Here is a 218,262-nt window from a genome sequence, read left to right as displayed (position 1 = left end):
TTTTGCAAAAAGAATAAATTATTTTATAAATTGCTGAATAATTATTTTTCCATGGATATTTGTATCAGTCAAAAACATGCATCAAATTAAACTTGGGTTCGAGTCCAATGTTTCCAAAGTCATTTCACACAAAGAAAAAGGGTGAAAAAAATCACCAGGCCGCTAGAGACACCAGAAGGTGTCCCTTATTTATTTATCAAGGAGTTGGCAACCCTAATGTCAAGAGTCACAGAGTATCAGGACTGTGTGTGAGAGGTTATAACTCAGATATTCGCATTAACCTTCCACCTTCATACTCTAAGGAATGCATACCAGTTAACTGATAATATACCCACCAGTGACACAGCAAAACAATGGCACCACTTGATGGAAATTGCTGATGAGATACCACCTCTCTTCAGCTGTGATGTAGGACTGCTCATTGGATTTAACTGTCCCAGAACTTTAGCACCAAGACAAGTGGTACTAGGAGGAGATTACGAGCCATATGCAATCCTCACAGATCTAGGGTGGAGTGTCGTTGGAGGCTCAACACCATCTTTCAGTGTAACAGAATCAAGTTTGTGTCATAGAGTCACAGTAAAGGAATTGCCTCCTGTGACTCCCATGGATGTGATTAATATGCTAGAGTCAGATTTTAAGGATACTAAAGTAAGTGACAAAATGGTCTCACAAGAGGATCTCATTTTTTTGGACATGCTTAAGGAAGGAATAAGGAAAACTGAACAAGGTCACCTTGAGATTCCTCTACCATTCAAAATAAGGCCACACTTACCTGACAACAGAAGGCTTGCTGAAATCAGATTTGTACACTTAAAACTGAAGTTCAACAAGGACGAAAACTACAAAAGCGACTATATAACTTACATGAAAGACATTATTGAAAGAGGGGATGTCGAGCAGGTACACAATGAGAGAAAACAAGGGGAACAATGGTACATCCCTCACCATGGGATTCATCACCCCAAAAAGCCCACTAAACTACGTGTTGTGTTTGATTGCTCTGCCAAATATGAAGGCACAAGCCTAAATTATCATCTTCTCCAAGGACCAGACTTTATCAATAATCTAACAGGCATCCTCCTGCGGTTCAGGCAACATCCCATTGCTCTAATGTGTGATATAGAGAAGATGTACCATGTCCAGTCGTGCGACCGAGATTACCTGCGTTTTCTGTGGTGGAAAAATGGCAACACAGAGACTCAGCCGCAAGTCTACGGGATGAAGGTACATCTTTTCGGGGCGGCATCATCCCCAGGGTGTGCAAATTATGGACTAAAGTACTTAGCAAAGGAGCATTGTCACTCACACCCTGCGGGATCAGAGTTTATGGAAAGAACTTTTATGTGGATGATAGATTCACAAGCACAGACACTGTTAAAAAGGCAATAAAGCTTGCACAAGAGGCCGCAGAGATTTGCAGGCAAGGAGGGATCCGCCTGCACAAATTTGTCTCAAATAGTCATGCTGTTCTACAAAGCATGCCACCATGTGAATGTGCAATGGACACAACAACAAAAGACTTCACATTTGAAAACACTCTACAAGAAAGGTCTTTAGGCATTCAATGGAATATTAAAAGGGACTCTTTTAGATTTGATAACACCTTAACAACCATCAACACGCCGAGGCATCTTGTCCGCTGTTGCAGCCATCTATGACCCCCTGGGCTTCCTGGCGCCATATGTGCTAAAAGGAAAAGGAATCCTACAGGAAATGTGCCACCAGGGTATCAACTGGGATGACCCCCTGCCGGAAGCACTAAAGCCAAGGTGGGAAAGCTGGCAACGTGATTTTGCCAACCTAGTCAAGGTAAACATAACCCGCTGTTACATTCCAGCTAGTTTTGGGGAGCCTAAGGAAATAGCATTGCATAATTTTTCTGATGAAAGTACTAGTGTTTATGGACAATGCACCTATGTAAGAGCCATAAACGTAAAAGATGAAGTCCACTGTTCATTAGTAATGTCAAAGCTCGGGTTTCTCCTATCAAGCTGACAACAGGTAGTTTTGGGCTACATAAACAACGATGTACGTCGTTTACATACCTTTGTAGCAAATAGAGTCCAAAAGATTCACCAGAGTACCAGCCCTCAGCAATGGCTTTATGTGCCATCAGAAGAGAACCCAGCTGATAGTGCATCTAGGGGAAGATCCGCCTCTGAGCTTCTCTCATCTGACTGGTTCACTGGTCCCTCTTTTCTCTGGAAAAAAGACCTGCCCACAACACAGAGGGTAGAGCAGGATCTGTCTATTGGAGATCCAGAAGTCAGAAAGACCCAAACAATGTTAACTAACGTCACAGAGACATTCAACCTTGCAGAATGTTTGTCAAAGTTCTCGTCATGGTCCAACTCAGTCAAAGCTGTAGCCCGTCTCATAAGGTGGGCTAAGAAAGTCAAATCAGATGCACATGCTACAGTGAGTGAACAAGAAACGGCAGTAACCCTCATTATTCAGAATTTACAAAGACAAATGTATGGAAAGGAGATTAAACTATTGAACAAAGGCAGCCAGCTACCACATCACAACAAACTTCATCACCTGGACGTTTTCATGGACACGGATGGTCTTCTCAAAGTGGGAGGGAGACTTTCATCTGTCAAAGACTCTTTCAAACACCCTATTGTTATTCCAAAGGAGCATCATGTGACCAAGCTCATAATAGCTCACTGTCATGACAAAGTGAAGCATCAAGGAAAGGGCTTCACAGTAAACGAAATAAGATCCAGTGGCTACTGGATCCCTGGGATGAGCAGAACTGTTGCTTCATTCATCCGGCAATGTGTCATTTGTCGCAGACTACGCAGAGCTCCAGAAGGCCAGAGAAAGAGCGTTTAAAGATTTTAAAAGATGTTAAAAGTTTAATGAGTTTAAAGATGCTTTAAATAAATTAGACACCCAGAGACTGAGCATTTATCTGTCCCAAAAACAGTGTGACTTTTTGATGAATGCACCTCACTCCAGTCATGCAGGCGGAGTGTGGGAACGTCAAATAAAGACAGTTAGAAGTGTGTTAAATACTACTCTGTCACTTGCACATGGCAGACTTAATGATGCTTCATTAAGAACTTTACTCTACGAAGCTATGACCATAGTCAATAGTCGCCCTTTGACTGTGGACAACCTTAACAACCCTGACAGCTTAGAACCACTTACCCCTAACCACTTGCTCCACATGAAATCCAGCACTTCACTGCCTCCACCTGGTGTCTTTCTGAAGGAGGACCTCTATGAAACAAAGAGATGGCGTCGTGTGCAGTTTTTGGCGGAGCAGTTCTGGTGCAGGTGGAGGCGGGAGTATCTGCACAATCTTATTGCCAGGCAGCGCTGGCACTCACCCAAAAGAAATCTTAAAGTAGGTGATGTTGTGTTGGACATTGATGAATCTTTACCCAGATGTGAGTGGAGACTTGCCAGAGTCCTGGAGACTGTTGTTAGCAAGGACGGACTCGTGAGAAGAGTAAAAATCTCTTTTGGAGATAAGAGACTGAATAACAAAGGTCAGAGTTCTAGTAGACGTTCCATTGTGGAGCGTCCAGTGCAAAAGCTTATTTTGATACTAGAATATGTATAAGCAAATGATAAGAAGTGGTTATTTCTTGGTGAAAATTATTTGTTTTGTTGTCCTGATGAACACAAACACTCATAATTTGGTGGGAGTGTAAATAACCATAAGCTTATTTGGGAGAGCAAATTAGAAAGTGTTCAATTTTTTGTTTGAAGTTTCTGAATGATGTCGTTGACTTCCTGTTTTTGAGCTGCATGCTTTTATTTTGAACTTACACTTCGTGTGTAGCGTAGTTGTACGGAAGGTAGCATGTGTTCCACAAGTACGGCATAAGTTTTACACGGAGCTACGATGAATATTATTTTATACTGGCAGCCCTCCGAAGAGGCAAAAGGCGTGTTGATTTAAGCATTTAAAATTCATTAGTAGTTGTCTGTTGATTTGTTTGCATAAATTGAAGACAGCATGTAAAATGGAATGATGTAAACTTAGGTACACATATCTCTATGTGTTGCAGCTCTTACGGTGGTGATATGGTGATTATCAGAATGGAACAAGGTATAAGGAAAGGAAAGGAATAAAATCTCATAAAACCATCAGTAAAGTCTCATCCTTGTTCGAGAGGGCATGCTACAGTGGCCTTCGTAGCCAGCCTAAGGCTCAGCTCTCTGTTAATTGGTCTCTATCTCCTTCATCTGCTCTGCTTTTTTTTTGGCCCAGCTGTCTCACATTTTCTTTTGACTTCTTCCTCCCCTGCCTCAGTATTAATGTGCACTGGTTGTCATTTCTGCTTCACTGGATCCTTCCTTTGCTATGTCCATTTTTTCCTGGCCATTCAGTCCAGTCTTCTGTCGGTGTTCCACACTCTCTTTATCCTGTGCCTGGGTGAAATCTTTTGTATGTTTTCATAATTAAATCATTTCAGTTACCATGCTGCTTCCCCAGCCCTATCTACAACTTCACAAAACATGACAGATTGACTGATTTCGCACAAATACAGGTTAATTCTAGAAAGTCTGCCTTAATTGTCAGTCATTTTCTACTGCTTATTCCATAGTGGGTCGCGGGGGAGCTGGTGCCTATCTTCAGCAGTCTATGTGCGAGAGGCAGGGTACACCCAGGACAGATCTCCAGTCCATCGCAAGGCAGTCTGCCTTAATTGTTTTCTTCAAATCCTGCAATACACTTATCGTACAAAACAAACAAAACCCAAGTAAATGGGTAATAGAAGACAACTATATTAAACTGAGGGCTCTGTTTTATTATGCATGTTAGAGTTTCAGTCTTACATTTTTACATATAAGAAGTTAATTGAGAATGGCACTAAAAAGATTTTTTCCTTTCTTGCTTGCTTTTAACTGCAATTTTGATTTTTTCCAAAGCCTAATCTTTAATTTTCTAATAAAACCCAATTTAACATTGTATTCCTTAGCATAGTGAATTTCATAAAAATCCAGCAGCTACAGTAAACAGGAGTTTTTTTCTATACTTTGGTAACAAGTGTGTAATAAGTAATTAATTGTCATTTTTTGTTGTTTTTTCCATTCTATATCTGGCCAGAGTTGCATGATTCATTTATAATAACTAGTAAACATTGATCACCACACTTCATCTTTTATTATTATTATTATCAGGTAAACTCAATTCACACCAAAACCGAAAGTTTTATATTTGTATATGATTATGTTCTTTTTTGGTTTTATTGTTGTATTGTATTTGTATAATGAGTGTATAACCTAAAGAGCGAGATATCAAAAATACAAATTAAAATATTGTAATCATATTTTTCTGGACTACACTGAGCATGTGCAGTGATGACGTCAGACGAGTGATATTACAGAACACATAATTTCTGCCAGTAAAGTTCTTATTGCCATTTCATGACGTTGTTCTGTACATCTTTATAATTAAAGATCGACACACAAACGGACACAGAGAAATGAATGAAAGAATACAAAATCTAACAACCTAAAAACAGCAAAGAAATGGTCTAAAGGTACACACAAGAAATTCAAGACTCCAAACACCTGGTGATTGTGACAACTAAACGTTTTATATCCACTTTCAGTCGCCACAAATTAGGGATTAGTGGGGAATACCACACCAACTGCCCGGTTGGCTTTGCTTATTTTAGCAGCCAGACCGGCCTGTAAGCTCAGCTTTGCTGCTCTGAAAGCTCAGAAGAACATTTTAGGGAGGTCTCATTTCTTACTTAAAACATCTTAAAACTACTTTTTGTGACAAATGAATAGTATAAAAACAATAAATTTCTACACTCACCTCCTCTATTATCACTCCTGATTGCTCCTTTAATAATACCAGGGTAATCTGAAAAGTCCTAACCCAGAGTAGAACCTTTTACCTGTGAAAGTAAGACCCTGGGGTGCCCCCAGGGTGTGTTTACAAAAGCAATGTAAAGGAGGCAAAAATAATGTATTTCAGCTAAACATTTAACTTGCTGTTCTACCACATCCCAAAGGTCCTCTGTTAGACTGAGTAGGCCATTGGAGTACAATAAACTCATTGTCATGTTCAAGAAACCAGTTTAAGTTTATTAAAGCTTTGTAACATGGAGCATTATCCTGCTGGAAATAGCCATCAGCCATTCCTTTATGACCCATCTTCTGATGGGTCATAAAGGAATGGACAGGGTCACTAGCCATAGTCAGGTAGGCTGTGGTGTTTAAAAAATGTTCAACTGGTACTAAGGAGCTCAAAGATTGCCAAGAAATGTTCTTGTTCTCATAAAGCTCTTCTATTCTTCTATCATCACATTTTAGAAAAGTGGCTGTTGAATATTTATTTTAATTTTTTTGTTTTTACTTTTCAGAATTTGACCCAGTCAAATGCAGGACATTGTGTCAATTTGACACAGGGACAGAAATGAAAAATGCGGCAGGTACAGTCCCGCACAAGTCAGGACACCACGCAAGGTTACTTTCCTTTGTCTCTAGGCTACTTTAATTACTAGTATTATTATTTTTAAATTATATTTTTTATGTCTTCATTATTATTTGTTTCAAACAAGTTTTGTCAGCTTCATATCATTGGATTTTCTTTTTGAAAGTAATAGGGTGTCAATAAATATGTCCCAATATGTACCCTCACAATTTCTCTGAAAAATCAATACCATTGATTATTAAAAGATTACAATAGAACAATGCCGACAACAGACAATTTATTTTCTTTTTATTTTATTCAAACAGACTAAATATAATAAAGGAACGTTGGACTTATTGTCTTTGATAATAAGTCCAAAGTATGATCTTTAATAATAAGTACAAAATAAACTTCAATGAGAGACATACATTTTATATAATCACTTCCTGTTATGTTCACCATTTTAACTTCCTGTTATGTTCATCCAATCCAACACTCATTTGTTAATACACCCACAGTCACTTGCTCATCCAATCATGTGCTGCATTTGATTTCGCTCGTCCAATCAGGGCTGGTGGCGGAGAAATGCCACCAATACCACCAACCCTGTGGAGAAACACCTTAATTTAGATAAGCTCACTATGTGTGTAGATACTTCCCCTTCGTCTGCAGAGATACCTACTTGTACTTTTACCCAACATTCATTTTTTACATGCCGAGTTGTGCGTAAAACACTGTAAGTATGCTCCTTATGTATGCTTCGTACATGAGGCCCCAAATTCATTAGATCAAACTTATACTGACCAAATTCTCTGATTTTCAACCTTTTCTGAATTTCAATATGTCTAATTCCATGATTCCATTTATTTTTTTACTTTTGAGGACAAGGACCATGTTGACTTGTGTTTCATTCTGGATTTAAGTTCAGACTTAGCGAAAGAATGCTGTAAACCACAGAAAGGCTTTATAAAATATGAATACATATTTTGCTTTAGAATGTTGTTTTAATATCATCTTCCATTTTTCTTTTTTTTTTTTTTGCTTTTAGAATGAAAATGAAAAAGAAGTGAATTCTCTGATGGAAAAGCAGTACAGAGGGAAATGTCTTTACTTGTGGTAGCTGCTTCTGCTGATATTGCACATTGTTTCTTATGTAACAGCTCTAAATATGATTGATGTTCACACAATGTCAGTTCATCTTGTGCTGTCATGTTATCCTTGCAAAAAACACATCTGTTAGACCTTTAGGCATTTAATTTTAGGAGTGAACATGGTATGGCTGTTTGTGCCAGACTGGTTGGTCTGAGTTTTTCTAGAAGCTACAGATCTACTTTGATTTTTACACACAGCCATATCTTAGGCCTACAGAGAACTGCCTGAAATAGAGAAAATATCCAGTAAGCAGCATGTGTGTGGATGAAGATGTCTTGTTAATGTCAGAGGAGAATGGGTGGACTGGTTTCAGATAATATCAACAGTTGCTCTAACAACCAGCTTTTACAACCAGTGTATGGAGAATACCATCTCCGACATCAAAACACGTTGAACCTTGAAGCAGATGAGCTGTAGCAGCAGCAGAAGGCATCACGGGGTATCACTCCTATTAGTGTTGGGCCCAGCCTTGGGAGGGAACAAGAACTGAACTGCACAAAGAGAACAAAAGAGACAAACAAAAAACTCTGAATCCCAGAATGCACAGAATTAACCAATTTTTATAGACTCCCAGTAAGGAGTAGTTTCCTGTGATGTCATAGAGTTACAAAACACTTCTTTACTCACAGCTGTCCATGGGCTGCTTAGGGGAGTGCATAATCAGATGGACTTGGTAATTAAATGGACTTGGATTAAAATGACCAACTTTATTAATAATTGCCCTAGGGCACTTATTAATAGTTATTCATAGCCAATCTAATTGTATTGTTGCACAACATCAGCTATGATTACAAAACAGAGGTTACAATTCACACAGACTCATCAAAACTTGTCAATAACAGATAGGTAAAATGTTGTGTGCTTTGAAGATTATGTTTTCATGTATTATTAATTTAAGCTGCAATATTCAGATTTCAGAGTCAGTATGTTGTGTAAACAACATCAAAGCATAGATCCATCCTGCGTGTATCAGTAGTTCAGGTGTAACAGAGGACTTCCCATGATGCCACTGCCCGCATAAAACCCCCCCACCTTCCCGCAAGTCTTTCTCTCCAAGCCAGTTGACCATCGGGACTGGAGCAGGAAAACGCGCTGATGTCTCTTTGCTGGCAAACAGACATAAACTCTTCAAACTGGATCCAAGAGTGTCATAAGATCACGTGATCATATGCACAAGATAAGTATGAGTGGAGCACTGTTTGTGTACCCGGTGATTTCATTCATGAACGGGGAAATTAAGGTGTAAGAGTTGCTTACCTTCTCTCTCCAAAGCCCCCGCAGAAGAGAAACTGTGTCGCAGAGAAATCCCCAGTAGAGAAGCTGTTCCTACAAGCCGAGTCGGAAGGAAGGACAACGGCCCGCATCCCCGCTAATGAACAGCTCCGGAGGTCAGGTTAGCGGGAAGCTAACCCTTTGTTCCCTGTGGATACCTTCTTCAAACTTCATCATCGCTTGGACAACATTCCTCACCACAATTCATGAGGTTAAGTGTTTGGGCAGAATAATATAGAGACAGATTTAGAATGAAATGATCTAAACCTTTTTCATCTTATGAAGTTTTGTTTGTGTTGAACTTGGCTATCTTAGTGCTAGCAGGCTATCTGCAGTACACGTGCCCTGTTTGTGTTCTGTGTTTGTGTTTTTAAGTTAAGTCAAACTTTATTTAAAGGGTGATTTTAAACACAGAAGACTGATCATAACGCACCGTCAGCGCTTATGCATTTTAACTTTTATATTAACCGAGTGTTAGGGTTTTAAAACCTTTGTATTGTTTATCACTCATGTCTGCTCTAAGTGCTTTTCCCTCCTTACATGTTACAGGAAGGGAGATGGGGACAAGAATGAGTTATGCTTTTATTCTTTTATGCTTTTATTAGCAGCATCTGGGGGCTATTCACCAGGTCCCCACTTCCCACTTCCTCAGTTTGTTTATAATCAAGACAAATGAACCCTAACCTTTCTGACCTCACACACACACACACACCCACCCACCCTGAATGTTGTTTGAACTGTGTGTGACCAAGCATGTATAAATAAAGAGAGAGGGGGTTCATACTGTCAGGAAGACAGTACCAACAGTTTAAAGGCAGTACACCTCATCTGTCATTAACTAAACCTCTGGGGGGTCAGTGGAAAGAATTAGAAAACTTTATACAGCGTGCTGAAAGAGGTAGATATGAGGCCTTAACAAGCTCTGACTGGAAAGTAGATCCTAACACAGGAATCTGGAAACTCACTCTAGGGTAGATAGTCAAAGTTCATCCAAAGACACATTTGGATGAAGCAAAGTGACAGATACAGGGCCTAGCTGAAAGCAAAGAGAGCAACAGGCACCCTGCCTTAGCTGCTGACCCACCTGAACTGTGGTCCCAATCATCGACTGATGTAGGTCTTAAAAAGGGGTTTCCACCATATAAGGTTAAATTAATATCTGAAGAACGGCCAGTAGTTCGCCAGTACCCCTTGAAGCCAGAAGCTGAAGAGGGTATTAAGCCAGTAATACAGGACATGCTAAAATCAGGAATATTAAGGGAAGCACCTGATGCTACATGCAACACACCTATCTTTCCAGTGCAGAAAGCCAGCACAGGAAAGTGGAGGATGGTTCAGGATCTTAGACCGATAAATAAAATAGTGTGGCATGCGATTCCCAACGTCCCGAATCCACATACATTACTGCATTCATTAACTGCAGATAAAAAATATTTCTCAGTGGTAGATCTTAGCAATGCTTTCTTTACAGTACCTCTGCATGAAGAGTCACAACATTTATTTGGCTTTCAGTTTAAAGAGAAAAAATACACTTACACCAGACTACCACAAGGCTTCAGTGAAAGTCCACATGTATATACACAAGCCTTAAGACACTCTATGAGCACCTGTGAGGTGCCTGAACATAGTCAAGTCCTGTTGTATGTAGATGATATTCTTATAGCTTCAGACACTCAACAACACAGTGAGGAAGCTACCATAACAGTTCTGAAACATCTCTACCAGACGGGCACAAAGCCTCTAGGGATAAACTGCAGTTTTGCAAGGAGAAAGTGATTTATTTGGGACATATGTTATCACAACATGGTCGTTCCCTCCTAAGTAGTAGAAAAACAGCCATACAGGAAGCCCCAAAACCACGAACCAAACAACAAATGATGTCCTTTCTGGGACTGTGTAACTTTTGCAGAGAATGGCTACCAGACTATGCAGCCATTGTACAACCTTTGCAATCTATGATCTATGGCAAATACATGACATTAAAAGACAAAATCATATGGACTAAAGAAGAAGAAGCATTCACAGAGCTAAAAAATCTGCTTCAAACAACAGTCACCTTAGCTCTGCCGGATTATAGCCAGCCTTTCACACTTTGTGTAGATGCATGTAAGGGTTATATGAAAGCTGTATTAACCCAACCATTTGGCTCCAAAAACAGACCTTTAGCATTTTATTCTACAAAACTGGACTCTGTGGCATCTGGATATCCATATTGATTGCAGAGCTGCACCGCAGCAGCAGAAGGTGTGAAACAGACAGCTGAAATTGTGTTGTGCCACCCGCTCACTGAAAGTTCCTCATTTAGTGTCACTTGTATTGCTACAAACTTCACTTCCTTTCTTGACTCATGCAAGGCATATTACGTTGACCTCATTGTTACTCTCACAACCAAATATAATTCTGCAAAGATGTGGTCCACTGAACCCTAGCACGTTAATTCCAACAGCAGAAGATGGGAAACCACATGCTTGCAAAACAAAGGTTGAGGAAGACACAAAACCTAGGCAAGACATCTCTCAGACACCTCTGAAAAACTCACAAATAATCTTTGTAGATGGATCAGCATCAAAAGATGAATATGGAAAACACAGAGTTGGTTATGCAGTAACCACTGAAACTAAAATTATAGAATCACAGGTCCTGCCCCATACATGCTCAGCACAGACTGCAGAGTTGTATGCTGTTATCAGAGCTTGTGAATTATATGAAGGAAAAATCCTAACCATCTACACAGACAGCCAATGTGTATTCAGTTCTGTTCACCATTTTGCTAAGATATGGGAAAATAGAGGGTTTAAAACATCATCTGGAACAGAATTGACACATTTTAATCTGTTAAAACGACTGCTGTTAGCTATCCAGCTACCTGCAAAGATAGCGCTTTGTAAATGTAAAGCGCATCAATCTGATGAAGCCATGGAAACAAAGGGAAACACCTTTTCTGATATTTCTGCTAAAATAGCTTCGAGGCTTCCCCTCACTTTGAAAATGTCAGATCTCCTATTTATAGATACAGATGTGCTGAAAGATTCACAACAATGTGCACCAGCTGCAAAAGTTAAATCTTGGCTGAATAGAGGGGCCATAAAGAAAGATGACATTTATCATTTGGAAAATAAGCCAATATTACCAAAGAATTTATACAAGACGGCGGCCCATGCGACACACGGGGTTTCCCATGTGTCAAAGGGGGGAATGATACACTTAGTAAATCTACATTTCCATACCATAAATTTTTCTGATTATGCAAAAAACTTTTGTAGATCATGTATTATTTGCTGCAAACATAATCCACAGGGGAACATGAGACCCAAAAGAGGCCAGTTCCCAGCAGCTATTCATCCCTTTCACACGATACACATGGATTTCATAGAGTTATCATGGTCAGGGGGAAAGAAATATTGTTTAGTGGTCATAGATGCATTTTCAAAGTGGGTTGAGATGTACCCTGCAAAACACTGTGATGCGCTCACGGTGGCAAAGAGTTTAGTGACACATTTCTTCCCTACATATGGTATCCCACAAATCATAAAATCAGATAATGGGACTCATTTTGTCAATAATGTAATAGAACTGTGCTCTAAAGCATTAGGGTTTCAGTTAAAAAACCATTGTTCTTAGCACCCGCAATCTGCTGGGCTGGTTGAACGAACAAATGGAAGTATAAAAAATAGATTAAGGAAAACAATGGAAGAAACAGGGAGGCCATGGCCTGAATGTCTATCTCTGGTTAAATTATGGATGAGAATAACTCCAAATCAAACTGGTCTCACTCCATTTGAAATAGTACATGGCAGACCTTTTCCATTGCCATCAGAAATGGATGACACAGGAAAAGCACATCAGGAAACATCATTAGCTGAATGGATGAATAAAATGTTACAAACAAAAGAAGTACAGTTGTCCAGTAGTCTGCCAGTAAATTCTGCTCCAATTTCACAGAACAACTTGAGGCCTGGGGACCTGGTCCTGATTAAGACACTTCACAAAAAGGACTGGAGAACCCCCCTGCTGGAGAGGGCCATACCGTGTTCTCCTGACTACACCGACAGCTCTGAAAATCGCAGAGAGACCATCCTGGATCCACAAGAGCCACTGTAAGCTAATATCACCGTTACAGGAGCCAAACCAACCGATGGGGTAACAGGGGAAAGACCGGATACAAAGGGGTTGGAAACCCATATGGCCCAACATCTCAAACCGGCGAAGAAAACAACTGACCTGTGCCCAATTTAGCATGGCTTTAGTGAACGTGTGGACAGGACTGATAAGCCTGAGCCTAATTCTGGTAGCAGGATTCTTTTTCTGTTTAAGGCAGGATCCACAGGATGCAACATCACACTAGAAGAGATGGACAAGATGGACACTGGACCCAAAAAGCAGATGATTATGATGACATGTTGTAAATGAATATATCTTCAATGCCTGAGTGTATTCATACTTGTACTTCATAAAATTACCTTATAGCAGAAAATCGAAAGAAGTTGCTGTTTAAGTGAAATGAGAAAAAGTGCAATGATGATATGAACAAGGCTTGTTTTAATTCTTTTTATTTCTTATTACATTTTGTTTTCTTTGTTTTATTATATTGTTTCACTCTGCCATGATTGGTGGTTGCCTAGGGCGGAGGAACCGTGTGAGTGTTTCCCACAATATAATCTGCTTTCCGTCCTGTGGGTTTGTGCTCACACAGTTTTTCTTTTATTTGTATTTACTCGTGACTTATTTGTGATAAAAAGGGGGGACTGTTAGGATTTTAAAACCTTTGTATTGTTTATCACTCATGTCTGCTCTAAGTGCTTTTCCCTCCTTTCATGTCACAGGAAGGGAGATAGGGACAAGAATGAGTTATGCTTTTATTCTTTTATGCTTTTATTAGCAGCAATCTGGGGGCTATTCACCAGGTCCCCACTTCCCACTTCCTCAGTTTGTTTATAATCAAGACAAATGAACCCTAACCTTTCTGACCTCACACACACACCCACACACAACATCCTGAATGTTGTTTGAACTGTGTGTGACCAAGCATGTATAAATAAAGAGAGAGGGGGCTAATACTTTGTAGTTTGTATTGCACAGCTACCCTTGCCGCAAGTAAAACTGACTTTGTGTCATTCCTTACCTCTGAGTTGATTAAATAATACCTAACACCGAGGTATTTTAAAGGTATGTGTTTGTTTCTTGTGCTAAGCTATTATCTTCTTTTGTTAGCTCAAATGCTAACCGGTAAGAACACGTGCTTGCTACTAAAGAGTATTTAACAGAAAGGTTAGTTTTCAAGCTAGTGAATAATAGTCCCTGAACATCATATACTAGATTTAATAACTAAGTAAACACCATTAAGCCCCATTTCTCCAGAAAGATTTGGCTCTTTTCCAAAATACTCCCTTAATAATATTTCTTTAAATATTATTTCAATAAATAAAGGCAGCTAATTAGACACCGTTAAGAAATGGTCATCCAGAAGGTTGGTTTTATTCAACAGATCATTATTTAAAACATTATTTTATTAAAATAATATTTAATCTGATCTTGCATTGTGAATGGTTGTCTAAACGTTTGCTGATTATTACCTAAGTTAGTTCCAAGACTAACTTAACTTCATTTCCAGATTCTTCAAGATAATCCTTGGTTCTCAAACATAAACATTGCATGGTAATGTTGCATCACTCTTTTTGGTCATGATTTCCAATCATCTTAGTCTTCGTTATTCTTTAATTCTGCTTGGTAGTTTAGTTGGATTGTTTTAGCAAAGTAAAGAGTTTGTTGATTAAAATATGTTTGACTTTGAGTTGACTTGTTTTTGTTAATAAATTCTTGTATTTTAAGAAATTGTGTGAATTCATTCCATATATGTGCAGAGTTTATGCTGTTCAATAATGTCAGAGCTCGTCTCACACCTTTCTATTTTGTCCTAATACCATCGCCTTACTGGGCTGGTTTTCACAGGACAACCTTTAACAGACCGAAATATTATTTGATAAAATGTTTAAATATTAAATAATATTCTCAGATTCATAATCCTAACAGTGTACACTTGAATTGCAATTACATTCTTTGTTTATTCTCTTTACCAGAATTATATATTTTTAGCTGCATTTCAACTCCTGTGGTGTCTTAATATGATTTTGTTTTTAATTATGTTAGAATTTGTCCAAATAATATTTGATATTTTATTTATTTAATAAAATGTCTTAATTTCAGCCTCTTTTGTGTCTATGTGAAAATATGTAAGACACAGTTTCCATTGCCTTGTGTATGAATTGTGTTATTGTGGCACAGGTAAAGTGTTTAGACAGAGAAAGTTTCCAGTTGAACAACTTTAACTTAATCACTATCATGCAAGAAACGTCTGTGTCTACTCATGGTATAACTCCCAAATCAGACTGACCTCAAACTAGCAACACATGTTACTGAGTTTACAAGAACATGCCATATTTGTATCATTATGTAGTTTTTCCATAAAGAATAGGTCATAAAGTTGTAATCTATAAAAATATCCATCTCTGGCTTTGAGGCTTACTGACCTTTTTAGGTTTGTTTTTTAGACATGGTGTCTTAACCTTATGAATGGGAGGTTTAATCATGGGTTTACAGCTCCCACCTGAGAAGATAAAAGCGAGTCTTTCTGTAGGTTGTGTATGTGTAATCAAATGCTATTATCTGTTTAAATTGATAACTGATTGCCTGTTAAAGATGACTGATGTTTTATTGTCCAAAAATAACAAGTACAGTGAGTTGAATGTCATACCAAACATTCTTGTTAAATTAGGTGTGATTAAGACAGGTGCAGAATGGTAAGAGGATGTACCTTCTGTCATTCCCCAAAGATCAGGGATCTTCTGGTTGTGTCTGGCCTTGCAGTCTACTGATTGGGTAAAATGGCCTAAAATCTAGTGGCTGAGCACTAATAAGACACCCTCTTGATGATAAAATATGCATAAAACACCAACACACATTATTTACATCACCGCGTGTTAAGATTTACAACCTATTTGCGCGTAAAAAAACAGCGCATTCCGTTATTTACAGAAAACAACAACTCGTTAATATACTGATGAATTATGACCCTTTTGGCTTGCCATACATCACTGTTAGTATAACAGGTGAAGACCTGTGTCAATCAGGAGATTCATTCTCTTTTGAGTTTGCTGGATATTTTGATGAAGTTACAGGCAATTATTAAAGTAGTCTCTGCTTGATTGAATAGGAAAAAATAAACTAAATTATTTTAAACTTAAGTAACTGAACCAGTTTAATTTATATTTATTTAATATGATAAATGTGTTATACACAGAGCTAGACACCTGGGGTAATAATGAGCAACTGCATTTGCAATGCAAAATCCAGAAAAGTATACATATGTTTCATTTTGTTTTGATGTAGTGAAAACACAGAATAGTTAATTTATTCTAGAACTGTTGAACATTGCCATAAATCATAATTGCTATGTGAAATGTCAGCAAAACTCTATTGTAGGGGATTATGTCTTTTAGAAATTTTAGAAATTTGAAAATATTAAAATAATTTCCTTTCTTCTTCCTTGAATATAACTACTAATAATGCTACAGCTTAAATGTGAAACCAAAAATGTTTGAAGCTCTATATAAACTTGCTCCTCCATACCTAAAACAGTATAGCTTTTACTGTAGAAATTTGTCTGCAACCCTATATAAAGCCTTCTCTCCAGATGCAAGCTATCTGCCCTTAGCAGGAAACAGTCATATTGCACCAACAGCAGCAATATTACTGGACCAGAAGAAGAGGTAATATCTTCCCCTAGTCCAACCACCCCTCAGACTTTGGTCACTTACTTGAATCTCTCCTCTCATGAAATAATGTTACAGATTGTAACTTATTTCACTGACAGAAACACCTTGCTGGAGTGGATAACATATATACAGGTCCTTCTCAAAATATTAGCATATTGTGATAAAGTTAATTATTTTCCATGTTGTCATGATGAAAATTTAACATTCATATATTTTAGATTCATTGCACACTAACTGAAATATTTCAGGTCTTTTATTGTCTTAATACGGATGATTTTGGCATACAGCTCATGAAAACCCAAAATTCCTATCTCACAAAATTAGCATATTTCATCTGACCAATAAAAGAAAAGTGTTTTTAATACAAAAAACGTCAACCTTCAAATAATCACGTACAGTTATGCACTCAATACTTGGTCGGGAATCCTTTTGCAGAAATGACTGCTTCAATGCGGCGTGGCATGGAGGCAATCAGCCTGTGACACTGCTGAGGTCTTATGGAGGCCCAGGATGCTTCGATAGCGGCCTTTAGTTCATCCAGAGTGTTGGGTCTTGAGTCTCTCAACGTTCTCTTCACAATATCCCACAGATTCTCTATGGGGTTCAGGTCAGGAGAGTTGGCAGGCCAATTGAGCACAGTGATACCATGGTCAGTAAACCATTTACCAGTGGTTTTGGCACTGTGAGCAGGTGCCAGGTCATGCTGAAAAATGAAATCTTCATCTCCATAAAGCTTTTCAGCAGATGGAAGCATGAAGTGCTCCAAAATCTCCTGATAGCTAGCTGCATTGACCCTGCCCTTGATAAAACACAGTGGACCAACACCAGCAGCTGACACGGCACCCCAGACCATCACTGACTGTGGGTACTTGACACTGTACTTCTGGCATTTTGGCATTTCCTTCTCCCCAGTCTTCCTCCAGACTCTGGCACCTTGATTTCCGAACGACATGCCGAATTTGCTTTCATCCGAAAAAAGTACTTTGGACCACTGAGCAACAGTCCAGTGCTGCTTCTCTGTAGCCCAGGTCAGGCGCTTCTGCCGCTGTTTCTGGTTCAAAAGTGGCTTGACCCGGGGAATGCGGCACCTGTAGCCCATTTCCTGCACACGCCTGTGCACGGTGGCTCTGGATGTTTCTACTCCAGACTCAGTCCACTGCTTCCGCAGGTCCCCCAAGGTCTGAAATCGGCCCTTCTCCACAATCTTCCTCAGGGTCCGGTCACCTCTTCTCGTTGTGCAGCGTTTTCTGCCACACTTTTTCCTTCCCACAGACTTTCCACTGAGGTGCCTTGATACAGCACTCTGGGAACAGCCTATTTGTTCAGAAATTTCTTTCTGTGTCTTACCCTCTTGCTTGAGGGTGTCAATAGTGGCCTTCCGGACAGCAGTCAGGTCGGCAGTCTTACCCATGATTGGGGTTTTGAGTAATGAACCAGGCTGGGAGTTTTAAAGGCCTCAGGAATCTTTTGCAGGTGTTTAGAGTTAACTCGTTGATTCAGATGATTAGGTTCATAGCTCGTTTAGAGACCCTTTTAATGATATGCTAATTTTGTGAGATAGGAATTTTGGGTTTTCATGAGCTGTATGCCAAAATCATCCGTATTAAGACAATAAAAGACCTGAAATATTTCAGTTAGTGTGCAATGAATCTAAAATATATGAATGTTAAATTTTCATCATTACATTATGGAAAATAATTAACTTTATCACAATATGCTAATATTTTGAGAAGGACCTGTACAGGGTTCTGTTTTGTTATACATATGACTCCCTGACCCATTAATCATTCCATTTTCAGTGCTCCCTTTCGTCCCACTTGTAAAAATACAATCACATTTATTTCAAATAACACAGCCTTGTCTACCAATTATCCCCTAACCCTTGTCAGATACAATACCCTGACTGATGACTGTTGTATGTTTGGAGTTGTACCACCAACAACCGATGACTCAGACAGTAGCTACCATGTGGTTGCTACTTGGACGGAAGAGTTGTGTGAGGGTTTTCCTTGCCTGATTGTTTGATGGATATTTTATACACTAATGTTTTTATGTTTTGTCTGACAGGGATTTTGTTCACACAGAGGATAACGGCTATTTAATTTTCTTTTATTATTCAATCCTAATATACTTTTATTGATTGTCACTCAAATACTTTCCTATTTTGTTAATCAATGTCAGTGACACATGAAACAATTTTCATGTAAATTAGGAATTGTGGAGGAAAATTTAGATAGTGCCTGCATGATCTGATGGTAAATGGACTGAATTTATATAGCACCTTTCCAGTCATACAGATCGCTCAAAGTGCTTTACACTAGCGCCACATTTACCCAATTGCACTTGCTAACACTCACACACCGATATGCAGATCGGTAGGCAACTTGAGATTAAGTGCCTTGCCCAGGGGAACATCAACATACAGCAGGAGGAAACTGGAATTGAACCCACAACCTTCTGATTGCAAGACAACTACTCTTCCTACTGAACCACAGTCGCCTCTAAGAAAAGTATTCACTCACCCTCCCTGCTCCTTCTGCTGCAGCACTAATTTATATTAGGGGTCTGGGCAGCTGGCTCTGTTTAGTCTAAAAGGAGGCCACTTTGTTATTTGAGTTCTGTCAACATTTCTGGAAAAGAATTACAACAGGCCTTGCCTCTGTCCCTCCTAAGGGAGCCCTGTTGTCATGGGATTGACCTTAAAGCTGTTATAATAGAGTTCTATTACCAGGTTTGTACAAACAAGGAATTTGACTCCGGTACACTTTGCTCTCAATAATAAAGAATATATTTTTAAATGTACATATATGCACAATTGATTTTACAATGGAATATGATGTGAGATCAGTCCAAGTATGCATGGTGTTGTTCTGGAACCCTGACTGTCAAGTGTTCATCATAGAAACAGCCTGGGGGAAGAAACTTTGCTGGTTTTAGCTCTGTAGCTTTCGTTGTCCGATAAGCTAACCCCTCCCTCCTACTTCACTATGTCTAAAGGGATTGCTCAAACCAGCTCTCCATCCAATGGGTCCGGACTTCCCCAAACCTGAAAGGTCTTACTAAGCAGGTTTACTGAAAGTTCTGTTTAAGCTAGTGTCGGGAAATGACTCGCCTAGCCTCTGACAGCCTACATACAAACATCTCGCCCTTCTTCAACTGGTGGTCTGGACGACTGAGTAGCCTATCACAGTCATCCACACTTTCAACAGTCACTTTTGTTCACGGCTGCTCATTCCCTAATTTTACAACTGGCTCTTGGTATATGGGCTAAGTTGATTTTAGTGGCTCGGCACGAGCCCCAAGGGCGCTGTTTTAACAAACTTGGCTAAGGCAACCTATAAAAACCACCTAAAATATCTTGGAACCAGGCAACAAGACGTTTTACCACCAATGAAAAACCAACAATACGGTGACTCAAATAATTGAATGTCCACGATTTAACTAGAATTTTATATGCTTTTTTTAATTAGTAACGCTTTTGCAGGGGTCAGTAACAGCTTAAATTCGGCAACACAAAATAATTTCAATAATAGAAATGAATCAACTCAACTGTCTTTCCCTGATGCTGAAACTAGTGAGTTTGGAGAGGCTTTGAAGACGGAGGCTCATCCATGCACCTGATGGAGAACATTTTTCTGGTAACGAGTGGTTTCTTGAAGGGAATATGACTTAATCTTCAGTTTTCTTCCTTTAAGTGGCAGGCACTGATGCTCCAGGCTTTGATGGTTAAACAGGATCTTTGTTGTTATATGTCTCCGAAGACAGTAGTTTCCAGAGGCTGAGGAGTTGAAGGAAACCTGGAGACATAAATGAAGTTGATTCAGGACTTCCTGAAGCCTGAAACTTAGAGCAATCAGCTGTTCACTGATCAAGTTTACTTCTGTTGTCTGGATAAAAAGGCTTTAGATGAAATCAGATTCTTAATCTTGAGGCACAGTCCTTTCTGGACCCACGGGTTGATCCTCTTTTTTAATGCAGTTGATCAGTGGGGCTGTGTCTCTGTTCCTTGTTTGCTGGTCTTCTGCGAGGAAACAACCAACTAGTTCCTCTATTCTTGCCTATTTTAGAGAGCATTTCCACCAAACTCTTTGTCCTCATTGGCCCGTGGTTTTTGTCATGGTTGTCCCATTGGTCACCCATGACATAAGGTGATTTTCTGGAATTTCCCGAGTCGTGTCCATATCAGACATGCCATCATCACCTCAGTCCTGAGCTGTCTGCTGGCCTCTTCTTTGACCTGGGCCCCTGCTTCAGTCATCAGCCTTGTGCTGTAAGCTGCAGCTCTCACTTCCCCAATTCCTGAACATCTGCTCTATTCCTATCTCACTCAACATTACACTTCCTCTTAAACAGAGGCTTTATTTCTTACATTGGTGCTGCTCAAACTTTTAATTACAGCGTTCACTTCATTTATAGTTTAAAACCATTACTTCATTCATTTTTATTCATGCTTCACAAATGATTAACGTTATATCTTGTCAAAATAAGGTGAGATCTTGCCATGTAATCCATGCTGCATTTAGTGTGCTCACAATTAACCCCATGAAAGTTATAACAAAAATATCCTTATGTGTGGTGTGTGCAATGTTCTTATAATCAGGAGCGGGGAAAATGGAGAGGCCTGTATGGAGCCATGAATTATCTGTCTTATGTTTTCTTATGCAAAAGTATAAACAATTATATCCAAGGAATGATGTATGATAATTCTATATTTTTGCATGTAATGAATAAAGGGTAGTTGATGATTATATACCTTTCACATGTAATGAATAAAGTTAGTAGATTTTGATTAACAAATTAAAAGATGTATGGTAGAAATGTGGTTAAGAACTGGAAAATGAAGTGATAGGATGATTTTGAACCAATGTTTTAAAAGCTGAACATTGAAAGCTGAAAGATGACATGTATAACACTGTACAAGGTTAAAACTGAGCAGAATAGGGGAAGAACTGTAGATGACTACATCTCATCATGGGATGATTGGGACTTTCCAAGAGCCAGATGACTATATCCCATTATGGGTTTCATGGGACTTTTCGAAAGACTAAGAGGCATAACGTCTACATTGAGCAATGATCATGAGGTTGAAATAAATGAGTGTACAACAACTAAGTTTCCTAATAAAGGGCTTGACTGAGGAGGACTTCAAGCACTATAAAAGCAATGGAAAAAGAGGAAACAGGGTTGTATTCCTCGCAGAAGACCAGCGAACTAGATCGGAGAGATGCCACAGAGGAATCAGAGGACCAGAGACACAGCCCAGATGATCGACTGCATTTAACAGAGGATCAACACGTTGCCTTTGAAGGACTGTGCCTCAAGATTAGGAATCTGATTTCATCTAAAAGCTTTTTATCCAGACAACAGAAGTGAACTTGATCGGTGAACAGCTGATTGCTCCAAGATTCAGGCATCTGGAAGTCCTGACTCAAACTCATTTGCGTGTCCGGTTTTCCCTCAACTCTTCAGCCCCTGGAAACCACTGCCTTTGGGGACAAAGAACAACAAAGATCCAGTTTAACCATCAAAGTTTGGAGCGTCAGTACCTGCCACTTAAAGGAAGAAAACTGAAGATTAAGTCGTATTCCCTTCAAGAAATCACTCGTTGTTACCAGAAGAATTATTCTCCAACAGGTTCATGGATGAGTCTCCATCTTCAAAAGCCTCTTTAAATCCACTAGTTTCAGCATCAGGGAAAGACAGGTTGAGTTGATTGATTCATTTCTATTTTTGTGATAATTATTTGTATTGCTGAATTTAAGCTGTTACTGACTCCTGCCAAAGCGTTACTAATTAAAGCAAGCATATAAAATTCTAGTTCATTCGTGGACATTCAATTATTTGAGTCACTATACTGTTGGTTTTTCAGTGGTGGTAAAAAGTCTTGTTGCCTGGTTCTGAGATGTATTAGGAGGTTTTTATTGGTTGCCTTGGCCAAAGTCGGACAAAACAGTGCCCTTGAAGCTTGTTCCGAGCTATTAAAATTGACCTAGCCCATATACCGAGTGCCACTTGTAAATTAGGGAATGAGCAGCTGTGAACAGAAGTGACTATCGAAGGTGTGGATGACTGCGAGAGGCTACTTGGTCACCCGGACCTCCAGTTGAAGAAGGGTGAGGCTTTTGGATGTAGGCTGTCAGAGGCTAGGCGAGTCATTTCCCGTCACCAGCTTAAACAGAACTTTCAGTAAACCTGTTTAGTAAGACCTCTCAGGTTTAGGGAAGTCCAGACCCGTTGGATGGAGAGCTGGATTGAGCAATCCCTTTTAGAATTAAGGAAGTAGGAGGGAGGGATTGGCTCAGCGGACAACGAAAATCTCTCTCATATATAGCTGATTGAGAATGTCAACCCTTAATGTTTTTTACTTTAACTCTCAGTTCTTAACCACATTTCAATCATACATCTTTTAACTTGATAATCAAAGATTACTAATTTCATTTAATACATGTGAAAGAGTGTAAAATCATCATACATCATTTCTTTGGATACACTTGTTTATATTTTTGCAAAAGACAGATAATATATGGCAGGAAATATGTGGCTCCACACAGGCCTCCAGTCTGTCAGTTCTAGAATATGAGAATATGCTTGTTTCACTCTCTACTGCTTCAACTGTATATTTTAATAATTATTGCATGGATTACACAAAAGGTTATTTATTGTAGTTTTTATGGATTTAACTGTAGCAGTTAATGAATGTTGCATGAATTACATGGAAAGATCTCACCTTATTTTGACAAGCGCCACCTGAAAGTAAAAGCCAGAACAGTTTGTGTGTGGGGTCTGCAGAGATTTTAGCTCCCCTTTTCCTGACCCTAGACCTTGTTGTAAAATGGGAGATTTTACTCTTTCCTCCCCGTTTCTCTCCAGTTCCGAGACCCAACCAGTAAAAGCAGCAAAAAATTGACCTTGTGAAATAATGAGAAATGGTTAAGTATAAAATCAAAATTTAATGCCAAAAAAATGTGTACAGAGTATACAATTGAACATATAGAGTGACATTCACCTTCGGTACCGGGCCCCCCTCAGTCCATCTTAGGCATGAACCGAGAGGAGCAAAGAATGGAGCGTGAGTCCTGCTTTTATCCATGCCTGTTCTTAACCTTCCTAAAGGTCATCCTCTTGTATCAGTTTATCCTTGACTATGTGTTGCATCTTATGTGAAATCAACAGTTATGTTCTGTAAGCTGTAGCAGTGCGGCAGATATATTTAATTAGGGCAGCAAAGAGACAATTAGAAAAAGCCACAGAATCATACATCCATAACAACCTGTTTAAGTCATGAATAGAGGGAAAAACAGCTCTGGTGGTGCGTTTGAAGCAGGAGGGAACCTCACACAGCTCTAGTGACTTGTTGAAGATCTCAGTGAAGATAGGTGCCAGTTGGTTGGTGGAAGCTTTCAGGCATGATGGGGAGACAATATCAGGTCCTGAGGCCTTCTTTGTTTTCAGGTGCTGAAAGATCCTATTTACATCTTCCTTTGAGATCCTAAGTGCAGGCATGGGGTCTGAAGGTAGGGTGGTGGTTGGTGAATGGCACGAATTTGTGTCTGAATGGGATGTGGAGGAGTTGGGTTGAGGTGTGAACTGCAGCTTTTCATACCTGCAGTAGAAGCTATTCAACTGATTGCCATACGAGGATTCTTCTCAGGGTTGAGGGAAGGTCTCCTGTAGGTAGTTAGGCTTTTCAAACCATTCCAAACAGTAGAAGCTGTTTTAGAGAAGCAAGTTCTCTCTCTCGTCATGGTAGATTTAGAGTTAGCCATTTTAGTAATAAAATATTACTAAAAGACAGGAAGTTTCAACACCTCCAAAACACAGTGGTAACCATGTGTTTACAAATGAAGCAGCATTTTCAAAACCCATCGCATGCGTAACACTTGATGGGCTCTCCTTCAAGAATTACTTTCTGTTGTCAGCAATTGTATCCCTTAAATCTAATGGGTAGCGACCTCCTGAAAATAGGTTTAGGTTTACTGCAGAGGTTCTCTGTACTGGCTCTGACACAGTAATTACAGTGGGGTGAAATTTTGTCCACAAGCGCTAACTTATGCTTATGGAATGTACAAATTCATTGTTTTCACAGCAGCTGATTGGAAGAGGTTAGATTAGCTATCTTTTCCCCTCCCCTAATTTTATGCTGTCTGCTGATTTACACTATACCTTGTATCAGGTCCTGATAAAACTATGAAAAGGCTTGGTTCTGCAGTTTTTTGGTTTTTTTTTTTCTGTAGGAAAAGAAATGCAATCTAATCATTTTCTGTATTGCATAGGAATGTACAAACACCTTGTTTTCTCTAAAACCCTACCAGCTAAAACTTTTCAGTTCTTTTAAACATATTTTCCATGGCAAAAACCTTTAAAATAGGAATGGAAAGATATGTTTTTTTTCTGAAGGTATGAAAAAAATCTACTTGAACAGTGGTATCACAAAAAACACTAATCCAAAGTTCTCTAAAAGACTTTGCAGTTCTTCCAGAACTGTAGAATTATTTCTCATCACAGTGCCAATTTTTTGAGGCATGCTTTTCCTTTAATCTAAAACAGATAGGTGTTTTCTATTATAATGTTGTCTGAAGCTTCTTATGAACGTGGTTAAGAGCAAATAAGATGAGGGGCTAATTAAGAGCTGTGCACTAGTAATTGCCACCTCTGAATCTGAAAATTGTCTATGCCAGAAATAATACTCTTAAGTCTGATTTCCTATTAAAAACAGATCTAAGCCAATAATTGGCTACAACTTGGATGAGTTTGAAATTGTTCAAATAGTTTTAATTTAATTTTGTTTAATTTTTTGGGTTTAAAGGTTAAAAGGATATCTAGGAGTACAAAGGTACACAAGATAATTGCAAATTACTAAGAAATAAAATATTGGAACATTTATTAGCGTTTGAATTGTAGAAGAGAAGTCCTATAAATAATTAACTCTTAAACCTTAAATAGGCCGATTTTAAGAAAATCATGAGAAAATTATGTTGGATCTATTTTAAAGCGCTATACGGGAACAAAATCTAGTTGGAGTTGAGCTTTTTTACCTTAATTTCTGGTTAAGTTTAAAACTGCAGTTTTTGTTTTGTTTCAGTGTTAGGGTATACCATAAAAATGTCAACGCAGGTTTAAAATCCTTCTCTGAATTTAGCCTGAGCAGAGAAATGATTGAATATAGCTGTGATTAAACTAAACCTAACTAAGAGAGAATTATAACAGTAACTCTCAGAATTATAATTGCTATTATTAGAGAGTTAAAGCACAAAGAAAGAGTTCCAGCATCAGTAAATAAGAGAAGAGTGCTGATGTGCTTCTAAATGATTTGAGATCTTTTTGATTTATGTTGTTGTAATTATGAATATATTACTTAATATTAATATTTTAATATTTTATTAAATAATATTTGGGTCTGTTAAGGGTGGTCCTGTGAATACCAGCCCAATAAGGCGATGGTATTAGAACAAAATAGAAAGGTGTGAGACGAGCTCTGACATTATTGAACATCAAAACTCTGCACATATATGGAATGAATTCACACAATTTCTTAAAATACAAGAATTTATTAACAAAAATAAGTCAACTCAAAGTCAAACATTTCAATCAACAAACTCTTTACTTTGCTAAAACAATCCAACTAAACTACCAAGCAGAACGAAAGTCATTCGATCGCGTGATCATATGACACTCTTGGATCCAGTTTGAAGAGTTATGTCTTGCCAGCAATGAGCAATGTCCCTCCGTCCAGTTCTTCTGGGGACCCGTGTGGAAAAAGCCAGTTTGTTGCAAAAGCCATGATTTTATTTGGACAGTGACATCACGGGAAGTCCTTTGTTACCCCTTTTCCTGGCTGTGCTGGAAGAAGGTTAATGCGATTTATTTTGAAAGTTCCAGAAAAGTTCATACTGGCCTTTCACTTTGTAACCATGGCTGTGGTCCCAACAATGTGCACTCATTTTTAACAGGATCCTAATGGTTATCAAAACAAAATTGATCAATTAAAGCCTTATCACTGAGAAAACATATGTTGAAATGAGATTGTTAAAGAATTGAAAAGCTTGTAGTAATTGCGCTAAAAGCATGTCTATATAATAATTAAGGATAAAGCATGACATTTAGATTTCTGTGTTTTACTGTTAAAAGGTTAATGAAATAGTTTAAACTTCTTTAAAGAAGTAGTTTTGCGTGCAGAATCATTGGTGATTTATTAGATTGAAAGCTTTCCCTGGTTTAAGTTCAAGATATACCAAAAGTAAGGAATATATTTTTAAAGAATCTGAGACATGACTCCATACTTGGTGAGCAATAATGATTAGATTCAATTTATAGGGTTTATGCATCACAATTGGATCAAATTTCCATTAATTTAATACTCATCTTTATGATAAATGGACTGAACTTATATAGCTCTTTTCCAGTCATACAGACTGCTCAAAGCGCTTTACACTAGAGCCACATTCACCCAATTGCACTCACTAACACTCACACATTCATACACCGATACGCAGATTGGTAGGCAACTTGAGGTTAAGTGCCTTGCCCAGGGGCACATCAACCTATGGCAGGAGGAAGCTGGAATCGAACCACAGGACGACTACTCTTCCTACTGAGCCACAGTTGCCTCATCTTTATACAAAACAAATCAGGATATATGACTTATTCCTAAGTGAAACATTGATGAGCAACTGAAGTTTGTTGCTGTTGTTAATGGAACTGAATTGCAGTTAAAAACAACTGGATTTTCTTTATGTTGCTTTCAGGATAATTCATAGTGGTACATAGTTGTGTCTGAATTGATTTCTGTGGTTCTATGTAATGTGATCTTGGTTGCTACAACATTTTTTCAAACATTTTGCTGGATTGCCGCATGGGTTGGACCATGCGCCAAAAGAGGGGTGTTGGTCCCGGTTTTCAGTCGGTACTCGGGGCCTGGTCCCTATCCCTAGCCTTTCGATGGATGGATGTGCCTATGCCTCTATCCTTTGTTGGAACTCGGCAAACAGGGGTGCCTATTGGGGCCAGCCGAGGAGCTGGCTCCCTGGGAGGGCATTTTGCCCCCCAGTCCTTCCCCCTCCCCATCCCCAGACACCTCCCTCCACCCACTCCATCGCACTACCACTCATGTAGGGCCATGGGTGCAGGTGCATCATTGTAGTGTCACAAGGATTTTCCATCATTGCGGTCCCATGGCAGCCTGTGCCCTAATTTATTGAGCAACTTAGACACTCATTTATAACATTTTCATGGCATTTAAATGTGGGGCTTTGGGTGTGGGCGCGCTCAGTGGCATCAAGAGGGGGGGGATTTTATTACTCTAACTTCTGGTGCCTGCGCTCACCTCTAAGGGTTAAGTTGCATGTAGACATTAAAGGTTCTGGGTGGGGGGAAGACCATCTTCCCCACCTGTTCTTTTTAAAATGCACAATGTCTGGGGAGGGAGATCGAGGCTGTGGGCTAGAGGGTGGCATGGGGGGCTGCAGCATGTGTGAGATGGGGGTGTTGTGTCCTCTTCTTGGATGTGGGGTCAACGGCATTTGTTTTTGTTGCATTGGCAACAAATGATGTGGTGTGTCCCTATACCGGGGCTATGTCTATCTTTCTGCCACATTGGGTGGGGCCTCTGTGTTTCTTCTTCCTCCATGTGGGAACTCGTTGCCCACCGCCTTGGCAGTCATCTGTGTCTCCTTCCCATCCTCTCGGCTTCCAGCTAGCAGAGACAGTTGGTGGTTCATCCAGAGGCTTCCTCCAGTCGAAAGGGAGCTGTTTCTCTCCACTATCACCCTGTGCTTACATCGGAAATATGACTCTTGTGATTGAAATAAAGTGAGTTGATGTGACTGCATTTGGACTGTTCAAAGAAACAGGACAGACAGAAAGAGACAAAACTTTTGATATTTACTTACTTTATTTTGAAAGTTTCAAAACTTTACATCTCCTTGACTTCGGCTCTTCAAATAATCATGTAGTATCTTGGAAAAAATACAGGAAAAATAAACTTGAATATTAAGCTAATAAGAATATAAAAAGAAAAAAAATAAAGAAAATATGAATAAATAAAAAATTAAGTAGGCACAACATAGCTTAATGGTAGAGCAGGCACACAGTATGCAAAGGCTAGAGTTCTCAAAGCAGCCGTCACTGGTTCAATTTTTGTTGAGTAGGTGGAAGACAAAGGGAGATGTAAATGAGTAAAAATGTTTTTGGATCAGTCATAACCCTTTTTTTACAGGTTAGTCCCACTGAAAAATAAATGCACCACAATAAAAAATACTATTTGATGATTGGGTTCGTGAGTTGGCATTTGGTATGGATGAGCTAGGACATTTAAATTACCTCTATTTAAAGTTTCAAGGAAATGATATGTTTGTGTATGAGCTGTATAATTTTGTTCAAGCATTTAAAGCTAAGCTCAGTCTGTTCTCCCAACAGTTAACCAAAAGGTGCTTCGCATATTTCCTTAACACTGGCCACACTGGATATACATTCCTGTCAAACTATCACACAAGTCACTGCTCTAACAGACACCCACACAGAGTTCAATTTGTGGTTTTTATACTTTGCCAATATTGAACCAGAACTGAAACTGGGTTCGTTGCCGCTATAATTTGACAACAAGAAAACACCCTCATACACCATATTGTCAAAGGTTTTGGGTTCCACCACCAAATAATTTATTTCTGGTGTTGCAATCATTTCCATGGCTGCAGTTGTGTAATGTTTGGTGTGGAGAAACTAGACTGGCCTGCACAGGGACCTGACCTAAAACTTCTTGAACACCTTTGGGATAAATTAGAGCGGAGGCAACTATTGTGGTTTTGTCATCTAACTATGAACACAGTCCTTAACCTTGTGGAAGATGTTTAGAGAATAGTTAAAGTTGCTGTTGCTAGGAACGGTGGGTTCATCAATAAATTAGACCTTATAGATTAAGAATAGGGTGTCATCAAAGTTCATGCACATGTAAAAGTAGACAAATACTTTCAGCAATATTGCGTATGAGTGGTTGACCATTGACATTCAGTTCAACAAGTTTCCAAACCTGCACAACCATACACAGAAGCTGGATTTAATTTGCTACACTTAGGTCTATTATCATACATTTTCTGTGTTGAACTACTGTAGGACTTGTTACAGATCAGAACCAACGGATGATCATCTGTCCTCTGTACTGCACATTTCAACTTCTGACATGATTAACAGAGGTGACCAGCCCAAATGTTTATATCATGCTTCATTGCATAAGTAAACAATGCAATTCATTGCATTTTATTAGTAAATAGCATTGACAATATTTTTGTGGTATTTCTGTGAAATTTAAATGTGTAGCAAAGAAATGAAGTTAATATGTTAACTTAGGATCAGGAGCAGGGCCACGCCTCAACCACACCTCTAATTACCCAACAGCCTGCTTATATATATATATATATACAGTATATATATATATATATATATATATACTGTATATATATATATATATACAGTATATATATATATATACAGTATATATATATATATACTGTATATATACTGTATATATTTATATATATATATATATATATATAAAAATATATATATTTATATATATATATAAATATATTAGCATATTGTGATAAAGTTCATTATTTTCCATAATGTCATGATGAAAATTTAACATTCATATATTTTAGATTCATTGCACACTAACTGAAATATTTCAGGTCTTTTATTGTCTTAATACAGATGATTTTGGCATACAGCTCATGAAAACCCAAAATTCCTATCTCACAAAATTAGCATATCATTAAAAGGGTCTCTAAACGAGCTATGAACCTAATCATCTGAATCAACAAGTTAACTCTAAACACCTGCAAAAGATTCCTGAGGCCTTTAAAACTCCCAGCCTGGTTCATCACTCAAAACCCCAATCATGGGTAAGACTGCCGACCTGACTGCTGTCCAGAAGGCCACTATTGACACCCTCAAGCAAGAGGGTAAGACACAGAAAGAAATTTCTGAACGAATAGGCTGTTCCCAGAGTGCTGTATCAAGGCACCTCAGTGGGAAGTCTGTGGGAAGGAAAAAGTGTGGCAGAAAACGCTGCACAACGAGAAGAGGTGACCGGACCCTGAGGAAGATTGTGGAGAAGGGCCGATTCCAGACCTTGGGGGACCTGCGGAAGCAGTGGACTGAGTCTGGAGTAGAAACATCCAGAGCCACCGTGTACAGGCGTGTGCAGGAAATGGGCTACAGGTGCCGCATTCCCCAGGTCAAGCCACTTTTGAACCAGAAACAGCGGCAGAAGCGCCTGACCTGGGCTACAGAGAAGCAGCACTGGACTGTTGCTCAGTGGTCCAAAGTACTTTTTTCAGATGAAAGCAAATTCTGCATGTCATTCAGAAATCAAGGTGCCAGAGTCTGGAGGAAGACTGGGGAGAAGGAAATGCCAAAATGCCAGAAGTCCAGTGTCAAGTACCCACAGTCAGTGATGGTCTGGGGTGCCGTGTCAGCTGCTGGTGTTGGTCCACTGTGTTTTATCAAGGGCAGGGTCAATGCAGCTAGCTATCAGGAGATTTTGGAGCACTTCATGCTTCCATCTGCTGAAAAGCTTTATGGAGATGAAGATTTCATTTTTCAGCACGACCTGGCACCTGCTCACAGTGCCAAAACCACTGGTAAATGGTTTACTGACCATGGTATCACTGTGCTCAATTGGCCTGCCAACTCTCCTGACCTGAACCCCATAGAGAATCTTTGGGATATTGTGAAGAGAACGTTGAGAGACTCAAGACCCAACACTCTGGATGAGCTAAAGGCCGCTATCGAAGCATCCTGGGCCTCCATAAGACCTCAGCAGTGCCACAGGCTGATTGCCTCCATGCCACGCCGCATTGAAGCAGTCATTTCTGCAAAAGGATTCCCGACCAAGTATTGAGTGCATAACTGTACATGATTATTTGAAGGTTGACGTTATTTGTATTAAAAACACTTTTCTTTTATTGGTTGGATGAAATATGCAAATTTTGTGAGATAGGAATTTTAGGTTTTCATGAGCTGTATGCCAAAATCATCCGTATTAAGACAATAAAAGACCTGAAATATTTCAGTTAATGTGCAATGAATCTAAAATATATGAATGTTAAATTTTCATCATGACATTATGGAAAATAATGAACTTTATCACAATATGCTAATATATTTATATATATATATATATATATATATATATATACTGTATATACAGTATATATATACTGTATATATATATACAGTATATATATATATACTGTATATATATATATATACTGTATATACAGTATATATATATATACTGTATATACAGTATATATATATACTGTATATATATATACAGTATATATACTGTATATATATATACTGTATATACAGTATATATATATACAGTATATATATATATACTGTATATATATATACAGTATATATATACTGTATATATATATACTGTATATATATACTGTATATATATACTGTATATACAGTATATATATATATATACAGTATATATATATATACTGTATATATATATACTGTATATATATATACTGTATATATATATATACTGTATATATATATACTGTATATATATATACTGTATATATATATACAGTATATATATATATACTGTATATATATACAGTATATATATATACAGTATATACAGTATATATATATACAGTATATATATATATACTGTATATATATATACAGTATATATATACTGTATATATATATACTGTATATATATACAGTATATATATATATATATATATATACTGTATATATATATATATATATATACAGTATATATATATACAGTATATATATATACAGTATATATATATACAGTATATATATACTGTATATATATATACTGTATATATATGTTTAACCTCAAATTCAGGTAATAAAAACAAAGATTCTTCAGTGTAGCCCCTGCTGTGACAACTGCATTATACTTTTGACATCCTTGCCCCCAGCAGATTTGTATTACAGTTGACTTATAGAGTATATAGTGTATAGTGTTACATGCATGTATGTTACATTTTGGAATGAGTATGATCTAAGGTGGTTTTCATATAACCCTGGCATTGTAACAGGATTTCATTAGATCTAGTGTATGTGGTGCCTTCATATGACCAAAGTTTACAAATGTGGAACCACAGCCGTTATTCCAACCTGCCAATTAAATCAGAACTATCGAGGATTTAAACAAGGCAGTAACATTATTCTGCATAAATGACAATGATAACACCACAACAACAATTACATCTGACTTTCTCACAAGTTTTATTAAAACGTGAACATATCTGTATTTCTTATTTACAGTATCATAAGATGAAGACATCTTGGAGTTTCAATAAAAATAGGACCAGAAAGAAGAATTAGAAATCAAACATAAATGTGACAACGGTTTGCAAATTGTGATGTAAAAATACATAAACTGGACCAGTGTTAAATCTATCTCCTAAGATCCTATTGGCATTCTTCTCACTACCAATCACACAGACTCTCTGCTGGACTCTGCTTTAGAGCCAACAGGGGAACTTACCAACACGCCCGACTGAATCTAAGATTTCAAATATTTAAGATGAATGCCAACTTCAGATTAGAATAACAAAATGGCAACAAATACAGAAGCAGTTTTTTGGAAGAAATCTAAGACCTCTAAATTTCTCCAGAGACTTGTATACTCTATAGAGTATTCTACAAACCTCAATCCTTCTTTTTTTTCTTCTTTTTTTCCTTTTTCTTTCTCTTTTTCAATTTTTTGTTTTTAGACGATTTGTCATCTTCACTGCTGTAACTGCTCACAGCTTTTTCAATCTGGTGTTTTTCTCTGTTGTCTTTAGATGATTTATCACTGCCGTTTATTTTTTCATTGCCTTTCCCATGCTCCTTTTTCTCCTGTTTCACTGTGATGCTCTGAGGTGGAGGTGTTAGTCCTCGGCTGACAGTTATAAGCATCCTCTCCTTTTTCATCTCTTCTTTTAAGCAGATATTTCCCTGCTCAGACCTGCTGTCATGGTGCGTGCTTCTTTGATCCTTCTCATTCATCAAATTCCTCTTGAGGTCTCTGTCAGTCTTAGAAGCTGAATGGGAGTGTTGACTGCTGGTGCTGCTGTGTTGCTGGCTGTGGCCTTTAATGTCTTTAGCATTTTTTTCCAACTGCTAAAAGAAGTAAAAAGACAACACATCAGGCTGGGTTGAATAAAACAGACATTTTACTATCAATAGGAAACATTTTGAAATTTTAGTTGCCAAATGAAGCCTAATAAACCCAGTAAACTGAGAGAGCTTGAGGTGTAACATTTTAGCCACACACCATTCACAAACTCATGTTTTCATTTCGGCTTCCTAGAACAGTGTAGAGCACATGTACACTGGCTGCATGTTGAGGACCGAGTCACATGTGAAGTAAACACCATGGAAGCTGCTTTTTCTTCATCATCTTGCAAATCTTAGAACACCAGCAGTTTACTTTCTATGATGGTTTAAGTGTAAGAGCTGACATTAAAAGTACAGCACCATAGCATAGCAACAGAAAGGTCAGTAGTTAATGCATAAGCTGCACTGCTACAGTTTAGCAATGTGCCTGCAACACCTGAGCATAAATCCAGCATTGTTTTCACTTTATAATATGAAAGTCTATCACACACTGTCCAAAGTCTGTGTGTAAAATGAATTAGCCTCTTAACACAGCTGCTGGGATCTTATGTTCTGAAAGGTTCCAACACATTTTCTAAATTAACATTCTATACTTTTGCAGACTGAATGGACATTTTTATCTGTAGGTCCAACATTTTCTACAAAATCACATATAGATACCACTACAAAAACTATTAACCAGTTGACTATTTATAATGCAGTTTTGAATTGCCCATCCATCTATCCAATCAGTAATCCATATACAATTATTCTAGGGTGGATAGCGTGATATTACATAATTTATATATTTTTTTGCTATCTACAAATGTTCAAAAGTGATAAAATGAATGTTTTTTAATTTATTTTAAATTTTTTATTGTGTTTTTATTATTATTCAAATCTTTTTATTGATTCAGAAACAAAATAATACACAGGGCATTACAATCCCAACACCAGGTGCTAACAGAGATCGGGTTCAACGGAGGGGGGAAAGAAAATAACAAAAAAAAAAAAGAAAGTGAGGGGGGTTGCTGGGCAAGATGTTACTTTAAAGAGAATTCAGGTTCAAAATATGAAAGAAATGGCTGCCAGGTTATACTGACAGTATGTTTCAAAACTTCAATCTTTAAATGGGACCTAACATTTTCCTACCTACAGTTTATGAGTTGGAGGGGCAGCTTTTTTCCTTTTTTAACGTGTCCTGTGTGGCAGAGTAGCGCTCAGAATTGTTGTCTGAGTGCCAAGAAAAAGCCCAACACATTTACTTTCACAACGCTTTAAAGCTCTGCTTGATATTTATAAAAGACATGGTTTTAGAAACTGCTTTCGGATTATTTCAATTGTTATGGACACGGAGACAGAAAGAAAAAGAAAAAAAAAGGAAGCACGAAATAGAGAGGAAAGAAAGAAGGATGAAGAGAATTCAAGATAATACCGTTTGCTTCTAGACCTGCAGAAACATTCATATTAACAGCTTTTTTACCAAAAAGTGCAAGGTACTTATGAATGCACTCACACCTGTGGGTCTGAGTGTGAAAGCGCTTGTGTATACAAGGTTTCTCCACAAAAATATGCAATAGCAAGTGTGAGGAGCCACAGACCTGCCCCCTTGGAACTGAGAGAAATACAGAGGAGAACCAAGCCACAGATATCCAAAGACCCCCAGAGCACACCGCCAGGAGTACCGCAACCCCCCCCAGATGAGAGTGGGGGACAGTCCCTGGGGAACGACCCAGCAGCCACAGTGAAGAAGCCTCATGAAGCTGCAGCAACAAGCCCTCAGGCCCTGCCATCAGCCGTCTACGCCCAAGCAGATCCAGCCATGGACCCAGAGACCCAAGACCTCGGGACATATCACTCCCCAAGCAGACGCTCGACAGAGCACAGGGGTCCAGGCCTGGGCAAGCAGCCAAGAAGAGTCAGCCAGCACACACCAAAATACGCTGCCCCGGACACCGAGGACCACAAATATACCAGCAGGCAGCGACACCACCACTGGCAGGTAGTGTGGCAGATGAACATAGAAATATATTTGTTCAATTCTTTAAATTGTTAGGAATGAAGACTAGGTATAGTTTGAAACAAATATAAGAACCTTGGCATAATTGTCATCTTTACCGAATTGATTCTTCCTACAAGAGAAAGAGGGAGCTTTGACTACTTTTCCATATCCAGTTTGGCCTTGTTTAGAGCTTTAGTAACATTTTTATTCAACAAGCAATTGTACTTGTAATTGTAATATGTTACACAAACACACCATCATTGTTGACTGTAAAGGGGAAGCTATTAAAAGTAATTTGTCAAGCTTTAATTAAGCATTCATTGGGAATAATACACTTTTGGATAAATTTAGTCTTTAGCCAGATGCTTGCCTGAATTTTTCTATAAGATTTAGAGCAATTGGGATTGTAGTACTGGGTTTTGAAAGAAAAAGGAGGTCGTCGGCATAAAGAGACAATTTGTTCACTTGCCCACTTCTTTGTATAACGAGGAAGTGAGCCAAGTCCCTAATCTTGATTGCCAAAGGTTCAATAACAATATCAAATAAAAGGGGGCTTAAAGGGCCCCCTTGTCCAGTACTACGTAATAGGGGAAAGAAGCTAGACATGACCTTATTAGTTTTGCACTGACACGTGTGGCGCTGCATATAGAATAGTAAACCAAGAGCAGAAGACTGAACTGAATGCAAACCTTTGAAGAGATGTATACAAGAAATTATACTCTATTCTGTTAAACGCTTTTTGTGGATCTAGAAAAAATACTTTGGGTTCGAGATTACAGGGGTTGGACAATGAAACTGAAACACCTGGTTTTAGACCACAATAATTTATTAGTATGGTGTAGGGCCTCCTTTTGCAGCCAATACAGCATCAATTCATCTTAGGAATGACATATACAAGTTCTGCACAGTGGTCAGAGGGATTTTAAGTCATTCTTCTTGCAGGATAGTGGCCAGGTCACTACGTGATACTGGTGGAGGAAAACGTTTCCTGACTCGCTCCTCCAAAACACCCCAAAGTGGCTCAATAATATTTAGATCTGGTGACTGTGCAGGCCATGGGAGATGTTCAACTTCACTTTCATGTTCATCAAACCAATCTTTCACCAGTCTTGCTGTGTGTATTGGTGCATTGTCATCCTGATACACGGCACCGCCTTCAGGATACAATGTTTGAACCATTGGATGCCCATGGTCCTCAAGAATGGTTCGGTAGTCCTTGGCAGTGACACACCCATCTAGCACAAGTATTGTGCCAAGGGAATTCCATGATATGGCAGCCCAAACCATCACTGATCCACCTCCATGCTTCACTCTGGGCATGCAACAGTCTGGGTGGTACGCTTCTTTGGGGCTTCTCCACACCGTAACTCTCCCAGATGTGGGGAAAACAGTAAAGGTGGATTCATCAGAGAACAATACATGTTTCACATTGTCCACAGCCCAAGATTTGTGCTCCTTGCACCATTGAAACCAACGTTTGGCATTGGCATGAGTGACCAAAGGTTTGGCTATAGCAGTCCGGCCGTGTATATTGACCCTGTGGAGCTCCTGATGGACAGTTCTGGTGGAAACAGGAGAGTTGAGGTGCACATTTAATTTTGCCATGATTTGGGCAGCCGTGGTTTTATGTTTTTTGGATACAATCCTGGTTAGCACCCGAACATCCCTTTCAGACAGCTTCCTCTTGCGTCCACAGTTAATCCTGTTGGATGTGGTTCATCCTTCTTGGTGGTATGCTGACATTACCCTGGATACCGTCGCTCTTGATACATCACAAAGATTTGCTGTCTTGGTCACAGATGCGCCAGCAAGACGTGCACCAACAATTTGTCCTCTTTTGAACTCTGGTATGTCACCCATAATGTTGTGTGCATTTCAATATTTTGAGTAAAACTGTGCTCTTACCCTGCTAATTGAACCTTCACACTCTGCTCTTACTGGTGCAATGTGCGATCAATGAAGACTGGCTACCAGGCTGGTCCAATTTAGCCATGAAACCTCCCACATAAAATGACAGGTGTTTCAGTTTCATTGTCCAACCCTTGTATTTCGCTGTCAGAAACACTGAAGACACGTCGCATATTACTGGATATCTGCCTGCCTGCTACAAAGCCGGTCTGCTCTGGGTGAATGAGTTTCAGAAGGACACCTTCAAGTCTGCCAGCTAGGATTTTTGCAAGAATCATATAATCACAACACAGCAGACTAATTGGACAGTACGTTTATTGTGTTTAAAGAATTTCTGTTCAGGTTATTTTACCCATTCCAGATTTTATCAATCAAAGTATTTTAGATTGTGAACTAGTGATCGTGGAAAAATTCAAATAGGTCATCCTGTTTAGTATCTCTTGTTCTATGTGTGTCCTAAATCAACTTGTTGTCCATGAAATGTCCAGTTCAGACTAGATCTACTCTTGCCAGCTCACCATGCCACACTTAAGAGATGCCAGGAATGCAGGGCCTTCCTCTGATATGATTGTTTACCCAAGAGAAGATACCTCTCTTCTCTCCAGGGCGTCACATCATGTTGACCTTTTAAGCATCTGATGCTCTAGGACTGTTTTATCTCCCCGTCTCCTCTGTATTGTGAACTACATTCTCAGCCTGTCAAGATCTGTAAAAGGTCTGTGTGTTCCTGTCTGCAGCGTAGCGGGCAGACTGAGACACTGGTTTGGTTGTATCCGCTGTCCGTTCTCAATTCTCGCAAGAATTAATAAAATTGCTACTTTGATTCTCACCGTTCTCCTTGTTAAGTGAATTTATTACGGTGCATTTTGTTTTTTTCCATTAACAACTAGAGAAGATCTAAAGTGGTCTCAAGTTTTGTGTGAAGTAGCCCTTTAATTCAGGACAACTTCACATGACGTTAACAACATACAAATATGCAATAGAAGTCATTGGGCTCCACATGTTTTAGTGTCCAATGAAATGTGCACCACAAACCTGTGCAGATAGCTTGATCTCCTAATAATGGCCACAGCCACATTTACAAGACAGAATAAGAACATCCAGCACAAAGATACTCACACTTTGGTGGCTTGTTGCATGGGTCTCAGCAGAATTCCAATCACTAATGAACTCCTGACATTTCTGGCAGAAAAACCCAACAACTGGAGAAATAAAACCCAGTCCTGGAAGCAGACAAGAAATACTGCAAATTGTGGAGGAAATAATGTGCACGAAATGAAGAAACCTACAGGGAAAACATGTTACCTTCGTGTCTTAGCAACTCTTCCAGTTCTTTTGCCATGGATTCAATTTGTCTCATTTTGTCTCTTTTCTTCTCTTCATGGCCACCTGCCTGTAAATCACAAGGTTTAATTTTAAGAACATGTAGGACAGAAAGAGTTTCAACATTTGGATGTTTTTTTTTCATGTCCACGGTACCTTCAGTGTATCAGATGAAGTCTGGTCGTTACTTCTAGTCCGTTTCTCCTTTGTTGCTTAAGAAAATTAGACAAAATACATTTCAATGTAAAGAAAAAAAAACCCTGAAAAATAGCTATGGCATGAGACAAGGTTGAAATTATTATTATTGGCATTTTCCTTTATTTTGCCTTTAATTTAAATTTGTTTTACTGTTACATTTTTGTTTTTTATGTGCACTCTTTGCTTTGTTCAGCAGAGCTGCATAAATTCCTGGAAGATAAACTGAGCGGCATTAGTGTCAAATATGTAGCTATAGCTGCTAAAAAAAAAAGCTAATTGGCTGGATGCTGAAAAATGTCAAACCTGTTGTAACAGACAAGTCAGTAAAATTAAAAGTTGCTAACCTTTGATCAGAGATTGGAGAGACTCCAAAGCTTTTCGTACGTTTGGATCACTCAGTGTCGCCACTGCAGTGTCTGAACTGAATAGTGCAGGGGACACATCATTACCCTCCTTTCGGCCTTGAGTCTTCATCAACATCTTGCCAATATCTGATGTTCCACTTAGACTACTTAATATATTCTTGATTTTCTCACACTCCATACTGTCCAGACTAACAGAGGAAAAAGCAGATAACGCCATCTGCTGGGTTTTTTTAGGATCAACCAGATTACTGAACCCACTGAACAAAGGCATGTTCTGCTGACTGCCAACACTAGAACAATTCATTTTTTCAACTTTGACATGGCCTGAATTCTGAGAAAATGCTTCAGCTCCATACAAGAAAGACTCTTCATCTTCCAGCTCCTTGGCTTTCTGTACCGAGATGTCCTCCTGACTTTTGTCCTTGAGCCAAGAAAAGTCACTGCCAACTCTATCATGAGGAAGCAACATGCTGTCGCTTTCCAGCAATGTTGAGTTGTCCTGGCTGTCATGCTTTTGAATTTTGTGCTCAGCTGAAAAACTCTCCACCTTTTTGGTTTTATTGGAGGCCTGTGAAAAAAAACAAAAACAATTAATTATAGTAAATAAGTGGAAATATTTAAGTGGTCTGGTAACTGTCTGAACAAAGTCCATTTCAGTCATTTCTTGTGAGTGCAATACTTATCTTACAAACCCATGAGATTTCATGCTTTACGGTTTTACCTTCACATTTTTTTCACAATACACCAATTTCTGTACTTGAAAAGAAGTTTGGATTTTTTGAAGTAGGGTTCCAGGAGACGTTATGACCAATGAGTATTTTAGATGCAGACCACCATATTGCCTTAAATATTTGCTTCTCTGGCTTCACAAACATATGTAGTAGAAGTACATCACAATCCTTTTCCATAGGGTTTAATTTGAAATTCAAATGAACATGTTCATGAGTGGAGCTCACATTTTTGATAACAGACCTGAACAATGCTGCTGTTTAAAAGGAAGGAACGTTGAGAGACTGCAGCTCATCTCTACAACATTTAATGGCAATGTGCTTCGAAGTGAATGGAAACTTTACACTGTATTTTATTTTTTTAATGTGTCCTATAGGGGCATTTCAGGCATACCATTTAGAGCAGATGGTTGCCTACATGTGCTAGGGAATTTGTGCTGTACAAAAGATATCAAAAGACAGTATCCTAATTGCATGATTAATTTTATTAATTCCAGATTCAATCCAGCATCAGAGTGCGCAGGCGACTCGATGTTATAGTAACCTGTGTTTGTATGACCTTCAACCATTTGAGTAATTTTGTGTTAGTGCGTGGGTGTGTGTAGAGATAGGTGCGTTGAGTAAGTGTGTGTGAGTGCGAGGTTGTCACCCACGCAAATTTGTAAATGTGGCAAGGACAGTAGAAGGCCTGCAATCCACAACACCTATGAGCAACACAGGGAAAATAGAGTGGCTCCGAAAGGCAGCAGCAGTCCCAGGAAGCCAGTCAAACAGCACCCCAGGTCAGCAATATGGCCAGCACAGAAGAAGGTGCCAGCAAGACACAGGAACAGCAGCCCCCAGGTCAAATAAGGAAAGCGAGATGCAGGGCGCCAAGCCCGTTCCCAAACCCAGCCACAGGGCCACCCCCAGCCGTGCAGGCAAAGCACAGGAACAGGTCCCGAGATGACCTAGGGCTCGCAAAAACCCCTGGCAGCAAGACCACTTGGCACCAAGGAGGGATGACCCTTTCCTGGAGAGAAAGCCCAACTTCCAGGGCACATTGTTTTCAAACTCCCACTGGCTTTCATTTCCAAGTGGAAGTAAAATACAGATATAATTCAGTCAGATGATAAATAATGACTAATGTTTGGTTAATTTCAGTGTTTCATGTGTTACAGAGAAATTCAGCTAGGTTGCGATTAAGGTTCAGCTACACAACGGGATAGTTTTATTTAACTTTAATTTCTTACCGAACAGCTGGAGATTATATTTGGAAATGAATAATTCAGTCATCTTTATTCCTTGATGTTGATGCTGGGAACATCACCTCAAAAAAGAGAGAAGCCTGACTGCAGAACATGTTGATAAGCTCACCCTTTCATACGATTATTTAAAATCTTTGCAAACATTGTCTAAAGGATTGTTAAAATATTTAGGTTAGATTACATTTGGATCTTTATTGACTTCTTAGCAGTTGAAAATAAATATATTTAAATGTGTCAGGTACTTCATGTTTGTTTGAAATAGGCCTTTAAACAAAATACCACAATTGCTGCTAGCTTCTCATACTCTCACCGGCCTCGCCTCGTTTATGTCCGTCATTAAAGCATATAACACGAGAGAAAACATGGAATGTATTTAGAGACATCTTTGATGGAAATATTGGACTTTCAGTGTCAGCACCAAATGAAGCTGTTGCTTCGCCTTTGACTTGTACACTTCCTGCCAAAATGAGTAACACAATGTAGGTGTGTTAGTGCGTTCCATCCACTTCTTTCCAACTATCACTATACATGCACCTACCCTCTAAATTTATCATTTCAAGAATATCCTTTGCAATTGACTCGAATGCTGATTTTATGTTCTCCTGATTGGGAAGAGTTTGACAACACCTCATTTACAGAAAGCATTTTCTAATAAGTTATTTTCAGTTGAGAAGGGAGCAGAAAGGAAGAGTACACAGAGCACCAAAAGAGATGGTTCAGGTTAGTGTGCAAGCTTTTATCTTCACAGAAATTGTATTTTTCTGCCAACAGAGCAAGGGAAACATGAAACCTCTGCAGTGTTTCACTTTTTCCATGTTGTATGAACTATCAGTGGTTCTTGCACTCATATAGTTATGGTTATGTAGAGTAAGGGTACGTTTTCTAAAAATTAGAAAATGTCATGTTATAGTTACATCAATACTTTCCAAAAAATCCAAACTGTGTGTGTAAAATATTGAAATTTCCTATATGTTTTAAAACATTGACATTGAGAAAATATTGTCACCTAGTGACCTGAATTGAACATTATTAATAATTTCTGGTGGAATTTGAAATAGGCATCTGAGGCTCAAAGCAAACATATTAATGAACTAGAGATATTTTCCCATGTGGAATGGGCTAAGATTCCTCAGGTACATCGCTAGAGGCTAGTGTCTGGTTATGCATCGCGTTTGTAGTAGGTCATTATAGGAAAAATGTGCTCTGCTAAGTAATAAAGACCCTTGATATAAAGAAGTTGAAGAATTTTGAGAGCACAGTAGTCTTTAAAAGTGCCAATTTCTGTTGAGCTGTTAGAAATGGTTTTTTTTCATGTGTTGGTGCAAACAGCTGCTAGTTTATATATTTTGCCAATCCATCAAATGTACAGTAAGGATTGATACTAACGTGCAACTGTTAGTATAGATGCATATTCTCTTTGATGTCCTCTATCTAATTTGGAGTTTTATTTATGTTACTAGTATGTAAGATACATGTTCATCTTCAAGGTCATGTCAGCAATCAGAACTTAGCTGCAGAGAAACAGCTCAGAATTACTGGGGTTGGACAATGAAAGTGAAACACCTGGTGTTAGACCACAATCATTTATTATTTAAATATTATTTAAATATTGACTGACTCTGGTTCATGCAAGACATGGTTAAAATGCAATGGTGCAGCCTTAGGAATGCTGTGCAGAAACAAAAAAAAAATGTAAATAAGAGTTGTACGTAGTTCTTCAAACACAGCTTTTTTATTTTGGCTTTATCTTTGTTTAATACATAACAGGAAACACTTGATGTTAGATTTAAATAATTCCATAACCTGGTAGAGAATGAATGATTATTATGATGGCATGGTGTTATTAAATTGAAAAAGAGTGTACTTTCTTTTGACCGTAACTGTGCCACATTATTTGCCTCATTCAATGGAGTTTCCACTCTGTGATCCAAGAGTAACTTGAGTAAAATCCGTAAAATTAAATTTTATGTCATTTTTGAAATCATGTTTTCCTGTAACTGCACTGGTCGAGGAATGAAAAAATGTGTGGCCAGCACTAAAGGGTAAAGGCAGATGTCCAAGGAAGTGTTTCGTGTCAGCACAAGAATGAACAGTTACAGTGAGACATCAGTGGCACTCAAATCCAATTCCCTTTTGGTTTTTGTGTGCTTATGAGGCTGAATGTGGTGAAGAATGGTTCTCAAAGATCACTGTCCAGTTCATAAATAATGGATGACAGGCTAATGCTTTTATAATGGCGGTCACTTTGGTTCAGCTGCAGGAGTCAAATCCTGCAGCTCAGAATATGGGAGCTCTTATCCGTAAAGGTGTGAATAACCCACTTCTAGAGGGGTTGGACAATGAAAGTGAAACACCTGGTTTTAGACCACAATCATTTATTAGTATGGTGTAGGGCCTCCTTTTGCGGCCAAGACAGCGTCAATTCATCTTGGGAATGACATATACAAGTCCTGCACAGTGGTCAGAGGGATTTTAAGCCATTCTTCTTGCAGGATAGTGACCAGGTCACTACGTGATACTGGTGGAGGAAAACGTTTCCTGACTCGCTCCTCCAAAACACCCCAAAGTGGCTCAATAATATTTAGATCTGGTGACTGTGCAGGCCATGGGAGATGTTCAACTTCACTTTCATGTTCATCAAACCAATCTTTCACCAGTCTTGCTGTGTGTATTGGTGCATTGTCATCCTGATACACGGCACCGCCTTCAGGATACAATGTTTGAACCATTGGATGCACATGGTCCTCAAGAATGGTTCAGTAGTCCTTGGCAGTGACCATCTAGCACAAGTATTGGGCCAAGGGAATGCCATGATATGGCAGCCCAAACCATCACTGATCCACCCCCATGCTTCACTCTGGGCATGCAACAGTCTGGGTGGTACGCTTCTTTGGGGCTTCTCCACACCGTAACTCTCCTGGATGTGGGGAAAACAGTAAAGGTGGACTCATCAGAGAACAATACATGTTTCACATTGTCCACATCCCAAGATTTACGCTCCTTGCACCATTGGAACCAACGTTTGGCATTGGCATGAGTGACCAAAGGTTTGGCTATAGCAGCCCGGCCGTGTATATTGACCCTGTGGATCTCCTGATGGACAGTTCTGGTGGAAACAGGAGAGTTGAGGTGCACATTTAATTCTGCCGTGATTTGGGCAGCCGTGGTTTTATGTTTTTTGGATACAATCCGGGTTAGCACCCGAACATCCCTTTCAGACAGCTTCCTCTTGCATCCACAGTTAATCCTGTTGGATGTGGTTCATCCTTCTTGGTGGTATGCTGACATTACCCTGGATACCGTGGCTCTTGATACATCACAAAGACTTGCTGTCTTGGTCACAGATGCACCAGCAAGACGTGCACCAACAATTTGTCCTCTTTTGAACTCTGGTATGTCACCCATAATGTTGTGTGCATTTCAATATTTTGAGCAAAACTGTGCTCTTACCCTGCTAATTGAACCTTCACACTCTGCTCTTACTGGTGCAATGTGCGATCAATGAAGACTGGTTACCAGGCTGGTCCAATTTAGCCATGAAACCTCCCACACTAAAATGACAGGTGTTTCAGTTTATTGTCCAACCCTTGTATTTGGCCGGCCTCCTAACAGCAAAACGGTCTTTTCTGCCAAATTACTTATTGGTAAAATCTAACCTGATAAAAAAATGTGTTGGTGAAAGAATCTTACCCGAGTACTGAGGATGGCATCTTTGAGCGCTGGTAACCGTTCTTCCAAATCTTTGCTTTTCATGACCATCTTCAGTCCTTCCAATAAACAATTTCCTGTCAAATTGTTACTGCTGCTGCTAACACTGCTACTTCTACTGTGGCCAGGGCTCTTCTTCCTCATTTTTTTCATGCCATGGGTCTTTTCACTACTGGCACTCCGGGATTTTGACCTTCTAACTTTGCTCTTACTTCGTTTGTGATTCTTTTTACTCCGGCTCCGACTGCGAACCCTGGGTTTGCTTCTAGCTCGACTCTTTCCACGAACACGACTTTTGCTCCTTCCTCGGCTTTTGCTCCTTGCTCGGCTTTTGCTCCTTGCTCGGCTTTTGGCTCGAAACCTGTCCGGACTTTTGCCTCGACTTCGGCTTCTGCTCTTGTTCCTGACAACATGCTTTGGGAAGTGTAGATCTACTTTCAGTGCTTCTTGCAGGTCTTGAGCAGATTTCAACGCATCAACCAGATTGTATGTCATATTCCCTTTCAGATAGTCTGGTAGAGGTTTGTTAGCTGCAATGCATCTCAGGAATTCCTCTCCAGCCCGGTCACTAGAAATGAATAAACATGCATTTCAAACACAAGTAAGGAAATAAAAGTAGATCATTTCTCCTGGTCCAGCTTAAGTTACTCTTCACACACAGACCTGTTGTCTTGAGGATGGCGTTCCACAGGTGCAGGATTCCACTGTGGGGCCTGATGGTGTTCTGTTGAAGGGACAGTCTGCTGGTTGCCTCCCACTGTCATACGGTCTATAGAGAAGTTGCTAAAATGGGGCTGACAGTATCCACAAATCATGTTATAGTGCCATACAACATAAAACTTTAACAACAAATACTATGAGGGAAAGTAATATGTGGGGTACAAAGTGGGTCTAATTGTATTTCGGTAGTTCATCTCGTTTCAAATAATTCCTAATAGGTTAAGCTGTAAAAAATGTCATTTATTTTAAATATGCATAATGTTTTAATTGTTAAAACTTTAACCATGCACTATTGGCCTTACTCTGCCAGAGAAGACTTGTATACGTCAATAGGAAAGTTCAACAAAACATACAAAAATTAAGAAAATACATAGTAAATCACAAAGAATTAATACTCTGGATAGCCCACTTGACCAGCCAATTACAAAATTAAAGACGTAATTGGAGGCCATCATATAAGTCGATCCTTCATCTCAGCATGGCCAATTTCAGGTCATTCTTTGCATGTACAGAGAAATATGTTGTGCTGGAGATGTATGTTCCTGCTAAATCAAGTCCAGGTGATTTGTAACATCCTTGATTTGGCGAGGTAAAGCAAGGCCAGTTTATCAACGATTCAAAGTGCTTTACATGAATGCAACATAAGAAAGAAAAACAAAGAGAGAGAAGCACATTTCAGTGACATAATAATGGCCTGTAGAAAAATGTTGGACTAAAGATTAAGATTGATATTTCAGTTAATAGATTAAATAGAACACCCAAAGACAACTGCACAAATGGGGCGTTAACCTTGATTTAAAAGAGCTCAGAGTATAGTCTTCTGGGAGTTTGTTCCAGATAAGTGAGGAATAAGAACTGAATGCTGCTTCTCCATGTTTGGTTCTGTGTACATTTGGAAATGTTTTTGCTTGGAGTAATGCAAGATAGTATCAATATAGCCACAAATAATGCCTATGGGTAAATGAACATAATGCAAAGTAAAAATAAAGACAACTCAGCATAAAAGAGGATAAAACATACAGGTAGTATAGGTGTTAAAAGGATCAACGAGTACTGATATGGCATATTACAAATGTCCAACTGAAACCCATTGCTTTGATTAATAACATGGGCTGCTTAAGTTAATTTACATTAGTGTTTCTTAAACTTATGCCATGCTGTAAATAAAACTTTTTTGGGTGATGAAGGTCAGGCTAAGAGACAACTTACTTAACGTCGCCTAAGAAAAATAAAAACTGCCGGTCAAAGTGCAAATTTGTTGAATTGCACTTTGTGTAACCACCATAGAAACCACAGCTTATATGCCTTGTGTTTCAGTGGCAAAGGAAGAAATGCTTCGATATAATAAGCACTTCCCAACAATCTGATGATGCAGCAGTTTGGTCACCACCTAAGCCAAGATGCAACAATTTTTTTTGGAGATGAAATTCCACATGATGGTCACAATCCTGAGAAGCCATCCCAACACATATGCCAATGCACAGAATTTGTTGAAGTGCTTCTCAAATGTGACAGCAATGACCCAATACAACTGGTCCATATAATGCTATGATATGCTGACAAGTGTGTTCAACATCAAACTCTGGAACGCTTTGTACAGTGTCAGAGTTCAGTTTCTACACTAATGGAAGCCTGATCTACTTTCCTATTAATGCAGCTAATAGTTATTTGACCACTCATGGAACTTTTAGTCCCCAGATGGTCAATTAACTCTCAAATATAAACAGAAATGAATTAATGTTATTAAAAATGTCCCACAGAAACCCATCCATGCTTGCACATCTGAAGCTTTGATTAACAACCTGGGTTGCATACGGTAATTTAAATGAATGGGTTTTAATTTTCAGACGGTGACATCACAGCAACGGTTATATACTCCACCCTAAGGTCTTAGAACCTTGAATTCAACAGGCTTCAAAAATCCTTTCATGACCTCATGCTTAGACCCAGGTAACCGTTTTTTTGTTTTTTTTGTTACACCAAAATATAAACCAACATTGGAAGCAGGGACAGTAGCTTTAATGTGCAACACAAGTATCAAAAACATAAGACTAAAATAGTTTTGATTTTGTATAGATTCAGAATAAAATCAAGAACACAAGAAACATCACATGAAAGCTAAAAACTCTATCGTGTTCCATGGGACATTTTTTCTAACCCAGACAAGATGCTATATTGCCAAAAGTATTCATTCACCCCTTTATATCAATGAACTCAGGTGTTCCATTCAAATCCATATCCACCAGTTTTTAAAATCCACAAATAGGTCACTCTCAGGAGCTCAGTGAATTCCACCTTGGTGTCATTCTACCTGTGCATTAAGTCTTGTCATGACATTTCCTTGGCACTAAATATTCCCCAGTCACCTGTTAGTAGTATTATAACAAAGTGGAAATGATTGGGAATGACCGCGAACAGCCCCGAACTGGTAGGTCACGTAAAATCACAGAGCAGGACTGGTAGATGCAGACCTTCACACTTCATGTGGCCTTCAGATTAGCTCGACAAATTAGCTTAACATCATATCACAGTTATCAGAGTTCAAGTAGGTCAACGCATTGCAGTCATGCCTTTAGAGCAGAATAGTTTTGAGTTATTTGAGTTATTAACTTAATAACTGTTATTTAATACTGTTAGTGTTTAAATATCACCGGGTGGTGTTAATAACTCTTGATCTGAAAATTGTGTTTCACTCTTTTTCCAGCTCTGCATGTGCAGCTAATAGCTGATGATGCAGATGCAGCTGATTAGGACTGTGACAAGCCTTCACTAGCACCACTGATTACAACGGTGTTACTAAATGAAGGATTGTGATATTAGAGGATCTGTTTGCTGGGACAGAAGGAAATACAATATAATTTTTGTGGTTATACTGTCTTCATGTATTGTTGTCAATTATAGAGACACAGAATTAAAAGGTGAGGTGAACTCAGGCTATATAAAAAGAAAATACTGGTTTTTTTTTAAGAGAACCAGTTTGGAACTTTTCTAGCACTAGCTTTTGTTAGGAAATAGAGCTACTATGCTGTAAAAGCTCTAATATAAATGGATGGCTGAGTTAGATGTGACAGAACTTAACAGGGCTGCATTGAGTGCTGACCTCAACACGATCGAACCCCTTTGCTATGAATTAGGGAACACAAAGGCACCTCAAGAAGAACGGGCAGAAATTTCCATAAACACACGCCACCATTTGGAAAGCCTTCCCAGAAGGGTTAATGCTGTTGTAGCTACAAATAGTGGCAAAACATCATATTAAACCATATGGATAAAGACTAGGATGTCAATTAAGTTCAGATGTGGGTTAAACAAGTAAACAAGCTAAAACATTTGGCAAAAAAGTGTCTGTTTTAAACTAAGACAAATACATGCAAATAATCATTTTAAAATGGTTATTTTTTGTTGCAAGGATGTAATTTTAAAGTTGTTACAAAAGCTCACACAAAGGAAAAAAATACATCATTACTGGTACAATTGCAAGATTCTTAAATTACCTAAAACAAGTCACAATACATGATAGAGCCATTGGTTGCATTAAACAATAAGTACATTAAAAATGTTTGACAAAAACAAAATTATGTGGAAGAAAAAAGCATTAACGTGGCAGTACACAAACATAAGAAGTATTTTTCTCAAAAATTACTCTTTAGTAAATGCTTTTTGGAAGTTGTAGAAATCTCTTTTAACCAATGTATATATAATATCCCAATATCCTCAAAACTATAACAGTTTTAAGGGGCATAACTACTTTTGCAAGGTGCTGTATCCAAGGAGTGCAGAGGGACAGTTGAGTTGGCTGTTCCATTTGATAAAAAAAAGTCAATAGAACCAGGGATACTAAATGTAAAACAGCTTATCTAGAAACGCGTGAATAATGCTAATAATGATCACATAAAAAGTCCAGATTTTTATACATGCATTGGTTTCTCCAGTGCTGCGTAATCCACAGTACAAACCAGTGCAATATCAGTGCATCTCAAGTCTTCTTTACCAACTTTAGAACCAAATAATCTCTTCAGGGGGTTCAGTCCAGTTTTTATATTTTACCCTGCAAAATATGAGAAACACAAATGTATTCAACCTCTTTAACACTTTAACCAGGTATAATTAAGAAGATAAAAATGCCAAAACAATGATACCAAAATCTTTTGATGAAAACAAAAGTGAGGAATAATCTAACCTTACATAATAGGTAGGTAATGTTTGCAGAGGAAAAGGTCTTAACTGAATATCAGCATTAATATTTAAAAAGGTGAGGTTCAGAACAGTACTATTAACAACAAATGTTCATGTCAACTTACCTTCTCTGGTGCATAAACTGCCCAAGTTGTCCATTAATCGCTATGGAAGGAAAACCAAAATACGGAAAAGAAATGCAACCACAAAATCTTGCCGTTGGCTAAAAATCCTCCAAACCGACAAGTATGGACGGCACGTCAAGCAAAAGTGTCATTTGAGTATGCTTTAATATCTTTTACAATAATTTCATGACTATAGGTCGGCATAAAAAACAAAAAGTTGTTCAACATCTATAGGTAGCTCTAAATGTATGTACTTTATCAACTATTCATGCAGACACACAAAAGCAGAGATTATTTAGTACTGTATTAACTTGCTCCAGTCTAACAAACTTTACTGTAACACAAAAAACAATGTCAACCTAGCTTTTCTACTCTGTTCATGGCCAAGCTCTCAGCTGACCATTTCTAAACAACTTAATGCTATTAATATTTTGTTGGAGTCTGCCTAAAAAACCTTCAAAGGGAGGCACCCCGGTAGCATCCTGATGAGATGCCTGAACCACCTCAATGCGGAGGAGCAGCGGCTCCACTACGAGTTCCCCCAGATGACAGAGCTTCTCACCCCATCTTTCATGCCCCTATTTCACAAGTTCCTACTCGGAGCGGTTTGGTACAGCGCTACTCGCTCATTAGGCTTTTCCATTAGTAATGGTCACATGGAGCGATACTACATTGTAATACCTGTGGGCGTGCTGTTCCAAGTGTGCTGAGTCGTGCTGAAAACGTGACGTTAGAAGACTGTCGGTCGCTGATCGGGTAGGGACTGGCATCACTAGTCACATCATACATATCATAATAACTAATAGGGCTGTGTCAAAAAAAACAAAAACGATTTTCCAATTCTGAATCGATTCTCATGTTAATTTCTAAAAATCCGATTCATGTAACCAAAGATCGATTTTTAAAAAGTGTATTTTCCACTGTGAACTTAAATGTGTGAGCCAGCATTATACGGCTCCACTCTGGGAGGTGGCGATAACGCGCCACAAAGCTGTTTGCCAACCGCCACAATACAGGAAGAACAACAACAAAGGTGAGCTTGACAAAAGCAAAGCGATTTGCAAGACATGCCGAATGGAAGTGAAATACTGTGGAAATACGACCAACCTAAGGAATCCCATGTTGCGACATCACGAAGAACTTCTGTCCAAGCCGTCTAGAAATGGTAAACTGTACTGTACCTTTTTGTTTGTTATTTACATCCAGAGCAATAACTATTAACTTTGAAGCCAGCAGCCAGCACTTTGTTTACCTGTACCCTGGCTGAGAATGTCTTTGTTTTTGCTTATGTAAATAATAAAAATAAAAGTGCATTTGTATTTAACAGAAACATCTTTTAGGTGAATTTTTTGTGTCATATTTTAATAATGCACCAGGTTAGTCCAAATAGCCGCTGTAGGCATCTCTGGTATCCTGTTTTCTACCCTGGATTTATTTGGCTATTTTGCCTCACTGCATGTTTATGAAAGCAACTGTCTCAACATTCACGGAGATGCTTTGGTCCTCACAGCCACCATCAACTACCATTACTTTTTTAATTTGCTGTTAAATGTTAATATACTACTAGTATCAATATGTTGCATAACTACACAGAGGTGTAATTCAGGTAACAGCTAAAAAAATGTCCTTTATACCAGCAATTCAATTTGAGATCAGACCAGATCGGATCCAAAAGAGTCAATTCTAAATCTTGCGATTCGAAATGAAATCGATTCTTGAAATTTGAATCGATACCCAGCCCTAATAACTAATATCTTAAACTGTTAAATCATTGTACACTGTGTATATGACCACTCTAGCAAGCTAGCATTAGGTAGTGTTAGCTTACCCCCACACATCCTCTAACTCATACCCTTCAGTTTGATACCCCTCTATTGCTTCCTACATTCGTTTGTACTTATCCAGAGTGCTTCGTTGTGCCGCCCACAGCCTTCCCTGGCTTTTCTTTCACTCTGACAAAAGCTATAGACCATGCTGCAAAATACAAATTGCATCACGTTACTTTTTCGGACTGTGGGGCCACCTTGCTTTTGACAATCTCGCCCACATTGAGATGGTACTCAATTGTAATGGAAAGCAAACCAAACCGTGTAAAGTAGAACTGGCTTGATACAAAACACCCTCAGGAGGTACTAATGGAAAAAGGGCATATGGGTGAGCCCAGCTACTGCATGCAGGAAGCTCATTTCAGCCACTTTTATCCAGGATCTTGTTCCGTCATTATCCATACCTCATGACCATACGTGAGGGTCGCAGATGGACCTAGTATATAGAGAGCTTTACCTTTGGGCTTTGCTCTTTGTACACGACAGAGCAGCACCATCATTACAGCAGCCTCAATTTGTATTGGATTTTTGTGCTCATTTTAGGGCTGTTATAAACGATTATTTTAGTAATCGAGTAATCGAACAAAAAAATTCTGTTTTGCTGTAGCAACTGATGATAGTAGAATATCTGAAAGAGAAAATTCAAGTAAAAATTCTATTTGTTTTTATATAACATTGCTTGAAATGCAAAAAGATTCAAACATCACCTTTAGTTTAAGTCTGAAATATGAAAAAATCTCGTTCTTTTTCTAAAGAGCAAACACAGATGAGAAATAAAACATTTCACATCAATTTAAAAATTAAAAATCAAACTTAAATTGAGGCATATTAGTAAACATTGACTGAATTTTACAGGTATTACACTAGACTTTAAGTCTGAAGTTTGAAGTATGAAAATGCATTTTATGCATTTTAAGCTTGATTTTTTTATGTATATCAGGGTTCTTACCAGGAATTTTTATGAGCGGTGGGTAGGATTTTCTTCTGCCTGCCCGTCATAATATGAGGTCGTTTATACCCACCCTTCGAAGCTGACCTGATTTTAGGAAACTTTACCATTAGCAGTCACACAGGGTGAAAGAAAGCAGGAGCAGACTCAGCGCATGCACTAAAACCATACGGAGAGGGAGGCCAGATGTCAGTCAAAGCGCCCGCTATGCTGAAATGAGCTGGCAAGAACCCTGTGTATATGTGAGGTTGCATTAAATACAAGCATTTTAGCATTACAAAATAATCTAAATCTTGCATATTGTTTTTATAGATTACAAAAGTAAATGTGATCTTTTCAATGTTAGCAGTTGGGTAAGTAAATAGGTTTGAGTTTAGAAATTTGGCTACAAAGAACTGAGTTTTGTCAAGTTATTGTAAACAGCAAACCTTTATTCAGGCTTCAATTAAGACTATATTATTATTCTGCTGGTCCAGTGTTTGCAAAAATCTTATTTTGACTGAGCTGAAAACAAATACTACACTTATAGAAAATAAAGACAAATGACAGCTTTCAAAGCAGAAGTGTGGTGCTAGCCATAAAAAATGAAAGCCATACTAATGACTACACTTTTTCTTTTTAACTAACAATATTCACTCTCATAAGTATCTCATAAATGAAGGCTGAAGCACATCAACAAATAAACTGTTGTTAGCTCAAGCTGTTCATCTGTTGCTGTGCTTTTATCTTTATCTCAATCATGTCCGACACTAGCAGTAGTGCTTCGTGTTTTTTTCTACTTGCCAGGTAGCCACTACGAATAATGTCATTACTCTTCTTTATCGGCAAGTACATAACGTTTGCCAAAATGTATTTCTTTGTACATGTATAACATGGCAGATAATTTGCTTCAAGGAATTTTATAAATTGAGTCACTTGAGTTATTTGAGAAATTGTTTCAGCACTATATCATTTGGACCAAAAATTGAAAATAACACATATTTGTTAGGGTGTATTCACACTTGCCACTTTTGGTTTGCTTTAAACGGACCAGAGTTCGTTTCCCCCCTTGGTCTGGACCTTTTAGTGTGAATACACTCAAGCGAACCCTGGTCCGGACCAAACAACTGGACCGAGACCCACTTTTGAGGTGGTCTCGGTCCGCTTCCAAACGGACTCTGTTGCGGTTCACTTATAGTCTGAATACAAACCGGCCCCGATCTGGACCAACTACAAAAAGCGTACGTCTCTTTGGACATAAAAAGCCACCGTAGCCAGTAGCAAAGGTGTGTTGTAAGGTAATCATACCTGATAAGCTGTGTGTTGCTTAGCAACGCTACTGGCTTGTTGTGGGACGAGGCACGTAGAGAACGTTGGCGTTCAGCACGCGTTCTCCGTCTCAAAGTCTGTGTTGAATGAGCTGCTCTTTACTCTCACAATAATATTGCAGCTGTAATAACGGCACAAATATGCAGAACAGAGGAGACGTGTCTACAGATGTTTTCCTAAATGTCTGGGTCTGCGCTCTGTCCCGCCCCTGTCATTTCCGTCCAATGAGAACAATGATCGTCACCCGTGTTTACGGGTAATAGTTCACTTGCAAAAAGTACAATGTGAAAACAAACCGCACCAAATGAAAAAAATAAAGTTCGCTTTCGGTCCGGTCCAAAACAATCGGAGCAAAGGACTTTCCTGGTGTGAACACACCCTTAAACTCTCGACGGTGGGAGGATTTTGTCAGATCCCATTAGACGGCTGTCACCTGTCTTAAAAGGGTACCCCCAGTCAATCTGGTGCCATCCCATCACGGCTCGCTTTCCTTGTTGGGTGCACGGGGATTAGCAGTCATCCAAACATTGGGCTGTAAACTCTGCACCAGGCAACAACATACAGAGTAGGAGACCAGCTCTAAAGCTGGGAACCTTTAATGTCTGGACTAGGCTGTCCGGATTTCTAAACCAAATAACATCAGCAACATCAGAAAGACAGTCTTTATAAATATAAATATTGAAGAAATGCGGCTTGCAGACTCTGGCACCATCACGGTGAAAGACTACACACTTTACTGGCAAGGAAAAGTCTTTAAAAAGCCCAGAGTACATGGAGTAGGCTTTGCAGTGAAGACGCTGTTGCTAAATTCAGTAGAACTACGTAGCAACAGCTCAGAGCGATTCCTCATTCTTTGGCTGAACACAGGATGCTCCCATTTTGGCTGGTACTTCAGAGGTCAAGGATGGGTTCTACAAGAACCCGTCAGACGCTCTTAGTAGAATTCCCAGCAACATAAAGGTTAAATGCAAAAGTCGGCTCTACCAATGTCACCTGGCCATTGTGCTTTGGATGCTTTGGCGTAGGCAAGGTCAATGACAATGGTCAGCGATTACTGGAGTTGTGAACCTTAAACAATTTGTGCATTACCAATACGTACTTTCCTTATGCTCAGAAGGGAACCCCTCGTATCAACTTTAGCAATATGCAGCGTCCAGATCTTCAAGAGCAGTTTTCAGTGTTCTTCAAGTAGGAACAGCGTTTGGAGTGATGCATTTGTACATGGATACAGCTACAGAAAAGTGGGAGTACTTGAAGATAAATCACTGCACAGCTCTGACTGGCTTTGGAAGGAAAGCTACCAAAACAAATGACTGGTATGAAACTAAGTGTGGCAACCTGACAATAGTAGCACTCACTCTCCTGCCAGCCGCAGCCATAACTCTTCTACTTCATATCAAACAATAGAGAAAAAAGGTCAAGTGCTTCAGGCCCCCCCCTTTAGAAGCAGCAGGAATCGACAATACCAGGGGACAGGTTTTGAGCAGGCTTGGCTGTCAAGAGAGCAAAACTCGCCGCTTGGTGCCCAAGACTGATCTTGGTAAATGCCACATAAAGATAGCTAGACAGAGAGGAAAGATACATAAAGAATGAAGAAAGGATTAGTATTAGCAACAATATTAATACATTTCAAAGGAATGTTCAATCAAGTATGTTGAAATTTATTAAAGCAATCAAATGTTATATTCCTGTTATTTTAGGAGAAACAAACGAAAAAAATCATGTCTCCTTTACATGTGTCCGTCACCTACCACTGGATTTGTACACATTTTTCAAACATTTCTGGTTCTATCGCTGCCATTATACATTACAGGGAGGTGTTCAGGCTTCTCTGAACTCCCTCTGTCTTACTAACAGTTTTACAAGCTTACCATTTCTTTGGGTGTAACTGGTGGAGTGTGTTGTCTGTCACAATATTGAGCCTTTCTGTGTTCAGTACGTCAATGAGGGCGTATTGACTTTTTTGAAGATGTGTGTATACACACACACAAACACACACATGCCCCTATAAGTCATTTATAGTTGCTAAAAACTCACAGCAGAATGACATTCATACCTTTTAATTAATTCTTTATCTATTGCAAGTCATACAATTATCATGACATTGACAAAAGTTGTTGCATGTTTTCATATGTGTAGCCCTATACAGTGTTACTTTAAAGGAAAATAATATTAATACATTAATTTTTATTGACTATACTGATAATATTTTGTGAATCTAAGACTTGCATAAAGCCCTGCTAAGAAAAAGTCAATTATTTTGAATAACTAAAAAGAAAAACACAGTCCTTTACAGCTTCCTTTAAACCCTTCACAATAACTTCAAATAACATATTTTAAAGCCCATTAAGGAGGTGCAGACTAGAGGATCCTATCTTCATAAAAACTCAGCCTCAGTGCTGGATGAAATGTGTGTTCATTTGCTAGCCTGCTGTTACTATCTCCTAACACAATGAGGTAAGAATGAAGTCGCAAAACATAGAAGAGGCCCATCTTGGAGGAACAACGTTTGCGGAGATGCTCAGTTATTTCATATTCAGAACCGTGAGGAGCCACTTCATGTAGAGTAAAAAAAAAAGAGCTGAAGCTGCTTCCTGCCTTAGAGAACAGACAGCTGTTAAGATGCAACCTGCTGTCTGTGTAAAGCTAACAGTAAAGCATTGGTATTAGCCACAGAGCTAGCTTTGCAAGAGGTAGGTACGTACACGGACGAAGGGGCCTCTTGGCGGTCCGCTGAACCGAAAAAGGTTCTCCGAAAACGGTTCACTTGGTCTAGGGGGCAAGTGTCCAAGATGAGGCAAGGGACAGGGCCCTCGAGGAGTGAAGTGTGGAACGCAGGGCGACGAAGGACCAAACGGCGGCCGTGGCCTCTGCTCAGGTTGATCCGGACGGTACATGATCCAGAAAGGGACTACCTCACAGCATTAACTGAAGAGTCGCGTTTGACAAAAAAAAATGTCACCTTTAGTACAAACTAGCTATGTTATCTACCCCTTTGGCTCCGTAAGTACACATACAGCAGCCACCACAGGAAATACAAGTGACGAAACATCCGGAGTGCACGCTTCAAAATAAAGATTTGCCTGATCGGAAATTCAAATTAAAAGACAATTTTTTCCGATGGAGCACAATTCTGCATATCCTTAAATAATGCATCATAAGCACACACAATGGTCTGGAGCACAGGCGTCAAAACAGCAGACTTCGAGGGCCGGTGTCCAGTAACTTTTATACATCTCTGCTTCACACCTAATCTAATAATTTTGTCAGAGCATTCCAATTAATTATAACGTTACAAAAGTAAATCCGATTATTTTGTTTATTGATATTTATTATCGTTATCAGACTTACAGATACTTTATTGATCCCAGAAGGGAAATGATTTATTAATGGATCTATGAGGCATCCAGAGTTTGATGTTCACCCACCCTTTTGACTGTAACGTTATTCTGCTAACCTGAAAGGTAGATTCTTTCAAATCAAATTATCATACCCATCACGGATTTGTTAATGATTAAATCATTTTCCAGGCAGATTTGCAGTTAAAGCATAACAAAAGACTGATTTGTAAGAACAACTTCCAGGTTAAAAATATATATATATCCGTTTTTATTTTCCCCCAGTCGGTCGTGGCAGATGGCTGCTCACACTGAGCCTGGTTCTGGTTCTGGTGGAGGTTTCTTCCTGTTAAAAGGGAGTTTTTCCTCTCCACTGTCGCTACATACATGCTCAGTATGAGGTGACTGTCCACTGTCTCTACATGCTCATCCAGGAGGAGTGAATGCTACAAGTCACTGACTGGATGCAATCTGCTGGGTTTCCTTAGATAGAAAAACTTTTTATCCAATTTGAATAAATAACTGGATCTGACTGCACTGTTTGATAGGATTAATTGGAATGTATGAACCTGAATTGCAATCTGTATGATACAATTGATTTGACTTTGTAAAGTTGAGACGACATGTGCTGTGAATTGGTGCTAAATAAATAAAACTGAATTGATTCATTTCACAACATGGCACCTATGGCATTTTTTGAGGTGTGATTACTGCTTGTAGTTTTTTTTCATTTTTAAATTTTTTTTATTGAAATCAGCCATTAGTGGTAATCTAAGTCAGGGTAACTACTGTTGGTTCAGATACACTTCTGCAGCTGAAATGACCACAATACTAAATGAGAAAAGTAGATCTTTTTTAAACTTTTAATCCTCATTGATACATCCACACATTCCAACATTTCTAGTTGTATCCACACAGCTGTACAAGTTGGCCTCTTTCAAATAAGTAACAAAGGGAATTCCAGCCAAACATACTTAAATGAACCCCTTTCAAGTAATCTTTGATTTCAGTGACACTTGTGTAGTACTGATGTGCACTGTACACAGTAGGTGCACAAACACTGACACGCAAGGAACGCTTTCTGTGTTAAGGAAGAACTTTCAGTAAGGCTGATTAACTATCAGGATGAGGTCAGCACAGCAGAGTCCAGCTAGTTGAGTTATTTAAATAGAGCTGTGGGGCATCAACAATTATTAATAAGAAAAAAATGAAAACATACCAGGATGCAGAAGATTATACCTGCAACCATTTAACAGTCCATAGAGAATATGTGATCTAAATAAAAATATGTAGTGTTCATATTTCTGGTTCAATAATTTTCTTGTTTGCTGAAACTATAACATGGATAAGGCCTTTCACTGAAGTTCATGGATTCAGTGTTGATGTGATCTCTGCTGCAATGCCCCACACTGCATCTTCAACTGGTGTAGTGTCTGCCTTGATTGAAGCCGGCTTGATTGTAGTGCTGCCCTCCCTGCTGGAAGAACTGTTCAAACTGTCCTCCTTGATTAAAATTCTGACTCCCTCTACTGCCCCAGCCACCTCCTTGACCTCCTCTGCCACCTCTTCCCCTGCCCCCTCGGCCTCCACGGCCCCCGCCTCTTTCCTGATGCCAGCCCCCGTCCGGGTTATAATTGTTGTGGTAACCCCCACCTCCTCCTTGAAAGCCCGGATCCTGGAAACTTCCTTGGTTGGCTCCTCCTCCTGTGTAACCTCCTCTCCCTCCACCCCCATGATAATTTCCTGCTTCCTGGTAGTGAGCCTGGCTGTACCCACCTCTCCCTCCTCTGCCACCGACTCCTCTGCCTCCCCTGTCTTCATGCCCCCCTCCTCTTTCATAGCCTCCACGGCCACCATACGAAAAGTTATCATAGCCCCCTCTGCTGCCCCCGTGCCCCCCGCTGTAGTGGCCTCCACTTTGAGGGGCATCCTGACGCTTCTGCCATGATGGCATCTCTAGAGGTGGAGGCTCGATCTCACATGGTCTTCCACCCCTGTCTGGTACTCTACCCATCAGAACCTGAGGAGGAAAATAGGATCTTATTAAAGTTGTTGAAACTCTTGCTTCATTAGTTTGTCAGCTAAAAGGTTTTTTGATAAGTGAAATTTGAAGGAAAAAAAAGTGTTAAATTTAAGGCCAACTTTGCATGTCTGGAATCAGTTATGTTCTATTAAAATATAGCTGGTAAACATCAAACACATCTCTGTGACAGAAAAATGTCATTGAATCCGAGTGGGGCATGTACAGGTCCTTCTCAAAATATTAGCATATTGTGATAAAGTTCATTATTTTCCATAATGTCATGATGAAAATTTAACATTCATATATTTTAGATTCATTGCACACTAACTGAAATATTTCAGGTCTTTTATTGTCTTAATACGGATGATTTTGGCATACAGCTCATGAAAACCCAAAATTCCTATCTCACAAAATTAGCATATTTCATCCGACCAATAAAAGAAAAGTGTTTTTAATACAAAAAACGTCAACCTTCAAATAATCATGTACAGTTATGCACTCAATACTTGGTCGGGAATCCTTTGGCAGAAATGACTGCTTCAATGCGGCGTGGCATGGAGGCAATCAGCCTGTGGCACTGCTGAGGTCTTATGGAGGCCCAGGATGCTTCGATAGCGGCCTTTAGCTCATCCAGAGTGTTGAGTCTTGAGTCTCTCAACGTTCTCTTCACAATATCCCACAGGTTCTCTATGGGGTTCAGGTCAGGAGAGTTGGCAGGCCAATTGAGCACAGTGATACCATGGTCAGTAAACCATTTACCAGTGGTTTTGGCACTGTGAGCAGGTGCCAGGTCATGCTGAAAAATGAAATCTTCATCTCCATGAAGCTTTTCAGCAGATGGAAGCATGAAGTGCTCCAAAATCTCCTGATAGCTAGCTGCATTGACCCTGCCCTTGATAAAACACAGTGGACCAACACCAGCAGCTGACACGGCACCCCAGACCATCACTGACTGTGGGTACTTGACACTGGACTTCTGGCATTTTGGCATTTCCTTCTCCCCAGTCTTCCTCCAGACTCTGGCACCTTGATTTCTGAATGACATGCAGAATTTGCTTTCATCCGAAAAAAGTACTTTGGACCACTGAGCAACAGTCCAGTGCTGCTTCTCTGTAGCCCAGGTCAGGCGCTTCTGCTGCTGTTTCTGGTTCAAAAGTGGCTTGACCTGGGGAATGCGGCACCTGTAGCCCATTTCCTGCACACGCCTGTGCACGGTGGCTCTGGATGTTTCTACTCCAGACTCAGTCCACTGCTTCCGCAGGTCCCCCAAGGTCTGGAATCGGCCCTTCTCCACAATCTTCCTCAGGGTCCGGTCACCTCTTCTCGTTGTGCAGCGTTTTCTGCCACACTTTTTCCTTCCCACAGACTTCCCACTGAGGTGCCTTGATACAGCACTCTGGGAACAGCCTATTCGTTCAGAAATGTCTTTCTGTGTCTTACCCTCTTGCTTGAGGGTGTCAATAGTGGCCTTCTGGACAGCAGTCAGGTCGGCAGTCTTACCCATGATTGGGGTTTTGAGTGATGAACCAGGCTGGGAGTTTTAAAGGCCTCAGGAATCTTTTGCAGGTGTTTAGAGTTAACTCGTTGATTCAGATGATTAGGTTCATAGCTCGTTTAGAGACCCTTTTAATGATATGCTAATTTTGTGAGATAGGAATTTTGGGTTTTCATGAGCTGTATGCCAAAATCATCCGTATTAAGACAATAAAAGACCTGAAATATTTCAGTTAGTGTGCAATGAATCTAAAATATATGAATGTTAAATTTTCATCATGACATTATGGAAAATAATGAACTTTATCACAATATGCTAATATTTTGAGAAGGTCCTGTATTGCTGAGGCGGCTTTTCGGAACTGTGGTCGCAAGGTTGTTGGTGCCTGTCACAGCGGCAATCCTCGAACCAGCTGGTGGACTCCGCCGGTGAGGGATGCTGTCAGGCTATCAGGTCTTTTTGACTCCTGTGGGACTCCGGTTTACAGTGGGGAGGGTGTGCTGTTGACCTCAACTCGGGACGTTGTGGGTCGGTGGGCGGAATACCTCGAAGACCTCCTCAATCCCACCGGCACATCTTCCACTGAGGAAGCGGAGCCTGGGGACGGGCTCTCCAAGCTCTGGGACCGAGGTCACAGAGGTAATTAAAAAGCTCCCCGGTGGTAAGGCCCCGGGGATGGATGAGATTCGCCCCTGGAGTTCCTTAAGGCTCTGGATGTCGTAGGGTTGTGTTGGCTTACGCAACTCTGCAGCATCGCATGGAAATCGGGGGCAGTTCCACTGGATTGGCAGACCAGGGTGGTGGCCCCCCTATTCAAAAAGGGGAGCGTAGAGTGTGTTCCAACTATAATGGAGTCACACTCTTAAGCCTCCCTGGTAAGGTCTATTCGGGATTCTGGAGAAGAGGGTCCATCGGATAGTCAAACGACGGATTCAGGAAGAGCAGTGTGGTTTTCGTCCTGGCCGTGGAACACTGGCTCAGCTCTACACCCTCAGCAGGGTGCTGGAGGGAGCATGGGAGTTCGCCCAACCAGTCTACATGTGCTTTGATGACTTGGAGAAGGCATTCGACCGCGTCCCTCGGGGAATCCTGTGGGGGGGTACTCCGAGAGTATGGAGTACCAGGCCCTTTGATATGGGCTGTTAGGTCCTTGTATGACCGGTGTCGGAGCTTGGTCCGCATTGCCGGCAGTAAGTGGGACTCGTTTCATGTGAGGACGCCCCTTTGTCAACGATTCTGTTCATAACTTTAATGGACAGAATTTCTAGGCACAGCCAAGGTGTTGAGGGAATCAGTTTTAGCTTTTTATGGATGATGTGGTCCTTATGGCTTCATCAGCTTGTGATCAACAGCTCTCACTGGAGCAGTTCGCAGCAGAGTGCGAAGCGGCCGGGATGAGAATCAGTGCCTCCAAATCCGAGGCTGTGGTCTCGAGCTGGAAAAGGGTAGAGTGCCGTTCCCGGGTCGGGTGGGCGGTCCTGCCGCAAGCGGAGGAGTTCCAAGTATCTTGGGGTCTGAAGGATCTTGAGTTTCCCCCGTAGGGTGTCTGGGCTCTCCCTTAGAGATAGGGTGAGAAGCTCGGTCATCTGGAAAGTACTCAGAGTAGAGCCGCTGCTTCTCCACGTCGAGAGGAGCCAGTCGAGGTGGCTCGGGCATCTGGTTAGGATGCCTCCTCGATGCCTCCCTGGTGAGGGGAGGGCACGTCCCACCGGGAGGAGGCCCAGAGGAAGACCCAGGACACGCTGGAGGGACTATGTTTCTCTGCTGGCCTTGGAACGTCTAGGGATTCCCCTGGACGAGTTGACCCAAGTGGCTGGGGAGAGGGAAGTCTGGGTCTCTCTGCTTAGACTGCTGCTCCAGCGACCCGACCCCAGATAAGCGAAGACAATGGATGGATGGATTTTATTATATCTTTTCATGGGACATGACCCTTTGACATAATGTATAGCAGTCAGTGTGCAGCTTGTAAAAACAGTGGAAATTCGTTGTCCCCTCAAAATAATTCAATACACAGCCATTAATGTCTAAATCACTGGCAACAAAAGTGAGTACACTCCTAATTTTGGGCACAATTTTGACATTTTCAAAATGAGCAATTTCCCCTCCAAGTGTCATGTGACTCATTAGTGTTACAAGGTCTCTGGTGTGAATGTGGAGCAGAATGGATACTGCTGGACAACTGGCTAAAAGAATAGTTGCCTTGCATAAAGATGGCCTGCGCTATGAGAAGATAACCAACACTGAAACTTAGCTGCAGCACGGTGGGCAAGGTCATAAAACATTTTAACAGCACCGGTTCCACTTAGAAAAGCATTACTTAACTAAAAATGACAACAAAGTTAGAAAACTATTTTTTTTAGCGAAGTATTGATGCAGACTAAAACATTAGGTCCATATGGTCCCAGTCAGTACCTCCCTCACTGTTTTGCTAAAGTTAGCAAAAACGTTGTCTACTGTTATCTTCGCTCTGTCTGCCTTCACTCACCCTGTCTCATTTCTTCCTCTATTTCGTGTAATAATGTGTAAGAGATGTGAGTGGGCCAGCCTAACGCCAGAAAATTATCAACTGAGCAGTTTTTGGGCCGGTCAGTAAACAGAAGAATTTGTATTGGCCCAGAAGTGCACTGTCCCACTGGGCAAAAGCACCAGTCTAGTTCTGGTTCAAAATGAGTGGCACACAGCCAGTTATAGATATACATTTTAATAGACAGTAGTAACATATATTAGTTCCTTCAGTGAAAGTATGATCTTTTGCACAAATCTGGTTTTGTTGGTCCTTCTGTAATGTATTTGCACACAGTAATCAAGGAAAAAAACTACACCGTGACATCCCCTGATTTAATAGGACGGTAAGTGAAGCACTGTTGTGACAGACCCACCTTATTAATGGCACAGGCCGTCTTCTCTCTTATCTTGCCGCTGCTTGTACGCAGGATCTTGGAGATGTCTTGTCGAGCAGCAAGCAGGTGAGCGACAGAAATGTTACTTTTGGTGAGGAGGGCAGAACGCAGCGGCTGGTACACTTTGCTCAACCTCTCAGCTTGGATCTTTAACAAGACATGGGACAAGAATAAAATGCCTTTAGTCTGTATTAATAAAACATACACAGATTTATTTTAACTATATATGGAAGTGAAGGAATTTTGTGGTGTCTCCGGTTATTACATAAACCAAATGTTTCTCATAACTGCTGATATTTTGTATGTCTCCACTGCTATCTTTGACCATTAATTAATTGTGATGAAGTGTTTGAGATGGCTAGCTCCACAGATTCTGTCAGATTCAGCTCTGGGCCACACCAAATGGTTCATATTTTTGTGGGCAAACCATGTCTTAAATCATTTCAGCTGTGTTTTTTTGTCATTGTCACAATGTTTCCAGTGATGCCCGATGCCAAATTTCTCTGCTGACTGCCTATGATCTTGTTAAGAATTTTTATGTGGCTTTCTTTATTATGATGTAATTGACTTTACTGAGTAGGTTGCTGAAAAACACCGTCAACACATAAAGGTGGTGTTAATGGGGATGAAAGCTTTGACTTTTTAAAACATCAAATGAAGACTGCATCATTGTGGCAAAATATTTCAATTGTTGTTTTATCTGACAAAAAATATACTAGAGGTTTTCTTGTGTGTCCTACTGGGAGAAGTGGCTTTCTAACTGGTCTGCATCCATGGAATTCAGCAGTATCCAGTGTGCAGTGTCTGTCTTAAGATGTTACTACTGGGATGAGCCACATTCTTCAGGATGGCCTTGATGGTGATCTTTAGATTATTTTTCACCGTTAACCTTGCCAGTCCAGGTGTCACTCTGAATATATTCCCTGTCTTGAGATGTGGAGCATCTTGAAATTTTAAATACAATGTACTATGACCAGTAGAACTTGTGAGCAGCCACAGGTCCATGACTCGCCAAAGACCAACCCGAGAACTGCTGTTTTTCATTTGCTTAGAAATTGTTTTTAGTATCATAATTGGACACATTTCTATATTGTTTATATTCAGCAAAACCAAGTTATCAAGTTAAAAGTTTATTTTACATCCAATTCTGCCATGGGTATAAATGATTTTAGACCACCAGTTCTTTGGTTTAGCAGTTTAAGCAGGCTAAGGCTGACTGGGCACCATCTCTGAATATAAACGCTTAATAGAAAATTCTCCCCTAAAGAAGTGCTGCAGCTGATCACAATGTTATTAAAATGATCAAATATTTCTGATTAATGAAATGACTAAATATTGTTGAGATGTTGCCATTAAGCAAAGTCATACTACATTTTAACACCCTCACACCATATAACAAGTAACTTATGTCGAACTATTTCAACTGGTAATGTTAAAAGAGGGAAACCTTTTGAAAATAGCCTCAAAAACATTTTGCTTGCTTAAACTTACACAAGAGGCTGGTTACTGTGAGTAAAGTTTTTAAAAACTCCAAAATCAGGCAAAATTTAAACACCTCTAAAGGTTTAAAGTCTTTTGAACAACAAGCCATGTAAAAATACTCGAGTAAACATCTGTTTTGAATATAGAACAGTGCAGTGATGACCTCTACCCACCACCTGTTGCTGTATACGGCTGGACAACCGGCTGAAAGAAGGGTTCTACATTTCAGTATATAAGTATGCAGATAGATTGGTTATGAAGCGTTTACTTCCATTTTCTTATTAAATTAGATTAAAATATATCACTAGAGCCCATAAATAGCAAAAATAAAAAAAAACATTTCAGCTTCCTAATGTTCGGGTGGAGATGTACCTTTGCTCTTTCAGACCAGCCGAAAGACTGTACAGTTACATCAAGACGTTTCAACAACATCTTTCTTCTTACTTCATACTCATTTACCAGAGTTTGGTTAATAGCTTCAATCTTCTCCTGGTAAAAAGGAAAAAAAGGTCGTAAAGAAACATTCATAACATTTCTCTGTGATTCTCAACTGGCCATTATTTGTGTCCATATGCGGAATTTACCATATGCACAGGTCCAAGGGGTTTGTTCATCAGAGGTTCTCCAACATGATTTGGTGGGACCCGACTTACAGCTTCCTTTAACTGAGTTGGAAAGAAAAATATGCAGATGTGTGACTATAAATGGATCAACAATACGCAGTTAAAAGCTTGCTCTTTAGGCATATTTACTGGCTTATACTGTTGATCTAACAGCAAGTAATATCCATCAAACTATGAGCTTAAATAGAATATTCAATCCCATCATAAATATTTACCATTAGCAAAACAAACACAGACCTTTTTCTCAATTCCAGAAAAGAACTGGAACATGGTGATGTTTGATGGAGGTTTGGACATCCCCAATGCCATGCAGATACCCTTGAGTTCCAGGAAGACGGGGCTGCCAGATTCCTGGCCTTTCTTCTGAGGCCTGTTAACAAGGATCATTCTTGACGCTTCCAACTCGGATACTAAAAAGGCTAGAGAAGAAAAAATGGATTTAATAAGATTTAAACTTTAAATAACATCAGTTAAAGTTACACTGTTCAAGAGATGAAAGTTAGCCTGTATTGTTCGTTCGTTCTTTCATGTAGCAATCAACACCTGTTATTCAAAATTAAAATCCATCATCACAATTATGCAATCTGTCTTATTCTCCTGGAAACTTTCCTGGAAAGGTTCCTGCAGAGGAAACACACCTGTTGCCTTCAGGTTTTTATGAAAGATGGGCAAGAAGAAAGTGATTGCTGAAAGAAAGCCATAAGACATCATGCTTGGAATTTGCCCCGAGCCATGAAGAAGACAGAACAAACGTGGGAAAAAGTGTGCTGGTTTGTAATGGAAAACGAAGGCACCCTGAAATCACCAACCCCATGGTGAAACATGGCGGTTGTAGCATCATGCTGTAGGGAAGCTTTGGGAATGTGGTCAGAGTTTATGGGAAGACAGATGGTACTAAATACAGTGCAACCCAGCCTGTGGTGGAGGACAACCACCCTGAACATACAGTCAGAGATACAATGGAAAACAGCTGCATGGTAAAACAGTATTATGGTATACTGGGAAATCAACAATACTGCTTTGAATATCATTATTAAAGACAGCTACAAATTGGCTGTCAATCTTGCAAAGAGAAAATCTTTTATGTTTGTTTTTGTGTGTATTAAAAGTGTACTTCCAGCAAATTCTTCTTCTTCTGCTGCTGTTATTCCTACTCTGAAGGGGTATGTTTTTCTCCACAATGACACCTTCTGTGCAGTTGAATACAGAGAGTGTTATTCACAGGTACAAACAATTATGCACCAATGTCTTGGGTGCAGACGCACGAAAGAGGAGAACACAGAAAAACGTCAGTAGTGTTACTGGAGGGGCAGGGCCTCCGACAGTCAAGTCAATTTTTTTCTCATTTATATCTAAATAATGCTGAGACCACAGATCAAAAAGGAAAAAGGAAATCAACCTTGGTAGTTTGTGCCCGCTTATTGAAACTCTTATGGAGCAAATCTCAAATTTAGCTGCCGATTCATGCCTTGCTCAGAAATGCACCAGACACAGAGACATGCCTCTGCTTTGTCAGCAAGCTTCATTGTTCTGTCATTTTCTTCTCATCTGTCATCTGCTGAGCCTGCTGTGCTATTTGGAGGTCAAGTGACATCCGGTCCTGCTGTGTAGTTCTGGGCTGATCCCTCAACTTCCTCATGATCACTGATGCCCCACGAGGTGAGATCTTGCATGGAGACCCAGACTGAGGGAGATTGACCGTCATCTTGAACTTTTTCTGGATTTTGGTTTTAGATTCCATCACTCACAGTTGAAGAGTATCTATGATATTAATTAAAGACGTCTAGATGCTTTGCAAGCAGGAAAACCTACAAAATCACCGATGTATCAAATACTTGTTCTCCCCACTCTATTAATGCTTTTGCAACCACCTGTTCTCCATTTATTCTTAACCTGGACATCAATATAGCATAAAAGATATATATGCCTGCTGCACTTTGAACTGATATGTTTAGGTGTAGTTAATAAACATACTGATTAGAAGCAGACAGTCAGTTCTGCTCAGAAACCTCTGGGTGATGTCTCCGGTGGTCAGAGTGCTGTAAGGGCAGGCGAGCTCTGACAGAAGACCGCTCATCTCCAACTGGAACCCCTCTGCCTCACTGGGACCTGGAGTGTGAAGCAAAAAAACCAACATATTTCAGGTTGAGTCACAGAAATAGGGAAAAAAACGTTTAAAAAGCTTCTGAACAAATCTCACTGGTATACAATGTGTCAGTTACAACCTTTACTTTAATCCACAAACAACACCATCATCATCAACCATTTGTTGTTAAAAAAAGGTTTCTAAACATTGCAAAGCGCATCAGAATGCTGCCAAAAACTTTCCTAGTGTGACTAATATATTTTCTAAATTCTGTTCCACAATCATTTTAAATTTTCCTCAAATTTATGTTTGTGCAACAACTGAAATAAATAGACATCTGCCCGCACTTTGAATCCCGTTAAACTAAACTGACTGGCAATCCGTCTAGAAATAATATGATATGACTAACATTGTGGAGGTATTAAAAACATGGCTGCCTCAGGATGTTGCAAATGTCACATAACTGAAAAATACAGACACATGACTGCAAGCAGTGCCAAAGGGTAGTGTGCAGCCTGTCTTCTCCAATGCCTACCTTCACAAGAATTGAATTCAACTCACAGTTAGTAGCATGGACATTTTCCTCCAGCTTGTGATACAGTCTGAGTTCTGAGATGATCCAAGCACAGAGCTTGGTGAACTCTGGGGAGGCTGGTCCTCCGATGACAGCAGAATCCAAAGCTCCATCCTCCAATAGAGGGCCCTGATAGCTGTGAAAACAATACACAATTGGCTAAACCACAAGGAATCTTGATTCATTTTAAACTGCAGCTGTCATTGCAGTGTTCCTACACATAAAGTTAATGTTCCACACATGAATTAAGTCAATTAGCCCATTTGAATAAATACAAAATTCCCTGGATGGACGGTAGACAATCAGATAGACGGACAGACATGAATGAATACATAAAGAATTGATAGATGAAGCATGGATGGATAAAAGATACCAAAAATGGATAAATGAATAGATAATAGATAAATATGGGTATAATTAAAGCTGGATGAATGGATTTCTGAATACTAGATAAAAAAGGATGGATGGATAAAAGATATAAGATGAACAGATACTCGAAGATGGATGGATGGCTGTGGATAGATGGATAAAATTATAGATGGATGGATGAATAATAGATAAAATGGACAGACAATGGACAAATGGATGGATGAAAGGTAAAATGATGGGCAGATGTACAATTCGCGATGGCTTGAGAGCTAATAGATGGATGGGCAATTAAGTAAAAAGAACAGATTGATACTACTTGATAAAAAAAAGATGGATGGGTGGATGATTTCAAATGTATCCAGACCTAGAAAATACTTCCACACAGCACTGGACAGAGATATAAGTGGTGTTTCATGGGGACGATAAGAACTGGTCCGTGATTCTTGACAGGCACCAGCAGCAATAACCCGTTTGAATTTTGCCAAACGATAAGCATGTACAGCAGAAAAACCGTCTTCTAAACTACGATGACTTCCATAAACCCACTGCATATTTCTGTATAGAGGTTCTTCTCTATGAAAATGGACTGTTAGAATCTATCCTACTTTACAGAAATGTGACTCTCAGCGAAGAGTGACAGGCAGGCAGCGGGGCAGCCCGAATGAAGCCATTCTAGGCACTAAATTCTCCTGACGCAGCTTAGCGCAAAACACCTAAACCGAAATGAAGCTCAGCTTTCACCGCTAAAGAAACCCTGAACATTCACCCGAGGCATACATCACCTTCTAACTGATGTCTATGCCAAGTCAGATTAGTTTTCAGAGCTATAGAATGCAGCGGCTAGCTAAAAGAGGACAGACAGCAGAAAGCTGTTTTATGCACACAGCTCCTCTTGCGGGAGAGAAGCGTTGTTCACTTACCCTAAATCTTCCAGCGAGACGAGAATATCATTCTCCATCTCAAATAACTAGAATGAAAGCAGTGTTACTGCGGGAGAGTTTTCACACAGCCACTCAGCCGTTACACGTTGGATCCCCCTTCTTCGTTTTGTTTAATAACAGTTGGAAAGCACCGTGTTGGTGCATTACCGCCCCCTTATGCTTCATCAAATGTGTTGCGCATCTCCATTCAATTCAATTTAAAGATACTTTATTGATCCCTGAGGGGAAATTAGAAAATTCTCAGACTATCTCCATCTGTACTTGATTTCAGACTCTTTCTGGGTCCGAAGCAAGTCATTACAAGGGGGCCCTCCAACAGTGTTCATTCCCCTTATGTAATAAACTGTATTTGAAGGAAAATAGTATGTTATCAGTTAATAAAAATCTTAGAAGTCACAAATACAAGCACTTTGCTGGTATTCCATCTTTCTGATTAAGGAGGCAGGAGATGCAATGTCCATAATTCCACAAGAGGTGGATGTACTTGAGGTAGATGATGCCTGAACTGTTTTGATAAACAAAGAAACATGACATATGATGTCAAAACTGTAAAAAGATATGGCATATCTTAACAATAACATGTTATCAATGTTGTTTTAAAGGCATCTTCATAATAGCATTAAATTTCCCAAATGCAACATTTCAATGTTTTTTTGGCATAATTTTAGCTTTCATACAACTTTTATTTCTCTGTACAGGGAGAATGTAGGACTTTGACATGGTTTTATTGCAGATGACTAAACGATGTGTAGAAGCCTACATTATTCAATGCTATCTTGTATCATACCTGTACCCATCATTGAGGATAAAGCAGGTAAGATTAGCTATTTGGAGAATTACCAACTCATAGCCGTAGCTAGTAGTCTGTCAAAAGTCCTAGAAAGGATTCTGTTAAATAGGAGTTCGTACTACGGTGGCCGGGGGGTGCAAAACACTTTTACAAGTACCGAAACAAATTTACATTTCAGAAAACAAATTTACATTTCAGAAAACAAATTTACATTTTAGAAAACAAATTTACATTTCAGAAAATCAACCGGAAAGGGAATGTACCAACGCCGAGGCTGTCAGCCTCAGGGGCTGCATCCTTCGAAGGCCGTATTTGTAGGCCGATTACGTTACAGCGCGGCGACGAAGGCTGTCCCAATTCATGAATCATTCCGAGCAAATGCTGCCGACAAATGTGTCCTTATTTTGCCCGATTTGAAGGATGCGTTGTGAGTATCCTTCGCGGCCCATCATTTCCCATCATTCATTGCGGGTCGAAGCGGATTGGTCAAGCAGGGGAAGCCATGGCGGACCATAGCAACAAAAGCTGTGAGTAAATTGTGGAAAATTACACTTTCTGTGACACAAATTAACTTCTACAATGTTTTTAGTGCGGGAATATAACTATGTATACGTGAAATATCTGCTTGATTTATCTAGACATCGCTTAATTTCAAATGTGCTCCGACGTGTTCGGAGTTTTCCGTTCCCGGCGTAGTAACCGGCTCGCCTCGCCAGCCCTACCGGCGGTGAGGTGAGCTAGCCCGGTAGAGATCTGACCGGACTATCGGCACTAAGCTCCCGCTGGCAGTCATCACAGTGAACGTTTAACACAAGTGATTTCTAACAGTTTATGTTATTATTTTAATTGTTACTGAAAATTGATTTAATATTTCAGGTGATATTAAGGTTAACCAGAATAAATGGACAGTTTTATGTAATCCAACTGTATTGCTGGAGAGTGATTGAGAATAAATAAGCTTTACAATATGAATTTTTAATGAAGAAATGTGCTATATGTTTTAAAAGTTTATTTATAATTCAGTTAGCATTATAATTTCTGATTCCAGGTACAATCCAGAGACAATCATGTTCAGGTAAAAAAGATGTTTGATTTAACTAGCCAATAAACAAAGAAATAGCAACTTTATGGCTAATGTATGTCGACATATTTTATATATATATATATATATATAAACAACAACTTAAAATTTTAAGATAGATGGGAATTATAAAGTATTTGATCCCCTCTGGCTGGTCTTAGATAATTATATAATAATGCAGTGTTTTTGGTGTATTAGTATCTACTTGCTTTGATCACTTAAAATATCCAGAAGCATGCCTTAAAAATAATGTGTTTTTCCATCTCCATTCTTCCCTTTTCTAGACCAGACCTCTTTACTGCAGGATCAACCTGAGTATCCCAGTCCTGATCGTTTCTTCAACCAGGAGGACACCAGGCCTGATTTTCAGCTGAGCAGGGAGTCTCTGGCAGTGCTGCTAAATCTTTTGCGTCAGGATAGACGACATGGATGGGTGCTACTATTGAGACCTAGGTTTTTCTTTTCTGGCACATCCTACACTCTGTAGGTTTGCAGAGTGTTTGGGATGCCTCACTCTACTGTCCATCGCATAGTCCACAGAGTTAAAGAGGAGATGGTGGCTATTCGTCACCAGGTCATCTACCTTCTAAAGACCCCTGAGGACTTAAGGCAGTGTCCCGTGAGTTTGCAGGGCTGGCACGCCACAGAGCTTTTCTTAAAGCTGTGGGTGCAATTGATGGCTGCCATATCCGCTTCAGGTGTCCAAGCAGCCTTGATGGTCAGTGCTACAGGAACAGGAAACTCTTCCCTTCCATAATCCTGCAAGCAGTTTCTGAGAGCCATTTTATTGACACGTATGTGGGCTGGCCTGGGTCAGTGCATGACTCTAGGGTGCTCCGCCACAGCCCACTGTACAGTTTATCCTCCTCCAGGGCATTTTATCCTTGCTGATGGAGGGTACCCATGCCTCCAATATCCACTCCCCCTCATCACTCCCTACAAGAGGACAAGACAAGGTGTGGGAGCCCAGCGCTTTAACAGCCATCATTCCAATCAGTGCCATCTTCCTGCAAGCGCTGGAGGTGCACGACACCTTTGTACCTCACGTAGGTTTTGACGTAGATCCATTTTATTTATACATTATACATAATATATACACATACACACATATGCACCCTCTTTTAAATTGTTTTCAGGTCATAACAGCATGCGCCATCCTCCACAACATCTGCTTTGGTGCTGGGGATGTCATGGCCCCAGAGGATGACCCAGAGGAGGCTGTAGAAGAGGATAAGGGTGAGGTTTGGACTGAGACAGTCAGCGTTGCTCTCTGGCAGGACCAGCTTTCAGCTGAGGTGTCTGCCCTGGAGGAGGTACCACCAGAACATGACTACTGTATGCAGGCGAGTATAATATTATAGATGTGATTAATGTTTGAGGGGTATAACTAATTGTCATATTTTGTGAGCACCATCTTCTAATTCTACATATTCCTGATTACATTCCTGATTACTGATGTGGTCCAGCCAGCCCTTTAAACTTGATGACGTGGAAAGAGGCATCACAAACATCTGCAGACCACCTGTGTGATGCTTCGCTCACCATCCAGAAAGACAAACCACAGGTCTCAGTTGCAGCATCCCATCCAAGTCTCTGACCTTGTGAGAGATTTAGCCACACCGCCAGAGACTTTCTGTTCAGAAAGACATCTGCCTTTTTGTTCTGTTGAAGATGTTTTTCCAGGAACCGGTCACTCAGGTTGATCCTGTTGTCTCCATTGTAAATACTTGTACATAGTTTTATTTTATACCTTTTGTCTTGTAATCTTGATCTGTTTGAATGTTTTCTTCCCCCATTCTGTTTAAAATGCTGTTTGTATTTTTCATAATAAATTTTGTTTATAACTTTATATGAAGTTGATATATTGTTAGATCAAATGGAAATAAAATACATTAGTGACAAAAACACCTTAAAACTTTAAGAAACAATCTGAACAAAACTTAGTATTTCTTATGTAGCACCTTATTTTGGTGCCATTCTTTGGAAAAGTCTGTCCATTCTCTGTGCCCTCATGTCCTCCCTGATCAACTCCATCATCTCTGTCCCTCTTTCTTTTCTGACCCCTTCCTGCTGGCTCACTGTCTTCCTCCTCCATCTGGTTGCCCACCGCTCCGCTTGGCCCTGGAGTGTCCTCAGGGATGGAGGCAATTAGGACAGGAGGTGTTGTGGAAGACCTCTGTCCAAACATCTCATCCATAAAGACAAACCAGGGCCAAGTAGCAGCAGTGGGCTTTTCACTGACTCCCTCTCCTGACCCTGGATACTTGCAATCCTAAAGTTAGAGGGAATAAAAGAAGAGTTGACTAAACAGAGAAACAAACAAGACTTTTAGAAATATTTTTTATTTGTGTGTGACATGAGAACTTCTGAACATAATCTAAATTTTTTTTTTTTTTTTCAAATTGTCCCACATTGTTTTGGCCTGCAAGGGGGTGACCTTCCCCTGTTGGTCCATCTTCTCCAGAATTGTCCTAAACAAGCAAAAGGAAAGAAGGAAAACCAAAAGAAGTTTGTTAATCACTGGATGGATATTTATGAAAGTTAGAAAGATAAGAGTTATTGAAACTGGACAGAAACTGACTGTAAAGAATGTTGTTATTGTACCTCCAAGCCACGGTGGCTGAGTTTTTAGCTCCAGTAAAAAGGTGGTGGTTCTCACCCCTGAGTTTAATAAACTGGCCCGTCTGCTCCTTTGTACCTAAAAAAAAACATCTTGCTTAATATCAGAGCAATAATAAAGCCTTTTTTAATTTCACATTTGTCTTAATTTGAAGAAAATATTAAAATATTTCTATGCAAATATCTAAAACAAGCTCTTTCAAACTTTTCACTTCTTTACTGAGATTCACTTACATTTGGAGGTGTATTCCTCGTCGGGTTTACCTGGAATCAGAAATTATAATGCTAACTGAATTATAAATAAACTTTTAAAACATGTAGCACATTTCTTCATTAAAAATTCATATTGTAAAGCTTATTTATTCTCAATCACTCTCCAGCGATACAGTTGGATTACATAAAACTGTCCATTTATTCTGGTTAACCTTAATATCACCTGAAATATTAAATAGATTTTCAGTAACAATTAAAATAATAACATAAACTGTTAGAAATAACTTGTGTTAAACGTTCACTGTGATGACTGCCAGCGGGAGCTTAGTGCCGATAGTCCGGTCAGATCTCTACCGGGCTAGCTCACCTCACCGCCGGTAGGGCTGGCGAGGCGAGCCGGTTACTACGCCGGGAACGGAAAACTCCGAACACGTCGGAGCACATTTGAAATTAAGCGATGTCTAGATAAATCAAGCAGATATTTCACGTATACATAGTTATATTCCCGCACTAAAAACATTGTAGAAGTTAATTTGTGTCACAGAAAGTGTAATTTTCCACAATTTACTCACAGCTTTTGTTGCTATGGTCCGCCATGGCTTCCCCTGCTTGACCAATCCGCTTCGACCCGCAATGAATGATGGGAAATGATGGGCCGCGAAGGATACTCACAACCCATCCTTCAAATCGGGCAAAATAAGGACACATTTGTCGGCAGCATTTGCTCGGAATGATTCATGAATTGGGACAGCCTTCATAGCCGCGCTGTAACGTAATCGGCCTACAAATACGGCCTTCGAAGGATGCAGCCCCTGAGGCTGACTTCCGGGTCAGCCCCGGCGTTGGTACATTCCCTTTCCGGTTGATTTTCTGAAATGTAAATTTGTTTTCTGAAATGTAAATTTGTTTTCTGAAATGTAAAAGTGTTTTCTGAAATGTAAATTTGTTTTCTGGAATGTAAAAGTGTTTTCTGAAATGTAAATTTGTTTTCTGAAATGTAAATTTGTTTCGGTACTTGTAAAAGTGTTTTGCACCCCCCGGCCACCGTATTGTCCTGACCTCTGACAATCAATTTGGTTTTAAACCTAAACACCGCACGGACATGCGCATCCTTGCATTAAAGGAGATCCTAGACTTGTATAGTAGGCACAACACCACAATATTTGTGTTTTATTGATGCCTCCAAAGTATTTGACCAGGGTGGATCATCAAAAGCTGTTTCACAAGCTATATAATGAGGGAGTACCAAAATATCTAATCAGAGTCCGTTTATTAGTATGAGTATCAATTAATATATGTAAAATGGGGTAATATTGTGTCCAGATTTAATACTGGAAATGGACTCAGGCAGGGAAGCATACTGTCTCCTTACCTCTTGAACATCTATATGGATGAGCTGTCAAAGCTTTTGAATTGTTGCAAAACAGGCTGAGTAGTTGGTGACCGCATAATTAACCGCCTGATGTATGCGGATGATTTGGTGGTCCTATGTTTATACAGTGTTGGCATTCAACAGTTACTAAGGATATGCTCTCAATATGGCTATGACTTTGATATTAAGTATAATGCTAAGAAGAGCAAAATTATGATTGTTAGAAGCCAGGCAGATAAGCATTAAACCTTTTTTGTGGATGTTTCAGTAGTTTATTAAATTGATCCTTTTCTATAAATCTACAGGGGTTGGACAATGAAACTGAAACACCTGACATTTTAGTGTGGGAGGTTTCATGGCTAAATTGGACCAGCCTGGTAACCAGTCTTCATTGATCGCACATTGCACCAGTAAGAGCAGAGTGTGAAGGTTCAATTAGCAGGGTAAGAGCACAGTTTTGCTCAAAATATTGAAATGCACACAACATTATGGGTGACATACCAGAGTTCAAAAGAGGACAAATTGTTGGTGCACGTCTTGCTGGCGCATCTGTGACCAAGACAGCAAGTCTTTGTGATGTATCAAGAGCCACGGTATCCAGGGTAATGTCAGCATACCACCAAGAAGGACGAACCACATCCAACAGGATTAACTGTGGACGCAAGAGGAAGCTGTCTGAAAGGGATGTTCGGGTGCTAACCCGGATTGTATCCAAAAAACATAAAACCACGGCTGCCCAAATCACGGCAGAATTAAATGTGCACCTCAACTCTCCTGTTTCCACCAGAACTGTCCGTCAGGAGATCCACAGGGTCAATATACACGGCTGGGCTGCTATAGCCAAACCTTTGGTCACTCATGCCAATGCCAAACGTTGGTTTCAATGGTGCAAGGAGCGCAAATCTTGGGCTGTGGACAATGTGAAACATGTATTGTTCTCTGATGAGTCCACCTTTACTGTTTTCCCCACATCCAGGAGAGTTATGGTGTGGAGAAGCCCCAAAGAAGCGTACCACCCAGACTGTTGCATGCCCAGAGTGAAGCATGGGGGTGGATCAGTGATGGTTTGGGCTGCCATATCATGGAATTTCCTTGGCCCAATACTTGTGCTAGATGGGCGTGTCACTGCCAAGGACTACCGAACCATTCTTGAGGACCATGTGCATCCAATGGTTCAAACATTGTATCCTGAAGGCAGTGCCGTGTATCAGGATGACAATGCACCAATACACACAGCAAGACTGGTGAAAGATTGGTTTGATGAACATGAAAGTGAAGTTGAACATCTCCCATGGCCTGCACAGTCACCAGATCTAAATATTATTGAGCCACTTTGGGGTGTTTTGGAGGAGAGAGTCAGGAAACGTTTTCCTCCACCAGTATCACGTAGTGACCTGGCCACTATCCTGCAAGAAGAATGGCTTAAAATCCCTCTGACCACTGTGCAGGACTTGTATATGTCATTCCTAAGATGAATTGACGTTGTATTGGCCGCAAAGGATGCCCTACACCATACTAATAAATTATTGTGGTCTAAAACCAGGTGTTTCACTTTCATTGTCCAACCTCTGTATATATGTTTATTAAATCAAGTCTGGTCAGGATGTATAATATGTGGAGTTATTTGTTGGTTACCGTCTTGCAGATGATTTTGCATACATAAGTGATACTGTGTGGAAGCTGAACAGCAGAGTGGGATCTTTATCGGGCTTGAGGATAAAAATCTGTTGTTCCCCCAGCCAAGGATAAGAACATGGATATAACACAAACTCTGAACTGTACACAAAGTTGCTGGTAGGAACATCTCTGCACCGTTTTAATACAAATCTAACTTACAAGCCCAGCCCAGAAAGGAGGGGTCACAACTGGATTGTGTAGTCATGAAGCCAGTATCAAAACACTTTATCCACTCCATCTCGTTCTCTTCCACTCAACTCTCAGTCATAGATCACTACTATGTGGTGGGCAGAACCGGGCCAACTTTGCCACAAAACCTTTTTTGGACGTCCTATCTACTTTCATGTAAGATGTGGAGGTAGGGTAATGCAATTTATTTTGAAAGTTCCACAAAGGTTCTTACCGGCCTTTCATTTTGTAACCCATAGCTAGGGTCCCATCAAGACCAAATTTACCAGGGAGGAGCCATTGTTTTTTCAAGGGGAGTAGAGAACAAAAGAATAAAAAAAGAACAGGGCAATAATTCATCATTTCATTTATAAAGTGAGCCAAAAACCCACTTGCAGCTCGGAAGCTGCAGGTTGCAGACCCCGGATCTAGCAGATGAACATTGTGATCTTATGGCATTGAGTGTAAAGACATAACAATATTTTCTCATAACCCTGTCCTGTCTGACCATTTCTTAATTACCTTTGAGTTTAATTTAACCGAGTACTCTACACCTGAAAGAAACTTTCATTATAGTAGATCATTATCAGACAATGTTGTAACAACCTTTAAAGAATCTGTTCCACTTTTAATTTCCTCATTATCACAGAAAAACACAATGGAGGGCAATAATTCTGTTTCTTCCCCTTCACAAATTGATTCTTTTGTTCATAGTGTTTCTTCATCATTGCATTAGACAATGCAGCCCCCTTGAAAAAGAAGGTAATCATTAATAGGAGGCTAGCTCCTTGGTTTAATTCAGAGCTGCGTACTTTAAAGCATAATGTTAGAAAATTGGAGAGAAAATGGCGCTCTACACACCTAGAGGATTCCTACTTAATCTGGAAAAATAGCCTACTGTTGTATAAAAAGACACTTCGCCAAGCTAGAACAGCTTATTTCTCATCATTAATAGAAGAGAACAAGAATAATCTTAGGTTTCTCTTTAGTACAGTTGCTAAACTTACACAGAGTTATAGCTCTGTTGAGCCATCCATTCCCTTAGCTCTTAGCAGCCATGACTTTAACAATGGGATTTCTTTATAAATAAAATTGATTATATCAAACATAAAATCATTGACATACTCCCGAAGATGATTACTTCATCCTCAGCAAGTGAGACAACATTGGAAATAACTGTAGAACCTGATTTGTGTTTGGACTGTTTTGATTCTGTGGAGCTTCCTGAGTTATCAGAAATATTAGCTTCATCTAAACTTTTAACTTGTATGTTAGACCCAATCCCAACCAAATTATTTAAGGAAGTGTTCCCTCTGATTACCAGCCCCATTTTAGATATGATTAATCTATTTACACAGCAACAACCTGTTTGAAGAGTTTCAGTCAGGTTTCAGAGCTCATCATAGCACTGAAACAGCTCTGCTGAAAGTCACTAATGATATTCTTATGGCCTCAGATAATGGACTTGTGTCTGTTCTGGTTCTGTTAGATCTCAGTGCTGCATTTGATACAGTCAATCACAATATTCTCTTAGATAGGCTGGAATATGCTGTAGGGATCAGGGGAACAGCGCTAGGCTGGTTTAAATCTTATCTGTCTGACAGATTCCAGTTTGTTCATGTAAATGATAAATCATCTTGAAACTCCAGGGTTAATTGTGGAGTACCACAAGGTTCAGTACTTGGGCCAATTCTGTTCACTATACACACTGCTCAAAAAAATAAAGGGAACACTTAAACAACACAATATAACTCCAAGTAAATCAAACTTCTGTGAAATCAAACTGTCCACTTAGGAAGAAACACTGATTGACAATCAATTTCACAGATGTTGTGCAAATGGAAAAGACAACAGGGGGAAATCTTTGGCGATTAGCAAGACACTCAATAAAGGAGTGGTTCTGCAGGTGGAGACCACAGACCACTTCTCAGTACCTATGCTTTCTGGCTGATGTTTTGGTCACTTTTGAATGTTGGTGGTGCTTTCACACTCGTGGTAGCATGAGACGGACTCTACAACCCACACAAGTGGCTCAGGTAGTGCAGCTCATCCAGGATGGCACATCAATGCAAGCTGTGGCAAGAAGGTTTGCTGTGTCTGTTAGCGTAGTGTCCAGAGCCTGAAGGTGCTACCAGGAGACAGGACAGTACACCAGGAGACGTGGAGGAGGCCGTAGGAGGGCAACAACCCAGCAGCAGGACCGCTACCTCCACCTTTGTGCAAGGAGGAACAGGAGGAGCACTGCCAGAGCCCTGTATAAATGACCTCCAGCAGGCCACAAATGTGCATGTGTCTGCACAAACGGTTAGAAACCGACTCCATGAGGATGGTATGAGGGCCCGACGTCCACAAATGGGGGTTGTGCTCACAGCCCAACACCGTGCAGGACGCTTGGCATTTGCCAGAGATCACCAGGATTGGGAAATTCACCACTGGTGCCCTGTGCTCTTCACAGATGAAAGCAGGTTCACACTGACCACATGTGACAGACGTGACAGAGTCTGGAGACACCGTGGAGAGCAACCTGCTGGCTGCAACATCCTTCAGCATGACCGGTTTGGCAGTGGGTCAGTAATGGTGTGGGGTGGCATTTCTTTCCATGTGCTCACCAGAGGTAAGCTGACTGCCATTAGTTACCGAGATGAGATCCTCAGACCCCTTGTGAGACCATATGCTGGTGCGGTTGGCCCTGGGTTCCTCCTAATGCAGGACAATGCTAGACCTCATGTGGCTGGAGTGTGTCAGCAGTTCCTGCAAGATGAAGACATTGAAGCTATGGACTGGCCCACCCGTTCCCCAGACCTGAATCCCATTGAGCACATCTGGGACATCATGTCTCGCTCCATCCACCAACGTCACGTTGCACCACAGACTGTCCAGGAGTTGACGGATGCTTTAGTCCAGGTCTGGGAGGAGATCCCTCAGGAGACCATCCGCCATCTCATCAGGAGCATGTCCAGGCGTTGTAGGGAGGTCATACAGGAACGTGGAGGTCACACACAATACTGAGCCTCATTTTGACTTGTTTTAAGGACATTACATCAAAGTTGGATCAGCCTGTAGTGTGTTTTTCCACTTTCATTTTGTGTGTGACTCCAAATCCAGGCCTCCTTTGGTTAATAAATTTGATTTCCGTTGATGATTTTTGTGTGATTTTGTTGTCAGAACATTAAACTTTGTACAGAACAAAGTTTTCAATGAGAATATTTCATTCATTCAGATCTAGGATGTGTTATTTGAGTGTTCCCTTTATTTTTTTGAGCAGTATATATGCTTCCAATAGGTGAAATTATCAGGCAGCATAGGATACATTTTCACTGTTGTGCTGATGATACTCAGCTTTACTTATTCATAAATCCTGATGAGCCCAACCAGTTAGATAGACTACAAGCATGTCTTGAAAACCTAAAAACTTGGATGACTTTAAATTTTCTGATTCTAAAATCAGACAAGACAGAATTTGTCGTCTTTGGACCGGAGTCCTTGAAAAAGGAACTGCTTAGTTGTCCACTTAACCTGGATGGCATTAAATTGACCTCCAGTAATAAAGTAAAAAACCTTGGTGTTATTTTTGACCAGGACATGTCATTTAAATCCCATATTAAACAGGTTTCTAGGATTTCCTTCTTTCACCTCCAGAACATTGCCAAAATTAGAATTATCCAATTTAGGGTTGACGCTGAAAAATTAATTTATGCATTTGTTACTTCAAGGCTGGACTATTGCAATTCTATATTATCAGGATCTTCACAAAATGCAATTAAAAGCCTTCAGCTGATTCAAAATGCTGAAGGTGGAGTTTATCTGAAATTTGTGCTTTCAGGATATAAGATCCACAAACAGTTTGGAGAAAAACATTTCCCTGGGGGCACAGAGCACAGAAATGAGAGATTCTTCTGGACTATGGAGAGACTGTGGTAGGAATGATTAAAGAATAAGAGATATTTGCTAATAATTGTTATGCTCTGTAGCATGATGTTTTGGTATTGGTTCTATCTAAGAAGAACATCTTTCTGAGTTTAATACATGTCGGTGCTTCTCTTTGGGGTTGTCTTGGTTGTAAGTTTATTATCCACAGGAAACAATTGCAAACATCCATCAGAAGGCAAAGAGATGACCTTAACACAGGCACTGACTTGGTTTCTTTATACAGTAAGCGCTAATTGTTGGGGTAGTCTCGTTGTATTTAACTCAGCATGGAATTCTTTGACAGACTTCACGATTTATTTTAAGAACACATTAAAATATCATTTGTATTACTCTAAAGCGTAGTCTTGACTAGACTTTGAAAGTACTACTTGTGGAGCTGTTGAAATAAGGACAAATCTGCTGTGATAATAAAAGCAGTAATTTCAATAGAGTCCCTCTCAAAAGCACACAAACAAGGCACCAGAAGTCAACACCTAGATTACCTGGCACTGACTTGATTTCTGCTATACAGTAAGCGCTAATTGTTGGGCTAGTCTTGATGTATTTTACTGAAATAAATGTTGTTTTTTTGCTTTCTTGAACACATTGAAATGTCAGTTATATTACCCTAACTTGAGCACCATCTTGGACCAACTCAGAAAGTGCTCCATGTTAGGGTAATTCAAATTTGACAAAATCAACTGTGACTATTAAAGCTGTGATTTTGCCACAGTCACTCTTGGACCACCTCAAATGATGCACTCATGGGTTTTTAATATCCAAGTGCTTCTCTTTGGGGTTGTCTTTGTGACTTTATCATCAACAAGAAACAACAGCAAACATTCATTAGAAGGCATAAAGATTAGCTTAATAAAGGCACTGACATCATTTCTTTATAGACTAAGTGCTAATTGTTAGGCTAGGCTTGATGCATTTTATTCAATATGGGATTTCTTGATAGATTTTTTAAATAGTTTCAAAACACATTCAAATACATTCTATGTTACCCTAACTTGAGCATAGTCTTGACTACACATGGATAGTGGTCCTGTGGAGCCACTGAAAAAGGACAAAATCTGCTGTGATTATTAAGTTGAAACCAAGGTTACCTTAAGACTAGCACTGACTTGATTTCTGAATACAGTAAGTGCTATTTGTTGGGGTAGTCTTGTTGTATTTTAGTCAATATGGGATTTCTTGATACATGTTTTTCCAAACTTGATAAACACATTAAAATATCAGTTCTATTACCCTACCTTGAGCACAGTCTTGAATAGACTCAGAAAGTGCTCCATGTTGGGGCAGTACAAATGTGACAAAGTCTTGTGTGGCTACTAAAGCAATGATTTTACTGAGTCCCTCTGAGACCACCTCAAAGGGGACACTCAACTTTGGAAAGCAGTTTGTCCATTTTATACATCTGTATTGTAGTGTTTAACATTGTTTTTCATGCAACCAGTTTGAAACACTCTAAGAAAACATAAGCTGAAGTGCATGATAATTTTATTCTTGTCCATTTTTTTTTACTAACATAACATTTTGTTTTCTTTCTTTTAATTAATAGCAATTAACATTAAAGTCAAGAAAAGGTGTTTTCAGGAAAAGGTTTTATTTGCCACACATTAGGTTTAAACAGCTCTGGTCCATGGTAATGTTTTACAGCCAGGGATTATATCAAGATTAGACTGAAATGACCACTAAGCAAATAAACAGAAATAGTACATTTCTTTCAGCTACATATATCTTTTGAACTGCTACATCTGTATTGTAGTATTTGACAATCTTCTGAAACTTATGGTATACATTCCCCAACATCAACTTATGTAAAACACAATGACATAAAACTTATTGTAACAGTCGTGTCCAATGTAAAAATTTATGAAAATAAATGTGAAAATAGCATTTAATATCGGGCAGACCCTGGACCAGAGCTGGACTTTACTTTTCAAAGGTAGAACATGATTTTATAGTGACCAGTGGCACTTCAGCGTTTTGGGCCAGCATGCCCAGGCCAAACCAGATGTTCTAGTCAAGTAGTATGCTGAATTCATAATAATTTACTGTGACATAGCTGCTCTTGTGTATGTATTCTCCTCTTTAAGGTGGTTCAGTTGTATTTTCTGCTATCACTCACTTTAAAAAAGCAATTGAAAGGCTTTGTCAGGTTAGTACTTGCACAGGTTTACAACGGACGCAGGTTGAATGTGGACTCCAACCAGAGGTTTGTAACAAAATTCTCCAACATCATTTCTGAGCCAGAATTTTAGTAAAAGGGCACAATTCAACTGTATTTGTTACTCCGATACAGATATTCTACTATTTTATTTCTCAATACTAATTTTTGTGAGCACCCTTTAAAATGACCAGCTGACCGAGATTTCCCATCTCTGATCAGCTTTTATAAACAGAACTTATACACATCGTATCAGACAGGACTGACGCCAGCTGGTGATACTAAAGACCTGAAAGTGTTTTAAAAAAATGGGTCAAGAAGCATAAATTCAGCAGAACACAGCAGTTATGACAATAGCTCTATTTGGAGCACCAACTTACATTCACTACTTGATGGACTTAATTAAAACAAACAGCAAGAGAAGAGATAATAGACCCATGCTGTTCAACAGCAAAATCCACGTTTTAATTGTTGCTTTTGTCTTACATTTTGCAGGTCAAATGTTTTAACATGCTGTTCATAAAAATATGAATTGGTCTCCATAAGGCCAACTCCAGTCTCTGATGAAAGTGGTTTGTTCCTCTGGCCCAGCAGAGCTGGTGCTGAGATAGATCTGTATGATTTTTTGTTGTCGCTAGAGTGAGTGCCTCACTGGTGGAACCAGGAAGAACTGGTGCTGTAAAACCACCAGCACAGTTAATTCTGGTTCCTGTTTGACAAAACCCATATTCTATTTCATTTCTGTGTGCATTAGCCTTTCTGTCTATCCTTTGTATTAACACTGAGCAAGGGAGATTGCATGTGGACTCCCAGATGCTGTAGATGCTGATTATAGGGGTAGAAATGATTGTGCCCTACTCGACCCATCACAACACTGACGCCACTGATACTGAACCGTTTTATTTTATTCAAATCCAAAACAAACTAGAGTGTTCAGTATAAGGGGAATAAAGCATCCCCACTTGTTGGCCAGTTAGAATTATGTGTGTACAGCTTGGTCTATGGTTCCTTATCACATCCCTGCAGAGGCTTTTGTTTTCCATTAGTCCACAGTTAGAGCCCTACGGCCTATCAGGTACAACTGGTGATTAAGAGAGAAAAGTGGATGAGGACATTGGCTGTGTGTACACTGTTGGCTTTAACCTGTCTCTGTGTTTCTCATCAGACCACAAACCTTTGCTATTGTTCTGTGGGAGCAACAGTATGTCTCTGCATGCTAACCCTTGTGTTGTTCCATAAATATAACCCACATAGTTTCAGTATTCAATTGAATCTTCACATTATCACTGACTCATCTGTCTTTAAAGCTTGAGACCTGTTGGTCCCTATGAATCTTTGATTCAGCAGATTTGTCCTGTGCCGGCCTAGTCCTAGTCCTAGTCCTAGTCCTAGTCCTAGGCACAGACTGAGGTACCTGGTGCTTGAAGGAGGTTGGCAACAGAACAGGAGAGTCTTCATGGATCTACCAAATACCAACAGTTAAAGACTTCAGGTTATACTGTTGTCTTTTTCCCCCTTTATCAGGAGTACTGGTAAAATAAGCTCAAATGTAGCTTAGTAAGAAGTTTTGTTGGGTGAAATTGTTTGACCACAGATTCCATCTTGTGTGTGGCCTTCAGCGGGTACTCTGGAGTTCTTGATGAAGCCAGGATGGAAGTGGTTGGCCCAACCGATTCAGCAGTCGCACCAGCTCCATGTTGTGGTCACGATAATACTCTGTTAGAAAGGCACGTGACTGGAGAAAAGCAAAACACACACACACACACACACACAGGCAAGACAAGGTCAGAAACATCAGTCAACATGAGAGCAAATTGTTCTACAGAAAGCATCACTAATTATTTTAAGTCATGTTAAAACAACACTAATAATACACCAACTATTTAAAACTTTAAAATCTCCATCCTAATGATTAACATCCGTGACTTTTGTGTGAATGATTTGGTATGCTTGGTAAGTTTGGTTTCTTACCACAGAACAGTAATAAAAATAAACTAGGCATGATTAAATAAAATGAAACAAATTAAAACGAACTCTTCAGGCCTTCTACCTGCAAATTACTTTCAACATATTGAAGTTAAAAACAGGGGCCGACACCAATCTATGAAAGTTCAGAGTCCTTGATGCTACGCCTGAGACAGACTGTAGAGACCAAGAAGCTTTCGCTCACGGCAGGCAGTGAGGACGTCATGGTGATGAATAATATAGAAAAACAAACAACAATGGCATGATTTGTTATTGTCCTCCAGGCAGCAACAGGTGTTATCTGAGGTATTATTTCTAATAATTTCAAAAATGAAACAACTATTAAGGCTGAACAGGCTTGCTGTGCAAACAGCGTCCAAGCTGCAAGCTCAAGACTATGGAGAGCCGTTTCATTCAAAATTAAATAAATAAATAATTAAATACTGCTATTGAGAAATTATTAATAAATATCCCCATGAAATAAAACAAAATTATGTTAAAAGAAATTTTCATCTTCTTTTATTTAATTCATTTCAAGATTTATTTAATTTACTTAAAGATTTATTTATTTAATAATGCAGTTTTATTTTGTGACAATTTTATTTTTTAAATCTACTTTACGTATTTCAGTGACTTTTACTTTTTAACCCACTTTTTCATTTCAAGTTCTTTTTATTTCATGTTTTGGATGAAACGGCTCTCCATAGAAGACAGTTTAGGTGTTTTGGTGAATTTAACACTGTATAGACACCAAGAGTATTACCATGACTACAACATGGAGCTGCAGAACATATATAAATAACAGCGATTCATTTTCTGCACTATGTTTAAAGTGTTTCAAAATAGTCTATATTGGTTTCCGCTACACTTGTTGAAATTGGACGTTCCTAATGCTAGTCGCATCATTTGTTGTCGGAAAAAGCCATACAAAACATTAAATGTTGCCAGTTTTTGAAAAATGCAATATACTTAACATATTGACCATGTTATACAAGGGTTGGACAATGAACTGAAACACCTGTCATTTTAGTGTGGGAGGTTTCATGGCTAAATTGGACCAGCCTGGTAACCAGTCTTCATTGATTGTACATTGCACCAGTAAGAGCAGAGTGTGAAGGTTCAATTAGCAGGGTAAGAGCACAGTTTTGCTCAAAATATTGAAATGCACACAACATTATGGGTGACATACCAGAGTTCAAAAGAGGACAAATTGTTGGTGCACGTCTTGCTGGCGCATCTGTGACCAAGACAGCAAGTCTTTGTGATGTATCAAGAGCCACGGTATCCATGGTAATGTCAGCATACCACCAAGAAGGACGAACCACATCCAACAGGATTAACTGTGGACGCAAGAGGAAGCTGTCTGAAAGGGATGAAAGGTGCTAACCTGGATTGTATCCAAAAAACATAAAACCACGGCTGCCCAAATCACGGCAGAATTAAATGTGCACCTCAACTCTCCTGTTTCCACCAGAACTGTCCATCAGGAGATCCACAGGGTCAATATACACGGCCGGGCTGCTATAGCCAAACCTTTGGTCACTCATGCCAATGTCAAACGTTGGTTTCAATGGTGCAAGGAGCGCAAATCTTGGGTTGTGGACAATGTGAAACATGTATTGTTCTCTGATCAGTCCACCTTTACTGTTTTCCCCACATCCAGGAGAGTTACGGTGTGGAGAAGCCCCAAAGAAGCGTACCACCCAGACTGTTGCATGCCCAGAGTGAAGCATGGGGGTGGATCAGTGATGGTTTGGGCTGCCATATCATGGCATTCCCTTGGCCCAATACTTGTGCTAGATGGTCACTGCCAAGGACTACTGAACCATTCTTGAGGACCATGTGCATCCAATGGTTCAAACATTGTATCCTGAAGGCGGTGCCGTGTATCAGGATGACAATGCACCAATACACACAGCAAGACTGGTGAAAGATTGGTTTGATGAACATGAAAGTGAAGTTGAACATCTCCCATGGCCTGCACAGTCACCAGATCTAAATATTATTGAGCCACTTTGGGGTGTTTTGGAGGAGCGAGTCAGGAAACGTTTTCCTCCACCAGTATCACGTAGTGACCTGGCCACTATCCTGCAAGAAGAATGGCTTAATATCCCTCTGACCACTGTGCAGGACTTGTATGTCATTCCCAAGATGAATTGACGCTGTATTGGCCGCAACAGGAGGCCCTACACCATACTAATAAATTATTGTGGTCTAAAACCAGGTGTTTCAGTTTCATTGTCCAACCCCTGTATATTCCATGGTGACAAAAATGCTCGGATATGTGAGGTGCGAAGTACATGATTTGGATGTACCTCAGAACTCATTTCTGGATACTTCCTGCCTTTGCTCTTCCCAAGACATTTGGACCGGGCTCCCTCCACTCGTTGACACCAAAAACCTTTGCCATCGTCATACCTGCAGATAAATGGTAATTTAGTAAACAATGCAGCACACACCTTCTAGTGAGTTGTAGAAACAGCTTGTTCAAGGCAGACTAAGCTCATTAAATATAGTTGGCTCTTTGATTTTTCTTTTTTATAGTAACTATCTGGACTCCCTCCTTCCCTTCGTTCAACACCGCATCCATCTTGAAAATATTATAAGGAAAGAGATTCAATTGTATTTGTGAAGAGCATAAAGTGCCTAGACCATGGGTCAGCAACAATAACAGTGAAAAGAGACATTTTTGTAATCGCTAGGGTTTTCAAAAATTAGCACTAACATGATAATAAACCATTGTGTTTCCAAACACAAAGAATTTAAATGTGATATCTTGTTTCTTTTACATATACTAATTAACCTTTTTGTTGGAGCAGTGATTTGCTTGTTTTTAAATTTCTTTAATCCATAATTTGGCAGTACTGAAACAAATGGAGACAACATGATCAGCATTTTTAGGCAGAAGAAAACAGTTGGTACTTTAACAGTATAAAATATTAACACTAATCTCAATGCTTTGTTGTCATTTTACACTAAAAATAGAAGCTGATTCTGCCTTTAATGTTGTTTGGGGGGTTTCAGGAAAACATTCACCCTTCCTTTAAATTGTACAGGTTTCTAAAATTGGTGTGTAAGTGTAAGATTGTTTGCTTGCAGTTAGGATTTGTGTATTACATTACATTACATTAGAGCCTGCGTGTAGTTGAAGATGGGAGTAACACCAAGAAATCTCTGGATTCCCTCCATCACCAGTACAGGATTTGAGCGCAGCAAGGCTCCGTCCACAATGTGCACCTGAATATATGCACAGAAAACAGTCAGAGGCATCTACAACTCATATTAAACATGGCAGAGAGAAGTCAATGCAGCTACAGCTAAAAATATAGAGATGTCGTTTCAAATTAGCTTCAGATTTAACCTGGCCAGGTTGGTAATGTTGCAGCCATCGCTCCAAATGAGAAGCATAGGCCCCAGGATAAAGGCACCGTTTCTGCAGCACCAACAAGGCTCTGGGGGCTGAGGGGGCTGCTGTTACCACTGCATGAAAGGTGTTGTTGAGCGCTGCGGGGTCCTGGTGGGCTCTTTGGTGCTGTTGTCACATATAATAAAAAATAAAAAAACATACAGAAAACTTGGGCGGTCTAATAGACAAAAATATGTGTAGCCTTAAGGCAGAACAGATTATTTAGTAAAGTGTGACATCAATGAACAAATTCTCTTTTTGAAAGTTCAAAATCCAGTTCCCACCAAATAAAAGTGAATTAAATCATGTCCAAGTCCACTATTTGTAACAACTTTTTTCTCTAGACTATAATAATTTCCACCTCTGTGCCATCAGTGCATAATGCATATGTAAAAGAAAATTGATACCTAAAAGTGTGTGAAGTGCAGAATTAGCTGCATTACTCTCCTGAATACATGTCTAAAAACTGCAGGCTGACAACTATTCTCACAGAAGATGTGGATTACAGTGCATCAAAAATATGTAGTTATAATGGGAGTCAATGGGACCAAATCGGTACCGAAGATAAAGAGTGTATGCAAAATGCATAACCCTTATTCTAAATACCTCACAATTAAATACATTTTAAAAAGAAAAATACTCTCCTTCTAATCTGATTCAGCTTGAGCTTTTTCACAAGGATGAAATGACAAGAATTTTGGTTTCTAGATATGCAAAGCTGAGCCCCAAAGACTTGCAGCTTAATTTGAAAGAAAATACATTGTTTTGTTTTTTAAATAAAGATGTTTCATTTAACCTCTGACCTGCCACTGAACGTGTACTGGTAACATATCTTACCTGATACCAGGAGTATGCTCTGTCAGACGGGTTAATGAACACGGCCAGGATTTTGGCTCTGGGTAACAGGGCTGCTGCTCTTTTGGGGGCTACTTCTGAGTCAAAGTAATTGGCACTTTTTTCAAACATGAAGTCTGCACTGACATTAGAAGGGAATGGGAAGAACTCCATGTACCTGATAAAATCATAGACAAAAACAAAACATTCACATCCATGCTCATTACGGTTGCATGATATTTGAAATACATGACTTTGTGATAGTAATTTGGAATATTGCATTGATAGTCCATTCATCCATGCATCCATTTTCTATACCGCTTCTTCCGCACGGGGTCGAGGGGGAGCTGGTGCCTATCCAGCAGTCTGTGGGCGAGAGGCAGGTACACCCTGGACAAGTCGCCAGGACAAACATCCATGCACACACTCATTCACACCTAAAGGCATTTAGAGAGGCCAGTTAACCTCTCTAAATAGGACCAATTACAATTAACCCATATTTTCTTTAATATTCATTTTCTTTTCAGGTGTGGGCAAACCATCGGTCAGAATCTAACAATGGTGTAAAGCATGTGGTAGTGATCTCTACCAGTCAATCCCATTGTCATAATTGGCTCCACTGAAGAACTGGATCTCTTCAAAGGTGGTAGCACTGGGGAAGGAGCCAGTGATTGCTGGGTGGAGGCTCAGGAATGAATGAAGCGCGGTGGTGCCTTTGTGGAGAAAACATAATGATGAGATGCAGATCCAAAGGATTAAGAGGAAAAAATCACTGAAAGTGGAGATGAGAAAAATTACCAGTTTTCTGTGGTCCAATAATAAGGAATTTAGGAAGTCGGTCACAGGTTTTTTCTTTAGACCAGATGTCTTTGTGTCTTTTGTCGTGACACGGGTTCTGAAAAAACAATTGTACTTTGTTTTATATTCTGTAGAAAGCATCAGACACAATCAACAGGACTAGAATGTTTCTTTGAAATAATTTCCAATTAGGCTTTTCCATTTACTTTATTTTAAACTGTACCTGCCACAGTGGGTTTCTTTCTTCTGGGAAGATCTGGAAATATTTTTCAGCAAGCTGAACTGGGGGCACGGTCTGGAGCCTGAGGTTGGTCCAGCACTGGACAAACTTCACCAAAGATTCAAAGGTGTACAGACCAAGACGATCATTTCCATAGTTCGAAAGATGAGTCATAAAGATGCTTATCTGTATTGCATGGCCAGAACATGAGAGTATAAGTCAGATGAAAAATTGGGAGAAAACAGTGAGGATCAAAAGATGAGCAATCATAGTAATAATTCTGGACAGAAGTCATTATTCCAAATCAGGTAATTCTTTAATATTGTCAGAGCTGCATCAATAAAAGATCTTTTTTTAACACATCATTCATTCAGTAATATAGCAAAACCCAGTAGTTTATCTCAAAACATAAACAGTACCACATACAGGTAATGTTATCTTCCTTAAAGACATATTTTTAAAAGGTATAAGATTATTTATACATTATTGCACAGAACAACTGAAACATTACATATGATAATGGGAGATCAGCAGTCTATTTGACTGAGGAATTAAATTGTTATTCTCCATTTTCTGGTTGTTCTTGATTTAACTGGGCTAAACAAGAGCAGTGCTGTTATAACATCTAATCTGCATTCAGAGCAAATTCTTAAACTGGACTGAAGCTGATCCATACTGGTTTGGAATTCAGATTACATTGACGGTTCAAACTGGAACTATTTTATACAGATTCTATAAATAAATTGTGAAACCTTTATTCAAATTGTAAAAAAAAGATAAATGCCATTTTTACATTTTTGGTACATCTGAAACTACACAGGTTAAGCATGGACAGAAATATTCTACATTATTGGCTGATTCTATGAAATAATATTTGTTATTTGACAAACCTTTGTCTAATTAGTAAAACGTTTAATCAGGCTGAATTTAAGACTTTTTTTGTTGTCCCAAAAGGATCAGAAATCCCAAGCTGTATTCTATAGAACCACCATTCCTGCTGAACTTCTCCATTAGGGAGTCTCTGATGACCACAGCTCTTATATTAACATTTTTATTTGAAATAATATGTTACTGCTTCAGATGAGAAATCTTTAACAATCAGTGATTTTACACATTACAGTTGGAACTGAGTCTGGTGCACCTTCACTGTTCATCGATGTCATGCGTGATTGAGGGAAATCAATGTCAGCTTGTAGTACAAGTGGCCCTGAACTCCCCACAACAGAATCCACAGCTCATCAGGCTAAACACCAGGGACATCAGCCCACTCTCCCCTTTCCACCTAAATGATCTGCATCTTAGTGCACATTTCTACTAATCTCTTCATTATTTTATGATTCTCAACACTGGTTTAACTGAAGGCCAAATGCAAATGTCATTTAGCTCTCTAGTCTTGTAATCTGGATGTTTATTTCCATTTTACTGTTTTTATTTAAAAAATAACCTGAAGCTGCTTGGAGATGGTCTTATAACCTTTACCTTTAACATGCTTGTCTATAATTTTCTTTCTAATCTCCTGAGACAGGTCTTTCCTTCGCTTCCTCTGGTCCATGTTGAGTGTGGTACTCACCATGTCACCAAACAGCACAGTGACTACCTGTAGCCCTATATATAGGCCCACTGACTGATTACAAGAATGTAGACGCCTGTGATGCTAATTAATGGACACACCTTGATTTAACACGTCCCTTTGGTCACATTATTTTCAGGGGTACCATCATGTTTGTCCAGGCCTGTTTCATGAATTTATTTTTTTAAATAATTCTGTTGAAGCATGTTTGAAAAGCAATGTCTGACTTTCATTTGTTCATTTTCATAGCATTTGTATTCATTATTACCTTTTTTAGATTCAAGTTATTTCTGTGACCATTGTGGGTTTTTCTTTCATTAACCAGGGGGTACCAACAATTTTCTCCATGTGTGGACAACACTAACTTTCTTCTCTTAGACTTTTCAGGTTCACACTATGATTTTTAGTCATTTTAAACCAAATCTTTGGCCGTGAAGAAAATCTCTGGTCTCAAGATTGAGGGAGCGAGCGAGCGGGCAGGGTGGGGGGTGGTGTTCTTCGACCTTAATAATAAGAACATTAACAGCTTCCTGTTCATTTACTGACCTACTAATGTGTCTGTTGGATCTGTATGATGCACATCCTGCAGTCTGGCACTTTCCAGCATGCAGTGTGACTATAATATCTTACCTGCACAATGTGACGCCTTTAAACCCAGTACGATTTTTGAAACAGTGTAGAGTGTGCAAGGCTTAAGATAAAGTGAGCTCAAGTAAATGTGCAAGTCCAATGTATAAGGAAGGTAAACCTACAGGGTTTAAGAGAACAGTGAGAAAGAGTTCTCCTCCTCTGATGCTCTTATCCAGCTCCTTTGAGCCTCCAGGGTACTCATTATAGAAGATTGTGTGTGTGAACAGCCCACAGGTCTGCCTGGGCAACACCTTTAAACAGAAAGCAAAGCTTCATTAGTTCACATATGTGTTGCTCTAAATTTATTTAAGATTTAAGTTAGTATGATATACACTGATCAGGTGTAAAAACATGACAGCTGACAGGTGAAGTGAGTGAAACTTTATCATCTTTATTATTATCTATCATATGTTTTTAATCTTATTTTAGGTGATAGATCTGGGAAAAATAGACCAAGTTACTTAAGTGAAATGAGAAAAAATATCTGAAAATATTTATCAAACTGAAAATAAACTTTAGAAACGTGAAGACCCCTAAAAGGTTTTGGTGCAGCCTATTACCCATCTAAGTGTCACATGATCTGTCAGTATAAACACACCTTTTCTGAAAGGACTGAGAGGGTTTAACACCACTAAGCAAGAGGCATCACACCATGAAGACCAAGGAGTTCTCTAAAGAAGTCCAGACACCAGACCTGAAGCATACTGCTAAAACAACACTTCAGTGTTTTCAGGTAAAACATTTAAATTTGCTGGAATGGCCTAGTCAAAGTCCAGACCTGAATGCAATTGAGAATCTGTAGTTAGACTTTAAGATTGCTGTTCACAAGTAAAAACAATCAAACATAAAGGAATTTACATCAGTTTTGCCTTGAAGAATGGGCAAGAGTCCCAGCAGCCAGATGTGGTGAGCTCATAGAGACGTATCCAAAGTTACTTGCAGCAGGTATTGCCTATTTGTTGTCTGCTTCACAATAAAAATAATAATACATCTTCAAAGTTACAGACATGTTCTGTAAATGAAAGAGTGCAAACTCTTAAGTTATTTTAGTTCCAGGTTGTGAGGCAACAAAACATAAGAATGCCCGGGGTGGTGACCACTTCTGCAAGGAACCGTATATGTAAATTTGTGTTCAAAGTTGATGGGTTAGAAGATAAATAAATGAGGAGCGTAAGAGGATTAGTGACTTTGACCAGGACCAAACTGTGACAGCTAGATTACTGCTTAGAATCATCTCCAAACCTACATCTCTGTGAGTTGTTCCTGGTCTACAGTATCTACAAAACGTGTCCCAAGGAAGGAACAATGATAAACCCATCTGTGTGCTCGGATTGCTGAAGAATCTGATGCTGGGGTTGATAGAAAGATGTACACACTGCACAAGTCAACAAGTTTGTGAAATTCGAAGACCTAACTGCTTAGTATAACATGGGAGTCACATATGCCTCTTGACTGTCTTTTATATTGTTGATATTGATTGGCCAATTTGTTGCGAGTTACGTCGAGTTACGTCGAGTTACGTCGAGCAATACAGTTATCAAGCTGTGTGTGCTTCTGTGGTGACGTTAGCCCAGACGCAGCACCAACCAGCTGCACCGATGGGTTGATGGTGGAGAGCGCGCACCACATTGGACACAGCTCTGCCCTCCTGCACAATAGCCTGTAATCCATCATTCTGATTAAAGGCCAAGCAGGATGTATTCTTCAGTCTCACTGGGTCCATTCGGACCACAAATATAAAGCATCTGCTTGCAGAACAACTTCAGACTCAGCCTCCTGCATGCGCAATTACGCACTCAGAGGAACCCTGTGCAAGAGAGGGGACAATAATCTCGTCAGGGCAGAGGCTGCGATGACAAACCTGCTGCTGTGAACAGCGACGAGAAAAGTTAAACTGTAACATTTGCCAAGTGACAGTGAGGTGTAAATAGTTGAAAGATATAACTACATGGTTTTAGACAACACTGTAAAACAACTCTTTTACATGAAACACTTGTCTTATGAGTGCATCTGCCTTCTACAATACATAAGCAGAATTGCAATCATATAGGACACCGAATGCTCAAAGTAGAGTAAAAGGTTTTGCAGGGAAGAAATTCTAACAATCACTAACACAGAGGACCATAAATATAAAACATATATCAATCCAGTAGTGTGAATTAACCTTGATTCCATTGTGGATGAAGCCACGGCGGTACCTCGCTGGCCTAAGGTGAGGGTATTCTTCAGTGCTAGTCACCTTGATTCCCCACACAAACTTCCAGGCTTCATACAGCTGGGTGTGAACTGGATAAACCCCAGAGTGGTGCGGAGCCACCGCGTAGCCCATATCTGTTGGGATTCCATGCTCCTGCATAGCAAAGAACAGCAGACATGAAAACAGAAGAGGTAAAAGACTGGTGACTGATAGGATATCACAAATCCAGAACAATGTCTTCCACATTTACATCACTACTAACTGAAATGCTACAGAAGTGTACAGAAGGTGGTAAAGGGGAAAGAACCGCAGAGCTTGCCAACAGTGTGATTTCTAGACATGCTTCAAGAATATTTTATATTGACAGATTCCTTGGGTCATATTTGGATCCATATCCACAACAGGACATCTCAGTGGGATAGAAGAAAAATAAAAATCCAACCATCTCAGTGCCATTACTCAGAAGTTACAAAATCAAAACCATAAGTAAAACGTTGCAATAAAAGCCAAACAAGGAAAACTGTAAGTTTTTATGTAAACATGGTTCAGTGGACTAATTAGGATATGTCACTGCTTTACAAACTGTTAATAGCAATCAGCACAAGGCCATCTTAGAGAATGAAAACTACATTTTAATAGGGAAGTCATGTTAACAGCAACTTACTGCTCATGCTTTTAGATGCTACAATGAATCACATCTGATCTATGACAGAATGTATGTATGGCTGGGGGGCTTGGTGGACTGCGGGTATGTCTGGGTTGGCAGTAGGGGTCAGGAGGAAGGAGCACCTGCCGGGGCCTGCACCCCTGGTTATATTTCACATTGTCCTGCACCTCAATTTGAATACATTAGAGACACTTGGGGCTTTGGGGATGTAGTGGGGGAGACTCTGCTGTCAGGTGGGTCCTCATACACCCCAGCCGCTGTCCCAAATGTAATTCACCTTAGACATACACATCTGCACTCATCATGACATTACAGAAATCCCACAGGGGTGGTGGGGGTCTTGAGGGGCCTGTGTAGTTGTTGATTTTTGGGCCGGTGTCTGTCTCTGAATTTAAGGCTTTCTTTTGTCAAGAGGAAGTTTGTCGCCTGAACCTCACCTCTTAGATTTCAACTGTTAGGATTTCAGCATTTTGGGAACCCAGCAGAAAAATAAGTATATACATATGTATAGCTGGAGACATAATGTTAGAGTTGGTATGTGATTTGCAGCTTCAGTACTATGGTATTTCACAAGTTAGGTCCTGCTCTAACCTGAATTGGACAGTTCTGTACTGAACAGAGATTTGTTACAACATAGTTGTTAATTTACTCTTTTTGTGATAATACAAAAAAGGTAATTTCCCTTTTATTTTTGGCAATATAAAATGTGCATGATATAAAAATTGTCTGAAAGCTGCAGTGCTTTGATAAGTAAAACCTCTCTGTCAGAAAACGTGAACCACCTGTGCCTGAATCTTTAATACAACAAACCAGGCTAAAAGAATAGAGCTTAAAAGACATTGTTGCATATTTCTCCAACTGATATATTTACTAAACAGTTCAGTCAACAAACATTGTCCATTTAGATCTCCTCTGACCTGAGCAAAGACCTTGTTGAGCCTCATCTGCTCGGCCAGAACGCTGACATTATGAAAAAGGTGAGGCTGCATGTGGCTCCACATGTGAGGGAACCACCAGAAGTCTTTCCTGTGCTGCAACAGCATGTCATCTCCCTGGTCCTCCTCATCAGTACCTGTAAACACCCACAAATAAAAACAGATGAGACTCAAATAACATGATCTCCTCCAACTTCAGGTTTAATTCTGCTAAATTAACCATTAAAGAGGAAAAGGCTTTCTTAAATCTTAGAATATTCAGTACCTGTGTGATAGAACTTTCCTGAAAATCCCAGATTGAAGGTGAAATTAGGTACCAGTGCTCTTAGCTTATTTTGAGTGTTGAGCAAGGCCTGTGAAAAATGACAAAAAGAAAGCTGAGCAATAACTCTTTCTAGCTTGGAAATGTACAAGTCATTTTACTAAACCTGTAGAACATAAATGTTTATTAAAGAAATACATTTCAAAAAGGGAACCATTTGGTAGTTGTGGTCAATAAGAAACCAACATCTTTTCATCTTTGTATCATCTTGACATTTGATCCTATTTAAATAAAGATATGGGATTTTTTTTCAAGGATGGTTGAGTCATGTCTGGTGACATTTCTGTCACAATAAGAATGTATGCTAAAGACAGTAGTTATTTTTTAAATCATCAGTGAAATCAGCTAATAACAGAGCAGAGTCAAAACCAAATTACAGCTAAGTTAAAAAATACACACTGCACATGATGAACATGTGAAAGACAGCTGCTCTGATTCCTTCATATCAGTTTAGTCTCTTTTACTGTATTTCCTGAAGAAGGTGGTTTATTTATTTATTTTTGTACTTCAGCAGACAATTACTTCGGCTACATTGAGGTATACGTTCATTCAGATCTCTTCTACAGACGTGAGGTGATCATCTATTTAAAAAACAGCTTAAAGATGATGTCTTAGTCCATACATATACAGGTCCTTCTCAAAATATTAGCATATTGTGATAAAGTTCATTATTTTCCATAATGTCATGATGAAAATTTAACATTCATATATTTTAGATTCATTGCACACTAACTGAAATATTTCAGGTCTTTTATTGTCTTAATACGGATGATTTTGGCATACAGCTCATGAAAACCCAAAATTCCTATCTCACAAAATTAGCATATTTCATCCGACCAATAAAAGAAAAGTGTTTTTAATACAAAAAACGTCAACCTTCAAATAATCATGTACAGTTATGCACTCAATACTTGACCCTGCCCTTGATAAAACACAGTGGACCAACACCAGCAGCTGACACGGCACCCCAGACCATCACTGACTGTGGGTACTTGACACTGGACTTCTGGCATTTCCTTCTCCCCAGTCTTCCTCCAGACTCTGGCACCTTGATTTCCGAATGACATGCAGAATTTGCTTTCATCCGAAAAAAGTACTTTGGACCACTGAGCAACAGTCCAGTGCTGCTTCTCTGTAGCCCAGGTCAGGCGCTTCTGCCGTTGTTTCTGGTTCAAAAGTGGCTTGACCTGGGGAATGCGGCACCTGTAGCCCATTTCCTGCACACGCCTGTGCACGGTGGCTCTGGATGTTTCTACTCCAGACTCAGTCCACTGCTTCCGCAGGTCCCCCAAGGTCTGGAATCGGCCCTTCTCCACAATCTTCCTCAGGGTCCGGTCACCTCTTCTCGTTGTGCAGCGTTTTCTGCCACACATTTTCCTTCCCACAGACTTCCCACTGAGGTGCCTTGATACAGCACTCTGGGAACAGCCTATTCGTTCAGAAATGTCTTTCTGTGTCTTACCCTCTTGCTTGAGGGTGTCAATAGTGGCCTTCTGGACAGCAGTCAGGTTGGCAGTCTTACCCATGATTGGGGTTTTGAGTGATGAACCAGGCTGGGAGTTTTAAAGGCCTCAGGAATCTTTTGCAGGTGTTTAGAGTTAACTCGTTGATTCAGATGATTAGGTTCATAGCTCGTTTAGAGACCCTTTTAATGATATGCTAATTTTGTGAGATAGGAAGTTTGGGTTTTCATGAGCTGTATGCCAAAATCATCCGTATTAAGACAATAAAAGACCTGAAATATTTCAGTTAGTGTGCAATCAATCTAAAATATATAAATGTTAAATTTTCATCATGACATTATGGAAAATAATGAACTTTATCACAATATGCTAATTTTTTGAGAAGGACCTGTAAATCAGATACAGCTACCCAGTGACTGGAAGCGTCGTTATTTCAGGCAGGATGGGTACATGTTATTTAGGCTTACTGAAGGGCATGTTACAAACAAGTTGTAGATTTTCAAAATCAAAGCTTTTGACTAGTAGCTACTACAAATAGTTTGATAAAGCCAATAGAAACGTATACTTCACGAGGAGGGGCATTTGTGACTTTAATCCAACCATCAAATATGGATTCCATGTGGAGATTCAACTTGTTGCTGGTCAACTGTGTCCGATTATGTAAGCTGCACCCCTAGCAAGATTAGAAGCCATGTTTTGAGGGGCAAATTTTGAACAACCACAGCGTATTTAGATGTGCACAGCGTAGAAAATGTAAACCTTTTTGAAACATTTAAAATGTCACTTACAGTAAGTTAGAGAAAGAGAGAATGCTCTGTTACAGCTGCAATCAGGTTCACACAGCTTCAAGACTAATCACTAAGTGTTGCAAGGTTCAAAGCAAAGCACTATATTTCTGAACAAGAAAAGGTTTTCTGTAGGTTTTATCCCCACACAAATTCCAAACCGCACTAAATTATTTCACAATCCAAATTATCACCACATCATATCGAAACAGAGAGGAAACGTGCTATTGTTAGCACAGCACCTAAGCAAATTCCTCTGTATGAAAACAGCAGGAGCAATGTGTGAGTTTATTGAAGAATGTAGTTGTTTGTGCTGAGTCAGATATGTTTAGTCATGCTCTGTATGAAAAAGGTTTTCTTTATTGGTCTAATGTAACACTCTACTCTTAAATGTCATATTTTTATCAGCTGTAAGCAGAAAATCTAACAGAATTAAAGGCTTGAAAACATCTGTTTGTGTGCAGTTAATCTATATAATGTTTTACTTAATGAGCTAAGTTACTGAAATTAACTTTTCAACAATATTCTAATTTACTGAATCCAATAGACCTCAAAAACTGGCCCAGAGTGTATCTGCTTAGCTGAGGTTTTCTCTACTAGATGAAGGACAGCTTTACTTTTCTTTAACTGCTGGATCAGTGCTGCTGTGATTTTTGTGTCTGTCTGGTTCTGCTGGAGGTTTGCTCATGTTTAAGAGGAGTTTTCCTTTTCCCACTCACTACATTCATGCTCAGTATGAGGGATTGCTGCAAGGTCAATGACACAATACCTGCTGGGTTTCCAAACACATCAAACTTTTTTACCAATTACAATAATAAACAGAAGTTGACTGCGTTGTTTGATTGCTGGATTAAACTAGAATGTATGTATTTGGCTTGAAATGTGTCTGTCTTATTATGGTAGATTGAATTTACTTTTTTGTAAAGTGCCTTGAGACAATGTGTACTGAATTGGTGCTATATAAATAAACAGAACTGAATTTAATTAAATTAGTTGTCGAAATCTTTACTTTAGTGCAACTGCCCAACATGTGCGAACATGTGCCAAAAGTAGAGGAAGAACTCCGTTGAACAGAAGGAAACCTCCAGTAGAACCACCTGCTTCAGCTAATGAAGAATTTTAGCCTCGAGACTCTCCGCTGACCAGAGCACGTTTTTTATTTTATTTTAAGACAAGAGGTGTCTCGTTAAGTCGTGTTCAAGTATCCATGGCAAAATCTGTGAGCCCATACTGCCTGGCAATCTGGATGTCACACATGAGAGTTTGAGACCAAAGAATCAGCAAAAGTGACCCGTAACGTGTCAGTCACAAACAAAACGGCCCTCACAGCCACCTCTTTGAAGTAAACGATGGGAACAAGCTGCTGATTTGGAGCGTATTTTTTTCCCCTTCTCTCTATCTCTTATTTTCTTCAAATCGATTGTTCAATATTATGGAGAGCCGTTACATTCAAAATTACAAAAATAAATAAATACTGCTATTGATAAATTATTAATAAATATTAAATGAATTAAATAAATATCCCCATGAAATAAAACAAAATAATTATGCTAAAAGAAATTTTCATCTTATTTTATTTAATTCATTTCAAGATTATTTGATTTACTTAAAGGTTTATTTATTTATTTCATAATGCAGTTTTATTTTGTGACACTTTTATTTTGTAAAGCTACTTTACATATTTCAGTGACTTTTACTTTTTAACCCCGTTTTTCATTTGAAGCTCTTTTTATTTCATGTTCTTATATTCAAATGATTGGGCGGAGTTTTATCTGCTGGGCGGCGCTGGGAACTCAATTCATGGCAGTGGCCGGCAGAAGCATGCCGCTGCCTGCCGGAAGACATCAATATCAATATCCCAAAAATATATAGAATATAAAATGTTTTACATATTTTGAACATCAGTTTAGAAATCATTCTACAAATTACTCAACTATAGTCATTGCAAAATTGTCCTTTTTGTTTGAACTATTTATACAGCTAAATCTCAATGAGACTCAGAGTCTTCATCTTCAAGATATACGTGCAGAACATCAGCCTGTTTATGTGTCAGACGAAGGTTAGATTCACCTCTGATAATATAGGGCTCATGTGTAACAAAAAGATAAAGTCTCACCTCCACATCAGACACCTTCATACGAGTCCCCTCCTTGCCCACAAATATATCGTCCACGTCTACCAGGATGTGACGGTCCAATGACAAACACAGTCTTTTCCCTGTCAGGTAGCCAATGGCATCTACAAACACCAGCTTGTGAAGCCAATAGTTGAGATTATTCCCAAAAAGAACTCTCTGAATCCCATCGTGGAGCCCCAAATCCTGCACCACGGTGGCATAGAGGGTCTGCAAAGGACCTGGTCCAAAATGTGCCAGGGGATCTGAGGACATGGGCGTGGCTAGAAGAACTGGTTCATATGTAGAGTGGTTAGACAGGAAAATTGTCCAATCATCCCCTGGCAAAGAACCCTGCTCCACCTGGTTGGGCTTGGTTATATAAAGCAAAGGAGCACTAGGGTTTATACGGTAGTCCCTGAGTCCCAGGTGTGAGTGTAGAAAGAGGGGGAAACCTTTGAGCTGTGCACTATGAAGCGAGTTTTCAGTAGCTTTGAAGAAGCCAATGACACCCACTCCATACTCAGCACAGTACTTGTCCAGCAAGTCCCGGTTCCATGCATCAAGGTTAACATATTTCAGCACGTTTTCATAAATAATCAACACGTAGCGTCCACGGTTGTGCTCTGTCAGTGTGGGCATGTCACCCTTAGCAGGTGCAATCTCTGTGCGGTAGTGGAAGCGACTTGATTCTAATATAGCAATAATTTCTTGGCCCATCTGGGAATAGATGCTCTCCACAAACACCAGAACTACAGGCTCTGTCCTGGAATTATCAACTGTCTTTACTTCATGAAGTCGTCCCTGGCGCACGGGAAGAAATAGAGGCAACCTCTGGCCACCCGTCTCCCCACCAGCAGCCCCAGTACTCACTCCCAGCAGCATCCCCCCACCTCCACCACAATCACTGAAGGGTAAAGGTGGGGGGTCCTTGATTTTAGGGCTGTTAGAGACATAGTATGCTAGGAATGCCATAGAGAGCAAGCAGAAGATTATCAGTGCCAGAATCAGGCGGTGAAGCTCCAGCTGACGGACACCTCGCAGCAGCTTTAAAATACCCAAGCCAGAGCCCATTGTCATGTTGTAGGGAAGCCAGACAGGTCAGCAAGTGGCAGCAATTCCAAACAGATGAGGGTAGAGATAGGGAGAGGGAGTGACAGGAGAACAGAGTGGGGGGAAAAGATTGAGCAGTAAATACTGTCACTGAGTGGTGATGAATAATAGCCATTTACACTAAGTCACCATGGCCAGCATCATTCATTACTTTCTTTCTAAGTTTAGCTCTGAAGTGTAAAAACACTCAGATCACTAAAAAGAGAATGGCAAGATCAGGTCCTCAATAAGATGTTTATTTGGATCTGTTTTCAAAGACCTGAGCTGACGTCCCTACATATGCGCTTTTGTCATCTCCGTGATGTCTTTTGGATGAAGGAGTTTCAGTGCAGCTGGTCCGGACTTCGGGACTGAACTCTCTCCAGCCACTCCTCCATGACATTTAAGACACTTTAGGAAGAAAGGCAAAACAAAACATGAATACATTTCATTAGTGCTGAGCTCTTATATGTCATATGGTTAGCTGTTCTTCTTGCTTTCTTACCTTGAAAACATTGTAGATCCAAAAATCAGTGAATGTAAACAGCAAAGGGCACTGCAAGATGAAACATGAAAGATGGTGGTTAATGTTTGGGCCAATTTAATGACAGTCAAATATCCTGCATTTCCTTTTTTTTTATTATTCACAAAAAAACTAAATTTTCAAGATATGACGAAGTTCAGTTATATCCAAATCAAAACAGGTTCATACAGAAATAATAGAGCAAGTCTATAGTATGACTATTCATAACCTTTCCACAAAACCACAAATTTCCATATATTTATTCTTCTGGTATGTGGTAGACCTATACAAAGTAGAGCACAGCTGTGAACTGGAAGGAGAATAATGCATTTATATATATATATATATACACATATATATAGCAACATTCCAAGCCCCTCCCCTTAAACGATTGGATGGAGGAAATATGGTGGAGGAAATCCACAACAATGGACAGATTTACATTCCTTCTATGACTGCAACAACCACTAAGGTGAAAAACTAGGGCAAAAATAACCATGGTACAGAAACCCTCCCAAGAGTTAATTATCTTACCATCGTAATTGAGTCGAGTTTTGCAAATATCATACCACATTGTTGTCGTTTCCTTCCTTCTTTTTCCCACTTTTCCTTCATGTATAGCGTTGTAGTTTTTCTGTTAGCTATAAGTCCTTGATATAGCCTTGATATAAGCTTACTCATTTTGTTCTTGTATGCATTTCCTAATATTTCTGTGATTTTGTTTATTTTCCCTGGGAGACCTGATCTTATTTTCTTTTGATAATAATCTTGGGCTTGTAGATGCATGTAAAAATCAAATTAAATTCTTTTTGTAAGCTTTGAAAACTTTTGATTTCCCTCCCTCTTTGTTCATTTGGCTAACATAGTCAGGCCTCTGACTATTCCATACATTTTGAATTTGTGTTTCTTTGTATCATGGGCCAGCCAACTAAAACTTTTTATTTCGTTTTCAATTTTATATTTCCTAACTACTGTAAACCAGGTCTCCAGAGTGAATTCTGTAATAGAGTTCAGCTGTTTCTCATTTTCTTGTTGACAATCATAGCTCGGGTATGGTCTCCCTCAGCATTCAGCTCTGTTTCCTTCCACTTTGTTACACGATCAGTGGGACACCAGCACATCAATGGTTTCAATTGTGCAGCATAATAATATTTTGGAAGTTTGGCAGTGCTAAACCTCCCTCTTTTTTCGGGTATTTGGAGTGTGGACTATCCAATTCTTGCTTTACGCCCCGTCCCAAATAAATCTTGCTAATTTCTTATCCCACTCTACAAAACGTTCCAGGCAATACTTTCATCTAAATTATATCAGTTCTTTCATTTAGATCTAACATCAAGACTCCCCATCTTTCCTTATGTTCATAGATTTTTTGGTTGAGGAGTGTAGTTAGTTTTATATAATTTTGCTTGGTCGCTTGTAAGTAACGGAGTGATTTTTTACTCCATTTAAGCTTATATTGTTGGGTCATTTCTGTGGTTGGGTTATAGTTCAGAGACAGGACTTATCCCAATGTTTAGTTTATATCCTAACAGGTGTCCATATAATTCTAAAAGGGTCATACGTTTAGGTAAACCTGTGTTGGGTCACTTTAAATATATTAACCTGCGAATAACCCAGTTCTATGTTGGAAGTCCCTAATTTTAACCCATTCAACATCTCAACTTGTCTGATTGCTTGGGTCTAAGGTTCAATGAATACTGTGAATAAAGCTGGAGAAAGGCAGCAGGCCCGTCACATCTGGACCAATTTAAAAGGCTACCATTTATTTTTATTCTTGCCTTAGGATCTTGATTTAATGTTTTTATGGTTGTTACTAACTGTGAATTTAAACCAAACCTTTCCAAACAAAAATACAAAAAATGTCCAACTAACACAATCAAAGTTTTTTCTGCGTCTAGACTAATAGCTTTTTCTCTTTGTATTTCTTCCATTACATGAAGGGTTTAGCTAAGGATATGGTCCACCTTTATTGTAAGTTTGTTTTAACAAATCTAATTTTCTTTTCAACTTCTTTTGTTAATATGCTATCAATTTTATTTCTTCTTTTATTTTAGCCAATATGTTTGTATCATTTGTTTTTTTATGTAATCGTTCTAAAGTTTCAAGTTCTGATATTGTTTCCAGATATTCTTTAAGTTTTTATTTTTTATTGTGTGAAGCAAAGGATATTAATTTACCTCTCATTTCTGTCTTCATAGCATCCCACAATATAGTGGGATCTGTCTCTCCCTGTTCATTTTCATTTCTATATATTTTTATTTCCTTTTTTATTTTTCCACTAGCTCTCGATCATTTAACATTCAGCCTCCAAGTTGTATTCTTCTTTCATCTGTTTAGATTTACTTTCAAACATAAAGTGCAATGATCAGATACGTCAGCCAGTCCTATCTTCTAAATCTGTCTTCCACATTGTAAATGTGAGGCAGAGTAACATGTAGAATCTCTCTAGTGGGCGACGCTCTCTCCAGACTACTCCTCCCAGTTCATTCAAGTCAGTATTTATGTACTGGGCTATGTGTGTTTTATTACTTTTTGTTCAAACTCTGGTGCTCTTCCAGGACTGTCAACAAGGCTTGTTTCGTCTCTATATTCCAATCCTCAAGCTTTCCAATCAGCATTTGCACTTCCTCCAATGCCAGCTTTCCTTCTTGTAGTTCCTTCCTATTTTTGCATAATTTGTTGTTAATTTGTTCTTTAAATGTATTTGAAGTCGGTTTTAAACTTCTCAATATATGTAGCAAGGTCATTTTTCATTTCTTGCTTCAGCTCTTGTATTTCATCTCCCCCACGCATCACACGTCTTCTTTTTTTATTATTGAACTTCTAAATTGTCCTTTTTGTGGGGTTTATTTGTAGTTTTCTGGCGAAAGCTCTGGTTTTAGGCTGCCATCTTTCATACGGTTAGACCAGAAGTCCCCAATGCATTTTCTTAACAGTGTAAAAACACATTTATGCTCAGCCATCAAATAAGCATCCAGCTGCTTTCAGAAGTTACCAAACCAGTAAACAGAGTCCAGTTGTGTGTAACTGAATATGTGTTCTGGCCTCAGAGGTTCTTAGGAGAACATTAGATAACATTAGCATCATGAGGAACTATGAACACAGCAGACAGTCCAGGGAAAACGTTGTGGAGAGGTTTAACACAGGCTCACAGAGCTCTGTTCAATCCATCATCCCAACATGGAGCAAAGATGGAACAACTGCAGATCTACGAAGACATGGACATCCACCTAAACTTACAGGCTGGGTAGTCAGCTATTCTGCTGAGAAACAAAATAAGCATATTTGCACTACCACAACCTGACTTTTTTTTCTTCTTTTCTTTATATAAAAAGCTGGCTGTACATACACATACATGCTGTTCTTTTTATCATTTATTTTATTACCTCTAACACACACATATATATATATATATACACTTTTTTTTTTATATCTATTGTCTGTACGCTGTGAGCACTTGAAACCGAAGTCCAATTCTTTGTTTATGCAAACAACCTTGGCCAATAAGGCTGATTCAATTCAATATTTGTTTTGGTGATTTGGAGTTCACCAAATGGCGGACAGATTGTTTTGAAACTATTAAAATATGAATCTTTTACTACTATGTTTTCCAGCACAACCAGCAGGAGAGACTGGGCTCTGTCACATTCCATGATCACAATGAACAGCAGAATTGATCAGTTTTAGTCCTTTTAATGCATCCCTTCTAGAGACAATAAGGAAGTTATACGTGACCTGAACTAAAACCTGTGACATGACTGGAACATGGATGCATTCCTTTGACTGACAACAAGAAGTTGTTTCATTCCTTCCCAACTGCCAGTGTTAGTAGACAAAGTGGAAATGCCTCCCTGGGCTCCGCGCAGGTCAAGATTTTAAGCGTACACAAACTCACATACATGACGTGTAGCCCACCTGGCTGCTGCGTCTAAAAATAGCACCTGGGGGGCTACGTTCGGTTTTTGGGATCCTTTCGCTTAGGAGAAGGTCCGAGTCATCAGAGTAACTGGCAGTCATCCAGAAATTCACAGAACAACAGTTACAACAAAACTTCAGTTTTTCTCTCTTTTCAGATTGGTGGAGTAGGTGGAGACAGGTGTCTAGGAAGAGTGAAAGGGAAGGTTCACATGATGTCAGTGAGACCTGTTCTGTATGGTTTAGAGACAGTCTGTGTAACAAAAATCCAGGAAACCAAATGTGAAGATGTTCAGCTAGATTTGATCAGAAAGGAGTACATCAGGAGGACCATTGTTAGAAGGACAAGGCTTTAGATCGTGGGGGCCATTTGCTGCTCTTGAAACGATTTGGACCATACCTCAACGGCACAAATTTCGTTCACCAGTCCAGGCTGTTGATATGGAAACACTCTAATCTAAAATGATTTGCAGATCCTTTCCATACATAAATCAGGCTGCTATGTTTCATTAAAATACTGTGTATTTAGCTTGTTTTTACAATAGAAATTGTTGCATTTTTCATAAAAATGTAATAAAATTCCTGTGGGCCACGTCTACTTTCAACTGGACAGTTGTGACCCCCATGGCAAAAGGTTTGGACCCATTTGGAGGAGGGACAGCGGACATATGGGACAAACAATACTGAATTTGGTAAAGGAGGAACACAAGGAAAGGGTCAGGGGTGTAGCAGTGGAAGAGATGGTGTAACAGAAAATGATAGCAGGGGTAGGAGGAGATACAGGCAGAAGAACGGATATGGTGACCTCTTAAAGGAAAACCTGGACGAAGTAACAGTACAGCAGGGAAATGATACCTGCTGTGAAAACTCTAGGACTGTTAGAAGAACTTGGCTATGGTGTAAGGGAGCATATTTGTGTCCACCACGGACAATAAGATCAGCAGTGAAATTGATTTTTTCATACCACTAAACACTCTGGCCAGCAATCAAACATAACAAATAGCTAGTGAAGTGTGAGACATCCTCAGCTGATGGTGCTGGGCTACCATACAGGTCCTGGGTCGTGGCACCAACCGAGATAGTATTGGATGCCGACAGTAACCGTCCCCAGTAAAAGGCACCACTGTATCAGAACATCTCCAGTCCAGGCACACTGGGACAGAGAACTGTTGCCGAACATGAAAACCTTTCTCTAGCCCTCCGTGTTGCCCCCAGCTCAGATAACAGCTTACCTTTTCACGAACCACTGCCAACATCTTAGCATAGAGCAGCTAACGTTAGCTCGGTGCAACAATGGCGGAACCTCAAACCTGCACTTGTCATTTCCAACTAACCTATGAACACTTTATCCGTCCTCTTCTCTTACATAAACAACCGGTCCAGCTGGCATAAAATACTCCTAGTATAACACCACAGTGTTTACCAGCAGGTATATATCCAGCTAGCAACATGCTATCATAGCCACAGATGGGTAATGGACGCAACATTCACACGTTTCTACTTCAGCAATAAAAACTGTGGCTAATTTGCCACTTACCAATATTTTACCTTATCAGGGAGCAATCTGGTTAAAGATGTAGATGGTGTCTAGTTTAAAAAATTGTTAAAACTGAACTTCGGCACGTCAACATTCACGGCAGCCATCTTGTTTATGATAGCAGCCCGGACTGAACCAAGCAGTAAACCTGGAGGGGGACCAAGGGGTGGGACCTTAACCTGTTCTGGGTCAGTTCATCCCCAGCGTTGGACCCAGGCGAGACAGCTCCTTTTTCATTTTTTTAAACAGCTACATTAATATCTAAATACCCGACCCTCTATGGATTGGAAAAAAATGCACTATACATTGAAACTTCTCATGTACACACTTTCACAGGAACATCAGGTTGCTGCTATGCACCTACAGGTCCTTCTCAAAATATTAGCATATTGTGATGAAGTTCATTATTTTACATAATATCATGATGAAAATGTTACATTCATATATTTTAGATTCATTGCACACTAACTGAAATATTTCAGGTCTTTTATTGTCTTAATACGGATGATTTTGGCATACAGCTCATGAAAACCCAAAATTCCTATCTCACAAAATTAGCATATTTCATCCGACCAATAAAAGAAAAGTGTTTTTAATACAAAAAACGTCAACCTTCAAATAATCATGTACAGTTATGCACTCAATACTTGATCGGGAATCCTTTTGCAGAAATGACTGCTTCAATGCGGCGTGGCATGGAGGCAATCAGCCTGTGGCACTGCTGAGGTCTTATGGAGGCCCAGGATGCTTCGATAGCGGCCTTTAGCTCATCCAGAGTGTTGGGTCTTGAGTCTCTCAACGTTCTCTTCACAATATCCCACAGATTCTCTATGGGGTTCAGGTCAGGAGAGTTGGCAGGCCAATTGAGCACAGTGATACCATGGTCAGTAAACCATTTACCAGTGGTTTTGGCACTGTGAGCAGGTGCCAGGTCGTGCTGAAAAATGAAATCTTCATATCCATAAAGCTTTTCAGCAGATGGAAGCATGAAGTGCTCCAAAATCTCCTGATAGCTAGCTGCATTGACCCTGCCCTTGATAAAACACAGTGGACCAACACCAGCAGCTGACACGGCACCCCAGACCATCACTGACTGTGGGTACTTGACACTGGACTTCTGGCATTTTGGCATTTCCTTCTCCCCAGTCTTCCTCCAGACTCTGGCACCTTGATTTCCGAATGACATGCAGAATTTGCTTTCATCTGAAAAAAGTACTTTGGACCACTGAGCAACAGTCCAGTGCTGCTTCTCTGTAGACCAGGACTGGGGAATGTGGCACCTGTAGCCCATTTCCTGCACACGCCTGTGCACGGTGGCTCTGGATGTTTCTACTCCAGACTCAGTCCACTGCTTCCGCAGGTCCCCCAAGGTCTGGAATCGGCCCTTCTCCACAATCTTCCTCACAGTCCGGTCACCTCTTCTCGTTGTGCAGCGTTTTCTGCCACACTTTTTCCTTCCCACAGACTTCCCACTGAGGTGCCTTGATACAGCACTCTGGGAACAGCCTATTCGTTCAGAAATGTCTTTCTGTGTCTTACCCTCTTGCTTGAGGGTGTCAATAGTGGCCTTCTGGACAGCAGTCAGGTCGGCAGTCTTACCCATGATTGGGGTTTTGAGTGATGAACCAGGCTGGGAGTTTTAAAGGCCTCAGGAATCTTTTGCAGGTGTTTAGAGTTAACTCGTTGATTCAGATGATTAGGTTCATAGCTCGTTTAGAGACCCTTTTAATGATATGCTAATTTTGTGAGATAGGAATTTTGGGTTTTCATGAGCTGTATGCCAAAATCATCCGTATTAAGACAATAAAAGACCTGAAATATTTCAGTTAGTGTGCCATGAATCTAAAATATATAAATGTTAAATTTTCATCATGACATTATGGAAAATAATGAACTTTATCACAATATTCTAATATTTTGAGAAGGATCTGTAGAGGTTTTATTCTGTTGTAGTGTTCTGTTTTTCTGTCAGCTCTTTTTAATTTGGATGACTATGGCTTAAAGATAATGAAAAACTAAATACATTTTCTGAGAAGATCTGAATATTAAAGAAGGATAATATAGCCACTGTATCTCAGTTGGATTTAAGCACAAACTGTAACTAGGCCACCCAAAGTTTTATTTATTTTTTGAGGTATTCAGAGGTGGACTTGCCAATGTTCTTCTGATCATTGACCTATAGTGCACCAAGGCTTGAAGTCACAAACTGATGGCTGTTGTGGAAAAATGAGATTATCCAAGCATTGTTAGATGAAGATCACTCAGTGAGGTTTATTAAAGTAATCTTTTGCAAGATGAGAGCAAAGCATCCGTCATAGTGTTGCTCTGATTCACAAAGTGTTACGCAGTTCTTTTATTATAATGGACAAAGGGGTGTGAAAAGTAACTTCTCAGTAAGTTAGTGTAAGAACAGCCTTTATTTTTCTCCTTTACGGCTGTAGAGTTCACCTCTGGCACATGACTTTCAGAGGCAGGGCAGAGATAAGATTTTTTGTCAAGAAACAATTTTTTTCCATCATAATGGTCTACCATACTTCTTCATGATTATCTGGCCAATAGCAGGATTCATGGTTCCTTAATTATGTCAAGTCTTCCAGATCCTAAATAAATAAAGCACACCTGACCATAACACTACCACCACCATGTTTGAAAATTGGCACTGGGACTGGCTTTGTTTTTGCTAAAACTTTGGGTGAACTGTGGGGCCAGTAAGAACGAAATAAACTTGTCTGCAGAGATCTTTTCAGGGTTTCTTTTTAACAAACTAATCTGGCTTTGTGTCTTTAGTGGTGTTTAACGGTTCTCTGTAATTTAAAAGGCTAAACATATAAGCGAAATACAGACTGATCAGGTAGACCATTGCAACCAATTACAGGTGAAATGAATAACAAAGATTTTGTCCTAATCTTGCTACCTGTTAATTGCTGGAACATATTAGACAGCAAGCGAACATCAGTCTGCACCGGGGAAAGGGGTCCAAGGAAAACAAACTGTGTTATATCTGTGAAAAGATAATGTATGTGTGGCCAAGGCTCACCAAGAGATGTTGGAAGCGAAAGCTGACTGAAGTGGTCCGATCCAACAAACAAACGACTACAGCTCTAATTCCTGAAGAACGTTCTGATAGAAAGGTGTATAATACAAAGAGCATCACAGCATTATGTATGCTGCTGGCCAGTCCACCACCAAAAGCACCAACAATGTGTATGTTAACATCCAAACTACACCACAGAGCAATGGAAGTGGGTGACCTAGACTGATGAACAGCATTTCTTTATGTGACTTGGATGATCAGGTGCCGAGGATGAACTATGAGAAGAAGGCCAACTGGCAGAAGGAGTGCAAGGCTTTGGGCAATGTTCTGCTGGAAACCTTTGAGTCCTCCCATCTATGTGGATGTTATTTGGACTTGTACCACATTACTAAGCATTGTTGAAGACCATGCATACTGCATCTCTGATGGCTGTGATCACTTTCAGCAAGTTAATGCATAGCACAAACACTTTAGGAGCACAACACTGAATTTGAGGAGTAGATATACTCCAGACATGAGCTGGACAAACAAGACCAATAGATGGAAATCCCATTTGACAATTTATAGAACTTCTTTGTGCCAGACACCACAGCATACCTTCAGGTGTCTAGGAATCCAACCGAAGCTTAAGGGGACAGACGCACTATTAATTATAATCTTAATTTGTCATTGCAATTGTACATTCCAAAGAAATTGTCCTCTGCATTTAACCCATCCCTTTGGGAGCAGGGGGCTGCCATTTAGCAGCACCCAGGAAGCATTCAGGGCTAAGGGTCATGCTCAGGGCTGTGGGATTTGAACCAGGGTACATAGGGCCTCTCCAGGACACACATGCCCTGCTCACTAACCACTAGGCCACCACTCCCCCTATTAGATGGCCATAATGTCATATCTATGTACAAATTTTAGTGACAGATTGTCAGTTACAGCAGGAAAAATTTAAGGCAACAATAAATTCCACAAATCAGCCAATTAGTGTTTTCAATGATCTTTATTAGGTAAACTCTAAATTTTTAGTATTGCTTTTTTAATCTTAAACTTTTTTTTTTTTTTTTTACTCTAAATTAGAATATTTTACAATATGTTTATATAGAACCCATGGATTAAGCTACAGTTCTGAGGAATACAAAAATATCACAGAACATTTTCTACACTCACCTTCACATGTGACCTTCAGAACAGGTTCAGAAAAAAACAGCCATCTGGACAGAGAGGATCAACATATGCTAAAGTAAGAGCACCATGGAGCTAACCGCACTGAAGAGATGCTCCAGTTAAACACACCTCTGTGTGTGAAGTCAGGTGTGGTGAAGTGCTGGCAATCGTGTGTTACGAGTCATGGAGGCAGGTCTTTCGAGAGCCGCAGCACAGCTGGATCTGAGTCTCCTTCCCAAGCTTCCCACACACTGGGCCTGTGATAAGCTGCCTCGTCCATTTGTGGCACAGCTCATACCTCAAAGTTCACTGGGGTAAATGCGTAAATGAAGTCTCATTCAAACAGATCTACTAGGGCCCCTTATGTGCAAAGTGTTCTGTTTTGAACAGTAGGATGGAGCCACCATCAGTCCTGTAAGAGCCTCTGATCCAATGCGTTAATCCAACAGGAGCACTGCTTTCCAGCATTTCCTCATCCTGGTCCTGGAGGTACACTAACCTGCATGTTTTAGATGGTTCCCTTCTTGAACACCTGATTTGGAAACAAGAATGACCTTGGAAGCCTATCATCAAGCTCTACAGAAGCTTGGTTACTGAAATGTAAAAAGGTGAGCTGAAGCAGGGAGATGTAAAACATTCAGGGCAGTATGGCCTGCTATAATCCACATAGGTAACGAGACTCTGACGTGAATTTAGACAGCTGGATGCTGTAAGGGTGGGTTGGGATGGATATGGAATTTTTAATTCGCATCATCCTCTGGTCAGATGCCAACTGGTTCATCTTTTTCCCCATTAGCCTTCACTCAGCACAGCCCTCTGAAATGACTTTCTCAGAGGTGTTGAAAAGAAACCTACAAATAAAAAGAAATAAACCTGCCTGCCTTTAATAAATGTAAGGATGTACTCAACAATTTCCAGCTAAACTTAGCCTGACCGATGATTCCCAACACAGATTGTCTACCTGCTGGACATGCCCAGCTGTTGTCAGAAGGTATGTAAATATGGATCCCAAATGGCAGCCAACAGCACTTTAGCATTCTCATCCTTTCCCCGGTCTTGTTTGTATGCATGCCAAAGTCAGTATCAAAAAGATTATACAAAATATTAAAACATCCTCAGAACAAAATGAGCTTTTCTCCCCATTGTCCCACGCTGCAAAAGGTTCAGACTGACAGTGACAGGCCACCTACTCTGGACTGGAATGTTGCAGCGTGACAAAGAACCTCACTAAATGTTTCAAACCAAACTGAACTAAGAAAAAAACCTAAAACACCTGAAATGGAGACAGGATCAACAGATCTAGGTCAAAGAGAGAGGAGCACACTGTGGCTCATAGTTAAACACAGCTAAATGTTGGTAAATCAAGTGCGTTAAGAAAGAACAATGACCAGGCTTTTCTACTGAGATTTGAGTAGACAAACAAACAAACTGGGAATCCATGGATTAGGGACACTGGCCCGTTTTCACAGACTTTTAGCTGAGTCAATAAAGGAGGGAGAGAAGGGCCCATGACAGAGAGGAGCTCTGTAGATGTGTCTGGCTCAGTAGGGTGGCAGTAGTAAAGCTGGAGGCTGTGTGGTATCCTTCAGTGAACTGTTTATGGGGAGAACGTCGCCATCTCCAGTGAGATGCGCTGCCACAGCTCCTTGGTCTGCTTGCCTCGCTTCAGATTCTGCAGCACGTCATTAAACTGCATCATCCCCACAGGTGTCAGACAGAAAGCCCCTCGAGCGCTGCGGATGATGTTGACAAAGTCATCGTAGTCAGCAGGTGTCAGATGGATGAGCCGGTGGTGGATGTACTGAGAAAAGAGAGATGGGTATGAGAAAGCTTGCTGTACAATAACTCTGCTAAAACTATATGAAAAAACTACATTTTAATTTCAACAAATATTAGTACATATTTTAAACAGTGGGGCTTAAATTTAATCTTAATGTCCTGCAGGGCTGAACAATATTAGGAAAACATGACATTATAATATCATTGGTAAATAATCTGATGGGGATGTTGGCTGAGATTAACCCTCTTTTTCCACACTAGTCCACTAGGTTTAATGCACAGGGCCTAAAATGTCTTATTCCCTGCATGCAGCTTTAATGAATAGTGCAGAATAGTCACAACAAAGGTCAGTGTGGACTATAAGTGCTCATATTTAGTGGCGAAAGTAGAACGGAGCTAAATTCCTCCACAACGAGACTGATCAAGTCAGATAGAAAACCAGTGCTGAGTTATTGCTGCTAAAGGTGCTTCTACAAGCTGCTGAAACATGGGGTGTACTCATTTTTTTTCATGGCTTTTCTACTTTAACGTCATCTTTTTACAATAAATAATGACAGTGTGGAACATGTCTAGTTTTTCTATTTTTTTAACTGTACATTCTGGGTGCAGTAATGTGAATATTCATTAAAAAGAAAATGGAAGCAGCTGAGACAACAGTCATTTGGATCTGATGATGAGTGCTGGACGACATTGTGTTGCACCTGTAGGTAGGCCTGTTGGCAGCGCTGCACCAGCTGGTGGAAAGCAGGGGTTCGGAGGTGGGCGTGGATGTGAGCCGGATTCAGCCTCTGCAGAGCCTCCATGATGATCTCCTGCAGGACAAATGGACTCAGGACACCTTTAGCTGCTCCAACACAGAACTGGTACACATAGTTGACTCCTGACAGACAGACACAACAAAAAGCCAATTAGTATTGCTGTGTATAATGTGAGTTAATCAGGTTTTTATTATTTACTATTAAATAAAGTTCAGATGCATAAATATATTTCCTTTGTTTAACCAGGCAGGGAGACTCCGAACAATTATTTACAAAAGACAGGTCCTTCTAGGGACTACAATGTCTGTAAACAATATTCACGCTGCTTGGATGTTTTACCTTTTAATTTCTTTTAGAAAGGAAACCATGGTCAATATACTTTAACCTTTTGAACACGAATTTTCAAAAGTAAAATTTTTAAGTGAAAACAGATTATTACAAATAATGGCAGTTTATAAAAATTAAAGTAAAAGAGCAGATAAATATTTCCCCCCTTCAGGCTAGTTTTTAGTAGATGCACATTTGGTGGGAATCTCAGAACAAAGTCTTTTGTAAATAGGTATCGATCAGGCTGGCACACCTGAACACTGCAGCTTTTCTCCATTCTTTATTACTAAACTGCTCAAGCTCCATCAGGTTGCTCAGAGATGTGAGCAGATCCTTTTTAACTCCAGCCCCAATATCCGAATAGGACTGAGATCAGGGCTTTGACTGGGCCATTACAGAACAATCAGCTTGTTGTCTTTGAACTATTTCTATGTAGACAATTCTGTATGCTTGGGGTAGCTGTCCTACTGGAAAATAAATCTCCTCCCAAAAATGATTTCTCTAACAGAGTATATCAAATTCTCCTCCAGGATTTTGCTCTTTTTTGCATTCACGCCCCCCTCTACCTTCAGCTGAGAAGCCTCCCCACAGGATGATGCTAATAAAACCACACTTCATGGTGGAGATGGCATGTTTGTGGTAAGAGGCAGTGTTTGCTAAACATAAGACAGAGTCTGATAACCAGAAAGCTCAATATTTCTCTTACTGCACCTAAGAACATTATAGGATAAATGTTTTTTGCCGCTGTCTCATACAGCTTCACCTGTTGTGTGTATGTACAGCCTCTCCAATGTGGTCTCGCTCACCAGCCTTCTTCTTACCCAGTCCCTCGGTTTGTCAGGATGGACGGCTCTAGGCAGGTTAAGATAAGTGCCATACTCCTTTCATTTTTAAGGGTTCTGAACTATGAGATGTCCCACGTGCAGGAAACCTTTCATAGCCATCTTGCATGGATATTTCAACTGAGCGACATGATTTGCTTCTTTCTGGTCTAGAATGTATATTTCAGGACCACTGCAACTGCTAGTGCTGTTTGTAATGTTACATATACTAAAGTCCTCTTTAACTGATATGTACTCACCTAGCCTTGCAGCTAGTCCCAACAGCCACTTGACATCTTCTGTGTAAGGTGGACTTCTGGAGAAGTTGTTAGGATGGTCATTATGAGCCCTCCTGCCCAGCATCTCCAGCGCCAGCATGCCTTCAATAACAGTTAACTTCAACATTACACATCTTTGATGTAAGAGAAAAATATGGCCATGTAAGACTGCTCACCAACTCTGTAGGCTGAATGCAGGTAGTGCAGGCCTTGCTGGCTGATTGGCTGGCTGTGATGTTCCTCTTCTGCTGTAAAGGGGGCGCTCACCAATGGAGCAGGCTGGGAGGAGACAGCGGGCAGAGATGCCCCCTGTATGGCCTGTATGGTTGGGCCAGAGTGGACGCTGCCCACTAGAGAAACATGACAGTGACACATTAAATTGATGACATGGTTAAACGTGTGATGGGTTTAAAACACAGTTCTGACCTGCCACGGTGGTGCTCAGGGGTATGCCAGTCTCAGTGTGGTAGGGGTGGACGGCGATCTGAGTCATGGACGGTACCGGAACACCTGGGAAGGTGACAGCCGTGGCCGACAGAGAGGGCTGGGGGCCGGGAGCCATTGAGAAGGGGTACTGGGCACCAATAAAAGCGGGATGCATCCCCTAAATAGACAAATATGAACACAAGATAACCTACACTTCTAGGACCTGTGGTGAAAGCTGTCAATATTTATAAAGTGATCATGTTTTATAGCACCATGCAAGGCTTCTTTTTGAGCTGGCTTTTACATTTTTTCAGATTATAACCATACTGCTGTGCATTTTATTGGGATACAAAGTGGAGCATAATTATTGAAAATAAAAGATACAGATTTACTAAAATGTGGGTTCTGCAAGGCAATGTACAACAGCAATAAGTCAAAAAGCAAAGATCATTTCAGACTGAGATGATGGAGGCGTCTTCTCTAAATATTAACATAACAAATGCTATGAACTATAAGAAGTGTTCCGTGTACTAGGTCGTTTTCAACAAAAGTTCATTTTGTATTTAGAATTCCATATGGAATATATAAAGATGACCTCTGACCTGTGGATATGAAGCCCCAGAAACAGGGAAGACAGCAGGCCTAGGAACGTGCTGCAGAGGGTGTCCCAGATACTGTGGGGTGCAGACCGAGGGGAGGTGGGCCTGGATGGTGGTGTAAGGGTGGAGTCCTTGACTGTGGGGATGGGATATGGCCTGGCCAGGTATAGCATGGGACTGGTAAATGGTGGAGCCCACAGAGATGACGGGCACGATGGCTGCCGCAGTGACTGAAGCTGTGACAGCTCCCACCCCTGAAGACTCCATGTTGGCTCCACCGTCGAGCACAACACAGGTGGAATCTGGGGGCCTCCGGCCAGAACTCCCGTTGGCCCTGCAGCGGCCTGGGGGCTCCCGCTGTTGGCCTGCACCCCCGCCCACTGACTGCTCGTAAAGCCAGTACCACTGATGAGCCACCTCAAAGAGAACCTCAGGATACACACCGCCGCCCTTCGCTGCCTCTTCTACTGCCATGCAGGCCTTTTCCAGCATTAAGTTGTCCTGGAAGGACGAAGCGACAGAGAGTGTCAATACAATACAGCCAGTTTTTGAGGACTTTCTAATGTTTTTAAATGATTTTTATCGTTGTTACAAAAAAAAAAACAACAAATTTTTGTCATAAGAAATTTTTCACAATAACAAGGATAAACAATCCAATTAATGCTCATCCATATCTTAAAGACATCTGATGTCTCCTGTGTTGCTCCGTGAACTAATATCTATATTTTGATTGTGAATAGTGAGTATAAATTGTTTCTTACCTGACAAATGCCAATATTTTATGGAGTTCTTTGCGAAGATGATAAACATGACTGTAAAAAGTACTTAAGGCTCTAGAACTGATACAGTCAGACCTACTTCATTAAAATTAGTAAAAAAACTATTTCAAACATGGTAACAGCTAATATTTCTTCAAAAGAAACAATGCAATAACTTTCTATCCTTAATGTCCTTATCTGACACAAGGTAATGGCTTGAGGTCCAGATTAAATTACTGATATCATAAACTTGGCTCCAACTACCCTTATGTAGGTGTACCGTCTGGAACCTTATGTGATCCGCACCCCTGCTGACATCAGTGGGCCATGTTTTGTGCAGCCCGATTTAAAAATCATGAGTCTTTAGTTTGCATGACCTGCCAGATTATTATAAACTGCAAACATTTTGTATATCTAATGAATCCAGGATCCCAGGTATCCCCAACTACACCAGGAACACTATTTTACAAGATTCAAACCAAGATTCAAACGCAGGAAAATACCTCTTTCTCCAGGTTTTGTAATTGAATAGAACTTCATTGAAATATGTGAGGAGCCGAATTATCAATGACTCAAATGGACATGGAGAGGACAAGGGGCTAACTTCAGTGTAGAACTTCAGCAAAGGGCTTGGAGAATAAAACACTGTCAGTAGAAGACAGAGTTAAGTTTATTGAAGACTGCAGCTGTATGTGTTATCTACAGATACATAATAAAGCTACTGATGTTATAGGTAATGATTATTCAGGACACTTGAGCCTTAGATATCCCCGATCTGACCAGTGACGACATGTTTAGCCACATGCTGTCATTCAACCACTGGCTGTCTAGGTGGTGTCCAGAAAACAATGTGGGCTACATTGATAACTGGCGAACATTTTGGGGAAAACCTGGTCTGATCCGGAGAGACGACATCAATCTCATCCAAATTGCAAAACACTAAAACCACTTCTGTTTGTTGTTTTGTACCGTCCACCAGGCCCTTACTCTTAATGTTTTCAGACCTTTTATCTGATTTAGTGTTAAATACAAATAAAGTTATTATAGTGGGGGATTTTAACATTCATGTTGACACTGAAAGTGATAGCCTAAAAATAGCATTTAATGCTATCTTAGACTCAATTGGCTTTGCTCAAAACATTAACAAACCTACCCACCTTTGTCTTCATTCTCTGGACCTTGTGCTGACATATGGCATTGAGTGTAAAGACATAATATCTTCTCATAACCCTGTCCTATCTGACCATTTTTAATAACCTTTGAGTTTAATTTAGCAGAGTTTTCCACACCACTCATGAACATCAGGGCTACTACACCAGAGGAGTTATTTCCCACTTTTCTGCCTACTGCTCTGGAATTTTTGGACATTCTGGTCAAAGGTGCGCTCACCTTTGTTCACGCGGTGAAACGCCGGAAGAGAAGGAAACGGGCTGGGGTTCTGGTACGACTTCGCCAGCGTGGACTACGAACACCGTTACCTGGAATATTTCTCTCTAACGTGCGCTCACTTCCCAACAAAATTGAGGAACTACAACTGCTGTTGGGGAAAAACAGGGACTTTTATTCATCGGCAGTTTTGTGCTTCACGGAGACGTGGCTGTGTGGATTAATACTGGACTCTGCGCTGCAGCTGGCAGGATTCCAGCTCTACAGAGCGGACAGAGACACGGAACTCTCCGGCAAAGCGAAAGGTGGAGGAATCTGTTTCTACCTTAACAGTGGTTGGTGCAACGACGTGACAGTGATTCAGCAGCACTGTTCTCCAGACCTGGAAGCCTTCATCATAAACTGTAAGCCTTTCTATTCCCCCCGTGAGTTCGCTTCGTTCATCCTGGTCGGTGTTTACATCCCGCCGCAAGCTAACGTGCAGGTCGCACAGCGCATGCTCGCCGACCAGATACTGAGTGTGGAGCGGACCAACCCGGACTCCTTAGTTATCGTCGTTGGTGACTTTAACAAAGGTAATCTAACCCACAAACTCCCCAAATATAGACAGTTTATAAAATGTCCGACCAGAGAGGACAACATTCTGGATCACTGTTACACCACCATCAGAGACGCTTATCACGCCGTCCCACGTGCTGCACTGGGCCAATCCGACCACATCATGGTCCACCTGATTCCTGCATACAGGCAGAAACTAAAGCTCTGCAAACCTGTTGTGAGGACGACAAGGAAGTGGAGCAGTGAGGCTGTGGAGAATCTCCAGGCGTGTTTAGGCTGTACAGACTGGGATGTGTTCAGGACTACTACCAACAGTCTGGACGAGTACACAGAGGCTGTGACTTCCTACATCAGCTTCTGTGAGGACAGCTGTGTACCATCATGCACCAGGGTGAGTTACAACAACGACAAACCCTGGTTCACAGCTAAACTCAGAAGGTTAAGACTGGATAAGGAAGAGGCCTTCAGGAGTGGGGACAAAGACATATACAGAGAGGCAAAGTACAAGTTTGGCAAGGCAGTGAAAGAGGCCAAACGACTGTACTCTGAGAAGCTCCAAAACCAGTTCTCAGCCAACGACTCTGCGTCTGTCTGGAAAGGGCTCAAGCAAATCACCAACTACAAGCCGAAAGCCCCCCACTCCATCAACGACCGACGCCTCGCCAACGACCTGAACGAGTTCTACTGCCGCTTTGAAAGACAAAGGGACAGTCCTGCAACCATCCCCCACGACGCCCCCCAACAGTTGCAGCCCCAATCCACCACCCCCATCTCTCCAACCTCAAGAGGGGCCTTGGCACCTCCAACCCCCACCCTGAAGTTCCCCCCCACCAGCCCCCTACCCACGCCGAGGACGGCTCTTTCCATCCAGGAGAGGGACGTCAACAAACTCTTCAGGAGACAGAACCCCCGGAAAGCTGCTGGTCCGGATTCTGTCTCACCAGCCAGCCTGAAGCACTGCGCTGATCAGCTGTCTTCAGTCTTCACAGACATTTTTAACACCTCACTGGAGACATGTCATGTGCCAGCCTGCTTCAAGTCCTCCACCATCGTCCCTGTTCCCAAGAAGCCAAGGACCACAGGGCTTAATGACTTCAGACCCGTCGCCCTGACCTCTGTGGTGATGAAGTCCTTTGAGCACCTTGTGCTCTCACACCTAAAAGACATCACCGACCCCCTCCTGGACCCCCTGCAGTTTGCCTACAGAGCCAACAGGTCTGTAGACAATGCAGTCAACCTAGCCCTTCACTTCATCCTCCGGCACCTGGACTCCACAGGAACCTATGCCAGGATCCTGTTTGTGGATTTCAGCTCTGCCTTCAACACCATCGTCCCAGTTCTGCTACAGGAGAAGCTCTCCCAGCTGAGTGTGCCCGACTCCACCTGCAGGTGGATCACTGACTTCCTGTCTGACAGGAAGCAGCGCGTGAGGCTGGGGAAGCACGTCTCTGACTCCCTGACCATCAGCACCGGTTCCACCCAAGGCTGTGTTCTCTCTCCTCTGCTCTTCTCCCTGTACACCAACAGCTGCACCTCCAGTCACCAGTCTGTCAAACTTCTGAAGTTTGCGGACGACACCACCCTGATCGGACTCATCTCTGATGGTGACGAGTCCGCGTACAGATGGGAGGTGGACCATCTGTTGGACTGGTGCAGCCAGAAAAACCTTGAGCTCAACGCTCTAAAGACAGTGGAGATGGTTGTGGACTTCAGGCAGAACCCAGCCCCACCTGCCCCCATCACCCTCTGTGACTCCACAATTGACACTGTGGAATCTTTCCGCTTCCTGGGAACCATCATCTCCCAGGATCTCAAGTGGGAGCCAAACATCAGCTCCCTCATCAAGAAAGCCCAGCAGAGGATGTTCTTCCTGCGGCAGCTGAAGAAATTCAACCTGCCAAAGACTATGATGGTGCACTTCTACACAGCCATCATTGAGTCCATCCTCACCTCCTCCATCACCATCTGGTACGCCGCTGCTACAGCCAAGGATAAGGGCAGGCTGGAGCGTGTCATTCGGTCTGCTGAGAAGGTGATTGGCTGCAGTCTACTGTCGCTCCAGGAACTGTACACCTCCAGGACCCTGAAGCGGGCAGGGAAGATTCTGGCTGATCCCTCCCACCCTGGTCACAGACTCTTTGAAACTCTCCCCTCTGGCAGGAGGCTGCGGTCCATCCGGACCAAAACCTCACGCCACAAGAACAGTTTTTTCCCATCTGCCACCAGCCTTGTTAACAAAGCCCGGAAACCACACTGACACTCCCCCTTTCTCCCCCCCCACCTTTTTTTTTTTTGCTGACAGGACACTTGTAAACTGTAACTTTATGCGTTACATTAACGCTCAGCTTGGACTCCTGCTTTACTTGCACAATGATCACCTGCACTGTTGTATTGCTCTTGCATCTTATACTGCTCTATACTTACTCTCACTCACTTAAAACTGTGCACATATATTTATATTATATTGTAGATATGTTTATACCGTTTAATTTGTACTGTATTGCACCGACTACGCCAAAACAAATTCCTTGTATGTCCAAAAACGTACTTGGCAATAAAGCTTTTCTGATTCTGATTCTTCTCAAAATATTAGCATATTGTGATAAAGTTCATTATTTTCCATAATGTCATGATGAAAATTTAATATTCATATATTTTAGATTCATTGCACACTAACTGAAATATTTCAGGTCTTTTATTGTCTTAATACGGATGATTTTGGCATACAGCTCATGAAAACCCAAAATTCTTATCTCACAAAATTAGCATATTTCATCCGACCAATAAAAGAAAAGTGTTTTTAATACAAAAAACGTCAACCTTGAAATAATCATGTACAGTTATGCACTCAATACTTGGTCGGGAATCCTTTTGCAGAAATGACTGCTTCAATGCGGCGTGGCATGGAGGCAATCAGCCTGTGGCAGTGCTGAGGTCTTATGGAGGCCCAGGATGCTTCGATAGCGGCCTTTAGCTCATCCAGAGTGTTGGGTCTTGAGTCTCTCAACGTTCTCTTCACAATATCCCACAGATTCTCTATGGGGTTCAGGTCAGGAGAGTTGGCAGGCCAATTGAGCACAGTGATACCATGGTCAGTAAACCATTTACCAGTGGTTTTGGCACTGTGAGCAGGTGCCAGGTCGTGCTGAAAAATGAAATCTTCATCTCCATAAAGCTTTTCAGCAGATGGAAGCATGAAGTGCTCCAAAATCTCCTGATAGCTAGCTGCATTGACTCTGCCCTTGATAAAACACAGTGGACCAACACCAGCAGCTGACACGGCACCCCAGACCATCACTGACTGTGGGTACTTGACACTGGACTTCTGGCATTTTGGCATTTCCTTCTCCCCAGTCTTCCTCCAGACTCTGGCACCTTGATTACCGAATGACATGCAGAATTTGCTTTCATCCGAAAAAAGTACTTTGGACCACTGAGCAACAGTCCAGTGCTGCTTCTCTGTAGACCTCAGGGTCCGGTCACCTCTTCTCGTTGTGCAGCGTTTTCTGCCACACTTTTTCCTTCCCACAGACTTCCCACTGAGGTGCCTTGATACAGCACTCTGGGGACAGCCTATTCGTTCAGAAATGTCTTTCTGTGTCTTACCCTCTTGCTTGAGGGTGTCAATAGTGGCCTTCTGGACAGCAGTCAGGTCGGCAGTCTTACCCATGATTGGGGTTTTGAGTGATGAACCAGGCTGGGAGTTTTAAAGGCCTCAGGAATCTTTTGCAGGTGTTTAGAGTTAACTCGTTGATTCAGATGATTAGGTTCATAGCTCGTTTAGAGACCCTTTTAATAATATGCTAATTTTGTGAGATAGGAATTTTGGGTTTTCATAAGCTGTATGCCAAAATCATCCGTATTAAGACAATAAAAGACCTGAAATATTTCAGTTAGTGTGCAATGAATCTAAAATATATGAATGTTAAATTTTCATCATGACATTATGGAAAATAATGAACTTTATCACAATATGCTAATTTTTTGAGAAGGACCTGTAGTAGATCATTATCAGACAATGTTGTAACAACCTTTAAAGAAATCTGTTCCACTTTTAGTTTCCTCATTATCACTGAAAAGCACAGTGGAGGGCAATAATTTTGTTTCTGCCCCTTCACAAATTGATTCTCTTGTTCATAGTGTTTCTTCATCATTGCATTAGACAATGCAGCCCCCTTGAAAAAGAAGGTAATCATTCATAGGAGGCTAGCTCCTTGGTTTAATTCAGAGCTGCGTACTTTAAAGCATAATGTTAGAAAATTGGAGAGAAAATGGCGCTCTACACACCTAGAGGATTCCTACTTAATCTGGAAAAATAGCCTACTGTTGTATAAAAGACACTTCGCCAAGCTAGAACAGCTTATTTCTCATCATTATAGAAGAGAACAAGAATAATCTTAGGTTTCTCTTTAGTACAGTTGCTAAACTTACACAGAGTCATAGCTCTGTTGAGCCATCCATTCCCTTAGCTCTTAGCAGTCATGACTTTATGGGATTCTTCTTAAATAAAATTGATTCTATTAAAAAGAAAATCTTTGACATACTCCTAAAGATGATTACTTCATCCTCAGCAAGTGAGACAACATTGGAAATAACTGTAGAACCTGATTTGTGTTTGGACTGTTTTGATCCTGTGGAGCTTCCTGAGTTATCAGAAATATTAGCTTCATCTAAACTTTTAACTTGTATGTTAGACCCAATCCCAACCAAATTATTTAAGGAAGTGTTCCCTCTGATTACCAGCCCCATTTTAGATATGATTAATCTATCTTTAGTAAATGGATATGTACCACAGGCTTTTAAGTTAGCTGTAATTAAACCTTTACTTAAGAAAGCTTCGCTTGATCGAGATGACTTAAAAAATTATAGACCTATATCCAATCTTACATTCTTATCTATAATTCTTGAGAAAATAGTTGCTAATCAAATGTGTGAACATTTACACAGCAATGACCTGTTTGAAGAGTTTCAGTCAGGTTTCAGAGCTCATCATAGCACTGAAACAGCTCTGCTGAAAGTCACTAATGATATTCTTATGGCCTCAGATAATGGACTTGTGTCTGTTCTGGTTCTGTTAGATCTCAGTGCTGCATTTGATACAGTCGACCATAATATTCTCTTAAAAAGGCTGGAATATGCTGTAGGGATCAGGTGAACAGCGCTAGGCTGGTTTAAATCTTATCTGTCTGACAGATTCCAGTTTGTTCATGTAAATGATAAATCATCTTTAAACTCCAGGGTTAATTGTGGAGTACCACAGGGTTCAGTACTTGGGCCAATTCTCTTTACAATATATATGCTTCCAATAGATAAAATTATCAGGCAGCATGGGATAAATTTTCACCGTTACACTGATGATACTCAGCTTTACTTATCCATAGATCCTGATGAGCCCAACCAGTTAGATAGACTACAAGCATGTCTTGAAGACATAAAATCTTGGATGACTTTAAATTTTATGCTTCTAAATTCAGAAAAGACAGAAGTTGTCGTCTTTGGACCGGAGTCTTTAAAAAAGAAACCGCTTAGTCAATCACTTAACCTGGATGGCATTAAATTGACCTCCAGTAATAAAGTAAAAAACCTTGGTGTTATTTTTGACCAGGACATGTCATTTAAATCCCATATTAAACAGGTTTCTAGGATTTCCTTCTTTCACCTCCAGAACATTGCCAAAATTAGAATTATCCTATTCAGGAGTGATGCTGAAAAACTAATACATTTGTTACTTCAAGGCTGGACTATTGTAATTCTTTACTATCAGGATTTCCACAAAATGCAGTTAAAAGCCTTCAGCTGATTCAAAATGCTGCAGCAAGAGTTCTGATGAAAATTAAAAAGAGAGATCATATTTCTCCTATTTTAGCTTCCTTTCATTGGCTCACTGTTAAATCCAGAATAGAATTAAAAATTCTCCTCCTCACATATAAAGCCCTTAATGATCTAGCTCCATCATACATCAGAGATATGATGGTTCCATACGTTCCTAACAGAGCACTTTGTTCTCAGACTGCAGGTTTACTGGTGGTTCCTAGATTCTCTAGAAGTAGAATGGGAGGCAGATCCTTTAGTTATCAGGCTCCTCTCCTGTGGAACCAGCTCCCAGCTTTAGTCCGTGAGGCAGACCCCCTGTCTACTTTTAAGGCTAGGCTTAAAACTTTCCTTTTTGATAAAGCTTATAGTTAGAGTGGCTTAGGTTATTCTGAGCTATCTCTGTAGTTATGCTGCTATAGGCTTGCTGCTGGAGGACAAAATGATCAATTTCACTCTCTTCGCTACATTTTCATACTACTCTCCAATTTTGTATTATTTGCTGTTATTTCAGCTTTTAACTTTATGTTATCTCTTTTCTCTTCCTAGAAGCTACACCTGGCCTGACTCTATGTCTACCTGTGACACCTTCATGGAGGGGGGCATCATCCAAGCTTCTGCTGGCAACAAGTTAATGCTCACCCTCTACCGATAATCCACTTGGCCCTGTCTTTCAGTGTTTAACCCTGTCTTTCTCCTACTGACTGAGCTTTTACTGTAACTAATTATATGTGCTCTCTTTCAGACTCTATCGTTGAAAACTGGCTCAGAGTTTATCTGTTCTTTCTTTCTAGATAAAACGACTGAAGGAGCTACATCCATTAACATTTACTTTTCCTTCCCATAGAAAGGACTCCTGGATCAGTGCTTCTTTGTTCTTTTTGTGTCTCTGCTCTGTTCTCTCAAACCCCCAGTCGGTCGTGACAGATGGCCGCTCACACTGAGCCTGGTTCTGGTTCTGGTTCTGCTGGAGGTTTCTTCCTGTTAAAAGGGAGTTTTTCCTCTCCACTGTCTCTACAAGCTCATCCAGGAGGAGGGAATGCTGCAAGTCACTGACTGGATGCAATCTGCTGGATTTCCTTAGATAGAAAAACTTTTTATCCAATTTGAATAAATAACTGAATCTGACTGAACTGTTCAATTGTTAGGATTAATTGGAATGCGTGTGCCTGACTTGAAATCCATATGATTCGATTGAATTGACTTAGCCCATTTTAAACCTTTCACAGGATACAACAGGAAACAACACTCTCCAATTATTCTTACCTATGCCTTCCTCCCTCCCTGTTGGTTGGAGTAAGGGGGAGTCAGGTTTAGCCTAAACCGGCTCAGTTATGGTTGAGGTGCAAACACACCCTCCATTTCTGCTACCTGTGTGACCCCTTCTCTTTTCCAATGGTTATAATCAGTCTGGCAGAGAGAGGTATCCCCAATCCTTGTGGTTTTTAGTATAACAATCATCAGTGGGCTCTAGATGGACAAACTTTATCAGTGTATTATTTTACTTAGTACCCCTACACATAGCCCATTCTAAAGTGTCCAAACACTAACACTCAGTAGTTTAATCTAACCTCCCCAACAACCTGCACCATTCCAAACCCTTTGTGAAGTGCCTTGAGACGACATGTGTTGTGAATTGGCGCTATATAAATAAACTGAATTGAATTGAATAGATATAACATGTGGAGAAGCATGCTGTGGCAAAAACTCAGTATGACACAAAACATCTGTTGCTGTCACAAAAAACAAGTTCCAGTCCGACTAAGCTGGCTAAACTTGTGGTGTTTCAGATGTTAGACCATGCAACACTGATGAAATGCAGGGAGATATTTTACTCCATGTAAATGATTTCGATTTTATTAAGTGTTGGACCGGGACTCTTAGCGGACTTGCATTGACATCGGGGACTAAAAATCCTGATTGGGACATTTTCAGTTTTAAAATGATCCCACAAAACGTAACAATGTCCTAAATTTTGATTCTCTGCTGAAATGACATATGCTGCTGAAAAGATTCAAACTCTACAAGTTTACACGTGATGAAAACCTCAAATATTCTTTTTAGTGTTTGCACATCCACAGTGACCATGATCCCTAAAACTCACTGAAGATTTGCGTGTGTCAAACATCAGTTTTAGACTACAAACACTTGGAAGAGACAATTATCTTTATAGCCATCAATCACAAAGATGGAAAGCTTGTATGGGAGGGGAGTTCGTAAAACCAAACACAAGCGTTGCTTTGAACTCTCCCAGCAGAGCAGCAGTAAAAAACAGTTTTGTGAGAAGAAATCCTTTTAAATGTCAGATCACATTATAGTTTAGAAAATGTGTGTTTATTTTTGGGTCCTGATCGGTGTAAAAACCAAGTGCAGCTTTCTGTCTGTATGCTCCCTTAACAGAGCGTTATCACTCATTCAGCAGTATTTGTTTTCAAAGAACTGGCTTTACTGTTGGAACATAACCCAAATAAAAAATGGTGACTTATGTTGGTTATGTTGGAACTAAACATATTCAGTAGTATCAGGACAGCCAGTAAAGTTGATCTTGCTTTACCTGTTCTTTGCACTGAACCAAAGCTCTCTGGATTTCATTGGGATTGAGGGCGTGGGCATGAGGCAGGCAGCTGAGGGCCAGCTCTGCGGCCGCCCGAACCATGTTCGGGTCCCTGGCCCGTGATGCTCGGTCGGCCAGGGATGCCACCTCTGGTGGAGTGAGGTGGCCATCCCAGCACTCAACCAGAATGTTCAGGGCTGCACTGCCAATCTCCATAGCTTGGCCTAAAGAAAAGGGAGAAAGGAAACAGTGTTAGACAGGAAGGGATGCAACACCTGACAAGATTTAACAATTGAATGCAAAGTATATTTCCTTTAAACACACCAGTGATCCAGGAGACATGAGATGAATAGGTCCTGGACAGCCAGTTGGGTGAAACAAAGTTGTGGAGGCCAAGAGCATACAGTCCAATCTCAAAAGCACAGAGGTGCAGGTTTCTGTGTGGCCCCTGGTGACCGCCACTGGCTGAGGGCTGGGTGAAAATGGAGGTTGAGGAGTTCCCTCCAGCTTTGATCAGCACCGTCTTGGCCAGCTCAAAGTAAAAATGGGCCGCTGCCTCTGATGGCTGATTGGGCACATGGGGAGCATGGCACTCCAGACGGCGTCCTTTATACCTGAACACATGGAAACATATACAGTGTTATTACATCTTGTCTTATGTGGGTTAACATGAAAACCCAAACATTCACTCATTATAGTAAAGTGTAATAAAACAGCTTAGACCAATGCAACGGAGGGTAGCATGTTTTACCTGCTCGTGTCTGTGCTCTTGGCCCTGGCCCCTCCCCCTGCTCTGCGAGAACCACTTGAGGAGGAGGAACCTAGCGAATCCGATGATGAACTACTGATGCTGTCACTGTCCTGGCCCCGTGCCCAGGACGCGGCTGCCCAGCCACCACGGAGCGGCCTGCGGCTGAGGGTGGGGGAGCTGTCTGAGGTGGTCTCAGGAGCGCTGCTATCTATGCTCGCCATGCCTGTTCAGACACATGTACTTTCAGGTTTCCACACATCATACATGGTTACAGTCCACGTTTGTTTTAGTACAGGTCAAGGTGTGTGGGTCTAAGATGTACTGACCCTAATAAAAAAAAATAACAAGGCCAAAAAAAAAGTGTGTATTTTTGAAACTATGGTTAAACCTGCTGTAGGTAAATAAGGATAGACATGTAGCGCAGTGTGCCAGGACGACCTGGATTTGAAAACACTGCATACCTGTGTGTTTCTTCTTCTGGCGGACAGGTGAGCCCCAGCAACGTTGGCTGTATCCACAGCGCCCTCCCAGTGCCAGTCGACTGGGAACGGTGGGCTCCAGTTTAAAGGATGCCGTTTCATTCTGCTGCTCACTTGATAACTGTGCTGCATCTGAAACTGCAAGGACACAAAATGAAGTCAGTGTTCATCAACTTGTCGGGAAGTTGGGGTTCCCTGTTTATTCACCAACTTTTACACAGTACTGTATGTAAACCATTTCACAAATCTAAGAACCTCAGATGAGAACATTTTCATCAAGTCCACTGTTTCTCCAAAACCTCTGGAGAATTTTGATATATTTACATCCTAAAGAGATCCATAAAATGTCAGGATAAAACGGCACCAGTTCTTACCATGCTCCTTGGTCTCAGCCGTGCTCTCCCCAGTTGAGCTGTTCTGCAGCAGGCTGAGTTCAACCTGTGCAGTCACCTCCTCCCCTGGAAGTGCTACAGCAGAAGAAGAGCTTGAAGAAGATGCAGCCAAGGTGTTGGATGAGGATGACGACAAGGCATGTTTGGTGACCCCCCCGGTGGCACCTCCGATCCCAATGTGGCTGCTGGCAGAATGTTTGGATGGGCTACGCTGACTGCCTGCTGCTGGCTTGCTCGAGTAGAAAGAGCTCAGAGTCTGAGGCTTGTGGGTCTGGCTCTCCCTGTCCAACAGTTTATCCAGAATCTAAAGCAGGGGGGAGAAAAGTCATCATTGTAAATGTACTTAATGTATCACTGAGTTGATTCAGAAATGTACAACCTTTAAGAACAGAACTTTCCTGAACAATACAATTTAGAACTAAAGACCTTGTTTTAAAATAAATACGAGAAAAAGTTAAGATTTCACACCCGACCCTAACTGGGACATGTTAGGTTCTGCTTGGCAGAAATACCCAAAGGTTATAAATGGGCCTCGCTAGACAACAGGCACTGTACAAAGTGCATGTATATTGGTTTTGTTTCCGCAAGGGTCAGCAGGAGCAAACAGCTGGAAATGTATTATTGTTTGAATCCAAGTCCATTAATAACCAGTTTTGATAAATCACCCTTTACCTTCTTGAGTTTGCTTTGGTCATCCTTGTAGGTGATCATGAGAGCTAAAGCCAGGTCACCCTTCACCCGGCGAGTTCCTTCACAGAGCAGAGGATGCTCTGCCTCACTAACTGTCGTCTTCATTCCTTACAGACGCAAAGCAGTGGAAACAGAGTGTGAGTTTTAGACGTTTGAGGGCAACATTGAAGGCAGTCTGTGTGTAAAAATCTGTCAGGACTGGAAAAGATGATACCTTGAAACAACAACAGAATCAAACCCAAACACTAATAAAAGGACCCAAGGAAGAAATTACCCAGTGCTGCTACAGCTGCCTCAAAGCCCAGCTCCTCGTCCCCAGGCATCTCGTTGTTTCGGTTGCGACTGGGTGGACGGGAACCAGTTGGGGACACAACTAAAGAAACATCATGAGGATAAGTGGAGTCAACATGAATTATTTAAGCTCTTGTTCAAAGGTTGTCAACGTAGATGAAAACTACCTCGTATAGTAATTGTTACAAAGCTTAATCTGACAGGTCACCCAAAATGAAACTGGAAGCCAACATCCACAGTTCAAAGAGTTGTTTAAAAATGTGAGATCATGATTGATGAGGATTCATGTATTTTTGTATTTGTTTGCAGATATAAATAATGTTCCTAGGTCCAGTTTGTGTGTTTGAGAGTTGGAGATGAGATGCACACAGCTCCTTGCACCTGTATCCATACCACTTGAACTTTTGCACATTTTGTCATATTCCTTATTTTCCTGGAACAGGAGCTAATTTTTTTTACCTATAAAAATTGGTAAATATATTATATAATTATATTATATAATAATAATTGGTGTATATTTGTGTTCAGCCCCCTGAATCACGACTTGGTGGAACTAGCTTGCACTGGAAAACATGTGGCGGCAATTACAGCTTCAAGCCCTTTGGAGGGAATGTCTCCGCTAACAATTTAACCAAGTGACCTTTGAAAATTTGCTGAAGCTCAGTAATTCAACATCAGTCAGTTTTTTCCTGTTCATTTCATTCAATCGTGGCATACAGGCAAAAATAAAAAGTGACCTAATTTATGAATTCTTTTAAAACTTGACAAGTAGCCACCCAAACATAATGAATGGATGGTTACTTCATTGTTATTATAAACCCATATTAAAGCAGACATGCCAAAGTTATGCGTTGTCCCTGAGAGAGGTTCATATAAAAAGTTAAATAATCTTCTGCTTTAAGAACATTTGAACCATCGAACCCTAAGAATAGTAAGCTATTTGTGCGAACCTGGGGTGCAGAGAACATCGAATATGAAACTGGCCAACATTAGAGGCAGCACCGGTCTGTAATCACAGAGGTTTCCATCCCTTAGCTGCTCGGCTCGTTCTCTGATGGCTGACATCTCCACCAGGCCCAGTGGAATCTTCTTCAACAGCGCCACCACCTCAGACTCCTGGTACGCCAGCTTCACCTGCTCAGTCACAACATGGGGAGTCAGGAATCGTGGCACATGTTCTGGTCTTTACAAGACTTGAAAGGTTTAGACTATTTGTTCAGACCATATATGTGTTTGATTTTGAGACACTGACCTCTAGGGCTTTAGTAGATGCAGGTGGTCTCTGCAGTTCCAGGGAGAACATTCCCGTGCTAAAAGCCAGGTTGTGGAGTTCGAGTCTCTCGCTGAGAACAGTGAGGAGGAACGCGGCTTTGGACAGTGTGTTAGTGGCCACCTGTGTCTGACGGCTGGTTGACACCTTGCTCTTCTTACCCTATGTCCAATAAACATGTCAGTGGATGACAGAGCAGGATCATGTGCTCCGGTGGGGTGGGACTTTGTAATAACTACCTTAGTCTGGGGCTGCTCCACCTTCAGGTCTGGAGGGTTGGCCAACAAGTCTCTGGCCAGCTCCACAGCCAGCTGATATGCCTCATTACTGTAGCCATGAGCATAGAGGGCTTCAGCACACGCAAACAGCACCTATAGAAACAAAGACACACACTGGTGAAAAGTTACCTAGACTCATGTGAATGTCAGAACAGTAAAGCGGCCATAAATGATACTTTTGAACTGTTGTTTTTGTTTTAGATCAGAATAGTTTCACAACTTATAACTTTTTGTCATTTTAAAAACTAGACTTTGGTGAACAAGTTTACATTTATTGTACATTTCCTCTAATCTATACAAGGTCACATATATACATACTCCCCTACTTATATCTGGAAATATGTCCCTCGGAAAGGTGTAAGGAAATCACACACTTTTGTAGGCATTAACCAGCTTCCAGCAGAACACCAGCTGGATATTTGACCACTCTTCAGTTAGAATTGCCAGAGGTCACGTTTATCATTGACATCTACATTTTCTGTTTCTCCATAACGAATTGAAATTGTTTTATTGCCCAGCACTTCCTTAATCTATTGAAAATCTGCCTATGCGTAAGAGTTTGTAAGTTTTGTTTGAAATACATGTCTTCATTGTAAAGAAGCATAGACTTTTACTTAAATAAATGGTTTCTGTAAAGTGATGGTGGTGGTAGTGTTTGGGTGAACTGCTGTAATGTTACTGGGTTAAGAACTGCCCCTTTATGCTTCGTGTGTTTTTATCTAATTCTTCTGTTTCACAAAGACCTCCAGCTTTAACTTCATTTGTCCTTGCATTAAAACAATTAAATACAATGTCATTTCCTTACCTCCATGCGTCCTGCCTGCTCGAGTGGTTTAATTCCTGCAAAGATGTCTGGTTCTTCCTCCTGGTGGTTGTCAGCCAGCTGTTTGTCTGCTCCCTCTTCTGATGCAGCACTCAGGTAGTACGCCTGATAGTCATCTTCAGCCAAAGCTTCTCCTTCAGAAGCTCCACCTGTGGCCTCAACACCCTGGTTAGCAGCTACAGCTGCACCTGTTGCTGCTCCAGCAGATTCTGCTTCCCTGTTGCCCCAAAGCAACTTGGCAGAAGCTTGAGGGCTGCCAGATCTTGCAGTCATTGCTGAGCTGGAAGGTTGCTCACTGCTACACATGTCTTTATTTCTGCTGGGGACAGGTTCAGTGTCCACCTCTGCTTCCCTTTCTGCAGTATCAACAACCACATCCATGTTTTCTTTGGAAGTAAAACAGGCCGGAGCAGACTCTGCAGCAGTCAGTGTAGCTGGGACATGACTAACATGCTTAATGTCAAAACTCTTGCTGCCTGCGCTGCCTCTGCTGTATTTGGGTGAGTCTCGGAGCAGTGGGCTTGGAGAGGGCAGCACCTCTGCTGCTGTGGGAAGAAACTCAAAAGTGTTACAGGCCTCTGCCCCCAGAGCTAGATTGCAGCTGTCATCCAGACTGAGATCAGCCAGGTCTGGCTCTAAAGAGCTGTCCTCACTGCTGGTTCTTCGCTTAACACCGGCATGTTTATTGCTTCCTGTTCCTCCACTTCCCCCAGGACCTCCTGTGGATGGAACCTTCCCTCCTCCCTGTGTCAGTTTTAGTTTACCTCCAGAGGAGGGAGCTGCTCCTTTATACATGCACTTTCCTCCACCATCTTCTAAAGACAGAGAGACACTCCCTCCCAGCCGGACCAGCATTCCTCCTCCTCCACTTAGTGACAAACCCTTCCGTTTGCTAAGTATGGTCTCCTTTGGTCGCACAGCCACCTCTTGCTGTGAAAAATAGCCATTCCCTCTTCCCTTATAGTCCACCAGAATTCCACCTTCAGCTTTGCTCCCTCCTCCAGACTCAGAAGGCTCACCGGCCACACCGGCAGCAGCTTTGACTCCCTTCTGGAACTGCATAGCCCTGGGCCAGCAGAACGTGTTGTTCTTCTTATCTGCACTGCAGTATGTGATACCTTCAAGTGGATAGGCCACCTCCCAGTTGAAATAGCAGGATTCCACAGCAGGTTTGAAGCCCTGAAAAAGTTTATCCAGTGACTTTCGATGTTGTCCTCGCTTCACGATCTCTATGACTTTCAGATGCCACTGCTTCAGCTGGCTCGCCAGTTCCAACCGCCTACAAGAGACCATATGCAGGCAGATTTGAATTACTTTCAATGATTAGGCAATTAAGTGTTGATATTTATTTGCCTATTAGATTTAACATGATCTATAAGAATAATATCTCAGATTAAATCATCCATGACTAGTGTGCAGCAGACTAGGGTGTCTGTGCGCTGACCTGCCGGGGCTCATAGTGGGGTCAAGCACAGCCAGCCTCCATAGAACAACCATCTCATCACACATGCTCGCACAGGCATGAGCTGCCACCTCTGACTGGCCGTTGCTGCGCCCAGTGTGGCCGCTGGCACTGCTGTGGGACGCTGAGGTTCTGACGCTGTACCACCAGCTGATGATCTGAAACACAAACAAAGCCTGGTGTGAGCCAAAGAGTGGGCAGAGAGTAGCAGCACTGAACACTGTGGTTGATGTTAGATCAGGGGTGTCCAAACTGCGGCCTGGGGGCCAGTGGCAGCTGTTAGAATGATGTGGTGGCCCCCGACCACAATCCAAGAAGGGTCGGCAAAGGCAGATACACATTAGAAAAATGTTATGGTGTAATTCTCACTGATGAGAGGCCTTTCAAAAACGATACAGACAAATCAAAATAAGGTGCCACATAAAATATCCATCTTTTATCAACCGTGTTTTCTGCTTTTAATTTAATTTGATAGTAAACAGAACCACAAACATCCAGTGACGTTCAACGAAATGCAGACTTGGGAGCAACTATTTATTAAACGTGGCTAAATAAAGCAAGAGTGAGCCATATCCTGTTCTTGTTGCTGAAAATACACAAACAATCTTCTAAAAGACAATCAGTGTGAAAAAAACATGCAGGTTGATTTGTTACAATGATTTACTATTCTCTTTCTACAGAAATCAGCACACTTTGATTATTTCATTTTAGTTTCTTTTTGATCAGGTAAAAATGTTAAAGAAAATAAATTCAAATCGTTTTTGCAGCCTTCCCCTGTATGTGTTCACAGTTATACTTTAACTTGATGTCATTTTTTTTCCCTGGGATGATTTAATGTTACGCTCAGTTTATTCTGATTATCATTCAGATCCCAGTCTGGGGCAACTGATTTATGAGATTATGACCAAACAATACAGGACCTTCTGTTGGTAGATGTTTTATTCACATATAGTAGGTTATGAGCTGAATCTAGAAAACTCCTTTAAATGATTAGTTAAAATCATGGGTACCAGTTGACGCATGGATGTTCCTGTGGGAGATGGCACATTTCCTGCTTGAGCAAAAAACCAAAACTGTTAAAGTGTGAAATGACCAGCAGCCACCAAAGACATTAATACTGCTTTTTACATTTTGCCTTACAGACATGAAAATATGCGGTTACTACTATAACTGGAATAATAACTGACAATAAAAGGAAGGTACCTGCTCGTAGGTAAGGCACTGTTCAGTGAGGATCTCCAGCAGTGGGGCAGCGTTGCTGTCTCGCCTCTTAAACATTTCCCTGACGATGGACAGAAGGTTCCAGATGCCTTCAGGCTCCCGCCCCCTCAGAGGCCGCAGCAAACAGGCCCACTCAGCAGCTGCCGGTGGCTCAGTAGAGGACAGGTACATGGAGTTGACATCACTGGTGATGTACACAAAAACGTATTGGTAAAGCTACTCTCAGAATATTAGTGGGCTCTGTGGTGATAAGCCAGAATTAGACATCAACTCATGGACATTTGTGAGACTGATCTGGAGAGATATTCATCTAATGCACATAGATACTCAGACACACTTTTTCAGGAATCTCAACAAACAGTAGCTTATTGTTTCAATAAAAAAAGGCTTTTACACACTATAATAAGAAGGAGTAGGAAGAATGGTACCTGAAGACAACAGGAGAGGGCCCACAGAACTTGTGCAAAGTCTTTTTAATGTTATCACTAAGGGTCGACTCATCCAGATACCAGGTGCTTTGATCAGATGCTGAAGGGCCAGCCGTCGGATCTGTATGCATAAATATAACACAGTAACATTATGCTTTAAAAGAAGAAGAAATAAACAGTCAAGGATTAGCTTAGCTTCAAGTGGCTTCTAATGTCTCAGCATTTCTTCTAGCACTTCCTTCCATTTCTGCAGACTATCCTGACTTACAACAATCCTTGTTTTGGCTTCATTAAGTCTACTTTTCTGGCAGTTCCTGACAAATGCTTTGAACCCGTGGCCTCTTGAATATGTTTAGTACCTCTCTTAGGGTCCAAATCAAACTCACAGATTCTTGGACATCACAACTTTATTCTTAGTCCCCTTCATAGTGTCAGAATAATGTCGTCAGACTCAAATATTCTGTACTTTTAACTGTTTCATTTCACGTGGAGAAAAGACTTCATGTGCTCATTTAAAGTCGATATTTATCTTCAGGAAAGAAAGTATGATTGAAAGCAGAATGAACAGACTCAGGATTGTTTACTTCTAGCATGCTGCGGGCCGTACCTGGAGCTCCACAAACAGTGTTGATGGCTGTAGACTGAGAAGACAGCAACTCATCCAGCAGCCGCTGGGCTGTGGGCAGGATCTGCAGAAATACAAGGGAAATAGCACTAAATATTAACGTTTACTGGATTAGGAAGAAGTATTACACATCATATTTCTGAATGAATCTTTTCGATTTCCTCATCTCTGCAGCAGATCCAGCTGCTATGTAAGGAGAGTCCTCTAGCTGAAGTCTGCAGCAGTTATGGTTTGTGCTCTGAGTATATCAGCTGTGTTTGGCTTCAGTCTCGGTAGGAAGTACTGTTTCATAACAAACATGCTGGATAAAGTGCTTGCTTCACTGTTAAATGAGCTGGATTACAAAGTCTTTTAAAGTCCTCAAGGCTGACGTGGTCTACTATGGCAGTACTTCAAGTTACGTGATGATACACAGAGTTTGAACCCTTATATGGTTTGGTTGTAAACCCCTGCAGCACAGATGTGATGCATTGAGGACAGCTGAAGAGACAACACGGCAAGGTGCAGTCAACCCAATCAATCTCACATCATCCCGTTTTAATCACATTTAACTAGAGAAAGTAACTTCTTTCACTAAACACTTCAAGGCTGGATTAAGGCTATTTTTGCCACGTCAGTGTGTTTTTGTGAAGGGACCCATGCCATCCTGACCTCCTGAACAGCGGCAAACATTTGCAAAAGCTCCCAGCTGAGCGGGACATCTCCGTCTCCACCTGGGATTTATGAATCACCACATGTAGCTCATCTTTACAGGTTTATTACTGAAATGCTTTTTGAAACAAACTACTGTCAATGTTGACCTGAATCAGATTTAAATCAGACAAACTCATAATAAACAAAGGTCACTTATAAGTTACGTGTTGCAGTCCTCATCACATTACATTTTTATTTAAAGGTCTAGTAGAAACAGAGGAGCTCATGACTTAACTAAGGCCTGTTTTTATTCTTATGATTTTTAGACATTTTGTTGCGAGCAGTAGTTCAAAGTTTCACCCACTTCTGTTGACACATTTTCCCCAGCTTATTGAGTAAATGACCTTCAGATGCTGTTTATTTCCTATAGATGCTTTTTTGGACAGCTTGCTATATTTTATTGTCCTCCAGTGTTGTCAGATCTTATAGCAGCAACAATGACAGTCATTTGCAAAAAGCTGTTAATTTATACTAATCCAGTTCACACAACAGCTCTGTTTGGTACCATAGAATATATAACTCCAGATATTTACCATGCAGCACCAGAGCTGGTACCTATTAAATGCTTCCAAAAGCTCAACAGACTGACTTGATGCTCCCTGAGTGAACAGGGCCTGATTATAGATCATAAAAATAGTGTATTTCTAAAGAGAACATTTGGCCCAAATGTGGATGTTACCTGCTGAGGCAGCTCACTAATGAGGTATTGGGCAAACTTCTGGAGCTGGTCCCTCTGGAGCCTGGACAAAGACTCGGAGACTGGAGCCCTCAAACAAACTGCTGATGCCTGCAAGGTTGTGCACAGACAAATGCATACATAAAGATACAAAGGAACGACAAGTGAATGAACAGAATTTTATGTTAAGAATCCCTGCAGACAGTCATGTTCCTGACACAAATTATTTTTCCATTTCAAAACATCTTCCCCATTGATGCACACCTAACAAGAGACCCAGTGCCAATAGTCTCACTTTATGAAACATTGCCTCCTGCCAATACAGTTATTTTATTTTACCTTGTTAGTGCTACTAGCTTGACATTAGGTCCTATTCCTCTACAAGTCCTATGGAAAGCTTAGTGCACACAAGGAAACTAACCCTGCAACAACCTTATACTTATCAGAAAGATGTAAAACGTTCATTAGTCACTGGGAAACTGTTGGGGATAGAAGCAGGTTTTTAATTGGCCTATTTTGGCATTGACAATTGCTTCTTATTTGTGCTGTTTGAGTTTATAAAGCTAACAGTAAAAATTAGAGTTGCAGCAACTTTTCAGCCACAGAATGTTTTGTGTAAAATGTGATCTTAGTCTTCACCAGACATAGAGAAGAACCTGGACCTTTATATCTGCCAACACTTCCATTTAGATCTGATTCTTACTATATAGTCCAGAACTATTTTCCACTGGAATCATTTACACTGAACTGAAATGCAGGTTATTTCAATTAAATCTGACCTGTTTGCTTGTTAGTAAAGATGCTTTTGCAAAAACAGAACAAAAGAGCAAAGTGTACTGGAGGCAAATTCCTTGTTTGTATGTACGAACTTGGCAATAAAGCTGATTCGGATTTTTCTTGTGAATATTATGCAACTACTGTTATACAAAGGGACTGACTTGAAGTGCTGGCACAATAGTTTGACCCCAGTTCGCATTCTTTATCATAGGATACATTTTTTGACACTAACTGGCTTTCTCTGTCTCTCTCGGATTTGGTCAACATACAGTTGTGTTCAAAATAATAGGCGTGTGTTTAAAAATTCAATTCAGTTTATAGCACCAATTCACAACACATGTTGTCTCAAGGCACTTCACAAAGCCAGGAACTCACATTCCAATTAATCCTAACCATTGAACAGTTCAGTCAGATTCAGTTATTTATTCAAATTGGATAAAAAGTTTTTCTGTCTAAGGAAACCCAGCAGATTGCATCCAGTCAGTGACTTGCAGCATTCACTCCTCCTGGATGAGCATGTAGAGACAGTGGAGAGGAAAAACTCCCTTTTAACAGGAAGAAACCTCCAGCAGAACCAGAACCAGAACCAGGCTCAGTGTGAGCGGCCATCTGCCACGACCGACTGGGGGTTTGAGAGAACAGAGCAGAGACACAAAGAGAATAAAGAAGCACTGATCCAGGAGTCCTTTCTATGGGAAGGAAAAGTAAATGTTAATGGATGTAGCTCCTTTAGTCGTTTCATCTAGAAAGAAAGAACAGATAAACTCTGAGCCAGTTTTCAACGATAGAGTCTGAAAGAGAGCACATAGAGTTAGTTACAGTAGAAGCTCAGTCAGTAGGAGAAAGACAGGGTTAAACACTGAAAGACAGGGCCAGGTGGATCATCAGTAGAAGGTGAGCATTAACTTGTTGCCAGCAGAAGCTTGGATGATGCCCCCCTCCATGAAGGTGTCACAGGTAGACACAGAGACAGGCCAGGTGTAGCTTCTAGGAAGAGAAAAGAGATAACATAAAGTTAAAAGCTGAAATAACAGCAAATAATACAAAATTGGAGAGTAGTATGAGAATGTAGCGAAGAGAGTGAAAGTGGTCATTTTGTCCTCTATTTTGTCACTATAAGCTTTATCAAAAAGGAAAGTTTTAAGCCTAGCCTTAAAAGTAGACAGGGTGTCTGCCTCACGGACTAAAACTGGGAGCTGGTTCCACAGGAGAGGAGCCTGATAACTAAAGGATCTGCCTCCCATTCTACTTCTAGAGAATCTAGGAACCACCAGTAAACCTGCAGTCTGAGAACAAAGTGCTCTGTTAGGAACGTATGGACCAATCAGATCTCTGATGTATGATGGAGCTAGATCATTAAGGGCTTTATATGTGAGGAGGAGAATTTTAAATTATATTCTGGATTTAACAGGGAGCCAATGAAGGGAAGCTAAAATAGGAGAAATATGATCTCTCTTTTTAATTTTCATCAGAACTCTTGCTGCAGCATTTTGAATCAGCTGAAGGCTTTTAACTGCATTTTGTGGAAATCCTGATAGTAAAGAATTACAATAGTCCAGCCTTGAAGTAACAAATGTATTAGTTTTTCAGCATCACTCCTGAATAGGATAATTCTAATTTTGGCAATGTTCTGGAGGTGAAAGAAGGAAATCCTAGAAACCTGTTTAATATGGGATTTAAATGACATGTCCTGGTCAAAAATAACACCAAGGTTTTTTACTTTATTATCGGAGGTCAATTTATTGCCATCCAGGTTAAGTGATTGACTAAGCAGTTTCTTTTTTAAAGACTCCGGTCCAAAGACGACAACTTCTGTCTTGTCTGAATTTAGAAGCATAAAATTTAAAGTCATCCAAGTTTTTATATCTTCAAGACATGCTTGTAGTCTATCTAACTGGTTGGGCTCATCAGGATCTATGGATAAGTAAAGCTGAGTATCATCAGCGTAACAGTGAAAATTTATCCTATGCTGCCTGATAATTTTACCTATTGGAAGCATATATATAGTAAAGAGAATTGGACCAAGTACTGAGCCCTGTGGTACTCCACAATTAACCCTGGAGTTTAAAGATGATTTATCATTTACATGAACAAACTGGAATCAGTCAGACAGATAAGATTTAAACCAGCCTAGCGCTGTTCCCCTGATCCCTACAGCATATTCCGGTCTTTCTAAGAGAATATTATGGTCGACTGTATCAAATGCAGCACTGAGATCTAACAGAACCAGAACAGACACAAGTCCATTATCTGAGGCCATAAGAATATCATTAGTGACTTTCAGCAGAGCTGTTTCAGTGCTATGATGAGCTCTGAAACCTGACTGAAACTCTTCAAACAGGTCATTGCTGTGTAAATGTTCACACATTTGATTAGCAACTATTTTCTCAAGAATTATAGATAAGAATGTAAGATTGGAAATAGGTCTGTAATTTTTCGAGTCATCTTGATCAAAATGTGAGTAAAGCTCAAAATCCTTAGAATAATTTTTATTACCATGCATGGGGAACACTACATATTATCTTTTGAATCAAGCCATGAAGAAAAATGTATCAATCTTTTAATCACTTTACAGAAAATGAACACAACTGTATCAATCCTCTAAAACAATCCATTTTGGGACACCTAATTTAAAATAAGTTGGTCAGAGTTCATATCTGAAAGGATTCGTGTAGAAGACAAACTCACGTTGTGGATTCTGAATAGGCAGAGAGCAACTACATGGGCGCACCATTTTGCCCCGGCGCCACAGGTACAGCTGCAGGAAGTGATGCGGCAGCGGTCAAACATGACTGCCACATTGTAGGCTGCTTTAGACTGACCAGACTGACTGGAAACTACTGTAGCACTGAGATGGAAGCCTGGTGAAGGAGAGAGGTACACATAAACAGAGAAAGAAGAAAATGAGAGAGGACCACAGAGAAACTTCTGGGTAATATTATATTTGTGTAGCAAATACAAAAGTACAACCTAGTGTATAGTGCTGATTTTAATTCTACTAAAAGTCTAGAGGTGAATACGGTTAGTCTGTAAGATGTAACTTTGTAGCTCAGGTCAAACTCTGACAACTAAACACATGCATGAAACGACCGCCTGGATTTACCGATTTGAAGGGGATCTTTGACGGCTCGGATCCTGTACAGCTGCTCTCCACGCTGAAATTCATCTGGACTGCCATTAGCCAGGCATGAATACAACCTGCAGCCATGTTAAAGCAAAGATGACCAATATAAGACAACTGAATAATAAAATCTTGTGTACCAGCAGTAGAGTAGAAATGTTTGTATGCCTCACAAATCAATCAGACACCATCTCGCTTATAGGTTCTTATAACTTACACTCACCGGCCACATTATTAGGTACACTTGTCCAACTGTTCGTTAACGTAAATTTCTAATCAGCCAATCACATGGCAGCAACTCAATGCATTTAGGCATGTAGACATGGTCAAGACAATCTGCTGGAGTTCAAACCGAGCATCAGAATGGGGAAGAAAGGTGATTTAAGTGACTTTGAACGTGGCATGGTTGTTGGTGCCAGACGGGCTGGTCTGAGTATTTCAGAAACTGCTGATCTACTGGGATTTTCACGTACTACCATCTCTAGGGTTTACAGAGAATGGTCCAAAAAAGAGAAAATATCCAGTGAGCAGCAGTTCTGTGATGCAAATGCCTTGTTGATGCCAGAAGTCAGAGGAGAATGGCCAGACTGGTTTGAGGTGATAGAAAGCCAACAGTAACTCAAATAACCAGTCGTTACAACCAAGGCATGCAGAAGAGCATCTCTGAACCCACAACACATCAAACCTTGAGGCGGATGGGCTACAGCAGCAGAAGACCACACCAGGTGCCACTCCTGTCAGCTAAGAACAAGAAACTGAGGCTACAATTCGCACAGGCTCACCAAAATTGGACAATAGAAGATTAGAAAAACATTGCCTGGTCTGATGAGTCTCGATTTCTGCAGCGACATTCGGATGGTAGGGTCAGAATTTGGCGTCAACAACATAAAAGCATGGATCCATTCTGCCTTGTATCAACGGTTCAGGCTGGTGGTGTAATGGTGTGAGGGATATTTTCTTGGCACACTTTGGGCCTCTTAGAACCAATTGAGCATCGTGTCAACGCCAGAGTACCTGAGTATTGTTGCTGACCATGTCCATCCCTTTATGACCACAGTGTACCCATCTTCTGATGGTTACTTACAGCAGGATAACGCGCCATGTCATAAAGCATGAATCATCTCAGACTGGTTTCTTGAACATGACAATGAGTTCACTGGACTCAAATGGTCTCCACAGTCACCAGATCTCAATCCAATAGAGCAGCTTTGGGATGTTGTGGAACGGGAGATTCACATCATGGATGTGCAGCCAAAAAATCTGCAGCATCTGTGTGATGCTATCATGTCAATATGGACCAAACTCTCTGAGGAATGTTTCCAGTACCTTGTTGAAATTATCCCACGACGGAATAAGGCAGTTCTGAAGGCAAAAGGGGGTCCAACCGGTACTAGCAAGGTGTACCTAATAAAGTGGCCAGTGAGTGTATATTGTAATGCCTCGGAGTAACATCCAGTCATATGCCAGTGCTAACTACAACCCTAAATACTAAAACTAAAATAAGTACAAACTAATTACTAACAGAAAATTTCTTTCACTTCATCACAGTAGTCAAAGAAGATCATTAGTCAAATTATTTTCCTGTAGTCCCTACTGGTTGTTACCTTAAAGGTAAATCTGGATTTATTATCTGCACATGGAGACCTGTATGTTCTCACCTGATGTCCTCCTCGTTCTCTGGGAAGCTCCAAAAGGCGATGCGGAGCTGAAGCTGTTCTGGCACGGGGGGATAGACCTTCTCCACTACCTCAAATGGGATATGAAAAGCTACCTGTTTGGCTGATAATTCAACCAGAGGCGTCACCTGACCATCTGAGGAGAGCAGCAGAGGAAAATAAAGGAACTTAGTCCTATGGGGAACCAGTCAATACACAGTAACTCAGTAGCTTCTCATCCAGGTAGAGAACAACACTGAGACTTCAGCAGAGTAAAACTGTTCAGGCTTGTTCCTGATGTGCTGCTTCTTCATTTCCACAATATATGGACAGCTATTGTTGGTCTAGTTCTGGCTTCAAATAAACTAGCTCCAAGTTCAGATCACAGCCAATAAAACTGTATTTATTCACCATTACACCTGAACCCCCATAGAGATTGATGCTTTAATAAGTGATTTAATATGTGGTTCATATGTGATTTGCAAAACAAAGTGAGTTAAAATCTCGCTCTGATAAAATGAAGATGTTTTAACCTTAGTTTCATTTAATAAAACCTCTACGTAAGCAAATTAAGCACTAAACTGGAGCTCTGATTATGGGGACATTTACAGGTACTATGATCAGTCGGTGAAAAGGTTAGAAGTGACAGAATGGGTCAAAGTTACTCTCTCATCATCTCTCACCTGCTGGGTGCATGTAAGAGCTGTGCATGCAGGCAGCCAAGGCAGCACAAACCTTCACAATGTCTTTATTCTGAAACCAACAGCCTGGTCATACAACTGCAAAGTTGAGCCCCTATCTGAACTACCAGGGAGGGGCTGCCAGGCACAAAAGAGCTTTGCCAAACAATGCTAAAGAGGTGTGGTAGGGAACTCAGCAAAAAGTATGTGTTGGAACATCTCTCGCTCTAAAGGGTCACTGTCATTGCTACATCACACCTTTATGGTGTACAGCCTGCTGATCCTTACACAAGTTGGTCTTTCCAAGGCTGTGACCAACTCTCTTGGCGGCTTGACGTGTTATACCAGAGGGCTAACTTTAACCCCCCGTTCTTTTAGAAAACACAGAGACAATTGTTTTGTGAAAGAAGCTATAGAAAAATCTCTGCTGGATGTTTGGAGGTAATCTTAGTGGGTAGGGTGTCTTTTAAAGTGACCTAAAACAGTTTTCTGTTCAAGCTGGAACAAAAAGCTAAATACAGGTGCTTCTCAAAATATTAGCGTATTGTGATAAAGTTCATTATTTTCCATAATGTCATGATGAAAATTTAACATTTATATATTTTAGATTCATTGCACACTAACTGAAATATTTCAGGTCTTTTATTGTCTTAATACGGATGATTGTGGCATACAGCTCATGAAAACCCAAAATTCTTATCTCACAAAATTAGCATATTTCATCCGACCAATAAAAGAAAAGTGTTTTTAATACAAAAAACGTCAACCTTGAAATAATCATGTACAGTTATGCACTCAATACTTGGTCGGGAAGCAGTCATTTTTGCAGAAATGACTGCTTCAATGCGGCGTGGCATGGAGGCAATCAGCCTGTGGCACTGCTGAGATCTTATGGAGGCCCAGGATGCTTCGATAGCAGCCTTTAGCTCATCCAGAGTGTTGGGTCTTGAGTCTCTCAACGTTCTCTTCACAATATCCCACAGATTCTCTATGGGGTTCAGGTCAGGAGAGTTGGCAGACCAATTGAGCACAGTGATACCATGGTCAGTAAACCATTTACCAGTGGTTTTGGCACTGTGAGCAGGTGCCAGGTCGTGCTGAAAAATGAAATCTTCATCTCCATAAAGCTTTTCAGCAGATGGAAGCATGAAGTGCTCCAAAATCTCCTGATAGCTAGCTGCATTGACTCTGCCCTTGATAAAACACAGTGGACCAACACCAGCAGCTGACACGGCACCCCAGACCATCACTGACTGTGGGTACTTGACACTGGACTTCTGGCATTTTGGCATTTCCTTCTCCCCAGTCTTCCTCCAGACTCTGGCACCTTGATTTCCGAATGACATGCAGAATTTGCTTTCATCCAAAAAAAGTACTTTGGACCACTGAGCAACAGTCCAGTGCTGCTTCTCTGTAGCCCAGGTCAGGCGCTTCTGCCGCTGTTTCTGGTTCAAAAGTGGCTTGACCTGGGGAATGCGGCACCTGTAGCCCATTTCCTGCACACGCCTGTGCACGGTGGCTCTGGATGTTTCTACTCCGGACTCAGTCCACTGCTTCCGCAGGTCCCCCGAGGTCTGGCATCAGCCCTTCTCCACAATCTTCCTCAGGGTCCGGTCACCTCTTCTCGTTGTGCAGCGTTTTCTGCCACACTTTTTCCTTCCCACAGACTTCCCACTGAGGTGCCTTGATACAGCACTCTGGGAACAGCCTATTCATTCAGAAATTTCTTTCTGTGTCTTACCCTCTTGCTTGAGGGTGTCAATAGTGGCCTTCTGGACAGCAGTCAGGTCGGCAGTCTTACCCATGATTGGGGTTTTGAGTGATGAACCAGGCTGGGAGTTTTAAAGGCCTCAGGAATCTTTTGCAGGTGTTTAGAGTTAACTTGTTGATTCAGATGATTAGGTTCATAGCTCGTTTAGAGACCCTTTTAATGATATGCTAATTTTGTGAGATAGGAATTTTGGGTTTTCATGAGCTGTATGCCAAAATCACCCGTATTAAGACAATAAAAGACCTGAAATATTTCAGTTAGTGTGCAATGAATCTAAAATATATGAATGTTAAATTTTCATCATGACATTATGGAAAATAATGAACTTTATCACAATATGCTAATATTTTGAGAAGCACCTGTACATGCAACCAAGACCACCTTTTAATGTGGCCTTGGCCACATGCCCAACACTGATTCACTGAAACACTTGGTGGTATGAAAGAAGAAAAGCTATGAACAAAATACAACACTTACAAGCAATTTATTATACATTTATACGTTGTCTATATATATATTGTTTTTTATTGTAAATGTATCTATTTTGAACAAACTATTTTATTGGCATGTCTGAGAATTAGGCCAAAAATAAAACATCAAAATAAACAAACTTCCCAGTGTTTTATTTCATATTCCTTTTTGCCAGCGGTTGTATCATTCTTACTGCTGACCTGAAATATATGTAGAAAAAGTGATTTTATTTGTTTATTTTTTGCAGCTTCCATCCATACTAACTCTCATGGCAATATAACATGTTGAGAGAAAAAACGTGGGATCCTGTCCATTCTTGCACAAGCGGTTTTTAATGTGTGCACACATTGGCTTTTTTAGAAAACCGCTGGAATATGCCAATATAATAAGTTTTCTTATCATGGAGTCCTAACAAGAAACAATTGCCTTTTTTCCACACTGTAGCGAAACCATAAACACTACAGGTTTGGATGGCAGTTAAATTTATAAAATCTGGTAAAAATGTCCCATGTAATTTTGACCAGGAACTTCCTCTGGATTCCAGCTCTACACATGAAATTGCAGTCCAAAATGGATTAAATTAATGTTTCCATTCAGAACTCTAGAACAATAGTTTTTTTTTGAAAATATTTTGAAAATAAAAACTTAAGACATTACATTAACATGTACAGGGGTTGGACAATGAAAGTGAAACACCTGGTTTTAGACCACAATAATTTATTAGTATGGTGTAGGGCCTCCTTTTTCGGCCAATACAGCATCAATTCATCTTGGGAATGACATATACAAGTCCTGCACAGTGGTCAGAGGGATTTTAAGCCATTCTTCTTGCAGGATAGTGGCCAGGTCACTACGTGATACTGGTGGAGGAAAACGTTTCCTGACTCGCTCCTCCAAAACACCCCAAAGTGGCACAATAATATTTAGATCTGGTGACTGTGCAGGCCATGGGAGATGTTCAACTTCACTTTCATGTTCATCAAACCAATCTTTCACCAGTCTTGCTGTGTGTATTGGTGCATTGTCATCCTGATACACGGCACCGCCTTCAGGATACAATGTTTGAACCATTGGATGCACAGGGTCCTCAAGAATGGTTCGGTAGTCCTTGGCAGTGACACGCCCATCTAGCACAAGTATTGTGCCAAGGGAATGCCATGATATGGCAGCCCAAACAATCACTGATCCACCCCCATGCTTCACTCTGGGCATGCAACAGTCTGGGTGGTACGCTTCTTTGGGGCTTCTCCACACCGTAACTCTCCCGGATGTGGGGAAAACAGTAAAGGTGGACTGATCAGAGAACAATACATGTTTCACATTGTCCACAGCCCAAGATTTGCGCTCCTTGCACCATTGAAACTGACGTTTGGCATTGGCAAGAGTGACCAAAGGTTTGGCTATAGCAGCCCGGCCGTGTATATTGACCCTGTGGAGCTCCTGATGGACAGTTCTGGTGGAAACAGGAGAGTTGAGGTGCACATTTAATTCTGCCGTGATTTGGGCAGCCGTGGTTTTATGTTTTTTGGATACAATCCGGGTTAGCACCCGAACATCCCTTTCAGACAGCTTCCTCTTGCGTCCACAGTTAATCCTGTTGGATGTGGTTCGTCCTTCTTGGTGGTATGCTGACATTACCCTGGATACCGTGGCTCTTGATACATCACAAAGACTTGCTGTCTTGGTCACAGATGCACCAGCAAGACATGCACCAACAATTTGTCCTCTTTTGAACTCTGGTATGTCACCCATAATGTGTGCATTTCAATATTTTGAGCAAAACTGTGCTCTTACCCTGCTAATTGAACCTTCACACTCTGCTCTTACTGGTGCAATGTGCGATCAATGAAGACTGGCTACCAGGCTGGTCCAATTTAGCCATGAAACCTCCCACACTAAAATGACAGCTGTTTCAGTTTCATTGTCCAACCCCTGTACATTCACAGCCTAGAATTAAGACTCAGGCTCATCCTGTTTTCACAGTTCAGTTGATCAGACAGAATTTAGAGAGTCACACAGCTCTCTACTGTAGATAAGGTCCCACGGTTAACAGTGCATATCAGAGCACAAAGAAAATATGAAGTCAAAGCAACTGTCTGTAGACTTCAGGAACAGGACTGTCTCAAGACACAGAACTTTGCAAAGGGCACGGAAACATTTCTGCTTCTTTGAGGGTCCCATTGAGCTCAGTGGCCTCCATCATCTTTACATGGAAGAAGTTTGGAACTACCAGGACTCTTCCAGGAGCTGACAGGCCCTCTAAATTGGGCACAGAAGGAAGAAAAAAACAAGAGCATGATGGTTACTCTGGGAGAGCTCCAGAATTGCTATGAGGACATGGGAAAGCTTTTGAGAAGGACAATCATGTCTTCAGGAATCCACCAATCAGGCCTGTGTGGTAGAGTGTCCAGACTGAAGCCACTCCTTAGAAAAAGACACATGGAAGCCTGACTGGAGCTGGTCAAAAGGCACCAGAAAGACTCTCAGACCATGAGAAATAAACTACTCTAGTCTGATAAGACAAAGATTAAACTCTGCATGGTGGTGGGAGCATCATGCTGTGGGGATATGTTTCAGCAGTGCCATGCATGCAAATACTGCTTGCCAATATTATATTTGGCTCCTCTGATGGAGATTCTTAATGGCCACATTGGATGCATCTTAAAGGGGATCTGTTATGCAAAATTCACTTTTTGATCATTTTTATACCTCAATTTTAGGTATCTAATGCTTCTATAAAGATTCCAAATGCAGAAAAACCCATTTAGCGGTGTTTTGGCTATAAATGAATGGTTTTTTTTTTGTAGAAAACACGCGCTTTCAAAAGCAGTATAATTGTGACGTCACAATTACGCTAGCACCTAGCAACGTTACCTGAGTCCCGCCCCTGACTAGCAACTGAAGCGGAGGTCCACCCACTTGATTTTCAGTAGAGGATCACGTCTCGCAGGCTGGTTTTACCTTTGACCCGCTTTATAATGGCTGCCTTCAAAGGCAGATGTGCTGTTGTTGGCTGCAAAGACCCACATGTATCCATGCACATTCTGCCACTGTAGGAAAACAGAGATTCATGGCTTCATTTTATTTTTGAGGGCAATGTTCCAGCCACATTGCGTAAATCTAGTGCTTCATTCTAGTGGCGTAAACATATTGCAGAGAGCCCTTCATATTTTTTATAATTTTCCATGTACACTTTCTAGCCTGGGATTTGCCTCTTCCCACAAATGTAGGTATTTTTTAAAAGCGTATTCTTCTGATGATGTGGTGTCAGGTGTAACGCAGATGAATGAGAGCAGAGCAGGTGTGCGAGGTCCGTCTCTAGGCAACCGTGACAGCCACAGACGCGGAGCTGAGGAGGTCCTGCTTAGATTCCGCCACTGTAATTTTGCTGGCCCTAGTATCTCATACCTTTTATTTTTTATTTTGTTTGATATAATTGTAACGGGTGTGACAGAAATATATATCAGACATTTTGTATGTTAGGGGAAGGGTGCCAACCCTAACTGAGATGATAAAAAATAATAACATTTTGATTTATGAACATAATACTCGGAAGTTACCATTCAGAAACTGCTTGCTGCATCCTTGATGGTTGTTCAGGAGGCTTCACTTCTTCTGTTTCTGGGTCTGACTGAGGGTCAAAGATGTATGGCTGTACTGTTGTGCTCCTGCTGGCAGCCATTTTCACATGTACAAAGTGCTGGTTGGGGGCGTGGCTAGATACAGCTAATTTGCATAAAAGTGACAGAGCCCTAAAACAGCTCATTATGAAAGGAGCTCAAAGTAGCTGAAACTGTGAAATCTCATCTGAGAATGATATTGTGTGAAAAATGCTAATAACATGTCTTGTATAGCCCATAGACCTATACCAAATATTTAAAAGGAAGTATAAGAGGCCACCTTTAATACTAGCTGGGATGCATTGTGGGGACAATGTGATGAAGGCAAAGAAAATGGCCAAGCAAATGACAATTGTAATTGATACCATCACTGGAATTGAGCAGTAATATCATGTTTTCCTGATATCGTGCAGCCCTAGTACTGAAAATCATATGACGGCAAGGGTAATAAAAAGAACAAAAAATATCTAATTGTCATTCAGCTTTGCTGCTCGTATTTTATTTAGAAGTTGTTCTTTTTTTTATTATTAATGTAGATCATTATTTTTATCTAGTTATTTTGCTATTGTTGGAGAACCCTGAGCATCCTCTTCATGAGACTGTCCTACAACAACAGAGTGTCTTCAGTCAGAGGCTTCTTCAGATCTGCTGTAAGACGGAGCGCTACAGGAGATCCTTCCTGCCCACAGCCATCAGCATCTACAACGACTCTTTGAGGAAACCTTCATAATATGATTTACAACAACATTTAATTTCCCTTTGGGATTAATAAAGTATTTTTGAATTGAATTGTTACTTTTATTCTGGGTATCATTTTCACTTACTTCCAAAACTTGGCAACACCATAGCCACAGCACCATCTGTAGTAATAAGTCATTTGAAATTCACTTTTATCAGTCCATAACATTTTACTGTGGTCTCGTCATTAACTGTTATATGTTGTGTATTACAAAATAAACTAACAAAAAAAACATTTCATTGACTGCATTTGGCATCAATCAGAAGCTGACTCAACATTTGGTTTTTAAATTTACAACCTAACCTTACAATTAGTGAAACTGTTAGTATTCCAATGTTCTAAAATGTATTAACTTTGTCCTAAAAGCAATGTACATCTTGGCTGGCAAGCATCATGTGCCTTTCTTTAAAAATCGTATTACTTATTTACAAACTTCTAAATAAAAACCTCTTACATTCATTTCATTCATTTGACATTTTCAATGATAGTTTGCTTTTTCAAATCCAAGAATGCGGAAGTTGTTTTAAAGACTCTTAGAAATGTGTTTACAAGTGGGCAACAGGTTTTACACTGGGGGGAAAGAATTTATATTTTTCCTGATTGTCTTTTAAACTGCTACTTAGATTTATCAAAAACAGCTTTCCAGCTAAAAGATCCTGGATGAGTTGAAATTCTTTTTTGCATAAGCAGAAATTAATGCAACACTTAAAAGTATTACTTTCAAAGAAAAGATTAAAGTAGGGATGCACCAATATGAACATTTGGACCAATATCGATATCCAATATTAACATTTTGGGTAATAACGAATATTTATCAATAATATAGATGTTTCCGTACGCTTTCAACACTGTAAAAAAAAGGATCAAACAGCTGAAATCGCTCCTCTGCTTCAGTTAAATCCCCCACAATTCTGCACTGTATCAATATCACATGCCCAAACAAATACCACATGGCTGATCCCCATCCCACCCCCTCTGGAAATAAACATTGGTTGTTAATATCGGAAAAGTTTTACTTATAAACCAATACCAATATGTTAAAAAATGCCTAAAAGCGGCTGTCAATGCAGATCTATTGTGCATCCCTAGATTGTAGCATTAATAAGAGTGTTTCTCCAACCTTTAATCTTGACCGTCGGGGAGTTGGGCCCAGCAGACTGTTTTCTCCATCCTCTCCAGTTCTGGCAGAGGCTCTCTGCCTCAGAGATGAAGGAGCACAGGGAGTCTTCCTCAAACCTGTCTGAGTCTTCGAAGGAGAACCTCTCCCCATCCTCCCACTCAGCAAACATCAGTTCCATCACATCAACTTTTCTGAATGCTCTAGAATCTAGATGGCTGTGGCTTGAAGCTGCAGTAGGAAGTTAAGAGAAAAGTGGCCCAGTCCAAAATGTTTCAGAACTGGAAGGAAGGCCCACTAGCTAGCAAAACAAAGCCAGAGAGGTTACCAGTTGGCCCAAAGCTCAGCTACATGACACAAACACTAAGGAGGATGCACTCGAGCTATCAACTTTAAATATATTTAGAATTAAGAAAACAAAACTACTACACAATATGTCTGTATGTAAATTAAATAGTTACCTAATAATGACCAGGTCTGGTTGACTGTACTGAACACTGCTGCCTTAAAAGGACAACAATTTAATCACCTACGCAATGTCAATTCACACTGCAGGTGTGAGGTCTTATTTTGAAGGGAGCTTTTGAAACCCCCCGCTGTAATAAAGCTAGAACTCCATTCTAAGGGAATCAGAAAGTTGTTTTCCTTCATCCCCTCTCTTTTCAGCCAATCAGCTGAAGTATGCTAACAGAAAACATCCCAGTCCATGTCAATCACAAGTGTCATGTCCAGTGACTTAAACATATGATGCGTTTACGTTAGAGCTGTCTAATGCTTTACAGTACCGCGTTTATCGCTCGGTTTGCAGTTATTTTACTTAGGAGCTAAAGAAAATAACTGTACCGCGTTAGTTCCAACGCTAATTTCCCTAGAATAAATGCATACATGGGTAATAAACCAATACCACCTGCTTGGGATAGCGATGGTGAGACTGGATTTAGTTTGTAGTAGTTTTCTCTGTTTATCTCGGCTTTCTGTACTTCAGCCCTGCCACCATAGCTTAGCTGTGTATATTAGCAGCTGAGTGCTAACCAGCAATCGGCTAACTAAAGCTAGTTGTTTGTTTACAGGCTAGGGTTCTGCTGCACACTGCAGCGACCGGAAGCGTCTTTATGTAGCCTTTCTCATGTAATTATACAGGTTACATCTAATCCATATTCCGATATTAATCCCTTTTTGTTGACCGTTCTTTGTTAATGCAGTTAGAGGCTTTTGTGTCGAACGTTAACAGCAGGTATTTTCCTCTGTCAGAACTGGTCCTTGCAAATTCCTTCACGGTTTCCTCTAGTTGTCCTGGCGTTTTAAAACCAGTCTGTCGCCGTCGAATGACACCGAAATCCTTCTCATTTTCTCGTATATCTTTCGTGAAAGCTCTGAGTCCGTATCCGTCTGCCGGGGGAAGATGGCTCACCTTTTTTTCAGCTCTTCCTCCATCAGCTGATCCCAGCTTCCGGTGTCGTGCGAAAGTAGGTATCCCCTGAAACAATCTGTTTGTTCACCAGAAGGGGCGCCCGTGTGTAGGCATCACCGAAGTAATCTGGTTTTCCACCGGAAGAGGGCGCTTCTGCATGTTGCTCAAACTGTCAACCGTCTTTGAAGCGTTCATGCTTTAAAGTACTTCAGGCCATTTGTATTAAAAGCAGCAACTATGAAACTGACCCTCCTTCTCGCTCAGAAGATTAAATATGGAATTTGAATAAATATATTTATGTGACATAGAAGCAGATTCTTAAATAGATACACAACATTGCAAATAGATACTCTACTAATGTTTTCCGACTTTTTTTTTCTGATGTTCATGATTTTTTTAAATGGAATGCAATGCTTGTGATTGAAGAAGTTACATTTATAATCATTACTCACATTATTTAAAAAAAAACATCTACAAACACATACAAACTAAATTTGCCTGTCACGGAACAACAGTGATGTTGCTGATGTTAATGTCGATGGATTGTTTTAAAATAAAAATTTAATTTCAAGACATTCATCCAAAGTAAACAAGAAATTCTTGTGTGATGGCTAATTTATAGTTACTGTGGCGCTAACTTAATGTAAAGCAATCTAACCTTGTTTTAAAATGGTGGAAAAAAATTACATCATTTGTGTTTTTTCTGTAATGTTTTGTCATATTTAACCTCACTTAAATGCCAGATACGTTTTAAAACATACTTACAAAAACATTTAAAACTCATTTACATGTACACTGTTTCTATCTGTTAGTGTAATATACTGCATAATGGTTTGTGATCCAATAAAGAAATTTTAATCCAGACAAGACGGTAGATACAGTCTAAGCAAAATGCAGAGCCACAATCTTCTGGTGGAAAGCCAGATTACTTCGTGACACTTTTTGCCAACTAAACGCTGATGCTGAGAAGAGGGGACTTTGTGCTGAGCTAGACCTTCATGCAGAAACGTATACCCTCCAGACAGTATGATTTCTCACCCTTTGTTTGCTCAGAAAATAATTGTGCTGTTTTGCTATATTAGATGGGTTCTTTTTCTGTTACAATGGAAGGAACTTTTTTCTTGTATCAGACTGTGCTCTTTCATTATGATCATATCATATAGATTTGTGTTTGTTGTCATCTTCATATCTGCATTTTCAGGCTCAGTTTGTTTCTGATCATTTTTATAATTTGTTATAATGAGGCTTATAGCTAGTAAAAACCCAGTTAGAATACTACAGTGAAATAACATTTATTATTGAAATTTTGCTAGTATGAACAAATTTGATGAAAACTTGACAGTCAGAGTTTCAGAACGACGCCATGCATAGTTGAACTGATCTCACACTATGTTCTATTATAAAGTCAACTGTGTATACAGTTTCTTTGTAGTGCTTGATAGTTTTTGCGACTGCACTTGGGGACACTTTCAAAGTTTACTGCGGAGCAGTAATCAAAGCAAAAGGTGGCTACCTTGAAGAACCTAGAATATAAGACATATTTTCAGTTGTTTCACACTTTTTTGTTCACTATATAATTCCACATGTGTTAATTCATAGTTTTGATGCCTTCAGTGTGAAGCTTGAAAGCATGAAAACAAAGACAACTCTTTGAATGAGAAGGTGTGTCCAAACTTCTGGTCTGTACTGTGTATATATATATATATATATATATATATATATATATACACGGGCCCACCACCTGCAGGGGGAACCATGAAGGACCGGTGTAAAGAGGATTGGGTAGCGGACAAAGGTGGAGACCTAGGCGGCCCGATCTCCGGATGCTTAGGCTGGTTCTAGGGACCTGTAATGTCACCTCGCTGGGGGGGAAAGAGCCTGAGCTTGTGCGGGAGGTTGAGAGATATGGACTAGAAATAGTCGGGCTCCCCTCCAGCATGGGCTCTGGAACCCATCTCCTCGAGAATGGCTGGACTCTCTTCTACTCTGGAGTGGCCCACTGGAAGAGGCAGCAAGCTGAGGTGGGTTTGCTTGTTGCCCCCCAGCTCAGCCGTTTCGTGTTGGGGTTTCCCCAGTGGATGAGAAGGTTGCATCCCTGCGCCTTCGGGTTGGGGACAGGTCTCTGACTGTCGTTTCGGCCTACGGCCTACCTAGCGGTAGTGTGGAGTACCCGGCCTTGGCCTCAGCATCAGGATCTATTGTCGATGCTGCTACACATAGCTGTGGCCGTAATGTCTGCAGTGCCTGTCACGGCGGCAATCCCCAAACCCGGTGGTGGACACCGGCAGTAAGGGATGCTGTCAAGCTGAACAAGGAGTCTTATCAGCTGTGGTTGGCTTGTGGGACTCCTGAGGTGGCTGACAGGTACCGTGAGGCCAAGCGTGGCGCAGCCCGGGCTGTGGCAGAGGCAAAAACCCAGGCCTGGGAGGAGTCCGGTGAGGCCATGGAGAAGGACTACTTGTTGGCCTCGAAGCAATTCTGGTAAACCGTCCGGCACCTCAGGAGGGGGAAGCAGTGCTTTGCCAACACAGTTTATAGTGGGGGTGGGTAGCTGCTGACCTCGACTGGGGACATTATCGGGCGGTAGAAGGAGCAATTCAAGGATCTCCTCAATCCTGCCGTCACGCATTCCCTGGTGGAAACAGAGGCTGGGGACTCAGGGATGGGCTATTTCATCACCCAGGCTGAAGTCACAGAGGTTGTAAAAAGCTCCACGGTGGCAGGACTTCGGGGGTGTATGAGATCCGCCCTGAGTACCTCAAGTCTCTGGATGTAGTGGGGCTGTCATGGTTGATATACCTCTTCAACATTGCATGGCAGTCGGCGACAATGCCTCTGGACTGGCAGACTGGGGTGGTGGTCCCCCTTTATAAGAAAGGTGACCAGAGGGTGTGTTCCAACTAAAGGGTGATCACACTCCTCAGCCTCCCTGGTAAGGCTTATGCCAGGGTATTGGAGAGGAGAGTCCGGCTGATTGTTGAACTTCAGCTTCAGGAGGAGCAGTGTGGTTTTCGTCCTGGCTGTGAGACACTGGACCAGCTCTACGCTCTCTGCAGGGTACTCAAGGGTTCATAGGAGTTTCCCCAACCGGTCCACATGTGTTTTATGGACCTGGAGAAGGCATTCGACTAGGAGTATGGAGTCGGGGGCCCTTTATTAGGGGCCACCCGGTCTCTGTGCAAGCGGAGCGGGAATTTGGTCCGCATTGCTGGCACCAAGGTGGATCTGTTTCCGATGCATTTGATGCAGGGCTGCCCTTCGTCACCAGTCCTGTTCATAACTTTTATGGACGGGATTTGGCTGGAAGGAGTCTGGTTTGGGGACCAGTGGATTTCGTCTCTTCTTTTTGCAGATGACGTGTTCCTGCTGGCCCCCACTAGCCAAGACCCACAGCATGCACTGGGGCGGTTCACAGACGGGTGTGAAGTGGCTGGGATGAAGATCAGCTCCTCCAAGTCCGAGGCTTGGTGCTCGACTGGAAAAGGGTGGCTTGTCCTCTTCAGGTTGGAGGGGAGTTCCTGCCTCAAGTGGAGGAGTTCAAGTATCTTGGGGTCTTGTTCACAATTGAGGGGAGAATGGAGCAGGAAATCGACAGATGGATCGGTGCAGCTGCCGCAGTAATGGTGGCGCTGTGCCGGTCCGTTGTGGTGAAGAGAGAACTGAGCCGAAAGCGAAGCTCTGGATTTACTGGTTGGTCTACGTTCCTACCCTCACCTATGGCCATGAACTTTGGGTCATGACCAGAAGAACAAGATACCGGATACAAGCAGCTGAAATAAGCTTTCTCCATAGGGTGTCCAGGCTCTCCCTAAGAGATAGGGTGAGGAGCTCGGAGTAGAGCCTCTGCTCCTCCACATCGAGGGGAGCCAGTTGAGGTTGAGGTAGCTTGGGCATCTATACCGGATACCTGCTGGACGCCTTCCTCGGGAGGTGTTCCAGGCACGTCCCACCAGGAGGAGGCCCAGGACACGTTGGAGAGACTATGTTTCTCGGCTGGCCTGGGAACACCTTACAAGGTTTTTTACTTTATTACCTAAAGGCCAGTTTAATGCCAGCCACATTAATTGATTGACTAAGCAATTTCTTTTTAAAAGATTCTGATCCAAAGATGACAACCGGCTGTGTCGAGGACTGTAGCCTCTGTACATGGCTCTTGCGCTTAACTCCCATGCTTGCCTTATAATTTTACCTATTGGAAGCATGTAGTACAGACCAAAAGTTTGGACACACCTTCTCATTCAAAGAGTTGTCTTTATTTTCATGACTATGACTATTGTAGCTTTACACTGAAGGCATCAAAACTATGAATTAACACGTGGAATTATATACTGAACACAAAAGTGTGAAACAACTGAAAATATGTCTTATATTCTAGGTTCTTCAAAGTAGCCACCTTTTGCTTTGATTACTGCTCCGCACACTCTTGGCATTCTGTTGATGAGCTTCAAGAGGTGGTCACCTGAAATGGTTGTCACTTCACAGGTGTACCATGTCAGGTTTAATAAGTGGGATTTCAAGCCTTATACAGTGCCTTGCAAAAGTATTCGGCCCCCTTGAACTGGTCAACCTCTTGCCACATTTCAGGCTTCAAACATAAAGATATAAAAGTCAAATTTTTTGTGAAGAATTAACAACAAGTGGAACACAATCGTGAAGTGGAATGAAATTTATTGGATGTGTCAAACTTTTTTAACAAATAAAAAACTGAAAAGTGGAGCGTGCAATTTTATTCGGCCCCTTTACTTTCAGTGCAGCAAACTCACTCCAGAAGTTCAGTGAGGATCTCTGAATGATCCAATGTTGTCCCAAATGACTGATGATGATAAATAGAATCCACCTGTGTGTCATCAAGTCTCCGTATAAATGCACCTGCTCTGTGATAGTCTCAGGGAGCATCATGAAGACCAAGGAATACACCAGGCAGGTCCGAGATACTGTTGTGGAGAAGTTTAAAGCTGGATTTGGATACAAAAAGATTTCCCAAGCTTTAAACATGCCAAGGAGCACTGTGCAAGCAATCATATTGAAATGGAAGGAGTATCAGACCACTGCAAATCTGCCAAGACCCGGCCGTCCCTCTAAACTTTAATCTCGAACAAGGAGAAGACTGATCAGAGATGCAGCCAAGAGGCCCATGATCACTCTGGATGAACTGCAGAGATCTACAGCTGAGGTGGGAGAGTCTGTCCATAGGACAACGATCAGTCGTACACTGCACAAATCTGGCCTTTATGGAAAAGTGGCAAGAAGAAAGCCATTTCTCAAAGATAACCATAAAAAGTCTTGTTTAAAGTTTGCCACAAGCCACCTGGGAGACACACCAAACATACGGAAGAAGGTGCTCTTGTCAGACGAAACCAAAATCGAACTGTTTGGCCACAATGCAAAATGATATGTTTGGCGTAAAAGCAAAACAGCTCATCAACCTGAACACACAATCCCCACTGTCAAACATGGTGGTGGCAGCATCATGGTTTGGGCCTGCTTTTCGTCAGCAGGGACAGGGAAGATGGTCAAAATGGATGGGAAGATGGATGGGGCCAAATACAAACCTGTTGGAGTCTGCAAGAGACCTGAGACTGGGATGGAGAATTATCTTCCAACAAGACAATGATCCAAAACATAAAGCCCAATCTACAATGGAATGGTTCACAAATAAACGTATCCAGGTGTTGAAATGGCCGAGTCAAAGTCCAGACCTGAATTCAATCGAGAATCTGTGGAAAGAGCTGAAGACTGCTGTTCACGAACCTTCTCCATCCAACCTCACTGAGCTTGAGCTGTTTTGCAAGGAAGAATGGGCAAGAATTTCAGTCTCTCGATGTGCAAAACTGATAGAGACATACCCCAAGAGACTTGCAGCTGTAATTGCAGCAAAGGGTGGCGCTACAAAGTATTAACGCAAGGGGGCCGAATAATATTGCACGTCCCACTTTTCAGTTTTTTATTTGTTAAACAAGTTTGACACATCCAATAAATTTCATTCCACTTCATGATTGTGTCCCACTTGTTGTTGATGCTTCACAAAAAATTAGAATTTTATATCTTTATGTTTGAAGCCTGAAATGTGGCAAGAGGTTGACCAGTTCAAGGGGGCCGAGTACTTTCGCAAGGCACTGTAAATGGGGTTAGGACCATCAGTTGTGTTGTGCAGGAGGTGGATGCAGAACACAGCTGATAATCCTACTGAATAGACAGTTAGAATTTGTATTATGGCAAGAAAAAAGCAGCTAAGTAAAGAAAAACGAGTGGCCATCATTACTTTAAGAAATTAAGGTCAGTCAGTCCAAACAATTGGGAAAACTTTGAAAGTGTCCCCAAGTGCAGTCGCAAAAGAGTCACTCTGCTGCGGACAATAAATTCATCCGAGTCACCAGCTTCAGAAATCGCAGGTTAACAGCAGCTCAGATTAGAGAACAGGTCAATGCCGCACAGAGTTCTAGCAGCAGACACATCTCTAGAACAACTGTTAAGAGGAGACTGTGTGAATCAGGCCTTCATGGTAAAATAGCTGCTAGGAAACCACTGCTGAGGACAGGCAACAAGCAGAAGAGACTTGTTTGGGCTAAAGAACACAAGGAATGGACATTAGACCAGTGGAAATCTGTGCTTTGATCTGATGAGTCCAAGTTTGAGATCTTTGGTTCCAACCACCGTGTCTTGTGCGGCGCAGAAGAGGTGAACAGATGGACTCTACATGCTTGGTTCCCACCGTGAAGCATGGAGGAGGAGGTGTCAGAGATATGGGCCCTGTCCCAATAGCCACACTACACCCTATGCCCCTCTATGATGTGTGTACTTTGTACAAGTGCATGTAGGGGTTGAAGTGCGCAGGTTACAAGTGTGCAAAATTGGAGAATTGGGACACTAGGGGTTACGTCATCGACTTGCACCTCTGCACCATAACTGCAACATAAAAAAGTGGGGGAACCAGCGCTGTTTTCACAGTCTTGCTGCTAAAAAAAACTATTTAAAACTGCAACAAGCAATTGTTTTGAGGAGAAGAAAGTGCAGGAAGCGAAGGAGGCTTATACACCAGACTCTCACCACGCCAGTGTTTGTTTGAAAGGTAACTTCAGTGTTATGGCCTACTAACTGCCCAGACTCACTCTGAACCAAGTGGTATCTTACAATGTTGAGCCTGGAAAATCAGTAAAAAAAAACATTTTTTCGGCTTGCTGTCAAAAGTTTACGCAGTTCTTATTATTCTGATTTGATGGTTGATTATGTTGATGGTTGTGATTGGTTTTTGCTGAGAACATTATCTGCAGCAGTGAATTGTGGGTAATATACTTCGGCGAAGTCCGCTTAGATGCGAGCTTTGCCGAAGTGTGGATTGAGGGCACAAAAGGGGTGGGGCTAAGCACCACTCTGGAAAATTGGGACACACTACGCACTCGATCCCATCAACGGGAACGCGCAATTCAAGGACACAAGGATGGAAGTGCGAGTATTGGGACAGGGCCAGGGACTGCACTCATACTGCTATAGGGGCCCATCTGAAAGTGAAGCTTTTTGAATAGAAAGTATTTCCATTCAATATATGTGCAACCTATTTGTGATGTGCAAATCTGTATCAGAAATGCAACAGCAAGATGGCCTCATCAACTCATGATTCCTGTATACTATTATAATACTTATGATTATTAGGCCCGAGCAGCTAAGCACTGCAAAGGCCTATTGTAATTCGAATGTTTCTTATTGTTATTATTCAACGGGGAATCTATTGCCTATTTGGCGGGTTTAACATATTCTAAAACTCACCAAACTTCCACTGAAAATGGTCTCCCTACGGAAATTTAAAGTTTTTAATGGAATTGAAAATGGGCGTAGCCAGACGACTCTACAGTACCCCTAAAGTGAGATAGACCGACTGGTAAGTCCTAGAGAGTTGAAATTTGTTATAAAGGTAGTCATGAAAAAAGTCTCTTGGGTGTATGCCCTAAAACCAACAGGAAGTCAGCCATTTTGGGTCAAAGGGTCATTTTTGGCTGTTTTCATACATATTGAACTTCAACAAGCTCCTCCTAGGGATTTTGAGCTACCGGCTTCATATTTGGTCAATATGCAGTTAAGGCATGGGGGATTAAAAGTTATCAAAATTGTAAGTTTGGCGGGGCCAGGCCCCAAAGTTAGCCTTCTCACCGCAAATTTTGAACAGCTATAACTTTCACATAAATAGGCTAAATTACACTAAACTTGGTATGATTGATTCCTCTTATGTGACCAACAATCCTATGTGGTCAAATGATGACATCATCAAAGCTATGCCCCTGAGAACAGGAAGTAACTTTTTTTGCTTGGAAATGTCCCTCTATAAACCTCTTGACCTCTTGAACCAATCAACTTGAATGTGTGTCAGAGGACAAATAACAAGTTGGTCTAACTTCATTTGGAACACTGATAGTTTTCTCTGGAGGGTGTGGCCGTGACCGCATGGCGGAGTCCGATGTCACGGCATGGCCATACGTTTGCCTCTAATTTCCACATATATCATCTGATCTGTACCAAATTCAATATGATTGAGCCTAGTCCAGTCCCCAAAAGAGATCTGATGAGATATTTGGTGGGCGTGGCCTAATTATTTCACAGCTCCCCTAGAAATAAAAATAAAAATAAGCCATGCTTTGGCAAAGGATTGTGAAATTTGGTACACATATGTAACTTCTTAGGACCAACAAAAAAAAAGTCTATGGGAGCCTTGGTCCAAACCCCACAGGAAGTCAGCCATTTTGGATTGAATTTGCGATTTTGACCCCATTTTTGCCATTTCTAGCCCGCGTATCTGAGCGAACTCCTCTTACAGCTTTTGACTTACAAACTTCAAAATCACTCAGTAGACTCTCAAGACATTGGGAAGGCCTAAACCAAACAAACAAAAAAACAAATGCGCTCCTAGTAATCAGTAGAGAGAAATTAACCAGTGACGACAAATCTTACAAACTGTTAGAGTCTTTCGATAAGCCTGGGGCCCTGGGCTCTGTCGGGCATCTGCTTTGGGAGTGATGTGTCCCGGGGTCTCGGGGCCTGTGGGCTTGTCGCTGCAGCTCTCTGGGGCTTCTGCACTGAGGCTGCTGGGTGGTTCCCCTGGGACTCTCCCCTGCTCTTCTCTGGGGAGGTTGCGGTAGTACCGGCGGTGGTTCTCCTGGGGTTCCCGTGCTCTGGGGGGCCTTTGGATGTCTGTGGCTCGGATCTCCTCTGTGTCTGTCTCGGGTCCAGGGTGTAGGTCTGTCGCTCCTCACACTCGCTATTGCATAATTTATGGAGAAACCTTGTATACACAAGCGCGCTCACACTGAAACCCGCAGGTGTTTAGATTAAGGTGTTAACAGATACACAGATGTTTTATACTGAGCCTCAGTAAACACTAAGTACATCTTGCATTCATTAGTACCGTAAACTTTTTTGTAACAATTCTGTTATTATATATGTTTCTGCAAGTGTAGAAGCAATCTTGTAGGGTGTTATCTTGTAATCTTTTCATCATTCTCTCTCCTCCATTCTTTTCTCCTTCTCTCCTTTTTCTTTTTGCCCCACCTCTCTCTCCTTCTTGCTTCTTATTTTTTCCTTTTTGTTTCCATCTCCGTGTCAATAACAATTTAAATAATCCCAAAGCAGTTTCTAGAAAAGTTTTTTTTAATAAATATCAAGCAGAGCATTATAGCATTAGCCGTAATACTCCACTTGTGAAAGTAAATCTGTTGGGCTTCTTCTTGGCACTCAGAAACAATTCTGAGTGCTGGACAGGACACGGTAAAAAAAAAGAAAAAGAGAGTTCCCGGGACACAGCAGATGAGATGTTGCTTCCTCCTTAGAGTTTTGAGGAGTATAAAAGAAGCCAATTATCACCAAGTCTCTCTAAGTGTTGCTGTTCAGCAGCCGATCCTTGAGACACTGACCTGTCTTTAGGTTACTCCTGATTGCCCCTCACTTCTGAAGGAACGCATTCTCCCTCCACCGCAGCTGGTACCAGCTGCTTCATCCATAGATATGAGGAGACAGATGGAGCAACCTACCTCTGCATCAGCTCCCTGATTCACTTTGTGAGGTACTCTGTTGTTTAATAATGATTCCTTGAGTTTCTGTGCTCTCATCGAATCTGGCTGTGAGCAAAGCCTAATCGATCAGACGTTAATAGAACAACGTAAGACTGAAACTGAAATACACCCTTCTCCAATCAAGGTCACAGCTTTGGATGGGGGTTTTCTTCCTCAGATCACTCATCTTACCAAGCCCTTGCAATTAGTCCTCTCTGGTAACCACCAAGAATGCAATTTATTCTTTGTTTTTTCCATCTCTCATTCCCTTATAGTGCTGGGTTTCGACTGGCTTGCTAAACACAACCCTCATTTAAACCGGTCTGAAATCTGTGTGCAGTCCAGATCCCTGGTGTGTCTATGCTCCTGCTTTCATTCTGCTGACCCATACCAATCACCTTCGGTAAACGTAGAGAAGGGGGAACCACCTGACATCTCTAAGATCCCAGAGAAATACTTACATCCCAACCATGTATTCAGTAAACACAAGGCCCTCTCACTACCACCACACAGACCATATGACTCATGTGCCTCTCTACCATCTAGCCATTTTTACAATTACTCTTGACCAGAAAGCAACTCCATGGAACAGTATATCAACAAATCCCTTGCTGCAGGGATAATCTGTCACTCTTCTTCTCCCCTAGGAGCAGGATTCTTCTTCATGTCCAAAAAGGATGGATCCCCAAGACCCTGCATCGACTATTAAGGCCTAAACCAGATCACAATAAGAAATAAATACCCTCTTCCTGTCATAGCATCTGCCTTTGAACCTGTCCAAGGAGCCACTGTATTTACCAAATTGGATCTTCGCAATGCCTACCATTAGGTTCTCATATGCCAGTATGAGAACCTAATGGTATGAGTCGAAGACTTTTCAGACCCTCCTGGGACACTTCAAATGCCTTGTCATGCCTTGTCAGTATCTTGTCATGAAGTTAGCCACTTCCGCCTCTCAGCCCGCTCAGATGCTTTTCTTCCCCGCTACCTGCTTGCTTGCATTCTTTTACTCTTAACATTTTATCTCTTTGCCAAAATTACAAAAAAGTTGGACTAAAACTACTTCATACCAGTGACTCCCAAGGATTATTATTATTTTTTCTAAAGGATTTTCGTCAGGTTTTGTTAATTGAACCCGAAAGAAGGACAAGTAAACTTCAGCTAATCAGCACAAGATGCCTTTCTTCACCACAGAGGACTTCAACAAACTTAAATAGAAATTGACTGTTTTGGAGATGAAACTCCATCAACTAGCAGGGAATATTGAGGTAAATATGGGGTGCAGCAATAATTCAACTCTGCCTGTGATCCCAAACAGTGACAGCCAGCTCAATGACTCAGCCAACAAACAGAATGCTGAGAATAAACCCACCGGCAGTCCCGGTGGGGCCAAAAATCAAGGAAGACGACTCATTGGAAGATCACTGCAATTAAATACATCAGACTGGCTAGAATTACAGACAAATGCCCCTGTTTCCCCTGGGAAACGGAGACTTCGACAGCGAGCTGTTATCACAACAACTGATCGGAATGAGCCAGCTGGAATTTCCCTCCAAAACAGATTTGCCCCACCACAGAATGAAAACCAGGAAAACGATCCGTCTTCTGAGAACAATAGGAGGTATGAGAACAATCTTGATTCTAAACAGTCTTCTCCTAAGCTGCCAGAGAAAGAGCGCACCACCGGGCCAAGGACCCTAATAATGGGCAACACGGCTGTGAATGGAATCAAAAACTTCCTGCAGCAAGAAAAACACAGAAGTTATGATTGGTACCAGTAATGTGGTGTCCAATATCTCAGAGAATATTCACAGAAGAGCGCCCGACCCTCGAAAACCTTATCATACACTTTGGAGCCATGGATAACATAGCTAAGAAAAATCAGAAGTACTGAAAGAGGATTTCATATGTCTGCTAAATAAAGTTGGAGGTCTCAATATCAAGGTGTTCCTCAGTTCCTTTGCACCGATTTTCAATGCAGATGAAATTTTTTGAGACTTCTGATGATTAACAAATAGTTGAAAAAAGCATGTGCTACTACATCTGTGAACTTCAACGGCAACTTTAATATTTCTTTGGGAAAAAATACCCCTTTTCAAGCAAGATGGTTTCTGTTTGAACAAACGGTTTGAACGGCAGCCTCGACCTTTGGCAGAGAACGGATGAACAACAACGATAAAGTTACCACCAACAGTTCCAGCAGAGATAAAGCAGTTGGCTGAGTGAGAGTTCATCACAAAAGGTCTCCCTGCCAAATTCCACAGGAGAAGTGGACCCCCAAGTTAAACCCCCCTCACCCCACACCCCAACCCAGACCGCACAGACCTCTACCATCTTTCCACCAAGCCCAGTTCTTGCTTTTCTGGATTTCACTAACAACATGAACAAAGTTTTTAAGATTGGGACCCAAATGACTCTGACATCTTCTCCATGCAACAACCCCCGTGGCCCAGGCCCCGCTACTGAACTAACATCTTCCAAAAGCCACAGAGCCCCAACACCTCCTAATCTATTTCCTTTAAAGTAGGATCTTCATATCGCTTCTCTGTGATCCAGTCTGGGCCCCATTGGTAACTCTATGATAAATGATCATTTCCCTAAAAGACTTGGGCCCCTGATGGGAGATAGTTATAAAATCTCTGTGCTTATATGTGACAGAAAGAACAAAGCTAAAAGGATAAGAGATAGTAATAAACAATCAAACTTGAAAGCCATAAACTGTCAGGTACAACCAGACAGAGTTAATGTCAGCTACTAAGTTGATGTTATGTTTTTAACTGAAACATGGTTACATGAATTTAATGAAGCGCCCATTAAATACACACACAGTCGACACCTGATAGAGTCGACACCTCCGAACTACAATTTTCTTTGTGACAGCAAAAGATAAAGTAGAGGGGTGGCCACTTTGTTGAAAGATTTACTGAAGTGTATAAAGGTACAGTAATTCTGGGCAAATTTGACTTTCGTCATTGACTAACTGACTCACTGGTGGCGTTTTCTGACTGTGCTGAGTCCTTGTTTCTCCTTATATTGACAGTGTTTTCACTGTTCACTTAATGTTGTCATGTTTGATAAATTTAAACACACTCACCAGTAGAGTTTTATGCTCATGCTTATTCCTCTACAATTCAATTCAATTAAATTTAATTCAGTTTTATTTATATAGCGCCAATTCACAACACGTTGTCTCAAGGCACTTCACAACAGTCAAGTACATACATTCCAATTAATCCTAACCATTGAACAGTGCAGTCAAAGTTAGTTAATTATTCAAATTGGATAAAAAAGTTTTTCTGTCTAAGGAAACCCAGCAGATTGCATCCAGTCAGTGAGTTGCAGCATTCACTCCTCCCGGATGAGCATGTAGAGACAGTGGACAGTCACTGGCGTTGACTTTGAAGCTATCCATCATACTGAGCATGCATGTAGTGACAGCGAAGAGGAAAAACTCCCTTTTAACAGGAAGAAACCTCCAGCAGAACCAGAACCAGGCTCAGTGTGAGCGGCCATCTGCCACGACCGACTGGGGGTTTGAGAGAATAAAGCAGAGACACAAAGAGAACTTTGGGTCATGACCGAAAGAACGAGATCACGGATACAAGCGGCTGAAATGAGCTTCCTCCGTAGGGTGGCCGGGCACTCCCTTAGAGATAGGGTGAGGAGCTCGGCCATCCGGGAGGAGCTCGGAGTAGAGCCGCTGCTCCTCCACATTGAGAGGAGCCAGTTGAGGTGGCTCGGGCATCTATACCGGATGCCTCCTGGACGCCTTCCTCGGGAGGTGTTCCAGGCACGTCCCACCGGGAGGAGGCCCAGGGGACGGCCCAGGACACGCTGGAGGGACTATGTCTCTCGGCTGGCCTGGGAACGCCTTGGGCTCCCCCTGGAGGAGCTGGAGGAGGTGTCTGGAGAGAGGGACGTCTGGGCGTCTCTGCTGAGTCTGCTGCCCCCGCGACCCGGTCCTGGATAAGCGGAAGACGACGAACGAACGAACAAAGAGAACAAAGAAGCACTGATCCAGGAGTCCTTTCTATGGGAAGGAAAAGTCAATGTTAATGGATGTAGCTCCTTTAGTCGTTTCACCTAGAAAGAAAGAACAGATAAACTCTGAGCCAATTTTCAAGGTTAGAGTTTGGAAGAGAGCACATACAGTTAGTTACAGTTAAGCTCAGTCAATTTCCATGTCTCAAAGAGAGAAAGGGTTAAACACTAAAAGACAGGGCCTTGTGGATCATCGGTAGAGGGTGAGCATTAAGTTGTTGCCAGCAGAAGCTTGGAAGATTCCCCTCTCCAGAAAGGTGTCACAGGTAGACACAGAGCCAGGCCAGGTGTAGCTTCTAGGAAGCGAAAAGAGAGAACAAAGTTGAAAGCTGAAATAACAGCAAATAATGCAAAATTGGAGAGTAGTGTGAGAAAGTCGCGAAGAGGGTGAAAGTGGTCATTATGTCAGCAGCCTAAGCCTATAGCAGCATAACTACACAGTTTCAGTTCAGATTATTTAGTTGAACAGCGCTTATTTACAACAATGTCGTCTCAAGGCACCCCACAAAGGGTCCCATTGATGGTCATTGTTATACTAAAAACCACAAGGATTGGGATACCTCCCTCTGTCAGACTAATTATAACCATTGGAAAAGAGAAGGGGTCATACAGGTAGCAGAAATGGAGGGTGTGTTTGCACCTCAACCATAACTGAGCCGGTTTAGGCTAAACCTAACTCCCCCTTACTCCAACCAACAGGGAGGGAGGAAGGCTTTATCAAAAAGGAAAGTTTTAAGCCTAGCCTTAAAAGTAGACAGGGTGTCTGCCTCAAGCACTAAAACTGGGAGCTGGTTCCACAGGAGAGGAGCCTGATAACTAAAGGATCAGCCTCCCATTCTACGTCTAGAGACTCTAGGAACCACCAGTAAACCTGCAGTCTGAGAACGAAGTGCTCTGTTAGGAACGTATGGAACAATCAGATCTCTGATATATGATAGAGCTAGATCATTAAGGGCTTTATATGTGAGGAGGAGAATTTTAAATTCTATTCTGGATTTAACAGGGAGCCAATGAAGGGAAGCTAAAATAGGAGAAATATGATCTCTCGTTTTAATTTTCATCAGAACGCTTGCTGCAGCGCTTTGAATCAGCTGAAGGCCTTTAACTGCAATTTTTTGGACATCCTGATAGTAAAGAATTACAAGTACAAGTTTCTCCTTATATTGTCTGGCAGTGTTTACACTGTTCGACTTATGTTGTCACGTGTGGTTACTTTAAGAGACTCACTGATAGCGTTTTCTGCTTGTGCTGAGTCCTCTGGGATTCTCCTTTATTTCCGATAGTGTTTCACTGTTCGGTTTAATTGCCAAGTTAGTTGGTTGTTGGCTTACCGGTGGCGTTTACTGCTCGTGCAGAGTCCTGTGCACCTTTTCTGACTTGTTTTATCTAAGCTATGATGCTGGAAGATCATCTGGAAGGGCATGATTTGTGCCCCTCCTGCCTTGGTGTTGACCATCTCAGAGAAGCACTTTTCCAGAATCTGCTTGCCTGCAGGTGGACTCTCCACAGGTCCAGCCTGCTCCCTCCAGTGCTTTCTTCCAGCGCAGTGATGCTGCCACTGCTTTTGTGGTTCCTCCATTGGAGGAGTACATGCGTGAACTACACGTCTGTTGGACAGATGCTAGAGCGTTTTCCCATCCAACGACTGATGGTAGAGTTCTTGCTGCCCTGCAAGAGGCATCTCGGTTTAAGTTGGGGCAGATGCCTGCGGTGGAGCCTGGCACAGTGCCGTGTTATAGATGCTCTGCAGGGCCTATGACTCAGGGGCCAGGATGGTGCGGCTTCGGAACTCTCTCATCTGTTGCTGGTCCTATCCTCCTCTTTGGAGTCAGTCTCTCTGGACCAGTCAACGCAGGGCATGGTTGATACTTCCCTTCAGGCGTTTGCTCTGATGACGAGGGAGCTTGGTCATACACTCTCTAGTTCATGCTCAGCGTCAGGTCTTGCAGGCACAGTCACCCCTGACTGAACCCTGTACAGCTGAGAGCTCTCCCTGTGGTTTCGGGGGAAGTCTTTGGCTCTGCTGCACTTGAAGCACTGGAGCACATGGCTCAGGCCTCCCGAACACAGCAACAGCTGGCCAGACTTCACAAGCGTAACCATCAGTCTCTTGGCAGTTGGACCACTGGTGGTTTGCCACGGAGGTCTACCCTTCCATCTGCTTCTCTCGCAGTGTCTCGGGATCCGGCTCCAGGACTGGGCCCAAGCTCGGGTAGGTACCGGCGTGACCAGGTGGGGGCCCGAGCCTCCCACCCCTTTCAGTCTGCACAACCTTGTTGGCGTCCCACTGGGTCTTCGAGAGGCCAGGGGGCCCGCAGATGAGGCATTCGGGCTGGCAGTCGGGTGTTTTACCCTGGGACAGCTCGCCTGTAGGTCTGCCCGTTCCCCGGATTTCTGGGTGCTATCCACCTTGTTCTGTGGTTACTCGCTTTTGTTCCGACGCCGGCCTCCTGTCTCTGGCTAGGCCAGGATGACTGTCATCCACGACTCTTTGAGCTTTGCACCTTGCTGGTCAAGGGCGCGATTGTGCCTGTGAACCCCCTGCAGTATCCGGGGGGGCTTTTATTCAGTTTATTTTCTGGTTACCAAGAAGGCTGACAGTCTTCGTCCAATACTGGTTTCTCCGCTTTGCATTCCAGGGGAGGCAGTTTCACTTCCAGGTCCTTCCACTCTCTCTTTCTCCCCAGGTGTTCACCCGGGTGTGTGGCAGCAGCCCTCTCACCTCTACAGGCACAGGGAGTGTGGATCCTACCCTATCTGGACAACTGGCTCATCTGTGCCGCAACCCGTGCTCAGGCAGTCCGGGACAGCCAGATAGTGCAGATAGTGGTCATGTGAGTCACTTGGGCCTGGAAAAGAGCAGGCTGACCCCATCTCAGGTAACAGTGTTTCTGGGCATTGCCCTGGATTCAGTCTCTATGACAGCTTGCCCATCGCCGCAGCGGGTCAGCAATATTTTAAGCCTGCTCCCGGAGTTCCGGCATATCAGCGCTCCTCCACTTGTTCTATATCTACGCCTTCTTGGCATGCATACCACTATGTCCAGTGTGGTGCCCCTAGGACTAGGGGCTATCATTGCGGCCCGTATCAAATGTGGTTAGACGGCCTGCATCTGGACCCTACACTGTCTGCACACAGACACAGGAGGCTTCGTGTCATGCCTCAGTGCCTCCAATCCCTGTTGCATTGGTGAGACAGGTTGTATGTCACGTCGGAGGTTCCGCTTGATCCCCTCCCGTGCCGGAGGGAGGTGGTGCACACAGATGCGTCCTCCCTGGGCTGGGGCATGACCTGGCAGGGCCGCATGGCACAGGGGACGTGGTCCCCACGGCAGAGCCAGGAGCACATCAATGCCCTGGAATTGCTGGCAGTGTGGCTGGCACTTGCGCTTTTCTTCCAGGGTTGCAGAACAGGCACATACTAGTGAGGTCAGACAACACCACTGTTTTTTTTCATGTGAATCATTAAGGAGGGACAAGGTCACAGAGGCTGTTGTCTCCTGGTCTGGGCAGCTCCACATTTTGCAAGCCTCAGGGGAGCCTACATCCCAGGCCTGCAGAACGTTCCTGCGGACTTTCTGTCTTGCCAGAAACCGCTTCCTGGGGAATGGATGCTTCACCCGGACGTGGTGAGTTGTATCTGGGGAACATTCGGCAGGGCGGGTGTGGACCTCTTTGCCTCCAGGGACACAGCCCACTGTCCTCTCTCGTTCTCCCTGATGGACAGCCCCAGTCCTCTGGGCTGCGATGCACTGGCGCACGACTGGCCCTGGACCCTTCTTTATGCTTTTCCCACCTTCGCCTTAATTTTTCCAACTCTCCCGAGGGTTCTCCAGAAGGGGCACAGGCTTCTGTTAGTGGCCCGTTTCTGGCTGGCAAGGACTTGGTTTCCTCTGCTGCACAGGCTTTGCTCTGGTTCGCCGATTCAATTCAATTCAATTCAATTCAAAGATACTTTATTGATCCCCGAGGGGAAATTAGAATTCCAGTACAACCCATCCAAACATACATCATGTCACAAGACAATGGGGGGACGGGTCACCGAGGCTTTGTTGCCCACTCACAGGCGCTGCCCTTGCTAGATGAGAAAAGAGGCCACATTAGGTAAGTAGAGGGGAAAAAAATCATATTTCAAACTTTATCCTTAGCAGGATACAGTTTGAGATTGCAAAAAACCTCAGCACAAAGAAGCAACAAGTTGACAAAACAACATCATGCCGGGAACGGTGAAGGTGGTGTGAGGGGTGCATATGTTTATCTTGAGCATGTGTGTGTGTCCAAGTAAGTCCATGAAGCACTGTCACAGAGGCCATTGTCCTTGATGGTTCGTTGGAATGTACATCAACCGGCCAAGTTTTGAGCAGGTCCACAGATGTCCTCAGGGAAGGGAGGGGGCAGAGGGAGCAGAGCGTTATGTTTACATAACTTCCAGGAGAAGTTGAAGAGAGCCAGCCATCAAGGCCGTGCAGGGGAGCCAGATTCAGAAAAACAATAATTATTTGGGTTAGGCTGACTCTTAATTTTCCGTCAGCCTTGAGAGTCTCGCTGGTGCTTCTCAAAGGCGAATCCAGACAGCCAAATTCCTAGTCTTTCTGCCAGATCTGAGCGAACAACTTTCTCCAAGATTTATCCCATTTCACCCCTGAGTCCAGGAACCGCAACCTGCCTGCGATCCTGTGTAAGGATCACATCCAGTCTGCGATTCAGCTCACGTAACATCTCAGTCTGAGTGTTGATCGCCCTGAAGATCCCATCACACATGCCAGGCAGCCTTACAATGGCCAGAACAGCTGCTGACATTCTCCGAATTTCTCGATATGAAAGGTAACCGCTGACTCCAACAAGCAGAAATCCTGATATCAAACATTAAATTATATACACATCTTCCACATCCTTGACTGACATTAGCGACAGACACACAATCCTCCACTTCTGCCAAGAGGCCATCGTGTATCCAGAGAAAAATGTCCCATCCGGGCAAGTGGGCTCTCCCGACCCCTGTCTTCTCGTTGAGAAAATTTGATCAATTGCATTGAGAGACCAGCTGACCAAATCCATATTTTGGAAGAATTTGGAAGATGTGCAAAAAGAGGCTCCAAAAAAAAGACAAGACACAGAGCTGAAGCAGGCCAGATATGGGAGGGGTGCGGGAGACAGAGAAAAAGCGTCCACCTCCACCAAGAGCAGGAAAAGAAGGAAAAGATGCGCCTCCCCTCGAGGAGGGATTTCCTCTTCCAACTGGCAGGTCGCATTCTTCACCAGGCTGTGGGTTTGGCCCCTTCAAGGCATGGCTCCACCTTCTCCTGATATTGTGGGAGGTGGGCCGCACGATGGCTAGTGCATGGGCACCATCCACTAAGACCATTTCAAACCAATAAATGGGCGGTCTTTGATGACTGGTGCCATGATGAGGGACTGGTCCCCTTACATTGCCCAGTTTCTGGAATACTTGCCTTCCTTCATGGGCTGCTGAGTCAAGGGCAGTCCACATCCACCTTGAAGATGTACGTAGCTGCCATTTACCGTTGGCATGTAGAAGTAAATAATTGCTCCGTGGGCTGAGACAAGGATGTTGCGCTGTTCCTGAGAGGTGTCAAGTGCTTGCGTCCGCCCACACATCCTGTGGCACCTTCATCAGACCTTTCTTTAGTCCTGGAGGCCCTTCAGTGCCCCTCGTTTGAAACCTGTGGACTACTCCATCCTTTTTTCCTAAGTTGCCATCTGCGGTAGGCTATGCCCAGCCACTCCACTTTGCCCATTTCAACTCTGGCGCTCCTTTTGAGCCTGTCTGCCCTGTTTGTGCACTTGAGGCGTATGTCAGTGTCACAGCGACCTTACGGAAGGATGATAGCCTTTTAATATTTTATGCAGGCTCACGGTAAGGCCAGGCCCTTTCCAAACAACGGCTGGCCCACTGGATTGTGAGGGTGATTGCTGAGGTTTATGCTTGACAGGGCAGACCTCTGCCTGTGGGAGTGAGGTGCCACTCCACTGGCCAGCCCACGGGCCTGTCAACCGCAAAGACTGCTATGACTGGAGTGCCGCTGGACATCATTTGCCAGGCAACCTCCTGGACTTCCCCAGACACCTTTGCCAGATTCTACAGAGTAAATGTGTCCACACCCCATCCCCTACAAGGCATCATGGAGCAGCAGCCTTCTTCTTCCTGCTGAGATATCTGTTATTGTGGCTGTTGCTTGTGTGGGCTGCAGATTCCTCGTGACCTTGTTGGTATGCGTCATCCAGTGCTTGAAGTTGATCGCCTCTTGCGGTCAGTAGGGATGAAATAGAATGAAAGTTATGACTGTAACTGCGGTTCTATGAATCCTGGATGACTGCCAGAGTGCTTGGTTCCTCGGAATCCTTGTACTCATGACAAGATTACCGGGACTGAGCTCCCGGTGTCACATGATTATGTAGACACACATTGATCACCGGTAGGTCATATGTGATGTTATTTTTCAACCTGTGCATGCACAACAATGATCATTCAGTGCTTGAAGCACCACCTCTGGCAGTCATCTGAGATTCATAGGACTGTGGTTACAGTCGTAACTTTAGTTTTTCTCACCTCTTCCTGCAGCGTGTGACAGGCATGCGCAGCCACACAGCTGATCCTCATCTGGGCTAATCAGCGAACAGCTTTTAAGCAGCAGGAAACCTGAAGGAGGCATCAGATTGTTATCTCACCAGAATGGTAATTGGACCAGCAGACATTTCTCTGTTTCTCTTGTGTCTTTCGACCTTGTCTCTGACCTGAGTTTTTGTGTTCCTCTCTGCCAGAGCATATCTTTCCCACAGAACCTGTTCTGGATTTTCTCCGCCCATGGTCCTTGTCCAAGTCCACATTCGGCTTGGAGCACTTAACTGTACTTGTCAGACTGCGAGCCTTCTTCAACTTCCTGAAATCTACAGTATAACGAAAATACTCACCTCATCTTTTGTGATCCAACCTGATCACAAAAGATGAGGTTGGATCACAAAAGATGAGGTGAGTATTTTGTGATCCAACCTGATATCCTCCTGCCTCTCCACCCTCCAACTCCTCCCTCACCTACTAGATAAGAACAGAGAGAGGGAGCCTCAATCCTGCACCACAGCCTCCCTGTCAACCTCAGTTTGTGTCGCGCGACTCACCTTCCCTCTCGGAAACATCAACCAAAGATAACAATAAGACGCATCTTCTGTCTGTCCATAATTATACCTCTCCTGTCAGTCCTACTCACATACTTCTCTTCCTTAGTCAGGTGCCCTGCAAGATCTGGACTCCACAACGGTCATGCCTTGTGCTCCAGTTCCTCAATAAACCTTTTAAACCTGAATACTCCCTCCGTAATTGTTCTCCACTCTAGAGTCACCTGGATACCCGTCATGACAGGCATGCTGTCACCCGTTTTGCACTGCATTTCAAAACATTATTAAAGTTATTACAAACACAACTGCAAAGGGTAATGGTAGGGAGGGACATAAATTAATTCTAGGGGAGTGACACACTCTATGGAGTACACAGCCAGGAAAAAATATATTGAGTCATGAATAATTACAACCTGATGGATACATTGCTAATATGATAATGACTGATGTTGCTCTTTCTGATCGTTAATGTGTGTTTAAAACATACATCCCTTCTACCACTAGCAAACGTACACAGGGAGTAATCGGGAGACGGTGCATTAATGTTACCACAATCATTAATAATAAACGCAGCATTTTTAATCAGGGTTTTACACCATCACCCTGTCTGCCTTTAGCCTCTGTTGATGACCTTTCAAAATAACACCTTGTGCAATAGATTATAATGTAATAGGTGACATTGCCTAGATAAAGATCAAAAGTTCTCTGTGAAAGTGAAATGTCACCTTGGAGAAATGCAACAGAGGCTATAAAACAAAGACTAGTTGGTAGATTATCTTAACACAGACAGAAGCTGAACTATGGGTCCAGTTTTATATCTTTCTAAATGAAATTCTTAATGTCTTTAATCTTAAATTAAAAAGCCCTGACATTATCAATAAAAGACAGTTATAATGCCTGTAAATTACTTACTATTATTGACAGGGTGATAAACCCCTCACCACCCATTGCTCCTGAACTTTGATCCAAAACGTCTGGTAATGACTGCAAATTTTTTAAAAGATAAAATAGAGAGCTAAACCATTTGAGCCTCCACAAGCATTAGGGCATCTGAATTATTTTAATCCACTGAATTATGTACCCTAGAGAAAACATGACCAGATATGATTCTTGTCATATCCAGAGCTGTCTCCAGGTTGGTGCATGTTTGTGTTTGTCTCTTTCATCCCCACTCTGCGGGGTGTGACTGGCAGGTGTGGTTCCGCAGCTGCAGCTCGTTGAGACTAACTGACCCATTTACAGTCTACGATTTCAGGAAACGAGGCAACAGAAGTACTGCCTTGGATAGTTTATTCCTGCTATATTTTATCATAGGACCAAATCTAACACTATACAATAACCATCACTGGCATCAAAATGTCAGGTTGTTGCATTTATGGTTTGAACCGATAATCTTAGGATAGAGTTAAGTTCTACAACACACCAAGGGGTTATGGACTGTGTCAGAGCCAGTGAAGGCGACTGTGGCTTCCGGCTATCAAGCGGGAGGATTGGACACTATTAAAAATGCATCTGCAGTGCCCAGTTTGTCAGGTAAGGTTATGTGTTTAGACTTCACCAGAAACCCTAGTTTTCACAGACTTGCAAAGATATCAGCACCAGGAAAAAATCTAATTTGTTGTATAGTGGCAAAACATTTTAGTGAGTCATTATCATAGCGCGGGTTTTCAAAAAACAAAAACAAAAAATAAATTACCCGAAAAGGGCCAGAAAACAAAAAACTACCCGAACAAAGTAGAGCCGTGTAAATCTCCAGTGGAGACCATTGAGAGTCAAGAGATGGAGGCAGTTTGTCCTCGAACACCTCCGGGACAGGATCAGGAAGTGAAGGCAGCTCGTCCTGCAGCTCCTCCGGGACAGGAATGGGAAGTGGAGGCAGCTCGTCTTCGAGCTCCTCTGGGAAAGAAACAGGAATAGGATTAGGAGTCAATAGTGGGGGTAGTCGACCCACGGAGTCAGGACCTCCAGGGATGAGGCGAAATAGAGAGCTGATCTCTTCCACAGCCCTACCACTCTCCCTCTACAGTCTCAAGGGTCAGGGGACTCTGGAGAAAGAAACTTCCACAAACCCCTAGCCAGTCCGTAATCTGGTTTGCCACCTCCAGTCGCTGCCACCGCGAGCTGCGAGAGGTGAAGCGGTGCGAGTAGCGTAAAAACAGTCCTTCCTCGGTTTTGAACCCTTTTGTGCCCTCCTTGCTTGATCCTCTAGGCTGGTTTGTTCGGTCATTGGGTGGGTTTTAGGTAGGAACCAACGTGCAAGTAAAGAGATGCCAGGAGCCAGACAACTGAAAGTAAGTTGAGACTTATTTGCTCTCACTCAGAACTGAGGCTGGGCAGCCAGGACCAAGGGACACTGAACCAGGCCAGGATGCAATGTAGCGGACGAGACCAAACCATAACCAGACGGTAGCTACGACACTGTCTAACAAGACATCTAACATGACGAACCAGTGGGGAACTTAAATGCAAACAGGAAATGCAGGGAAAACCAATGAACAACAATACCAGGTAATCAAGGGAAACTAGGAACAGGTGTGGAACAGACTGCAGGGAGACAGAGGGACTGAGATCAATTAACACTATAAACACAGAACAGAAAGTAAACAAAGGACCAGACTAAGTAAAGTAAACAAAAACACAAGCACAAAACATAGACACAGGGCATGACAGTCATCAAAAGACATTGATATAAAATAATATAACAGAGTCTGGGAGGAAGGGAAACCACCAAAGTCCTAAAAGGAAGCCATAATAATACCGATGTGAAAACCAGGAAAGGACAATACAAAACCAGGTAATTATAGACCAGGGGTTGGCAACCCGCGGCTCCTAAGGTGTGAAATACTGAACATGGTAAAATTGAGTGCTGTAAAAACCAACGTGATTAATTTCGCCTCTGTGAAAATTAGAATCCGTGAATTTGGAGGTAATTAAAATCATAACATGGTAAATATTAATGTTAAAAACTTTAAGGTTATCAAATTTAACGTTGCCTGTTTTCATGCAATGCCTTGATTTTAGCGCCTCCATTTTTACCACTTCAGTTTTATCATTCATTGACCCCTCATTAATTTTTGTTACCTCATAGTGGAGTTTCTCTTTATAGATAATATAGTGAACCTGGAGTCCAGTCTTTCTCCACCTGCGTTCAACTTTTCAACACTCCTTTTTTTCACTTCTGACTGGTGGAGAACTTCTCCATGGAGACATTTTTTTTTCAGAAACGACTTTCACTTTAATTGGAGCAATTGAATCAATGATGTCTGAGATTTTAGAATGAAAGTTATCTACCAGCTCATCTACAGTGTTACAGGGCAAAGTGGAGGTAGAAGAGTAAATCTGGTTAAAGGTTTCAGCAGCACCGTCCTTAAAGATGCGTTTTCTTATCATGTCTCTTTGACAAACTGAGTCATTAGAGATGATGCTTTCAAAAATAACAGAAAAGTGATCAGATAGGGTAACATCAGTTACAGACACTTTGGAAATGTTTAGACCCTTAGTGATGATCAAGTCCAAAAAATGTCCCTGTTTGTGCTGTTTAACATGTTGAGTCAAACCAACATTTCTAAGAGTGTCACATAGATCTATTGGACTTCTGTCTTCAGGATTGTCCATGTGAATGTTGAAGTCTCCCACAATAATTAAACAGTCATAATCAACACATATCACAGATAAAAGTTAATTAAAATCACTGAAAAAGTTTGTTTTGGACTTAGGAGGCCCGTAAATATTCAAGAACATTGTTTGCACCGGGCTCTAACAAGGAGTAAAACCTACCAGTTGCCTGAGAACCACGGCAGTCTGAAAAAAACAGCTTGCACAGCCGCTGGATGGCATGACATACCCGCAGCTCGGGGTTAAGTCCATATCTGACCTGTTTTGGGATGTAATGACCTATAAACTGGGCCACTGTCTTAAAATTTAACTATTGTGGGCCTGGGCTGAAGCCCCCAATATTTCAAGACCCCTGTTCCATAATGGAGATCTTCACTAGATTTATTCATATGTGGAGTCTATTTTTCTCATTGAAATGAATTGAGATGCAAGTAATCTGTTCCAGACCCCCAGAAACAGCACGATGCAGCACTAATGAATATGAAGATGATCAAAAATAAGTAAAATATTTGGTACATTGTTAGAGAAAAGAAGTACGGTAAGCCTTTTATTAATTGTTGAACTAAAGTGCAACAGAAAAAGTGCAGAGTAAATACAAAGAAAACAGCAAAGTTAAGCAAATCATATTAAAATCATCACAATATACACAAAATTAGCCTAACTCCTGTTACAAAAGTAAATTATTCAGAAATAAAGAAATAGGCAGAGATCCCCCCCCATACTAGACCCAAAGCTGTATATAGAGAAAAAACATCTTTAAAATGTATTCACTGAAAATTAAAACCCAAAAACACGACCACACCATGCTCTGTAAAGAAAAATCTCTGCATGTTTTACTGTATCTGTATCTGGGAATATCCCCTGCTTGGTGCTGGGCTGTGTTGCTACCAGGGGTTGGTGGGAGCCCTGGCCTGCCACGGGGCTTGGGTCCCGGGCTTGTCCTACGCAGCGGGAGATGGTGGTGTGGCTGGGTCGGGGGGACTCATTGTTCTACATCTCACCCTGTGCCTCTTTGGCCTGGGAGCTGCTGCTCCTGTACTTCACCTCTGTGCGTGGCACATGGCTGCCCTAGGGTGAAGCCTTGTCTCTGTCTGGCTAGGGCTGCTGTGGCCTTCTGGAGCTGAGTTCACCATCCTTTGGTGCACTTTGGTCCTGTGTGTTGCAGGTTGTTGTCGCCACTCTTAACAACTCAGAACCTTCAGGTGACAAAGATGCTCACATGAACTCACTCAACACACTTATTTCTACACTTATTTTCACCCACCCACACACAAAAACACAAATAATCTAAATGGTTAAAGGTCAAATAAACATAAGTTACATAAGTTACACAAAGTACAGCAACGTGGCCTTGCTACTTTGATGCTGGTTTGATGATTTATTAAAGTCAATCATGCAATTAAGATTTCATCTAGAGATCTCCTTTTTGTAGATCAGAACTGCCCTGGGACATGTAGGCAACCAGCTTCTCTATATGATATGCCTGAAATGTGGCAACAGAACACGTAAAAGAATAAAGTAAAAATAAAGTAAATATAAGGACAGAGTGATGGATATCACAGTCCAGCTGCTCTCAGTGGAGCAGCTGGACTGTGATATAATGACCAAAACACATAGCATGGTTAGGAAAAGATTAACGGGGATTTGTTTAGGTATAGGTGACTTTGTTAATGGAATTAGCTTAATGAGCTAATTCTTTACTTCCCTGGGAGAAAATATCTATCCGGTCATTTAAGCAATAGTTAGATTTCCCCCTGAAATTGGTGTGTTTTTTCCAAGGAAATTTGGTTCCACAGCATACCAAGGCAAGTTTGTTTGATGCCATTCACACACAGTGTTTAAAATGCTTTACAGGGACAACAAAGGAACAGAAATGTTACAACATCACCTGATACATGAAAAAGAAAAACTAAGCTTTGCAAAACATAAAAACAGCAGACATAATCACATGGGAGGCAGTGTCCGTTCTCCAGGTGTCACTGTCATCTCCACTGGTCCTGGAAACACTGAGTGATGAGGTCTCGGACGTTTTAGACTTTATCACCAACTCTGAAATGTATTTTGGACCGGGACAGTTTAGTGATTTGAAAATAAGAAAATAATTTGAAATGCTATCCTTTTACAGGGAACCTATGAAGTTTGAGAACTGGTTCTGATATGTTCCATTTTCCAGGACTGGCAGCAGCATTTTGGATGAGCTGCAGCTGCCTGGTTGAATTAATCTAACCTAGCCAAAGTAAAAGAATACACCGTTCTTAGGAGTCCTGTTTTGACAGGAACCCCTTTAGTTGGGAAATGTTTATAAGGCGTTAGTGGGCTGATTTATTGTCTTGTTCCAATGTTGCTACTTGGACAGACGGGGGCAGCAATATGCTATCTCTGCGACCAGTCTGTGCTTCTCTGAAGAAGAAAACTGAGCAAAATGGCTGCACCCATGAGTAACGTGGAGGAAATTCGCAGTCGGGTAATCTTGGGAGAATTTGGTGTTAAGAATGTAAGTTTGTTCTGTAACTTTAGATTGTAGATTGTATGTTGTAGTACCCACCGCGGGAGGTCACGTAATGCAGCATTTGAGCCCCTCTGGTTTGTTACTGCAGGAGGGAACCAACCTGTCCATCAACACTTAGGAATGGGAATAAACACTAGTTTTAATCAAAATGTTTAGCAGATTTAATACTGATGCGTGTTACGATGAGTAACAATGACCTCGAATGCATTTTCTTTCATTTAGTGTTTGTTGGTTAAAAACAATCAGGCTTCACGCATCTTATCGTGTGTGGTGGCTGGTTTGCAGAAAATAGTGTTGTTTTTTGGTAGTAATTTTATACTAATAATACAAATTTTTATACCAAAGAAAAAAGAATCTCTTGTTTTATTTGTTCTGTTTTTTGTGTCAGGTTCATACAACAGATTTTCCTGGAAACTACCCGGGCTTTGATGACACCTGGGACATGAAACTATTTCAGAAGGTCAGTTTTATGGGTCTGTAAACATGTCCCATGTCTTGAAACATTGTACATCAGTTTAGTTCTTCTGATACTTTAGTAGTTTAACAGTTTTTGGATCAAATAGTAACAAAAATGTTCAAATAAATGTTGATTTAACTGGATATTATTTTCCGAAAACGTTTCTGTCACAGATATTTCCCTTTGATTGTGTTTCTCTTCCCTGTACAGGCCACATGGCTCTTTTCAAATATAACAGATTATGACCCCCTATCAAACCAAAAACAACCTGCTAACACATACTACTTACTGGGCTAATGACTATGATGACTTTAAATCATTACTTGTCAAATGCTGGCAAGAGAAGTCCCCAAGGCACAACTCCAAGGTAAAAACCAGTACACAGTGCAGAAGAACATCACAAAATAGGTGACCAGAACTCTGCAATCTTTCTTTATTGTGGGCGTGGTGGGCTTTGTACATCTGTCGACGCCGCCGTTTAGCAGAAATGGGTCCACCTTGCCCACGTTAAAGACAGAAGAAAGAATTTGGAGTTCTAGTGATCAGTTTTCTGAAGGGAATCTAAACATCCAAGGAATCCAGCTTCTCTTGTCTTTCTGCTCTTTCACTGTGAAATCAGTGTTTTTCCATTTATTCCTCACTGCATCAAACAGGAAATGTACTCACCTTAAGGAGGAATCGTTGGTGTTGATAATTTGTGAATGCAAATAGCACATGGCCACAAATATATTTGCAGGCAGTCCAATATTAAACAAACATTTATTTCCAGTGCTGCAAGTGTTTAGAATAATTGTTCCTAGTTTTGCCTATGATTCCACTCCTGTTTGTTGGCAGAACTTCCGAGTGGATGTAGTGCATCTAGATGAGAACAGTATGGAGTTCGACATGGTGGGGATCGATGCTGCTATTGCCAACGCCTTCAGAAGAATCTTACTTGCAGAGGTGACTTTCCTTTCTTTCCTTTTCCGATGCTGTTGACATTTTTCCAAGAATAAAAGCTTCACAGTATCATCTCTGTGTGAGAGCCCTGCTGGATTTAGGTGATAAATTGTGAAGTTTCTTTGGTGACTTAACTGGTATACAGGTTGATTCACAATTCAATTCAGTTTATTTATGTAGCGCCAATTCACAACACGTCATCTCAAGGCACTTCACAAAGTCAAGTACACAAGTCTTCTGCTAGCTCTTATTTTTGCATATTTTGCTTCAAAGGGTAATTTCTCCCACAGAGTTGGGCGTAGTTGACTCTCCAGACGTCCACATGAACCTCAGGTGAACTCAAAACGGACGTCCACCGGACATGTCTGCACAAATCTCAGTCTTTACAACCGCGTACTCGGTGTCACACAGTAAACTGCTCAGTGGGAAAACGTCTTCACAACACACTGTTTTATATGTGACACACTGCTCCAAGCAAGCAGCTGTGAAGATGCGAAGTGTTACTTCCATTCTCTGCACCACACTGACAGATGTATTCACTTTCTTTGTCCCTAGTCTGGTTTAATGACCGGATTTTCTTTTTTTTTCCGAAGCTACAAGGCAAATTAGCTCTCCTTCCTTATCCCATCACACCATGCCAGAAAGTGTGGCAAATGTGGGGATTTTATTAGTAGAAATGTAGGAATTGGTACGCGCCACTATTAAGTCTAAAACACCAGCAGATAGTGTGCTAACAGAACTCTGTGGAGCCTGTAGACCATCATGGTTCTCAGTAACTGTTCTCCAGGCTTTCTGGGGATCTTTCTAAAAACCCATTTCAACTCATTTTCAGTCCGTTTTTTGGGCTGTACTGCATATGAGGAAACGTTTCCAGTTAAATGTTGTTGGTGCAGAAATACTGTTATACCAAAATGTTATTTTTGCCCAGTGTTGGCCTGTCCACAAAAGAAATTGGAACAAATGATTTGATTTTGACAGTCGGTGATAAGTTGTCTGTTGATATGAAAAACATGTTCATTCCCAAAGTGTAGGAGCCTTTTATTGCTTAAAACAATACAATTCAGTGTTAAATATAAGAAGAAACATAAATCCTTTTTTGTAATAACGATCAGGTGCAAAGGCCAGACTGAGAGGCATTAAAAGAGCAGCCAACATGGCTGGAAACATGGAAGAAAATCAACTAGACGCCCTGCTGACATTTCCAGAAATGATCCATCTTAACCTTATGTATCTGACAGGAAATGTCAACCAAAAACACATTACATCATTTACAAAGTGTTTTTTTATGAACCTTTGTTGAAAGCTTTGCTTTATTCTGTCTACAGGTGCCCACAATGGCTATAGAGAAAGTGTTCATCTATAACAACACATCTATTGTCCAGGATGAAGTTCTGGCCCACAGGTTAGGCCTCATCCCCATTAAAGCGGACCCTCGTCTGTTTGAGTTCAAGAATACAGGTAAACCACCACAATGAACCTCCTGAGAGACGGTAGGAAACCACAATACCCATTATCCTTTGCCTCTGTACTTGATGATCTAGGATATTTTCTTTTAAAGGTAATGTGGGGTTGATAGTTGATAAGCTAGATGTTGTGAAAGCAGACCACATATCAGACTGTAATATGTGTGTAAAGGTTGTGGCTTGCAGGAATTAGTCACAGATGCTTGTGTTGTTTCAGATCAGCAGCAGCTGCTGAGAACTGGAGGACCTCTGGAGCACCATCATGTTTCATCCAAATATTGACACCAAATCATTTATCCAGTCTCCCTTAACTGACCTGGGTGTGAAAGGCATAAAAAAGTAAAACTAAAAAAACAGCAGTGCTTAATATAAACCCACCTGAGACAAGGGTTAGGGTCATGCATTTGGTAACATATTTGGCTGTATGTTGGAGTTAAAAACTGATCCAACTGGTGAAAAACCCCTCGGGTTGAGGAATTCCTGTTTGTCAGTCAAATCACTGATATGAATGAACAAGCCGCAACATTAAAGGGGGATTTCTTCACCGCCCTCCTCCCTGTCTTTACAGCAATCGCAGGTTGATCTAGTTGCTCAAGTTGTGACCGATCCGACCGATGTGTTATATAGGTGAGGTGGACCACCAGAGAGTCCTGGCCACCTAATGGTTTAACTTCCATCCCATGTTATGTCAGTATTTATTTCTCCTCCTGTCCAGCTGTCAGCAGCTGCTCTGACTAAATCACTGTCTAACTCCTGGAACAACTTGTACACACAATCTTAAATCTGATTTGGTTACCTGCTTTCATTTTCTTGCTACATAAACAACACTGCAGTTAAGCGGTGTGCAAAGCAGTTTGTGTTAGTATGCAGTGGCCTGTATTTTTAAAGCACCTGTTTAGAGTTTAGCTAAATAAATGACTAATTAATAACTCATCAGTGCATGACATCCTGGTCTCTCCAACCCTGAATGGAACTTGTACCCAAAATATCCCATTTAAAATAGTCATTTTTTAGAAGTATACAAATAGGGAGATCAATACCAAATTGCACAATTTTCTTTTTCCATAAAACTGCCCTCTAGTGGCCACTGTTAGAATACAGGCATCAACAATACCCCCTGTTATCTGCAGTGTGTAAAACGAGCTGATGTACAAATAAATACAGTTTTTGTGTTGTTTTGTATCTTTAAGGTGAAGAATCTTCAGAAGAAGAAGCTTCAGAAATTGACACAATTCAACTCCAGCTGAAGATTAAATGCAGCAGAAACCCCCGAGCCAGCAAAGACTCGTCTGACCCCCGGGAGCTCTATCTCAACCACATGGGTGGGTCTCAGGCAGAGTTCTCATTACAGACGAACATATGAGGGTCAAAAGAGATGAAGCTAGACTTGTAACATCATGTGAAGTGTCAAATTTGCCAAATCACCCGTCACACATTTACCAGTACATTTGTCTAATTTCAGTTTAAATAACTAGTATTACTTACAGGTCTAGTAGCTTTAACAAAGATAAAATAGATATCGTTCTATCCCCTTTGTCTCCTTAAATCCTAATGGGACTTTTGTTCCTAATTTCCTGTTCTTAGTGTATTCCAAAGACATAGAGTGGGTGCCCATTGGAAACCAGGCAGATGTGTTTGCAGACTCCTGTATTCGACCCGTGCACGATGACATTCTGATAGCTCAGCTCCGACCAGGACAGGAGCTGGACATTGTCATGCACTGTGTCAAAGGACTTGGTAAGATAACACAGGCATGGAAATATTAAATATATATACGGTCATGTAGTGACCGGTACTACTTGTTGTCCTGGCCTGTGTCTGAAATTGTAAACTTTTCTCCATCATGAAAATTTATTTAGATGACTCTTTCAGGAAATTACAAACTCAAACTTATTTTTTAGGTTAAATTGACCTTTTTTGCTGCAGGGAGTTCTCTACCCACATATGCTACATGCTGTTGTAAGAAAAAGCCATTCAGTTAGATTCTGTTCATTTCAGCTCAGTGCGATTCAGTCGTAACTCAGGCCCGTACCGTCTAATTCAGTCCAGGTACTGTAGAATGACATGGAATCAGCTTCAGTAAACCTCCAGCAAAATCAGGATCTGTTGAGCAGCCATGTGCTTCAACTGGGTGGAGGCTGGGAGGACAAGAGAGTCAAACACAGAAGCATTGAACCAGGGGTACTTTCTAGGCGAAGGAACGGCAAAGATTGAGCTTAACACAGAGTTTAAGCTAGCAATAAATTGAAGCAAAATAGTGTGAGGTGACCCTCACCCTGTGGGGTTTTGTTTTCAGGTAAGGACCATGCTAAGTTCTCTCCGGTGGCGACAGCCAGTTACCGCCTCCTCCCAGAGATCACCCTGCTGGAGACTGTGGAGGGCGAGAAGGCACAGCGCCTAAAACGCTGCTTCTCACGAGGGGTTATAGACCTGGAGGATGCTCATGGTAAGGAGGAAGAAAAACATTGATCTGAAATCAGATTTTTCCTAAATACTATCAAATGTATTTTTGCTTTGTGCATCTCAGGAAAAAAGGTTGCCAAGGTGGTGAACAGCCGGCTGGATACGTGCAGCAGGGAAGTTCTCCGACACAGTGATCTGAAGAACTGTGTAACGCTGGGAAGAGTTCGGGACCATTTCATCTGTACGTTTATAAAAACTCCCGACGCTAATATGTTGTTAAGCATCTAAAACTGGCAGCTAATGGCTACAAATGTAGTATCGTTAACCTCTAAACTATGTAGTTATCATTTAGAAGTCAGGGCCTAGAAAATTGTGATAAGTAAAGAAATAAAAATGACAAGTAAAAGGAATATAAAAATAAGTCACATGCAGCATTTCGATTATCATCAAACACCTGCAACAATCACTGATCTTAAAACAAGAAATGTCTCACCAGTGGCCAGTGGATGGCGCTCTAAACCTCTGCCTATAACAGACTGCCATCAACGCATGTTCTTAAAGATACAGAGTGATTTTATTTTTTAAGTACTGTTTTTCAAGTTATTCTCAGCCATGGTTCTATGACCCGTAGTAGACAGTTTCCATATTACAGTGAGTTGGTGGCAAAGTGAAGAACAGCTGCTGATGCAGATTTTTGTCCCACAGATAGAAACATTTTCCCTGTGAGTTGGTTTAAATAGCTAGAATCAGCTGAAACTGAGGCTCTGCCTGACCGGCTTCTGAGGATTTCTTCACCTTTCTACAAACTCACTGTGATACGACATCTGTCTGCTACAGGCAAAAAACTACTGCTGGTCTTTTTTTTTTAGAACCACAAAAATCTAACATATTCCTTGAAAACCTTGCAAATTTGTACAGATGCGGCAGCTGTCTGTTTACTGGTAGGAACCTCCACCATGTGGGAAACACTGGGACATTGTGGTTACACTTGTGTACTGGACGGCCCATCGTCCCATCAGATCATATCAGTTTGATCTCATCCTCTTTGTTTAGAACGTCGCGCAGCTTTGTGGCTGAAGCTGTTCTTCCTCTAGAAAGAACCAAGTTTTATTACATCATGATGTAATGAGATTGTCTTAAGGTAGCAGGTGGGGTAAACAAGATACATGTACTTGTGTAGACTGATCCTGTTTTCATTGGATTGGTTTAGGACCACTTTTCATCATGTTGTTTTCACATTAAGAGCATTATTTTTAATTATTAATCCAGATGTGCTCTTTCCTTTTCCAGTCACCGTGGAGTCGACTGGCATCTTGCCTCCTGATGTTTTAGTCACAGAGGCCATCAAGGTCCTCATGGCGAAGTGTCAGAGTTTTCTCAGTGAGATGAACTCTGTCAACATGGAGTAAACAGACTTGGTTCCCGCCGTGCTCCTCAACAAACTATTGTGCTTGGATCCGTCTGACAGCATCAACTTCTGTTCTGAGAATTGACCTCCAGGCTGATGTGGTTCTGGTTGCTGCAGTTGTTTGTTGGCATACACTCCCTCTAGTATTTTGTACACCTGGGTTTTTTTCCTTTAACCTGCTAAATCTATGAGATCATCGTACTGGTGTATGATTTCTTTGCTCATGAATCAGTGTGAGAAAGAGACTGAATTACAGAACTCATTTCCTGTTGCTGTTCCACATGTAGAAGCTGAACTTGCCTCTAACGTTATAAAGTTGGAGATCAAATATTTCTGCAGAATTAATAAAAGAAATGCAGTAAATTCTCCCCAACAGATGAAAATCCTTTACCAAACTCTCAGATCCTGAATTGATTTAACAATCTGCTCATTCCTGAATTACTTGCGTATGTTCATCTGCACAGCAGAGCTGGGATCTTGATCACAGTGAGCCCTAACTCAGGATCAGATGCTGCCATGGAAACCAAGGCTTTGTTTGAAACTCTGAGTGATGCAGTACACCTGAGGTATCGGTGGATAGACATCAGGAATGCATTATGAGAAAGACCAGTTTGGAGAACCACTGGTCTCAGATGCTTCCAGTAATGTAAAAAAACATCAGATCTAAAAGTCATTCTACTCATCAAGGTCTTCAAGGTTGAATTATCTCAATTAACCTTTAAAGCTCTGCTGCAATGATTTATTTCCTTTAAAAGGAATCAGTATAGTTTTAAGAGGTAATAAAGTTATGAAAATCTTTCTTTTGTATGTCAAAAACCAAAGTTTATAAACTTCTTAATGCCATGTAGATATTTGGCTTTGAATGATTTATTTGAACTGGGCCTGCAATGGACTGGAGACCTGTCCAGGGTGTACCCCGCCTCCCGCCCATAGACTGCTGGAGATCCCTGCGACCCACTATGGAAGAAGCGGTAGAAAATGACTGACTGATTAATTTGAACTGTTCTTTTCCATGATGGAATAGTTTATTGAGAAGGTTTTATATACATGCTCACACTCCTATTAAGTATTCCTGAGGAGGATACAGAGAAACCTCAGTCTGGCATCACTCTGTATGGACATTGGCTACTGTTCTTATCAGAAATGTTGAAGCTCATTTCCAGTGACCTCCTGCCACAGACTGTTAATTAAGGCTACGGTTTTCAGTAGGGCTGTAGTTCGGGATATAAAGCATCTGACATGCCCACGCCATCTCAACTGAGTCCTCGCGATGTGGCGGAGTGGGGGCTCTGCTCCGAGCTCCTTTAGGCTTTAAGGGGGTGCCTGAAGGAAGCTAATTTCCGCCGGTTGTATCCGGGATCTCGTTCTTTTGGTCATAACCCAAAGTTCATGGTCATAGGTGAACATCGGCTCAGTTCTCTCTTCACCACGACGGACCAGTACAGCATCCTCACTACTGTGGCAGCCACAGCAATCCATCTTTCAATCTTCCGCTCCATTCTCCCCTCACAAGACCCCTGAAGAGAGCAAGCCACCCTTTTCTGGCACCAAGTGGGAACTGTTGCATGTTGGACTCCGACAGGGCTGCTCTTTGTCACCAGTCTAGCTGCAGCCAAGGGCCGGAGGGGGTGTAGTTTGGGGACCAGTGGATTTTGTGTCTCCTTTTTCCAGATGACGTGGTCCTGCTGGACCCCTCAAGCCAAGATCTACAGCATGTATTGGGGCAGTTCACAGCGAAGAGTGAAATGGCTGGGATGAGGAACAGCTCCTAGTCCGAGGCTATGGTTCTGAGTCGCTCTTTGACCCGTGTGGTGATTCAAGGAGGGGGGGCCTGCTTTGTTCCTATGTTCCAAGATCATTTCTAAGTGTGTTATGTATTCTTGAAGGTGTCAGTTTTGGAGAAGTTACCTCTCAGTGGATGTTGATGTTAAACTGGCATCCTGAGGATAGTGACGCTGTTTCAACCATCTGACCTAAACTATCATTAAATGGTAGATGCTAAAACACTAATGTCGCTGTCCACAGGAACTGCATCAAAACTGGCTTTCGAAGGCTTGCGTGGAGCTTCTGGAATATTTACAACAAACCTGTCCATCCTATTTATATTTTTTAGCCTTGACAGTTATACGTTTGGTGTTTAATCATTTCCATTCGGAAAAGAATGTCTCAAACAAAGCATTAAAATACCCCAAATTATTTCTATTTAATCCCTCAATTTGTTTTATAGGAGAGCATTTGGTGTTATTTTTAACGGGGATTAAATAATAATAAAAAATTATAGAATTATTTCAATGCTATTCTCAGATGAAGTAAAGTATTGGCAATTGTTTTTTTTAAACTAAATCTAGTAGTTTTTTGTGTTTAGTTGCTGCAGTTGGTCTAAAGTTGTAAAATTCTAGTTCCTTCAACTGGACTTGAAATCTCCAGTCAGGGATGAAATGCGTCCTTTCTGGTAGCAGTGGGCCTGTAAAGATCTGAACTGTCACAACTAAATGTTATAATGTGACATTCGATTTACAGGTTTTTTTTCTTGTCTTTGTGCTTTGAGTTGGTCCTGAAAGATGTTTTGATCCTACTCTTTAACCATGGTGGTGTTTTTGGGCTAAAATGGGAGGAAACCCATTTCCTTGGATGAGAAGTAAACCCATGCTTCATGGTTGGCACCAAACAGAATTCATTCATTCTCACTTTTTCTTTACCTTACAATCATTTTCCAGGTGTATTAAAACAATCGGGAAAAGGAATCATCAGAGGAAACAACACCATTGATCTTCTGCTATCAATCTTTGTTTTTCCTGCAGAAATTCACTCTGTCCTTACTGTTTTCCTTGGACAGAAATGTTCTTTTTGCTGCCCTTCTTATCATAAAGCTGCAGCTGAAAAGGGTTCACTTTTACTGCAGCAAGGCAACCTCTGGCTGAATTGTAAAGGTGTTGCATCAGGAAGAGTATGGTAAAAATGTTATCCCAGTATAATTACAGCTTCCCAGAAAAAAACCCATCATGGGATTTGTTGCCTCTATGAACAGCATAAAAATAAGAAAACAGGCAGCTGTACATCATCCACTTAGGATCGGTCTTAAACAACAGAATAGAATAGAAGATTATGTGCCATTGTTTCCCATTCACCAAGTACTACATAGTATTCTGATGATACAAGTACATCTGAAAAATGTACAATACTCCATAGATTCTTTATGAGGTTCAGGTTAGGCCAGTTTGCAGGTCAATCAAACACAGTAACACCTTGGACATGGAACCATCTTTTGGTACCTTTGGCAGTGTGGGCAGGTACCAAACCCAGTGGACCAACACCAGTAGATGACATGGCACCCCGCAATGACTGTGGAGGTTTCATGCTGGACTTCAAGCAACATGGATTCTGTGCCCTCCACCCTTCATCCAGACTCTGGGTCCTTTTCAATTTGGTCATTTCCAAATGAAATGCCACCTTTAATTTCATCTGAAAACTGGACTTTGGACCACTTAGCAACAGTCCAGTTCTTTTTCTCCTTAGCCCAGGTTAGACGCTTCTGACATATTTGGTTCAGGAGTGGCTTGACAGGAGGAATACGACATTTGTAGTCCATATGTAGGAATCGTCTGTGCGCCGTGGCTCTTGATGCGTTGACTCCAGCCTCAGTCCACTCCATGTGAAGCTCCCCCAAAGTCTTGACTAGAATTACCTTGCTCTTAAGGTCACAGTTATTCCTGTTGCTGTTGCAACTTTTCCTACCACACGATTTCCTTCCACTCAACTTTCTATGAATATGTTTGGATACAGCACTGACCTTTTGTATCTCATCCTTCTTGTGGAGAATGTCTTCTGGACATTTGTCCAGTCAGCAGTCTTCCCTATGATTGTGTCGCCTGTGACCCAGACTGAGAGACCATTTAGAGGCTCATGAAACCTTTGCAGGTGTCTGGAGTTTATTAGCTGATTAGGGTGTTGACACCATGAGTTTCCAAAATTAAATTTTTTCACAGTATTCAAATTTTTTGATACACTGAATTTTGAGTTTTCATTATCTGTAAGCCATAATCATTACAATAATAAGAAATAAAGGCTTGAAATATTTCACTTTGTGTAGTGGATTATATATGTGTTTCACTTTCTGTGGTGACAACAAATATCGAACTACTTCACCATGTTCAAATTGTTTTTGTGAACCTGTATATGTCACTGGTAATGGACCTTGCAAATAGTTAACACCGAAGTGTCTTTTGAGTACTACTAAAGGCAACCAAAGTATCACCAGCGGTATTTGTATCACAGTCTGAGAGCCATGCTTGTGGTTGTCCTTCTGGAAAAGGAAGTTCTGCTCAAACTCTTTTGTTGCCTCTAACAGGTTTTTTCCAGGATTGCCTGGATGGTCATTGAAGATGGCTGCTCACCCTGAACCAGGTTCTGCTGGAGGTTTCTTCCTGATAAAGGGGAGTTTTTACTTTATGTTGTTGCTGCAGAGTGTAACACCCACATGTAGAGTGATGATATTTTATTTCAGCTCAGTATCTGAGGTACATATTTACTGATTTCACATAAATGTATCAGGCTACACATAGGTTTTTACATGTTAACACAACACGGAGAACATTTACGTCAACGCAGACATGCACAAAGAAGGCAGCAACAGTCACTGTTCTCTCAACTAACTGCACCGCCCTCACAAGAAATGACCAATCACAGCGGGGGATTTTACCAACTCAGAAGCAGGGAGGAAAACAGAGGAAATCATAGGGGCTAATAACTAAAACATTTAAACAAACTGTAACACTGAGCACAATAATAAACAATATGTTCAGTATTGACAATAAATATGAACAATTTCTTATATAGTGTTTCTATTTTTTCTGTATCATATATGCACACTTCATCAAAAAGTAGATTTGATCCTACTGGAGTAGACACACACATTTTCTCTTTGTCTTCACACTTTGTCTCTTTTAATACAATGCTGTCCAGTGTTACGGATCGATACTGCAACGGGGACACAGGGTGGTTAAACAGTGATTTAAAGAGGGTGCTAATTTGACTGGGGTCACATGCAGACTGATATGTACATGTGTAAACTCTCTGAATTTCACTCTCCACCCTAAAACCCTTTTTCCATTACCCTTCTCTCTTGTACCACATTATTCCACGTTTTGTGTCTGCCTCGATCCCTGGACCTCTCCCCACTTTTATGTTTCTCTACTTTAAGTCACCAGCGTCTCCCTGGATGGTCTTTTTGATGCGCAGCAGCATCGTGGTCAGCCACTGGTCCAGACGGGACACAGAGTCAAACTCCTTTACGGCCTCTGTGAACGCCTCGCTGTTCTGTTCCTCGTGGGCCTCAAGGAGTTTCTGTTAAAACAGATTTCAAAATTTACTTTCACAACAAAGAGGAATATGATGCACCATAGAAAGCTTTCCATAGGAATTCATGCAGTGATTGTAAAAACGAAGTCCTCCCCTTCAGCCAGGTGACGCTAATCAAATCACAGAGTCTTTAAACCTCTATTAAAGGAGGGGTTCGCTGCTCTGGAGCATACAAGTTTGCTTGCAGTGACTCTACAAGAGGTTAGTAGGCCACTTCCAAACTATCTCTATTCAATTCCATTCAGTTTTATTTAAATAGCGCCAATTCACAACACATGTCGTCTCAAGGCACTTCACAAAGGGTTTGGAATGGTGTAGGGTTGTTGGGGAGGTTAGATTAAACTACTGAGTGTTTGTGTAGGGGTAATAAGTAAAATAATAAACTGATAAAGATTGTCCATGTAGAGCCCACTGGTGACCATTGTTATACTAAAAACCACAAGGATTGGGGGTACCTCTCTCTGTCAGACTGATTATAACCATTGGAAAAGAGAAGGGGTCACACAGGTAGCAGAAATGAAGCAGAAATATCTGAAGTTCCACAGCGAGAAAGACAGATTCACAAATAAAAGAACATTTGGAACAGTTGATCATCTTCTCATGAGTGGATGTCCCAGCAAATTCACCCCAAGGTTACTTTAGCAATGTTTGGAAAAAAAGCAACCACCCAAGAGCTCCATCTCTGCAGGCTTTAGCTAGCATATTAAATGCCTCTTCTTTTTGGAAAACGATTGCAGATCTATGTTTGCAAAGTTTCCTCTGAATGGACTATAACATTTCTGAGACAATGTTCTTTAGACAAACGAGACCAAAGCAGAAATTCCACCTCGATGGAAAAGCTGTCCCTACTGTCTTACTGTCGTAAAGAGCTAAGGCCGATGGTACGATAAAAAGCTTAAAGACACCAATCAGTTTGAGCACATCCAATCAAAAAAGGATACTGTCTCATCCATAAATCACTTTATTATAACCTTGTTCCCAGGAAAACTCATATTGTGGTGCTTCCAGATGGATGCACCTCCAACATGGGTGCAAAGAAGATATCTTTCGGGGGAGGAAGCAAAAAAACGACATGAAGCACAGTGGCAAGCAAAAGCCATCGTAAAGGCTAAACAGGGCCAGTGGACCAACTGGAAGAACCTGGAAAAAAAAGAGCCAAGCAGGAGAGACATCTAGGAGATGGAGGGAGACACCCTGAGTTTTTTCCCAAAACAAAGCCTCTCCCAAAGAAGGTACGCCTGGCGTCAAAACCAAATTCACATGGATATGAGTATCCATACTGTATCCCTTGGCTTTGTGATCACAACGCTCTGGCCAGACATTCTGCTGTGTTCCACAAAATCCAAGCTGGTTGTGATAGAGTTAATGGTTCCATGGAAAAATAGTGTTAAGGGGGCAAAAGAGCAGATACTCTGAACAGCTGAAAGTTAAAGGTGATCCCTGTAGAAGTGGGCTGCGGGGGATTTATTTCAACATCCATGGCTATGGTCAGACGTGAGGGAGCATCACCTTCTCCAGCAAACCATGAAGTCCATGTGCTGCAGAAAGAAGTAGTAACTCGGTGTGGATAAAGGAAAGGACAACATGAAGGCTGGGTAGGAAGCATTACTGTTAAACTCTCTAGAGATGTTGTGGACTCATCAGCGAAACATTGATGAAGGACGGTGCCGACCTGATGACCCCAGTGGTCTGTCAGTCTTAGTCCACTGACATTTCTAAGAATACTAGTAATTACTTGGATTGAAACAAGTTCTATTGGCTCTACAACTTATGTCTGGCAAAAACAAAACAGCATATCAGCACAAACCTCATCGATCCTAGCTGCCAAGCGCGGTGGTAGAGGAAGAAGGATTTGGACGGATCTACTCCGTATACCAATGTTTTCTAGAGTTAAAACTGGGCCTTTAGTGATAGTTTACAACAGAAGGATTGAAAAAGTAAAGAAACAAGCATAGCACATCTACCTATGGAAAACATCTACCCTAGGTCACTACAAGGCATTGAATTATAGGGCTTACTTAGTTTTTCCCCTAACAGTATGCTCAATTAAATGACCTAACAATCAAAATATCCTAGATCCTAATGACAGAAACATACCTTTAGTAGTTTGAGCTCTCTTGAGTCTGAGAAAGCTGGAAACATCTCCTCATACTTCTCTATGGCCAACTGGAAAACAAAGGTCACAGGTGAACTCATCTGTTAACATTAAGCACTTTAAAACTGAAGCATCAGAACAAGCCCACGTTGATGCCAGTTCCCAACTTCCCTTGTAACACAGTAGGTAGAAGTGTGTGAGCACTGTTACCTTGGCATTTAGCTCATCCACTATGAAGTGACACAAAGAAGCTTTGAAGAAATACTCTTTAGCATTGTATTTCAGCAGAGGATTGTCCATAGTACTCATGGCAACCTGAAAGACACATTTTAATGTCTTCTTACACTTAATATATCATTTATTACACCTGACAATTTAGTTTACTGTACTTCCTGCATATATTTCCTGAAGATGCCTTTTATTGTGTTCTTCAGTACTATGTATATAATAGTTCTTAAAGTCGTCCTTGAGGCACCTTTCTGATTTACTGCCAAAGATAAAACAACGTTCCACTGAGCCTCTCTAGCACAGCAGATCCAAACATCGGAACATTGCTACAACGCTGATACCTGTTCGTAGATTTCGATGGCTTTCTGATACTGTTCCAGCTGAGCGCTGTAGTGTCCGACCTTCAGGAGACATTTGTTAGCTGAGCTGAAACAGAAAGAAAAGCCATTGGTTCATAGGTGGAACACTATACTGTATAGTATAGTTTCATACAGATCCAGAGTTAAAAGTATGTTGAGAACACTGTCAAAAACTACAGCATCTAATAAAAGAAAATGTTGACTTTGCACACAAAATCTGTCATTTTATTTTGTGTATTTAAAGCAGAAGATGTTAAACAATAGCAATAATCTAATTCCTTTTAATTGCTTTCCTATATACAGTGTCTTGCAAAAATACTCTTTCCCTTTGAACATTTTTATATTTGGCCAAGTAACATCAATGTATTTTATTACACAAAATAGCTGATAATTATGAAGCGGAATAAAACTATCCATGGTTATCACATATTCTGTCTGGTCCAGATCACAGAGTGTATCTACAGCCCATCAGTGCCATGGTAGATTACAACCATGAACTTCAGTGTATTTTATTGGGTTTTATGTGATAGTCCAACACAGAGTTTCCAGGGCTATCTTTATCTGAAGTTACAGAGGCACATAACCAGGGTATGTTTCTACCAGCTTGCACATCTAGAAACGTTTTGCCTAGTCTTCCTTCTAAAACAGCCCAAGCTCAGTCCAGCTGGATGGAAAGCATCTGTGAACATAAACATTAAAGTCGAGCCATTGAATTTATGCCAGGACTTTAACTGGGCCATGCTAACACATGAAAATGTTTTAATCTAAACAAATCCACTGTAGCTCTCTATGGATGTTTAGGGTCCCTGTCTTACTGGAAGGTACATCACTGCCTAAATCTCAAGTCTTTCAGGACTGTGCTGTCTTTAGCTCCATTCAACATCCCACCAACACTGACCAGATTCCATGTAACTGCTAAAGAAAATCATCCCCACAGCATAATACTGCCACCGTCATGTTTCATCCTAGGGATGGGGCTTTCTGTCAACAATAGTTTTCTTCTAGAAACTCTTCTATAGGCTCACATTTGTGGAGTGCAGGTCTAACAGATGTCCTCACCACAGATTCTTCCATCTGAACTGTGGATCTCTGCAGCTCCTCCAGAGATACCATGAGCCTCTTGGCTGTTTCTCAGATTAATCTTGGTCTATTAGTGTAATTCCACTAAAGATGTTCCACAGATAGCTATTATATATAATCTCCATAAAATCTCCCTATTTCTACACTTTTCCTTGCCCTCCACACTCATAATGCCCATTTTATCCAACACTGCCATCCTTTGGCCATTTCACTGAACTACATGGAACTTTCAAACCCTCCACAGTACCTTTTTCTAATCTTTATTTTATTTGGCTTTATGACCATGATATTATCTGAAATAATTACTCTACTGATGAAACCATTGTAAAATCTCAGCAGGCACCAAAAAAGATACAACAAGATAAAAAATAAATAAATACTTGTACTGGGCACTGGACGTGTATTTGCCATGTGTGTTCTGTAGCTTTGACATTTATTATACCATGTTTACCTGTTTGACTCCTCTCCCTTGTAATAATCTGCTGCCTGCTCGTAATGAGCAATGGCCTGAACAAACACACACACACACACATTTAGTTAGAGTGCTTACTGCAAATACCACATCAGGTTTATAACTGAAAAATTCCCTTTACCTTTTCAATGTCCACCAACTCGGACTCATAGATCTCTGCTATGGTGATGTGATGTTTGGCTGCAATGGTGAACCGACCCTTTAACAAACACAAAGAGACACACACGTCGTGCTTATTTCAAAGGTCAGAGTCCCACACAGAGAACTGTAATGGCTGAGAGAGATTTACCATGTCGGTGTAGATGTCAATGGCTTGGTTAAGACAGTTAATGGCCTCTGGAAAGAGACAGACAGAAAGGTGAGGAGACAAACTTGAAAGAAAAATACTCATGAAGTCCTTCTGAGTCTATTAAATTAAATGAACATTCTTTAATCTCGGGTTGCTTCCTCTGTGACTGCTAACCTGTTGACCTACAGTGCTTCATTAAGCTCCACATGAAGAAGCAGTGGAGCTCTTGGAACAAACCCAGATATCACTTTTCCTTGAGCGACACACTGACCCATTTTAATATTTCACACACCTCTTTGACAGCTGACGGTGACGGTGAAAGACAGAAGTGGCCCACGTTTTTCTAAAACTATCATTGCTATCAAGGCAGCAACCCATGTGCAAATATCTTTACGCCGGCTTAATTAGAGACATCCCAATACTTACTTCTGGCATGTAAAACTAACTTTAGATCATCAAATACAACAGAATTGAGATTCTGTCTCTTTTTAAAATCTTTGAATCTTATTTTAAAATGTTCAGTCTTGCTTTAAGTTTTATGAACTTTCTTTTACTTTGACATTTTTTGAACATTCTGTGCAGGATTGGTATGTTATGGGGCACAGCGTGATGTAACGATAGAACAGCTGCCCCATATAGAGAGGCTATTTGTCCACAGCCCAGCCAACCCGGGGTTCAGGCTCCACCCCGGGTCCTTTGCTGCATGTCTAAAGAAAAAACTTTGGTAGGTTATTACTGTAGAGATGGAACAGGAAAGGCGCTGCTGACCAGCCCTGACTGAGGACTGGCCATTTGGAAACACCAATCTCTAATCTCTTCCGGATCAGTGAACACACCATTCCTAAACACTATCAGGTCGCACCTGAGACAACCCTCTTCGGTGTAGAAATTATTACTGAAGAAATAAGAGTCAGGTATTTTCAATCAGTTTGAAAAGAAGTCAGCTGAATGGCAGTAACAAGAAACCTGTATTCTCTACAACAGAGAGCTGGACTCTGTCGGGTGCAGATCATTTCGTATATTGTGTTTCCTTTGCATTTTTAGCCATATCATTCCAGCAAGGTAAATATGAACAAGTGAAGCTTGACTAAGAGCTAATAAGCATAAAAAAGATGAGTTATTCTGAGCAGACTGATCTGTGCTTCATTAATGCAGTGGAGAAGAGGAACTGTAGCAGAAAATGGTGAACCAAGAACAAGTCCTGGTGTCTGCATGTGCTGCGTTCCATCTACCTCTGAAGTCAGAACTTAGATCTGGGAAGGAGAGTTAACCCAGCCCAGCTCTTTCAAACTGTGGTTGGGAAACTAGTGGGATTCTCTACACTAGCAACATGTTCCCTGTAAGGAAGGCTTTAGCTGGTACTGGTTGTGTGAAACACTTAGTTTTTGTTTTTACCTCGGCTATCACAAAGTTCCATTCTGCAGGGAGTCAGAACCAGTGTTGGGCATGTTGCTTTAAAAAGTAATTAGTTTTAGTTCCTAGTTACTTCTCCCAAAATGCAACTGAGTTAGTAACTGAGTTATTCCACTATAAAAGTAACTAGTTAACAGGGAAAACAACTATTGTGTTACTTTTTTTAAGTTTAAATATGTCTACGAATTTAGATTTTTTTCCAAGGTTTCAGAACCAAGTTGCATAAAGTGAAATGACATAAACAAAGTAGCCTACTTACACCAAACTTTTAAAAAAAATGTACTTCCCATGTACATTCCTCTGATTGGCTTACAATGGAAGCTTACTCTTCCTTAGCCAATCATCATCAGTTATGCAAGTGTCTCACCCTTCACTCCCCCTTCACCAAAGAAAAACGTTTAGCTCCTCTGGCTGTGAGATAACAAGAGAACCGGTCAGTTAAGATTCTATATATCCAGAAATTTTGAAACACTATCCTGAATCCTACTGTAAAACCGATTAGTTTGCCTGGTTAATATTAAAGCTATTAAAAAAGTAGATGATTATTTATTTGTTAACAGGAGGATTTGATTTTTAAGATATTATAAAACAAATTGAAAAAGCCCAAGTCCAGTTATCCATCATTTCATCTGTCAGATGCTGGTTCTTTAAATTATGGAACCATTGTTTATTTCCATTTATTAATGAGAGCAGTGCTGATTGAGCGAATCACTGATATATAGGTCCTTCTCAAAATATTAGCATATTGTGATAAAGTTCATTATTTTCCATAATGTAACGATGAAAATTTAACATTCATATATTTTAGATTCATTGCACACTAACTGAAATATTTCAGGTCTTTTATTGTCTTAATACGGATGATTTTGGCATACAGCTCATGAAAACCCAAAATTCCTATCTCACAAAATTAGCATATCATTAAAAGGGTCTCTAAACGAGCTATGAACCTAATCATCTGAATCAACGAGTTAACTCTAAACACCTGCAAAAGATTCCTGAGGTCTTTAAAACTCCCAGCCTGGTTCATCACTCAAAACCCCAATCATGGGTAAGACTGCCGACCTGACTGCTGTCCAGAAGGCCACTATTGACACCCTCCAGCAAGAGGGTAAGACAAAGAAAGACATTTCTGAACGTATAGGCTGTTCCCAGAGTGCTGTATCAAGGCACCTCAGTGGAAAGTCTGTGGGAAGGAAAAAGTGTGGCAGAAAACGCTGCACAACGAGAAGAGGTGACCGGACCCTGAGGAAGATTGTGGAGAAGGGCTGATTCCAGACCTTGGGGGACCTGCGGAAGCAGTGGACTGAGTCTGGAGTAGAAACATCCAGAGCCACCGTGCACAGGCGTGTGCAGGAAATGGGCTACAGGTGCCGCATTCCCCAGACCTGGGCTACAGAGAAGCAGCACTGGACTGTTGCTCAGTGGTCCAAAGTACTTTTTTCGGATGAAAGCAAATTCTGCATGTCATTCGGAAATCAAGGTGCCAGAGTCTGGAGGAAGACTGGGGAGAAGGAAATGCCAAAATGCCAGAAGTCCAGTGTCAAGTACCCACAGTCAGTGATGGTCTGGGGTGCCGTGTCAGCTGCTGGTGTTGGTCCACTGTGTTTTATCAAGGGCAGGGTCAATGCAGCTAGCTATCAGGAGATTTTGGAGCACTTCATGCTTCCATCTGCTGAAAAGCTTTATGGAGATGAAGATTTCATTTTTCAGCACGACCTGGCACCTGCTCACAGTGCTAAAACCACTGGTAAATGGTTTACTGACCATGGTATCAATGTGCTCAATTGGCCTGCCAACTCTCCTGACCTGAACCCCATAGAGAATCTGTGGGATATTGTGAAGAGAACGTTGAGAGACTCAAGACTCAACACTCTGGATGAGCTAAAGGCCGCTATCGAAGCATCCTGGGCCTCCATAAGACCTCAGCAGTGCCACAGGCTGATTGCCTCCATGCCACGCCGCATTGAAGCAGTCATTTCTGCCAAAGGATTCCCGACCAAGTATTGAGTGCATAACTGTACATGATTATTTGAAGGTTGACGTTGTTTGTATTAAAAACACTTTTCTTTTATTGGTCGGATGAAATATGCTAATTTTGTGAGATAGGAATTTTGGGTTTTCATGAGCTGTATGCCAAAATCATCCGTATTAAGACAATAAAACCCTGAAATATTTCAGTTAGTGTGCAATGAATCTAAAATATATGAATGTTAAATTTTCATCATTACATTATGGAAAATAATGAACTTTATCACAATATGCTAATATTTTGAGAAGGACCTGTAATATGCTTAAGACAGGTTAAAATGTGAACTTTGTAATCATCCATCCATCTATACCCTCATCTTTCATAGTGGGTCACAGGGGAGCGGGTGCCAATCTCCAGCTGTGAGAGGCAGAGTACACCCTCGACAGGTCGCCGGTCCATCACAGACACGTAGGACAAACAACCATGTTGCCTAAGGGCAATTTTAGAGAAATCTGATAACCGTCATGTTTTTGGACAGTGGGAGGAAGCCGGAGTAACCGGTGAGAACCCACGCATGCACGGGGAGAACATGCAACTCCAGGCAGAAAGACCCCCGGATGGGAGTTGAACCCAGGACCTTCGACCTTCGACTGCGTCATTGTGCAGCCCGACTTTGTATTTATTTATTAATAATTTTGTATTTAGTTTAAAGCAGAAAAATCTCAGCTCTCCTAAAATATTCCATCTCATCTCATTTCATAAATGAAACAAATTTCCATCATTGTGCTGCACACAGAGATTTTGAAACTATTGGCAGTAAGGATCGCACAAATAAAATCATCCATCAAAAACATCAACAGAAAACTCAGCAGGAACAAGTTGCCTTGCAAAAGTTATCATACCCCTCGAACTCTACATATTCATCATGTTACAGCCACCATCTTCAATGTATTTTACTGAGATTTTATGTGATTGGTCCACTCAAACTATGCATAATTCTGAAGAGGGAAGGAAAATTATGTATTATATAAAATAAAAATCTGAAAAGTGTGGCATGCATTTGAATTCCACCCTCCTTATTCTGATGGGCCTACATAAAATAAGTGTGATTTCATCTCAGGTTAAATCCAACTGTTCTGTTTCTGGCCTCAGAGGTTTGTTAGAGAACATTAGAGAACTGAAAACCAAGGAACACAGTAGACAGGTCAGGGAGAAAGTTATGGAAAAGTTTAAACCAGAGTTGAGGTATAAAACAATAACCACAGCTTTGAACATCTCACAGAGCTCTATAAGAGTGTGGCAGACCTGAAAACCTACCAAGACATGTTTGCCCACCTAACCAAACAGGCAAGGAAAGGAGAGAATTAACCAGAGAAGCAACCAAGAGGTCCCTGGTAGCTCTGGAGGAGCTGCAGTGATCCACAGTTCAAGTGGAAGAATATCTCAACAGAGCACCTATTGGTCGTGCACTTCACAAATCTGACCTTTATGTTGACAGAAAGCCATAGAAAGCCATGCAGAGGACACGGCAAAGTTGTGGAAGGCGGTGCTCTGCTCAGATGGGATCAAAACTGAACTATATACGAAACACTCTCTGTGGAGGAAAACCAACACTGTACATAACCCTGAACACATCCATGGTGAAACATGGGGGTGGCTGTATCATGCTGTGGTGATGCTTCTTTTCAGATACATCTCCAATAACGTAACAGGTTCCTTCCACTTTACAGTTATGCGCCACTCTGTACAGGTCTATCATATAAAATCCTGATAAAATACATTGAAGATTGTGGTTGTAACATGACAATGTGAAAAAGATCAAGAAGAATGAATCATTTTTTGTAAAGTAGACTGAAATGATGGATGGAGACAAAGTTAGCTATGAGAACCTTTTGCCACGGTTTGTTAAATATTTGCATGGTCGCCTGTTCTAACCAAGCATCTATAAAAAACAATGCATCAGCAACCCAATTAACCAAGTGTCAACGATCATGTTGGACATTTAACATTTCATATATCGGACAGAGCAACTCTTACCTTGTGGGTCGGCCTTCTTGTAGGCGTTGCCGGCGTCGACAAAGCTGGTGGCGGAGTCCAGTTTGTTCTGAAGCTGCATGTGGAGCCGAGCGGCCTGACAGAACGCGTTCCCCGCAGCTGAACACACACACACACACAAACACACACACACACACAGACAGTAACAGAATTCGGTTATTTTCAAACTCAGGGTTCCAGAACATTAAAAAACTCATCTAAGCAGCTATATTTTGCTCAGCATGAGCAATTATTGGCTCCTTTAACTGGAGCGCACACTGGTCTCTGCGGACGTTTTGTAGGTTCACGTATTTATCCTCAACCTTTGTTGTCAGCATGCATGTTCGGCTACTTTCAGATGGATGTACAGATGGATCATAGCTCGTTTGTGAATGTAAGAGTCTAGGATGGGATGTCACCTACCACTCCAATTCTTTGCCATCTTAAACATGTTGGCCGCTCTTGCATATATTTCACAGGCATCCTCCACCTTATGGTTCCCCCTGTAACATACAAGAAAAACACCCCACAAAAAATGCAATCATTGCCTCATTTTAAGTTCATTTCACAGTTAAAATGTGGCTTTAAATGGAGAAAACAATTCATATGTTTCTGCTGATTCATGTTATTGTCACAGTTCTCCAGTGAAAGGAAACAAAGAAGAACTGAGCCTGCAGGACTCACTGCAGAGGACAGCTCAGGACATGGACACCCTCTAGCAAAAACACATTTACATTGCTGTGAAGGAAGTTTGGACCACTCGTCTTCACAGAATTATTTTCATTCAGCCACATTAGAGGTTTTCATGAATGGACAACTCATTTAAGGTTTAGACACAGAACCCCAATTTCAGTCTGGAGTTTGACTAGGCCACCCCCAAACCATCTTCTTTTTTTGAGCAATTCAGAGTTGGACTTGCTGGTGTGCTTCAGAATAGTTCTTTTTGGTAATAGCTCCCTTACCTGGAAGAGGTCATGATACTGTGAGCTTGTGGAAGAGTAAATAGATTCTTGGAGTGGTGGAAGCTAACAGCTAGTCAGACCAACGCTATCTCTTTTAGCTGTTTTTTGTGGAAGATATTGTGCTCTGTTCCTGGATAATTAACAGTCTACAATTTCCAAGTGATCGCTGTTTAGTTTGGTTCTACTTTGTCAGGCCAAACAAAGTCAGAGTTTCTATGTGGAGTTATGTTGGCTGAGCCTGCATCAATTCACCTGACCAGCAGCGACTCAGGGGCACATCAACATATGGCAGGAGGAAGCTGGAATTGAACCCACAACCTTCTGATTGCAAGATGACTACTCTTCCTACTGAGCCACAGCTGCCTGGATGGATGGATGGATGGAGGGATGGATGGATGGATGGAGGGATGGATGGATGGATGGATGGATGGATGGATGGATGGATGGAGGGATGGATGGAGAGATGGATGGATGGATGGATGGATGGATGGATGGATGGATGGATGGATGGAGGGATGGATGGAGAGATGGATGGATGGATGGATGGGAGCCTGATTTTCTTCCCAAGGCCCCAGGAACCTTCTTAGAGTGACTGGCATCATGAACTGTTTGAACAACCAGGACGTCCCTAAATAAAAAAAACTAGTGAACTCTGCCAGTAAATTGAATATATTTCCTCATTGAGTCTTTCAGCAATTTAATTATCCAAAACATGGACAGATCAACACAAAAATTATATAAAACCAGCCCCAGACCTAAATCCTGTAGAGAACCTGCAGTCTGAACAGAGAAGCCATCCCTCTGGATGATCTAGGAAGTATTAAATACTCTAAATTTGTGAAAGGTTATAGAAGACAGACTGCTGTCCTGCTGGGAAAAGGGAGTTGTACAAAGTATGACAGTAGGGTACCAATGAATATGCCAGCAGTGACTTTTTATAGTTATTTCTTAACATGAGATTTTCGCCTTCAATAAAAAGAGTTTATTCAAATTAAAAGTTGGATGTTTTTAAACAATTCTGTTTGAAATGATGTTGCTGCAGCAATAGAAGATTGTTCCCCATGTTTCCCAGAAATGCATTTAAATGTTGCCAGCGCTGTACATTTTACTGAGTGGCTTCATCACAGATCCACTTGGTTCCACGACTCAATTAACCTCTTAACTCAGAGCAGGAGCTCATTAAATAAACATGTTTTGAGCTCAGATGGAAAACACAGATTTGACCCAGTTCACAACTTTCTAGGACACTGTCTCATTACAGCAGACACTCATGCATCTGTCAAAGGTTTAATACTTTTTGGACGCTTATTACATTTGGCCAAATTGTTGCCGTGGAAACAAATGTTGTGTTTTGCAAACTTTGCAGCTTCAGATTTTTTGGTGACGATTTTCATTGTTTTCTAATTCAGATTGATCAGATCCATTTTAACTTGTTGCAAAGAGCTGCATTAGCTTTAATATAATCTTTTTAACAAAACAATTTACTGTACTTTGCTTCCCATTAATGATCAGCTGACTTCAGTACAGTCAGAGGTTCAGTTGAGGGCGCGGCACAAAGACCACATCCAATATCCTCTGACATCAGCACGAAGGATGTGAAACGGTCCACATGAAATCCAGAACCTTCAGGTGAGAAGTTTAGCAGCAAAGAGGAGAGCTGTGAGAGAGCTGTTTCCACCACTGCAGAGCTTGCTCATCATTTGCAGCAAGTGGAATTGAGTCCATCTGCACACACAGCTAAGCAAAGATATTTGCACAACTTTGGCTTACAAAGAATTCACTTTTATCTAAGAAAAATATAAAAGGACAGTGAAATTCTGCACCAAGAACAAGACTGATTGGTTGGGACAGAATCATTTGTCTTGAGAGAAATAGATCCTTCCAGATAACCTTCTTCCAATAATCCAAAAAGAATTGGTCAAGATATGTGCATTTTCCAGCCTGATGAAGCATTTCATTATCCCAGAGTGATAAGATCTGAAAATGTAACCTTTAGACACGTGGTCAAGTAGCTCCACCTGATCGTAACCCTACTGCTAACCTGTCAGCTCTCAAAAAGCAGATAGAGGAACAGAAGCCAACAACCTTTAAGCACGAACAAGACAAGACTGGGTCACTGGGAGTCAGAATATGGCCCAGGGGTCCAGAATGTCTGAGAGAATTGTAGACGTTATAAAGGAGAGTCAACACCGTACATATTTACTCTACACATAAATTGGATGCAGTCAGTCAGTCATTTTCTACCTCTTATTCCATAGTGGGTCATGGGGGAGCTGGTGCCTATCTCCAGCAGTCTATGGGCGAGAGGTGGGGTACATCCTGGACAGGTCGCCAGTCCATCGCAGGGCAACACACAAACAACCACGCACACACTCATTCATACACCTAAGGGCAATTTAGAGAGACCAATTAATCTAACAGGCATGTCTTTGGACTGTGGGAGGAAGCCGGAGTACCCGGTGAGAACCCACACATGCACAGGGAGAACATGAAAACTCCATGCAGAAAGACCTCCGGCCGGGAATCGAACCCAGGACCTTCTTGCTGCAAGGCAACAACTGCGCCACCGTGCAGCCCTAAATTGGATCCATTTCCAGATACATTCCTATAATTTTTTTATGTTTTCTAACACACCATACTGTAGAAACAAGTAAAAATAACTCAAAACACACAGCCTTGCACAGGTGTTCATACCTTGTTAACTTTCAGCAAATGTCAACGTATTTTATTGGGATTTTATGCGATACGCCTACACAAAGTTTGTAAAACCACCTTTCACTTCAATTACAGCTGCAAGCTTTTTGAGGTACTGTGTGTCAACACCAGTGCTGCAGATGCCAGTCAGTCATTTTCTACTGCTTCAGGTGTAGAGACTGACATTTTTGCCCAGAGTTCTTTGGAAAACAGCTCAAACCCAGTAAAATTGGAAGGAGAGAGTCAGTGAACTCCAAATTTCAAGTCTACAGATTCTCAATTTGGATTTAGATCTGGACTTTGACTGGGCCATTCTAACACATGAATATGCTTTGATCCAAACCATTCCATTGTACATCTGGCTGTATGTTTAGGGTTGTTGTCCTGCTGGAAGGTACATCACTGCCCAAATCTCGTTTCTTTCAGGACTGTGCTGTCTTTAAAATACAGTGAAGTTTGTGGTTGTTATGTGAAAAAATCAGAAAAAGAAAAATGGAGCTAGGGAAACAACTTGTCTAAATTCTCTCTCCGCTAAAACGTAGACAGGTGTTGTGTTAGGATAAAAAAATGAATCAAATGACTATTAAAATAGAGGATCCTGTTCATCTGGTGTGAAACCAGGAATCTGAGAAAGTTAAAAAATTACTGGGAAATCTTAAGAACCCTCTGAAAACATTCGACCACAGAGTTGTCAGTCAATAATCGTGATCTGTCAGTCATTGTCTACTTGATAAGCTAATGCAAAATTCATTTCCATTGTTGCCAACAGCAAACATCCGCCCCTCCCGTCCTCCAACACAAACAAAAAGAACCATCTTCCTCCTCCGCAGCATGACGGCGCCTCCGCGGCTCCCTGCATCCTCAGCTCGGCCTCATCTTGGCTCCATCCCAGCCCGCTCTCCTCCACAAACGACAAAACGACACGAAATGCATTTAACGCTAATATGTCAGGGCACAAAATAAAGACCAGGGGATCTGATCCCCCCCAACACACACACACACACACACACACACACACACACACACACACACACACACACACACAGCTACCAAACAATTTTCAGGGTCATGTGATCTGAACATATTCGCTAGAAATGATTTAATTGAACCGAGGCCCCCTCTGATAAACCAAAATGAGCGACACTGGTAAATAGATGGAGGAGCATCCTTTACCCGAACATCCCTCCGAGGAAGGATCCGGACGCTTTGACCTTCTTGTCGGCTTCAGCCATCAGCTGCATGGCCTCCTTCTCTTTGCCGGAGTTGTCCATAGTTCGGTCGGTCTGAAAGCGGGCCGATGTTCCGCAGTGGACAGAGAAGATGGAGATGAAGCCGAGGGGAAGAAGACGTCTCTGCTGGTGCTGATGTTGAAGGAGGCTAACGCTCTTCTTCAGAGGAGATGGATACGGAGATGTTTATGACTCGATGGCACCACCTACAGGAAGGAACCGCAGTTGCAACATGCCAAAGCAATGAAAGGATTTCTGAGGGTATTCTTTATTTTGCTGTTTGTTGTAGAGCACCCTTTTCACATTTTATCGAGTTAAAACACCATCTTCAGCAGTATTTCACTAGGTATTTATATGAAATACATATAATAGGGCATAATTATGAATGGAAATGATACATTTCTTTTACAAAAATATACAATAGTCTAATAGCTATGGAATGTATGTACATTGAGCCCCCCCCCAATCAATTTTTAGTAGAACCACCTTTTGCTGAAATTACAGCTGCAAATCTTTTGGGACATGCTTATAATGGCTTCGCTCATACAGAGAGTTGATGGAGAGAGTTGATGAAAACAAGTTTCCAGGGCATTTAACAGGTTCTTAATTGGATTTAGATCTGGACTTTAGCTAGGCCAATCTAACAAATGAACATGCTTTGATCTAAAACATTCCATCAGTGTCCTGCTGGAAGATGAACCTCTGGCCCACTCACACAGCCTCTAATAGGTTCCTTCCAAAATGGCTCTGTATTTAGCTCCATTCATCTTTCCATCTACTCTGACCTGCTGACAAAAATATCCCCACACCATGATGCTGCCAGCACCATGTCTGGTGGTCTCTTACAGGTTTTCTGCCAGGATTTATCTTATTTAACTCCATCTTTCCAGCAACTCTGACCAGCTTTCCTCTCCCTGCTGAAGGAGGAAATCCCCACAGCATGATGCTGCCAATGTACAACCATATATTTTCTAATCATATTAGTGTTTTGCATGTGGACCATAAGGTTCCCCTCTGGCAGTAGCACCTTCTTCCACATGTTTGCTGTTTGCCTATATGGCTTGTGGCAAACTAGAAAAACAGGATCTCGTATGGCTTTCTTTCAGCAATAGCTTTTCTCATGCCTGTTCTTGTTCACTAATGTTGTCCAATTAACCTCTGAGGCCTTCATAGAGCTTCTGGATTTATCCTGTGATTAAATTACACACGGTTAGAGCCTATGTGCTACCAAGTGACTTCTGATGGCAGTTGATTGCACTGGATTTAATTCAAGGATGGCAGATTAAGGGAGAATTAATATATTTAAACATCGCACAAAAACTCATGAATCATTTTCTTAACATTTTATTTTAAATACGATACGCTGTGTCGGTCTGTCATACAACCTTGCAGTAAAATACAAAGTGTTTTTTCTGTATTTTCTCTGACTGACTGACTGACTGACTAATTCGTTTTCAGTGTGTTTAATTGAGGTCATTTTGTGGATTTTGTTTTGCATCATGTCTGATCATGTACATGCTGTTCTAAATCTTGTTTGCGTTGTGTCCCTGTGTAATTCCTCTGCTGTATGTACATTCTTTTTGAGATGATGACAGGTTCAGTTTAATAAGATTTTTTTTGAAGGGAAAAAAATTCAGTTTAACAAACCAAGGTACAATTTTCTAAATGGGTTTAAGAGTCTTTTTATTAGGTGATAATCCATCCTGTTGTTCCTATTAGTTGATAACCCATCCTCTTTTTGGTGCCCATAAAACCCAGCTTTCTGAGGCATTCACCTTTATCATGCTTACATCAGTAATCATACACAATAAAACCTATGAAGTTTTTCATCTTATTTCCAGGGACATTTGACCTCTTTGTTACCAGATTAATGTCCATGAGCATTGTTGGTTACACCCTGTTAATGCTTTTAAACTTTAAGAGGGCGGCATAATCCACTTTAAGACTCTGGCCAAATTCAACCCTTGGTATATTATGGAATTTATGCTCAGAAGTCAGAATTCCTAGTTTCAAGTTGCTAAAATCAGCTGAAATCGGAAACTGAGAACGTCTGCTGTCCCTGAACAACCTCAAAATACAATACGGCTTCCTTCCACATATAAAAAACATAATGAATGTAAAACTCCTTTGGGCGGTTTGTACCTCGTTATATAAATCTATTAGTGAACATATTCCTTTAGCTTTTGAAGGCTGAAATTGTATTGTTAATAGCACATTATAGTTAGCTTGCTCTCAGAACTTAGATATGACTTGATGTAACCATTGATTTTTGCTTCTGCGTTGTGATTGACTCATCAGGCTACCGTGGGGGGACCCAAAAAACCTCAACATGCAGACAACAAATAAAAGGTTCTGTGGTGGCAAATAATAAATCATTTTGTTAAGTTAAGTTAAGTTAAGTCAAGTTTATCTATATAGCGGTTTTCAGCAACAAGGCACTCAAGGCGCCGTACATAAGGAAAAACATTACAATGATACAGAAAATCAAACAACAGAGGTAATTAAAAAGATAAAGAGAATAGAATTATGGATAAGAAAATGAAAGGAAAATTGGACTGAAAACTTAACTAATAACATTTAGATGGCACATTCAAAGGCCACTCTAAACAAATAAGTTTCTAAACTTGATTTAAAGCAATTTAGCGTTTCAGTGCTTTTACAGTTTTCTGGGAGTTTATTCCAGATTAGTGGAGCATAAGAACTAAACGCTGCTTCTCCATGTTTGGTTCTGGTTCTGCAGAGTAGATTTGAGCCAGAAGACCCGAGAGGTCTGGGTGGTTGATACATTGACAACAAGTCAGTAATGTATTTTGATGTTAAGCCATTCAGTGATTTATAGACTAACAGAAGTATTTTAAAGTCTATTCTCTGAGCTACAGGGAGCCAGTGTAAGGACTTTAGAACCGGGTTGATGTTCTCCACTTTCTTAGTTCTAGTGAGGACGCGGGCAGCAGCGTTCTGGATCAACTGCAGCTATCTGATCCACTTTTTAGGCAGACCTGTGAAGACACCGTTGCAGTAATCAATTCTACTAAAGATGATGCATATGTATTTTAACCCTTTTATTGATGGTATTTTTAAAGGTGTGTGTTTGATTCTGGTGCTAAGCTATCAGTCTCCTTTTTTAGCTTAACTGCTAACAGCTAAGGACATGTGCTTGCTGCTAAATAATATTTATCCAGAAAGGTTTAGTTTTCAGTCCAGTAAATAATGTGTCCTTAACATTTTACTAAATTTGATAACTAAGTAAACACCATTAAGCCCCATTTCTCCAGAAAGATTTGGCTCTTTTCCCAAATATTCCCTTAATAATATTTCTTTAAATATTATTCTAATAAATAAAGGCAGCTAATGAGACCCCGTTGAGAATTAGTCATCCAGAAGGTTGGTTTTATTCAGCAGATCATTATTTAAAACATTATTTTATTAAAATAATATTTTATCTGATCTTGCATTGTGAAGGGTTGTCTAAAGGTTGCTGATTATTTTCTAAGTTAGTTGCAAGACTAACTTAACTTCATTTCCAGATCTTTCAAGATAATCCTTGGTTCTCAAACATATACATTGCATGGTAATGTTGCATCACTCTTTAGGTCATGATTTCCAATCATCTTTAATCAACTTGTTTATATTGTACATAGGCCATTAGTCTTCATTATTCTTTAATTCTGCTTGGTAATTTAGTTGGATTGTTTTAGCAAAGTAAAGAGTTTGTTGATTGAAATATTTGACTTTGAGTTGACTTATTTTTGTTAATAAATTCTTATATTTTAAGAAATTGTGTGAAGTCATTCCATATATGTGCAGAGTTTATGCTGTTCAATAATGTCAGAGCTCGTCTCACACCTTTCTATTCTGTCCTAATACCATCTCCTTACTGGGCTGGTATTCACAGGACAACCCTTAACAGACTGAAATATTATTTGATAAAATATTAATATTAAATAAAACATAACTGAAGCTGTGTGCTAACTTCAATTGAATTCAAAAATACTTTATTAATCCCAAAGGGAAATTAAATGTTGTTATAGCTCATATCATGAGGGTCTCTTCAAAGAGCCGTTGTAGATGCTGATGACTGTGGGCAGGAAGGATCTCCTGTAGCGCTCCGTCTTACAGCAGATCTGAAGAAGCCTCTGACTGAAGACACTCTGTTGTTGTAGGACAGTCTCATGAAGAGGATGCTCAGGGTTCTCAAGAATGTTCTTCATTTAATGAAGAATCCTTCTTTCCACAATGATCTCCAGAGGTTCCAGAGGAGTCCCCAGAACAGAGCTAGCCTTTTTTATCAGCTTGTTGAGCTTTTTTAAGTCCCTGGTTCTGATGCTGCTTCCCCAGCAGATGATGGCAGAAGAGATCACACTTTCCACAACAGACTTATAGAAGATATGCAACATCTTACTGCAAACACCAAAGGATCTAAGCTTCCTCAAAAAGTACAGTCTGCTCTGTCCCTTCTTGTAGATGGCTTCACAGTTGCATCTCCACTCCAGTCTGTTGTCCAGGTGAACACTGAGGTATTTATACTCCTCCACCACCTCCACTTCTTCTCCCATGATAGAAATAGTTTTTGACTTATTCCTGTTTCTCTTAAAATCTACAATCATCTCCTTTGTTTTATTCACGTTCAAAATGAGATGATTGTTTCCACACCATGCCACAAAGCGGTCCACCACCTTCCTGTACTCAGCTTCTTGTCCATCTCTGATCCACCCCACAACTGCAGAATCATCCGAGTATTTCTGCAGATGACAGGAGTCTGTCTTGTACTGGAAGTCTGAGGTGTACAGAGTGAAAAGGAATGGTGAGAGTACCGTCCCCTGTGGTGCTCCTGTGCTGCTGACTACCTGGTTAGACTCACAACCCTTCAGTCTCACAAACTGTGGTCTGTTTGTCAGATAGTCTTTGATCCAGGAGATTGTTCAGGCCTCCACCTGAGTCTTCTGGAGTTTCTGACAAAGAAAATTGGATTGTATTAAATGCACAGGAGAAATCAAAGAACATGATCCTGACAGTGCTGCTGGCTTTGCCCAGATGACAGTGGGTTTGTTGAAGCAGGTGTATGATGGCATCTTCAACTCCAACTCCACAGCGATAAGCAAACTGAAGGTGGTCCTGATGGTTTACTGTTTGTTTACTCAGGTGGGCCAACAGGAGTCTCTCTAGGACCTTCATGATGTGAGATGTCAGGGCAACAGGTCTATAGTCATTGAGGACTGATGGGTGAGTTTTCTTTGGTACCAGAACAAGACAGGAGGTCTTCCACAACACCGGAACCTTCTTCTGGGCCAGGCTAAGGTTGAAGAGGTGCTGCAGAATCCCACATAGCTGCTCTGCACAGGCATTCAGGACTCTAGGGCTGACATGATCTGGACCTGCAGATTCCGATTCAGTCTCTCCAGTTGCATCTTCACCTGACTTCTTGAGACACACAGGTGGAAGGTGGAGGCAAAGGAAGCATCAGCATCTTCTGATATGGTTGAAGGCAAACATGTAGAAGCAGAAGGGTCTAAGGCTGAGGTGGAAGATAAAAAAAAATTTAGGTGTTACCGGACAGCTTTGGGTCCTGTGGGTCAAAGGAAGATGGAATGTCTGTTTGGCTGTGAGCAGGAGAGGAGGATGTGAAGCTGGTTTCTGAACTGAACCTATTGAAGAATGTGTTCAGTTCATTGACTCTGTCCAGACCTTCATCGGTCCGATCATACCTCTGCCTGAAGCCTGTGATCTTCTTCATCCCTGTCCACACATCTCTGATATTGTTTTGCTGGAGCTTGCTCTCCAGCTTCTTCTTGTACACCTCCTTGCTGTCTCTTATCTTGACTTTAAGTTGCTTCTGTAAACTCCTCAATAATTCTCTGTCTCCCTCTCTGAAGGCTCTTTTTTTCTTGTTAAGCAGGTCCTTCAGGTCACTGGTGATCCAAGGTTTGTTATTGGGGAAACATCTCACGGTTCTGGTGGGGATGATGTTATCCACACAGACGTTTATATAGTCGGTTACACACTCAGTCACGGCATTGATGTCCTCTCCATGTTGCTGGCACAGTGCGTCTCAGTCTGTAGCCTCAAAGCAACCTTGCATAGCTTCTTCAGCTTCCTGTGACCATTTTCTCACAGTCCTCTTTATTACAGGTTGCCTCTGAACAAGGGGCTTATATTTCGAGCAGAGAAAAACCAGATTGCGATATGATTTGCCTAGAGGAGGTCTTGCTGTAGAGATGTATGAGTCCTTGACATTTGTATAAAACAAATACAATGTTTTGTTTTCTCTGGTAGAACAGCTGACAAACTGTTGAAATGTTGGAAGTGTAGCAGAGAGTGAAGCATGGTTAAAATCACCAGAAATTGCCACAAAAACATTGGGGTTTTGTGTCTGTAGCTTAGCAACAACTGATCTGATGGCATCACATGCAGTGTCGGCAACAGCGGAAGGTGGAACGTAAACTGTTGCCAAAATAACACTGGTGAACTCTCTGGGTAAATAATATGGACGAAAACTTACTGCCAACAGTTCAATATCTGGACTGCAGAGATGACACTTCACAGTTACATGTCCTGGATTAACACCATCTGTTGTTCACAAGTACTGCCAGTCCACCTCCTTTACATTTGCCACTCCTCTTAAAATCTCTGTCTGCTCATATGGTTAAAAAGCCCGGCAGAGAGACGCTGGAGTCGGGGATATGATCCTGCAGCCATGTCTCAGTAAAACACATAATACTGCATGCCCGGTACTCTGGCTGGGTCCTTTGTAGGGCTTGGAGTTCATCCAACTTGTTTCCCAACGATCTCACATTGCCCATCATAATCGACGGAAGAGATGGTTTGAACTTCCTCCTTCTCTCTCTTCTCTTAGCTCCTGCTCTGCATCCACGGCGTCTCCTTTTCAACTCAAACTCAAAGTTGTAAAGCTCTTCCTTTGGTCCAAAGATTAATACTTCAGTTTTGTTTTGATTCAGCTGAAGACAATTTTGGCACATCCATGCATTGATTTCTTCTAAGGATTTACCCATTGAGAGGGTTCATAGTCACCTGGTGACATCGTAACATATAGTTGTGTGTCGTCTGCATAGTTATGATAACTTACGTTGTTGTTTATTAAAATCTGAGTTAGGGGGAGCATGTAGATATTGAATAGGGGGGGCCCTAAGATGGACCCTTGGGGAATGCCACATGTGATTTTTGTGGTCTCTGATGTAAAGTTACCTACTGACACAAAAAAGTTGCTGTCCTTCAAGTAGGATTTAAACCAATTGAGTGCCGTACCAGAAAGGCCAACACAGTTTTTCCGGCGCTCCAATAAAATGGAGTGATTAACAGTGTTGAAGGCTGCACTGAGGTCCAATAATACCAGCACTGTGGTTCTTCCACAGTCTGCATTTATACGGATGTCATTGAACACCTTGACAAGAGCAGTCTCTGTACTGTGGTGAGCAGGAAGCCTGACTGGGAGACATCAAAGCGGTTGGTCATTGTTAGTAAGTTGTTTAACTGCTGAAACACAGCTTTTTCAATAATCTTACTGATGAAGGGTAGGTTTGATATAGGCCTGTAGTTCTGTAGTAGCAGCTTGTCCAAGTTGCTCTTTTTCAATAGAGGTTTGATTATTGCTGTTTTCAGGGCCTGGAGGAAAACACCTGAAAAAACGGATGTGTTTATTATTTGTGTTTTAAATCAGATGTTATTACAGGCAAAGCTTTCTTAAGGAAAGCTGTGGGTAAAAGATCGAGACTGCAGGAAGAAGAGCTTAGTTGCTGTACGAAGTTTTTGTAGTTTATTTGGTGAAATTGGGAAATTTTGTCAAAATCATTTCTAGTTGGAGACAACTTTGGTACTGGAGTTGATGTGGATGTGCTGATTGCCTCTCTGATCTTTTGGGTATTTTCAGTGAAGAAGTTAGCAAATTCATTGCAGGTCCTGGTAGAGTGGAGTTCAGATGCTACAGTTACAGGAGGGTTTGTTAACCTGTCGACCGTGGCAAATAATGCACGAGCATTGTTAATGTTTTTGCTGATGATCTCAGAAAAGAAAGATTCTCTTGCATTTATCAGTTGTAAGTTATATCTGTATAGTCTCTCTTTATAGATAATATAGGGAACCTGGAGTCCAGACTTTTGAAACCTGCGTTTAGCTTTTTGACACTCCTTTTTTTCACTTCTGACTGGTGGAGCACTTCTCCATGGAGACATTTTCTTCCCAGAAACGACTTTCACTTTAATTGGAGCAATTGAATCAATGATGTCTGGGTCTGGGTTTGGGAGGAGGGGTGTATAACAGGGGGGGTCCACTTCTCCTTTGGATTTTGACGGGGAGACCTTTTGTGATGACCTCTATTTCTCAGCCAACTGTCCGATTGTTTCTGCTGGAGCTGTTGGAGGCAGCGTTATCATTGTTGTTGATACTCCATGTTCTCTGCTGAAGGTCGAAGCTGCTGGCAGATTATTTACTGAATAGAAGAGATTAGATGTGAGACGTCTGGCTCCCGGTTTGTTCAAACAGAAACCATCTTGCTTGAAGAGTTGTCTTTTTTCCCAAAAAATATTAAAGTTGTCGATGAAGTTCACAGATGTAGTAGCACATATTTTTTTCAACCATTTATTAATCATCAGGAGTCTCGAAAAAACCTCATCTCCACAGAAAATCGGTGCAAAGGGTCCGCTGAGAAACACCTTGATATTGAGACCTCCAACAATATTCAGCAGACGAGTGAAATCCTCCTTCAGTCCTTTTGATTTTTTCTTAGCCACGTCATCCATGGCTCCAAAGTGTATAATAAGGTTTTCTAGAGACGGGCGCTTTTCTGTTATTGCAAGAATATTCTCTGAGATATCGGACACCACGTTACTGGTACCAATCATAACTTCTGCGTTTTTCTTGTTGGGGAAGTTTTTCATCCCATCCACAGCTGTGTTGCCCACTATTAGGGTTCTTGATCCGGTGGGGCGCTTTTTCTCTGGCAATTTAGGAGAAGACTGTTTAGAATGAAGGTTGTTCTAAAACCTTTTATTGTTCTCAGAAGATGGATCATTTTCCTGGTTTTCATACTCTAGTGGGGAAAATCTATTTTGGAGGGAAATTCTATTATTTCCAGCTGTCTCACTCCTATCAGTTGTTGTGACAGCAGCTCGCTGTCGAAGTCTCCTTTTCCCAGGGGGAACGGGGGCATTTCTCCGTAATTCTGGCCATTCTAATTTATTTAATTGCTGAGATCTTCCAGTGAGTCGTCCACCTTGATTTTTTGGGCATGCGCCTAAAACATGCCAGGGAGGT

General features: G+C 41.1%; 6 protein-coding genes across 8 annotated transcripts; 1 reads left to right on the top strand and 5 right to left on the bottom strand.

Annotated features, from left to right (window-relative positions):
* Window positions 1-32,857: 32,857 nt before the first annotated feature.
* Window positions 32,858-57,362, bottom strand: si:ch211-195b21.5. 2 transcript variants are annotated; one of them, XM_047351468.1, is made up of 8 exons: window positions 57,021-57,362; window positions 45,875-46,005; window positions 45,194-45,779; window positions 39,508-40,096; window positions 39,122-39,177; window positions 38,948-39,035; window positions 38,762-38,865; window positions 32,858-33,753 (listed from the first exon to the last, which is right to left on the bottom strand). In XM_047351468.1, exons 1-8 carry the CDS (start codon window positions 57,210-57,212, stop codon window positions 33,301-33,303), a joined length of 2,199 nt encoding a protein of 732 aa, XP_047207424.1. In that variant the 5' UTR covers window positions 57,213-57,362; the 3' UTR covers window positions 32,858-33,300. The 2 variants fall into 2 exon arrangements, with proteins under 2 accessions (XP_047207424.1, XP_047207422.1); XM_047351466.1 differs by having other exon boundaries at window positions 32,858-33,756; window positions 57,021-57,361.
* A 1,140-nt stretch (window positions 57,363-58,502) lies between these two features.
* Window positions 58,503-70,279, bottom strand: fam98a (family with sequence similarity 98 member A). The gene is made up of 8 exons (XM_047350858.1): window positions 70,126-70,279; window positions 68,824-68,972; window positions 68,151-68,285; window positions 66,414-66,595; window positions 66,138-66,218; window positions 65,926-66,042; window positions 64,051-64,218; window positions 58,503-59,673 (listed from the first exon to the last, which is right to left on the bottom strand). The coding sequence occupies exons 1-8, from the start codon at window positions 70,161-70,163 to the stop codon at window positions 59,071-59,073; spliced, it is 1,473 nt and encodes a 490-aa protein (XP_047206814.1). The 5' UTR covers window positions 70,164-70,279; the 3' UTR covers window positions 58,503-59,070.
* Window positions 70,280-83,565: 13,286 nt separating this feature from the next.
* On the bottom strand, window positions 83,566-109,282 carry ndst2a (N-deacetylase/N-sulfotransferase (heparan glucosaminyl) 2a). The gene is made up of 15 exons (XM_047351416.1): window positions 109,132-109,282; window positions 103,651-103,701; window positions 102,057-103,556; window positions 97,636-97,723; window positions 97,353-97,507; window positions 95,736-95,921; window positions 93,694-93,822; window positions 91,375-91,557; window positions 91,152-91,248; window positions 90,943-91,066; window positions 90,357-90,531; window positions 89,475-89,645; window positions 89,241-89,350; window positions 88,429-88,531; window positions 83,566-85,883 (listed from the first exon to the last, which is right to left on the bottom strand). The coding sequence occupies exons 3-15, from the start codon at window positions 103,131-103,133 to the stop codon at window positions 85,764-85,766; spliced, it is 2,718 nt and encodes a 905-aa protein (XP_047207372.1). The 5' UTR covers window positions 103,134-103,556; window positions 103,651-103,701; window positions 109,132-109,282; the 3' UTR covers window positions 83,566-85,763.
* A 3,844-nt stretch (window positions 109,283-113,126) lies between these two features.
* On the bottom strand, window positions 113,127-154,861 carry zswim8 (zinc finger, SWIM-type containing 8). The gene is made up of 26 exons (XM_047351557.1): window positions 153,398-154,861; window positions 145,000-145,153; window positions 143,324-143,418; window positions 142,909-143,081; window positions 139,447-139,554; window positions 138,057-138,138; window positions 137,450-137,570; window positions 137,004-137,205; window positions 135,783-135,958; window positions 134,321-135,617; window positions 133,477-133,608; window positions 133,220-133,399; window positions 132,918-133,101; window positions 131,951-132,049; window positions 131,659-131,783; window positions 130,969-131,290; window positions 130,577-130,732; window positions 130,116-130,338; window positions 129,689-129,978; window positions 129,365-129,588; window positions 118,301-118,798; window positions 117,699-117,876; window positions 117,449-117,622; window positions 117,255-117,374; window positions 115,790-115,968; window positions 113,127-115,110 (listed from the first exon to the last, which is right to left on the bottom strand). The coding sequence occupies exons 1-26, from the start codon at window positions 153,573-153,575 to the stop codon at window positions 114,907-114,909; spliced, it is 5,874 nt and encodes a 1,957-aa protein (XP_047207513.1). The 5' UTR covers window positions 153,576-154,861; the 3' UTR covers window positions 113,127-114,906.
* A 22,646-nt stretch (window positions 154,862-177,507) lies between these two features.
* On the top strand, window positions 177,508-189,183 carry polr1c (RNA polymerase I and III subunit C). Of its 2 annotated transcripts, none has more exons than XM_047351445.1 (9): window positions 177,508-177,549; window positions 182,529-182,600; window positions 183,432-183,539; window positions 184,862-184,994; window positions 186,190-186,321; window positions 186,584-186,736; window positions 187,296-187,445; window positions 187,527-187,643; window positions 188,693-189,183. In XM_047351445.1, the coding sequence occupies exons 1-9, from the start codon at window positions 177,523-177,525 to the stop codon at window positions 188,809-188,811; spliced, it is 1,011 nt and encodes a 336-aa protein (XP_047207401.1). In that variant the 5' UTR covers window positions 177,508-177,522; the 3' UTR covers window positions 188,812-189,183. The 2 variants fall into 2 exon arrangements, with proteins under 2 accessions (XP_047207401.1, XP_047207400.1); XM_047351444.1 differs by lacking the exon at window positions 177,508-177,549 and adding an exon at window positions 181,970-182,125.
* Window positions 189,184-193,290: 4,107 nt separating this feature from the next.
* On the bottom strand, window positions 193,291-209,165 carry napba (N-ethylmaleimide-sensitive factor attachment protein, beta a). Its single transcript, XM_047351446.1, has 10 exons — window positions 208,940-209,165; window positions 204,534-204,613; window positions 204,114-204,230; window positions 198,692-198,738; window positions 198,524-198,601; window positions 198,382-198,437; window positions 196,833-196,917; window positions 196,474-196,578; window positions 196,266-196,334; window positions 193,291-194,153 (listed from the first exon to the last, which is right to left on the bottom strand). The coding sequence occupies exons 1-10, from the start codon at window positions 209,035-209,037 to the stop codon at window positions 194,001-194,003; spliced, it is 888 nt and encodes a 295-aa protein (XP_047207402.1). The 5' UTR covers window positions 209,038-209,165; the 3' UTR covers window positions 193,291-194,000.
* Window positions 209,166-218,262: the final 9,097 nt, after the last annotated feature.

The sequence above is a fragment of the Girardinichthys multiradiatus genome, chromosome 22, assembly GCF_021462225.1.
Source record: "Girardinichthys multiradiatus isolate DD_20200921_A chromosome 22, DD_fGirMul_XY1, whole genome shotgun sequence".
Lineage (NCBI taxonomy): Eukaryota > Metazoa > Chordata > Actinopteri > Cyprinodontiformes > Goodeidae > Girardinichthys > Girardinichthys multiradiatus.
This window is presented reverse-complemented; position numbering and strand designations above follow the sequence as displayed.

Excerpts from the sequence above, each read along its gene's own strand:
- si:ch211-195b21.5 (XM_047351466.1), bottom strand. The coding sequence starts at position 57,212 with ATGTACCGTCCGGATCAACCTGAGCAGAGGCCACGGCCGCCGTTTGGT. Across the intron at positions 39,036-39,121 it reads CTTCATCTGATACACTGAAG|GCAGGTGGCCATGAAGAGAA; the intron begins GTACCGTGGACA and ends TGTGATTTACAG. Across the intron at positions 33,757-38,761 it reads ATGCAACAAGCCACCAAAGT|CAGTTGGAAAAAAATGCTAA; the intron begins GTGAGTATCTTT and ends TACTTCTTTTAG.
- fam98a (XM_047350858.1), bottom strand. The coding sequence starts at position 70,163 with ATGGAGAATGATATTCTCGTCTCGCTGGAAGATTTAGG. Across the intron at positions 68,973-70,125 it reads GTCTCGCTGGAAGATTTAGG|CTATCAGGGCCCTCTATTGG; the intron begins GTAAGTGAACAA and ends TTGTTTTCACAG. Across the intron at positions 68,286-68,823 it reads AAATGTCCATGCTACTAACT|GTCCCAGTGAGGCAGAGGGG; the intron begins GTGAGTTGAATT and ends TTCACACTCCAG.
- ndst2a (XM_047351416.1), bottom strand. The coding sequence starts at position 103,133 with ATGACAATGGGCTCTGGCTTGGGTATTTTAAAGCTGCTGCGAGGTGTC. Across the intron at positions 95,922-97,352 it reads TCAACAAGGTCTTTGCTCAG|GAGCATGGAATCCCAACAGA; the intron begins GTCAGAGGAGAT and ends TTTGCTATGCAG. Across the intron at positions 91,249-91,374 it reads AAAGAAACCCACTGTGGCAG|AACCCGTGTCACGACAAAAG; the intron begins GTACAGTTTAAA and ends TTGTTTTTTCAG.
- zswim8 (XM_047351557.1), bottom strand. The coding sequence starts at position 153,575 with ATGGAACTGATGTTTGCTGAGTGGGAGGATGGGGAGAGGTTCTCCTTC. Across the intron at positions 137,206-137,449 it reads CCCTCTCCTGTTGTCTTCAG|TGATGTCAACTCCATGTACC; the intron begins GTACCATTCTTC and ends GTACATCACCAG. Across the intron at positions 129,589-129,688 it reads TCATGTCTCCTGGATCACTG|GCCAAGCTATGGAGATTGGC; the intron begins GTGTGTTTAAAG and ends CCTTTTCTTTAG.
- polr1c (XM_047351444.1), top strand. The coding sequence starts at position 182,054 with ATGGCTGCACCCATGAGTAACGTGGAGGAAATTCGCAGTCGGGTAATC. Across the intron at positions 184,995-186,189 it reads GTTTGAGTTCAAGAATACAG|GTGAAGAATCTTCAGAAGAA; the intron begins GTAAACCACCAC and ends TGTATCTTTAAG. Across the intron at positions 187,446-187,526 it reads AGACCTGGAGGATGCTCATG|GAAAAAAGGTTGCCAAGGTG; the intron begins GTAAGGAGGAAG and ends TGTGCATCTCAG.
- napba (XM_047351446.1), bottom strand. The coding sequence starts at position 209,037 with ATGGACAACTCCGGCAAAGAGAAGGAGGCCATGCAGCTGATGGCTGAA. Across the intron at positions 198,739-204,113 it reads CAAGAAGGCCGACCCACAAG|AGGCCATTAACTGTCTTAAC; the intron begins GTAAGAGTTGCT and ends GTCTCTTTCCAG. Across the intron at positions 194,154-196,265 it reads GAGAGCTCAAACTACTAAAG|AAACTCCTTGAGGCCCACGA; the intron begins GTATGTTTCTGT and ends CTGTTTTAACAG.